Consider the following 238989-nt stretch of genomic DNA (forward strand, 5'->3'; position numbering starts at 1 on the left):
CTGCACACTGTCCGAAGAGAAGCATAAACACCAACCCAGCCACAAACTTTTCTCCGACTGACGATGGGTCCTGTCTGTAAGGTATGCCAGTACTACAAAGGGGGCACAAAGCTGTGGGAGTGACCATCCAGTGGCTGATCTGACCTAAGGCCTATTCCACAAGATGGAACCCATACCCGACCAAGGACCTGAGACCGGAGCCCAGGGACCTAGGGGAAAAACCAAATACTGCTGTTCTAAAAAAATAAAAAGGAGAAAGAATGAAATGATGACTCCTAATGACAGTCAGCTAGACTCATAGATCAGTGCCTTGTTCAGCCATCACCGGAGAAGCTTCCTCCTGTACCAGACGGGAACAGATGCAGAGATCCACAGCCAGACCTTATGCAGAGTGAGAGACCTTGGAACACTCAGCCCTAAAGGAGATGGCTCCATGAATCCTTCCTCTCAGGGCTCAGGGAACCTTGAAGAGGAGGCAGAAAGAATCTAAGAGCCAGAGGGGATGACAGACACTAAGAAAACAAGGCCCTCTGAATAACATGAGCAAAGCTCATACGAACTCACAAAGACTGAAGCAGCATGTGCAGGGTCTGCAGGAGTCCACCCCAGGTCCTCTGTGTATACATTACAGCTTCCTGTTTAGTGTTGTTATGGGATTCCTGAGTGTGTGAACGAGTGGGTCCACCCCAGGTCCTGTGTGTATACATTATGGCTTCCTGTTTAGTGTTTTTATGGGATTCCTGAGTGTATGAACGAGTGGGTCTACCCCAGGTCCTGTGTGTATACATTATGGCTTCCTGTGTAGTGTTGTTATGGGATTCTGAGTGTGTGAACGAGTGGGTCTGTTTCTTGTGCCTTCTCTTGGGCTCTTTTTTTTCCCCCCTGGGCAAAGTGGTTTTATTAGAGTGCCAGAATCACACAGGACTTAGAAATTAGGATTGGGGCCCAAAAATATGGAACGTTTCATGAATTCGCGTGTCATCCTTGAGCAGGGGCCATGCTAATCTTCTCTGTATCGTTCCAATTTTAGTATATTGCTGCCAAAACAATCACACTAGTTCTTATCTTTTATCATTTTATTTTATTTAAAAAATAAATTTTGTAGTCCAAAAATTAACTTTAAAAAGGCCTTCTCCAATTTTTAAAAATTATACTTTGTATTTATTTGGGGGGAGGCATGTGTGTTTTGAAGGTCAGAGGTCACCTTTCAGGAACCCATTCTCTTTCTTCCATGAAGGTCCTGGGGTTGGAACTCAGGTTGTCAGGCTTGGTGGTGACAGGTAAGATACCTGCTGAGCCTTCTAACCACCCCAACACACGGAATAATTTTTAATGATGAATTTTAAACTTTTGTTCTTCAAAAAACACCACTGGGAATATGAAAAAGCCAGGCATGGTGGGTGGCGCACGCCTTTAATCATAGCACTTGGGAGGCAGAAGCAGACAGATCTCTGTGAATTTGAAGGTAGTCTGGTCTACATCTTGAGTTCTAAGATAGCAAGGGCTACATAGTGAGACCCTGTCTTAAAAAAAAAAAAGGAGAACAAACCACAACCGGGAAGAAATACACTACAAATCAGAAATAAGACATCTTGATTTTTTTTTTTTTAATTAGGCCTAGGATGTAGTACAGTGGATGGAACACTTACCTAGCATGCTTCAGGCCTGAGTTTGATCTCTAGCACCCAAAATCGGAGGGATACCAAAAGGGGGAAAAAAAAAAGACTAACAATGAAGAATATAAATGGATTCTTTACAGAAAAAGATAAAGTGGTCAGTAGGGATACTGAGCAAGATGCTCGGTGTTACTTATGATAAAAGTTAACCACAGGAGCATCCCATGCAACTATTAGCAAATATGTACACACACACACACACACACACACACACACACACACACACACACACACTACTTTGGAAGCCAGATCATATTCTTTTTGTTGTTTTTCCTATTTTCTTATTTCTTAGAGAGGGAAAGAGAAAGAGAGAACATGAAGTTGGGTGGGGACGGAAGTGGGAAGGGTCTGGTAGGAGTCAGGGAAGGGAAAGTATGATCAAAATATGTGGTATGGAAACAATTTTTAAATAACAAAAATGAAACACAATGCTGTCATATGACTCAATCAACACAGGATGGTAAATGCTATTTTAGATATTTACCAAGTGAAATGAAAACACTTGTCTACACAAGGTTGACACATGAATCTCATACAACTTTACTGTAATTCCTCACATGAAAAATAACCCAACAACCCAAATTTCCATAAAGGTAGATGGCTACACAAATGGTGATGTACCTGTAATGGAATTCTACTTGGCAATGAATAACTATTTACACATCAAAATTATTGTTCTGTTAAGAAATAGCATTTTTCGCCGGGCGGTGGTGGTGCACGCCTTTAATTCCAGCACTCGGGAGGCAGAGCCAGGCGGATCTCTGTGAGTTCGGGGCCAGCCTGGGCTACCAAGTGAGTCCCAGGAAAGGCACAAAGCTACACAGAGAAACCCTGTCTCGAAAAACCAAAAAAAAAAAAAAAAGAACCGTAATATAAATATCTGATATGTAGGATAACTGATATGTGACCCCCAAAAGGGCCATAGCCTAGGGACAGGAGTGAAGAGAGGAAGAGACTGCAAAAGAACACAAGAAACTTTGGGGAGGGGCTGGAAAGATGGCTCAGCAGTTAATAGCATTTGTTGTTCTTCTAGAAGCCCCAAGTTCAGTTCCCAGCACACAAACTGGGAGGCTCACAACTGCCTGTAACTCCAGCTCCAGGAGATCCAACCCCTCTGGCCTCTGTGGACACAACACTCACATGCCTAACACTACACAGATACAAATGCATAAACATAATTTAAAATAATAAAAATAAATCTTAAAAGGGGGGGGCGGGAGGGGGGAGAACAAGGGAATCCTTGGCTGATATATAGAACTGAATTGTATTGTAAAAGAAAAAAAAAAAAAAAAAACCTGGGCAGTGGTGGCACACACCTTTAACACCAAGCGCTTGAGAGGCAGAGGCAGGTGGATCTCTGTGAGTTCGAGGCCAGCCTGGTTTACAGGGTGAGTTCCAGGACAACCAGGGCTACATAGAAAAAAAAAAAAAACCTGTCTCAAAAAAAAAAAAAAACAAAACAAAAAGGAAACAAAAAAACTTTGGAGGGACTGGGGAGGTGTCTTAGCAGTTAAGAGCAATGGCTGCTCTTGCAGAGGACCCAGGTTCAATTCCTGCACCCACATAGCAGCTCACAACCGTCTGTAACTCCAGTTCCAGGAATCTGATGCCCTCTTCTGGCCTTGGCAGGCACCAGGCACACACATAGTACAGACATATGAGCAAGCAAAACACACACATAAAATTAAACATAAACATAGAAAAACTGGGGGATAGACAGAAATGTCTGTCCTTGTGATTGCTGTTTTATAGATGTGTTCTTATCAATTCAATTCTTATCAAAATTGTTCATAGTATACACATGAAGCAAATGCATCTACTGTATGTCAATTATACCTTAATAATGGGAACTGACAGACCTCTAGGAGTGAAACTCAGCATTCCAAACAACAGGAGCAATCTCTATTCAATAAAGACTTCACATCACCAACAGACCATTAAGAGACAAATCCCATGTGATTCCTGTTAGAAAAATCTTGTGGAGAATTGTTTTACTATCAACAGAGGACCAGAAACCTCCAACTTCTATCTCATGAATAAGCATAAGCATGGAAAAATCAGTAGTTCACAGGATCAGTATGATTAATATATGGTGGATTAAGTCAAGATGGCAGAAACTCTCTTTCCTAGGTTACTTATTTTTAAAATACTCAGCAGAAACACGTCTAAAGTATTTTGTGCCGTCTACCAACCCAAGGCAGTTTTATTTATTAAAAACGATACTAATCTCAAACTTTCACAAATGACAACCCTAAACAAGAAAATGCTTTGTTATGATGCAACGCCTATCATGATTAGCAACTTTATAATTTATCACTGGTGTAACAAGTCTCAGCTCCTAATCACACAAATGATCAAGTTAGCCTATTTTCAACTCTTTTTAGAGTAAGCATTTTTAAGAGCCTCTAGCCTATTCTTTTAGGTGCAAATATTTAGCTTTCATTTTTTAAAAAAGCATTCTGGTTCACCTCAGCATCGTCTGCAATCCTTCCCTAGTCTATTTATCTTAAAGACTGGTATTCCCCATGCTTTCACCCTCTCTTCAGGTCTCACTGCAGACCGTCAGCTCTCAAACTCTGCAATCTCTAAGAAGATGATTAAGTCAGATTGAGTCTGGCCGGGCTGGAGACAGGACTCAGTGGTTAAGAGCATTTGTGGTGCAGAGGACCCAGATTTGATTCCCAGGACCTACATGGTGATCACAGTCATCCATGACTCCAGCTCCAGGAGATCCTATGACCTGACCTCCACAGACATCCATGTGAGCAAAACAATGAACACATCAAATAAATGAATAAATCGGAAAAGGTTTTTAAGTACTCCCGATGAGTCCAATCCCGGTTAAGAGATGAGCGGGCGGCCCATTTACCTTCATATTAGTTAACAAGTTTCTCCAGGCAAACCAGGGTACACACTAAGAAACACTGCTTTTACCATAATCCCTAGACGAGCTTATGAATACACTCATCTCGTGGAGGAAAATAACATGTTTCCAATTCCTTTTACAGAAGATAATTCTCAAGTCTGTACTTTAGATCAACTCTTCAAATGAAGTCCAAATCCATTCATTTTGCTAATGTTGCCTCTTGTTCAAAAATTGTCTGGTTTATGAATCCAAAGCCAACCGTCGCCAAAGACAGAGACCTGGAGACACCCTATGTCCCGCCCCCTTACCTCTCCCCTCCAATCATCATACATATCCCTAAAATGGTTACCATCATGCACCATGCTTTATTTTCTTTCTTAGGTTATTATAATTGTCTTGGTACCAGTCTCCACTCACCTTTCAATCCATCTCTTCAAAAGTGACCTTTCCCCTCAAGATAATTACAATTCTAACACCTTAGCATGCCATAATGCCCCATGACCTGGCTCCTGCTAACTTCTCTAAAGGATGTCCCTAAAATACCCTCCACCCCCTGCCATCCTCCACGCCAATGATACAGAACTAGTTAGTATCAACTTCTTTTACCTGTTCAAACGCTCTTCTCTTGGGACAGGAGGGTTGAGTCTCCTAGCTAGCTAATGACATTATTCTTTGAGTTTCAAACCTCAGTCTACCAGTGGCCTATTCTGGGCTACATAGTCAGTTCTAATCAGCATGAGCCACAGAGTGAAACCCTGTCTCAAACAAAAAACACGTGTGTTGTGGCACGGGCATGTACTCACTCAGGAGGCAGATGCAGGACTGTTGCAAGTTAGAGGCCAGCCTAGGCTTCACAGTGAGTTTCCAGATAGTGAGACCCAACCTCAGAACTGATTTTTTCCTATTACACTAGACTGTGTTGCCATGCTGACCTAGCTCGTTCCGTTTCCCATGCTTGTATGGCCAAACTACTACACAGCTGCCACAGAGCGGACATTTAAGAAATGTTATCTAAATGAAGGAATTCATCAGGGAGGTCCAAGGTGAACAGGGATCTTTTCTTTCGTATTAGCCATAGAAAACTTAGCACATTCACTACACAAAATAATTAATCAGTGCCACAATTAAATAGCTTGAAAATATAAAGGTTCCTTACAGCTGTTTTCATTTTCCCTCCCAAGTTCGTCAAATTAATTATGAGCACACATCTGATGTGGAGGAGGGGGTTGCAGGACTACCACTAACTGAATCACATATTCCACTTTTACTATAATGTGCATTTTTACTGCAGGCCACACTAGGTTTATACCTGCACTGTCCAATCCAGGAGCCACTAGCTACAGATGGCTACTGAAATTTAAGTCAATTAAATTTAAATAAAATTTATAATTCGGTTTTTCAGTTGCACTAGCCACATCTAAAGTGCCCCAAAACCATACCTGGCTGGTGGCTGTGATGCTCCAAAGTGCAGACACAAAACATCTTTCTCAGCACTGTCTACACAATTTCAAAAATGTCCCCAGAAAACCTCACTTACTTCTTAGCTCCCACGATCCTGGTGCTCCTCTGTGGCTTAAAGGCTGTGGGTCCCGGGGTCTAGCAAATCACAAGCACACGAGTGAGTGCCAGGGACCTCTGAACCTCATCCACAAAGAGATGACTCCCCCTTGTGCCTAGACGGGAAACTCTCACGGGCAACTCCTTCAAATGGAAGGAAGGTGGGTGACGCTTCCTAGGAAACGTGTGCCATGCTATATTTCCACAGTGTGAAGGCGGGCTGACAATACCGGGGCTTTCATTTTTGCCCATTCTCAAAGCCCTATCCTAGAGGAAGGATCGAAAACGGAGATGGGAAAAAAAAATAAGAAAAGGAAACGGGAGGCACTGGGGATGCTGGAGGAAGATAACTAATTACGATCTGGCGAGGAACTGAGTCCGAGGACACGGGGAACAGGCAGAACTAAAAATGGGGGAGAAACGGGGGGCAAGTGGCTCTGATATAAAAGGGTGGGGCCTACGATGGGCTCTGATAAAACCAACTCCGAGTTCGGGACAAAAGCAAGGGCCCTGGTGTTCGCGGCTCGACAGTTCTATCTCTAAAGTATAATGGTCACACCAAGAAACTCACGGCGGTGACTGCACCGAGTCTGGAAGACATCACTCCCCCTCCACGCCTAACAATTTCACCCAAGGGCTCCGGCCAGACCAACGCCACTTCCGCTCTCCTCGCCTCTCCCGGATGTGGTCTCGGCGGCGACTAGCCCTGTTCTGAACATCTACTTCCGCCTAGCAGATTCAGAGGGGGGCTGCAGCGGGGAAAGTCACGTGACGACGCCTCTTCTGATGCTTTTGAGACCCCGCCCCCATGGCGACAGGAGGTTTAGGGAGGCCATCGGGCCAGAGGGTTGGAGCAAGTGGGCGGAGTCTGAAGGTTTAAGTAAGGGGTCCTCCTGAACCCCAACCCTTGAGTTCCCGCAGTTTGCACACCTACTCCCACCCACCCCACAAGTGATCTTAGGGATGCAAAGAGTTCGATTATTGCCCCTTTATTGATCTTAAATTACAGACCCATTCTCAGTCCCCTCCAGAAAGCTCTTTGATTGCTGAGGGTGCAGGCAGTGGCTGAGCAGAAAGGGCGGCTAGGTGAAGATGTGCAGGCTGTAATTAACAGGGGCAGGTCTCTCCTTATCTACTAACTTCGTGTCTCCACACTTGTCCAGCTTCTGGATTATTTTTTGGTGTGGTCCCTAGGAGGCATAAGTCCCTAGGAGTTTATAAGTCTTGAAGTCTTTATAGACAGGCTATGTCTGGGCTTCTCCTTACCCCTGAGCCTCTCCTTGGTACTGTGATGGGGTCCCTCATTGTGACCTTGCCGGCTCCTCTCAGAATAACTGTGTCTGATCTCAAAGGGACTGTAGTGAGTTCTCTCAGGATGACTGCGGTGGAGTCTGGAAGAAGATCTGTATAGCCTGGACTCTGAGGGAAGGTGGTGGACTCTCCCAGAAGAATTATGCCTTTTCCTGCCAGAGGGACTGAAAGGGGTTCTCTCAGAGAGACTACCATGGCTCCTTTCTGAAGGACTGCACCGTGTCCTCTGGAGGGGACTGAGATGGCACCTTTTTGAGGGACTGTGTCCCCTTCTCTCTCGTCCTCTTCTCTCTCGAGGACTAAGAGACCTCCTAGAGGGACTCCGAGGGCGTCTCCCAGGATTGGGTCGGCTCCTCCCTGAGGGACTGCGACCTACCCCCTTAAAGAGACTGTAAAGGCTCCAGTCAGAGATACTTTGAAGGGTTCTCACAGAGGGACTACTATCCTGTCTCTGGGAGGGACTGCAATGTCTCCTCTCGGAGAGATGTCTAAGCATTCTGTCAGAGGGACTGCTGTGCCTTCTCTGAGAAGGACTGCGGTATCTCCTCTCAGAGAGACTTTCCTGAATTCTCTCCAAAAGGATGCGATTGGTCCTTTCAAAAGGCTTATTACAGAGGTCCCTCTCCCTGAAGAAGCCATGTTGTTCTTCCTTGGGTGTGTGTGTCTCTTTAAAGTGGCTCTGCAGGGATCTCTTCAAATGGGAGTCAGGTTCTATTCTCTCTTGGGCCTGACATTTGGCTCCTACTTGAGAACAGTTCTTAGACTCCAGACAGGAGATTTCATCGCCATAGTTGTTCTTTGCTCTGCCGTTGACATTTTGAACTATACTCAAAGGTTGGATGACTGAGGTAACTTGGAAAGTGGCATCTCTTTCAGAAGCCATGGTCTCCAATTGCAAAGGTCTGGGTTGGAGAGAGCTCACTTGTTTTGGCTGTTGAGTTTGTCTACATTGGTCACCTGTTCCCTGCAATCTGTCCTCTTGCTTAGGGTTCACACCTGCTGACTTTTGGTGGGCAACTGGTGTGCTGGCTCCTTTGCCATCCCCTGCTAAACAATACTTACTGGGTTTTTGTTTGGGGTGCAAGTATTGGGTTGACCACAAATTGTCTGGCCTTGTCCTGTCCGCAGGCTTCTGTCCAGTATAAGCCACAATTCTATGTGCTATTTGGAATGCCTGCCTTAGGCCCTGGAAAAGCAGATGGTAGAACTTGGGCTGAGAGGATTTCTTAGCTTGTGTCTTCGAAGAAGCAGTGCTTGTTTGAACGGTTTCAACACTCTTGCTTCTTGATGGACACATGATTCTAAAAGGACTCTCTTCTGGGGTTCCACTATTTTTGTTGAGCTTTGTTTTTTGTGTTTTACGTCCCTTGATGGTTTCCTTCATTGGATATTTTAAGCCAAAGGTCTTTTTGAGGCTTGATTTCGACCATTTTTCTTCCTGATTACTTTCAAAGCCACTCTCGGATACAGAGTGAACCTGACAGAACTCACGGTGCTCAAAGTCTTCGGTGTCTGTCTTGCCGACCACACCATGGCTTCCCCATTGCTTTTTTCTGATGAGCACTTGTACAGAAGCTGGAGCCTGGGGAGATCGGGCCTGGAAATGTCTTGGCGTGGTTGGACTCTTGGAAGCTGGAGGATAGATTTTAGCTTTCCTTCGTGATGGTGATGTAGTGCTCTTCCATGCATCTGCTCTTTTTCTTCCACGATGCTTTGAGACTTGAGGTCTTTTCCCAGTTCTCAGTCTAAAGCCAAGATGCAGGCGAATCTCACCATGGCCTTCAGGGGTGCTTAAGAGGTGGATCTGTGGGTAGATGAGAAGATATGGACCAAAAGCAGACTGTAACTTATGACAGCAATTAATTCCTGAACATCGGCCACACTGCAAGCAGATGGGATATTTCAGGACAAGACCTGATGAGAAAGGAGGAGGGACATTGTGGGGCACTTGACTCTCTAAGAGTTTTGCTGCTATTTTGAGCTGTAGATCTTTTAGCAGATGGAGCTGTTCTGAGATATCCCTCTTGGCCTGGGAAAGACAACTTGCTTTGAGGGAGTGGTGAGAGTCAGAAGGCCTTGTCTGTGATTCACTCTGTGAGTCTTTACTCTGATCACTGGAAACAGCGTCTTCCCTATTGTAAAGTATCTTGAGAGAAGACTCCGGCTTCATTAAGGCAGGAAACTGGGCCCTTGTACACGAGACAGACACGTTCTGAGTGACTTCCTGGAATATATCACTGAGTTTTGAGTTTGTTTTCTTTATTCCCAATCGAGTACCGGAGTATTGCTGTATTATGGAAGATGTGGATCCACGTGTCCACATCTTTAAGGGCATTCTTTTCTCATGACCATGGCATAAAATATGTCTCTGAATATAGTTTTTGACCACTGAAGTCTGTGAAATCGTCCTAAGACCCCTCTCTAGTGGGCTCTGGGAAAATGCCATCAGTTCAGCTGGAACCCCAAATAAATTCTCAATAAAATGACAGATATCCATCGTGGCTCCTTCTGTTAAAAACGGCTGAGAACAAAGTTTCCTTTCCATAGTGGTTCCCAGGACATTTCCCAACATCAGCATATTGGAGAGATACTTCCTAGGGAGTCGCTGCCTACAGACATGACTTTCCCAGACATTCTGTTGTCTACCCAGGAAAGAACAGATAGAATTTCTTCGAGCCCCTAATCCTGCCTGAAACTCCGAGGGTAGTAATCTCAGTGGATATGGAGAATAGCTCTGGAATGAATTCTCAAATTCTTCCATTTGCTTCTTTTCAGTTGCTTCCTTGGATAGGACATCCACTTCCCAGATGTCAGGATATAGGGATCCCACAGTGTTCCCAATATCAGAGGGAAGAACCAAGGGAAGGGCTGATGGACGGAACATAATAGTGTCTGTATAGGACTCTGGAGATGGCAAAATACTAACAGCCAAGTTCTTCATAGCCAAGGCTCTTGATACCTCCGGCATTCCAGAACCCTGAAGGGGTCCTAACTCAGTTGTTTTGACACAACTTGAAATAAGTGGGATTGAAGGGCTGGGTATGAAACTAGAGAAGTAATTCTGTGCTTGTAACTTTTCTGATGTTATCATTTCTGAGTCTCTATCCTCACACACCCGTCTTTGATTCAAATCTTCAATTTCCATTACTTTAGGAGATTCTGTTCTGATCCCTAGAGAATTTTCAGCCTGAAGCCTTTGCTCATGAGTTAATACTGGAGGTTCCTCAAGTGGAGATGTTTGCTGTAAGATTAATTCTGCAAAATTCTCTTGAATATTTGCCCTTGGAGTTTGTTCCGTAGGTTTTATCATGTCTTGAAGATGTGGTCTTGGGAGTAAATTTAAACCATCCATTACTTTAATGCTAGATTTTGTGGCAGCTCCTATTGGTTCCATAGCCTGAGGATTTGGTCCTGGAGCCAGCTCTTCAGATTTTACAATCAGAAGCAGTGGCTTGGGAACCAATATAGTCTTTATAACTTGAAAGCCTGACAACTGTATTGTTTCTAAAATTTGATGTGTTGGTGCTGAGACTAATTTCTTGGATTGAACATTTTGTAACCAAAGGCTTGAAGCAAATTCTGACATTATCACATCGTGCAGTTTGGGAGTCAAATCAGCATGTTTTGACCCTTGAGAGGCTGGCTCCGGTATCATCACAGACTCTATAACTTGAAATGGCGGTCCAGGGATAACTTCCACAGATTCAGAAACCTTGGGGAGAGCAGCTGACTGAGAAACATGATGCCGTGTCTTTGTGGATTCTGTCACTTGACCTAGCTGCTTTGGACTGATTGTTATAAAGTTTATCATTTGATCCAGTGATTCAATTGGAGTTATGTTTAAAGTTCCCATGCTTGCACCCTGGGCCTTTGTTAGCCTACTTGCTACCTCCCCTGGTTGCCATGACTCAAAAGTGAGCTCCTCACAGTCTGTATCTTCTACAACTTGACTGGTTTGCTGGGTTGACAACTCTAAGAATTCTTCTATTTGCAGCCATGGCTTAGAGGTTAAACTTACAGATTCAGGAATCTGAGGTCCATGCCCTGGTGTTATCCCTGAAACAGAATCTGGAACGTGATACGATGGCCTTGGTGGTGATGCTACAGATTGCTCCCTTTGGGCTCTTTTCCCAGAGCTTACCACCACAGGTCCTAAGTCTTGAGGACACGGCCTTGGAGATTTTTCTACATGTCCAGTCTCTCTATTTACTGGCTTTGAAGGCACACTAAGATATTCTTTCCATGGTCTTACCTCACAAGTTAGCATCCTTACTTCTGCAACATGATTCTTGAGGTCAAGGGTCATTCTATGAGATCCTGTGGCTTGTTCTGTTGGTAACTCCTTGTAATCTTTAAATTGGGGCCACAAACAAGGCAGCAACTGCAGAGTTTCTGGGCTCCAGTAGCCTTTCTGTGGGGTTAGTTCTGAGGACTTCCAATCTGGATCACTTAGTGTGGGAGTCAGATCAACAGATTCTGGTCCTTGAAGATCTAGCTGCTGAGGCATCCCTAATGATTCTATGTCTTGATCTGTTGGTTTGGGGGTCAACCTCATATTTTTCTCTGTTGTTTCTGGGCTTTTATGTCGCAACCCTTTTGTCATTTCTGAAGACCCTGCATCTTGAGAAACTGGTAGTGAAATAAAATCCACCAATTTAGAGACTTGGCGCCTCATCTTCTCAGCACAGTCCGCTATCTGGTGCTCTGGTCTATGTATCACTTGAGAGGATTCTATGATTTGATCACGTGTTTGGGAATTTTGGTTCCCAGGTGTCACATTTTGAAGGAACGGTCTTGGTGATAACCCCACAGAGGTGCCAGTTTGTGGCAGAGACACCGATGACAATTTCACATGGTCTACACTTTGCCACTTTGGCTCTGAAGCCAATTCCATTGATTTCATGCATTGTTGATGTGATTCCAGAATTAAATTTGAAAATTTGACACTAGACAGTGCTGGTCCGGCTAAGAAGTTCCCAGTGGACTCTGGTGTTGATATCACTGGTTTCTCATTTAAAGGAAACTGTTGGCAATCCATGCTTTGCTGTTGGGAGCCTAGTCTCAGCTGCATAGGCTTTCTTTCATGAACACATGGCTTCTGTGCAAAGGAAGTCTTAGTACGTTGAGAACAGTGGCATGGAGCGAACTCTAAAGGGTTTACACTTGGAGTCGGTGAGCCTGGCTTCAACTTCACAGATTTAACTTTTTGGAAACAAGGTTCTGGTGAAAATTCCTTACTTCTCAAGTCCTGCAGACTGCAGCCAGGTGTCACTTTTACAGAATTTGTCAAACAAAGCAAGGGCTGTTTGCTCATCTCTGGAGACATTCTATCTTCAGGCAGTGGGGTTGGTGAAACTCCCACAGATTTCACACCATTTGATGGAGGCCTCAAAGTGAACACAGGTTGTGCAGTGTCCTGCCACAACCCAAGTTGGTTCTTCAAAAATGGGATCTCTGGAAACTCTGCCCCTACCATTAAGTGAGATGACCCTGGAGTTGATTCAAGCTTCAAATCTTGTATGTGTCGTCCTTGGTTAACTATTATAGGCATCTCTCTTTGAATTCCTGTCCCTGAGTTCAACTCAGAAAAATTCATATCTTGAGGTTTCGGGGCTTGTAAATGTGGCCCAGGGTTGTATCCGGTGGAATTTACAGACTGTGACTCTTGTCTTCCAGTACAGGCAGAAGAATCCACATCTTGCAAATGTGTTTTGGTATTGCACCAAACAGGATTTACACACATAATTTGTGGTGCTGGAAATGTTCTACCATGATTCATACCAAGAAGAAGTGGCTCAAGACTACACCTATTGGAATGTTCACACTGAGGGTTTGGCCCTGGAGTGCGTGAGGAAGGATTCACACCTTGATAATGTGATTTAGGATTGCACCCAATAGAACCTACACACTGAATGTGTGGCCCTAGAATTGATGCCCATTGATTCACACCTTGCAAATGTGCTTCAGGATGGCACTCAGTGGAATTCACACAAGGAGGACTTGGCCCTGTGGTGCATGCAGAATTAACACACTGAGGACTTGGCCCTGGGGTGCATGCAGAATTAACACACCGAGGACTTGGCCCTGGGGAACATGGAGAAGAATTCACACACCGAGGCCTTGTCCCTGGGGTGCATACAGAAGAATTCACACACTGAGGACTTGGTCTTGGGGTGCATACAGAAGAACTCATACACTGAGGACTTGGCCCTGGGGTGCATATAGAAGAATTCACATCTTGCCAGTTTGGCTCATGGATGCATCCAGTAGTATCTACAAATTGCAATTTTGGTCCTAAAATGCATGCAGAAGAATTCGTTCCATGTAAATGTGGCCCAGGACTGCACACAGACTTTATACATTGAGGATCTGGCTCTGGAATGCATGCAGAGTTATTTATATCTTGTAAATATGGCTCACATTTACACCCACTGGAGTTTATATATTGAGAATTTGCATTAGGAGTGCATGCAGAATTCACATCTTCCAAGTGCTGCCCCAGGCAGAACACCTTAGATTTTATACCTTGAAAGTCTGGACCAGGGTGCAACTCAGACAATTCTACATTTTGTGTTCTGGTGTTGGATGCCATAACATTTTTACAGTGAATCTGTGGCCCTGTACTCGGGTCACAGGATGCCCTATCTTGCAATGTAGGCTTATGCTTGAATTCCGGAGACGGCTCATCTGGCAGCTTGGTTTCTGTACACACCTCAGAAGATTTTATATCTTGCAACTGTGGCCCAGGGTTGAACTCTAAACACTGAGGACTTGTTCCCATGCCCAATTCAGAGGACATCACATCTTGCAACTGTTGCTCTGAATTGAATTCCATAGATTTCAGGTCTTGAAGCTTTGTACATAATTCTGATGACTTGATATGTTGCAAATGTGGCTCATCCCTGAACGCTATTTGTTTTATTTTTTGAAGTTGATGCTTTTGACTTAATTTGTGAGACTTCCTATCTCGCTTCTGGTTCCTGGCATTGAATTCAGAAGGCACCACTGTATAAATCTTTGAGTCTGAGGCCTGCTTAGAGATTCCCACAAACTGTGATTCAGCACCAGGATTGATCCCTGTATCCTTTACTGTCTGGACATATGTGGGCTCAGACTTCACACCTTTCAACTTTGATCCACAGTTGACCAACTCAGGTTTCATACCTTGAAGATGTAATTCTGGTGTTAACATAGTTAATTTCCTGTCCTGTAAATGAGCGGTTTCCAACTGCAAAGGTTCCCTGTCAAGTGCCTTACCGAATGTCCATTTTAAAGATTTTACATCTTGCCACAGTGGCTGATACACAAAGCCTATGGGTTTCTCTTTTTGAAGTTTGTCCTCTGAAATCACTTTGGAAGACTTCATACCCTGTGAGCATAGGCCAGGACTGACCTCCATAGATCTTCCATATTGAAGCTTTGTCCCCAGAACTGACTGAGAATATTTCTCATCTTGTAACTGAGGGCCTGAGTTTAACTTCCCAGATTCCCCATTTGGGGGCTTGGACTCCACTGTCACACCTTGTAACTTTGGGCCATGACTAAACTCTACAGATTCCTTAGATAGGAGCCTTTGCCCTTGAGCCAACTCAGACGGCTTTTTATTTTGTGTCCTTGGTCCAGAATTGAGGTCCACCGCTGTCACTCCTTGGGGTTTTATCTGTGTTACCACCTCAGAAGATTTTATACTTGTAACATGTTGTCCCATAGAGTTCACACCTTGAAGTTTCATACCCATGATCAGCTCAGGATATTTCAAATCTTTCAGAGGGGGACCTGAGTCCAGCTCTACAGATTTTGTACCTAAGAACATCTTCCTCGGGGTGAAATCATGTTTCTTACCTTGTAACTTTGATCTTGGTTTGATTTCTACAGATTTCATACCATGAGCCCTCTTCCCTGTAATGACTTCAGATGTCATACCTTGTAAGTGTGGTCCAGGACCAAAGTCCACAGACATGACATCATGGACCTTTATACCCATGATTGTCCTTGAAGATTTCAGATCTTGTAACTGCGGGCCTGATTCCCAGTCTTCCATTTCCATTTCTTGAGGCTTTGTCCTCAGAAATGAGTTAGATTTTATACCTTGCCACTGTGGCCCAGGTTTACAGCCTAGTTTGACAGGTCGAGTTTTGGTACCCGTAGCTAACTCAATGCATGGTTTACCTTTCAGCTGTGAGCTGCGACTTGACTTAGTACATTTCATATCTGGGGACTCTCTTTCAGGAGTCAAGTCAGAACAGTTTGTATGTCGACACTGGGGCCCAGAGCTGTTCTCAGATTTCATACCTTGAGGCTTTGTCTGAAGTGCCAACTCAGAAGATTTTCCACATTTCAACTCTACATTGTTTTGTGATTGTGGCCTTTGGCTTATTGCTCCATATTTCACTTCTGAGGACTGTGACTCTTGTTTAAACACTGAAGGTGTCACAGTTTTAGGCTGTGTTCCTGGGGATGACCCTAAGGGATTCCCTTCTTGTGGCTGTATTCCAGGGTTTAATCCAGGAGAGCTCCTGTCTTCTAAGCAAAACCTGGGTTTGAATGTCAATTTTATATTATTGGTCTTTGATCTTAAGGTTGGGTTACATGCTTTCATAATTCTAAACTGTTGCTCAGATTTAAAATCAGTAGTTTTGGACCTCTGAGACTGATGTTCCTGGGTTGACCCTGAAGGTTGTTTACCTTGTGACTTCGGCCTCATAGTCAACTCATTGGATGTCTTCACATCTAGTTGTACTGAGGGTTTTAACTCTTTAGCTGTGACATCTTGAGGTGGTAACCTAAGATTCAGTGTAGATTTATTAACTTCACAGTCAGACAGTGGTATCCAAAGAACAGATTTTGTATTTTCAAGCAGTGGTCCCTGATGTAATGCCACACTTTTCCCACACTGAGACTGTAGCTCTGAGGTTGATGTGATGTTTTCCCCTTCTTGTAGCTCTGGTCCTGGGGACAACTCAGGGGTCTTCACACATTGTACTTGTTGCCCAAGGTTAAAATCCACGGATTTTTTTCCTAGAGGTTTTGGCCCTAGAGCCATCTCTGATGTCTTCCCACCTTCCAGTTGTATGGATGGTTTCTGTTCTGTAGATTTGACACCTGGAGATGGTGATCCACTATTTAATTGTAAAAATGTCACACCGTGGAATTCAGGTCCTGGTATCCACTGGATGGATCTTATACTTTCTACCTGTGTCTCTTTGTTTAGTTGATCAGTTTTGATCCCTTGAGGCCTAGGCTCGGAAGTTAAGTTAAAAGTTTTGGTTTTCTGCAGCCCTAGTGCTAATGGAGAGGCTTTTACTTGCTGTAACTGTGACTCAAGATGAGACTCTCTGGATTTTTCTCCTTGAATTATTGACCTGACAGTCAAATCAGATGACCTCACACCTCTCCTTTGTGTAGACGGCTTCAATTCTGTAGGGCTGGCACTTTGAGACTGTAACCTAAAGTTTGACCCTATACATTTCTCCCTTTGAAACTCAGATGCTGGTATCCACTGAACAGATTTTGTACTTGCACTTTGTGGTTCTGTATTTAGTGCCACAGTTCTCCCATCCTGAAGTGGTGGCTCTAACATTGGCTCCAAGGCTTTCACTTGGTACACCTCTGATTCTGGAGTCAATGGACAAGGTTTCATACTTAGTGCCTGTGGCCCATATTGGACCTCTTGAGCTTTTACATTATGAACAACTGGTTCAGGAGCCAGTTCATATGAGGGTGCATCTTTACATTGTAGTTTAGAGCTGAGCTCTATGGGTTTTCTACCTGCAGGTTTGGGTTCCTGATCTGACCCCAGAGACAATATATCTTCCGACTCCAACTGTTTGTTCAGCCGGTCGAACATCCCACCTTTCCACTCTGCTGAGCTTATGTGGTCATCTCGTCCGGGCTCAAGAGTTAAATCCATGGGTGCCCTCCCTTGATACTGTTGTGTGGAGACTAAATCCATGAATTTTACTCCTTGGATACCTTGTGTTTTGGCTTTCTTCACAGGTTTTAGACTTTGCTGCTTCAGACATGAGACAATCACACGTTTGCTATCTTGTGTTTGTGGCCGTGAAGTCAGTTCCATGGGTTTTACATTGTGTTGATGAGGCTCTTGCAATACCTCCATAGGCTTATCTTGAAACAGCATCCCTGGTGCAAAAGTCCCGGGACTCTCCCCTTGCTTCTTTGGTTCACGTTCTAAGCCCATGGCATTTATATCTTGCACACGTGCATCACGGGCCAACCCCACAGTTATCAAATCCTGAATTCTTGAACCTGGGATCAACTTCACAGATTTCATACCATCTGACTGGGAACTGCTTGGGGATATCACTGTAGATTTTATCCTCTCTAGACATTGTCCTAGAGTTAAAACTGCAGATTTCCTGTCTTCTAACTGTGGTCCTGAAGGTGGTAACTCGGATTTTAAACCTTTCAAGGTAGAGCACGGAGGCAGCTCCTCATGTTCCTTATCTCCTGCTTGTATCCCCGGGGTTGACAGCTTAGATATGATTTTCCCCAGCTCTGACTTTGACCTCAACTCCATAGATTTGATGTCTTCCAAATGTGGCCCTGGAGTTAACTCTTCTTGCTTTGAGGCTGTGATCTTCTCTACTGGTTTTATATGTCCCAAATGCTGTCTGTGGATCAATGTAGAAGATTCTACACCTTGTGCCTGTGCTCTTCTGATCAACCCAGAATGATCTGCACCTGCTAAGTGTTTCTCAGGAGTCAATTTCTTTGATTCTGCATTTGGTATCTGTGGTTCAGATGCTAGTTGATAAGACATTTTGCCTTCAAAGTTTGGTACTAGATTCCTTGTGACATATTTTATATCTTTAAAGGGTGGCTCTTGTACTATTAACTCTGGCTTCATCCCTTGCCTTTCTGGCTGTGGGGTCAACTCAAACATTTTTACACACTCTAATTGTGGCCCTGAGTTTAACTCGGAAGTCTTCACACCTTGAGGTTGAGTTCCTGGAATTGCATACAAAAATTGGACATCTTGCAGCCATGGCCCTGAGTTAAAACTCACCTGCCTTGTATCTTGTAGGCCTGGAGTCACCTTTGCTGATTTGGGATCATGTATCCCTAACTCTGGAGCCATAGGACTCATACCATGAGACAATGATCCTGGGGTTTGCTCCCCAAATTTGACTCTTTGATATTTCCTCCTAGAAGCCAACTCAGAAAATTTGGTATCTTGTTGCCACAGTCCTGGATTGACCGGCTTATCTATCACTCTTGGATGTTGCAGTTCAGAGGCTGGGATTGGGCGTTTCATGCTGCAAAACTCTGATAGTTCCTGAGGCAACACAAGCTTCTTATCTTCAACCTGTGTCTCTTGGCTTAATGGCAAAAATGATTCTGGCATCAATGTCTGAGGCTTCCTGTCTTGAAGCTGAACTCCTGGCATGAACTGTACACATTTGAAACCTTGGTGCTTGGCCTCTGGGATTGCATCAGAGAATCTCACATGATGCAAGCATGGTCTTATGTTTATGTCTACCGGCTTCCCAGGTTGTGTTTGTGGTTGTGGCTGTGGTTCTGGAAGCTTTGGCCCCAGGATAAAATCTGATGATCTGGTTTCTGGCCCCAGAGAACATGGTATTTCATCATCAGATTTCACACCATAATGTGGGGGGCCTGAGATGAAATTTACTGGGTTTTCCCCTTGAAGAAGTAGTCCTTGATATAACATTGGAAACTGGACACTTTGCAATTTGGGCCCTGGAATCAACTTCGATTTGACACTTAGCTGCTGTGGGCCTAGATTTAAATCCACAGATTTCACATTTGGGGACTGTGTCCCTTCAATCCGTTCCTTCAGTGATAAACTTTGTAGTCGTGGCTCTGGTTTTGTCTTTTCAGGATCTACCTCTCCTGCAGATGAAGGTTGTATTACATTTACAGAGTTCTCATTTTGCAACTGTGATTCTCTATCCATTTGCCTAGACTTTACTTCCTGGAGCTGTGGCCTTGGGATCACATCTTTAATATGTGGTTTGGGTTCTGTAGTTAGTACTGCAGGTTCTACAACTTGTACAGTTGGTTCGGTGATTACTTCTGCAGACTTCAAATTTTGGGCAAAAGATTCTGATTTCTCACCTTGCACTCCTGGTTCTACACTAAACTCCAGAGATCTCACTTCTGAATATAGGTCTATGATGGTTCCCTGGGTATCATCAGCTTTAGAGAATGTCAATCTGAAGGTCTCTGTGTCTTCATCTTCTGGTTTCAGAGTTCTTTCCGATGGGTTAGTAACTTCTGCACAGGGGTCTAGAGTCACCTGAACAAACTTCACATCTGGGGGCTGTGTCTCTGGGGCCATCACTCCTGAGGTCATAGTTTGCACTTCTGAATCTAGTAGAAAATCCAGAGTATCTTTAACTGCACTTCCTGTTTCTGAAGTCTCTTCCATCTCTTTTACAACTTGGGTCCCAGGTTCAAGAGTCTCTTGGAGTGGTGGTGAGCTCATCTCCACAGATTCTGAGGTCTGGCTCAATGGTGCTGGACTCATCCCTAATGATGATTGTGGCAACGGAGCAGATTCTTCCACCTGCCGGCAAGGGTCAGAGGTCACCCTTGCTTCTGAGGCTGGATGCTGTAGGGTCGGTCCTTCAGGTTCTAGGAAATGATAACTTGGTTTGGGGGTCTCTTCTAAAGATTTTGTTGCATAAAATTGTGTGCTTGGGATCAGTTCACCAACTTCCATACTCTCCACCTGTGCCTCAGGAAGTAGACTCCTACCTTCTACAAATGGAGTCTTTGTATCCTCAAGCAATGGTACAGGGGCTATCTTATCAGAGCCAGTGATTTGTGAACATGGTTCTGGGGCCAAGTTCACAGATTTTATATCTTCAAGTGATGGTCTTGGAGTCAACTCCACCATTTTTATATCTCCTTGTATCTCCTGTGATAGGGCTAAAAGAGCTTCTTCCATACCTTGAGACTGAGAATCGGAAATCAAATGCACTGATACATTACTGTGCAACTGTGGACATGGAGTCAGCTCAGCAGACTTTTTATTTTGGAGTTGTGGTTCAACTGTCAGCTGGCCAGATTTCACATCTTGAAACTGAGACTCAGGGGCCGATGGCACAGATGTCTCACTTTGCAGTTGTGGTATAGGGGTTAATTCCTCATATTGCATATTCTGCTGATGCAGTTCTTGGGCCAAATCTATACATACCACTGTTGAGGTTGGTGGTCCATATTTTTCCATTTCTGGGACTAATTCTGTGGTTATGTCCATAGATTTCATACTTTGCAATATTGGATCTGGGGTTAGGTGCTCAGATTTTACACTCTGTAGTTCTGGGGGTAAGTCCACTGAATCCCTAACCTTAGACTGTGGGATTGTGCTCCCCCCCAAATATTCCATTTCCTGAAGCAGTGGTATGACTGGCCCTACTTCAGCTTCTGGAACTTGATGCTTTTGGCCTCTTCCTATAGGTACTGCACTTTGATCTGGTGGTGCTGGGATTGTTCTCGTGGATTCCATTATTTGATGGTGTGACTGTGGTATCTCCATAGGATCCTTCACTTGTGGCCAGTTCAACCCCATAGTTTCTGTCATGTTGTGACTTTGCCTTGGGCTCACCTCTGAACAGCTTAAGTCTTGGTGCCATGGGGTGAACTCCGAAGGGTCTTTGACCTGATGAGACAGTCCTGGAGTCAGTGACACACACTCTGTGCCTCGAGATTGTGGCATAGTCCCCACGGAGTCTCGAACTTGACCCTGTAACCCAGAAGGCAATTCCAGAGCCTCTTCGATTTGAGGCTCTACAATTTGTAGTGGTGTGATCATTTCTGTGGGAGATGCCTGGACTAGTGGGGTCACCTTTAGAGCATGCAGGGACTGACCTGACGGTAGTAGGTCATCAGTCATTCCTGATGGTTCCAGGACTTTAGATGGTGGCTGTGGAGGTATGCTTCTAGATTCTACAGTTCCTACTGGGACAGTAGTAGTTGGAACATCTGGTTGAGCTGACACTGGGGTCAAATTTTCAGCTGGAGGCTGTGAGCCTTGGATCAAAGCCCTAGATTTAGTAATGTGTGGCTGTCCTAGTGGAATCATCTGCATGAAATCCATGGCTTGTTTTGCCACTGGAGATACTTTTGTATCTTCAGTGGCTTCAGGCAGTGCACTTGAGCTAATTTCCATTGCATTTTCATGTACTGGACTGGGAGTAATCCTGATGTGTTTTGTGGCTTGATTCTGTGACCCCAAGGTCATGGTCAGTGTTCCCATGTCTTTATGCTGAGGCTGTGGAATCATTTCCACAGCTTCCACAACCGTCTGCTGTGGCCCTCGACTCATACTTCCTGGTCTTTTGGCTTGATAGTTATGCAGTGTATCTGTCTTCACTGATTCCATGACTTGGTATTGTGGCTTTGGGGCTATTCCTAATGGTTCTATGCCATGTGGACTTAATTTGTCAATCATCCCCATGGAATCTGTGACGTGAAACAATGCCACAGGAGTTACCTTCATGTCATCTGTGACTTGACTCAGTCTTGAGGCCATGCTCTTTAATCCCGTGGTTTGATCCTGATGATGGGTTACTTCTATCGGTTCAATTACTTCATTCAATGGCTGAGGAGTTATACTCACTGTTTCTGCTTGATTTGGTGGCTGTGGGGAAAACCCCACAGAGTCTATCACCTCCGACTGTGGTTCTGGGTTTATTCCCATTAAGTCCATAACCTGAAGCAAGGCCAGTGGTGTGACCTTTATGACATCAGTGGCTGAAGGTGGTATCTTGGGTGTCAGCTCCACATTAGTTAGTTGTGCCTTTTGTGTCTGTACCCTTTTTTCTGGCAGACCTATCACCCTCTGCTCTATATTCAGCTCTAACACATGCTTTGAATCCTTTTTCACTAAAGCTTGTTCTTCCTGAATTATGTTAACCTCTAAATTTCTGGGAGATGGAGTGCCTGGTGATATAACTAAAGGATTATATCTAAGTTCTTGGCGGTCATCCTGGGGTTGTGACTGCCTGTTTGAGGGAAATGGCTGTGAAATGATTGCTTCCGTCCTATGGACTTCAGAATTCACCCCAATGTTCATGTGGAGATGAAATGATGGAGGATCTGGAGATGTGTTGGTATTTTGCTCAGCACTCTGAGGAATGAGTGTAGGTAACTGAGTTTCCGGGAGCTCTTCTTCAGGGACTCCTTGTACATCCATCAAATGATTGAGTATGTTCCAGGATTTCTTCACGGGCAGAGGCACCACTTCTTGCTGCAAAGTAGAACCCTTCTGAGACATATGTCCTTCCAGTTCTCCTCTGATCAAAGGAGAGAGCTGGAGTGGAGCCCATACCAGGGGTCCTGGACTCTCATCCAAATCAGAATCTGACCGATGATTTGATTGAAAATGAGTCTCTCCCTTATCTTTTGTTTTCTCTTGCTCACAAGGATCTAAGGATTCTAAAATAGAGCTAATGAAGGAATTTTGAGCTTGTAAGGGAGGAAGAAGTGTCAAATTCGGAGAAAGAGCTGATTTCTCAGGATCTGTCAGCCGAGAAGTAGGCAGGGCTGTGCCAGGGCTCCTGGGCATAGTTGGTTCCTTCTGGGAGGAAACAGGTCCACTATCGCTCTGCAATTGCCAAGCTGTTCCTTCATGAAACCTTGGAAGATAAGACAGGCTCGAGCTGTTGTTGGATGATGCAGAGGACATGCTGTAGTCAGTAGAAGGCTTTCCCTTTTTACAGTAACAGCTGGGTGGGACAGCCTCCTGAACCACAACATCAGAGACGGAGGAAGAAGTCACATCTCGGGATTCTGAAACATTCAGCTCCATAAGCGTTGATCTGAGAAACAAAGAGAAATGTTTTCATTTTCTTTGGAATCAGGAGGGAAATTAGAGAGAAGGAAGGGAGCGGCTATTTCAAATCCAAAATATTTCTGGTCTAAGGGAGAATGAGGGAAAAGAGGGGTTGCATTCACAAACGTCAATCATTTATGTAAAGAATTCCTCCACCAAGAGCAGAGGAGACGAGTCCGTCAGTAGCGTACATGCTATACCAATAGAGAAGCTGAGTTCCCTCCATAGAGCCCACAGGAAAAGAAAAGAACACAGTGCCCCAGTGCCGGGCAAGCAGAGACAAGTAGATGCCCTGGGCCTCACTGGACAGCCAAGAATAATCAGTGAGTCCCAGGGAGTGACTCTACCTCACAACACAAGGTGGATGGCTCCCGAGAAATGACACCCAAGTTTTACACAACACACACACACACACACACACACACACACACACACACACACACACATCTGTGCTTGGCTTGGCCTGAGTTTGAGCCCTAAGACTCACATGTTGGAAGGAGAGAACTGACTCCTGTGGCTTGTCCTCTGACTGCCACATACATGATGTGGCCCTCATGCACAAAAATACAACTGAATTTTTTATATATATACATATACATATACATATACATACATACATGTATATATATTTACACAGTGAGGCCTAGAGAAATAGCTCAGCAGTTAAGAGCAGTGACTGAGTGACTGCTCTTCCAGGGGACCCAAGTTTGAATCAAAACACCCACATGGTAGGCCACAAACATCTGTAACTCCAGTACTGGGGGATCTTATACCCTCTTCTGCTCTCTGTGGGCACCATGCATGCACGTGGTGCATATACTTACAGATAAAACATAAAATAAATAAAGCTCACAAAATAGTTCTCCACTGCTCCTCAAACTAACTTTTTCCTTTACCTCCTTCCTTTACTCTTTCTTCTCTCTCCCCCCCTCTCTGTGCCCTGCCTAGTAACTCTGTTTCCTGACCTTGCATTATCCAGATGTTGGAAGATCTGTCGCAGACTCCTGTCTATTGACCAGAATACATATTCCTGGGTCCAGTTGGTAGGAAGTCCTGAAATACTGGACACAGCAGAGGATGTCAGTGGGATTGAAGTGACATTACAGGAGGAATAGAAGGATAATTTAGGAGGGAGGCAGTTGGTCTCAGAGTAAATCAAGTCAGAGTGCCAGGTGTTTTACGTAGAGCATTCACAATGAAGATGGTGTCATGGGTAGGAATTTTATTCCTGTGGTGAGCCCCAATGAATATAATGTTTGGGGGACAGGGTTTGTTTCAGCTTACAACACCCAGGTCATTCTCCATTGCTGAGGGAAGTCAGGGTAGGAACTCAGGGCAAGATGGATTCAAGAGGCAGGAGCTGATGCAGAGGCCATGGAGCTGCTTACTGGCTTGCTTTCATGGTTTGTTCACCCTGCCTTCTTTTACCCCCTGAGACCACTAGCTCATGCGTGGTTACCCACAGTGAGCTGGACCTACCCACATCAATCATCAATTAAGAAAATCCAGCCGGGTATGGTGGCTCATGTCTTTAATCCCAGCACTCGGGAGGCAGAGACAGGTGGATCTCTGAGTTCAAGGCCAGCCTGGTCTACAGAGTGAGGTCCAGGACAGCCAGGGGAAAATGTACTTGCCCACAAGGCAATCTGGGGGGGGGGGGGGGCAATTAAGGTTCCCTCTTCCAAAATGATGGCAGCTTGTATCAAGTTGACAGGAAACTAGTCAGCACGGGTATCTGTCACAGGACAGTCTGTAGACAGGCTCTGCTTACCGTGTCAGATCAGCTGCACTGACGTTCATCTCTGTTTCTTCCAACTGTGAAACTGTAACAGGAGCAAAGAAACTGTTAGCATAGTGACTGCTGACATCATCTAACAGAACCCCCTTCATTTAACAATTAGGGGAGCAAAGATGAAGTCACATCCATCGTGAAGCTGAGGAGTGTACACAGCATACCTATCGAGGTTTGTTTTGCTTCTAAAGCATACTATCCTGTCTTCGCCATGTCCTAGAAGTGACCCATGAGAAGCCCGGAATGGGAACACAGCACTGGGGGACACAGAGATCCTGATACATCTTCCCCTTCAAAGATGGCCATCCCACATCCACATCCGTGGTAGAGGAGTAAAGGTAATGGACCTCCTGCACCAAACTCTGGTTCATCTTTGTCCATTCTCCTCTCCCATATTTTGGGCTCTACATGAAGATGTAGGGACAGAGAAGCCCGAGGAAAGGAAACAATGGAGGATGGAGCTGTTTGACTGACTTTGGAAGGAAAGATGTCAGAGAGATGGGCGTACTCTCCAGGCACACCCTCTTTTTCAACTTTCTTCCCCTTCAAGTGGAAAGAGTCCTAAAGCAGGTCCACAGTTGATCAGTCATCAGCCTTGAGCTGACCCATAAGGATAGAACCCTTCTGACCTGTGAGTTTCCGGATCTGTTTTAGAGATGTGTTTTGTTGCTTAGGAGCCTAGAGAAACACACAAAGAGAAACCCAGTCAGGTTTACGTTCTGGTTTGGGGATTTTATTGACAACACATCTAATCTTACATAGGGGATAGTGATATATTTTATCAGTTGTCATCTGCAACCATATCATTAGTTACCATCTCATTTATTTCTTTGTGAACAATGGATTAAATATCCTAAGGGACCAGCAAGATGGCTCTGTGGGCACAGGTGTTTGACACCAATTCTGATGACTTGAGTCCCATCTCTGGAGCCCTCATAGTAAAAGGAGAAAAGCATTTGCACAAGTTATGCTCACCTCCACGTGCATGCCATCTGTCCATGCATGCACCCACATGCAAATTAGTAAGTGTTTAAACAAACCTAAGTCCTAGATTATTGTGTGTAGACCTGAGACTCTAGAGGTAAATATGAGTCCTGTGCTCTAGAGACTTGCATTAGTAAGGAAAACAGCCAAGTAAACAGGTAGGATGCCATGTGGGAGCCAGCAAAATAGCTCAGTGGCTGAAGGCATCTGTTGCCAAGCGTTGGCAACCTATGTTCAATCCCTGTGGCCAGTATGGCAGATGAAAAGAACTGACTTGTTTAAAATAACCCTGGACTTGAATTATAACCTATTTTTATGCTCAAGTGTATTATTTCTCCTGCAGTTGTACATAAAATGGCTTTACATTAAAAAAAAGGGACAAATACTATAGAATTGTATTACATGAAATATATAGAATATACAAATTCATAGAAACAGAAAGATTAGACGATATCTCAAGATGGAGAAGAAAGGAATATAGAGCAATGATTTCCTAAGTACAGAACCTCTGTTTTGTGTGATGGAAAAGTCCCACAATGGACATTAGTATCAGGACATAATATCATGAATATAATAAATCAATACAATTAATATAATTAATGAATATCATAAATACAGTTATTGAATCAATACTGCGAATGTAATCAATGAATACCACAAATGTAATTAATATCGTGAGTGTAATTAATGAATACCATGAATATAGATAAATAAACAAATAAATAATAAGAAAGGTCTGCTAGTCACCAAAAGTAACCACAAAAAGAAGTGTAAGGGAGCAATTTACTGGACCAAAAATTAAGACATACCATAAAACAAGTTCATAAGAACAGGAGCAGGCAGGTGGGATTTAAAAACAAAAAAGTTCTGAAATAATCAGGAGTCAGAGGCAGAAGGATTTCTCTGTGTCAATAGTGAGTTCCAAGACAGCCAGGGCTATATAGAGAAACCTGTCTCAAAACAAACAAAAAACCCAAAGCCCAGCTCTGAAATAAATTCACTTACATATGTCAGCTTAATTGAAGAGAGCTCCACATAGTGACAAGAAATGATTCCATAGCTGTGATAAGTGATGTCAACTTGCCAAAATCTAGAATCTTGTGGACCTGTGCCTCCGAGCATGCCCATGGGGAACCGTCTTGATAACCATACCTGGGGCACCACTGTGGTGGCGCCATTCTCTTACTGGGATCCTAGACTGTGTCAGTGGGGAAAGAGAAGTGAGCTACAGTTTGGACTCATCACTCCTCTCTGCTTCTTTACTGCAGATGCAACGTTGACTCGCTAGCCTAAGCCCCTGCAGCTGTGACCTCCTCTACCACGATGGACCAATGGACCATAACCTTGGGTGATGGTGAGCTGAAGTGAGCCCCCCCCCCTTTAAGGCTCTTTTGTTAGGGCATTCTGTCACAGCGACAGAATAGAAACTAAGACAGTGGAAAACAGTGAGAAAAATAAAAGTGGATCATTTCTCAATACAGGATTCAGAGATGGGCTCTAAGTGGGTTGAGAATTCAAATGTTGAGGGGCTGGAGAGACGATTCAACCGCTAAGAGCACTGGCTACACTTACAGAGGACCCAGGTTCGGTTCCCAGCACCCGCATGGTGGCTTATAACTTTAACTCCAGTGTCAGAGGATCTGATCTCTTATGACCCCTGGAAGTACCAGGCAACATGTGGTGCGCATGTACACTTACTTGCAGGCAAAATCCTCATATACATAAAATACAAAAAATCTCTATTTTTATAAGAGAATTCAAGTGTGGAAAATAATGTGAGTTTTTGGTTTGTGCATGTACACGTAGGTACACAAGTGTGCAGAGGTGTGCCTGCTTATGTGGCATGTGCACGTGGAGGTCAGAGGTTAGCCTCAGGCATCATTCCTCAGGTGCCACCCACCTTGACTTTTGAGACACGGTCTCTCATTGGCCTGGAGCTTGTCAAGATCTGAACTATCTGGACAGGGATCCCCAAGAATACGCCTGTCTCTACCCCCACCCCAGTGCTGGTGTTACAAGTGTGTGCCACTGAGCACAGATCTCTTACACAATTCTAGGGATGGAAGTCAGGACCTCACGCTTGCAAAGCAAGTACTTTACTGACTGACGGATCTCCTCATCCCTAAAAACTGCTTCGAAGCAGTCTGTTCTTTGACTTAATAACTAGAAACTCGTGAAAACTGAGAAGCACTGATATGTAAGTTTTAGGACAGCAGAAGCCGAAGAACAGCTGAATTAAGTAGATTCAAAAATGCTGAAAACAAGCCGGGCGTTGGTGGCGCACGCCTTTAGTCCCAGCACTCGGGAGGCAGAGCCGGGCGGATCTCTGTGAGTTCGAGGCCAGCCTGGTCTCCAAAGCGAGTTCCAGGAACGGCACAAAACTGCACAGAGAAACCCTGTCTCGAAAATCCAAAAAAAAAAAAAAAAATGCTGAAAACAGAAGAGGAAGATTCTTGATACTTGGCCCCGAATAAAAGAGTTACCATATCTGCATGAGCAGTAGGGAAAGAGCTGCTGTGTTCTTAGAAATACAGGGCACGAGAAAACAACAGCATAAATTCTTGAATGTGCTATAAGAAAACAAATGCCTATCTAGACTTGTACTTAGTGGAACTACTCAAAAATGTAAGATAGAGTGGAAAAATTTGTCAATAAACATAAATGCAGTACACCTACTGGGCTGGCCTGAACTTACAGAATGATGATGAATCTGAGTGTTTGGAATTTATCCAAAGAATGTATAGAGGTTAATGTGACAGAGACACATGCCCATCAGCATTTCCTTCAGCACTATAAATAATAACTGAGTTATGGAACCAAGCTATGTGTCCAACAATGGAGGAGTGGATGTTAAATGTGTGTGTCTACACAATGGACTTTTTCTGTCACCAAGAACAAGGTTACATAGTTTTCTCAGGAAAAGGGATGCAACTGGAACTCCTATAAAGCAGCTAAGCCAGCCTCAGAAAGACCAACATCAAATGATTGTTCTCCTTTGTGGGTCCTAATTTCATAGAGTACATAACCTCACAGATGTAAACATGCCATGAAAATAGAAATGACTGGAAGAGTTAAGGACACTGTGGGGAGACAGTGAAGGAGAGTGGGGAGGGAGGGGACTGTGTGCAGTGTAACAGTACCAGATACAGTAGATACACACAGTGAAATGATGTTTAAATAATGCAGGACCGTTTCAACATAGCACAGTGGTCAACACACTATTCCGTACTAATAACACAAAGTGGGGGTTGCCATGGTCATAGAGGTGGTGCAGAAAAACCAAACATGTACTCATGTGGTTTGTTTGCTTTTTAAGACACTCAGTAAAGTAGAAATGCCTGGGAAATTCCCCGACATACATTGGGTCCAATGTTATCCCCCAACTTGATATGTTGAAATCCTAACCCCCAAGGTAATGTATTAGTAGATGGGGTGTTTGGGAGGTGGCTATGTCATGAGATGGAAAAACTACAAAACACTGTTGTAGAGAGTAAATAGTAAATAACACATCCTTTGTTCATGATCAGAAGGTTTGATGGTAAAATGGCATTACCAACACAATCTATAGATTCTTTGGAGATGCTGTGTTTGGGCTTGGGACAATGACATTAACTCTTACTCAAGTTTGTCTATGAATTTCAGAGGAGCTATGAGAGCCTATTTCTTAACCTTAGTATATCCTCCTTTGGAGAGTGTGTTTGTTTCTGTGTGTGTGTGTGTGTGTGTGTGTGTGTGTGTGTGTGTGTGTGTGTGTGTGTGAGATAAAGAACAATCTGGTCTTTGTTCCAGATTCTGGTACAGAACTCCAAAAACCCTTGCAATTCCATGAGTATTGAGGGCATCTCTTACATTAATGAGATGGATATTCAGATTTGCTTCTATTTTTCATTGAGGAAGATGGAACAATCACCATTCTAAAATCTAATTCAGACCTGACCAATCAATATATTTATGCATAGATGTATAAATCCCAAACAAAATATCAGCAAACTGAATCTAATGAATCTAATTAAAGTATTGGGACCAACATTACAAATGAGTTATACGTATCCTAGGAATTCACACCTGGTTTATTATCTTACATTCTCATGCAACTCAGTACATTGAATGAACAAGAAAAAATATATGACCATCTAAATAGAGGCAGGAAATATACTTAATATTTAGCACCCAGTATAAAGAGATTTAATTTAAAATTTTAGATTTTTTTAAATTAACACCAATCCTTGCTAAAACTTTTTTAACTTGGGAAAGAATATATGAAAAACCACAGAAAACATTATACATAACTGGTGAATTACTGAAAAATGTCCTTGACTTAATAAAGAGGCAGATGCCCACAACACATTGCTACTGAATATTGTACCTGAAGTCATAATCATAAATGAAGGCAAGGAGAACCAAGATATAAGGTTGGAAAAGAGGCAATAAAACTTGTTATTTACACATGGTATAATTTAGAGAATATTCCTACAGGAGAATAAAGTCAAAGTGATACACTTAGGGTTCTCTAAGCAGCTCAATATGGAAAGATCTGTTGTATTCTTGGGTTTCGGCATCATTTGTATAAAATGGTATTTACAAGGAGTGGTGGTAGTGCACATCTTTAATCCCAGCATTTGGGAGGCATAGGCAAGTGGTTCTCTGTGAGTTCAAGGCCAGCCTTGTCTGCAAAGTGAATTCCAGGGCAGCCAGGGCTACACAGGAAAACCCTATTTCGAAAAACAAAAACATAAAAAAGAAATTATAATATTATACCAGGTCTGTGGATGTAGTTCAGTGGTGGACTGCTTGCAGAGAGCACAAGACTCTGGATTTGATCCTTAGCAATAAAATAAATAGATAGATATAGATGATAGATAGATAGATAGATAGATAGATAGATAGATAGATAGATAGATAGATAGATAGATGATAGATAGAGATGATGATAATGATAGATAAAAGTAAAATGCCATGCCAAATCACACATTATGTGCCTCATGATGATTATCATTACCTATGAACTACGTCAACTCTTCCTACCAGAAAACAAATTCTGATAAATCTTAGAACCAACTTTCTCATGGTTCTAATTCATGTTGAGCTGCTGAAATAGAATACTTGTGATCAGCTCATTTATGAAGGAGAGAGGTTTAGTTGGCTTCATGGTTCTGGATGTCTAAGAGCCTAGTGCTAGCATGTCCTTCCCTTCACGTGAGGATGTCTAAGATCCTAGTGCTAACATGTCCTTAGCTTCACCTGAGGTCTTTGTGTAGCTTCAACTCACAGCAGACAGAGGCAGAGGAGCAAGTGGATGTGTGTGGAAGACAAAAGGGGTCCTGACTCCTGTGGCAGCGAACCCAGTCCTCAGAGAGTGAGGAGCCATGCCTGTGAGACCTTACTCAGTCTAGAAAGAATGGCATTAAACCCGCTTGAAGGTCGCACTTTCCAACCCTGCTCCCCTGGCAAATGCATTTCTACAGGAGTTCTGGATAAATCTCAACTCACTCACATGAAGTACCAGAGGCAGCAGTGTGTGAACTGACAACATGGAGGGGGCATTATAATTTTTCCTAATTTCAGAATATTTTAGACATGTGTACAATCAAATATAATCATACCCACCCCTCCCCACTCCAACTTCCCCCATACATACCCCACAACATATCCACCTCCCAACCTCATGCTTTTCTCTTTTATAACCCACTAAGTCCAATTACTGTTGCCTATATGTGTATGGCTGCACAGCATGGGTATTTGATCAACAAAATGTTGATTGTGAAATCTAGAGAAATGACCCTTTTATCCAATACATGGATGAAACTAATAAAAGAAAAGAGAGACTCTGTAGATTAGAATACAGAAACATATTGTTCAATCTCAACATTCAATATTGAGTTGGGCTAAATAATAATTTATGCCATTAAATAACTGCGTGACTATTGGAATTTAAATGCTGGTGGGTATGTGAGGTATTAAGGAATTATTCCAATTTTATTGTTACATTTTTAGGTGTAATAATGATACTGTGATTAACCTGTTTTTCTTTTCTTCTTTTTTTTCTTTGTTGAGAGGGGCATTAGCTCAAAATATACATACTAAAACATTTACCATGAAATTATTTCTGATTTGCTTCAAAATGATTGAGTGACTGGTCTATGAAGATTCATCAGACCACCTTTAATTTTTTCTCTTATACTAAGGATTGAATGTAGTGCCTTGTTCAGACTCGGCTCGTTTACCAATTCTTTGTGCCTTTGATTTGCCTGAAATTATCCTTAATAAAAATCAAGGAAAGTCGGGTCGTGGTGGCGCATGCCTTTAATCCCAGGACTTGGGAGACAGAGGCAGGTGGGTCTCTGTGAGTTCAAGGCCAGCCTGGGCTACAGAGTGAGTTCCAGGAAAAGCACAAAACTACACAGAGAAACCCCATCTCAAAAAACAAGAAACAAGGAAAAAAATGGACCCGAGATAAAGCTCAGTGGTAGAGTGCTTTGCCTAGCATGAGCAATGACCTGAATTTGATCCTTACATACACACACCTAACACACACACACACACACACACACACACACACACACACACACACACACACACTGCACAAATGACTTGAATAGGCAGTTTACAAGAGAGAATTTCCAAATGGCTAATAAACCTGAGACGTTGCTCAGAGTTTAGTTATGGGGGTTGCACACGAAATCACAATGCAATACCACACACTCACTGGAATCACTAAAATAAGAGGTGGATGTGCCAAGTCTGGGCAAGATGGCAGGATGTGGGGGAGCCAGTCACTCATGGTCTGCTCACATGATCGAAAACTCAGAAGAGGCATGACCTACTAACGTTAAACACGTGTACCATGAACTCAAACAATTCTCCTCCTCCTGGAAATAAAAATCCCACAGCAAAGTACCACTTGATTTTCTTTGTCTCGTCATATAATTATAAATCTTTCTTTATAAAACAAACTCACTCTCCTGTCTGCCTCCCATCCCGTGATGGACAATATCCACAGCACCCTTACCACATTCTTTTCCCCAAAGTTATGTCATCTGAATGTCTCACTTCAGCTCGAGCTCCTACACATCACTTTCTCAGTATCTAGTACCTTCTGCCTCAGTGTCTATTTGATAATAGATCCCAAAGCTACCGTTACTACTACGTCCTTCTTTTCTTCTTCTCCTCCTCCTCTTCCTTCTTCTCCTTCTCCTTCTCTTCCTCCTCCTCCTTCTTTCTTCTTTCTTCTTCCCTCTTCCTCCTCTTCTTGTTTTTTTTTTTGAGACAGACTCTCCCTGTGTACTCCTGGCTGTCCTGGAGCACACTGTGTAGACCAGGCTGACCTCGAACTCAGAGAAACTCCTGCAACATGCCCATCCTAAGGCTTCTTGAAATGAATTAAGAGAAAGGCAAGGTGGGCAGTGGTGGCTCATGCCCTCAATCCCAGCACTTGGGAGGCAGAGGCAGACAGATCTCTGTGAGTTCAAAGCCAGCTTAGTATACAGAGTGAGTCAGGAGAGCCAGGGATACACAGAGGAACCTTGTCTCAGAAAACCAAAACAAGGAAGGAAAAATAAAAGAGGAAGCCATCTATCAATGCTGTCTCAACCCCCCTCTCCCCCACATCCAGTTCTTCCTACGGCCCAGAGGATGGGCATTTAGACAAACCTATAGGGTTTCAGGATGGAGAGAGTGAGTATCCAGAGAGAGTGGCTATCACATACCTCTGTCTTGGCTGCCACCTTTGTCTGGCTCTGATACCTAGAAAACAACACCCATATTCCACAAACCAAGAAACCAAGTAGCATAAGGCTGAGATGTGTCGGCAGTGGGAAAACGAGCCCCCATATTAGAGACATTTCTCAAGCCTATGCCCCCTCCACTACAGAGTTTCTGTCTCTAGACTGAGATTTCATGACATCACAATAGGCAGTGCCAGGTAAAGCAGTGCACACTCAGGTCCCAGCTGATGCCCTTCCCTGTGGCTGACCTTGCTCTGAGCTCTAATAGCCAAAGCTCAGGGGAGAATCCATCTATGAATCTTCTAGGGTCCAGCTAGACAAACTCGTCACTAAGGAAGGAGTGGCGAGGTAAAGTTTCAAAGGTCTTCCAAAATGACTTGTTCTGACTCACATTTTCTTTGGAGCCGGTCACTGTCATAAATTGGGATTGGGTCTATGGCCATAAATTTCAATCTGTAGGTTAGAACACAGAGTCAAGTGGAATCTAAGAGAGTTGGGATAGTTGAAGTGGGAACTCTCAGGGACTTTGAGGCACCTGGTTTTCTAAGTTCACAGGTCTCCATATTTCCTAGTTGCTGTTGACCTGACACACATCACACTAAGCAGTGGCCTTAGAGGATCTACAATCTCACTGCCAAGTTTAGAGTAGTCGTGTATCACCACACCATCTTATCAAGTCAACACAGTGCAAACAATATTGATATGATCAATTCATGTGATCAAAATTATTCTTTTCATATAGGAACACTAAAGAACCACTGACTGGTAGGCACCATTTCAGAAGACCAAGTCTTTTCCCCCCACAGTATTTTCTGTCTATAGGGGCAGTACAATTAATATTCTTGGGAAGCCCACTAAAAAAGAAATAGTTAAATAAATACGGTGTGCGTGCTTCGTGAAGCACTATGCAATTTCTACAAGGGTTTTAATTATAAAGAGCTCTGGCTTGTACATTGAGCACATGCTATGTGGCAGGTGTTAGCTGTAGACCAGCCTGGAGTCCTGGTGAAGAATTAGGAACGAGATATCCCTTCGGTTTCCTAAAACATTTATGTGCACTTTAACACGAACCTTTCAAGATTTGTTTTTATTACTATTTTAAATGATGTGAATGTGTGTATGAGTGCAGTGCCACCGTGAGGGTGCTAGAGGTGATCTGCAGTTAACAGATGTTTGTGAACCACACAACATGGGTGCTGGGTACTGAACTCAGTACCTCACCAGTGTGCTGCCTCCAGCCCTCACAAGGACCTTTATAGGCCCTGTCATTTAAATATGATGTCAGTGTGTCCCTTAAGGGTTCGTGGGGTGAAATTTCATCCCATGGTGAACCATCAGGAGAATAGGAATTTAATTCAACTACAATGTTTATCATTTTATTTATTTCATATTTTCGAGGCAGGTCTCATGTAGCCCAGTCTGGCCTTAAATTTGCTAGGTAGCCAAAGCTGGTCTTGATCTTCTGAATCCTATTGCCTCCATCCATCAACCAAATGCTGGGAGAGCACGTGAGCACCACTAGCCCGACTTCAACTACTGTGTTTAAAAGTGGGGCCTTTCAGGGGGCATAGGCAGAAAATTATGCAAGTGGAGCCCCCATGGTTGAAGACTGGTAGCCTCAGAAGAAGAAGAGATAAAAATGAAAATCCATACACATAAACTCCCTGTCTCTTGCCATGTGACATCCTCCCTGTTCCACATCTGGACTCTACCAGCAAAAGGTCTGTCACCAGATGTGACCTGTCAACACTGCTTCAACTCAGAGCCAAAATAAAGTTCTTTTCTTGATCAAGTGGCCTAGTATGTCCAGAAAAGATATTCTTTGTGTCTTAAATATTTAACCACCATGCTAGGGATGCCTACAGCTCATTCATAGTGCAGGTCCCTAGCATGCATGCAGTTGAGTTTAATCCATAGCATTACATAGAAAAGTTACAATAGTTAAAACAGTCCGCATGTGCGCAAAAACAAGACATACTGTACAAGTGATATAAATACAGTCTCCGTGTCCATTCGGTCCACTTGCCTAGTGTCTATGGTTGCTTTCATGTCACTGTGTCACAATGAAGTGGCCATGCTGAAGGAATAGATGGCAGCATAGTAAACCATATATATGTCTTTATATCTTTTCCCCCAGTGCTGAGAGTGTCAAGCCCAGGGCCTCACACATGCTGGCCAAGCATCCTGCTATTAAGCTACACCTACTAAATGCCTTTCTACAAATTACATTTGTTTATTGTTTGTTATGTACAGTGTTCTGCCTGCGTGTATGCCTGCAGGCTAGAAGACTGCATCAGATCCCATTATAGATGGTTGTGATTCAATGTGGATTGAACTCAGGACCTCTGAGGAAGAACAGTCAGTGCTCTTAACCTATGAGCCATCTCTCTAGCCTTGTTTGTCTGTTTCTTGTATGTGTCTGTGTGATGTGATGTGATGTGTGTATTTGTGTGTGTGTGTGTGTGTGTGTGTGTGTGTGTGTGTGTGTGTGTACGTGTACTTGCACTGTGGCCTACATGGAAGTCAAGGGACAACTTGATAGTCAGCTCTCTTTTTTTAGTATTTTTTTTTTTAGATTTAGCTCTTTCTATGTGTACAAGTGTTTTGTCTGCCTGTATGTGTGTGTACCACACGCCTGCCTGGTGCCAAGGAGTCAGAACAGGGCATCGGATCCCTGGAACTGGAGTTAGAGATGGTGAGCTGCCGTGTGGGTGCTGGGAACTGAACCTGGGTCCTCTGCAAGAACAACAAGAGCTCTTGACCCCGGATCCAGTTCTTCATGCCTGTGCTCTCTCCTGGGATTCAAACTCAGGTCACTAGGCTTGGCAGCAAGTGCCTTTACCTGCTGAGCCATCTCACCAGCCCTGGGTGTCTTCTAGAATGCACTATACACACTGCTCAGAGTGTTAGGTCAATCGAACATTTATCCTCTTACGCATAATCCAGGGCCTTTAGAATATTTAAATTCATTTAGCCTTCCCACACATGACATGCTATTATAATCGGGAATTCTGTTTTTGTTTCGGTTTTTTCGAAACAAAGTTTCTCTGCATAGCCCTGGCCATCCTGGAACTCACTCTGTAGACCAAGCTGACTTTGAACTCACTGATCCACCTGCCTCTGCATCCCAAGTGCTGGGATTAAAAGCATGCACCACCACTGCCTGGCAGGAATTTTATTTTTTAATACACTTTTTATTTCATAGTGCTCACAAAAGCTGTAATAGTAGTAACTAAACCCCATTTACCCTTTCTCCTCTATCCTTAGCATCTTTTTTTAAAATTTATTTTATGTGTATAGATATTTTGTCTGCATGAATGTCTGTGTACCACATGTGTGCCCAAGAGAGTCAGAAGAGGGCATCAGATCCCCTGGAACTGGAGTTACAGGCAGTTGTGAGCCACCATGTGGGTGCTGGAACTCAGCCCAGGTCCTCTGCAAGAGCAGCCAGTGATCTTAACCACTGAGCCATCTCCCAAACCCTACTCTTTTGCTTTGATTGTTGTTGTTGTTGTTTGAGGCAGGGTTTCTCTGTGTAACAGCTCTGGCTGTTCTGTAACTCTCTCTATAGACCAGGCTGGCCTCAAACTCACTGAGATCTGCCTGACTCTGCCTCTCAAGTGCTGGGATTAAAGGCGTGGGCCACCGCTGCCCAGCTCTTACAGGCTCCGTGGTTCTTGCAGAGGACCCAGCTCTTTGACAGATTCAAGACCCATGCTAGCCTGTCTAAACCCAGTTCCACCTAAGTTGTGAAAATAACAACTAGCTGACCGGGAAGAATGGTCGTGAGTTCCATTTTCAATATATTAGACTTCCAGTGTGTTCAGTATCCAACTGTCGCCTACCCTAAATCCTCCTGGTTTTGATGCAGCAAATGGGTGCCCAAGAGATCACGTGCCTTTATCTTCTTCAACCCAATGGTCAGCCCCACCCACCCACCCATCCACCCCACCCACCCACCCATCCACCCCCTCACCCCCCCATCAACATTTCAGCATCATGGCTGCCTGTTCTAGTTGTTTTCATCTCCTCGGATGTCTGCTTTCTCCAGAGTGCTAGCAGTGTGGAGGCTGGTTGTAGACCATTTGTCTCAATAATTCTTTAGGAGAGATCGCTCTTGACATGTAGCCTCCGATTCACAATCTCCTACTGCATCCTCGAAAATGAGGGGATTAGAGTCACGTACCGCCGTGCCTTACCCAATTCTAACAAATTTCTGAACTATTTTAGCTCTGCCTAGAGCCCAGAATCCCCTAAAAGGACCTAACCCCCTGTTGTTCACTCCACAGAACCACTTAAGCCTTCAAAACAGTCTCAGGTTTTATTTGCCTCATTTTAACCTCATTTGTTCCAAAACTTTCCTTGATTCTTGACTTCCCCTCTAATATCCCAAAATAATTCTAGCAATGAACGTTCCTTAACTCTCTCTATAGGGGAGGTCCTGGGGTATCTCTTAATCGGCTATTTCTCTGCCACAAGGGGGAGCCAGATCTCTGCCGTAAGAGTCGTGGCTGCAGGTACTGAGACTGCACCTGGGATGAATCCAGGTGCCTTTATTTATCAAAACCCGTGGTAGCTGAAGTCTAAAGCTGTACAGACAAGTTTCTAGTGTTCTTTGGATCCCACCACCAAAGGGTCCCCAGCACATCCAGAGTTCCTTTGCTCTTTCTTCAAACACAGGGAGAGGATGCAGTCAAAGCCCTCTGCTCACTGGTCTCTTAAGTGGATGTGGCATTCATTCTAGTCAGAAGGATCTTGTCTCATTGGGATTGTCTTTCTTTAATGAATAGTACCTTCTCTCTTGCCCGAAATTACCTGGTGCCCCCATTTTCCTTGTTTGTGATAACTGACTTTTTGCAAGGTTAGGTTCCAAAGCAAGACATTTAGTTTTATTTCTGAGATCAGAAGATGCCAGTAAAAGTGGAAATGATCCGGCTGAGAGCGGGACTCTTCCCCGATCCTGGGTTGTTAGTGCTCCCCCCACCCCACTCCCCGAAACTGGATTTGTCCCACCACCACGTGTATTGTTGGCACAAGTCCTCGTGGGAGTGGACCACGGCTCTGCCCCTTCGAGGTCCCAGAATCGTCAATTCAGTGCACTCCAGGCTGTAGGGTCTCCAAGGGCTCGGGTGGTGCGTTTCTGACCCGGCCCAGAGAGGGCGCTCCTGACAGCCTCGCAGACGGAAGGAGCTGCAGCCAGGCGTGCCTTAGCCTCCGCGATGGAGCACCGGAGGAGCAGACTCAGCAAGGCTGTGGGGATCACCTGTGGGAAGGGGCAGGGCGAGCTGGAGAAAAGGTTATGTGAGAAAGACCCTGGGAGAGGCAGAGAATTGGGCACAGGAGGTAAGGTGGGTGCAGGAATAGGAAGCTGTTACCAAGACTAGAAAGAAGTCCTGTGCAAAAGCCTCTCAGTCCTTCTTGATGCCCCTCCAAGGCAGAACAGAAGCCCCTTTGTTGGTATCTTTTTTTGCCTCTGTAGTTTCTGTCACAGTCACGCCTCCCCACCCCACCCCTACCCCCGTCCACCTACCCCTCCAAATGGGAGCTCCATGTGGCACGGATCTCTGAGCTTTGTAAATCCAGTGTCACACCAAGTTCCATAGATGTTTAAGATCCTCAGAAAGTTTTGGTTGAATAGCCGGCAAGGGGGAAGGATACCTTTTCCTTCTCGTGGGCAACCTGGACATGGCCGGAGATGGGAGCAGCCCGGACATCATCTGACAGTGGTTGGGGAAAATGGATTGCTTGGAGGAGGCTCTCGATGCAGCAAGCCTTGGACTGTCCAGAGAACCGCTGTCGAAGTAGTAAGGTCCGTGTCCGGGCAGATGCCAAGGAGAACGGAGAACAGTGCCACAGGAGAAGGAAGGGATTTGAGGAGGTGGGCGGGGTGGGAGGGTGAGGGTCGGGGTGTTGGGCTCCTGAAGATTGGCAGAAGACACCGGAGAATTTGTCCCCTCCGACAATCCCATAACCACGAGGTATAACGAAAAACTGAGTTAAAGGAGTTGGTGGTGGACCACGGCTGGCCCATGAGAAGTGGGAAATTGGTGAGATTTACAGCTGCGATCCAACAACCCCATAGATCAATGCTCAATGGTAGCAACCTTCAAGGCCACCCATCTTTAAGGAGAAAATAAATAAGTTCACAAAAATTTCATAAACATATTAAACAGGATATCAAATTAAAATTTCTAGAAAATAGTGTCTGGGAATAGAGGCCAGTAAAGAGCACATGCCTAGCATGTATGAACTATCAATTCAATCCCCAGCACCATACACTCATTAAAAAAAAAAAAAAAAACTCAGAAAGCTAATACCATGTACCTAAAACAAGCAACAGAGACATAATGAATTAGTCTCAGTAAGTCACTGAGCAAATACAAACCACTGGAAGAGTGAAGCAGGCTGAGCAATGTGTCCAGTAAGTATCTGACAATGGTGCGTAACTGCTCTGTGGACGATGTCTGAATCAAGTCTTCTGGAACTGATGTTTCGCTCAGTGTCTTCCGACTTGCACCTATGGCTACTTTGAGCCTCTGCACTGCATTATGAGCCAGATTTAGTTGAAGCTGTAGCCGAATACAATCTTGATAAGCAGAAAAAACCCTACTGTCTTCCTCAACTGCTTTGTCTGGTTTTTCGCAAGAAGTACTGCGCATTGTTTGCACTGTTGAGAGGAGGAAGATCAATGCTCTGCAAAAGAGCTTCCAGACGATGACAGGCTAAGTTATATCTGTGAGTAAAAATAAATGAAGTCATTCCTTCAGTCTTCTTCTGGAGCTACACACTGAAAAGCACATCTCTTAAAATACATTAAAGTACAACTACTATGAAGAATTATTGTTGGGCCAGGTACTGTGGAGAACACCTTTAATCCCCCTACCCTAGAGGCAAAGGGGGGCAGCAATCTGTGGCTGGAGGACAGCCTGGTCCACACAGTCAATTCAAGGTCCCTCAGAGCTACAAATAAAGACCCTGTCTTAAAGAAAACAAAACACCAAAACTACTGTTGACAAATATTAATAAATGATACGAGTTAGCTAACAATACTCTCATGCTTTCAATCCTGCTGTAATGTACCTTTGCTCCTTTCCCTTTTTTTTTAAGGTTTTTTTTTTTTTTTTTTTTTTTTTGGTTTTTCGAGACAGGGTTTCTCTGTGTAGCTTTGCGCCTTTCCTGGAACTCACTTGGTAGCCCAGGCTGGCCTCGAACTCACAAAGATCCGCCTGCCTCTGCCTCCCGAGTGCTGGGATTAAAGGCGTGCGCCACCACCGCCCGGCTTTTTAAGGTTTTATAAAATCCTTATTGACAAATAATTCACAGAGTATACAATTTGCCTGTCTGCACAATTTGATAGACTTTAGTCCAGCATCCTCATAGGCCCATGACCCCATCACCACTTTCTATTTTACAACATCGCTGTCTTCAATTTCATACACACATATAATGTATGGTGATTACATTCCACCTTATTTTTTTTTAATGAACATAATATTTGCAACTGTAACCATTTTTAAGTTCACAATTCAGAGGCATGAATTACATTCAAGATATTAATTACACTCATGATATTCATTATTACACTCATATTAATTACATTTGTGATATTCATTGATTACATTCCCAGTATTCATTCAATAACTATATTTATGATATGATTTATTACATTCATATTATGTCCTGATACTACTGTCCATTTGTAGGGCTTTTCCATCACACAAAACAGAAACTCTGTACTTAAGAAATCACTGCTCTATATTCCTTTCTTCTCCATCTTGAGATAACGTCTTATCTTTCTGTCTCTATGAATTTGTATAGATCCATATCTGTCACCATGCACAAAACTCAAATCCAAGTGGATCAAAGACCTCAACATAAATCCAGTTACTTTGAACCTGACAGAAGAGAAAGTAGGAAGTACTCTTAAACACATTGGCACAGGAGATCACTTCCTAAATATAACACCAGTAGCACAGACACTGAGAATAACAATTAATAAATGGGACCTCTCGAAATTGAGAAGCTTTTGCAGGGCAAAAGACACAGTCAATAAGACAAAAAGACAGCCAACAGAATGTGAAAAGATCTTCACCAACCCCACATCTGACAGAGGATTGATCTCCAAAGTATATGAAGAACTCAAGAAACTAGACATCAAAATACTGAACAATCCAATTAAAAAATGGGCTATAGAGCTAAACAGAGAATTCTCAAAAGAAGAATCTCAAATGGCTGAAAGACATTTAAGGAAATGCTCAACACCCTTTGTCATCAGGGAAATGCAAATCAAAACGACTCTAAGATACCACCTTATACCTGTCAGAATGGCTATGATCAAAAACACTAATAACAATCTATGTTGGAGAGAATTCAGAACAAGGGGAACACTCCTTTTCTCCCTTCTAGGTAGATACAGAAATAATTTAATAATATATGAACAATTTTTTACTAACCTGCACTGTATATCTTCTTGTAAAGCAACCATCATTGCTAAATGCTGGTCAATTTCTGGCTGGTTGGCAGACTCGCCTTCACCTCTTAGAGAATCATGCATCAACTTCAGTTTACTTTCCCAAGGCAAGATATAGGTATGTCCATAGTAAAATCCTAATGACAGTTATCTGAAATGAAGAGTTAAAAATAAGCAAACACGTATGTGATACAATAAAAAAAATCTGAGCTATATATTTGGAAAAATACAGATTTACTTCTTCAACTATATGTCAATGTATTACTAAGAAACATGAAAAATATACACATTTACTTTCCTGAAGTTCTTTACCTTCATGAATCTGCACACAGGTGGTGGTATTAAGTCATGAAGACTTAAGTGAATGGGTGCTTATATCAGTTGCCACTACCAAACGCCTCCCATCCATTTCTTCTCCTAACGTCCATATGTCAATTGATAAGGAGGCCAAGTCTCCACAAGTGGGAATCAGTACATCCGTCAATAGTATAGGTCTTCCAGAATCCAAGGTCATAAATCTCCTGGCTTCTATGAAGGAAAAAGAAGTAAGTGACCCACCAAAATAGGGATCAAATAACCAAATTATATACTCAAAAACAGATTAAGCAATTCTTCATAAAAAAATTCAAGTTATTAAACTATAAATAAGTAGATAAGTAAAAATAGCTTTATCAATACTTATTCATAAAATCTCTTAGTTGCTTAGTATGTCAAGGCTCAAGATTTGACCTCTCAACAAAAATCTGCTAGTGATGATGGAACTATTAAGGCAACTCCATGTAGTTAAAAGGGAGGTTTATTTGGGGGTTTTATTTACAACAGGTAAAAGGATAGGTTGCAGGGTCCGGGAGAGGTGAAATGCAGCCCAGCGGTGTTCTCTGGAGAACTCTGTTTCATCTACCATCCAACAACCAGGATTACCAGGAACCAAGAGAGCCAGCATATCCCAGCTCGTAGGCATGACAGTTACCAGAAGCCTCAATGCAGGTAGTACTTCCGGGTCAAAGCTGGAACAACTACTCACTACATGCTAGAGTTTTGAAAGCCTGAGGTCAAAAATTTTAAGACAGTTAATTCGAAAGCACTCAGCTAGAGTAAATTCTCATATTTATTTCAAACATTATAGTTTAACAACTAAGTCAGCGAATACATTAAAAGGTATATCTAATAAAGTACCTGTCTTTTATTCAGACACAGAACATTTTCTGTCTTAGTTTCTCCACTAGATAGATTAGCTATACCAAGATGTAATTTCATTTGTAAGAGTCTTGTTAACTTCTGGGCCAAGAGTCTAATACACTGGGTTTAATATGTGGTAAAGCATGGTTGAAATTACACAGTAACAGTACCATCAAAAAATATAAATCATAGGCTGGGTGGTGGTGGCGCACACCTTTGATCCCAGCACTGGGGAGGCAGAGGCAGGTGATCTCTAAATCCGAGGTCAGCCTGGTCTACAAAATGAGTTTCAGGACAGCCAGGACTACTACACAGAGAAACCCTGTCTCAAAATAAAAAAAAAAGAGCACATACTGCTCTTTCAGGAGCCATATTTGATTCTCAGCACCCACATCAGGCTCCTTGCTCACAACCAACTCTAACTCTGGTTCCAGGGAAATCCAACTCCTCCACCCTCTGTGGGCACCTGAACTCATGTGCACAAAGCCAGATAAGACAGACACCATGCATGCAAACACACACACACACACACACACACACACACACACACACACACACATATCCATTCACAAACTCATGCAGACAGACGTGCACACTACACAAATTAAAAAGAAAGCTTTTTAAAAATGCCTCAAGGCCTCCAGAAGATACAGACAACTCAAGTGGCTGCCCCAGAATAAATAGAGCAAGCACTGTCTTTCTAGGTCAGCACCATATCAGAAAACTTGAGAACAGATTTCTATTTCTGGTCTTATACACAACAAAAGCAAATCCCTTTACTGAAGTGAAATGCAAATCATTAATAATACCATAATTCTTTTTCATTGAATTGGTATGAGGGGCAGTTTAGCAATCTTTACCATCTACACTCTGCAGAGAAAAAAAATGACTAAGATGTACAGGAATAGTGCTGATTTGACAGAACTATATTAAAAGAAAAGGCAATTTCCAAGAGTTTCCGAAACAATAAATAAAAGTCTAGTTCACTTCCTCACAGGCTCGTAGGATGCAGTTGTGTTCATGTACAGTATAAACAACTGTACCCATACAGAGCAACAATTTTCCCTCTATGTTATTAGCACCAAAGCTCCTACCAATTAATAATTAAATGTGCAGAAAATACCAAGAGAATGTTATAAGCTTTAAATTCCCTCTTCTAAAGCAAATAAGATTCAATTATTAATATAATGAAAAGCACAGATATAATATGTCCATTTTCCTCCTAAGGATATTAAAATTTTGCTGTTGCTTTAGTATAAAACTGAATAGAATTAGAAGGTAAAAGATAGCTAAGATTTATTTGTAAATATGCATACTCCCACACCAATTACAGATTTCTGAAATACTGCATGACAGAAATGTAGATATAATGCTAGCTTCAGGACACTACCTTACAGCCTTATTTCTGGCATAATGGTAACTGAGCAACTACTACAGTTCAAGCAGACTGTTTGTATCATTCATATTTCAATAGGCAAGATTTAGATAGAATAGTCTCACTTTTTCAATGTAATTAGCCAACCTATACAACTTGCACCTTCCATGGCTCTTATTCTTGGTAGCAAATGTAATTTGTTTGCAATAAGTCATAAAAGGGCCAACAGATTTAGGAAAGAAAAAAATAACTTGAAAAATGCAAAGATTACCTGAATGCATTTGCTCTATAATAATGGACTGGTGAGGTGGAGGCTGAAGAAAAATGTGAGGCATGAGAAATTGCAAGGGCTAGACCAGAACCAAGTGGATTCTACAAAAGAAAACAATGTAAATGTACTGATACTACTCTTGCTCTAAAAAACCATCTAACCATAGCATTAAACTAACTAGTCTCATTTCCTGATACACATTTTGAAATATGTTATAAAAGAAAAGTTATTATCTATTGAAAACACCATTTACCATTCTAGACTTGTTGGAATTTTTGTTATGTGCAGCAAGATTCACTGCTGGGGGATCAATGACTGAGCCTGGAAAAAGCTGTGCAAGCTCGGCATTAATCACAACAGAAACTGCTTCGTTGGGCGGAGTGAGTGGTGGAGTCATAAAAAGTGGTGTTGTTTTTGGAGTAGGTGGAATAACATCAAATGGATGGATGAAAAATCCAGGGGCAGCCACTGGGTTGGAAGGCACAGAGTTGTGAACAGGACCTGCTGCTGATGCTGATGCTGATGCTGCAGCTGCTGCAGCTGTTGTCTGGTGCAACTTGGCTTCCAGCTTTGCTTTCTGTAAAAGAAACAAAGGCAACACCTATAGAAGAATCCTGACTACCTACGTTGTGAGGAACACTCTATGATTCCATATAATGAAGTTAGACAGGATCAACTAGATCCTCGTTACATGAAGATGAAACTGGACTCAACAGCACAGGAAGCCCTGCCTCACGAGGACACGTCTTGAAATGCTGTCTACAAATTTCCTGTACGTTAGGGAACTAGAAATGGAGCAAAAGATGAAAAGTAAGCAGAACAATTAAATGTAAATAATAAAACCAAGTTCTGCTAAAAACAAAATGAACCAAAAATAAATCAATGCTGACTGACCTAAGTTCTCAAGAGCAATTTGCAAAGTTTGCATTTAGTCAGCAATTAAATCTATAAACCATATTATCATTATTGCTATACTTAGAATTGAATTAATATAATTGGTCTTTTTAATGTCCTATATTCTCTATTCCATGAAAATTGTAACTGGTAACTTTACAATGTTTCTCCAAGAGTTTTTAAACATAAAATAGAATTAACTTCAAGACTCAACAAAAAGTATCATTTTCTTTCAATCATGTATTAAAAATGCATTCATATAAGTTTAATACATTTAAACATATCACAAAGACTTTACCTCAATTTTCTGTTGCAAACGATTAGCTCAGATTGAACAACCTACTTCCTTTATGAAAATAATGGTCATTTTTACAGTACTTTTCAGCTTTTGAAGTTTAGAGACAGCATGAACAAAGAGCCAAATAGTCTCCAACCTGTTGCTGAAGCTTCAAAAGCTGCTGCTGTTTCTCTTGCAGCACCTGTAGCTGTTGCTCGGCTGAAGCTATTGCGTGAGAGAGAGACTGCAAAGCTACCTGGGCTGCTGAACTGAGGGCTGTCGAGGCTTCCCCAGCTGTCCCAGATGATAGTCCACCTACTGCAGGAGTAACCCCGAAGGAACTCACTGCCTAAAACAAGGAAAAAACAAACATAGACCCAGGATGAAGAAAAGGCTCACAGAGGTACATAGTCAAAGTACATAATTTGACATTAAAATTATATTCAGTATGTGACTTAAAAAAAAAAAGAGGCTGGGATTTCATTCAGTGTGGTGGTATTGTGTTCCCCGAAATATTGTGCACCCTACTAAACTTATCTGGGGTCAGAGACAGAACAGCCACAATATTAAACATAGAGGATAGGCAGTGGTAGCACACACCTTTAATCCAGAGGCAGAAATCCATCTGTTCAAGGGTACAGCCAAGCATGGTGACTCACGCCTTTTATCCCAGGGAATGATGGTAGAAAGTAGAAAGGTATATAAGGCGTGAGGACCAGAAACTAGAAGCATTTGGCTGGTTAAGCTTTCAGGCTTCTAGCAGCAGTTCAGCTGAGAGCCATTTGGATGTGAGGACACAGAGGCTTCCAGTCTGAGGAAACAAGACCAGCTGAGAAGTTGGCCAGGTGAGGTTAGCTGTGGCTTGTTCTGTCTCTCTGACCTTCCAGCATTCACCCCAATACTTGGCTCCAGGTTTGATTTTATTAATAAGAACTTTTAAGATTCATGCTACAATTCAGTGCTAGGGCATTTGCCTAAAAGGCTCAGAAACCCGAGTTCAATCACCAGTATCACCATATACATACGAACACTGCAATGTAGTGTTACCGATACTGATACTCAAGATCTAAGAGGGTCCTAGATCTCAAATCTCAAATCAAAAATTTGAGTCATAGCCGGGCGGTGGTGGCTCACGCCTTTAATCCCAGCACTGGGAGGCAGAGCCAGGTGGATCTCTGTTAGTTCGAGGCCAGCCTGGTCTCCAAAGCGAGTTCCAGCAAAGAGGCAAAGCTACAAGAGAAACCCTGTCTCGAAAAACCAAAAAAAGAAAACAAAGCAATCTTCACCTTACTAGAACCTCAATACATATATATGTACTTTAAATCTGAAGTGTCATCAACACACTTCATTAACTAAACTTAGTGGTTATTACCACAATGAAAAGATACAAAGAAAAATTTGAAGGACAACACACTAAAATTAACTGATAAATTCTTTTAAAACTCTATCCTTTCTATAACCAAAGCCCAGGGTTATAAGCTGTGACGTTTCCTGTTGTTGGTATTTTTAGATCTGCTTCTTTGACAGGACTAGGAACTTAATTCAGACTCTTGAGCACACTTGGTATCTACCACTGAGCGATACGAGGCCTGTTACATTATAATGAAGAGGTTGAAATGGCACTTGCTTAAATAAGGTATCCAGTAAATCAGTTAAAGGAACGATTCAAGTCCTTCTATGGAAGAAATACAGACTTAGGCCAAAATACATATATCCTTTTGTTGTTGTTTTGTTTTCATTTTTCTTTTTCTTTTTCTTTTTTTTTTTTTTTGGTTTTTCGAGACAGGGTTTCTCTGTGTAGCTTTGCGCCTTTCCTGGGACTCACTTGGTAGTCCAGGCTGGCCTCGAACTCACAGAGATCCGCCTGGCTCTGCCTCCTTGTTTTCATTTTTCAAGACAGGGTTTCTCTGTGTAGCCCTGGCTGTCCCAGAACTCACTCTGTAGAACATGCTGACCTCTAATTCACAAAGATCCTTCTGCCTTTGAGATTAAAGGCGTGTGCAACAGCCACCCAGTAAAAATACAAAAATTATTTATTATAAAATTTTTAATTTTTTACGCCAAAATATAATTATAAACATAAATATAAAGAATGAGGGCTGGAGAGATGGCTCAGTGGTTAAGAGCACTGGCTGCTCTTCCAGAGGACCCGGGTTCAATTCCCAGCACCCATATAGCAGCTCACAACTGTCTGTAACTCCAGTTCCAGGGGATCTGACAACTCCACACCAATGTACATAAAATAAATTTAAATAAGTTATTTTAAAAATGAGAAAAATATATACATACACTAGAAAAACCAGAGAAGAAAAATCAAAATATTTCTGAGCAAAAATACTAAACTATTACAATTCTTTATTTTTTTTAAAACCACAGCAAGTGTAGATTTACTAAGGAAAAGTGAGGAAAACTCTTTAAGGTGGGAAGGATCCAAGGGAGGCATACCATATTATATTCTTTTACACAAGCACAATGTAGACTAGCAGTTTTCCAAAACAGCTACCTTATTCTGACCACAGGAGGGCAGTGTGTCTCACAAAAAAAATCCTACTGGAACTGTTCAAACTACAAAACACAATTTAAACAAACTACTCTTATGACAATATGATTAAACATGAAAAAAAAATTAGAAATCAACAGTATAGGGCTGGAGAGATGGCTCAGTGGTTAAGGGCACTGTCTGCTCTTCCAGAGGTCCTGAGTTCAACTCCCAGCACCCACATGGTGGCTCTCAACCATCTGGATCCGGAGCCGATGCCCTCTTCTGTCTGATGCCCTCTCCATCATGCAAATGGAGCACTCATATACATAAGATACATAAATAAATAAATCTTTATTAAAAAAAAAAAAACAGTATAAAGAACTCAATGGCTCAGCTGTTAAAAGCACCGACTTACTGCTCTTCCAGAGGACTCGGGGTCAATTCCCAGACGCCACACAGCCACAAACAACTGTTTGTATTCTAGTTCCAGAGGACGCAACACCCTCACACAGACATACAAGCAGGCAAAACAACAATTTCAATTTCTCCTTAAAGTAACGTTTCTTCGTAAATACACGTTTTTAACTTTTTTTTTCAAAACAAGACCTCACTAACACTCATTCTGAAATGATTTCTAAATTCCGTATAACAAAAATGTGGGCGGGGGCGGGGTGTGTGTGCCCACTAAACACAATTTCGTCGGTCCACCTTCACTTTGGCTAAAGAAAAGTGGAGGCCCGGTAAACTACACGTCCCACCATGCATTGCTGCCTTATTCAGAGTAGGTCTCTACGGAAACAGAAAAAAAAAAAATTCTCCAAGTCCCACCTGTTACTTCGTTTCTAAACACCTCCTGCACTTTCAGCTCGGACGGCAAACACAAAAGCCTCGTGACCTGCCGTTGGCTCCCAGAGCCAGATAAGCGGGGGCCCCGGGGTCTGGTGGCACCAGCGTCTCGGCGGGGGGGAAACGCCACCGAGCTCCAGCGCTCCCCTCTCCTTCCCGGGGCTGGATGCACGCACAAGCCTCCTCCTGCCTGCATCCAATCGGGGCTCTCCAAGGCGACCCTAACCGCCGCCCTCTGCGCGTGCTTTCGAGGCCCTCAGCCCGGTCGCAGGGCCAAGTGACCTCCCTTCTCCGGAGACCGGTAGCCCGGCGAGAAAGCTGGCGATCAACTCAGGTTGGCCTCGAACTCACAGAGATCTGCCTGCCTCTGCCTCCCGAGTGCTGGGATTAAAGGTGCGCGCCACCACCGGCTGAAAGTATTTGTTGTTAATGATACAGAATGCATGTATAGGGGGCTAGGAATAAACCTCAGTGCAAACATTCCTGCCTCCCCTGGATACTGGGTTTTGAACCTGCAGCCTTGTGTTAGCCTTGTACCACTCAGCTATACTCCTGACCATTTTGTTGTTGTTTTTGAGACAGTCTCCCTGAATTATCCAGTTGTTCTTGAATTCTGTCTGTAGCTTGGGCAGCCTTTGAACTTGCCCTCCTCATTGCTCAGCCTTTCCAGTGCCTTCACCATGAAGGCACAACTCTAGAGACAACCTATTGTCTAGCACGCAAGAGATCACTAGATGGGTTCCAGCAGTTCATACAACCTCCTTTTATTGGCAATATTTCCTGTCTCAAAAGCGGTGTCCTGGCCCATCCTTGGCTTCCTAGCACTAAGGCAATTAGAAGCTTAAGGTTGCCCATGAGGTCTGCTGAGAAGCAAGTTTCAGGTCAGCCCTGGCTGTATGAGAGACCCTGTGTCAAAAAAGAACCAACAATAAAAAGTGTGTGTGTGTGTGTGTGTGTGTGTGTGTGTGTGTGTGTGTGTGTGTGTGTGAGAGAGAGAGAGAGATAAATGTGGGTTCCTTTGTGGCTTTTTGAAACAGGGTGTCTCTCTTTGTAGCCCTGACTGTCATGGAGACTAACACTGGCCTGGAACTCACAGAGATCACCTGCCTCTCTCTGCCTCCTGAGTGTTGGAATTAAAGGGGTGCATCATCACACTCAACCTACATGTGGATTTTTTGAGTAAAAGATTGATACCTTTCCTCAAATTTTAAATTTATCTTTACTTATTTATACTAGGGAACAAATCCAGGACTTCAACATGTAGGCAAGTGCTCACCCACTGAGTTTACATCCTTACCTCTCAGTTCAAAAGGGCTATATTAACTAGAAAGAAAATAAAAAGGATGAGAGACCATCAGCTACTGATCACAGGATTCTGGCAATTGATACGTATATATATTTTCACCAATCCCTTTAATAACTCACAACACTATACATAAGATTCATGGTACATGCCACCTCAGTTCAAAGCCTGTCTCTAGTCAACTCAAGAAGGCCCAACTCAAGCCAAACCAGGGAGACCTCTAAGAGCTTGAGACCCTAACCAGTCTTGACCAATTTGCCAACTCTAACATGCTTGCCTAAAGTCAGGTCATGACTGGGAACCGGCTCTACATTGATTCTGCTCAGAATCCATGCCTCTGACCCTACATGGAGCAATAGCAATGGTATTATGTGACAGACATTTCCTGGGAAAACACAGAGACACAACATGCTCATCTACTCACTTCAGTAAGAGAGCCCACAACAGACCAAAGTAAGAATTGCACCAATGTCCAATATGAGAACCAGTGAGTTTTGTATTGGGGTCACTAACAAGAGCATGGGTGAGTGGTGACTTAGAAGGAGCAGGAATGACGGACAAAAGCAGCTGCATCACCAGAGAGCCCATCATGAGTGCAAGCTCAGAAAACTCCAGCTTGGCCAAATTTCTCTCTTGTTAGGTGGTTTTCCTGATCAGAATCTTGTTTGTTTGTTTGTTTTTTGAGACAGGGTTTCTCTGTGTATCCCTGGCTGTCCTGGAACTCATTAAGTTATAAGAGCTAGTTGAGAAAAAGCTTAATCTAAGATCAAGCTTTCATAATAAGTCTCCATGTCCCAAAGAAAAGTCCAGTTACATTTGGCGTCCAACATGGGACATATAAATCCACATAGTGCCTGAGAAAGCTAATAAAAGTTCCAAACATGGAGATGGATGCGGCTTCCTGGTGAACCACAGTCTCTCAGGTACGCTTAGTGCTCTGGGCGTGCCTGTGGGACCCAAAGGGGGCAGAGCCAGCAGCCAGTGCAATGTGTTAATCGGAGCTGTGTGGCAGTCAGAAAACCGTGTGCAGGTGTGCACACACATACATACACATAGACAGACAGACAGACAGACAGACAGACAGATACACACAAAAGCCAGGTACAGCCCAGAAAAAAAAACCTCTGAACAGGTTACCGAGTGCTTAAAAATATGCTTAGGTGCTAAAGAAAGAAAAAATGAGTATAGACAATCATAAAATAAATAGTTTAAAAATAATAAAATAAAGTATTTTAAAAAGGAGTGAAGTAGGGGCTGGAGAGGTGGCTCAGAGGTTAAGAGCACTGCCTGTTCTTCCTGAGGTCCTGAGTTCAATTCCCAGCAACCACATGGTGGCTCACAACCATCTGTAATTTGATCTGGTGCCCTCTTCTGGTGCGTAAGCAGAATACTGTATACATAATAAATAAATAAATCTTTAAAAAAAAAAAAAAAAGGAGTGAAGTAATATAAAAAAAATAGCCATGTAAGGATGGGAAATACACAAGATGCTCTGATCCTGTATGTTGCTCTATTGACTTTAAATGTTTGAAATGCTGATGAGCAAAGGGCAAATATTGCTGAGAGATAATTAGATCATATATAAAAAAAATACTACTCAAAGCTACGCAGAGAAACCCTGTCTCGAAAAACCAAAAAAGAAAAAAAAAAAAATACTAAATTAAACCAGCATATAAATATTAAGGATGTCTTAACTTTAGAATGAAAGTCAAAAATTGTGTTGCATTGGAAGAGAGGTTATGCCTTTGTTTTCACATAAAACAAAAAGCTATGGATTTCTTCAAAATTAATAAAGATCATGTTTGATTGGGGAAGCCCTCCTAAAAAATCTTGGTTACAGACATAAAGGAAAAACATAAACAACAAAAATTAGCTACAAGACAGGTGACATATAAACTGATCCTTCTACATGGGAACAGCTCCGAGACTAAAGGAAATATGATAAATCTTGTTGGCTACAGAGTGCTAATGACAATTTGGTTATACAGTCCAAATGGATTTATAAAGTTGACAGATGCCTTTTACCTGCTCAAACATAAAAGAAAAAAAAATCATCTTTAGCTGACTTGTGCACACTGCACATTCCATACTTGTGTTGATGCTGATATATATGTTACCTTTAAAGTTTGCCGGGTGGTGATGGTGCATACCTTTAATCTCAGCACTTGGGAGCCAGAGGCAGAAGGATCTCAGTGAGTTTGAGGCCAGCCCGGTCTACAAAGCAAGTTCCAGGACAACTGGACTGTTATGCAAAGAAACCCTGTCTCAGAGAGAAAAAAATTACGTGTTTTCAGAAAAAAAAAAAAAGACCAGACACCAGTAAAAACAAGTAGCCCAAGTGATCCAGCCTCTTAGAATGCCTCTGTTACAGTTTCCTCAAAATTCTACATCCAGAACAACTTTAAAGCTGCTAGTTGAGATGGTCCTCACTCACAGACTACCCCACCCAGTACTTCACTTTCCCATCACACAGAGACTAAACAAAAAATAATACAGCTAGCTCTCCCAGGACTTGACCATTATCCCAGTTTTCTCAAGGTCCCATAAAAATGTCATCACCCCCAGACAACAAAAAGCAGCCTAAAATATACAACACCCACATTTCCAAGAGGTAGGGTGAGTAGTTTTTGGTCATTCAATGGGTTAAGAATGTTTGTCATCATTTGGGGGCTTGGTTGCACATTGCTTGCTCTGCACTTACTTCTTTCTTTCTTTCTTTTTTTAATTAATTTATTTATTATGTATATAGCATGTATGGCTACAGGCCAGAAGAGGGCACCAGATCCCATTACAGATGGTTGTGAGCCACCATGTGGTTGCTGGGAATTGAACTCAGGACCTCTGGAAGAGCAGTCAGTGCTCTTAACCTCTGAGCCATCTCTCCAGCCCTGCACTTCTTATTTACTCAGTTAATGTATGCGGTCTCTGATGAGGTTAAAAAACTAGATAAAGTTTTATAGTTTGCCTTATTACCAAATTTAAAAAAAAAAAAAACTAACAAAAGAGATGTAAAAGTTATGAGGTTGAGGGACATAAAAGCTTGTTTATCAAAGAAAGTATTTTAACATCAAAAAAATATTTTGAGATTGGTAATAGAAGTTATGATAGAAAATAATTTAGGTATGAAACTTTGAACTCGCCAAGATAGGATAGGTAATATAGAAGTTTCTTCAAATTTGCCAAATATAAATGGACTGCACATTGTAAATGCAATCCTTACTTGACAATTATTCTTTTTTTTAAATGTATTTTTATTTTATTTGCATTGGTGTTTTGCCTGCATGTTTGTGTGAGGGTGTCAGATCCCCTGGAAATGGAGTTACAGATAGTTATGAGCTGCCATGTGGGTGCTAGGAATTGAACCTGGGTCCTCTGGAAGAGCAGCCAGTGCTCTTAGCCACTGAACCATCTCTCCAGTCCCAGATAATTGCTCTAATTCTATACAGTTTTACTGTGTTAGAGTTAAAAACCTTTCCTTTTTATTTAGACAAAAAGGGGCAAAGGTTTCAGAATATTTGTTTACACTGTGTGAAGATGTGTCACTGTGCTTGATTTAATAAAGAGCTGAATGGTCAATAGCTAGGCAGGAGAGAATATGCGGGACTTCCGGGCAGGGGAAGGAACTCGGGATGAATCTAGGCCTATGAGAGATGCCAGCAAGGCACTGAAGAAGTCAGACATGTGGTACAGAGGAGACGTAACCGAGAAACTTGACAGAACCTAGATAATAAAAACAGATTAAGTTATAAGAGCTAGTTCAGAAAAGGCCTAAGCTAAGGCCAGGCTTTCATAGTTAATAATAAGTTTCCGTGTTGTTATTTGTGAGCTGGCGGCCCAAAGAACAGTCCGACTATACTCTGTAGTCCAGGCTGGCCTCACACTCACAGAGATCCGCCTGCCTCTGCCTCCTGAGTGGGGAATTAAAGGCGTGCGCCACCACCGCCCTCCCTGATCAGAATCTTAATCCCAGCAACTGTTGACCGCCATTTATACCATTGGTAGGCACCTTCAAAAATCAAGGTTTTTTTTTTTGTTCTCTGGGCATGTGACCTTCTGTTATCATCTGAGGCTCCTGAGGCTCCTTTACCTTCTTGGAGCAAATGTTTCAATTTGGAGGGAATATTGCAATTAGAAGGAATGTGACCTTCAGCAAGTAGCTATATAGGGCAAAACTTGATGGTCTGGGCCAGACTTCCCATCTAAGTTTATTACACATGTGGGAACTTGGACATACACATCAATGAATGTGAGCTTTCTATCCTAGTATACCTTGTCATCAAAGAGGGCGAATCCCCACTTCTTCCCCTTCTGTGGGATTTGGCACTTCACTAAGTACAAGACTTTGCTTCTGCAGGGCTACGGCCAGCAGGAGCATAGAGCAAAGGAGAAGGCAGATAATATGTTGAATTATAACCTTCACATAATCCAGAGCCAGACACAGTGGGAAGCTGAGGCAGGAGGATTATGAGTTCCAGACAGCCTGGGCTACATAACAAGTTCTAGAGTCGTTTTCAACTATGAGTTAAATACCAGAAACTGGAAGAGAACAAGGACATGTCTGCGTCTTCATTATTATATTTGCATTGTTTTTATTTATGTATTTTATTGTATTTTATTTGTTCTATATGTGTGTGGGTGCATGTATGCAATGGCAAACGTGTGGCAGGTCAGAGGACAGCTTTTAGGAGTTAATTCTCTCCTCTCATCTTGTGGGTCCCAGAGATCAAACTCAGGTTATCAGTCTTAGCAACAAGTACCTTCACTTGCTGAACCATTTCATTGGCCAATAGATGCATTTTTTGTTTGTTTTTGTGGTTGCTATTGTTTTTAGTTTTTGAGACATGGTCTCACTACCACAGATGCATTTTTTTTTTATTGACTGCTTATTTATAAGGAGGAACTAGACACAGGAGCACGAAGAGAAAACTAGAGCTGACTGGGCTGAGCTGGGCTGCAGGTGGCTAAATGCTGCGGGCCTGGAGGAAACAGGAAGGAAAGCAGAGGAACTGGAGGCCAGCCAGAAGTATCTGGGAACAGCCCAGCTGTGTGACTCTTTAGTTAGCACAGGCTTTGTCCAGCCAGATGTCCTCAGCATCTTGTTGGTCCCCCCCCCCGCACCCCCCCCCCAGGAATTTGACTATTCATTCTGAAGTTGTCTCAAATGTTCCTCATAATCACACGGACTCCTCAGAGGCCGAATACATTTTTCAAATTTGTTAATTTTTGTTGTACTGGGAATTGAATGGAGGGCCTTGCTCATACTAGATAAGTGCTCTAAACTGAACTATATCTCTACCCCTCGAATCATTCTTTTATTTTTTAATTAATTAATTAATTTATCTATCTATTTATTTATTTTTGGTTTCTCGAGACAGGGTTTCTCGTGTAGCCCTGGCTGTCCTGAATGAAAGTCACTCTATAGACCAGGCTGGCCTCGAACTCACAGAGATCCACCTGCCTCTGCATCTGAAGTGCTAGGGTTAAAGTTATGTGCCACCACCATCTGGTCCTCAAATCATCCTTACATGCTCATTATAACAAGAGATCTTTTTTTTTTTTTTTTCTAGTTTGACAAATCATTTTGAAATGTTTTTAAAATCTTATGCACGATTTTATATCTTGCTAACACAAATTTTTCCATTGTTTTCTTGAAGCAAGTTGGAGTTTATTAAGAAAATGTTTTTTTTTTTTTTGCATTTTTTTTTTTTTGTGATATATATTTTTTATTTTACAATACCATTCAGTTCTACATATCAGCCATGGGTTCCCCTATTCTCCCCCCTCCCACGCCCTCCCCTTACCCCCAGCCCACCCTCCATTCCCATCTCCTCCAGGACAAGTCCTCCCCCGAGGACTGTGATCGACTTGGTAGACTCAGTCCAGGGAGGTCCAGTCCCTTCCTCCCAGACTGAGCCAAGTGTCCCTGCATAAGTTCCTGGTTTCAAACAGCCAACTCATGGAATGAGCACAGGACTTGGCCCCACTGCCTAAATGCCTCCCAAACTGATCAAGCCAATCAACTGTCTCACCTATTCAGAGGGCCTGATCCAGCTGGGAGCCCCTCAGTCTTTGGTTCATAGTTCATGTGTTTCCATTCATTTGGCTATTTTTTTTTTCAATAATTGAGTAAAACTGAAATTTATTATATGCCACAGTCGTCCTACGGACCTCCATGCTATATATATATAGCCTCTATGGTTCTATGGGTTGTGGTCTGATTGTTCATTTTATATCTAGAATCCACCAATGAGTGAGTACATACCATAACTGTCTTTCTGGGTTTGGGTTACCTCACTCAGGATGATATTTTCTAGTTCCATCCATTTGCCTGCAAATTTCATGCTTTCATTGTTTTTCTCTGCTGAGTAGTACTCCATTGTGTATATGTACCACATTTTTTTCATCCATTCTTCCGTTGATGGGCATCTAGGTTGTTTCCAGGTTCTGGCTATTACAAATAGTGCTGCTATGAACATAGCTGAGCATGTATCTTTATGGTATGTATCAGCATTCTTTGGGTATATGCCCAAGAGTGGGATGGCTGGGTCTTGAGGTAGTTTGATTCCTAATTTTCTGAGAAACCGCCATACTGATTTCCATAGTGGTTGTACAAGTTTACATTCCCACCAACAGTGGAGGAGTGTTCCCTTTGCTCCACATCCTCTCCAACATTGGTTGTCATTGGTGTTTTTGATCTTAGCCATTCTAACAGGTATAAGGTGGTATCTCAGAGTCGTTTTGATTTGCATTTCTCTGATGATTAAGGATGTTGAGCATTTCTTTAAATGTCTTTCAGCCATTTGTAGTTCTTGTTTTGTGAATTCTCTGTTTAGCTCTTTAGCCCATTTTTTAATTGGACTGTTCAGTGCTTTGATGTCTAGTTTCTTGAGTTCTTTATATATTGTGGAGATCAATCCTCTGTCAGATGTGGGGTTGGTGAAGATCTTTTCCCAATCTGTTGGGTGTCTTTTTGTCTTATTGACTGTGTCTTTTGCCCTGCAAAAGCTTCTCAGTTTTGAGAGGTCCCATTTATTAATGGTTGTGCTCAGGGTCTGTGCTGTCGGTGTTTTATTTAGGAAATGGTCTCCAGTGCCAATGCGTTCAAGAGTGCTTCCTATCTTCTTTTCTATTAAGTTTAGTGTAACTGGATTTATGTTTAGGTCTTTGATCCACTTGGACTTGAGTTTTGTGCATGGTGACAGATATGGATCTATTTGTAATCTTTTACATATTGACATCCAGTTATGCCAGCACCATTTGTTGAAGATACTTTCTTTGTTCCATTGTATAGTTTTGGCTCCTTTGTCAAAAACCAGGTGTTCATATGTGCATGGATTAATGTCAGGGTCTTCAATTCGATTCCATTGGTCCGTATGTCGGTTTTTATACCAGTACCAGGATGTTTTTATTACTATAGCTCTATAGTAGAGTTTGAGGTCCGGGATGGTGATGCCTCCAAGGGTTGCTTTATCGTATAGGATTCTTTTAGCTATCCTGGGTCTTTTGTTTTTCCATATAAAGTTGAGTATTTTTCTTTCCAAGTCTGTGAAGAATTGTGTTGGGATTTTGATGGGGATTGCATTGAATCTGTAGATTGAACAAGAGATCTTTTACATAGAGGGGAGACGCAGCCAGGACCTAAATAGGTTTCGATTCCTCCTGACATTGTCATTTACTGATTGATAAGAAATTTTTTTAATTTTTTAAAATTCTTTGAGAATTTCATTTAGCATAAACATGTGCTGACCATATAATTCTGCCTGTGGGGCCATCCACTGGATTTGGGTGACTACAAGAAGCCATACCCTCACAGAAAACTGACACACACACACACACACACACACACACACACACACACACACACACCCCGCCCAGGCCATTGTTCCTCAGTAAGGGTCGGAGAGCAATTTATGTAGATTTTTCAGGCCCTCGGTGTTATCTCTTAAAAGATGCACTGAGGCTGGGTAGTAGTGGTGCACGCCTTTAATCCAAGCACTCTGGGGAGGCAGAGGCTGACAGATCCCTGTGAGTTTGAGGCCATCCTGGTTTACAGAATAAGTTCCAGGACAGGCTCCAAAGCTACACAGAGAAACCCTGTCTCAAAAAAAAAAAAAAAGAAAAGAAAAAGAAAAAGAAAAAAGAAAAGAAAAGAAAAAAAAAGATAGACTGACTTGCCCAATGAATACTCAATTTTATGTCATGCATGATGATTCATGCTTGCAATCCTAGTACTCAGGGAGGTGGAGGAGAAAGGATTCTTATGAGTTCCATGCCAGCCTGTCCTACACAGTAAGTTTCCGAACAGTGCGCACTATATAACTAGGTCTGTCTGCAAACAAATAAAACCACAAAGATGTATCTTTAGTAAGGCATGGTGATGCATGCCTCAAGTCCTAGTGACTCAGGAGGGTGGCTTGAGTCCAGGATTTTCAAGGCCCTGTCTCAGTAAATAAAACAAAACATGGTGGCACACAACTTGAATTTCAACACTAGGAAGGTTTCAGGAGAATTAAAAGTTCAAAAAACAGAAAGAAAGGGAGAGAGGAATGGGTTGGGGCCGTGGATAGAAGGAGGGAGGGAGGGATAGAGGGAGGGAGGGAGGGAGGGTACGAGGGAGGGAAGGAGGAAAGAAAGAAAGGAATGGACTCGAGAGATGGCTAGATGGTTAAGAGTACTTGCTGTTCTTCCAGAGGACCTGAGTTCAATTCCCAGTACCCAGATCATGTGGTTCACAAATACACAATTTTAACTCCAGCTCCAGGGGATATAATGCCCTCTTCTGGTCTTCAGGGACACCTGCATTTATGTGTGTATAACCACACAGAGACACATGATTTTATATATATATTTAGACAGGGTCTCGTCTATGTAGCACTGGCTGGCCTGGAACTTACTATGTAGACCAGGCTGGCCTCAAGCTCACAGAGACCTGCCTGCTGCTGCCTCGAGTATTGGGATTAGAGGTGTGCAACACCACACCAGGTTAAAATAATTTTAAAAAGAGAAAAAAGATGGTATGTAAAATGAAAAAAAAAAACTTTTTAAAATAAAATTAAAAAAAAAAAAGAAACCAGGTAGTGGTGGCCCATGCCTTTAATCCTAGCATTCTGGGGCCAAAGGCAGGCAGATTTCTGTGAGTTTAAGGACACACTGGTGTTGTGGGCTAATGCTCTCATACACTGCAAAGATTTGTCACTTAAATTGGTTTAATAAAATGCTGATTGGCCAGTAGCCAGGCAGGAAATATAGGTGGGGTGACCAGACTAGGAGAATTCTGGGAAGAGGAAAGGTGGAGTCAGGAGTCACCAGCCAGAGGCAGAGGAAGCAAGATGAGACTGTCACACTGAGAAAAGGTACCGAGCCACGTGGCTAAACATGGATAAGAATTATAGGTTAATTTAAGTGTAAGATCTAGTTAGTAATAAGCCTGAGCTACTGGTTGAGCATTTATAAGTAATATTAAGCCTCTGCGTCAATTATTTGGGAAGTGGCAGCTGGGTATTTGGGAACAGGTAGGTGGAGAGAAACTTTGCCTGCATCCTGGTGTACCAAGTGAGTTCCAGGACAGTCAAGGCTACACAGTGAAACCCTATCTTGAAAAACCAAAAAGAAGAGAAGAAGGAGAGGAGGAGGAGGAGAAGGGAGGGAGGGAGGGAGGGAGGGAGGGAGGGAAGAAGGGAGGGAGAGAGAGAGAGAGAGAGAGAGAGAGAGAGAGAGAGAGAGAGAGAAAGGAAGGAAGAAAGAAAAGAAAAAAAGGAAAGAAAAGAAAAAAGGGAGTGCTTACTGGTTATTTTGTGAAAGACTATGATTTAAATATTAAGAATTTAGAAATATGCCAGATGCACGAAGCCCTATAGTTATGAAACTTGATTCGAATGAACATTGGGGAGTGATTAATAGAAGAGGCAGTATGAGAACTGGTGTTGGAGAACCACATGTGTGGTGCCAGATGCAGTAGTGTTGGGAGGTGAAAGCCAGCCTCAGCCACATACACATGAGGCCAGCCTGGGCCACATGAGGCCATTCCTCAAAAAATGATTACAAGGGCTGGAGACATGGCTGGGCATGAAGAGCACTGGCTGCTCTTCCAGAGGACCCAGGTTCGCTTTCCAGCACCCACATGGCAACCAACAACTATCTACAGCTCCAGTTCCAGGGGTTCTGATGCCCTCTACAAGCTTCTCTGGTCATCCACATGCATTTGGAACATACACACACACACACACACACACACACACACACACACACACACACACACACACACACACACAGATTTTTAAAAATCATTCTCAAAACCCCGCTAGTTAGTATGCTCGATTGTGACTGGGTGTGAGCATGTATAAATCACAAAGAAAACCACTCAGAACTTGACATCGGGTTTAGGAGGAAGACAGAGAAGGCAAGGAACTAGAAGAAGAGCAAGGCATGGAACATCCCAGCTAGATTCTATCCATGAAGACATTTCAGCATCTCTCAGCCTGTGGGTAGAGATCCCTTTGACAAATCTCTATCTCCAGGAATATTTGCATTATGATTCACAACAGTAGCACAAATACGATTATGAAGTAGTAATGAAAACAGTTTTACAGTTGAGGGGGATCACCACAGCATGAGGAACTGTATTAAAGGGTCGCGGCATTAGGAAAATTGAGAACCACTTGCGTAGAGGGATGGGGACTTGCAAAGGTCTCACAGCAGAGCAGAGAGTCCCTATGTGCATGGAACAGAGAGAAGCTTTTAGAAAAAGAGTCAAGGGGGCAAAGGGAAGGGGGCATCTGGGAAGATCGGATAAAGAGGGGCGGGCCTGAGGAAGAGGAGGAGATGGGTTTTGGGGAGAACAGAGAACGTACGACACAGTTGTCTTAGAGACAGGAGAAAGCATACGGGGAGAGTGTATCAAGGTTGCTTAGCAGCATACAGAGCCACCTAAGCTGTGTAGTCATTAAACTACGGGCTGGCATGGTGGATGTCGTTCCAAGGGTAAATAAAATGAATGGAAGTTTCTGATGTGGATACTAAAAAATTAACTACCTATCATAACAGGCAGAATATATTGGAATAAAGAAAATTAAGCCAATTTGTTTACTTTTGCTACAGCTGGCAACCTAGAGGAGAGACCAAGAGTATACCATGTGGGGCTGGAGGGATGGACAGTAGGTACAGGTGCTTGCCACCAAGACTGTTGACCTGAGTTCGATCCCGGAATCCATGTGATGGGAGGAGAGGACTGATTCCTGCAAGTTGTCCTTTGATCATATGCATGCTGTGGCATGGGCACATGTATACACACACATACATACACACTGAAAAAAAGGGTTAAAAAATCATATACAAAAAATCCCTTAGCCATACACCGCGTCTTCTAATCTTTGATTTAAGATGAAAGGATTTTTGGTTTGGGTTTTTTTGTTGTTGTTGTCGTTGTTGTTTGCTTGATTTGGGGGGGGGGAGGGCTGGGGTGGTGGATAGGGTCTCACTATATAGCTCTAGCTGTCCTGGAACTCTCTATATAGACCAGTGAGTTCACTGGCTGGCCTTAAACTCACAGACTCACCTGCCTCTGCCTCCCAAGTGCTGGAACTAAAGGCGTGGGGCATTATCCCTGACTGAAAGGTCTTTCCTCCTTTCTTCTTTTTGTCTTTGTTTTGTTTTCATTGTTGCTGCCTGGTTTTTGTTTGTTGTTTTGTTTTAGATAGAGTCTCGGGACATCCTTGAACTCACTTTGTAGCAAAGAATGACCTTGAACTTCTTTCTGATGTCCATGCCTCCACCTCTTGTGGGAGCCCGTTCTCGGGTTCCTCGTGGCTTTACCCAGCAGGTCCGAATAGAGGATGATCAGGACCACGGGCCTGAGTGCAGGTGTCTGAGATGGTCTGCACTTGGCTGTGCTGGGGGAGGAGGTCTTTTGCTCCACCCCCTTGGCGTCTCTATAAAAACCCTGGGCCAGAGACAGTCGGGGCCCGTTGGAATAGGTTCCAGGCCCTCTCAAGGCTATCCTTTATTTTCTATCTGTTTATCTCTGCGAAATTCTCCGCAATAAATCCTTCTATCTAATATTTCCTGCTGATTGCACTCAAGAAAACTCTAGGGAACCGTGGGGGTGGTGGGTAAACGCCCCACAACCTCTTGAGCATTGGGGTTGCAAGTGTGTACCTCTATGCCCAGTATTATGTAGTGCTAGGATCAAACCTAGGCTTTATGATGCTAGGCAAGCATAGACTGTTTCCCTAAACAAGAGGGTTTTGTTTTTTTTTTCCCTTAAGATTTATTTATTTACTATGTATACAATGTTCTGTCTGCATGTATGCCTTCAGGCCAAAAGAGGGCACCAGATCTCATTATAGATGATTGTGAGCCACCACATGGTTGTTGGGAATTGAACTCAGGACCTCTGGAAGAGCAGCCAGTGCTTTTAACCTCTGAGCCATTTCTCCGGCCCGCTTAAGGCTTTCTTTGAAAGTGCATTTGTGCGTTTGGATATTTGTAACCTGAGTATCTTTGCACACCTGATACAAAATGTTCTAAGTTTTGCTCCTGTGGTCTAATAAACTGGAAGTAAATCTATTCAGTCTCTGGTAGACCCACTTCCTTGTATTTCAAATACAGGAACTTGGCTCATCTTCATGTGTCCACAAAATTTCCTTTTTTTTTTTTTTCCCCCTTTTGAGACAGTTTTGTCATGGAGGTCAGGGTGGCTTAGAATGGGCGATGTAGCCCAGGATTGCTTCTAATTCCTCACTTTCCTGCCTTCATCTCCTGAACGTTGGGACTACAGGAAATAGCCCTTCATTTTTTTGTGCATGCAGGTAGGTATATGTGCTTGTGTGTGTTCCTGTGTGTGCATGCAGGTAGGTATATGTGCTTGTGTGTGTTCCTGTGTGTGCATGCAGGTAGGTATATGTGCTTGTGTGTGTTCCTGTGTGTGCATGCAGGTAGGTATATGTGCTTGTGTGTGTTCCTGTGTGTGCATGCAGGTAGGTATATGTGCTTGTGTGTGTTCCTGTGTGTGCATGCAGGTAGGTATATGTGCTTGTGTGTGTTCCTGTGTGTGCATGCAGGTAGGTATATGTGCTTGTGTGTGTTCCTGTGTGTGCATGCAGGTAGGTATATGTGCTTGTGTGTGTTCCTGTGTGTGCATGCAGGTAGGTATATGTGCTTGTGTGTGTTCCTGTGTGTGCATGCAGGTAGGTATATGTGCTTGTGTGTGTTCCTGTGTGTGCATGCAGGTAGGTATATGTGCTTGTGTGTGTTCCTGTGTGTGCATGCAGGTAGGTATATGTGCTTGTGTGTGTTCCTGTGGAGATCAGAGGTCATTCCTCAAGTGCCATCCACCTTGTTTTTTAAACCGAGTCTCTCATTGCCCTGAAGCTTGCTGATTAGGCTAGGCTGGTTGGCCAGCGCCCCAAGGATACACTGTCTCAGCCGCCACAGTCACCTGGCCTGGTTTGTTTATGTGAGTGCTGAGAATTGAGCTCAAGTTTTTATGCTTGTGGCAAACCTTGAGCAACTATGCTATCTACCTAGTCCTCCACGCCGCTAATATTTTTATTAATTAATTATTAATTAATCATTTTTTGAGATAGGGTCTTACTATGTAGTCCTGACTCTGTCCTGGAACTCACTCTGTAGACCAGGCTAGACTCGAACTCACAGAGATCCACCAGCCTCTGCCTCTTGAGTGCTGGGATTAAAGGCGTGTGCTGCTGACAGGCCTGGCCTCTCTTTTTATCTTTTTTTGAGTGCTCAGAAAATGTATTCTGGTAACCTTCCAAGATACTCTGAAATGTCAGTTCACAACATTTGGTACCAGGGAACAAGTCTGGACCCTAGGACAGCACATCTATTGTACTCTCCCTTATAAAGTGGTAATGGAGGAATTCACCCCGAGAGGTCCTGACATTCCATCTCATTGAATGTCTTTAGAAAAATTCTTCTCAGATGGCTTAGAGGTTAAGAGCACTGACTGCTCTTCCAGAGGTCCTGAGTTCAATTCCCAGCAACAACATGGTGGCTCACAACCATCTGTAAAGAGATCTGGTGCCCTCTTCTGGCCTGCAGTCATACATGCAGGCAGAACACTGTATACATAATAAATAAATAAATCTTCTAAAAAGAAAAGAAAAGAAAAATCCTTCTCTAAGCTTTGGAAGTCCTGAGAACAGGAAAGCATTGATTTGGAGCAGAGCGAAGTCGGTGTGAGCAGAACAGGACGAACTTGAACATAAATCATGTCATCACCATCACGAGGTTCCCTCTCAGCTGCCTTCCGCATTTGGGTCTCTAGGCAGACCTGGTCCTGAAACTGTCTAAAACCTTCGGGCCAGCAGACTGTGATCAGTGGCATTGCTGACCCAATTTGTCTGCTTGGAGGTGGGGCCTGCCACTATTTGGTGTCCAGGTTTATACCAAACTCTTCCTCATACACTGTCCCTTTCACTCCCGACAAGAGCTCTCCATCAGGGCTGGAGAGATGGCTCACCGGTTAAGAGCCTTTGTCGTGCTTGAAGAGGCCTCAAATTCGGTTCCCAGCATACTGAGCAGCTCCTGCCTGCCCCTCCAGCTCCAGGGGATCCGACACCTCTGGCCTCCTTGGGCACCTGCACTCAGGTGCACATACCCATATATAATTAAAAATAATAAAATAAAAATCTGTATAAAGCCAGGTACTGTGGTGCTCACCTTTGACCCCAGCACTCAGAAGGCAGGAACAGGCAGATCTCTGAGTTCAAGGCCATCCTGATCCGCATAGCAAGACCCAGACCAGCCAGATAACTCAGAGGTTAAAGTGTGTGATGCTCTTGCAGAGGACCTGGGTTCGATGCCCAGCACCCACACCAGTTAACTCACAACTGTCTGTCCCTCCAGTTCCAGGGGATCCGACACCTCTGGCCTCCTGGGACACCTGCACATACATGAACACAGGCACACACACATACATACCCAGAATTAGAACTACAACAAATCCTCAGAGAGAGGGAGAGAGACTAGTGAGGAGTCTGGGAAGGGATGAGAGGGGCCACAGCAGCCAGGGAACAGAGAGCAACAACAAGCTCAAGCAATATGGGGAGATGGGGAGAGCTAGACTTGGATCTAACCACAGGCCATCAGCTGTGAGCACTTGCTCTCACACAGGTAGCGAGGTGGGAAAGAACAAGATCAGACCCAAAGTCAGAGGTTCTGATAGACCCACCCTGGCGCTCTACATTGTCGCGTCTGTCCTATCCCCTCTCCCCGCCCCCAGGGGTGGCATGGCTCCTGGAGCTATATCCGTCCAGAGTTCTTGGCTCCTCACAGGGGTCTCTTTCTCTCCAGTCTTCACTCCACACAGTGGTTTTTGGTTTTGTTTGTTTGTTTGTTTTGTTTCAAGACAAAGTCTTAGTAGGTAGTCCAGGTTCACCTCAAACTCACAGCAGTCCTCCTGTCTCAGACTTCTGAGTCCACATGTTTCTAAGCTGCAGAAAAAGAGGTTCTGAGGTTGTAGCAAATGTGTCAGGTCCCAGTCATATCTGCCCAGCACCCAAGTTCCTGTATTTGCTGACAACCCCTTCCCGAAAGCATGAATGCTCTGTCTGAAAGGGTTCCCTGTTGACCAGAGAATGTTGGACTCATTCACAGGGCAGACCAGAAGAGCCAAGGTGTTAATGTCCTCAACAGCAATCACCAAGCAATAAACAATGCCCAGAGCTTCTGTGGACATACATATTTCAGTTGCTTATCACTGGCAACAAACCTAACCCGAATCAAGTGTCTTTTGACAACCATTGTTGTTTCTTTGTTGGGCAAAGTATTGCTCACCTGTGACCCCGGCACAAAATCAAATACAGTGAGGTCTTGGGGAACGTTAAGCAAGGTAATCATAAGACCTTCTTTTACTCTCTTTCCCCCAGAGAAGATCAAGCTTGCTTCAAATGCACTGTGGAGACCAGGTTGGCATCCAACTTTTCCAATCCTTCTGCCTCTATCTCATGAATGCTGGGATTACAGGTATATACCATGATGCCCAGACTTTTTTTTTTCCCTCCCCCCTTCAGGATTTGATAGCCCAAGCTAAACTGAAATTCACTGTGTAGCCCAGGCTGGCCTCAAACTTACTGTGATCCTCTACCCTCAGCCTCCCATTTGTACCATCATTATAAATGGCTTGTGTTTCATTTTATTTATTTTATACAGGATCTCATGTAGCTCAAGCTAGCCCCAAACTTGATATGTTAGCCAAGCATGACCTTGGATTTCTGATCCTCCTGCCTCTGCTTCCTCAGTACTGGGGATGGAAACCAGGGCTTCATGCAAACTAGGCAAGTACTCTACCAATTGAACGACATTCTCAGCCCATAGTCCACAATTTAAATATATTTTGCTATAACATCTCCTTTTTTTTTTCCTTTTTGAAATTGGTTCTCAAAAGAAAAGAGGAAGAAGAAAAGAAGAAGAAGAAGAAGAAGAAGAAGAAGAAGAAGAAGAAGAAGAAGAAGAAGAAGAAGAAGAAGAAGAAGAAGGAAAACAGGATCTTACTATGTAGCTTTAGCTGGCCTGGAACTCATAGACCAGGCTAGCCTCAAACTCTTAGAGATCTACCTGCATCTGCCTCCCAAGTGCCTAGCTATAGTGTGTTATTCTATGGAGGACAGCATTGATGGGCTGAATGAGAGGGACAGACCAGGGAGTAAAAGCAACAGTAGACGCTAAGAGACCATTTAGGAGGTTCTTGCAGTATTCTGCTCAAGATTTAACGGGGAAGTCAACTGTATCGGTGCACACTAATCCCAGCACCTGGGAAGCAGAGGCAAGTGTATTATCACAAGTTCAAGGCCAGCCTGTCTACATAGGAAAAAATGCCATACCAACCAAGGCTGTAAATGGAGGACTCATTATTATTATTGTTGTTGTTGTTATTATTATTATTATTATTTTGGTTTTTTGAGATATTATTTTTTTTTAAAAAAAAAATACTATTTTGGGGGCACTGGGGAGATGGCTCAGCAGTTAAGACCTCTTGAAGAGGACTCAGGTTTGATTTCTAGCATCTACATGGTAGCTAACAGCTGTCCTTAATCCCAGTTTCAGAGGATTCAACAGGTTCATACACATACATGCATGCAGGCAAAACATTCATACACATAACGTAAAATAAATATATCTAAAAAGTTTTAAAGGAAAAGGGGCTAGAGAGATGGCTCAGTGGTTAAGAGCACTGACTGTTCTTCCAGAAGACCTGGGTTCAATTCCCAGCACCCACATGGCAGCTCACAACTATCTCTGACTCCAGTTTCAGGGGATCTGACACCTTCGTACCAACACACATAAAATAAAGTTAAATAAATTATTTTTTAAAAATTTTTTAAGAAAAAAGAAAAAAAAATTAATGGAAAAAAAGGTAGTTGGCTGTGAACCTGGTGAAAAATAGCCATGCTGAGTGAGTATAACTGAGACATGGAGACTATTTTTGCTAAAAGCAGGCTGCTCATTGGGCCCTGTAAATATCTGAGTAGCTAAAAAAAAAAAAAAAAAAAAAAAAAAGATTAAAAACATGAGTACATATACCTTTATTTTGTATGTCTCCCTTGCTCTGAGTCATTCACTCACTCCAGCAATCACCTTGGATCCCAGGAACAGGTCTGATGGCCAAGTGTCTTGTGACAAGACAAATCTATTCCCCACACAGTGATGTCTCCTCTCTCTTCGTTTATTGTCAAGCCAGGATCTCAGGTATCCCAAGCTGGCCTTGAGTTCACTATGTAGCCAAGGATGGTCTTGAACTCCTGATCCTCTGCCTGTGTTGTCTAAGTGTTCCATCCCTCCCAGTTTTATGTGCCGCTGAAGATCAAACCCAGGGCCTTGCGAATGCCAGGCAACTCAACATACTAAGTTACCTCTCAGCTTTTTCCCCCCTAATTTTCACCATTATTCTTTTTGTTTTGTTTTGGGTCTGGACCCGATTTGTTGGGACCCCCAGAGTGGAATCTGCCTTAGGACTCGAGTTACTCCAGGACTTGCTGCCTAAAGCATTGTTAACAAATACAAGGCCTTTCACATTGTGGTCATTTAATAATCAGTGAATGAATGCTGCTCCCTTCCTTGCTGAAATGCCATGATCATATCTTTCACTCTACTGATGAAATGAGGAATATTGTAAATCATTCTCTGCAACTGGATTCCATTTTCTAGTTGATAACAAGTCTTTTGTATAGGTGCTTCTGGGTGTGGGTGGATATGTTCATTGGGGGTTTTTGCTTGTGTGTGTGTGTGTGTGTGTGTGTGCGTGTGCGTGTGCGTGTGCGTGTGCGCGTGCGCGTGCGTGTACGCATGTGTGTTTAATATTATATCCCACCCTTATTCTCTAGTTCACTTTTTAAACATCTTACTCCCTCTCCCTCTTCACCCTCTTTCATCCCCACCCAGAGTAATGGAAGAGTTTTCCAGAAGCTCCTCTGAATAATTTTCCTTTGTAAAGCAAATTGAGTGGTGGTGGACTCAAGCTCCTCGCTCTGGAGACTGGAGGTGTAGGGTTGGTTGATATCCAGGGCCTCCAGTTGGTGGGAGAGGTGAACCGTGCGTGCTTTGAGTGATGAGGGCACCAGACACGGAGAGCCATAATCACTTTATCCCATCCAGGCTCTGCCCCGACTCCTTTTTCATTTTTTTTTTTTTTTCAGCCCTAACTGGAACAAAACGCAATCAACATATGTACTTAATTTGACAAGGAGAAAGGGCCACGAACAACTGTAAATTGTCACAACAGCGGCAGCTAGCAGCCTTGATGTCTGCGGTAACAAAGAAGAGAGAGCAGTCTGCTTTGCACATCAAAGGGGACCGTCACATCCCTCAACTGAGGATGCGCATGAGGTGTGGAAGAGGGTATCTGAAGCAGGAATCATTGCTTCCAGGGTGAGCAAAACATCCAGAATCCCCGTGGAGAGAGGGAGTTTGCCACTGAGTAGCAAGATAAATAATAAGAGCAGATCACGTTTTTTCTTTCTTTCTAGAGATGACATTCATGAAATTCCTGCATCAGCCAAGAGAGTTTGGAGGTCAGTTTTAACTAGCTTTGCTGCCAGGTCTTGGAGGCCTGGAGTGGGGGCCCCTGAACCCTGACTTCCTCCTGCTGAGCGTTTTCTCAATCCAAGGCCACTCCACTTTCCTCTGTGCAACGTCCTTTCTCGGAGATGCAGTTTGTGTGTGACTCTCTAGATAGCCTTCGTGTGCGTGTGCATGTGCGTGTGTCTCCTTTGTGTGTATGCAGGAGGCATGGGTGTGCACCCATGGAGGCTAGAGGTCATTGGAGGGTACCTCCTTCTTTGACTCGCCACCCTTAGTGGTTGAGATGCGATCTCGCTGAACCTGGAGCTGACTGATGGGCTGGCCTGGCTGGCCAGGAAGTCCCCTGGGATCCTCCTTTCTCCAATCCCAACTCTAGGATTACAGGTACATGTAGCCATGCCTGCTTTTTTTATGCGGGCACTGAGACTCAAACTCAGGTCCTCATGCTTGCCCGAGCAGTTTACCTACTGAACCACCTCCCAGCCCTAGATAGCTTTCTGACATCTTTCTTTCTTTCCTTGGGGGATGTTCTGTAAGGCAAATGTGTTAATAAATAAAACACTGATTGGCCAGTAGCCAGACAGGAAGTATAGGCGGGACTAACAGAGAAGAGAATTGAGGGTACAGGAAGGGAAGAGACTGTCTGGAGCCGCCACCAGGACAAGGAAGATGTAAGGTACCAGTAAGCCACGAGCCTCGTGGCAAAGTATAGATTAATAGAAATGGGCTAAATATGAGTAAGAGCTAGACAATGATAGGCCTGAGCTAATGGCCAAGCAGTTTAAATAATATAAGCGTCTGTATGTTTATTTTATAAGTGGGTTAAGGGACTGCCGGGGCTTGGCGGGACCCGGAGAGAAAACTCCAGCTACACGTGTTTATGGGTGTGTATCTCTCTGTGTGTAGGTGAATGCAAGTGCCCTGGGAAGAAAATATCAAAATCCCTGGAGCTGGAATCGTAAGTTGTAAGTTGTAAGTTGTAAGGCACTTGATGTGGGTGCTGGGAACCAAACTTGGCTCCTCCACAAAAACAGTCTCTCCAGCCCCACACTGATTGGTTTTCTTGAAACAGGGTCTCACTGTATAGCTCCAGTTCACCTGCAACTCGCTATGTAGATCAGTTTTACCCTCAACTGGCAATGATCCTGCTTCTGCCTTCCTAATGCTGGGATTCCAGGTGTGGGCCACTGTGCCCTACTGAAGTTAATCATTTCACTGCAGGTAGCCCTTGAACCACACTGTAAGAAAAACAGCCATGGGACTAAAATAAGCACACATTAGACTTTTCTTAAGCTAGACTGCATCGTGGACTCAGTGGTCAAGAGCACCAGCTGTGGGGCAAGAGCGATGTCTCAGTGGATAAAAACACTTGTTCTTGCAGAGGTCCAGGAGGCAAGTACCCCCATTAGATAGCTCACAATCTCCCGTCACTCCAGTGCTGGGAAATCTGATGCCCTCTGGCCTCCTGGGTATCTGCATGGACATGGTACATATAGATGTGTGCCAACACACATATACATGGATAAAAATAACAACTCTTTAAAATATAATAATGATAATGATAATAATAATAATAATAATAATAATAATAAACATCAGTTGTAGACTAGTATGATGGCTCAGCAGGTAAAGGTGCTTTGCTGCCCAACCTGCTGTCCTGGGTTCCATCCCCAGGACCCACATGTTGGGAGAGAAACAATTTCCTCATATTGTCTTCTGAACTCCATGCGCGCATGCGCGCACGCGCGCGCATACACACACACACACACACACACACACACACACACACACACACACACACACACACACACAAACACACACACCAAACTGGCTGTCCAGAGCCTTATTCACCCCCTCCACTACATCCATCATCTTCTTCACTTGTTTATGTGTTTGTTTCCAAAGCTGAGCATCAAACCTCAGCTAAGCGCCCGCCAGCACGGAGCCCCACTCAGGGGCAGCTAGCCTCAGCCACCATGTACTTCTGAGGATGCCTTGATCCCTCCTACTTCACAACCACCCGTTCACACGGAGGCAGCGCTGTGACTCTTGGGGGTAGGTCTTGTCCACACATCGTCGCGTCCCCCACCTCTGACCCAAACCTCTCAGCTAGTCCTATTCCCGCCAAGACCGAGATTCTGTCTCTCTGGCACCCGTGGCAGGACCACACCAGACGGAAGCTACCGGCGGATTCATTTTCTCCTATACTCATGTAGGGAGCCATCGTGGTCCTCGGTACCCGTGGGCTGGAGAGGCGGCATGCCAAGGAGGAAAAATGCGGGTTTGAGGTGAGGAAGATGAGCTCCATCACTAGGTGGACAGGTACCCATTTCCCCAACTTGCTTCGGAAGGAAGGAGTACTCAGACTTTTGTGTGTTAAGTGGTATGGTCTCAAACCCAGGACAAATGGTTGAGGTGCCCATTAACATATCAAAGTGGACTCTGGATGCCAAGTTCTCCCAGCATCCCTCAGTCTTTACCCATTACAGGGCCCTCCTGACTGGCATGCCCCCGCCCCCCAACTCTCCAGTTACCTCCCCACACTCCTCTGGCTCCTATATAACTCAGCCAATTCCGCTATCCCACTATCCCTGCCAGCCTCCTGGCCCAGGCGGCTCCTCTCCCCTCCCCTCTCCTCCCATGTCCTGGCTCAGGCTTGTGTTTACTCTGGATTCTCCCAGATGTCTCCATAACTGCCTATGTTTTCCCTCATATCTAGAATAAACCCCCTCCACTGGACCTAGGAGCAATCATGTCCTTCCTTTTTCATTTCTTTTTCTTTTTCTTTTGGTTTTTCAAGACAGGGTTTCTCTGTGTAGCTTTGGAGCCTGTCCTGGAACTCGCTCTGTAGCCCAGCCTGGCCTCGAACGCACAGAGATCCGCCTGCCTCTGCCTCCCGAGTGCTGGGATTAAAGGCGTGCGCCACCACCGCCCGGCCTTGGACCTTATTTTAGAGTGCGCATGTGTGGATTCCTTGCCATCGACGTGGAGGTCAGAGGGTAGCTTGCAGGCATCGATTCTCTCTCCACACTACGTGTGGATCCCTGGGGATACAATCAGGCTGTCAGCTCTGGCAGCAGGCACTTTTACTCACTGAGCAATCCTACCAGCCCTGGCCTAGTAATTATCTTTTTCTTTCCTTCCATGCCAGGGATGGAACTGAGTGTGGTGATTGATATGTTGTGGACCCTAATAAACTTGCCCGAGGATCAGAGGACAGAGCCAGCCCCTAGATTAGACACAGAGGTCAGACACTGGTGGCACACACCTTTTTTTTGTTTTGTTTTGTTTTCCAAGACAGGGTTTCTCTGTGTAGCTTTGCGCCTTTCCTGGAACTCGCTTTGTAGACCAGGCTGGCCTCGAACTCACAGAGATCCACCTGGCTCTGCCTCCCGAGTGCTGGGATTAAAGGCGTGGGCCACCACCACCGCCCGACGGTGGCACACACCTTTAATCCCAGTACTGGGAAGCACACACGCCTTTAATCCCAAGAAGTGACGGCAGGGCAGAGGAAGGTGTATAAGGCGTGAGGAAACAGGAACTAAAGTAGTTCAGCTGAGACCCCTTCCGGTGAAGACTCAGAGGATTTCAGTCAGAGGATGCGTGGAGTTGGTGAGGTAACAGGGGGTGGCTGTGGCTGGCTGGCTCTGTTTCTCTGCTCCTCAAGGCAAGCTTTATTAGGGTGCACAGTGTATCACCACAACCGAAAGCCTTGAACACGCTACACAAGCACCCTGTACAGCCAACCTCATCCCCCAGCTGCAACAGGTAACTTTTCATCGAGCAATCGTTTCTTCTCCAGTGGGCCGATCGATGCACGGGATCTCCAAATACTTTTAAGCCCTTGCTGAAGAAGCGAGAGAGAAAGGCAAAAATGAAAAGCGAACACGAGACAGAGAGGCCAAAGGAAGAGAAGCAGGCAGTCGACGACTCCGCAGTGACACTCATTCCTTTATTGTCAACTGTGTTCATCTCGACAGGGCTGAGGCCTGCAGGCTGCCGGCAGCACCTCGCCGGGGTGCATTTCAACTGAACAGAAAGGCTCCGTCCTAATCCAAGGGGACAGAGGCTCGGGTTTTATATATATATTTGTATTTATATATTTATATAGTACATATGTCCCAGACAGTCGTATGTATAGAGTGACAAGAACGGGCCACTTTGTACCTTTAAAGACCATAGCAACAGACATGGAAATTTGGTCCTTATTAAGGCCCTTACTTTATCAATCAAATGTCTGATACATTAAAAAAAAGTGGGGGGGACAGACTGAGACCCAGGACCTCTGGTGGCTCTGTCCCTAGGGTATCTTACATTGCATGTAGCGCCCCCTGCACAGGTAAACACGCACAAACACACACGCACACAAACACACATATACAATACCACAGGCGGGGGCTCCTCCTCTGACCACACCTTGGGCCTAGCCCTCAGGCTGGGGTGCTGAAGTGGGGTCTATTGTGCTATAAGACTGTGAGGGACAAGGGACTCAGACAATGTGGAGTCAGTGTGTCCAGGTGATGAGTGGGGTGGTACATGCAGCTTCATCTACAAATGGCAACGCGGTTAGGGGGAGGTCCCGCGCTGCCCAGGTCACATGGGGAGATTCCTACACACAACTCCTGCCCCAGATACAGCTAAGCCTCTGATCCGAATCCTGAGTGTCAAATAATCACAGGGCTCTGCTGGAAAGCTAAGATTGCCTTGAAGGTCAGACAGCCAAGAGGCCCAAGGGTCTAGTCCAGCAGAACAATAGAAAAAACACAACAGTGGAATTAAAGCAAGTGATCCTCAGCCGGGCGGTGGTGACTCTCGCCTTTAATCCCAGCACCCGGGAGACAGAGCCAGGCGGATCTCTGTGAGTTCGAGGCCAGCCTGGTCTACAGAATGAGAACCAGGACAGGCACCAAAAAACTACACGGAGAAACCCTGTCTCAAAAAAACAAAAAACAAAAAAAAAAAAAAAAATGCAAGTGATCCTCGGAGGAGAACGTGATCGGTGTCAGAAGAGCTTAATTCCCAGAGAAGAGAATGGTCCACTGCCCTTTGCCACACACAAAACTTGCAGCAGATCTATCAGCTTCATGCATTACATAAATCACAGACCCGCGCATAAGCCAGGGAAAGGGACTCCCAACATTAGGGCACCTGAAATCCTAACTTCCTGTTCGCTCGCACCACTGAAATGACCCCTTACCACCCACCAAAATATACATCTTGAAAATAAATCAACATATTTGGCAGTATGATCCTTACTAGTAAGAGAATTTAGTTAATTTTTCAACCAATAGATAATAAAGTAGTAAACTGTTCAATGCTGACGGCAGAAATGACAATTCCTAATCCAAGAAATGGTGTGCTCATCAACATCTTTTGAGTAGCTCCAAGGCTTGAAAAAGATTAGATATAGGGCTAGGCATAGTGGTACACGCCTGTAATCCCAGCACTCTGGAGGCACAGGCAGGAAAATGGCTGCAAGTTTCAGACCAGCCTGGTCTACACAGTGAGTTCCAAGCCAGCCAGGGCTACACAGGGAGACCCTGTCTCAACATGAAACAAAGCAAACCAAAACAACAGAAACAGAGGATCATGGACGTTCCCTAGAGACACATCCAAGAAAGCAATTAGGGAAGGAATGTAAGTTTGTTGTAGGATAAATAGAACTGGATAAATTTAACTTAAATTTAAATATTTAAATTATTATTTATTTTCTCTCTCTCTCTCTCTCTCTCTCTCTTTTTTTTTTTTTTTTTTTTTTTTTTTTTTTTTTTTTTTTTTGCTATGGCGCCAAGGAAGATCTTAAACTTCTGATCTGCCTACCTCCATCTCCCAGGTGCTGGGATTAAAGGTATGCATGCACCACCATACTCAGTTTAAACCTGAATGTAAGAAATGTATTTAATCTTTAGTTATTTGTAGGTCTGTGTCTGTAGGTGGGTATGTGCATGTGTGTGCAGGTCACTGCAGAGGCCAGAAGAGGGCGCCAGATCCCCTGGAGCTGCCTAATGCAGATGTTGGGAACTCAACTTGGGTCCCTCTGGAAGAGCAGCAAGTGCTGTCAATCATGGAACCATCTCTCCAGCTTTGATTTATTTATTTATTTTTTGAAATAAAGTTTCCTTATATAGAATGGGCTATCCTCATTGGCAATTTTCCTGCCTCAACCTGAGTGACTATAAGCAACTTTGTGGGACTGCATATATATAAAAGCATTTTAAAAATAAAAACTTGGTATCACAGCTCACATCTATAATCCCAGCACCTGGGAAGCCATAGCAGGAGTGCCTGAAATTTGAGGCAAGGGCGGGCCACATAGCAAGCGGATACTAGTAGCAGGCGAGGGCTACACAGAAAGGCCCTACCGAGAGAGAGAGAGAGAGAGAGAGAGAGAGAGAGAGAGAGAGAGACAGAGACAGAGACAGAGACAGACAGAGAGAGACAGAGAGAGAGAAAGAGAGAGAAAGAGGAGAGTTAGAGATAGCTCAGCAATTAAGAGCACATATTGCTCTTCCTGAAGACCTGAGTTCAATTCCCAGCACTCACAACCACCTGTAACTCCAGCTCCAAGGGGGTCCATGCCTCTGGCCTCTGCATCCATGTATACAGACACACATCATTTCAAAATAATAAAAATCAATCTTAAAAAAATACGTTTTATCTTGCATGTAAAAAATAAAGGTCAATGAAAATTAACTTTTTAAAATAGAAATTTACTTATCACTTGCAATACCTGGAGACATTTTGGGCTGTCACAGAGGAAGGTGAGGAAGAGCCGGTCCACACAAGTAGTCAAGAATGGATCAAGTTTCAACAAAACAGTGTCCCTCCCCAAGATGTGACTAAGAAATAGGGGTAATAGGTAAATCTGGCAAAGATTGTGCCTGGGTGTGTTTCTTGTACTAGCCGGAGGGAAAAGCGAAGGATTTTGCTATCTGTATTTAGTAAGGGACAGAATGACACTGATTCTTTCCACTGTGGACTGAGATCGGACAGCTTCAGGGAACAGTGACCAAGGCCACTGTGAGGAAGCCACACCTCCCATGAGGACAGGCAGTTTGTTCACCAAAGGAACTTCTTGGAGGAGACGGAAACAAAGGGACCCGAGGGGGACTTCCCTTGTTGACAGTCCACGCTGTTCCACACCGCTCTGTTTCCTGCAGGTCTCATGGTGGCCACAACTGTTTGGTTCACAATTCCCAGTACAAGGGTGGAGAGGGCTGGTAATGAAGTGGAGTTGGGGAAGCCATGAGTTCTTGCCAAGGCTGGAGAGCCCGGGGATGAGTCTCGGTGAGGCTACTGAAAGTCCTTGGGGAAGAACCCTGGAGGCTGGAAGAGTCTGGGACCCAGAAAGAGGCGAGCGAGGCTCAGTCCACCAGGAGTGCCGGCCCAATGCCATTAGGCTATCGCTTGCCCTCCACGGACACCAGCAGTTTCCCAGCCCCAGAAAGTGGTGTCACGGGCTGCTCACCGTCAGACCAGAAGATGGAGACTATGGAATGGACGGGTAAAGGAAGTACTGTCTTCTCAGGCACTAGGCATCTTCCCTTCTGGAGGCAGCTGACATGAGGAGGAGCTTTGGGGCCTGACTGAGGTGTCTACCCAGTCAGAAGAAGGAGGCAGGCCCAGGCAGCTCAGGCGAGGGGATCTCTCCTCACTAACCAAGCTCCATGAATAAATAACATGAATTAAATAAAGGAGACACGGAAAACCAGCAGAGGCACCATCTGCCAGTTTCTCACCCCTTCACACACACTGGTATACACACATACACACACGCGCGCGCACACACACACACACACACATGCATACATACCACGCACACGCACCAAGCATCAGATGCGATGAGTCAGGGTTGGCGGCCCTGTCCTAGGAGTCTGTATGATGGGCAGCCTGACTGAAGGCTGTCAGTCATGGTCTACCACTGCTGCGGGGTGCAGAGGAGCGGAGGCCGTGGAGGCATGAGCGGTGGCAGGTGGGGTCCGCTGAGGACTCTGGCACCTGGAGACAAATCAAAGGAGAGATCAGAAAACAGAGGACAGAAATTCAAGGTTTTTCCTCTCTCTCTCCCTCCCTCCCCCTCTTCCTCTCTTTCTTTTGGTTTTTTGAGACAGGGTTAGCTTTGCACCTTTCCTGGAACTCACTCTATAGCCCAGGCTGGCCTCGAACTCACAGAGATCCGCCTGCCTCTGCCTCCCGAGTGCTGGGATTAAAGGCGTGCGCCACCACCGCCCCAGCCCCACGCCCTCTTTTAGTTGCCACTCAAACCCTCTCCAGCCTTGACCAACCCAGGCACTCCCCCTGCATCCTAAAGTCCAGGGCTCACTTTCACCACGGTGGCACTAACCAAGATCTTGACTTTCGCACTTTCGACGTGGAAGGTCTTTCCAGAAAGCTGTCCAACCTCATGAGCCTCTCCATGTGTAGAACCCGTGGATCTTGTTCTTGGTCGTGAGAAAATTCCATCTCAAAGATAGCCGGTGGAGAAACATCCAACTCCAAAAACATTATATTTTCAGCCTGCGGTAAAATGATCAACAGACGTCAGCAGTAGCCTGTCTTCCGGGCACACTGGATCTTGGGTATCACGAGGATGATGGGATACTTAGAGGAAGCACCTGCTGTAAGCATCCCTTCCCCTTGGGTTTCTCTCCCTTCCCTGGCGTCTTACCCTGTATCTGGGATGGGACCCCATTGCCATGGCAACCCGAGCATACTGGCTGATAGGTCTCTTGTAGCCCACGGCCGAAGTTGGCCGCTTCTTCATTTGACTGTTATTCCTAGAGGGAAAAATGGAATACTAGAATGTATTTACTGTTGGTTTTAGTGGGCTTTCAGATCTTCCCGGACAGGGTCTCATGCAACCCAGGGTGGCCTTGAACTCGTAGCTGAGGGTGACCTTGAGCTACTGATCCTCCTGCCTCAACTACCAAGTGCTAGGATTATAGTCATGCACCACCATGCTGGATTAGAAGTGATTTCTTCAAACACAAAGAGCAAATGGCATCGTGAGGAATGCTAACCAGGTAGCTGGGGGGGCTCTGTGGACTTCGGGCGCTAAAATTTCCTTGTTCCAGTACAACCTGACAGCTTAAAGTGGAGAAAACACACACCTTATCTGTCTTACGCCTCTCATTTTTTTTTCTCTCACAGTAAAAAGGGGCTGATCACGTGCTAGAATGAGGATCCAAGTTCAACCCCCAGAGCCTATATGCAGTGGATTGCATGAGAACAGTTCATGGAGTTGAACACCAGGGAGTGGCACTATTTGAAAAGACTCGGAGGTGTGGCCTTGGAGGAAGTGCGTCACTAGGGCCGGGCTTTGAGGTTCACAAAAGCCCAAGCCAGGCCCAATGGCGCTCTCTTCCTGCTGCATGCAAATCCAGATGTAGACCTCTCAGCTACTTCTCCACACCATGGCTGTCTGCAAGCCGCCATGCTTCCTGCCATGATGATAATGGACTAAACCTCTGAACTGTAAGCCAGTCCAATTAAGTGCTTTCTTCTACAAGAGTCGCCATGGTCCTGGTGTCTCTTCACAGCAACAGGACACTAAGTGTTGTGTGATATTTTGATGGCATTCTGATCCTCCCGAGACTGTCAATAAAGTTTGTTTTGAATCAGAGGGTGGAGCTAGCTACCAGCTGACCAACATTAACCAAAGAGGTTTTGGAAGAGTAAGGACAGAGAGTCATAGGAAGTAGTCTGGTGGGGGGGCTTAGAGAGGGTCTGGGCCTTTTTGGACCGAGGAACCAGAGAGAGACAGAGACAGAGACAGAGACACAGAGAGAAGGGGGTCACTGGTCACTTCTCCACTAGTTCTTTGATCATTCAGGTTCTTACCCCAATATCTGACTCCTGAGTTTTTATTGATAAAGAATAATTAGGTAAACACTTCAACTAAGACACCATGTAAAAACAAAAATGCTAAGCATGGTCACATACATTTATAATCTCAGTTCTAGGGACTCAGAAACCGGAAGAGCCTGTCCAGTTAGTCCAGCCTAATCGGTGAGCTCTAGGCCAGTGAGGGACTCTGTCTCAAGCAAAAGGCGGATGGTGCTTAATAATGACACCTGAGGTTGTCCTCTTATCTTCGAAGGCGTGTGCACACATGTGCGGTGTTCCTCGGCACACGAAACACATCCATAAAACGGTTAAACTAGGCCAGATGTGGTGGTGCATGCTTGTGGTCCCAGCAGGGAAATCAAGAGTTCAAGATCAGCCTGGGCTACATGAGATCTTGTCTAAAACAACCAAAAAGAAAGTGAGACCAGAGCTGTGGAAGTAGCCCAGTGGGAGAATACTTGCCTGCCACTTTCAAGGCCTTAGGTTCAATACCTAGTACAGCAAACGCACAGAAATGGAGGAATGGAGACCGGCAGCATTTGTCCTTTGCTTTGAGACAGTACCTGCGTCAAAAGCTGCACGGGGTGATAAAAGCCCGTGGTTCCAGATTTGGAGTGGCCGAGATGGAAAGATCTCTGCAGACTGCTCACCAGTCAGTCTGGTTTAATTGGTGAACTCCAGGTTTGGAAATAGACCCTGTCTCAAAAAATAAGGTAAGAGCTGGCTCGGGTTAAGAACGCTGGCTGCTCTATCAGAGGTCTCCAGTTCGGTTCCCAGCACCTACATGGTGGCTCACAGCCATCTGTAACTCCTGTTCCAGGGGACCGGATATTCTCTTCTGGCCATTGCACACATCCGGTACACAGGCGTACATGTAGGCAAAACACGAATATACACATAAAGTAATAGAGATTGAAAAATAAGGTAGCTGGGTGTGATGGTGCACGCTTTTAATCCCGGCACTGGAAGAGGCAGAAGCAGGCAGAGCTCTGTGAGTTCGAAGCCAGCCTGGTCTACATTTCCCAGGCTAGCCAGGGCTACACAGTAAGACTGTTTCAGGAAAAAATAAAACAACAACAATAACAAAAAAGGTAGGGCTAGTGAGATGGCCCCACTGTTCGGGGCACTTACACTCTTCCAGGGGACCCAGATTTGGTTCTTAGCACACCCACATGGCAATTCATAGCTGTCTAATTCCAGTTCCAGAGGATCAGAATACCCTCTTCTGGCCTCTGAGGACACCAAGTATGAACACAGTACACATATATACATGGAAGAAAAACATTCATACATGTTAAACAAACAAACAAATAAATAAATAAACAAACAAACAAATAAATAAACAAACTCAGGCTGGGTGGTGGTGGTGCATGCCTGTAATCCCAGGGCTTCATTCATGATAGGCAGTAGTCTACCTACTGAGCTATATCCTTACCTCCCCCGCTCGGAAACAGTCCTGTGTCACCATGGCTGGCCTTCACAGTTCTTCATCTTCCTGCCTCTACCTCCCAAGTTCTAGGATTACAGGCACGGGCCACCACACTCAGCCTCTTTTGTGTCTGTGATACAGGGTCTTGTTATGTAGCATTCCCTGGTCAGGGGTGGTACTTGGGAGGCAGAAGGATCAAGAATGACCTTGAACTACATGCTGTATTCAGGGCCAGCCAGGGCTATAGAGTGCGAGGCTAACTTAGAAATAAATGAATAAATAAATACACAAATAAATTAAATGACAAAAATGTCTCAAAGTTGAACATGGTAGCATGTGCCTGAAGTACTAGCCACTTGAGGAGCTAAGGGAGGAGAATTCTTTGACAACAGGAGTTTGGGGCCAGCCTGAGAAATACAGAAAGACTGGTCTTTAAAACCAAATCAGGGGCTGGAGAGGTGGCTCAGAGGTTAAGAGCACTGACTGCTCTTCCAGAGGTCCTGAGTTCAATTCCCAGCAACCACATGGTGGCTCACAACCATCTATAATGAGGTCTGGTGCCCTCTTCTGGCCTGCAGGTGTACATGCAGACAGAGCACTGTATGCATAATAAATAAGTAAATCATAAAAAAATATAAACAAGCCGGGTGGTGGTGGCACACGCCTTTAATCCCAGCACTCGAGAGGCAGAGGCAGGCGGATCTCTGTGAGTTTGAGGCTAGCCTGGTCTATAGAGTGAGTTCCAGGACAGGCTCCAAAGCTACACAGAGAAACCCTGTCTCGAAAAACCAATATATATCAAACCAATCTCTCTCTCTCTCTCTCTCTCTCTATATATATATATATATATATATATATTAGATAGATATAGATATAGATATAGATATAGATATAGATATAGATATAGATATAGATATAGATATAGATATATCAAACCAAACCACTTTCTCCTGTGGCAAGGTAGGGACCAAAATTCAGAATTAATTTTTTCGTTTTATTGATGTGAGTGTGCGAGCGTGTGTGTGCACACACAGTGCCCATGAGCCATGGCATTCATGCTGAGGTCAGAGGACAACTTGTGGGAGCTGCTTTGCTTTCTACCGTGTGGGCTCCAGGGACTGAACTCACGTCCGAGGACTTAGCAGCAAGTACCTTCGCCTGCTGAGCCACCTCACCAGACCCCAAATTCAGGATGTTTTCAATCCAAGTCCAGTGTCCTTCAGCCGTATTGTCATGATTTTGCAAAAAAAATCTATCATGCCTGGGATTGCAGAGGCCAAGTCCTTAGGTCACAATATAACTTCGGACAATAAGCTAGGAGCTGTGGGCCATTGCCAAACATATAACCCTTTATAAGTTATATAAACCCTTAATAAATTATATATACTCTGTAAGTATAACGAAAGCTTATGGTTTTTTATTTTTGTAGTAGAATTGAACCCAGGCCCCCAGACATGCTAGGTAAATGCTCTACTGAGTTATACCTCCAGCCCTAAAAAGAAAGCTTATGAGAACTTAAAAATGTGTGCTGATAAGCTGCCATAATATGCAAAATTTTGCTTTCAAGGCAAATTTAACCAAAACTACGGCAGTGAAGGAGACAGAAAAGAGAAAAGGGAGAAGAGGACAGACTTCCCAAATAAGCTGACATGTCTAAATATTGTCCCAAGGTAGCAAAGATTCCTTGCTTTGGAGGGGCTTGGGTGGGGGGTGACTCTCCAGGCCAGCGCCGTCGAAGGAGGGGGGCTGCTTCTAACAAAAGCATCCCGAAGGGACAGCACGACCTTAGGTAATTCCTTTCAAACAATGTCTTTCCACTCCGGGTAGTCATCAGTGTTCTCATCCCAGACACCACAGGCCCCAGCACAGCAAAGCAGTAGAACAATGAATGCCCTGATGTTTTGCATGCACTCCCGGAGAGACGAGGCTTTTGTGTTCTCAGCCCAGCTTGAGTCACGTGTTGTGAGTTTCGGGAGCTGACTGGGAAGGAAAGGGGGGGGGGGGTCCTTCCACAGCCAAGATTCCAGAGCATCCCCGTGTGAGGAACACCTCGTTCAAGGCCTTCCCTGCCCCCAGCCCCACCCCACCCCCATGTGAAAGCAGGGCTCATGGAGCAGATCATAGTCTGGCACATGGGAGGTAGCTCCCCCCCTCACCCTCCAACCCCCCATCCCCCGCCATCAGCCCATCCCTTTGGGGTTCTCTGTGGACTCACAATCACAACTGGGACTTTGATGATGATTTTTTTTTTCTCTATTCTAACCACCAACTGCTTTCAAAATTAAAAAGAAAAAAAAAAGAGAGAGAGAGAACAAGGAAAGGGGTCTGTAAAGACAGCTCAGTGGTTAAGAACCCTGGCTGTGGTTCTCCAGAGGACCCGGCTTTGAGTCCCAGCACCACGGACAGTGGCTCACAGGAGCTCATCTATGCTCTTCTGGCCTTTGTGGGCACCAAGAAAGTACACGACGCACAGACACATACAGGCAGGCGAGACACTCATAAAATACAAAATAAAATAAGGGGAAGAAAGAAAATAAGTTTTAAAAGTTATCTCAATTGGATGTGGTTGCACAAGCCTGCAACCTCAGCACTGGGAAGGCTGAGACAGGAGGATGAAGGCTAGCCTGGGCTACACAGTGAGACCCTGTCTCAAAAACAAAATCATCTGAGTATGGTGGCCCCACGCCTATAATCCCAGAGTTGGGAGATGGATGCAGGACGATCAGGAGTTCAAGGTCAGCCTAAACTACAGAAAAAGGAAAAAGGGGGGGGGGGCTGGAAGTATTGCTTAGGGAGGTACAGCCTGGCTACATAAAATCCAATCTCAAAAAAAGAAAAGAAAAAACAGCCACAAGAAAGAACAGTACATAAAGGCAAACCAAAGAGCCAGGAGTTTTGGAGGAATGATCAGCATTCAGGCTGTCCAATACCAAAGAGAACTCTGTCCTTCTGGGACTTTGCTTAAGAAGGGTAATGGATGTTGGGGATCTCTCCAAACCCCATCCCTGAGAAAGCCCACCACACAGCAGCTCCACCCCCAGAGGGTATTTAAAGTGCCAAGACTTCCCCTCATGGTTCCCCTTCATGGCTTCTCCTCTTCCTCTGGGGCCACCCAGGAATGTTCTGCTCAGATTAAATCTGGATTTACCAATTCGGCCTGATCTGACTTATCACCTCGGTGGCGGTGTTACTACCGGGGGATTTAAACTTTTCAATGGAGTTCTAGGGAAACAGCTCAGTTTCTAAAGAGCTTGCCCAGTAGACAGGACGGCAACTTGTGGGAGTCTGTTCTCACCCACCCTCCACCATCTGGTCCTGGGGATTGAACTCAGGTTGTCAGGCTTAGCTGCAGGTACCCTTATGCCCTGAGCTGTTTTGCTACCCCCTAAATATTATTTAAAGTAGCTTTTCTGGGGCCAATGAGATGGCTCTGTAGCGGTAAAGGCACTTGCCATGAAAGCCTTGTTGTGACTAAGTTAGATCTCTAGAGCCCATGTAAAAAACCAACTCCACAGCCAGGCAGTGGTGGTGCATGCCTGAGACAGGGTTCCTCTGTGTAACAGCCCAGGCTGTCCTGGAACTTGCTTTGTAGACCAGGCTGGCCTTGAACTTGGGAGACAAGAGGCAGGTGGATCTGAGTTCGAGGCCAGCCTGATCTACACTTTGAGTTCCAGGACAGTCAGGGCTACACAGAGAAACCCTGTCTCAAAAAACAAAATGAAACAAAACAAAGCAAAAAAAAAGAACCAACCCCACAAAATTACCCTCTCACTCCCAGATGTATGCTAGGAGACATGTGTGGCCACACACAAATCATGCACACACTCACCCAGACACAATAGTAATACATTAAAAAAAAAAAAAAAAAAAAAAAAGAAAGAAAGAAAAGAAACAGTTGGGACTGGTGAACTGGCTCAGCAGGTGGAGGCACCTGTGCCTTGGCCTGGCAACCTGAGTTCAGACCCTGGGACCCACACGGTAGAAAGAACCAACTTCTGTCATCCTCCGACATCCAAAGGACTGCTGTGGCATGTGCACCTACCCACCCACCCCCAACACACAATTCAATGTAATAAAAAAAAAGTTAATAAAAATTTAAAAAGAAGCAAAGTGACTAGCTGGGATTGAAAAAGATAAAAAAGTATGTTTTTAAATAAAATTAAGTCAAAATACAAAGGAACGGGTGTCATCAGGGCGTTGTCATACGTATGTGTCATATGCTGTTCTCATTTGTTCCCTCCCTCAAAACAGGGCACGGTGTCACCCATACAAGGAACCCCAGCACTCATGAGGCAGGAGGATTGAACTCAGGAGTTCAGAGCCATCCTGAGCTACACAGTGAGTTCCAGGTCAGCCTTGGCTATATTGCAGGACTCAAAAAAACACGAAACAGAATGAGTATCCTTTCTGTCTCAGTTCCAGAAGAACACTAAACAGGCAATTAAATCTGATCTCAGGGAGGGAGGGAGGAAACATCCATGAATTATATAATTAGGGCACTGGAAAAAAAATATATACCTATAATAGAATCCTCTCAGTATGAAACTTCCTAAACGCGATCATTGTACTGTGGTTGCTGGAAGACAATGTTTTGTTTTGGTTTTTCCGTTTTGAGATAGGCTCTCTCTGTATAGCCCTGGGCTGGCCTGGAACTTGCTAGGTAGACCAGGCTGGACTCAAACTCACAATGTCACAGAGATCCTGCCTCTGCTTCCCCAGTGCTGGGATTAAAGGTGTGCACTACCACACCTGGTCCAAAAGGTGGTTTAAGAGTGCAGAACGCAGCCGGGCGGTGGTGGCGCACGCCTTTAATCCCAGCACTCGGGAGGCAGAGCCAGGTGGATCGCTGTGAGTTCGAGGCCAGCCTGGGCTACCAAATGAGCTCCAGGAAAGGCGCAAGGCTAAAAAAAAAAAAGAAAAAAAAAAAAAGAAAAAATGCAGAATGCCACCACTGAAAAGCCTTTCATTTTCAACTGGTATCACATCTGGGCGCGTGGGGTCACACTTTCAGAAAGCAGACAGATTAAACAGGCTTGTAATGCACTGAGGCGCTACGGACCTCGTACTGGCTTCCACCCCGGCCTCGGGAAGGCTCCTGCCCTGCATGGTCGTAGCATCTCTAGAATACAGAGAGTAAAGAATCCGGAGAAGTACTGTCCCTCCAGCGCTCTGTACAGGTTGGTCCCGCTGGGTGAGGCGCTCGGTTGGGTTTGAATAGTCAACCTCGTTCTACGCGGCTCCCAGCAGAGGGCGCTGCACACCTAGCTATCTGACGCAGCTGCACCCAAGGGCTCAGCTTCCCGGTAGAAACAGGTGGAAGTGCTGAATCACCCAACTGAGAAGCTGGAAAGACTGGATCAGGCCTCTTAGGTGCCCGGATCTGGTACGTCTCAGTCTTCCCCTCCCGACCATAAACTTAGACTATGTCTGACTTACCTTCTGCCTGCATCTTACACAGACCAGACACATAGCAGCGGTGGGCAAACGTTAACAATTGTTGCTATTTCTGGCAATCAACAAAAGCACAGATGTGTATCCACCAGAAATAGCCAACTATATTTTTTTGTGTTTTTTTTGTTTGTTTGTTTTTGTTTTTGTTTTTTTCCGAGACAGGGTTTCTCTGTGTAGTTTTGGTGACTGTCCTGGATCTCGCTCTGGCCTCGAACTCGCAGAGACCCACACCTGCCTCCCGAGTGCTGGGATTACAGGCCTGAGCCACCACTGCCAGCGAAGTAGCCAACTATCACACTGGAAACAAGAGGTGCTTCCCCCCACACGCCCCTCCTCTTACAGGCTCCCTTGGCATCCCAGACCAGGGGAACGCTTCCTTCATGGAGACCCCAAACAGGGTTGGATCCCGGGAAATCCATCCTCCAGGTACAACTCCTTTATCCACTCTCCAAGGCCCAAACATCTGTTTTTCTGCAGACAGGGCCTCAAGAGCCTTGCCACCCACAACCCCAGGAGAGGCACGCAAGTCCCTAGGTCCAGACAAACGGCCGGAGGGACTCACACTCCAGCTGGCACCAGTGGCTGGAACTTCCACTGTTCCTCCTCACAGTCCAGAAAAAGGCGGTTCATGATCTTGTTCTTCTCCTCAGGGGGGATGAAGTTCTCAATGATGAGGTACCTGGGAGCCGGAGAGATAGAAACGGGAAGTGGGGGAGGGGTTACAAAGGCAATGGGGGGGGGGGATGCCAGGCTACAGAAATAATGGAACTGTTTCTGTCTAATGCAAAGGTTGTGGGCTGGGAGCCCTTAGGGTTATTTTCGACCAGCGCTCAGGCTGCACTTTGGCGGAGGGAGGTGGAGCCATCAAAGTAGGCTAAGGAAGGGAGACAAACTTAAGAGCTGGCCTATCTCCTGAGCCCAAGGTTCAGTGAGAGACCCAGTCTCAAAAAAATAAGGGGAAGGGAGATAGAGAAAAATTCCCCCAATGTCATCCCCTGGCCACCACATGCTAATCATAGGTGTACACACATACACACACACACACACACACACACACACACACACACACACAAAGACATACAAGCGGGGCAGGGTGGCCCTACCCCTGGTAACCCAGCAACTGGGAGGCTGAGGCAGGAGGATAGCTGAAAGTTCCAGGACAGCTTGAGCTACAGAGTAGGACCCTGTCTTATAAAACAACAATGCCGGGCAGTGGTGGCGCACGCCTTTAATTCCAGCACTCAGGAGGCAGAGGCAGGCGGGTCTCTGTGAGTTCGAGGCCAGCCTGGGCTACCAAGTGAGCTCCAGGAAAGGCACCAAAACTACACAGAGAAATCCTATCTCAAAAAACCAAAACAACAACAACAACAACAACAAAAGCAAACAGAAACTCAAACAAAGGGGGAAAAAAGGACACTCAAGTGAGTAGATAGTCGAGATATGGCTTTCAGAAGAATCTCTCAGAGAGGCCCTGAGGAATTTGGGGAGGCACGGTGACCCAGAACCAGAAGAGGAGGTGGCCTACTTGAGCTTGAGTTCCCGGGTCTGCTCGTTCTGCGCCTCCTCCAAGTCCTGACGCACGCGGATGTATTCCTCATGTTGGTCCTGGATCTCAGCCTTCACCGCCTGTAGCTTGGCATAGAGCTGGACATGCACAGCTGTGGCTCAGAAGCTGCTCCATCAATCAGGCCCCAGTCACCCAGCCTGGCCTTCGCGGGCTGCAGGCTCAGCCCAGAAGGAGGCTGGGGATCCTGGTCTGAACTCAGAATGGCTGCCCATCCATCCCTATGAACCCGGATGGGCTATTTCAAGGGCTGCCTAGGTCCTCACTGTGGTTTGGTCCCTCCCACCCACAGAAACCGTAGGCTGTTATCTGCGCTCCCCATTTCTCCCCCCGCCCCAATATTGGTATCACAGGGTATTCAAAAACAGAAGAGTGGAGATGAGCCAGGCAGTGTTGGCACACATCTTTAATCCCAGCACTCGGGAGGCAGAGGAAGGCGGATCTCCGAATCTTCTAGGCCAGTCTGGTTTACAGAGCGAGTTCCAGGACAGGCAGGGCTACAGAGAAACCCTGTCTGGGGGTGGGGTGGGGGGAGTGGAGCCAGGACCCACGTCTCATTCTGGAGATCAGGGTTGGAACTGGAGGCTGAGCGGGTCCGGAAGGTGGCTCACCTATTTGGGAGTTCCCAAAAGTGAGGGAATGGGAGCCAGCAATGGCTTTCCTATTTCCCTCCTAACCCACTGAGTGATGTCCTTGTAACTGCTAGAGTGACTGGACCCGGCCTGGCCAGCTCCAAGGTGGTCACAACAATAATCCCGGGTGCTCTCCTGCCTCTTCCCTGACTCCACACTGGAATTTCCTACCCTAGACCCCCATCTCAGGTCGCCTCTTTCTATGAATTTTGCAGGATCCTGGTGTCCAGGTCCTTGTCCCTTGGCACGGTGGGGAGAATTTTGTTTTCCTCTCTGGGCATGAGTCAGCATAGCCTTATCACATTTCATAACCCAGCTACCAAAGCTATGATTCACTGGTGACATCCGAAGTAGAAAAGTCAACCCTGCCCATGAGGATGACCACCCTGTGGACTGGAAGTGACACCTTGACACCAGACTCCTGCCTTCTGACTGTCTCCCACCCCATCAGCCCAGGGAGTATAGCGCAGGGGTTGGGCAGTGGGGAGGAGCCCTTGAGGCACCTTCTCTGGGCTGGTGACTCTTACGCAGCCTGGTTTACCCTGACGCTCGCTCGTCTTACCTTCTTGAGCTTCTTGGTTTTGACCTCCACCTCCTGCTGCAGGGATGAGTAGGTACCACGCAGCTCCATGGTCTCCTCATCTCGGAGCAGCATCTCCTGCTGCATCTCCCGTTCACGGCGTTTCTAGGGCAACGCACGGCAAGGGGGTCACCACGGAAAAGCAAGGCACACTGGAGGGCCGGCAGCTAAAGAGCATAGGGATTGCCGGGCGGTGGTGGCGCACGCCTTTAATCCCAGCACTCGGGAGGCAGAGCCAGGTGGATCTCTGTGAGTTCGAGGCCAGCCTGGGCTACCAAGTGAGTCCCAGGAAAGGCGCAAAGCTACACAGAGAAACCCTGTCTCGAAAAAAAAAACCAAAAAAAAAAAAAAAAAAAAAAAAAAGAGCATAGGGATTGGCTGGCTTTGCCTGTCATAGGGCCTGGCTTTACTGTGGTCCTGGATATCAGGGGTACCCCATGGCTCGTGTTCACTGTTCCTCACAATTCTAAGTGGAACATGGGGCCCTCTTCTCAGCTCCTGTGAACAGAGCTATGTCCGGTGTGACCCTGTGTGCATGGAGACCCCAACCCTAAGAGCTGGCATTTTCTGGGGACATTCCCTGTAGTGTCACGGCTGACTGGTAACTAACTTGATGACTTAGGAAATAGCCATACAGTTGGCAATGCAAGGCTCAGGAGTTAATGCCAGAGGTCTTGCGGAGGCTAGCTGCATGGATAGCCACCCCTTTCTCTCACCCAGAGAGAAGACCCTGAGCTGGTAGATCCATGGAATCCAAGTGACTCAGCCTGGGTTCTCGGCATTATAATTCCAGGGTTCGAAGTCCAGTCTACCCACGCGTGACCTCACAGCCCCATGCCTCAGGTTTTAGGGAACCTGAGACCTAGCTGCCTCACCTGCTCGGCAATCTCCTGCCGCTTCAGTTCCAGCATCTTCTGTTGCTCGTTGGTGTGATCCATGATGTTCCTCCCCCCAATGAGCAGCTTGCTTTCCATGGCCTGAGGACACAGTAGGGTTCAGAGATGGGATGGGCGAAGGTCCACAGCATCCCAGTTGGGTAACACGTGGTTCAGACTAACCTCAAACCTTCTGTGCAGTCCAGGACGACCAGTGTTGGGGTTATAAGTGTGGACTACCACACACAGCTTTATTGGTCTGGTTGGGGTTTTTTTTTGTTTGTTTGTTTTTTGAGAAAGGATTTCACTATGTAGTGTTGGCTAGCTGGAACTTATTCTGTAGATCAGGCTAGCCTGGAACTTGTGGCAATCCTCCTGTTTCTGCCACCTGAGTGCTGGGATTGCAGGTATGTGCCACCATGCCTGTTGACAACTTAAGAGATCTCCTCTGTCTCTGACTCTCTCCCCCTCCTTCCTCCTTCCCCCTCTTCCCTGCGATCCTTCTAGAAGTGGACGTAAGGCCTGTCCGGATGGAGCCTTGTCGCTGCCAGTGGGAACTGAGATTCCCCCTCCAGGCTCTAGGGCGGTAGCACAAAGCTTCTATTGTGGACAGGATCCTTAAGGAGGAAAAAGAAGGAACCCCTTTGGGAATATAAGGCACCTGATCTCTTTGCTATGGATACGAAGGAACGGCTGGGTCACCATGCCTGTGAGGAGGGTGGGTGGCAATCTATTCCTGGCAACCAAGCCCCAGATGGCATGCAGCAGGAGAAGAAAAGGCAGTCACTGGGCAGCCCAGCCCTTGCCCCGTGTGGTTCCTGACTCAGGAAGACAGCTCATCACTTGGGCAGCAGGAAACCTCGGTCTAATCTTGGGCTGCCGAGGGAATTGGAACAACCCAAGGAAGAGGTTCCCCAGCAACAAGGGACAAAATGAGGCTCCAGAGGCTTTAGACACAACCTAAAAGACTCCTGCTCTGCCCGCTAAGCCAAAGGGGCCCACCAGCCACTCCCCTCCCTCCTCACATCTGCCGTCTTAGACCATCACTTCATTTCCCGACAGCTCACAAACCCAGGCAGCACGATGTCAGAGGCTGCAGAGAACCCTCAACAGACGGGAGCATCTTCCTCCCTGAAGACAGCCCAGTCTCCCCATGTAACAAAATGAAAAGACAAGAATAACTAGTCTTGACCCCCCAGTTAGAAAATAACAGAGGAGAGATCCACATAGCACGTCCACAGCCTCTCTGAGCGCTCCAGGCTGTGTGAAAACCCCCGCCCCATCAATGCCTCCAGCAGGTGCTTCTGGAACCAGATGCTGACGCTATAACGGATCTGTACAAATGCGTGACTCCATAAAATGCATTGTCATTGTTGCCCGTAAGAGGGCACTTTCCCCAGGCCGGACAACTGTCCTCTGATCTCATCGCCGGCCTCCTGGCAGGCTGACATCACCTTGAGCCGCTGGAAAAGACTGGCTGTCTCCCCACTGGAATTTTTCCCCGTGGAACCACCTGACATGTCTGAGGACTCTCAGAGCTGGGGTGGGGGGGTGCTGCCAGGCCGGGGGAGTGGGCGGCTGCCTGTGAGCGTCACATCATTGGGAACAGCAGGACAGGGGTTAAAGGACGCTGCGGGGAGGTCAGAGGGTGACTTGTGCAATATGGCGGTGGACACAGAGCAAAGCCAGGCCAGTCGGAGAGGCAGGAACCTCACATAAGCCCCATGCACCCACAAAGAAAGGAGAGAGAGCAAGAGGTTAGGGAGGGGCTGGCTATCCTGATGCCACACCATAGCCCTCTGCACCCCTGGATAACTGTCTTGCCATCTAACCCGTCACACTGTGTCACAGACTTAACTCATCCTGACTCCTCTCAGCTCAAGGTTATAACTAGGATAAGCCTGAAATTTGGTGCCCTTGGCAGCTTGCTTCAGCGCGCCTGGCACCTCACCCCTATAAATGGCCAGTCGTTAAATGTTGCTTATCACAATTTGCATCACCGTCTCCTTTTTGTCCTTACTGATACTGATTGACCCCACTGAAATCTTTCAGACTTGCCTGCACCACCCATAGGCTCCTACAGCCTCGGTTTCCTCTTCCATCCATCCTCAGAATCCGCAAGTCTAAACAACTTCTCCTCTGCTCAGATTATCCAGTGGGCCTCTACTTCCCACAGGAGGAAGTCTAATGTTCTCTTCTCTCCTCTCCACAGCTACCCAGGAAACCGCTACTTACTTTGCAAGACCCAGCAGGAACAGCTTAGGAAAGTTTCACTGAAGCTGCCTGTTCAGACCTCCGCCATAACCAGGGCACATTCCTGTAGTTCCCCCATAGCAGAAACATTCCATCTTATCCCATTAGCTCCATCATGGCGGGACTAATGCTTCCTTCGTATGTCAGGGTCCCCGGGGTTCAGCACAGTATTCGACATAAAGCATTCCCCTTGAAGTGTTTGAGGATTGGAACAGAATCCTTGGGCTCATCCCAAGGGGGAGGGTCCCCAGCCTTTTTTTTGGGGGGGGGGCAGAGCTCTATCTAAACCTCTTCTTCCATCCATCAACTCGTGTTCCTTGTCATGGGGTCACAGCATCTGGGGAACCCAGCAAAGTGGTGATGGGACAGGTATGACATAAAGCCCCCTACTGCTGACGATCACAGGTATCTGCGCACTCTCAACACCTGGGCCTGGCATTTGGTCCAGTCTCCATACCTGGCACATTGCCCGTTCCAGCCCCGCGTCTTTCGATGTCCCTCAGCATTTTACGTAATTCTAGCATCCTTTACTCTTTGCCACTCAACAAAAAGACAATACTTCTCGAATTTTGCTGCCTACTGGAATCACCTGGGCAACTAACAAGCCACCCAGACTCCGTGAAATCAGAGTCTGCCTTTTCGGGGCCCGGGGGTGTGGCATGCTGTGTAAGCACAAGTAACCCGAGTATAGATGAGTATAGATCGACAGAGATGAGAGGGGTGAGGGAGACAGGAAGGTCCCTGGGACTTGCGGCCCAGCCAATCTAGGTTCACTGAGCTCCAGGCTCACTAAGAGACCTTGTCTGGGAAGCGATAGAGGAAGACGCCTGTGTCAATGTCTGGCTTCCACAGGCTCACACAAGCTTGCGCATCTTGTGTCAGCATGCGCGTGCATGAGCAGGGACACACACACACACACACACACACACACACACGAATCTGCATTTTCCTAGGTCCCCCCCAGTGACTTATGTGTCCCCGTGTTGAGGACTTTAGGAAACAGGACCAGCTATGAGAAGAGCAACATGGCCAGACGGTGGTGGCACACGCCTTTAATCCCAGCACTCGGGAGGCAGAGGCAGGCGGATCTCTGTGAGTTCGAGGCCAGCCTGGTCTCCAAAGTGAGTTCCAGGAAAGGCGCAAAGCCACACAGAGAAACCCTGTCTCGAAAAACCAAAAATAAATAAATTAAAAAAAAAAAAAAAGAGCAACATGTTTTCAGCAACAGAAGATCGTGCCTGCCTGACTAGCCTCTCAGAGTTCTTCCAAACTGGGACACAATTACTGCAGCATGAGGGAAGCCAGTGGCCAGGACCTGAGATGTTAAAATGCCGCTCCCCCCCAAGGTTGTACATCCGAGGTTATTCTGCATTGTATGGAGTGTGGGCATGGGGAAAGGGCAGGAGCGTACTCACAGAGAGGGAAGTGCGTCAGGGTAAGAAAACACAGGCATTTCTCTGAGTGGAAAAACGCCTAAGTGTGGGATGGCAGGACTGAGCTCTGCTAGAAATTGTACAAGGAAGCCGGGCGGTGGTGGCGCACACCTTTAATCCCAGCACTCGGGAGTCAGAGGCAGGCGGATCTCTGAGTTCGAGGCCAGCCTGGTCTACAGAGTGAGTTCCAGGACAGTCAGGGCTGCACAGAGAAACCCTGTCTCGAAAAACAGAAAAGAAAGAAACAACAACAAAAATTGTATGAGGAAGCATGTACCTATCAAATGTTCAGTTTCACAGTTACCCCCAAATCATTCTAGGTCATAAGGAACAATGTGAGCTGACTGAAAAAAAAATAAACAAGCAAAAGGCAGATAGGTGAGCTTCTATTACAGCTTTCCATTTGAGGGGAAAGTGACCCTAACACTGCTCATTAAATGATAGCTGTGGACAAGGTGTTATGAGCCAGAATAAGACAGGACAGCGAAGGGAGAAATTCTCTTCTGCTCCCAGAAGACATCGGCTTAATATGCTGCTACAGCTAAAAAATCCAATAGCAGTGGGCCGAGGACCTTTGTGAAGGCTTTTTGGAAACAAAACAAAACGAATTATCCCCTTGCAGAGAACCACGAGGCAGCCGAATCTGGAGTACTGTGTACAGTTCCATTCTGAATCTCCAGAGACTCAAAGGAGACAGGACACCAGAGAACGGCAGAAAAGGCCTTCTCAGGGCTACTGTAAGAGATGGAAAAATAGGATTCTTCAGGCTGCGAAGACAAAGAAAGATCAAGAGGATAGGCCCGGACATGATATAATCAAAAACAGCTGTGAGAAGCAGCGCCCCGACTTTCCCGTTCAATCCTAGTTCATACATGGGACATCAAAGCAGCTTTTAGGATACCTGAGGGGAAGACTGCCTGGTAATGCTGCATGCCTATCAACCCCAGCACTGTGGAGGTGGGAGAAGGAAGATGAGGAGTTCAAGGCCAGCTTTGGCTACATGAGACCCAGCCTCAAAAAAACAAACTAATGAGGGATGGAGAGATGGCTCAGTGATTAAGAGCACTTGCTGCTCTCATAGAGGACTCCAGCCTGGTTCCCAGCACCCACATCAGGTGGTTCACAAAGGCCTGCAACTTCAGCTCTGGGGGATCTGATGCCCTCTTCTGGCTTTCAGAGGCATTTGCACTCATGTGGCATATCCACATCCACATCCATCCATATCCACATCCATCCACATCCACCCACATCCACATCAACATCCACAACATCCACATCCACAACATCCACATCCATCCACATCCACATCCACCCACATCACATTCACATCTATCCACATCCACAGACTTTTTTCTTTTATTTTATTTTTCTTTCTTTCTTTCTTTCTTTTTTTTTTTTTTTTTTTTTGGTTTTTCAAGACAGGGTTTCTCTGTGCAGTTTTGGTGCCTGTCCTGGATCTCGCTCTGGAGAGAGCTGGCCTCGAACTCATAGAGATCCACTTGTCTCTGCCTCCCGAGTGCTGGGATTAAAGGTGTGCGCCACCACAGCCTGGCTAGACATTTAATAAAAATAAGTAATAAATTAAAAATAAAATGACTTTGGGGGAAAAAAACATAAATGTCACAAATTTCCTAGCATAGCTAATTTCTTTCATCTTTCTTCACTGCCCACTGGGCTAAGCCACATGTACACACACTTTTCTTCACTTCTACAAACACACTTAAAAAGACGAGCTGAGTCACTCAGTGAATAAAGGTGCTTCCTGTGAAAGTCCAGAGACCTGAGTTCAGCCCCCTAGAACCCACACAAAAGTCAGTGGAGAGAACCAACTCCACAAGGCTGTCCTCTGTTCTCCACAGGTGAACTGTGATAAAAATGCATGGACATACAAACTGATAATAAATTAATTTCTAAAAATTACAAGCCATGTCCTGCTGTTTCCACTCATGTTTCATTTGTTACTTATAGAATATTCCCAATTATAATTTTTTTTTTTTGAGCCAGGGTTTCTCTATGTAATAGTCCTGCCTATCCTGGAACTTGCTTTGTAGACCAGGCTGGCCTCAAACTCACTGAAATCCGCCTGCCTCTGCCTCCCAAGTGCTAGGATTAAAAGAATGCATCACCACACCCAGCTGAGGCTCTCCTTTATATCTATTATTGTAAAAATTAGCTGGGCGGTGGTGGCACATGCCTTTAATCCCAGCACTCGGGAGGCAGAGGCAGGCGGATCTTTGTGAGTTCAAGGCCAGCCTGGGCTACCAAGTGAGTTCCAGGAAAGGCGCAAAGCTACACAGAGAAACCCTGTCTCGAAAAACCAAAAAGAATAAAATAAGATAAAATAAAATAAAATAAAAAATTAAATGATAATATTTCATGCTAATTGTTACTGTAATAAAATTGTTTTCAGCCAGCCTACAAAGCCAATTCCAGCTGTTATACAGATAAACCCTGTCTCAAAAAAACAAAAAAAGAAAGTGAGCCTCCTCCTTCCTCATTTAATTAATTTAATCATCAGGTTTTTTTTTTTTGTTTTTTTTTTTTTCCCTCAAGACAGGCTTAGGAGTGAATGCAGCCCAGGCTGGCCTCCAACTTGATATATAGCTGAGGATGGTCTAAATGCCTGCTTTTTCTGCCTATCCTCCAAGTGCTAGCATTACAGGGATGTACCAGCATACTTTTATGTGCTCCATGCCTTCTTGGTGGTCTCATCACGGCCTGACCTCTCCTTTCCCAACCACTCTTTTGTGCTGCTTGGGGGTGCTTTGTTGTTGTTGTTGTTGTTATGTTTGTTTTATTTTTATTCTGAGGCAAGATCTTGCCAAACAGCCTAGGTTGAGCTGGAACTTACTATATGGACTAGGCTGTCCTTGAACTCATGATCCTTCCGCCATTCAGGCATGTTCTACGATGCCCGGCTGGGGGTGACTGTTAGGTGAACATAAACTTTTGATTCATAACAGGACCGTTTATTCAGGCTCCATCCTCAACGACCTATACCTAGGCCCATATTCTCCTTATCCAAAGGCTACGCATTACAGAGGTCTTTATCCCATCTGGACACTGTCAAACAGAATTTGGGCTAGCAATCAGGCCTGACATCTAAAGCATCACCCAAGACTTTGAGTCCCCCAAGTCCCAGCCATCCCCCCACAATCACCAGGGCAGGAGTCTCAGCCTGTATCCTCTTAGGGGCCCTTCTTGGACCTAGAATTGCTTCAAGACCCCTCCTGCTGGCTGGACCTCCACGAAAAGATACCCCGGATGGCGACTAAGTGCTCATTTCCACCCCATTCCATCTATTCAGTGCCCCTCTCCTCCGCTGCTCCGGCCCAGGCCGAGTGACAATTAAATCTGCATTAGCACTTCCCCGAGAAGGAAGTCTTGCACACTCACCCAAACCCTCCGTGTCTGCCAAGGCTGGCAGACAAGACCAGCCTTGTGCTAGGGAGGGGGCTGCTTCTGGTATGAACTCAAGATGGAGTCCAGGTGCAGGGTCCTCAGCCCTCCTCCTCCTCCTCAGTCTTAGCCCCGTGACATTTTACTCCCACACTCTGAAATACGTCACACACCAGCTTCTTCATTCTTTTCTTTTTTTCTTTTTCTGTTCCTTCCGAGGACAGCGGACTCATGTCTTCCTCTGCCTTAGAAATCTCTGCCCTTAGCCATTGCCTGTGGAAATCGGAGGGACAAGGAGGCCTCCAACCCTTGGCCAGTTCAAGCTGGGTGTGCAGGGCAGAGGGCCTGCCATACTGGGTTCTGGGCCCAAGGGAAAGTTCCCTGGAGATCTCAGTTGCTCTGGTCAATGCTCCCTTTGTAATCTTTCAGAGCAAGAATATAGGTGGGCGGGGCCTGAGGACGGGACTGTTTGCTTCTGTACTGTCTGTTAAATATGGCCAATGTGAGTAAAAGGTCAACAAAGGCTGTGGGAGAAGAGCAGATCTGCTTGGGAGCTCCAGCGTGCCATGGTCTGATTCTTGAGAGAGGGGAATTGATCACCTGTGACCAAGTAGACCTTGGGAGTCATTGCCACAGACCTCCACGCTTTAGAGATGGGACGTAGAGGCCCATCCATGCTTGGTGTCTCCTGAGGAATCTATGGGCATAACTCCTATTATATTAATTCTGGACTTTTCAAGGAATTTCCCCATTTGATTAGGGCTCCAGCTTGGGGTGTGAGAGGCAGGCCAGCAGCTGTACAAGTAATGACATTCAGGATCACCACAGGGAATGTGTCAGCTTGGAGACACAGGAATCTGTAGAGGTCACTTCTCCCAGGTCCAGGAACAACCAGAGTACAAAACCAGAGGTTGAACTGGACCCGGAGGCACACACCTGTGATTCTAGTATTTGGGAGGCTCAGGCAGGAAGAGCTTAAGTTCAAGGCCAGCCTGTGCTACACAGTGAGATTTCACTGGAAGGAAGGGGGAGAGGCTGGATGATTTCAGTTGGTAGAGTGCTTGCCTAGCATGCAAGAGGCCTTGAGTTGGATCCCCAGCATCATAAAAACCAGGCATGGTGGCTACAGACATTCTGAGAGAGAGAGAGAGAGAGAGAGAGAGAGAGAGAGAGAGAGAGAGATCAACTGACCAGAGGACATAGGAGACCCCAGTGCTGCTCCTTAAGCGCTGGTCAGGACAGCCAGAAGGCGACTCTCAGCTCTGACCAACTGCTCTTTGGGGAAGATTACCATCAAGTGTCCGTCTCCAAGAACAGAAAAGGCAAACCAGCTTTGGCCTGCTACTCCCAGCTACTCTAGGGCAGTCTGCAGAAGACTAGCTTCTCAGCTGCATCTTGCCCTATGTCTGTGGCTAGACTGGGTTTCTTATAAAAAAAAAAAAATTACATGTATTTATTAATGGGCAGGGAGCAAGGACTCACAGGTAAGAAGAAGATAACTTTGTAGGAGTCAATTTTCTTCTTGAAAATCCCACCAAGAGGGCCCTGGGGGATCAGGATTGACATTTCACTCACCAATCCATCTTACCATCCCCCCATCAGGTCTTTTTCACCTTAATCATCCTATACAATCATCACAAGAACCTTATGACATGATATCACGCTTGTGGTCTCCACTTGACACGTAAGAATTCAAGGCTCAGGCTCACCCGAGATTACAGAGCCAGCCAGCAGCAGCCAGACTGTATCTGGACACTAACCTGACCGACCCAAGTGCAGTGCGCTTATCTCTGTTCCTTGGCTATCCACTGGCTTCAGGTCAGCAGGATGTCGAAAGAAGCTGCATTTGATATTTGCATCTTTGCTGACTCAGGAGCCATGAGGAAGGCTCGGAGCACCACCTCGTTATCTCCCAGCTGAAACAGCTTTTGTCTATGTGGGGCTCTTATGGGGCCTCTGGAATGGAGGGAAGGTTGGAGAGCTCTTACCCACATGCTGGGGGAGGGTCTATCAACCCCCCTAATGCGCGGCCCTTTAATACAGGTTCTCATTGTGGGGACCTGCAACTATAAAATTACGGTCGCTGCTACTCTGTAACTGTAATTTTGCTACTGTGGCGAATTGTAATGTAAAGACCTTGTGTCTTGTGCACAATGAAATGTTATGGTAATTCACTGATTGGCTGCGACATTGGGATTTGATCACCACTCACTACAAAGGACCAAATTAAAAAAAAAAAAACAAGCCGGGCAGTGGTGGCGCACACCTTTAATCCCAGTACTCAGGAGGCAGAGGCAGGCGGATCTCTGTGAGTTCGAGGCCAGCCTGGTCTCCAAAGCAAGTTCCAGGAAAGGCACAAAGCTACACAGAGAAATCCTGTCTCGAAAAACCAAAAAAACAAAACAAAACCCCAAGCTCAACAGCCCCTGCTTCCGTCTCTTAAAAGAGACAGTCATTCCTACCGTCGCAGACCTATTTCTTCTTTTCAGGCTCCCTGACTGTAGGTCTTGAGGAGTCAGCAATAAGGGAAGAAGAAAGGGGAGATGAAGGGGAGCGAATGAATAGGTCTATTTTCAGACAAACAGTGCTATTTTCAGTGGTTTTCTGCCCTGGGGACATAAACCAGGACATTACATCTGAGTCTCCTCCTCGGATGGCACAAAATGCAATGTAAATGACTGATGTTTCAAGTTCCAGGAATACTCTCATTAGCAAAAAGAAAAATCAGAGATTGGCCAGGGAGTGAAGTGAGGGCTGGCTCTGGGCCCAGGGCTGGGCAAGGTGGGGGTACCCAGGAGCGCTCCTTCCACACCAGAGAAGAGCACTAAGAAAAGGGTGGGTCTGTTTCCTTCAGTGGGCAGAGCAGGGCACCCAGGCTGACCTGTGTCTCATCTTTCTCCACCATTTCCCTCTCAAAAAAAAGTTATTCGGGGGCATGGCCATGTACGCCTTTAATCTCAGCACTCAGGAGACAGAGGCAGATGATGTCTTTGAGGTCAAGGCCAGCCTGATCTACAAGAGAGTTCCAAGGCAGCCAGGGATAACAGAAAGACCCTGTCTCAAAAAAAAATTATTATATGTATGTATTGTAGGTGTACATGTGTGCGCTTGTGCCATGGTGGGCACATGGAACTCAGAGACAGCGTGTGGGAGTTGGTTCTCTCCTACCCCACGGGACCTGGAGATAGAACTCAGGTCACAGACTTGGCAGCAAGTGTCTTTACCCATTAAGGCATCTCACTGGCCCTACTATTTCCCTCTCGTGTTTTTAACTTTCTAGAAGGTTCTCTCCAACATCTGGGATGCAAATCCAGGCGACAGAATGCCAGCTCGCCAGAACTGACAGAATCTAAGGATGTACATTGGCCAACTAGCCTGTCCTTGCCAGAGGAAGGACAGGGCCCAGAGGGGTGGGCCATTCTAGGTGACAGAGACTCCAGGCTCCCAGCCCAGGCTCAGTCATATGCCTCTATCACTCTTCTCACCAGGCTGTCTGACCCTCTGTTGCCAAGACTCATCAGCAAGATACACTGAACACCTGTTGATGGGATTGATTCTTACATTCTTTGGGAGACCAAAAGATATGTACAAGTCACAGGATTATCAGTAACTAAATCATTGAATATTATTACAAACCCTAATTTCTCTAAATTATTTACTACTTTTTAAGTGAATCATCCCACCAGGACACAAGCATAGACACAGACAGACAGACAACACACACACACACATTTTTTTGTTTGGGGGGGGGGTACTGGGTTTGAACCTAGGGCTTCCTTCTTCCTAAGCAATCACTTTATTGTAACTCAATTATAACCCTAGACATTCTCACTTTTTATTTTGAGACTGGTTCACAAGTTGTTCAGGTTAGCCTTGAACTCACCCTTGTACCCTGGCCAGCTTTGAATTTCTAGTTCTTGTTTCAGTGTTTGGGTTTTTAGTTATTTATGAGTACGTGTGTAAGCCTGTGAGAGTCCATGTGCACCACATACATGCCAGGGCCTGAAGAGGCCAGAAGAGGACACTGGATCCCCGAGAACTGGAGTTTCAGATGGTTGTAAGCCAACATATGGGTGCTGGGCATTGAACAAAAGCAGAATGCACTCTTAATCTTGAGTAGCTGGGATTACAGGTCTTTGATATCAGGATGGGTTAACACTTTTTTTTTAAAACGTAGGGTCTTGTGTAGCCCAGGCTGGCCTTAAACTCCCCATGTAGCCAAGGCTGTCCTTGAACTCCTGATCCTCCCACATTTACATTTCAAATACTGGTCTTACAGGTATGAGCCACCATACCTGGCTCCCTTTCTTTCTAAGTGGAGTCTAAACATTCCCTTTAAAAAAAAAAAAAAAAATACAGAACCCTGACAACAGTTTCTTTTCTTCATTTAAAAGTTTAGATTTGTTTTTGTTGAATTAAAAAAAAAGGGGGGGGGGCAAAAACAAGCTGGGGCTGGCAAGATGGCTCAGCAGCCGGTCGAGGCACAGAGGCACACGCCGCCAGTCCCCACAATCTCCAGTCCAGTCCCAGAGAAGCGAAGAACCAGCTCCCGAAAGTTCTCCTCTGACTTCCATGACTGCTGTGTCGTTAACGCCCCTCTCCCATATAAACAAATAAATGTATAAAGTTTTTAATTGGAAAATTAAAAAGAGCCAGTCATGTGCCAGAAGTCCTAGCAACTAGAGAGGCTGGGACAGGAGAGTCATGAGTTCAAAGGTAGCCTGGACTACACAGTAAGACTCTATCTCATAAAAATAAAAGGCAGCAGTCCTGAAGGTAGGAATTATCTGCAGAGCAGTGTGGTGTACATGGTCCTGCACTCAATGCCCAGCACCGGAAAACAAAACAAACAAAAGCTTGTAAAAGTAAATAAATCAGTGGAGTGTGGTGGTGCACACCTGTAGTCTCATTGGGGAGGACCAAGGCAGGAGGATCACAAGGTCCAGCCTGGGCTATGTAGTGAGTTGTAGGCCAACCTAGATTATAATATTAAGAGCCTGTTTCGAACAAAATGTAGTTGTAGCTGAGTGGTACAATACTTGCCCCATGTGGATGAGACCTGAGGTTCAATCCCCACTATTGCCCAAGAAGAGAAAAACTAAATAACTTACTAAACAAAAGATTGTTGTTGCTGTTTTTTTTTTTTTAAAGGTAAAAAGAAGCAAGGCACTGGAGGTTGAGGTTGGAGGATCTCAAGTTCAAGGCCAGCTGGGCAAGTTTTAGGACAGTTTGAGCAATGAGGTTGGCTAGAAAACATTTTTTTTTTTTAAGATCTGACTTGATTCTCCGCCTTGGTGGTGACGGGTTAATGCACAGGCTTGCATCATATGGAAGGACCAAGATGATTACTTAAACATCCCAGGAGACGGGAGCTCCCCCCGGGACCTGTTAGTGAGGGATCTGGCATAAATGTGATCAGGTGTGTTGCAGTGTGGAGGGGAAGGTCATGGACTGTGGTGCCAGTTAGTCACCGGCCGCATAATTCTGGAACTACCACATCCAAGGCATGGGACACTGCTCAGTCTCCTTACTGGTCGGTCACCTGGAACAGCACTGCTTCATGGTGCTGTTGTGAGACTGAACCGAATCAATGCCCAGAAGGAACAGATCAGAGTGTTTGCATTAAGCATCAAGGAAGAAAGGGAGCTGCGTTATTACTGCTATTGCCATCGGCATCCTCAGATAAAGAAAGGAAAAAGCAAGAGCCGGGAAAAAGCAAGAGCCGGGCGGTGGTGGTGCGTCTTTAATCCCAGCACTTGGGAGACAAAGGCAGAGACTCTGTGAGTTCAAGGCCAGCCTGGTCTACAAAGCAAGTTCCAGGACAGCCAGGGCTACACAGAGAAAACCTGTCTCACAAAGAACCAAAATAATAATAATAATAATAATAATAATAACAATAACTAACAATAATAGTACATAAATAAATAAAGTAAAAAGAGGGTTAGAGAGATGGTTCAGCCGTAATTCCCAGCACTCAATATGGCAGCTCATAACTCTCGGTAACTCCAGTTCAAGGGAATCTCTTACAATACATGCCGGCAAAACACCAATGCACATAAAATTTAAAAAGTATTAAAAGTAAAGAATAAAAACTCTTTTAAAATTCCAGGAGCTTAGAGATAGGGCACAGCTTAGCATGCATGAGGACTTGGCTTCATTTTCCAGCATCATAACAGTGGGATGTGGTGGTGGTGCACACCTTTAATCCCAGCATTCAGAAGGGGGCAGACAGAACTCTGAGTTCGAGACCAGCCTGGTCTACAGAGTGAGTTCCAACACAGCCAGGGCTACACAGAGAAACCCTGTCTCAAAAACAAACAAACAAACAAAGACAAGAGATGAAGAAATAAGCATAACCTCTAGATCCAAACCCTAAGTGCAGGTGGTGTGCATCTCTGAGCATGGAGGTTGGTCTTTTACACCCACACAGCAGTACTAAGGAGAGACAGGCCATTCTCCTAGCCACTCTGAAGTGCACCGGATTCTGCAGCTACAAAAGAAGTGCCCCTTGCCAGGCCCGAAGGCTGGCAGGACAGGGTCAAGAGCAAAGTGCTCTTCTTGATCTGAATCCCAGGCCTTTGTTCTGGGCCCTCAGCACACAATGAGAACATTATCACAGCCACTTCATCTAATTGCATGTTTCTGGGGGCTGGAAGGACGGAGGGCAGGGATGCTAACACACTCCTCCTGCCAGCACAGAGCCCAGAAACCTGAACTAACCAAAGGGCCCCCTGAGCTTCGTCAGAGCCGGAAACCCAAATCGCAGATGGAAATGAGTTAGTCTTATATTGAGTTCCCACTGGTCAAATCAGTTCTAAAATGGATTGTCAGCCAGGGTGGAACACACCTATAAATCCACCACTGGGATGTGAAGGGCAGGAAATCAGGTATACATGGTCAGTCTAGGCTACAGGAGATCCTGTCTTAAAAAAAAAACAAATAAACAAACCAAACAGGGACTATGGATGTGGTTGAATTTGTAGAGTGCTTATACAGCTTGCACAAAGCCCTGGGTTCGATCCCCAGCACCAGATAAATTGGGTACACAGGGCAAGCCTGAGGGCCCAGTGCTGAGGAAGGAAAAGCTGGAGGATTAGAAATTCAAGGTCGTCTTTGGCTACATAGCAAGCTCATTGAGAGTCTGGGCTACATATGACCCTGTCTCAAAAAACGTATTCTCTTTTTCAGATCTTTATTTAGATCAGGGCCTTGGACTAGCGAGGCAAAGCTCTCCACTGAACCTCAAGTCCTCAGATTCTGAGGAAGGCCATGGTCATGGTCATGGTGGTGCCACCACACCTTCTCACTGGCTTCCCGCTAGGCAGACTTTTCTGTTACAAATGCTCTGGACAAGCCGGACAGTGGTGGTGCACACTTTGAGCCCCAGCACTCGGGAGGCAGAGGCAGGAGGGTCTCCGAGTTCGAGGCGAGCCTGGGCTACAGAGTGAGTTCCAGGACAGCCTGTCTCAAACAAAAACAAGAATGCTCTGGGCACAGAACACTTCTGTGAACTGACCACACTCACCAGCGATTAGAAGGAACACAGGAATACTGGTACAGTCCCACCAACAGGGAGAGGCCGGAGACATTGGCCTACATGTTAGCCCCAGTCTGGAAAATGGGCCATGTGTTAGCACCAAGCTTTTCTCAAGGGTCTGACAGTGGAAGACTCAACTGGGATGGGGTCGGGGTGCACACAGAGCTCTGATAACTAAGCCTGTACATTCCCCAGTGTCTGCACGGGGTCGATGTCCTTGAGAACATGTGTTTGAAACCAGATCAGCTTTGGGAAAGAAGACACTCTGCAGGATAATAGGGGTGGTGTCCAGCCCTATTTGGATGGTGACAAATTCAGCAACTATTCTACCATTGAGTTCCATTTCCACAGAGAGCCTATTACTGTATCAAGGAGAGATTAACACATAATAATGCTGCACATGTTTAACATTCAAATCAATGAGTTTGGGGATAAGTACTCACGCATAAAACCATCACCACGAAGGCCACCCAATAAGTTGTTTGTTTTATAAGGGGGGAGCTCACACTTATTATTTTGTTTTGAGACAGAGTTTCTCTGTGTATCCCTGGCTGTCCCAGAACTCACTCTGTAGACCAGGCTGGCCTTGAACTCACCGGTATCTGTGGTGATAATCTAATTGTACTGAATTATTATTTTGATTGTATGTTAATAAATAAAGTTGTCTGGGAGTCAGAGCTATTAGAGCCATAGCAAGAGCCGGGCGGTGGTGGCACACGCCTTTAATCCCATAAGATCTCTGTGTGTTCAGGGATATAGTCAGCATTGGAGACATATGCCTTTAAGACCTAGGGGGCTGTACATTCAGACAGTGACGAGGCAGTCATGTGTTTGGGTTTACAACCAATGAGAAGGCAGAACAACATACTTTAAAAAAACGAACCGACAGGAGGTAGGTCTCTTTTCGCGAAGCTGGGACAGCAGGAGGAAGGGTGAGATTTTAGCTCTGAGCTCTGACTTCTCGGCTTTCTCTTTTACATTGTTTCTGTCTTTCTTATTTAATAAGACGGTTGGTTACATCTACATCTGGCGCCCAACGTGACAAGAATCCATTAAAAACTGCTTGGCTTGGCGGCAGGTCCGCTTTCCCGCAAGGGCGGCAGGCGGCCCGCGGCGGCGGCGGCGGCGGCAGCGGCGGCACACGGCGGCCGGCGGCGATCGGCTTCTTAGTCTGAGCTGCTGGCGTCCTAGTCCGGGTAGCAACTTCTAGCCCGGGCCTAGGTCTGTGAGCAGCTTGCCTAAAGCCGGTGCTACAAACAACTCAGACCTGCCCTGCCGAACAGGGCCCTGCCTGTAAAGCCAACGCACGTGGTCGGAGCTTAAGGAAGCCAGACCCAAGCCTTGACTCGGCACAAGAGGGAACACGTGGCTGCATTTAAGCTTTAGCCGGCTACGCTTTCTTGTGCGTTCTCTCTTTCCTCTCTCTCTCTCTCTCTCTCTCTCTCTCTCTCTCTCTCTCTCTGGATTTACACCTGGGACACTAGGTGGCTGCTTTGAAAATCCCCTCGGATTTCTACTGTTCTACGCAGATTTGGTAAGTCATAATATATCAGATATTTTAAAGGAAACTATCTAAAAGAGAATTTTTTTCCACATTAAAAAACAAATGGGTTTTATGTGTACATTGGAAGAAAATTGGTTTTTGTTCGAAATTTTAGGCAGTCTGGCAATGGAACAACTATATAATATTAGTATTGGTGGAATTATGCACCTCATCACTATAATAATCCACATTTTAATATTTAAAAAGATAGTCAATTTAAGTGCCAGGATAACAGCGTTAGAAGAACTTGTTAAACCTGTAAAAATTCAGACAGAAGAAATTAACAGTGAAGTTGTTTCAAGTCGGGATCATAAGGTTGCAGAAAGAAAGCCTGTTTTCACACAGTCACCCTTAATTTATCCTGTAACAGTACAGCAGATGCCTGATCAAATGGCTACACAAAATACTTGGGCTCCAATTGAAATGTTGGATTTAAAAAGGTTTAAGGAGGCAATAGTATCTTATGGCATGCATTCCCCATATGTAAAGCAAATGTTAAACACTTGGTCAACATATAATAGGATAGTACCACAGGACTGGCGGGACCTCGCACAAGGTGTTCTGGAACCCAGCCAGAGACTTCAATTTCTGACTTGGTTTAAGGAGGAGGCTAAAAACATAGAAAAACAATGGAGGGATAAAGGAGTACAAGTTTGCCAGGATCAGCTTATGGGCGAAGGCCAATATGCTTCAGCACAAGCACAATGTTTATATGATGTCCAAACCCTAATTTTATGTCGAACGGCAGCCTTGAATGCATGGGACAAAGTTGAGGAACCAGGAAAAAAATCTGAGTCATTTACAAAGGTGAAGCAAGGCCCAAAAGAGTCTTTTACAGATTTTTTACAAAGACTGGCTTCAGCAGTAAAGAGAACGGTCTCGGATTCAGAAGCTGGTAAGGCAATAATTGAATCTTTGGCCTTTGAGAATGCGAATGCAGCATGCAAAAGAATAATCAGGCCATTAAGGGCAAGATCTGCACCTATGGAAGATTGGATTAGAGAAACAATTAATGTTGAAGCTGATGAGCATGATGATACATGGGTAGGAGAAGTAATTTCAAAAGGTTTGAGGAGTGTTAGATGTTTTGGATGTGGAAAGCAAGGACATTTGAAAAGGGACTGTAGACAGATCATTTCCAGAAACAATGTTTCTTCAAGGAACAATGGCAACAGAATGCCCCTTCCTTCTGGAGTATGCAGAAGGTGTGGTAAGGGAAAACACTGGACCAACGAATGTAGATCAACAAAGGACAGACAGGGTAATCCTTTGCCTCAGTCTTCGGGAAACTCCCAGAGGGGCCTCAGGCAGGCCCCCAGTGCAAATCCAGTTCAAACCTTTCCGGCAGCCATAGAGGAAATGCCTGCTCTGGAGAGCGATTAAATAACCAAATGCCTATTGGAATAAATCATGCTGGTCAGAATGATGAAACAGAGAGAATAGAAAATTCAGGAGAAAACATAAAGAAAATTTTTTGGCAAACTTCTATTAATGAACAAAGACCAAAATTAACGATAAAAATAAATGGTGTTTTGTTGTCTGGTCTGGTAGACACAGGTGCGGACGTTACCATAATTGCACCAGAATTTTGGCATCCAACTTGGCCTCTTCAGGAGGTAAACGTTCAACTGTTAGGAATTGGGACATTATCTCAGGTGAAACAGAGTGCAAGATGGCTCGAATGTATAGGTCCAGAAGGACAGAGAGGAAAATTAAAACCATATGTGGCTAACATAACTATGAACCTGTGGGGTCGAGACTTGTTGCAACAATGGAATACTCAGATTAACATCCCTCCAATCTCAGAAACAAATCATAAACTAGCACATGTTACTGAGAGAAATATTAGAAGATATTGTTCTAATGAGTGGTCACCAGCCATCCATATTATACAAGAACAGGGCACAATAACTGATGATCTTCCAAAGACACCAACAGCTCTACCTTTAAAATGGTTAACAGACAAGCCTGTATGGGTCCAGCAATGGCCTTTAACAACAGAGAAACTCCAGGCTTTAGAAGAGCTGGTAGAAGAACAGTTAAATGCTCAGCATATTGAAGAATCAACCAGCCCTTGGAATTCTCCTGTATTTGTTATTAAAAAGAAATCTGGTAAATGGAGAATGGTAACAGACCTTAGGGCAATTAACAAAGTAATTCAGCCAATGGGTTCTCTACAATCTGGGATGCCTTTGCCTACTCTGTTACCAAAAGGATGGCCTCTCATAGTTATTGATTTAAAAGACTGTTTCTTTTCAATACCCTTACAAGAAAAAGACAGAGAAAGATTTGCTTTTACAGTGCCTACTTATAATAATTCTCAACCGGTTAAAAGATTTCAATGGAGGGTCCTCCCACAGGGAATGTTGAATAGCCCAACTCTGTGCCAATATTTTGTACAACAGCCATTGGAAGTGATACGTAAAAAATTTCCTAAATCTATAATTTATCATTATATGGACGATATTTTACTAGCTGACTCAAATGCAGATACTTTAGAAATAATGTTTGAAGAAGTAAAGAAAATTTTGCCTCGCTGGGGATTACAAATTGCTCCTGAAAAGATACAAAGAGGAGATTCTATTAATTATTTAGGATACAAAATAGAGCTACAAAAAATTAGACCCCAAAAGGTGCAAATTCGGAGAGATAGACTACAGACTCTTAATGACTTTCAAAGATTATTTGGAGATATTTCTCATCTACGAACTATTGTTGGGGTAAAAAATGATGAACTGACTAATTTGTTCAAAACCTTAGAAGGTGACAAGGACTTAAATAGTCCAAGAGAATTATCACCTGAAGCTGAGAAAGAATTAGCCTTGGTAGAAAAGAAAGTGCATGAAGGACACGTGAATCGTATTGATCCAAAGCTGGATTGCATTTTGGTTATCTTACCTTCTAGGCGTTCTCCTACTGGAATATTAATGCAGAGGGAAGATATTATATTGGAATGGATATTTTTACCAAATAAACCAAATAAAAAATTAAAAACTTATGTGGAAAAAATCTCTGACTTGATTTACAAAGGAAAATTGAGACTTCGTCAATTAGCAGGCATAGACCCAGCAGAAATTGTCGTACCATTAACTAAGGAGGACATTGAAAAATTATGGACAGAAAGTGAATCTTGGCAAAGAGCTTGCAGTAATTTTTTGGGAGAAATTAACAGCAAATATCCCAAAAGCAATAGAATTGATCTTATAAAGAGAGCTGAATGGATCTTGCCTCGAATTGTACGGCAAAAACCCATATCTGGAGTTCGTACATTTTATACAGATGCCAACAAAGAAGGAAAGGCAGGTTACAAATCAGAAAATTTAAGTAAAGTGGTTCAAAGTCCGTATAATTCAGTGCAAAAATCAGAATTGTATGCTATTCTGTTGGTATTAATGGATTTTTCAGAACCTCTCAACATAGTAACTGACTCTCAGTATGCTGAAAGAGTGGTGTTACATATTGAGACTGCAGAATTTATCCCTGATGCTTCAGAATTAACTTCACTATTTATTCAATTACAAGATACAATCAGGAAAAGGAATCATCCTTTATATATAACTCACATTCGATCCCATACTGGTCTGCCAGGCCCTCTAGCACAAGGCAATGAAGAGATTGATAAATTATTGATAGGAAATGTGCTGGAGGCCTCAGAATTTCATAAAAAACATCACGTTAATAGTAAAGGTTTAAAAAAGGATTTTTCCATAACCTGGCAACAAGCCAAAGAAATAGTAAAGAAATGTCCTACTTGTTCCTTCTACAATCAGACGCCATTACCAGCAGGATGTAACCCAAAGGGTACTCAGAGAAATGAAATCTGGCAGATGGACGTGTTTCACTTTGCAGAATTTGGAAAATTGAAATATGTACACCACACTATCGATACTTATTCAGGATTTCAATGGGCAACTGCTTTGAGTTCTGAAAAAGCTGATTCTGTAATCACTCATTTGCTAGAAGTTATGGCCATCATGGGTATACCTGCACAAATCAAAACTGACAATGCTCCATCATATGTCTCTGTTAAAATGAAACAGTTTTTTGCTTATTACAATATAAAGCATATTACAGGCATACCACATAATCCTACAGGTCAAGCAGTTATAGAAAGATCAAACAGAACTCTAAAGGATATGCTAAATAAACAGAAATGGGTAACAAAAACCCCCAGAAATAGACTGCATAATGCTCTTCTAACTTTGAATTTTCTGAATGCCAATGAGAAAGGAACAACAGCTGCAGAGAGACATTGGATAATAGAAAAAACTACAGAATTAAATCAGCCTATATACTTTAAGGATGTGCTGACCTCAGAATGGAAACCAGGGTATGTATTACATTGGGGACGTGGTTTTGCTTTTGTTTCTACAGGAGAAGATAAGCTGTGGGTACCATCAAAATTGATAAAGGTTCGATTTGAACAAGAGATACCTCTTAATTAGAGGAGGTGATAGTTCATCAACCAGCATGAACATCCAATTTAAACTAACTTGTATCAATAACACATGCCTTTTCATTTAATCAGATAATAACTTGTCAAAAGGAAACATCCCCAAAATTAGTCTTGGGGAAAGGTTTTTGTTTTTGTCTTTTAGGAGAATGAAGGTTAAGGAATCTGAAGAACACTGGACAAATGAGACAACTGAAGAAAAGGGACAAATCATCTATCCCAAGAAACAGAGTGAAACGGTGTATGGGTATATATTATCTAAAAAAATTTTATGTCTTCCTAAATGTTTGTTTCTGCTTTTCTCTAAAGATTTAACACTATTCGTCTTCTAACAGTCCCAGTTCAATTAAAATTTAAAGCTGACTTTGGAGTTGGAGAATGGTTCTCTCCTTCTTTAAAATCAAGCATGTTGTTAAAAGGAAAATGCAAACTCCCTGTATCATGCCAGAATAAGAGCCATCTTCTGCTATGGTACAGGACAAAAGTAAAATTAATTAAGGGACTATTCTATTACTAATCTCAACTCTTTGATTCTATTCTGATTCTTTAAACTTTTCTCAAAGTATAAATTTTATATCAAAATTTACAAGATTAATATATATATATACATTTTAAACTTTATTAAGATATGAATGGTCACATAGAGTACTAACTAATTCTAGAAAAAAGGCTAGCTGCATATATATGTTTTTGTGTTCGAGTCTCTTATCAGTTTTCTGCAGGAAATCACGGCCAGGCCTAACATCAACTGAAGTCTCCAGAAAGAAGATGGGGCCCCACAACAACAACAATTCCACGTGGACAATAATAATATCATTAAGCTGACAAACATCATCCACAGATCAGCTTTGAACTACAAGGTGCTCAGAGCAAATTTGAGATGACTAGCTGAGATGATCCAGTCTCAAAGACTACTTGAATAAGGACTTGAGATAAACCCTCAACTTTGGCATTATACACAGACTGGATAATGAAGGATATAGTTACCTCTCCTAGAATTTGACAATTAACCTAAAATTTTTCTTTCAGGATAAAGAAAACTTCGCCCATACCCAGCAGGAAGCAATTTTAAGAATACGACGCCCACATTCCCAAAGAGGTGGTGTGGGGCGGGTGGTTTTTTGGTCTTTTTAATGGGTTTTGGGTCTGGGATAATTTTCAGTGTTTAGGGGGGTTGGTTACAAGTTATTGTCAAGGGTTAGGAAAAAGGCTAAGCAAAGGAGATTAGATTTAAAGTTCTTGTTTAAAAAAAAAAAAAGAGAAAGAAAGAAAAGAAAAAGACAATTACTAGTTTTAAATACTTTACATTGGATTGAATTGTTTTATATTGTACACAAATTTGAAACTGATATTGTTAGAAAATGCTATATGTATATTTCTAATTGTATTTATTCCATCCATTTAACAATGTAATGCAAATTTCTGATCCTTGAATGTTATTATTATCAACTATTAGGATATAAAGAAATGAAAGCTAGTAGTTAGACATTATCATAGAACTTGTAGTCATATTAGATATGTTTTAAAAATTGAGCAGAGATGTTTTAGACAGGTCATCTTCAAACCCTTCAGAGATCTACAGAATATGGCATTTAAAATGTTTTAATAACTTAGAAAATTTTTCTTTTTTGAGACATGTCGGCTCCTGGCAGTACCAATCTACTTTAGAGAAAATATGGGCATTGAAGAAACTGCATATGGAGTCAACTTTCATTCTGGCAAAAGTTAGCCACTGGACAACAAAGTATCCTCGAATCAACAGGACAAAATGGACAGACAGATCACGAAACAAGGGACTACTGATTCTTGCCAAAACAAGTGTGGTTATGGCTTTATCAAAAGGCATCTTCTGAGGCCAGGACAATATGGCCCCATCCCTGAAGTGGCCTTCGCATCCGGAAAAGGTACGGTGCCCTTTTCTTCGAAGGCAGCTTAACAGGCAGAGGGCCGATGGATTCTGTTGTACAATGGAACAGCAGCTGAAAGTTCATGCCTCTCAAAAGTAGACTGGCATTTAATAGAGGGATGTGGAGAAGAAGGGGATGCTGAGATGAAGCCATATATACACAGCCAAGAAGAATGGACAGCTGAATTAAAAAACTGTCAACAATTTCCAGAATTTAAAATCCTGAATCATGACAGGACACTAGTGGAATTCAGGTGTTTCTGGTACGTGGACTGCTCTCACCCAATGTGAGGTTGAACTGTTGACCTTGTGTACATCCTACTTCACAAATGAGTCTGTCAGATACACTAAGCCTATAGGCTGAAGATGATGCCCCAACACTGCGGAGAAACCTCAGGTGACTGCCCAGGCAGCTGGCTGTTTCTGTCAACTCACAAAATTTTTTGGAAGTTGCTTGCATGCACTTCCTGTTTTTATTTTTGTTAGCTAATATTATTCCCTTCTTGGGTCTCTGAGGGAGTTGAAGATTAGTTAGTTATGGTTGAAGATTAGTTAGTTATAGTTGAACATTAATTAGGATAGAAAGTACATTAGATACATCTTGGAATTACCAAAATAGGATAGATAATGGAATTATTTTCTCTGATTTGTCAAATACCTGTTTAGGTATTTATTACTTATATATATGGTATATAGTTATTGTACTTTTGTATATAGTTTTTCTTTTGTTAGTTATAACCTTTTGCTTTCTTTTTCTTTTTATTAAAATAGAAAAGGGGAAATGTGGTGATAATCTAATTGTACTGAATTATTATTTTGATTGTATGTTAATAAATAAAGTTGTCTGGGAGTCAGAGCTATTAGAGCCATAGCAAGAGCCGGGCGGTGGTGGCACACGCCTTTAATCCCATAAGATCTCTGTGTGTTCAGGGATATAGTCAGCATTGGAGACATATGCCTTTAAGACCTAGGGGGCTGTACATTCAGACAGTGACGAGGCAGTCATGTGTTTGGGTTTACAACCAATGAGAAGGCAGAACAACATACTTTAAAAAAACGAACCGACAGGAGGTAGGTCTCTTTTCGCGAAGCTGGGACAGCAGGAGGAAGGGTGAGATTTTAGCTCTGAGCTCTGACTTCTCGGCTTTCTCTTTTACATTGTTTCTGTCTTTCTTATTTAATAAGACGGTTGGTTACATCTACAGGTATCTGCCTCCTGAGTGCTAGGACTAAAGGTGTGTACCCCCACTGCCTGGCCCCCACACTCATTCTTAAAGCAAGTGTATTCTGTCAAGTAGTTCTCAAAACCAGGCATAGTGATTCATGCTTACAGTCCCAGAAATCAGGACACTGAAACAAGACATTTAGGAGTTGGAGGCTACCCTGAGCGATATAGCCAGACCTTGTATTAATAATAATAGTTTTGGGGGCTGGAGAGATGGTGTAGCAGTTAAAAGACTTGTTCTTGCATAGGACCCAGATTTGCGCTCCAGCACCCATAAGATGGCTCACAACTATCTCTACCTCCAGTTCCAGAGGATTCAACACCTTGTTCAGTATCCAGGGCACCAAATGCATGTGGTGCATAGCCATAAACACACAAAATAATAAAATAAAATTTAAAAAAAAAAAAACAATAATAGTTTTGCTGGGAATGGTAGTAATTATTTCCAGCACTTGAGAGGCAGAGGCAGGCTGTGATCTCTTTGAGCTCAAGGCCAGCCTGGTCTACTTATCAAGTTCCAGATCAGTCATCACCACAAAGCAAAACCTCTCAAAAACCAAACAAGATAATAATAATAATAATTTTAAAAGGTTATGTGTATTGTGTAGGAGATACTGCTCAGTGGCAGACTGCTTGCCTTGCATCAACTGGGAAGGTGCTGGTATCAATTTACAGCACAGGAAAAAAAATCCAACTAAAAATAAAATAGGGTTAGAATGTAGCTCAGCATTTCAATGCTTACCTAGGATGCCCAAAGCCCCGGACTCAATTAATAAACAAATAAAACAGGCGCAGTGACAAGACATTTCCTGGAAGGTGGTTGGGTAGAACAAACAGCCTGATTTGCATATTTGCATATAGTTAGCATAAAGCAGATCTCAATAAACCTCATTATTATTGCTGAGATTGTTAATGCTTGGGTTGAAACTTCCTGTCTGCTAACCCGATATGCGGATAACATGCTCATTCTCCAGCATAGGAGGAAGACGAGGAACCCACAGAGGGGACAATGAATATTCAGTTAGATTGGCCCTCCCTGCAGTGACCTCATCCCTCTGGCTCTGGTGGCTGTTTCTGAGGGTTTCTTTTCTAAACCCACCAGAGAGAGAGTTGGGCTCCAGCCAGAGTCGGGCTCCAGCTCCTCCCTCTGAAGACCCGCTTCCTGCAGAATCACCCCAATGTTGCATATGCACGCCCCTCTTCCATTTCAGCCTGGGTTTTGTGGCCTGCCTACCTCAAACAGCTTCCTTTCAAAGTTTGTGAAATCCGTATCAACCTCTCAAAAAAAAAAAAAAAAAAGTGAGCTTCAAAATAAAACAATCACTTCCCAATTTCCTTGCATAGTTAAATTTGCCTAGAGAGGGCCTCCTTTATATGCATTCACCAGTGTGTGTGCAGTTCCAGAGAGCTGAGTCTTGACTGTGCACTGTGAGTCTGTAATGTTCCCTTATTCCTCCTCCTTCATAGGATGAGATGGCTATCAAGTCCCTCAGCCCCCTGGAGAGATGACCTAAGTATGTGGCTTGCTAAGGATTAATGGTACACAGGGCACCGGTCACAGTCACAAACTCACACATCTGTCTGTACACTTAACGTCGTGAGGCCCAAAGTAACTACGCTAAAAGAGAGAGAGAGAGAGAGAGAGAGAGAGAGAGAGAGAGAGAGAGAGAGAGAGAGAGAGAGAGAGATTTAGAGGAGACAGGCACGGTATTTGTGCCCATTCAGAGAACAAAGGGAATGGGGAGCCTTGAGGGTGGCAGGCAGGGAAAGCAGGCAAGACAGACTGGAAGATGAGTCAGACACTGAATGGGGGCACTGGGTCGGCTCAGCTACTCTTAGCTGGCCTAGGGTGGGGGTGGAAGGAACTGGAGGAAATGGCAGGGGGCAGAGAGTGAGAAGTGATGGCTAGCTCAGAGAGAGAGGAAGAGTTCATTGCAGATGGAGAAAGGACCGATCCCAGGCTCCTGAGGTCTCGAGACCTTGCCTGCCTGGCTCCGCACAGTTGTGATAATGCACTTAGAAAATCAGGGTAACAAAGATGTCAGTCTTGGACCCCTGCTTGGCAGACAGACGGCACCCTGTGGCCACTAATGCCCGCTATTCATTTCAATGTTTTCAACCTATTTCAAATGTCCCCATGCTAATGATCTCATTTCATCTTCAGAGCAACCCTGGGAAAGAGGTGGAACTGGAACGTTACAGCTTCCCTGTGGCTGTCAAAATGTTTCAGCCATCGCAGAACCGGGGCATTGCTGAACCCGGCTATACCCTAGGGGCAGCACAGGAAGATCGGGTCCTCTCCCTGGGTTCCATTCTAGTCTTGATCCCTGCTGATTATCCTGGGCTGGGAGTTTCAGAAATCACAGGATACGGATTCATTCCTCTCCTGGAATTTCCCAGGCTGCTCAGTTTATATCTATCTGATAACCAGTACCTAACGGCCAATTCACCCACTCCCCCCGGGGATCCATGTCACACTTCTGTTTTTCATTAGCTGACAGGGACCCAAGGTTCTGAGAGGCAAAAGCCTTTGCCCTGAATCCCATAGGAAGCAAGCATGGAGAAATCTTGGGTGACAGGAAAAGAACACAGGGCTGGGGACATCAGAAGACCTGAGTTCCGATGTTGGCTTTGACACTTACCCAGATTCATAGACAAGCCAACATCTCCCCAGCCTTGGCTTTCACAGCTGCCAAATGGAAACAGTGTCCATGACCAGGGATTGTTGAAGGAGTAAGATTAAGATGTTATAGTGTTACATAAAAACAAATTGCTGGAGCCGGGATGATGGTTTAGTGGTTAAGAATGCTAACTGCTCATCCAGAGTACTCAGGTCCGGTTCTCAGTACCCCCATGATGCCTCACAACTTCCTGCAACTCAAGTTTGAGGGGATCCAATGCCCTCTTTTGACTGATCTCTGCAGGCTCCTGCACACACATGTCGCACATCACTCAGGCTCACACGTACAGGTAAAATAAATAAACCTTGAAAAAAATTACTTTCGCTGGGTGGTGGTGACACACGCCTTTCATCCCAGCACTTGGGAGGCGGATCTCTGTGAGTTCGAGGCCAGCCTGGTCTACAGAGTGAGTTCCAGGAAAGGTGCAGAGCTACCCAGAGAAACCCTGTCTTGAAAAAAAAAATTACTTTCATGTAGTTAATGGTTGCTGAAGGAGGAAGACATCCCCCCTCCTCCACAGTGGTCTAGATACCAGTAAGGGGTCTATGCTCTTGAAAGCAACCTTATGAAACTCATTGGGACATACACACACACACACCACAAACACACACACAGGAAAAGCAGAAGAGGTGTTGGTTGGAAAGCGTAAGGGGATCAGTGGAAATAGGAGGGGGAGAAGAGAAGGTATAAGGGGTAAATATAATCAAGATACATTATATACATGTATTAAAGTAGCATAATGAAAAATTCAATATAATTACCATATACTAATTAGAGAAGAAAAAACCCACCAAATTACTTTGCCAGGAGTGTAGACAACAATGGAAAGAAGCTAGATTGCTTATAAACAGGCTGTGTGACCCTGAGCCAACCCTACACTGGTACTCCAAGGCCCCTGCCAACAATAAAATTATAATGTTGCATGGATGGGCTATACAACTAGTGTAGGAATTCCAGTTCTGGCCACCCCAGTCTTTGTATTGACCCATCGGTCGACTGATCTGCTTGTGTGTTTATTTCTTTTGAAACGGGGTCTCATCACGTTGCCCAGGTTGGCCTCAACTCTGGGCTTGAACTATTTCTCTGCCTCAGTCTTCCAAAGAACTGGGACTCCAGATGCACACCACTGTGCACATCTGCACCCTGATTAAGTCAAGAGACTTATCCCATTACCTATGTTCTTACATTGTCTTCGATGGAAAAAAATCTTATGGAAAGATACCAGTCAGTTCCCAAGAAGAACACCTGAAATACCCATCAGCACTTTCTTCCTTTATTAGCCTCTGTGGCCCCCACTGCCTCCCAGCTTAACAGGGTAAGGGATATCTTGGAAGAGAAATCAATGACTGATGGACCAGCTAGGATTTTCCAGTCAATAACACCACCCTGCACGTTAGATGCTCTCCTTGCTAGGCAGGCCTGGACTAGCAGCCTTGCCTTTAACATCCTGCGTCTCCCAGGTACCAGACCCTGATCCTTCCCCTTGAGGAAGCAGCTCAGAATAAGCCTGGTTGAGCTTCTCCATGAGTGAATTAAATATTAAACATGCCAGGCTGTCGCTCCTGATGCAGCAGCACATCCCGGCACACAGACAATGCACACAGCTCGGCTCTCGCTCTTCCACCGGCTGTGGGCTGGGCCTCCCCATTCCTAGCCCACACTCCCAAGAAGAAATAAGACATGGCAGTGTTTGATCTTCCAAGCAAGCTCATGGTTCTCCATATTTTTCCTCCAACCCCAGTGTTGAAGGCTCCAGGGATCCGGAAATGCCTGGAACACTGGGTTGTGACATTTGCAGCCCTGGAATTTAGCAGGCAGCTGGGGATGCAGGTCAGTTGGTAGTTTATCTAGCATGCACAAAACTCTGGGGTTGATCTCCAGCTGTGCATAAAACCAGGCATGGTGACGGTACTTGCTTGTAATTCTAGCAATCAGAAGATGGAGGCAGGAAGATAATTAGTTCAAGGTCATCCTTAGCTACATCGAGTTCTAGGCCAACCTAGACTACATGAGATTCTATTTACAAAGAAGTGGGGGGGGGGGAGTAGGAAGAAATTTAACAGGTCTATGATTGGCTCAGTAACTTAGCTCCATGTAGAGCCAGGGGTTCTCTGGGAAGGGGACAGCTCAGGAAGGATGCTGAAGTCCCCACATCTCTCAGGACAATGGGGAACTGGACATAATTGATACAAGGCTTCATTGTGTAGTCCTATTGTTTTGTTCTTTTTTCTCAGATTAATACGGGTCATAGAATTATCAGGCTGGAAGAACCGCAGTGATCCCCCAGGCTAATATCCTACTTTATAGAAAGGGAAATGGACGTAAGAGGAAAAGGGAAAAACACAGCCCGTCACTCAATGAGCTGTTGCCTAAGAGGCCTAGACTCTTAGGTCTCTGGGATGGAGTCCGGTTCTCTCTCCATCCTACGACATTCTCAGTCCCCTTCCTCATGATACCAAGGAGTAGGTCTGGCACTGTGTCCTCCTGTGGGTCATTTCCACGGGAAGCAGAGTTCCCTCGCTCTCACGGTCTGGCCTTGCTACTGAAGACTAAAAGCATGAAGCCTGCAGGTACCAGCTCAGCTCTGCAGCTCTGAAGAATGGAACCTTGGTCCTGTCACTTGCTGAGCCTTAATTCCTCATCCACAGGATGAGGATTTAAAAGCCACCATGTGAAAGGCTCCTGTGAAGACGAGGCAAGATGAAAGTGTGGTATTTTGTAAACTGTGAAGTGCTATCCAAGCGTCAGATACTATTAATACGACATGAGGTCTGAAGATACCTCAGAGGGGGTTTAAAAAAAAAAAAGTATCAGGGGAGGAGGCCATTGCTGGAATGAGAAGTCACACTCACCGGAGGAGAGATCTGCATGGGCCTCTCATAGATCTGACCAGTTCTGGGGCCATTTGCAGAGATGGACAGCAGCAGGTCAGACCATCTCAAGTCCACTGGTTGAAGAACCTGCCCAGTTTGCTTGGTGTGCGTGCATGCATGTAAGTGTACCTGGCTACCTAGTACCACAGGACTTTGTTTAGCTGCTCTGGGACAGTTATCAGTCTGTCCCATTAAGACTGCATACCCCACTTCAGGCCACCTCACAGGCCCTCAAAGGAAAATCCACCCATCAAAATCCTTGTAGGGACCTCTCTCATCCTCTGGGGATCCTTACCTTATACTTGGCTGCGAGCAGCTCTGTGGCCTGCTGCTCCCTCCGAAGATCCTCTAGCATCTTCTCCTTCTCTTCCAGAAGCTTCTGTTTCTCCTCACTCACTAGGCTGCGGTCATCCTGGATGGCGGCCTTCTCCTCCTCCAGCCGCTCCTTCTGTTCCTGCAGGTAATTCTCCATGTTCTTCTCCAAAGCTGACTCCAGAACGGGCTGGGGTGGGCGGTGATTGTTATTGTTATCATCTTCTTCTTCGGCCACCCAGGCCTCAATCACTGGCCCCTCTGGGTAACCGGCTGGGGCTGACACAGCCTTCTTTCTGCGGCTGCTCTTTCTGCGAGGTCGCTTGCCCAGCATCCCCCTCTTCTCCAGCTGGGCCTTCAAGCGGGCGATCTCTTCCTGGAATTCCCTCAGCAGCGTGTCCTTGGGGTCCTCATTCACCCGGGGTTTGTTCTTGATGTTCTTGGCCCGGTTTGCAAAGCGGAGGGTGGAGAGGCTCTCATCGTAGCTGTGAGAAGCTGGACCCAGTGTGGCCACCATGATGGTCTTGGCATTGCCCCCCAGTGAGTCCTGGAGCAGCCGGGTCAGTTTGGAGTCCCGGTAGGGGATGTGGGTGCTCCTGTTGCCCGCCAGAGCAGCGATCACATTGCCCAGGGCAGACAGTGAGAGATTGATTTTAGAGGCTTCCTTAGGCCTCTCTCCGCTGCCACCGCCACCACCGCCACCGCCGCCACCACCGCCACCGCCGCCACCAGCCGTGGGCTGTGTGGCCGGCCCTCCAGGGGTGTTGGGACCTGCCTTGTTCTGCCTCTCACTGCCAGCCAGGTCTACCAGGTTGAGCTTGCCTACTCGGATGTGGTCCTGGCCGTCTGAGCCCCGCTCACTGCACTCTACCGTAATGACAAAGATGGCGTGGGAGCGGGAGCTGACCTCGTTCATGTGGGTGCTGCCCACTGCCCGGGTCTGGTTCCCCAGGTTCATCACGTGCTCAATCTCCTTGACGTTCTTGGTGACGAACGAGGAGAGGTCCTTGATATAGACCCCCGTTTCAGGATTCTCCTTCAACTCCAGCCTCTTGCCCGGCTCCTTGGATAGCAGGTCTCGAATCTCCTCCTGGTAGATCTCCAAGTAGGAGGCGCGAACCAGGTACTGCTGGTTCTGGGAGCGGGAGATGTGGGTGAAGATGTGCTCAAAGGCGTTGGGGATAACCCCGCGGAGCTCTGGCTCCACCCAGGTCCCCTGCATGGTGTAGGTCTTGCCGGTGCCGGTCTGGCCATAGGCAAACACGGTGCCGTTGAAACCCTGAAGCACCGAGTCTATCAGGGGCCTCACCGTTTCGTCATACAGGTCGGCCTGCTTCGAGCTAGCATCATACACAGCATCAAAAGTGAAGGTCTTGGGCAGTTCCCCGGGCGCCGCGCGGGGGTTTCGCAGAGTCACCTGGCCCAATTTCACGTCCATGGTCAGAATCTGCTCATGACCAGCAGCCTCCTCCTTCCTACTGAGGGGGCGGCACCGGGCCACCACCTTTAGGGCCTCACTGGCCTTGGTCTTACTGGCCATCTTGCGGCTCTGTCCTTCCAGATGGGCCGCTCTGCAGCCTGGGCGGTCCTCCTGTCCTACTCCTAGGTCGGGATCAGCCGGGCTGGCCCAGCCCCCAGACACCGCTCTTCAATCCGCATGCAGCCTCCCAGCGTGGGGATGCAGGGAGTTGGCCCCGAGGCTGCTGCAGTCCAGGCCTCCACTGCTCTCCACGGCTTTCGGTGCACAGACTGGAGAGGTAAAATTAGGCAGAATCCCCAGGCAACCGCGCAAGCAGCTCCTGCCCAAGGGCAGCGCCTGGAACCCGCCCCATGCTGGGGCAAGAGAGAGCGCTACGGTAAACAGCTTCGGCAACAATGAGATAAAGGAAGAGGAAAATGAGATGGGGGTGGGCGGCAGAACTGTCTTTTCCTCCTCCTTTTTCCCCTTCCCCTAGGGATCCATGGCGGGGGATGCGGGACCTGGGCGGCCGGGGAATCCCGGTCCTCCCGAGGGCAGAGGCTCACCTGGAGTCCTCCCCTCCGGCTGGGGGATCATTCATTGCAGACACAGCTGGCTGCTGCCGCCTCTCCTCCGCCTTCCCCGCCGCCGCCACCGGAGAATGAGAGAAAAACAGAAGGGGATGGGGCGGAGCAGCGGCGGCGAGAGTGATGTTGCTGCGGCCGCTGCGCTGCGGCCCGGGCTAGGTCTCCCGGCTGGGGTGGGGCAAGGGGCGGGGCCGCGGGGCGGGGAACAAGAGCCCGGCGCGGCCCTGGTGCCAGGGACAGCGGTGCATCGCCGCCCGCACCCCGCCGACCCCTCAGGGATGACAGGCTCGGGTGCCCACCCTGGTCCCGCGCCCACCAGTCGGATGCGGCGCAGCCACCGCCCGCCGTCACCCCACCGAACCCGAGCATGCTGGGAGATGTAGTCCTTCCTTTGTTAACAGGGTTCTGTCAGGTTGCTAACGCTTTCTCCAGTCCTCAAGTCTGGGAGCCCCTCCTCCCACATGCAACCCACCCCCACCCCTCCCTCCCCGAGTGTGTCTGCTGAGGCTGCACCACCCACGCGTGTTCTCTCTGCAACCCGCCATTCTCGGTTTCTCATTGCTCCTGCCATCTTGCTTGCAGATGGGGACATGTCACCATTCCCCCCATGTCCCCCACTCCTCGGGGTGTCACCAGGCCCCCTGGAGCTGAACTCCGAAACAGGGTTGACTCCCTATCCTGGTTTGCTCCCGCCTGGCCTTCCTTTTAACACTCTGCTGGAAGCACGGCCAACTGATTCTGCCCCTCGCGCCTGCTCTGGGCTCTGACTCCATCCACTTCTCCGTGACCTTCCCTATCCCACCAAGGCCTGTCCATCTTCTGACCTCCCGGCCTTACCTCCACGACTCTGACCCAGTCTAGACTCCTGATAACAGTGCCACCACACGTTTCTAGCTCCTGCTGAGCCCCAGCCCGATTCTAGCAGCTGGATCCCTCTCCTAAAGGGGGCCATATCCTGTAATAGAACTGACTCCGCCATGTTGTGTGCTGGTTAATTTTTATCAACCCAAACTAGAGACCCCTGGAAAGAGGGGGAAGCTCACCCGAGGAATCGCCTCCATCGGGTTGGTCTGCGGGGCAGATTCTTAATTGCTAATTGATGGAGGAGAGCCCCGCCCACTGTGGAAGGTGTCACTCCGGGGCAGGTGGTCCTGGGGTGTATGAGAAAGATAGCCGAATGTGAGCTGGAAGCCAGCCAGTCAATAGTGTTCCTCCATGGTTATTATTACTTCAAGCTCCTGCCTTGAGGCCCTACCTTGGTTCCCTTGATGATGGCCTGGAACCTGTAAGCCAAATAAACCCTTTCCTCTCCAAGTTGCTCTTGGCAGTGTTTTATCACAGCAACAGAGAAGCAAATTAAATCAGAAGCCTTCTTTAACTGGTGTGTTTCCATAGCAAAAAGAAAGATCAAATTTACATAAATAGAAAAGCTTGGGACTAGCATTCTAGTTCCTGCATGGGGAATTTGTGTGTGTGTGTGTGTGTGTGTGTGTGTGTGTGTGTGTGTGTGTATACATGTGCATATGGATGCATGCCCATGTGGGCGCCTCTCCAGGCCAGAGATTAACCTCATAAAAAATTAGCCAGTTGTGGTGATGTATGCCTTTAATCTCAGCATTCAGGAAGCAGAAACAGGTAGATGTCTGAATTTAAAGCCAGCCTGGTCCATAAAGCAAGTTCCAGAGAAACCCTGTCTGTTTTTTGTTTTTGTTTTTTAATTTTTATTCTATGTGTTTTGCCTGTATATATGTATGTTTGTATCTCCTGTGTGTTCCTGGTGCCCTCAAAAGTCAGAAGTGGGTATTGGATCTGTTGTAGGCGGCCTTAGTGGGTTGGGCCAAGGAGCAGGGACAAAAGTCACTCACTTCATTTCATAGCGCTCACGTGAAAAGTTTTATTATTAAAGGGAGAAGGGAGAAAGGAAGAGAGGGAAAGAGAGAGGGAGAAAGGAAGAGAGAGACAGAGACAGATAGAGACAGAGAGCAGGAGGTGCGTGCCCTGTTGGCAAGAGAGAGGAAGAGAAAGAGAAGGGGAGGGGTTTTCTCTTAAAGAGGACTTTACGTCAGATGACGTCATGGTCAGGACGCTGGGCAGGACCCTAAGGGGCAGGTCTGAATGCTAACAGGACCCCTGGAACTAGAGGTGTAGGTGGTTGTGAGCGCCCATGTGGGTGCTGGTAACCGAACCAGTGCCCTCTGTAAAAGCAACAAATGTTCTCGGCCACTGAACCAATTCTTCAGAAGCCCCTGGACGTCACGTTTTGGGGGGTGGGAGGAGCAATGTTTCTCCACTCACGTGGAATACACGGACTGGGTAGTCTGGCTGGTGAGTGAGCTCTAAGATCAGCCTGTCTTTTCCTCCTCAGTGCAGGGATCGTTAGAAATCACAGTTCAGTTCCTTGTGCCTGTGCAACACACACTAGTAGTTGAGTTATCTTCCCCTCCACATCGTTCCGGTTCTGATCGCCACCCAAATCTACTCCTGCTTCAGCCTTCACTTAAAAATGGATCCAGGGGCCTGCCAGTGGTGGTGCACGCCTTTAATCCCAGCACTCGGGAGGCAGAGCCAGGAGGATCTCTGAGTTTGAGGCCAGCCTGGTCTACAGAGCGAGATCCAGGACAGGCACCAAAGCTACACGGAGAAACCCTGTCTCGAAAAACAAACAAAACAAACAAAAAACAAAACAAAACAAAAAACCAAAAAATGGATCCAGGCAGGGCCTAGAGAGATGGCTTGGCAGTTAAGAGTACCTGCTGTTCTTGCAGAGGACCCGGGTTTGGTTCCCAGGTGACTCACAGCCATCTGTAACTCCAGTGTTCTCACTCCCGCCAGTATCAAGAACCCATGTGGTACATACGTCTGTGCAGGCTAACATCCACACACGGAAAACAGTGCAGGCAAACGCTCAAACACATAAAATAATAATAAATAATTATTTTAAAAAATGGATTTGGTACTTGTCTATTTTATTCCCAGGCTTTTAAAATCAAGTTTATAAAAATGAAAAGAAAATGGAGATAAAAGCTAGGCATGGTGTCGTCCACACCCAGAAGATGGAAGCAGGAAGACCAAGAGTTTAAAATCATCTTCGGCTACAGAGCAAGTTCAAGGTCAACCTGAGCAGCCAAACAAACAACAATTCATGGCTCCTGTGTCAGTCACTGCTATCCCCAAATTCCTAGAATCTGAGTGTCAGCCAGGCCAGCAGCTTGAGGTGGAGCTGGTAGCTTGCCCGCTTCTGAAGTTCCCTGGCCTTCTTTCCCACTCCGCTGGTCCAGCTCCACCGATGAACTTGGCCCTTGGGCCAATTACTGGTGACGTTTTTGGCTGTGTAAACTTTACCTTCCTTGGCGTTGACAACCTGACTTCTGGATACTGTTTGATTCTTGAACTGTTTCCTTGTGCTTGGCTTGGCTTTGGCACATCCGCCTCTGTTTTGGCTAACTACAGCGCTGGATAAAAATGTGAGATGGTCTGTATATCAAATTGCTCTGATTGGTCAATAAATAAAACACTGATTGGCCAGTGGCTAGGCAGGAAGTATAGGCGGGACTAACAGAGAGGAGAAAAAGAACAGGAAGGTGGAAGGGATCACTGCCAGCCACCTCCATGACAAGCAGCATGTGAAGATGCCGGTAAGCCACGAGCCATGTGGCAAGGTATAGATTTATGGAAATGGATTAATTTAAGATATAAGAACAGTTAACAAGAAGCCTGGCATGGCCATACAGTTTGTAAGCAATATAAGTCTCTGTGTTTACTTGGTTGGGTCTGAGCGGCTGTGGGACTGGCGGGTGACAGAGATTTGTCCCGACTGTGGGCAAGGGAGGACAACTCTAGCTACACAAGTGCTCTCTCCATGTCACCACCACTGGCCCAGGTCCTTCTGTATGGGAGCCGAGGGTGACAAAAAAAAAAAAAAAAAACAAAAAAAACATTGCTTCCGAGATTTGAGTCCCTCTGAATTACTTAACTTCTATGAATAGCTATCTTCACAGTAGGATAGGAGTGTTTACCTTCCCTCACAGGATTTACACAAAGATTAAGTCAAATGATATATGCATGCACTCTGAGGCCATAAAAGGCACTCTAGAAAGAGGGATCCAGGCCTGGGGAGCGGGCTAAGTCAGTAGACCATTTCCCTAGCAGACATGAAAACCTGGATTTGATTCTCAGCCTCTGACAGTCTGGGCACAGTGGCACATGCCTATAACCCCAATACTGGGGAAGTTGAGGCAGGAGGCTTGGAAGCTCAAGGTCAAAGCTCAAGGTGATCTTGGTTATATAGTAGTTTGAGGTCAGCCTGGGCTATAAGAGACCCTGTCTCTAAATAAATAAGTTTTATTTATTTAAGCAGTTTGTGTTTTGTGTCTCCCTTACAGCATTGTCTCCACGATTCTCCCCTGCTTGGTACACCAGCTATTCTTATTGCTTGGTACCCCTTATTGCTTAAGGTCCCTCAGGACACCCCACAGTTTCCGTGTGTGTCCCGATGCTCCATGCTCAAGATGTTTTCCTTCCTTTATGCCTGTCTACACAGCCTTGTTTTCCACAATTCAACCTCATACGGCTCCTGCTCACACTAGTCAGAGAAGGTTTTCTAATTGATGCAATGTTCTCCATCCATAAGCCGCTCCAAAACACCTTGGAAAACACACCCAGAGCCAGGCGGTGGTGGTGGTGGTGGTGGCGGCGGCGGCGGCGGCGGCGGCGGCGGCGGCGGCGGCGGCACACACCTTTAATACCGGCACTCAGGAGACAGAGGCAGGCAGATCTCTGGAAGTTCCGGACCAGCCTCGTCTACAGAGTGAGTTCCAGGACACCAGGGCTACACAGTTAAAATCCTGTCTCGAAGCCGGGCGGTGGTGGCGCACGCCTTTAATCCCAGCACTCGGGAGGCAGAGCCAGGCGGATCTCTGTGAGTTCGAGGCCAGCCTGGGCTACCAAGTGAGTCCCAGGAAAGGCGCAAAGCTACACAGAGAAACCCTGTCTCGAAAAACCAAGAAAAAAAAAAAAAAAATCCTGTCTCGAAAACAGGAAACAAAAACCACACCGAGAACGTAGAACTTTATTTACTGTTAGAGAGACAGAGACAGAGACAGAGACAGAGCACAGGTAACTCAGGTCATGGCATTCGTGTGGCAAGCACTCTTACCCACTGGCTTCCCATCTAGCCAATACCCTTATTCTGTTTTGAGACACCATCTTTCTAAGTTGCCCAAGCAGGCCTTGAATTTGCAATCCTTTTGCCTTGGCCCCTTGAAGAGCTGCGATTAGCCACACGTGCCACCACGCTTGATCTGAAACTCACTTCCCCACCCAGGAACTGGAATGCTAGGCCCATGCTCTTTTTTAGGCAACTTTCATCCTGTCTGCTACGGAAACAAACCAGCCAGAGAAAGCTTCTGATTTGTTTGTTGGTTCGTTTGTTTGTTTTTTAATTTTTTAATTTTGAGACAGGGACTCTCTATGTAGCCCTGACTGTCCTGGAACTTTCTAGGTAGACCAGGCTGGCCTGGAAGTTACAGAGATGCCTCTGCCTCCTGAGGGCTGGGATTAAAGGCGTGTGCCACTATGCCCAGCAATATCCTTGTTTTGTAAAGAGGGCCCAGCCTAGAAGCTTCAGACTGATGAGGTGTCTAGGGAGAAGAAACCAAAATAATAGAGAATAAATTAAAATAATCAAATCAAATAAGAAACAGAGTCACCGAGACCCCAGCCTTGCAGCCCTGTGATCTTCCCCCCATGCGGTGGGTCGAGTTGCCATAAAGGTAAGTGGTAGGTCAGCTGCTCACGGAGCCACCCTTGGTAATGAAAGTGCTTGCTCATTATGTAGCCCAAGCTAGCCTCAAATTCCCCATCTTCCTGTTTTAGCCTCACAAGTGCTGAGGTGACCAGTGTGAACCACCAGACTCAGCTCAATACAGAAAGTTCTTTTTTCCCAGGGGATTCCCACCCCAGCTGCTTCTTCCAGTAAAGACCCAGCGACAGTCAGGTTACAGCTAAAAAACTACACCAAGAAGACAGAAATCACTCATCAGTCAGCAGGGGCCTTACAAACATTCAAAATGACTGACTAACTTGGATTTACTGTGCAAAATGAGGTTTGGCCAGCAGAGGGAGACAAGGCTATGTGACAGAATTACTTCATAGGAGAGTCTTGGCTGTCAATCACTCCAAGGTTATCTAATTTCAGTCCTTTAATGTAATGGAGCTTAGGTTTAAAATTTTTTTAATTTTATTTTTTCAGGTTCTTTAGATCAATCCCACAAACATAATAGGCAAATGTTCCACCATCGAGCTAAATCCTCAACCCTTAAGCCTAGATTTCTTTTTTTTTTTTTAAAAAAAAAAAAAGATTTATTTATATATTATGTACACTGAAGAGGGCGCCAGATCTCATTACAGATGGTTGTGAGCCACCATGTGGTTGCTGGGAATTGAATTCAGAACCTCTGGAAGAGCAGTTAGTGCTCTTAACCTCTGAGCCATCTCTTCAGCCCAAGATTTATTTATTTATTTATTTATTTATTTATTTTGGTTAAGAGAAGCCTTTATTACCTTTTCTTCCCTTTCCAAACTTTTTTTTTCTTTTTTATTTTTTAATATATATATATATTTTATTTTACAATACCATTCAGTTCTACATATCAGCCACGGGTTCCCCTATTCTCCCCCCCTCCCACCCTTCCCCTTACCCCCATTCCCACCTCCTCCAGGACAAGTCCTCCCCCGAGGACTGTGATCAACCTGGTAGACTCAGTCCAGGCAGGTCCAGTCCCTTCCTCCCAGACTGAGCCAAGTGTCCCTGCATAAGCTCCAGGTTTCAAACAGCCAACTCATGCAATGAGCACAGGACTTGGTCCCACTGCCTAGTTGCCTCCCAAACTGATCAAGCCAATCAACTGTCTCACCTATTCAGAGGGCCTGATCCAGCTGGGGGCCCCTCAGCCTTTGGTTTATAGTTCATGTGTTTCCATTCATTTGGCTATTTTTTTTTTAATAATTGAGTAAAACTGAAATTTATTATATGCCACAGTCATCCTAGGGACCTCCATGCTAAATATATATAGCCTCTATGGTTCTATGGGTTGTGGTCTGATTGTTCTTTATTTTATATCTAGAATCCACCAATGAGTGAGTACATACCATAACTGTCTTTCTGGGTTTGGGTTACCTCACTCAGGATGATTTTTTCTAGTTCCATCCATTTGCCTGCAAATTTCATGCTTTCATTGTTTTTCTCTGCTGAGTAGTACTCCATTGTGTATATGTACCACATTTTTTTTCATCCATTCTTCCGTTGATGGGCATCTAAGTTGTTTCCAGGTTCTGGCTATTACAAATAGTGCGATTTATTTTTTTTAAGCTTGATTATGCTTATGATTATTTTATGTGTGTGGGTTTTTTGTCTGTGCACCACATATGTGCAGTGCCCACAGACACCAGAAGAGAGCGTCAGATACTCTGGAACTGGAGTTGTGGACGGTAATGAGCTGCCATATGAGTGCTGAACCTAGGTCCTCTGGAAGAGCAGCCAGTGCTCTTAACTGCTGAGGGAGACATCTCTCCAGTCCCAATTCCTTGTTCTTGGTTCATTGTTTTTGTTTGTTTGTTGTGTGAGACAGGATCTCTTCATTGTAGTCCAGAATGTCCTGGAACTCACTGTGTAACACAGGTTCATATCAAACATGCCATCCTCTTGCCTCAGCGTCTTGAGTTCTGGGATTACAAGGGTGTATTACCGTGCTTGGCTTTAAGCCTACACTAACGATTTCGATCTTTTTCGTTGCTGTTGGTTTGTTTTTCAGACAGAATATTAGTAGCCCAGGCTGGCCTTCAACTTATATTGCTGAAGATAGCCTTGAACTCCCGAATCTCGAGGAGGTCCAGTGTTACAGGCATTTTCCACCAAGCCTCGCTGCTCAAGCCGAGGTTTCTAAGTGCTTCTCCTTCCTCTGCTGCTGTTTCTCTACAGTCTCTTTGTAATTGTGGGAGCCTGGGATTTGTCAATCAAAAATTTTATTTTTATTATCTATTTTCGGTTGTTTTGTTTTTCTAATTAATTAATTTATTTATTTGACATCCCAACCACAGTTTACCTTTGCTTCTTCCCTCCCGTTCCCTCCCCCCACCTCCCCTCTGCTTCCCCCCCCCCCCCATTTTCAGGTGTTTTGTTTTTTTTTTATTTATTTTTGGTTTTTGGTTTTTTGAGACAGGGTTTCTCTGTGTAGCTTTTCGACTTTCCTGGAACTCACTCTGTAGCCCAGGATGACCTCGAACTCACAGAGATCCCCCTGTTTCTGCCTCCCGAGTGCTGGGATTAAAGGCATGCGCCACCACTGCCCGGCTTCAGGTGTTTTTAAGGTATGGTTTCATGTATCTCAGGCTGGCCTCCAATTTACAGTGTAGCCAAGGATAATCCTTCTGGTTCCACTTCTCTGAGTACTAGAATCACAGGTGTGCACCACCAGTCAGCACATATATAAAATATATATTTTATGCTATATATAATAAAGATGTGCACCACCACAGTCAGCATATATACATGTATTATATATATATATATTAAAGGTGTGCACCACCATACTCAGCGATTTATATATAAATATATACCATATATAAATAAAGACATGCACCACTACTCCCAGCTTGCTTATTTTTTATAAATTCTCATTGGTTTGTTGACTTTTGCAGTGCTGGAGAAGAAATCCTGGGCCTTGTGCATCCTAGATACAGATTTAATCACTGGGACACACCCTCTGCTTCCTCAAATTTGAAAAAATAGAAACATCTGGGGAAAAAAAATGGGGCTGGGAATGTAGTTCAGTTGGTAGAATGCTTGACTATCGTATATGAAGCCCCAAGTTCCATTCCCAGCACTGGAAACACACACATACACACACACACACACACACACACACAAAACAAACAAACAAAGGCCAGGCACTATAGCACAACCCCAGCACTCAGGGGATAGAGGTAGGGGAATCAGAGGTTCTGATATTTGATTCTCAAATATGTAGAGCGTTTGAGGCCAGCCTGGACTACATGAGGTCTTCATCCTCAAATATATAGAGCATCTGAGGCCAGCCTGGACTACATGAGGTCTTCATCCTCAAATATGTAGAGCATTAGAGGCCAGCCTGGACTATATGAGGTCTTGTCTAAAACGAAATGAGGAGCTGGGCAGATGATACAGTGGTTAAACCCCTTGCTGTGAAGATCTGAATTAGGACCTTAAAGACTCATGCAAAGCCTGGCGGGGAGCGCAGGCCTGTAATCAAAACAGTCAGATAATGATAATAGAGAACTTGTCTCAAATGAACACACACACACACACACACACACACACACACACACACACACACACACACACGCTAAACATGGATAATGAAAAGCAGCGGTTCATAGTAGCTGCGCTGGACATCTGTAGAGGAGTCATGGACGCCTTAACCGATCTTCACTTCACTTTTGCCTAATTCCCCCCCCCCCCCCCCCCCCCCCCCCCCCCCCGCCAAAGCCAGAGTTTCTCCGCTCCCCCACCCCCCACCCCCACCCCCACACGCTAAACATGGATAATGAAAAGCAGCGGTTCATAGTAGCTGCGCTGGACATCTGTAGAGGAGTCATGGACGCCTTAACCGATCTTCACTTCACTTTTGCCTAATTCCCCCCACCCCCCACCCCTACCCCCGGCCTGGCACTGTTCGTGGCTCAGATCTCAGTCACAGGCTGTCTGAACTAACTCTATTGTGTCCCCTTCAATACCCATTCCAGTTCCAGAGACTTGCCTGCCAGTCTCCTCCCGGCCTCCGGGCCCCTTGTTTTCCTTATCTTCCTCCCAGGCCACTTGGGCTGTGTGTAATTACCATGCGATTTTTGAAAAGATGTATTTTGTCTTTAATTATGTGTGTGAATGTGTGTCTGCAGGGTGGGTATGTGCACGTGAGTGCCGGTGCCTGAGGCCAGAAGAAGGTGTTGGATCTCCTGAAGCTGGAGCTATAGGCAGCTGTGAGCCACCCAGTGTGGGGGCTGGAAATCAAACTAGGCCCTGGGGGAGAGCACACTTGCAGGTCGGGTGGTGGTGGTGGTGGTTGTGGTGGCGGTGGTGGCGCACACCTTTAATCCCAGCACTCGGGAGGCAGAGGCAGGCAGATCTCTGTGAGTTCAAGGCCAACCTGGTCTACAGAGCGAGTTCCAGGAAAGGCGCAAAGCTACACAGAGAAACCCTGTCTCGAAAAACCAAAAAACAAACAACAACAAAAAAACAAAAAAAAAAAAAAAAAGCACACTTGCACACTCCTAACCACTGAACCATGGCTGAGCCTTCTCTCCAACTCCTTTTTTTTTTTAAATTTAAATATTGCTAAATAAACATCTATCTGTAAATATGCTCTGTCCTAAACAATTCTTTTTTTTTCCTGCTTTGCCACAATAAACTTCCTTGTTAGTAAAACAATTTAAGAACAATTTCTTTTGGGGGGGGGGCACTGGTGGTGAATGTCCTTAATCCCAGCACTCAGGAGGCAGAGGTAGGTGAATCTCTGAGTTCGAGGCCAGCCTGGTCTACAGAGTGAGTTCCAGGACAGCCAGGGATACACAGAAAAATGACAACAAGAAAATAACATTTTTTTTTTTTAAAAAAGAGAGATAGTTTTGGGTTGTTTTGTTTGTTTGTTTGTTTGTTTTTGAGACAGGGTCTTTCTCCACAGCCATGGCTCTTCTGGAACAGCTTAAATACAGAACAAGACATTTGAAAAATAGACTATCTAAGCAGGCTGGCCTCGAACTCAGAGATCCACCTGCCCTCTGGCAGAGTGCTGGTGAGAAGGGCAGTTTTCTGAAAGTGTCCCGTGAAGCCCAGCCTGGTCTCAAACATGGGGTATAGTCAAGGATGACCTTGAACTCCTGACTCTGATCCCCCAAGCACTAGTGTGTGTGTGTGTGTGTGTGTGTGTGTGTGTGCGTGCGTGCGTGCGTGTGTGTGTGTGTGTGTGTGTGTGTGTGTGTGTACACACATGTGGCGGGCAGACAACTTTCAGGGGCCAATTCTCTCCTTCCATTGTGGGTACCAAGGATCCAACCCAGGTCATCCTGCTTGCGCAGTATTTAAAATCGTTTTGGCCACACTGCATACAGAACCGCTTCTTTCTTGTTGTTTTTGTTTACATTAGAAACATACCGACTCTTCTCATAGCCCGTCTGCCATCCATCAACAAATCCTATGTGAGTTCTGCCTACAAAATCTATTACTCTTTCTTTCTTTCTTTCTTTCTTTCTTTCTTTCTTTCTTTCTTTCTTTCTTTCTTTCTTTCTTTCTTTCTTTCTTTCTTTCTTTCTTCCTTTCTTCCTTCCTTCCTTCCTTCCTTCCTTCCTTCCTTCCTTCCTTCCTTCCTTCCTTCCTTCCTTCCTTTCTTTCTCTCTTTAGTTTTCTGAAACAATTTCTCTGTGTAGCCCTGGCTGTCCTGGAACTTACCCTGCAGACCAGGCTGGCCTCGAACTCACAGAGATCCGCCTGCCTCTGCCTCCTGAGTGCTGGGATTAAAGGCATGTGCTACCACTGCAGCCGCCGCTGCTGCCCAGCTGGCTATTGTTCTTGATCTCACACTCTGGGCCACCTCTAGTGCCCCACACTGGGTCCACCCCATCTTCATCATCACTTGAGCCCTGCAGAAGGGGTCTCAGGCGTCTCTGTGTTTGCCTTTCCTCCCTCCCCTTAGACTGGCCTCAGACCGGGTCCAGCCTCTCTTGGAAACCGTAAATCAGATTGTTTCACTGCCTGCTCTCATTCCTCCAGGGGGAAGCTCTGTAGCAGGCTTTCTTTTGGGCCACTAACCTGCTCCCAAATCATGACAAGGAGACTTTTATTAATTATGAATGCTCGACTTTATCTTATGCTTGTCCCACTAGCTCTTACAACTTATTTTAACCTGTTTCTCTTCATCTACATTTTGCCTCAGGGCTTTTTAACCTTTCTTTCCTCCTGTATGTCCTATTCCACATCTGTCTGTCTGTCTGGCGGTTGCCCGGCTGGTTCCAAGCATTTCCCTCTCTTTCTCCCCTGTTGGCTTGTTCTCTGGAACCTAGATTCCTCCTCCTACTTATTCTCTCTCCCCGCCAGCCCTGCTTACCCCTCTACTGCCTAGCTATTGGCTGTTCAGCTTTTTATTAGGCCAATCAGGTGCCTTACGCAAGCAAAGCAACACATCTTTACACCATTAAACAAATGCAGCATAAACAAATGTAACACATCTTTACATCATTGAAGTAATAGTCCCCAAACAAACAAAGCTCATCACTTGTAGAAAGTCCAAGGTCCTCGATAGAACCCACAGGCTACACGTGATCAAGTCCCTCTGGTCTTCAGGCTCTCTGTTTTCCTCTCTGTGGTCCAAAAACACAGGCCTCCCTGTTCTCAGTCCTAGCCAGTCTATTCCTGTCGTGGGGTCTATGAACTTGCTCTTTCTCTGCCTGTGAGCTTTTCCTCCCTCCACACAGGCTCTGTGACAGTGTCTTTCAAATGTCATCTCCACGAACAGCAACAAAATGGAATGTCAGCTTCATAACGAAGCTTTTTTGGGATGATGTTTCCTAAAATAGCCCTCCCCTTACTCAGTATCCATACTCAGCTTTTTCCCTTCACAGAGCTTACAGGGATGCAATATGTCACAGCTCCTCCTCCTCCTCCCCCTCCCCCCCCATTTCTCCTCTTTCTCCATCTTTCTTTTGAACAGGGTCTCATGTAGCTCAGGTTGGCCTCAGACTCACTACATACCTAAGCATGACCTTGAACTCCTGATCCTCCTGCCTCTAAACTCCAGTGCTAAGACTACACACACGGACCCTGGCTGTCTCCACGTCTGTGGATTATCTTCCCACTAGTCTGCAAACAACACAAGACAGTTTCATTCTGTATCCCGGGCATAGAGATAGGTCTGGTTCATAATGAGCTCCCACGAATGAATGGTGAATGGACAGTGAGTAAATGGAGAAAACAACTATTAATAGCCTTCATAAGCAACATTTCGCATGGCTGTTCAACAATGCGAATTATATTACGTTTGTTACGAAACAATATCAGGTTTAAATTATGATTGTGACTTGATTGAATATTGGCAATCTCCAGTAGTTGACTTGAATGAAATATACATTCAGAAAGGTACATGATGTATATGTGTAGCCCACATGGAACGCATTAATGTTTTTCAGTCCATTCAGGCTATTAAACAAAAATCCCAAAGCCTCAGTGGCTCCTAACCAGCAAACATCTATTGCTTACAGCTCTAGAGTCTAAGACGCCCAAGGTCAAAGTGCCATAGATTCTGGGTCTGGTGAGAACCTCCTTTCTTCACAGGCCATACCTTCTCCTTATGTTCTTACACGACAGAAAGAACAGACAAGAGCCTTTGGCCTGTTCTTAGGGCTGGGAAGAGAGCTCCGCTGTTGGTAAAGTGCTTGCTCGCAAGCTCAAGGACCCAAGTTCAAGCCCCAGAACCCATGTCAAAAAGCCAGGTATGGTGATGGGCATTTGTGATCCCAGTGCTGGGGAGGGCAGAGACAGGTGGATCCCTGGGGCTGATGGGGAGCCCATCTAGTCGGCTTGGTGAGTTCTAAGCCAATGAGAGAGAGAACTAATCTCAAAATAAATAAATAAATAAATAAATAAATAAATAAATAAATAAATAAATAAATAAATAAATAAATGTCGATAGTACTTGAGGAAAGATGCCTGAGGCTGTTCTCTGGCCTCTGCTTGTGTGCACACAGTACACATACTAAAATAAAATTAAAACAAAAAGATACTAACCTTCTAAGCCTGCTGTAGTGCATGCCCATAATCCTAGAATTTAAGGGGCACAGACAGGAGATTTCTGTGAGTTCAAGACTAGTCTGGTCAACACAGTGAGTTCCAGGCTAGCCAGATATTTATAGTGAGATCCTGTCTCAAAACAAAAGCAAAACAAAAAAGTAAAAAGAAAAAGCAAACAAACAAAACCTAATTTTATTAATGAATGCAGCAGTTAACTTTATGCCCTATCACCTCCTAAAGCCTGATCCATCCCCCCACCCCCCCAGCCCCCAGTGTGTGTGTGTGTGTGTGTGTGTGTGTGTGTGTGTGTGTGTGTGAGCTTTTTTGAGACAGGGTTTTTGAGGCCTGCAGCCTCAAACTTGCCAAAAGGCAATGCTTCTGCCTCAGTTTCCTGAGGGCTGGGCTTATAGGCATGCCCTTCCATGTCTGACCATTTCCCAAGCTGCCTTTTCACTCAGAGGCCCAAGCAACCTTTCTACCTCAGCTTTCAGAGGAGCGAGGACCACAGGTGTGCACCGTAGTGCCCAGCTTGACCTGTGACCCCAGGGCTGTAACCTTGGGAGCTAAGATTTCAACATATGAGTTATGGAGAAGTGTACACACATCAGGCAGTCGTGTACATACATACATACATACATACATACATGTCAGCCATCATGTCTAACCTGAGAGGAGGCAGCTATGGTAGAAACTCCGGAGGCCAGCTTTGCCACCAAACTCTGGTCTCCCAGACACTTGTACCAGACAGGGAAAGTCCCCAGATCTCCCCGCTTCATTAGGTTCCTGTGTAAAACAGGGGCTGCCTCTCCAGACTGCCCGTGCAGTGCCCTTTTCCCTGACTCACTCTCAATCAGCCATCAGAACCAAGGGCCTGTCTCTCTCGTCCTGGAATGTGGCTGGGGCGGTTTCCAGGTGTGATTCATAAACTGCAGTAGTCTGACACCGAGAAACTGAGAAGCGTTTTAAGAAGCTGAGGGTGCCCACAGTTAGCAAGCTTCCGCTGAGGTCCAGAGAGCTCATGGCGGGCGGGTCTCATAGCTAGGACATTCACATTACCATCTTTGCTATTATTTTCATGAAAGATGCAGCTTGCTGTTTCTCTCTCTCTCTCTCTCTCTCTCTCTCTCTCTCTCTCTCTCTCTCTCTCTCTCTCTCTCTCTCTCTCTCTCTCTCTCACAGGGTCCATGTATCCCAGGCTGGCCGGAAGACGATCTTGAAGTTCTGACCTTCCCGCCTCCACCTCCCTAAGTGTTAGTGTTATAGGTGTGCGACACCAGTTGTGTTCATTTAGTGTTAGAAACGGAACCCAGGGCTTCGTGCACACCAGGCCGGCACCCCAGCTAGTATCTCCAGTTCTGCAAATGCCGTCTCTCCAAATGTGGGCAAGAGTGACTGTCTTGGTTACGTTTTTTAGGTTTCTATTGCTGTGAAGAAACACCATGACCATAAGCAACTTGGGGAAGACAGGGACCTTGTACTTCTCCATCACGGTTCATCATCTAAGGAAGTCAGAGCAGGATCTCCAGCAAGGCAGGAGCCGGATGGCAGGAACTGATCAGAAGCCATGGAGGAGTGCTGCTTACTGGCTTTCTCCCATAGCTTGCTCAGCCTGCTTCTTAAAGGACCTATAATCCCAGCCCTTGGGAGATGGAGGTTATGAGGGTCAGGAGTTCAAGGCAATCTTCAGCTACATCTTAGACTCTGTGTGTGAAATCCTTTCTCAAAAAAACCCTAACTGATGGATTGACTAAATGAATTAATTAAAAAGAATCATACCTGGAGTCAGGCATGGTAGCCCACATCTATAATCTCAGAAATTTGGATATAGGAGCTAGAAGATCAGGGATTCAAGGTCATCCTCAGCTAAATACAGAGTTCAAGACCAGTTTGGGCTCCAGATGACCCTGTCTGAAAAACAGAAACCCACAACAACAACAACAACAAAATAACAGGAAAGAATTTAAACTTTTCTTTTTTTTATTTTTCTTTTTTCTTTCTTTTTTCGTTTTTTGTTTTTTGAGACAGGGTTTCTCTGTGTAGTTTTGGTGCCTGTCCTGGAACTCGCTCTGTAGACCAGGCTGGCCTCAAACTCACAGAGATTCGCCTGGCTCTTCCTCCCAAGTGCTGGGATGAAAGGCGTGCGCCACCACTGCCCAGCTAGAACTTTAAACTTTTAAAAAAGGAAAGCATCAAAACTGCTCCAAAATGCACATCCAAGGCCAACTGTTGACTGGCTCTTGTGATAAGGAGTCACAGAAAAGTCTGGCTGGGCAAACTCCCATGAGTCAACTTTTAAAATCCAAGCCTGCCTTACTGGCAAAGGCCCAGGTGTCTTCTGTGAGCTTTACCAACCCAAAGGCCACGCTGACAGCCATGGGAAGTTAATCCCCTCAGGAGATCCTGTCTTACCTCAGAAGGTTTTGAATCTCCAGAGGACAGCTGGTGAGTATAGGGAGGGAGTATTGAGGGAGCTGGCCGTCGGCCCCAGGCTTCAGTCAGGAAACCTGAGCTCCAGCCTGGCTGGAGACCACAATGTGCCCATGACCCTGGGCCTCATGGTGACTTCATCCCCTGAGCCTGTGCCCTTATATGCCCAGCAAGGGGCAGGCCTGCTCATCTACCCACTCAGAGACGGTGTCAGGAGCAAATATACAATATATATATATATATATATATATATATATATATATATATATATATATATATATATTTTTTTTTTTTTTTTCTATAAAAATACTTTGAAAAGTTTAAAGTGCTATAAAGGTATGACTGGTTATTTAGGAAAAAAGGGAGAGCCAAGCGTGGTGGCGCACACCTTTAATCCCAGCACTCGGGAAGCAGAGCCAGGCGGATCTCTGTGAGTTCGAGGCCAGCCTGGGCTACAGAGCGAGTGCCAGGACAGCCAGAGCTATGTAGAGAGACTCTGTCTCAAACAAAGAAACAAATGAACAAATAAGTGAGAGAGAGAGAGAGAGAGAGAGAGAGAGAGAGAGAGAGAGAGAGAGAGAGAGAGAGAAGGGGCAGACTTCAAGCTCTGTCGAAGAGGTTATTCATCGGGGTACTTAAACAGTTGTAACAAGGGGTCTTAGAGAAGGGACTTGAGCCTCTCCTGGTGGTCCTGTGGGCACTGGGCTGGGACTAGCCCGGGTTCCTTCTGTGACTTTCTGTGATCCTTAGGAGGGACTCTCTGAGGTGCTGCCTTGTTCCCGTCGCGTAACCCGTGAGGCAATTTCCCAGAAGACCTGTGGAAATACCTCAGCCGGCCACACACCTCCATCTGACTGGAAGGCGGGAGAGGAGGAGATGAGTAAGGAGGAAGTGTGACTGCGGGATAAGCCAGAGATGTTGTCAGGGGTTTCCAGCAGAGACACAGTGTGATTAGGGCTGCATGCTTTTCTTCTTAAATTTAAAAATAAATAAAAACTTTTTTTTTTTTTTTTTTTTTTTTTTTTTTTTTTTTTTTTTTTTTTTTTGAGACAGGTTCTCCACAGCCCAGGCTGCCCTAGAACTTATTAGGTAGTCTGGGCTGGTCTCAAACTGCCAAGGCCACCATACCCACCTTGTATATACATACGTATGTATGTATGTATGTATGTGCTGGAGGTTGAACCTGAAACTTTACTCGGATGAGGCAAGTGCTCTGTATCTCTATTTTTTACAGATGGTTGTGAGCCACCATGTGGTTGCTGGGAATTGAACTCAGGACCTCTGGAAGAACAAGCAGTGCTCTTAACCTCTGAGCCATCTCTCCAGCCCCTGTATCTCCATTTTTTAAACAAATTATTACTATTACATTTGTTTGTTTACTTATTTATGTGTGTACACCGCAGCACACCTGTGGAAGTCAGATATCTTGTGGAAATTAGTGTGAGAGACATCCACGCTGTGGGTCTCAGGACTACACTGGGTGGTCAGGCTCCGTGACGGGCAGTTTGTCGTTCCAGCTTTCTCTATTTCCTATTTTGTTGCAGGATGTCACTAATTTGCCTAGGTTGACCTTAAATTCACTCTGTAGCCCCGCTGGCCTCAGACTCAGAGAGATCCGCCTGTATCTCTGTCTCCAGAGCGCTGGGATTAAAGGCTTGCGCTACCACCGCCCCACTAACTTTTTAAAAAAAATGTGTTTATTTTTACTTTATGTGCATTGGTGTTTTGCCTGCATGTATATCTGTGTAAGGGTGTCAGATCCCCTGGAACTGGAGTTACAGACAGTTGTGAGCTGCCATGTGGGTGCTGGGAATTGAACCCAGGTCCTCTGGAAGAGCAGCCAGTGCTCTTAATCGCTGAGCCGTCTCTCCAGCCCAACTTTTTGTCATTTAGAGGCCGATTTTGTGATGTAGCCCAGGCTGACCTGAACCCAAGGCCATCCTGCTCTGCCTCTCACGTACTAATATTACAGACATATCCCACTGCTGTTCTTTTTAAAACTAAAGGTCCGCTTCACCTACCCCTTTCTTTCCCACTCTCTCTCCTAGCCCCTCCATTATTTTTTCTCTCTCCCTTAGTTTTATTCTATGTTGTTTAATTCCCCAGGAAAGAGAAAGAAAGGGAAATTCTGGCCTTTCTTTCACCAGAACACTTGGACATTGAGCCAACAGAGCCCCGATTGTCTGGCTGCCCACATTGTAGGAAGCCAACACTCTGGCCAGGACCTATGGTCCTGCCTGGAGAGTCCCTCAGCTGTGGGAGCCGTACTCTCCAGGAGGAGGCCAGGGCTCAGTCAAGGGGTACCAGGGGGCAGGCATGTGCCCAGGATTGCCTGGCCCCAGAAAGGCTGGAGCCAACCCTTCGGCCCTCCCTCGCCCTTCCAGGAGGGCCGGGTCACAAGCACTTCCCAGGTGGCCCAGAGCCTGAGATCCTGGCTGTGTGCCCTCCTTTTGGGGTCTTGCAATTCAGAGATTCAGGCTTCTGCACTCCTAAGCTCATGAGCAGAGGGTGAGGCAGCTGAAGAGTACAACCTGGAGTGACCCCTTCGGGCTGCCTCTCCCCCTTCCTCCCAGCTTCCTTCAGTGGCCAGGCCAACTTCCTTTCCACTTGTCTGCGTTCCCCCTAGACGCAGGCCTGACCAAGGGGTCCTCACTCAAGGCTTTGGGGAAGACAGAAAATGAGGGCTTGTGTTGGTTGTGCGTGCTTGTGCATGTGTATGAGTGTGCACAAATGAGTGTGCAGGGGAAGAACGGATTCTCTCTCTCTCTCTTGTTTTCTTTAGAAAGGGTCTCATGTAGCTCGGGCTGGTCTCGAACTCACCAAGTAGATGAGGATGACCTTAAACTCCTGGCCCCACAGCCTCCATCCTCCATGTGTTGGGATAGCAGTTATGCACCATCACGTGTGATTTATGGAGCGCTGGGGATCAGACCCCAGCCTCTGGGCCTGCTAGACAAGCACTCTGCCAACGGAGCTGTATCGTTGGCCTCAGAACACTGTCTGTAGAGGGAACCTCTCTCTGCACAGTGGCCTTGCTCAACACTGTATCCCCAGCTCTGGCTGTGTGATTGGCCTCTAACAAATACATCTCCGCATAAATGAGTGGATGAACAGAAAACGAATGAAAGTTCTTGGAGAACTTTCTAGACTTTGTTTAATAATTTTTTTAAATTTAAAGTGTTTCCATACAATATATTTTGATCATATTCCTTCCCTTCCCCCAACTTCTTCCAGATCTTCTCCACCTCCCTGCCCACATAACTTCATGCTCTTTCTCTCAACAAGAAACAACAAGAACAATGGAAATCAAAGCAAGCGAACAAAAAACCCCAATGAGACAGAAATACCAAAACCAAAACAACAACAACAACAAACCACACACACACATAATGGAGTTGATTTTGTCTTGGCCAACTACTCCTGGGCATGCCTCTTGCCCTGGCGTGTGGTTGCTCTATACAGTTTCATTCCACCGGAGAAACTGATTCAGCCTTTCCCAGCGGGTATCAATTGCAAATGACTTCTTCACGGAGGGTGTCCACTTCCCCTTCTCAGGGCTGGGATTTTGTCTGGCTTGAACCTGTGTGGTTTTGTGTGTGCTGTCACAGCCTCGGTGAGTTGGGATGTGCATCAGCCCTGTTGGGAAAGGAAGATGCTGTCTCCTCGGAGTCAGTCACCACCTCTGGCTCTTGCAATCTCTTTATCTCCTCTTCCACGTGGATCCTTGAGCCTTGAGGGGATGATCTGATGAAGATGTCCTATTTAGGGCAGAGGGCTCCGAAGCCTCCCACTCTCTGTACATTGTCCAGCTGTGGGTCTCTGGGTTAATTCCCATCGACTGCCAAAAGGAGCTTCTCTGAGGAGGGCTGGGTGATGCGCCGACCTATGGGTCTGACAACATGCCATTAGGAGGCATTTGATTGCTGTATCCCTTTAGCGGAACAGTAGTAGTGGGTTTTCCCTAGGGCCCATGACCTATTAATCTCATGCTAAAGTTCTTGGCCACTTTAGCAATGGCAGGACTATACATTTTTTTTTTTTTTTAAAGATTTTTGAATGTCAGGGCTGGAGAGAAGGCTCAATGGGTAAGAGCATTGTCTGTTCTTCCAGCAGCTCACAACTGTCTCTAACTCCAAGATCTGACACCCTCATGCAGAACCACGTGCAGGTAAAATACCAATGCAAATCAAAAAAATATAAAAAAATTAAATGTCACTGGGCAGTGGTGGCACATGACTTTAATCCCAGCACTTGGGAGGTAGAGACAGGTGAATTTCTGTGAGTTTGAGGCCAGCCTGGTCTATAGGGTGAGTTCTGGAACAGCCAGGGCTACACAGAGAGACCCTGTCTCAAAAAATCCAAAAAGAAAAAACAAACAAACAAACAAAAGATCTTTAAATGTCATCTTATGTGTGGGAGTGATTTGGTCACACATATGTCTGTGCACTGTGTGTGTGTGTGTGTGTGTGTGTGTGTGTGTGTGTGTGTGTGTGTATGGTGCTGATGGGACTCAGAAGAGTGTGTCTGATCCCCTGGAACTGGAGTTCCAGACAGTTCCGAGCACAATGTGAGTGCTGGGATTAGAACTTGGATCCTCTGCAAGAACCAGTGCTCTAACCTGCTGAGTCATCTCTCTCCAGCCCCCAAGAGTGTTTCAGAGGCAAACAGGCAGGCTGTCCCAGGGCTGTGTGCAGGAGGTCAGCCAGAGCAGGGGCAGCCATCACGAGATTAGGAGGAAAGAAAGGGGGCAATGGTGGAGGAGAGAAAGAGAGAAGGGAATGGAGGGGTCCAGGATAGCCCGTGTGAGCCGGAAAGGAGGAATGTCCTCACTGCCAGCAAGCCTGTCTCCCGTCCTCGTCCTCACCAGCGTTCTGTCTCCGATCTTGACCCTACTGCCTCCTCTTCCCAAACTAAAATTAATCTCTTGGGTTTTTTGCTTCCCTTGGCCACAGAGACAATGGCTTGTCCATGTTGTGACCTGTAGTGACCCAGGTCCTATGCACCCAGCTCATCACTTCTGGACATGTGTGACATCCTGTCCGGGTGGGACATCCAGCTCAGCCGCTTCAGGAGTGGCTCCCTCCCCTAGGGGAGAATTTAGAATGAAGAGCTGGGCCTGGTCCAGTATGCCTAGATCCCAGCATTTGGAGGTAAAGATGGGTGACTGGGAGTTGCTTTGTTTTCTTGTTTTTGCTTTTCCGTTGTTCAGAGAATACTATGTTGATTTCTGTAATCAAAGCTACGTGGATAAGACCTTATGTCTTTAGTACAGTGTCGTATCACTTACAAACGGGAAGAATTAAGTTCAATGCTTCTAGAACAATATAGCTGAGCTGGGGAGATGACTTAGTAGTTAAGAGCATTTGATGCTCTTGCAGAGGACTCAGGTTCAGTTCCCAGCACCCACACAGTGGCTCACAACCATCTGTAACTCCAGTTCCAGGGAATCTGATGCTCTCTTGTGGTCTCCAAAGGCATCAGGCATGCACATAGTACACCTACATATATGCAGGCAAAACACTCATAGGCATAAAATAAGACTAAAAAATATTTTTAATGCTGGGCAATAGTGGCGAACACCTTTAATCCCAGCACTCAAGAGGTAGAGACAGGTGGATCTCTGTGAGTTTGAAGCCAGCCTGGTCTACAGAGTGAGTTCCAGAATAGCCAGACCCACACAGAGAATCCCTGACTCTAAATAATAATAATAATAATAATAATAATAATAATAATAATTTTTAAAGTAACAATATGGCTGTTAACTTCTGTACAATGCCAACTGGACATGGTAACTGCAATACTTTTTACCCAATGTTGACAGCGCAGCTAAATTACCCAAACATTCAAATTATGTGTGGTGTGTGTGTGCATGTGTGACAAAGACAGCCGAAGAGTATTTTATGAATCAGTGGCACCCTTAGCTGTTCCAGGCTCTCCAATCATCTGAACAAGCTTTTAGACACGCCCAGCATATTTCTTTCATTATTATTATTTTTTTAAAGCAAAGCACAGAATCTCGGAAAACAGCAAAGTTCTGTTTGTTTTTTGAGACAGGGTCTCTGGTAGCCCAGGCAGGCCTTGAACTCTCTACGTGGCTGAGGAGGAGGTCAAACTTCTGATCTTCCTCACCTCCATTTCTGAGGTGCTAGAATTAGAGGACTGTGTGCCCTGGCTCAGGTTAGCTGGGGGTGGGACCCAGAGTTTCATGCAAGCACTCTCCCAACTGAGCCACATCCCCAGCTCCTACTGGGTGTTCTTCTTTGTTTTTGAGACAGGCTCTCCTGTATCTCCCATTTGCTCTGGAGCTGAAGATGACCTTGAACTTCTGATCCTAACTGCTCCACTTCCTTGGTGCAGGAATTGCAAGCTGTCATGCCTGTGTAAGGCATACAGAGGGTGAAACCCAGGGCTTCATGTATGCTAGGCAAGCAAGCTCCCAACTGAGCTATAGCCCTACCTTCAGCTCCCTTTTGAAAAAGATTCATTGTGTGTGTGTGTGTGTGTGTGTGTGTGTGTGTGTGTGTGTGTGTGTGTGTGTGTCTGGACGTTTGCTTGCATGTGTATATGTGCACCACACGTGTTCCTGGTGCCCAAGTAGCGAGAAGAGGACACCAGGTCCCCTGGGACTGGAGCTAAACCTTGTGGATGCTGGGAACCAAACTAAGATGGTCTTTATGAACGGCAAATGCTTTTAACTACTGAGCCATCTCTCTACCCTGCCCTTCTGAGAAAGAGCCAAGGTTGCCCTGATACTGGTTTTTGTTTGCTTGCTTGCTTGCTTGTTTTTTCTTTTTAGGGTTTTTTCTCTTTCTTCCTTTCTTTCCTCCTTCCTTCCTTCCTTTCTTTCTTTCTTTCTTTCTTTCTTTCTTTCTTCCTTCCTTCCTTCCTTCCTTCCTTCCTTTCTTTCTTTCTTTTTTTTTTTTTTTTTTTTTTTTTTTCTAGACAGGGTTTTTCTGTGTAGCCTTGGCTATTCTGGAACTCACTCTGTAGACCAGGCTGGACTCGAACTCAGAGGCTGCTTCTGCCTCCTGAGTGCTGGGACTAAAGGTGTACATCACCACCAGGCTTTGCCCTGACACTATTAATTGAGCAAAGCTGGCCTTGAAATCTTGATCCCCCGCCACCCCCTTTATCTCACAAATGCTGGGATTGATTATAGACTTGGGGGATCAAGAAATTTTGAGCTCAAATATTATAAATTGAGGGAATCTGTATTGGCACATTCATTATCCTTTTTGGTCTTTTTATAATTTTTCTTTTACTTTTTTGTTTTTTGCCGTGTGTTCATGTGCCTGCGTGCATACATGCGTGTGTGTGTGTGCATGCATGAGTGTGGTGTGTCTGTGTGTGTGTGGTGTGTTTGTGTGTGTGTGTGTGTGTGTACATACACAAGTATGGTACTTGTGTAGAGGTCAGAAAATGACTTACAGCATTTAGTTCTCTCCTACTGTGTCGGAGAGTACAATCAGGTGGTGGGCTGACTGGTTCTGTGTGTCAACTTGACACAAGCTAGAGTCATCAGAAGAAGGAGCCTCAGCTGCGGAAATGCCTTCTTGAGATCCAGCTGTAAGGCATTTTCTCATTTAGTGATCATTGAGGGAGGGCCCAGCCCATGGTCGGGGTGCCATTCCTGGGCTGCTTGCTGGTCCTGGGTTCTATAAGAAGGCGGGCTGAACAAGCCAGGGGAAGCAAGCCAGTGATCAGCACCCCTCCATGGCCTCTGCCTCAGCTCCTGGACCCTGCCCTGTGTGAGTTTCTGTCCTGACTTCCTTCAGTCATAAACAGCATGGTGGTGGAAAATTCAAGGCAACGGGAGCCTGAAGCAGCTGGTCATTTCACTTCCGGGATCTGAAAGCAGAGGATGATGAATACCTGCTGTTGCTAACAACTCCACTTCTCCCCTTACACAGCCCAGGATCCCAGCAGGGAATGGTACCACGCACAGTGGGGGAGCTTTTCTCACCTCAGTGAACACAATCAAGATAACCCCCCACAGGCATACCTAGAGGTCCTTCCCCTGACTCTAGAGTCTGTCAGATGACGATTACTACAGCATCACACTGGGCAGTTTGCTGATGCACAACATCCCCAGCCTGCCCCACCTTATCTTTTAAAACACTTCTTTTCAATTGCACAAGAAATCGCTGACACTCCCTAGTCCACACTCTTCTTCCCGGCACTGTCTTCCAGGCCGCCTCTCTCACACCACCTCCTTTCTGTCATTCTATCCTTGCACAAGAAGAGGAACAGGAAGCCCGATCTCCAGTCCTGTATCTGCCATTTAAAAAGACTAAACCTAGGGCCTCAGACATGCCAGGCAAGAGCTTCCCTGCCCAACCTCAAGATTCAGCTTCTTGAATTTGTCGGGCTCTTCTGGTGGCAAGCAGCAGAAACCATAAATAAATAAATGTATTGGCTCACTTGTGAAAACCCCTTGGGGGCGAGTCCAGCTTCAGGTACAGCTAGATCCAGGACCCAAAGGGTGCCACCAGGAAACGGTCTCTGGTTTCCGCTTTCCTCTGTGTCATCTTCACGCTTGTTCCCCCCCCCCATTGTTTGTGACAATGGGCCTGCACACTCGAGTCTCACTGGCCCACGTGGATCACACCCGTCCCTAGACCTTGCTAGCCAGTGGTGGGTCCACTCCGGCGTCAGCGTAGTGCCAGACTCCCCCATGTTGTGAGAGGGGAGACAGAGTTTGGAAAACCAGGATTCCGTTTGCAGAAGAGGGAGAACAGATGTGAAGGAAACAAAATCAGCTGACACCCTCGACTCTCCCTTTTCTCCGAGTGTCAATCTGGTGCCCAACGCTGAAGACCTCTAGGAAGAGCAAGATGGGTCAGGGCAGGGGTGGGTGGGGGTGGGCACGTTTAAAGTGCAGAGACATGGAAGTGATCTTGGAGATGACTCATTTGCCCTCCCTGTTTGCTCTTCCAAAGCCCCCCACAGTACCCTATCCACTAGGAACAGGACTTTTTCCAGCACCCGGGGGCCCCGTCGGCACCTGGGAACCCCTCTGCCAATGCCGTGCCCTCTCCTCCCGGGGTGTTCAACAGATTCCCTTTGGCCTGGCTGGCGTGTGCTCAGGCAGTTCATGTTCATTTTCTGTTGAGGGATATCTGTACACTGTGTGAAGGTGTGTTGCTGTGATTGGTGTAATAAAAAGCTGAAGGGTCAATAGCTAGGCAGGAGGTATAGGTGGGACTTCCGGGCAGAGAAAGGAAGGAGGAGGAGATAGTTGAGGGCCAGGGGAGATGCCAATGAGTCACGGAAGGAGACATATAGGAACGTATCAAGCTACATGGTCAAAGGTAGATTAATAAAAGCAGGCTAATTTAAGTTGTAAGAGCTAGTGGGACAAGCTCAAACTATAGGCGGAGCTTTCATAATTCATACGAAGTCTCTGTGTCGTTATTTGGGAGCTGGCTGGTGGGACAGGAAAAGATTCCTTACAATTTTCATTTTGACTCGAAACAAAACCAATGGCCAGGTCACTGGGCCCACTGCTTAGGAGCTTTAGGTGGACTGACTCTCTTTAGTTAGTTAGTAGCCTCCCTTTTTGTTTGTTTGTTTTTGTCAAGACAGGTTTATCTCTGTGCAGCCCTGGCTGTCCTGGAACTTGCTTTGTAGCCGAGGCTGGCCTCGAACTCGGAGATCCGCCTGCCTCTGCCTCCCGAGTGCTGAGATTAAAGGCGTGCGCCACCACACCCGGTGCTAGTTAGGAACCTCTCAAAGAGAACTTGTGCCTGCTTTCCTGTCTCCTTATAGAGCAGCAATCACCTGGATCGTGTGTAAAGGAGACACCGTATCCGAACTGGTTGATTTTATTTATTTGATTTTTTTTTTAAAGTTTTGCAATGTATTTAGTCAGTTAGTTGCATATGTGCCTCTCTCTCTCTCTCTCTCTCTCACTCACACAGAGAGAGAAGGGGGAGAGAGAGAGAGAAAGGGGGGGGGGAGAGAGAGAGAGGGAGAGAATGAGAAAATATGCACCTGTGTACACAGGTGCTCACAGAGCTCAGAATCAGAATAGGACACTCGATGTCCTTCTTTATCATCCTGCCTATTCCTTTGAGTCTCTCCCAGAACCCAGAGTTGGCATTTTTTTTTTTTTCTTAGCTAGGCTAGAAGCCAGAAAACCCCACTGATCCTTCTGTCCCCCTTCAGAACTGGGGTGACGGGTCTGTAACACTGGCTTGTTACAGGTATGCTGGGATCCGGGCTCTGGTCCTCATGATTGAGCAACAAGTGCCCTTAGCTCTGAATCATCTCTCCTGATGATTAATTCATAATTTTATTTATTGACCTGACGGGGTCTTGTTTTGTAGGCCCGGCTGGTCTGGTGTTGGCTGTGCAGTCTTCAGACTCACGGCGGTCCTCCCAAGTCAGCCTCCTGAGTGCTGAGATTAGTATTGGGGAGCACCACATCTGCCTTTTGTCACTGCTTTAAAGTGATCTGCCTCATCAGGCCAAAGACAAGGGTACCCAAGTTTCCACACCCAGCGTGACTGACAGTCCCACGGGTCACAAGTCTTGTGCTGACGTCTGGTCTCCCCGGTGTGTGGATAGTCTAGTCCCGGAATCCTGAGTATCTTTCCCATTCCTGCCCTGGCTTTTGTCATCTTAGGGAGGTGCCACCCATTTCTTCAGAACTAATCCCTTGGTAGCCAGAGCCAAGAGAGAGTCTTGCCAATGCCACACTCGGCAGCTCTTTACCCTTTCTGTCGGCCTGGCTTCTCCTTTAAGGAACGTAACTTTTATTCTCCATTCCCTCTTGTTTCCTTTTCTGCCCCCCAACAACTGCCACCCCACCCCGCCACTGCCCCCCCACCCCACCCCACCCCACCCCACCCCACCCCACCCTATCTTCCCTTTCTTTCTTTCTCTCTCTCTCTCTCTCTCTCTCTCTCTCTCTCTCTCTCTCTCTTTCTTTCTTTCTTTCTTTCTTTTTTGTTTTTCGAGACAGGGTTTCTCTGTGTAGTTTTGGAGCCTGTCCTGGAACTCACTCTGTAGCCCAGGCTGGCCTCTAACTCACAGAGATCCACCTGCCTCTGCCTCCCCAGCACTGTGCCACTGATGCCTGACCTTCCTTTTCTTTTTGAGAGAGGCTTGCACTCTGTAGCCTAGGCTAGCCTCCAGCTCCCGATCCTCTTTCCTCAGCCTCCCGAGGGCAGGGATCTCAGGCATGGGCCCCCGTGGGCAGCTGGAAATGCAGAGTTCGAAGGTGATCCTCAGCTTCTACAAGAGTCTATGCTTTCTCGGACGTTCCATGGATGGATGGTTTATCCTAGCCTGACAGGAAGGCCTTACTTCAACCATTGGTCACTTTCTTTTTTTTTCTTTTCGCAGCTGAGGACCAAACCCCCAGGGCCTTGCACTTGCTAGGCAAGTGCTCTATCATTGAGCTAAATCCCCAACCCCTCACCTTCTTATTTGTTATTATTAATAATAATAATTTATTTATTTTTATTTTATGTGCACTGGTGTTTTGCTTGCATGTATGTCTATATGAGAGTGTCAGATCTTGGAGTTGCAGAGAGTTGCCAGCTACCATGAGAGGGTTGGGAATTGAACCCGGGTCCTCTGGAAAGTAGCTGGTGCTCACTGCTGAGCCATCTCTCCAGCCCCATTGTTATTATTTTTTTAAAGATAGAGTTTCATAGCCTGGCAGTGGTGTCACATGCTTTTAATCCCAGCCCTCAGGAGGCAGAGGCAGGCGGATCTCTGTGAGTTCAAGGCCAGCCTGGTCTACAGAGAGAGTTCCAGGACAGCCAGGGCCACACAGAGAAATTGTGTCTCAAAAAAAAAAAAAAAAAAAGAAGAAGAAAAGAAAAAGACAGTGTTTCATGTATCTCAGACACACCTGAAAAGTACCATGTAGCCCAATCTGCTCCTCCTACCTCCACCTCCCAGGTTCTGAGGTTACAGAGATGTGCCACCATACCTAGTTCATTGGATGTCTTCCACAGAAGTACAAGACACAGATCTCTACAAACTCCTGAAGACTGGGAGACCGACGGTGCCCCCTCACAGGACTTTCCCACGGGGACACCGTCATGCCTGTGGGCTCTGGGGAAGACACCTATGAGCGCTGGGATTTTCCTTTCATTTTCTTGTGCCCTCAGAAGCCTCGATGACGAGCCCAAGGATTAATTACATGGGTGCAGCTTCCCATCCCAGTTTACCCAGTTTTCCCAGCTGGTGTGTGTGTGTGTGGGGGGGGGGTCAGGGCTGCAGGCAAGAGAGCCAGAGAGAAGGGCAGGGTGTGGGCTCCTTCACTTGTCGAGACCAGAGCTGTGGAGCCCGACAAGTTGGAGCGTGCTTAGCATCCCTCCTTCCTGGCTTGGCTTTCCCTTTGGCCCCAGTTCCATGGGGCCCTGTGGGCTGAGAAGGCCAAGGGATCTAGGGGGAGGACACATCCGTACTCCCTCATGTGGTAAGCGAGGCTCAGGAGTGGGCTGAAGTTCCACAGTCCTTGACAAAGGCTGAAGCCATCTACTGGATGTGGCTATTCTCGCTCCTTACCCTACTGACCCTGACTTCCCGTCACATCAGAGTTCTTAGCCTCCTTGACCATGACATACCCACTGTGTATAGCTTCAGAGGCTGTGCACGGCACGGTTCTCTGAGATGCCTTCCAATAGACAAAGGCGTGACCAGCAAGCCTAAGATCGTGCTCCGTTGTACCCGGAGCCCTTTTGTGGCTTCCTCTCCATTTACTGCTTCCTGGGCCTTCCTCCCCGATACCTCTTTACCTGCCTCACTGTTGAACACTCGGCTTTGAAATACTGCTCAAGCAGGATGTTGGCTAGTTTTGCAGGCTGGCTGTGCCCTGTCCTTTGAGGTCCATGGACTGAACACTTGGGAATAGGATCTCTTCATGTCTCTCTATCTTCTAGCCACCATGAGGTCTCCAGGTCTCTGGTGCCACAAGCTCCTGCCTCCATGTACGTACTGTGCCATGGACTGAAACCCCTGAAACGGTGAGGTAAAACTCTTCCTCTTTATAAGTTCATTATCTCGGGCTGTTTTGTCATAGTAACAGAAAGCTGACTAACGGTGAACACAAACATGGCAACTGGGTGTGTTTGGAAATGTGCCCATGGCCATGTTGTTAACCTAGAAATTTGATTATGGCTTGTGGGGGAGGTTTTTAAAAAGGCAGCATAAGTGCACTCCCCTGGGATGGACAGAGTGACGCATGACAGAGAAAGGCAATGAGAAAGACAGAAATGTGGGGGAAGTGCATCATTCACGGCTGGTGGGAATGTAAGTGTGTGCAATGGCTTTGGGCCACACACAGACACCTCACACACATGTACATACCTCACTCACATATACATACACACCACACACATATACAATACATACACACAGATACCTCACACACATATACACATGCACACACACCACACATAACACCTCATACACACATACATACACACCACACACAGATACCTCACATACATGTACACATACACACCACACACATATATAATACATACACACAGACACCTCACACACATATACACAGATACCTCACACACATATACACATACACACACCACACATAACACCTCATACACACATGCACACCACACACATATACACACACAGATACCTCACACATGCATATACACATGCATACCACATATAGACACCTTACACACACAAACACATATATACCACACACACCACACATATATACACAACACACACCAGACACCCTAAACACATGTATACACACCACACATGTACACATACCACACACATACATGTATACCACACACATACACACACACCATACATACATATACCAAGCACACACACACACACACACACACACACACACCAAACACACATAGATACCCCACAGATGCACACACACCTCTCTCTCTCCCATTGTATTGGTTACTTTTCTTGTCACAGGACAAGGACATTTAAGGAAGGAAGGCTCCATTTTGGTTCTTGGTGGCAGCGGCTGGCTCTGGGGCAGGAGCGTGGCAGCAGTCACACTGGCAATTGGGAAGCCGAGAAACATTTTTCTTCTAATACAAGCGTCAGGTTGACTTCACCTGTCACTGTTAAATCGAGCTTGAATGCTGCATGTCTAAGAATGGAAGGGGAAGCTGGGGAGACGGCTCAGTGGGTAAGAGCGCTTGCTGCTCTTCCAGAGGACCCGGGTTCAGCTTTCACCAACATGGCAGCTCACAGCTGTCTGTAACCACAGTTCCAAGGGATCTTCTGGCCTCTGAGGGAACTGGACACGCACATGATGTACATACAGGCATGCAGGCAAAGCACTCGTACACACAAAATAAAAACAAATCAATCCTTTTATTATATTTTTTATTATTAAAAAGTAAATCTTAGCTGGGTGGCGGTGGCGGCGCAAGCCTTTCATCCCAGCACTCAGGATACAGAGCCAGGCGGATCTCTGTGAATTTGAGGCCAGCCTGGTCTACAGAGTGAGTTCCAGGACAGGCACCAAAGCTACACAGAGAAACCCTGTCTCAAAAAAATCTAAATAAATAAATAAACCTTGCCAGGCAGTAGTGGTGCACACTTTTTTTTTTTTTTTTTCCCGAGACAGAGTTTCTCTGTGTAGCTTTGTGCCTTATCCTGGGTCTCGCTCTGTAGACCAGGCTGGTCTCGAACTCACAAAGATCCACCTAGCTCTGTATCCCGGGTGCTGGGATTAAAGGTGTGCGCCACCACTGCCGCCCGGCTATTGGTGCACACTTTTAATCCCAGCACACGGAGACAGAGGCAGGTGGATCTCTGTGAGTCTGAGCCTGCTTGATCTACAGAGCGAGATCCAGGACAGCCAGGGCTACACAGAGAAAACCTGTCCTGAAAAAACCCAAACCAAAACAGATAAATAAATCTAAGTTGCCTCCTCCCTCATGATTCACTGTGTCCCCTAAACTGTAAGCCAAAATAAACCCTCCCACCCTTAAGTTGCTTCTCGGCAGTTCTGTTGTCACGGCAAAGATGAAAAGTAACTGACGTCACTTCCAAGAACACAAATTCTAAAATGCAAATTTTCCTGATCCCTGCCTCAGGTGGTGTGGTGCATTAGACGCCTTGGACAGCAGCCAACACTAGGAAGGGCTTGCAAACGTACCCTCTCTGCAGACAGGGAGGGGCTTGTAAAGGTACCCAATCTGCAGACAGGGAGGGGCTTGTAAAGGTACCCAATCTGCAGACAGGGAAGGGCTAAGTGCCATCAAACCTATGCTGTAGAGGGAAGGCCCAGCTCCAGGGGTGGGGGCGATGCTTAGTGTTAGAGTACTCAGTTATAGTCCCGGTAAAAAGAAAGGAAGAAAAAACAGACCGGGAGAAGGAAAGATGGAGGAGAGAAGGAAGGAAGGAAGGAAGGAAGGAAGGAAGGAAGGAAGGAAGGAAGGAAGGAAGGAAGGAAGGAAGGAAGGAAAAACTGTCTCGTTAGGTTTGTTGTTGTTTGGTTTTTTGAGACAGGGTTTCTCTGAGTAGTTTTGGATCTTGCTCTGTAGCCCAGGCTGGCCTCGAACTCACAGAGATCTGCCTGCCTCTGCCTCCCGAGTGCTGGGATTAAAGGCATGCGCCACCACTGCCCATTGTTTATTTGGTTTTTAAAAAATTTCTTTTACATTTTTTTTTCAAGTTAGGGGTGTGTGTGTGTGTGTGTGTGTGTGTGTGTGTGTGTGTGTGTGTAAGTCAGAGGACAACTTTCTAGAGCTTATTCTTTTCCTTCTACCATGTAAATCCTGGGGATGGTACTCAGTCAGGCTTGGTTGCAAGCTCCGTTTCTCACTGAATCTCCTCACTGGCTCTGTTTTGTTTTGGTTTTGAAGACAAGCTTTCCTATAGCCGAGGCTGGCCTTCAACTCACTGAGTGGTTGAGGAAAGCCTTAAACTTCTGACCTTCTGCCTCCACCTCCCAAGTGCAGGGATTCCAGGTGAGTGCCACCATTCTTGGTTTATGTATTGCTAGGGTTCAAACCCAGGGGCTTCCTTGCGTGCTAGGCAAGCACTCAATCAACTGAGTTATATTTCCAATCTTTGTTCATTTATTATTTACTTATTGTTTCTTTGTTTATTTCTAAGACACAGTAGCCAGGGTAGAATGGAACTCACTCTGTAGCCCAGGCTGGCCTCCAACTTGCTGTATAGCCCAGGAGGACTTGGAATTTTAAATTCTCTTGCATTCACCTCCCAAATACTGAGGTCATAAGTACAGGTCACCACACCTGGCTCCATTTCATCTTGATCTTTTTTTTTTTTTTTCCTAATGAACAAATACGTGTTGGGCAATTACTATATGCATGTACGGGCTCGTATCAGTGACATTGTAGCAGGCAAAACAAATGCAACTTTCTGCCTTCATCTGTTACGTGCAGTTTCTAAAGACAGCCTTAGATCAATAGCCATGTCCCCCATCTTCACTGCCCAGCTTTTGTTCTCCCACATCTCCGGCAGCAAGGAGGCTGGCGTGTGCCACACCCCTAAGTTGTTGTCAGCTTTGGATTTAGGAGTGACTCTAAACAGTTTTTGTTTTCTGTAGCTTCCAAAGTTTCAAATTCGTTATCTCTGTAAGGAGAAGAACAATACAAATGATATAGTCTCACATAGCCCAGGCTAGTCTCAAACTCCCTATGTACCTGAGGATGACCTTTGACTCTTATAGTCCTCCTGCTTCTGTCTCTCAATTGTGGGGATACACGCATGCTCGGCTATGAGCAGTTTATGTGATTCTGGGGATAGGAATCAGGGCCTGTACTGATAGGAAAACCCTCTACCAACTGAGCTACATCCCTAGGCCCTATTTTTTTTTTTCCTGGGGTGGAGTCAGAGTCTTTTTTTTTGTTGTTTTGTTTTGTTTTTGTTTTTTTTTTTTTTGAGACAGGATTTCTCTGTGTAGCTTTGCACCTTTCCTGGATCTTGCTCTGTAGACCAGGCTGGCCCCGAACTCACAAAGATCCACCTGCCTCTGCCTCCCGAGTGCTGGGATTAAACACATGCGCCACCACCGCCCAGCCTGGAATCAGAGTCTTGTAACCAGCCAGTCCTTGAACTCGTATTCATCCAGCCACAGCTTCCCAAGTAATAAGACTGTAGGTGGGTGCCACCATCCCCTGTTTTGACATTACAAAACAAAAAGACAAAAACAAAAACCTAAAACCAAACAACTCGGTTATCAGGGCCTAGGATTACAGGGTTTGGTGGGTGGTAAAATACTCGCCCTGCAAGCATGAAGACTGAGTTTGGATCGCCAGCACCCATGTAAAAAGACAGGCATGGTGGCATATACATGGAACCCCAGAGCCAGGGAGAGAGACAGGCAGAGACAAAAGGATTCCAGGGGCTTGACCACTAGCTAGTCTAGCTGAAACGGCCAGGTCCAGTGAGAAACCCTGTTTTAAAAACTTAAGATGGAGCCGGGCAGTGGTGGCGCACACCTTTAATCCCAGCACTCAGGAGGCAGAGGCAGGTAGAGCTCTTGAATTCAAGGCCAGCCTGGTCTACAGAGTGAATCCCAGGATGGCCAAGGCTGTTACACAGAGAAATCCCGTTTCGAAAAACAAAAACTAAGATGGCGAGAGAGGAAGAGGAAGACCTGAATTCAACCTCTGTCCTCCACACAGGTCTGTGCAGGCAAATGAAGCCACACTAACAAACCTCGGTCTGCCAGGGGTGGTAGCTCGTGCCTGTAATCCCAGCACTCAGTAGCCGGAGGCAGTAGGGTTACTGTAAAATTGAGGACAGCCTGGGCCACATAGTAAGTTCCAACCTAGTCTTGGCTATAGAATGAGACCTTGGTAATTTTTGTTTGCTTTTTGTTTTTGTTTTTATTTTGTTGTTGTTGTTATTCTCAATTTAAACATCCTCTTCTATGATGTGGGTTCTGGGGACAGAACTTTACTCATTAGACTTGGTGGCAAATGCCCCGACCTGCTGAGCCAGCTTGACAGCCCTGGGGAGGGAATTTTGAGACAGAATCTTGCTTTGTAGGCCCGGCTAGCCTCAAATTATCAATGTCCCTGCTTCAGGCATCACAATGGCAGTCACATAACAACATATTTTTGTTTTGTTTTGTTTTTTTCCTGAGACAAGGTTTCTCTGTATAGTCCTAGCCTAGAACTCACTCTGTAGACCAGGCTGGCCTTGAACTCCCAGAGATCTGCCTGCCTCTGCTTTTAGAGCACTGGAATTAAAGTCCTGTACCATGACCCAGCAACAAAATATTTTTTTTAATGTGTGTGAGAGTATGTGCACATGTATGCATAGTCATGAGCAAATACAGACGCCAGAGGAGGACATGGGCTATCCTTCTGCATCCCTCTCCACCTTACTCCTATGAGAAAGGGTCTCTCACTGAATCTAGAGCTAGCCTGAGGGCCAACAAGCTCATAGATCCTCCTTCCTCTGTCCCCTACAACTCTGGGTCACAGTCTCAAAGAGCCATACCTGGATTTTTTTTAATAGGTGCTGGGTGGGCATTTTAATTTGGATCCTTATGCTTGTAGAGCCCTAGGCTACAGCTTCTTCATTCTTCCTGGTGAGGTGGACATGGGAGGATCTCTCAACAAGCCATACAGTCAACCATGTGTTCAGGAACTCAGCAACCGTAGGCAGAGACCATTACAGTTTGAAGTGAGCTATTGCTTTTCCTTTCATTTTGTTGTTATGTGACACACACACACACACACACACACACACACACACACACACACACACACACCGGACACTATGCACACCCAGTGAGGATGGGGATCCTATCTGACTGTGTTAAAAGGGCTCCGACCAATGCCTGTCATGTAGCTAGCACTCAATAACTATTTGTTTTCAGAGAGAGCAGACACAGCATTATTCATTCATCCTGGAAACTGTAATTGACAATAGGCCCAGAGAAACGCTGGGCCTCACATTCTTTGCCCTGGGAAGTTGTACCCAATGTGGATCCAAGAGTCCCTTGGTAAATATAGCGTTGGGCTAAATATCTTCAAAGATTGTGGTGCAACGCTGTAGTGCTCGGATGAGTCACCCATGAGGACAGATGTCCCTTGCCAAACAGGATTCTGCCTTGCCCAGTGCTGGCGTCTCTTCCCTGTCTCTGTGGGAGAAACACTAACAATTTGTCTTCTACGTTCTAGTGGTCCTTATCGCTAACAGAGCTGCAGCCCTTTTGGCCTCAGTGACAATGCCCAAGATCACACAGTGTCCCCTCCCGGTCACAGTTTCCCAAGGGAACTTCTCAATGGGCCTGCTGTCGTTCACATGTTCCGAAGATAAACCGTCCTAGATGGCTGATGAAGACCTCCCACTATCTGAGATGAAAAGTCTCTCTGTCACTGTACCTCAGCTTTGCTTGCCTTAGAAACTTAAAAGGAGAGAGAGAGAGAGAGAGAGAGAGAGAGAGAGAGAGAGAGAGAGAGAGAGAGAGAGAGAGAGAGGAGCTGGGGAGCTGGCTCAGTGGTTAGGAGCACTTGTTGCTCTTGCAGAGGACCTGGGTTCAGTGTCTAACACCCACATGGTGGTCAATAACCTGTTCCCCGGTTCCAGGGAATCTGGTGCCCTCTGCTAATCTCCACGGGCACCAGACATGGAAGTGGTACATATACATACATGCTGGCAAAACACTCATACACATAAAATAAATGAATCTAAAAAAAAGGAAAAGGAAAAACAAGAAAGACCCTTTGCTTGTATCCCAGTAGGTTAAGGAAAACAACAAAACCTGAAGAAAAGGAATAAATATGAGTGGCTCAGAGCAGAAGGTGTGGCAGTGTGCTGGGAGGCAGAGGCAGGAGGATCACAGCAAGTTCCGGGCCAGCTTGATCTACATAGTAAGTTCCAAGTCAGCCAGGGTGACTTGTATAGCTACTATATAGTGAGTCGTGTGTCGCCCGGCCCCCCTCTCCTGTCTCAAATACACAAACAAACAAAACCACTGCAGGAGTGACTTGGAGGTTGTGACTTAGCGCTGGGGGTGTGGCTCCCACTCTTAGTACGTTAAAGGTTCCACCGCCAGCATCAGAACCAAAAGCTGAAGAGATGGCTCAGCAGTCAACATCACTTGATGCTCTTGTGGAGGACCCAGGTTTGGCTTCTAATACCTACCTGGTGGTTCACAACCATCCATAACTCCAGTTCCAGGATCTCAACAGGCACCAGGTGTACATATGGTGCACAAACATACATGTAGGCAAAACATTCATACACATAAAATACAACTTAAAAATTTACCGGGCAGTGGTGGCACACGCCTTTAATCCCAGCACTTGAGAGGCAGAGGCAGGTGGATCTCTGTGAGTTCGAGGCCAGCCTGGTCTACAAAGCGAGTTTCAGGAGAGGCGCAAGGCTACACAGAGAAACCCTGTCTCAAAAAACCAAAAATAAATAATAAATAAAAAATAAATTAAAAAATTTACAAACTATTTAAACCAAAAAATTCCCCTCAAAAAATGAAAAGGTGTGACTTAACTAATAATTAAAGTTACATAACAGCTTTATCAATGAGCTATATTATATTAACTATTTTGTCATTGATATAGACAAAAATACTTTGTTCTTTAAATTTTTTATGTGTATGGGTGTATTCCTTGCACATAAGTTTGTGTACTACAAGCATGCCTGGCACCCTCAGAGGCCAGAAGAAAGCATTGGATCCCCTGGAACTGGAGTTACAGAAGGTTGTGAGCCAATAAACGGATACTGGGAATTGAACCCAGGACCTCTGGAAGAGCAGCCAGTTCTCTTAACCACTGAGCCATCTCTCCAACCCTAGTACTTTGTTCTAAATAAGCATTCAGTATTCATCCATTATTTTTGCAGTATGGGAGACTGAACCCAGGGCCTTTTGAATGCTAAGCAAGTACTGATGTATATCTCCAGCACTCATTTTTTTTTCTTTTGAAACTTTTTTTTAAAATTTGATACAAGATTAGGTAGATGTGACTGTACTTGTCTGTAATTTGTTTTTATTTTATTTTATTTTATGTGCATTGGTGTTTTGTCTGCATGTATGTCTGTGTGAGGGTGTCAGATCTTGGAGTTACAGACAGTTGTGAGCTGTCATGTGGATGCTGGGAATTGAACTCGTGTCCTCTGGAAGAACAGTTAGTGCTCTTAACTGCTGAGCCATTTCTCCAGCCCCCAGTAATTTGTAATTTGTAATCCCAGTATGTGGGATGTGGAAGCAGAAGGATTAAAAGTCCAAGGCTAGCCTTGGCTACATAGCAAACTTTGAGGGTAGCCTGGGCTACACGGAGACTGTCCAAAGCGGGGTGGGGGAAGAAAGGATAAATGGAGTCTAGGCTAGTTTTGAACTCATTGTGTAGCTCAGGCTGGGCTTGAATTTACAATCCTCCTGCCTTTGCCTCCAGAGTGCTGGGATTATACAAATGTGCCACCATGCCTAGTGTATGCAGGGCTGAGGACCAACCAAGGCTTCGAGTGAGCTAGAAAAGCACGGCACCAGCTGAGCTTTAGTCAGCACGAGAAATATTTACTATGGATAGAGCCCTGTCACTATGGGGTGAGTAGAGGTATCCCCCTCTTTCCCAAGTAACATTTGAAGAAAAACAGACGGTTGTGTTTTAGGTAAGCTCTGGGCTTTCGTTTGGTGAATGTCATATATAATTTGAGACCACAACCGAATGGTTTGACATAAACATGCGTTTCAGAAATTGGAATGGTCCAGCTCCGTTCCGTTTGTGTGTGGATATCCGGCTGCACAATTTGTTGAGAACACGTCTTCCCATTGATCAGTAACGGCCATTTGTCTGTGTGCTTTTCCACCCGAGAAGGGGAAGAGGTAAGGAGAGAAGACCTTAGGAAGGAGAACAGGTCTGGCTGGTCAAATGGAGGGATCTAATTAAGTGTTGCTCTGTGGTGGATGATGTAATCCTCCTCCTTTCCATTTTCCCATGAAGCTTTCAGTAAACTTCTTCAGTCACAGACACTTTTGGATTGGAATGTATGGGGTGGGGGTGGAAGCGGAGTGCTCAGTCTGTCCCCGAGGTGTGTGTATGAGGGGGGTGGTGTGTGAGAGCAAAGGCCAATCGCCTTCTGCTAGAAACCAAGAGAGATCAATGAGGGACTGTGAGAGGCTTTGAAGACGCAAGAGTTTGGTGCTGGGGCTGGAGGGGTGGCCCAGCGAGTGAAAAACGCTTGCTGCCAATCCCGAGGACATGAGTGGGGTCCCCACACTCAAGGTGGAACGAGAGAACTGACTCCTGAAAATTACACCTCACTTCTACACGCACACTGTGGCTGATGGAAGTAAGCGTGCGTGAACACACACTTTCGGGGGTGCACAAACACAGTAAATGCAATTTCTTTTAAGTTTTTTGTTCTTGTTTTTTTTTTTTTTTTGGTTTGTTTATCGAGACTGCATTTCTCTGTGTAAATGTAATCTTTTAAAGATTATATTGAAAACAAATAATAATACTTTGGTTCCCATATTGCCCCAATCTTGGTCTCCTTTAAGACCGAACCTAGAGGTGGACCGAACCTTTCATTGTTAAAGAAGATTACTCTCGATCTCCTTTTTCAATTTATCTGTTTATTTACTGTGTGTATGCGTCAGAGTGTGCGTAGATGCACATGTGTGAACATGGGTGTGGAAACCAGCGGTCAACCTAGGATGTCACTCCTCAGGTACCACCTCCTTTGTTTCTTGAGGTGGGGTCTCTCACTGGCCTGGCACTTGCTGACCATACTGGGCTAACTCTCCAGCAAACCCCACGGGTCACCTAGCTGGGCTTTCCCAGTGGTGGAATTACGAGTGTGCAGGCCACCGCACGAGGCTTTAAAATGTGTGTTCTGGGGATCCAGTTCAGTCCTCCCATTTGCCTCGTACAACTGACCCATCTCCCCACCTGAAGGGTGTTTTTACATTTACTTCTATTTTTCTCCTAAAGCCAATTCCAGAGACAACCCGGAGAAGGGAAGACTGGGCGGACAGCAGGAGATGCTGAGTTCTGATTATTCTTCCCATCCAGGAGCTGTTTGCAGAGGCCTGTGTCTCCGAGGACTCGGATGGTCATCTTCTCTCTCTCTCTTTCCTTCTCTCTCTCTCTTTCTCTTCCTTCCTCCCTCCCTCCCTTCCCTCTTCCCCCTCCTCTCCCTCCTCCTCCTTCTGCTTTTTTTTCTGAGACAGGGCTTCTCCATGTAGCCACATAGACTAGGTTGGCCTCAAACCCAGATATCCACCTGTCTCTGCCTCCTGAGTGCGGGGATTAAAGCCTGGTCATCCTTTAGGCCAGTGATTCCCAACCTTCCTAATGCTGCGACTCTTTAATACCCTTTCTCATGCTGTGCTAACCTCCAACCGTAAGATCATGTCATTGCTAGTTCATAACTGTAATTTTGCTACTGTTATGAATCATAATATAAATATCTGATACCCAGGATATCTGATCTGTGACCCCTGTTGGGTCACAAGGCCCACAGACTGAGAACCATCGTTTAGGCCCTCTTCAGAGCTGAACCCTGAGGCTGAACCTTGTCACAGCTCTGGATGACAAGAAGACCAGGGTGGGGACTCCAGGTCAGACTCACGTAGCAGGTTCTGTCCACTGAGGAGGATGCTGGGGCAGGGCAGAGCCAGGCTGGCCCGACTTGTTCAACCCAGCCAGGAAAGGGCAAGTCAGCTCTGGCTCTCAAGGGAGGCTGGGAAGGGGTGTGGTGCTGACTCAGGCATCAGCAGGTCTGGTGACCATGCAAGGACAGCTGTTGCCTGGGTGTTTTTAGAAAACTTTGCCTGCCAAGTTCTCGGTTGGGCTGTGCAGGCACCTCCTCCAAGGCAAGCAGAAAAATCGAAAGTGTGTCCTTTATCACTGTTCTGGCCAGGGGTATTACTACCTGTATCTTTTGTGTGTGTGTGTGTGTGGTGTGTGTGGAGGCGGCAGCGGCGGGCCCGGGGGGGGGGGGGGATCATTTATTTATTTATAGTCAGGGTTTCACTATGAAGCCCTGACTGATTGGCCTGAAACTCACTGTGTCGACCAGACTAGCTTCAGACTCATAGAGATCTACCTGCCTTTGCCTTCTGAGTGCTGGGCTTAAAGAGTGCACCACCTACCTGGCTACTTTTTGTTTGCTTTTTTTTCAAGACAGGGTTTCTCTGTGTAGCCCTGGCTGTCCTGGAATCCACTCTGTAGACCAGAACTGTCCTAGAACTCACTCTGTAGACCAGGCTGGCCTTGAACTCACAGAGATCTGCCTGCCTCTGCCTCCCAAGTGCTGGGATTGAAAATGTGCATCACCGTCACCGGACTTTTTGTCTGTTTGTTTGTGTTTGTGAGTCTGTATGTGGGTATGTGCACATGTGAGTGCAAGTGCCTGGGAGATCAGAAGACATGTCAGAGTTGGAGTTACAGGCGGTTGTGAGTCATGGGATGTGGGTGGTGGGGACAGAGCTGAGGTCCTCTGCGGGAGCAGTTAGGACTCTTACCTGCCCAGCCATCATCTCCCCAGCCCCAGCTGTGGGTACTTCCTGTGCTGAATGTGGACAAGAGGGGCAGAAGTTAGGTAACAGGTTCCAGAGCTCCTTTACCTTCTCTGAATATCACTTTCCGGTTCTATTTGGTTGGGTCTTTTTAGGGACCTTGCCAGAAACCCCATGTAGAAGTTGGGAGAGCAGGCCCTGAAGCTGGGAGCCTGAGACAGAGACCTCATATGACTTACTATTCATTTGGCTTTATAAAGTTTAGTTTTGTTAATTAATTGAATTTGTTTTCCTGGCCCTTGGAATTTAACCCATGATCTCAGGCTTACCAGGCAAGCATTCTACCACTGAGCTATACCCCCAGCCCTAAAAATATTTTTAATAATTGAAAGGTTGAAATATAGACAAAAAATTTCATGTAGCATAATTACCTTCCATATGCTCATTATGTGCCTGGAAAGTTTATCAGCCCATGGCTAATCCTGCTTCATCTCTACTCTGCTTTCCTTCCTTCTACCCATGTATTATTTTAAAATAGTTTAAATTATTATTGTGTGTATAGTATATATAATATTATATATAATATGTACATATACGTTCATCCATCCATAGTGTGTGTGTGTGTGTGTGTGTGTGTGTGTGTGTGTGTGTGTGTGCAGGTACACATGTGATACATCAGGAGTGTAGAAAACAGAAGGCAACTTTGGGGTATTGGTCCTCTCTTTCTACCTTGAGTTCTGGGGACTGAACTCAGGTCATCAATCTTGTGATACTCTGTGACCTGCTGAGGCATTTGTTGCCCCAGCCAATTTCCTTTCAAGGGGATTCCAGACATAATTCATTTTGTCCTTCCTAACTTCTTTAAACCCTTGTTTCCTCATTTAAAAATGGAGGAATTATCTCCATCTTAAAGTATTTAAAAAAATTTCACTCAGACTTCCTGTGTGAGTGGGTGCCTCAGGAGGCCAGAAGAGGGTGATGGATTCCCTGTCACTGGGGTCACAGATGTTGTGAGCCGACTGACGTGGTGCTGGAAACTGAACCCAGGTCCTCTGGAAGAGCAGCTGGTACTTTTAACCCATGAGCCATCTCTCCAGTCCCCCCACAAAGCATTACTGTGAGTCATGCCTCCACAAAGCCGGCACAATTCGGAAACTGAGTAAATAAACTTGCAAAAAAATGTAAAAATAAGAAGTTTCTACTTCCTTCCTGCCTCTCTGTGCCCCTTGCCGCTTAGTGACCGGGAGAGAATGTCTCTCCTGCCCGCACTATGCTGAGATGTCAGGATGGGCTGAGGGCGCAAGTGTCCGAGCCCAGATTGGGGTCCGAGGAAGGCAGAGAGCTGCAGGGAGGAGGGTGGAGGCTACATTGGCCCTGGGGAAGAGTCTGGGAGATCGGAGCCAAGCTCGAGTGGAGGTGTAGCAGATTCACGTGGCAAGGCCAGCAAATAATGGGAAGGAGAGTGTGAGCGTAATGCAAACGCCACCGAACGCTCTATCAGAAACAAGCAAGCCAGTCAGGGGTGTTCACCGTAACACAAAAGCACTTCGGCATTTAGAAGCAATCCACACATCGATTGCAAGGCTACTGGGAAAGCCTGAGATTTATTGAAAAGCCAGAGAACTTGACTCAGGAATTGGGGGTGGGGCAGAAACAGGCCAGGAGAGCCAGCGTGGTGGCTCAGTCGACTAATCACTGTGCAAGCCTGATGACCTGGGTTCAAGTCCCAGAACCCACATAAAACTGAGAGGAGATAGCTGACTTTACACAGTTTTCATATGATCTCTGCACGTCCCCTGTGGCACGGCTCCTCCCATCACACACACACACACACACACACACACACACACACACACACACACACACAGTGGGAATGTGAACGTGGGAAATGGCATTGGAGGCAAAGAAATATTATCCCCATTTGGCTGGTAAGAGCACTGGGCAAATCTTCCTTGTGGATAGCAGCACCCAGAGACTGGCAGAAGGCACTAGAACCCAGAGTGCACAAACATGATCAAGAACTAGTCTTGGGGGCCTGGAGAGATGGCTCAGCAGTTAAGAACACTGGCCGCTCTTCCAGAGGACCTGGGTTCAATTCCCAGCACCTACATGACAGCTCACAACTGTCTGCAACTCCAGTTCCAAGAGATCTGATACCCTCCCACAGACATACATGCAGGCAAAACACCAGTGCACATAGAATAAAAATATATCAAGGGGGGGGGGGAGAACCAGCCTGGGCTCTTTTGGGATATTTAGGACAATAGGGGCAACTGCTCTCAGACACTGTTTGGCAGCGCCAGACTCTATTGGCATGTAACACGAGGACTTTTGCTATTCTGTACTTCTTTCTCTTCTGTCCCTGGCTCCAGGAAAGGGGTGGGGCAGCTGCAAATAACCCACTGCTTCTTCCAAAGAGCTGGGAGCAGACAGGGCAGGACAAGAGCTGACAGCTGTCTCCAGAACACTGAGCACCATACTTCAGGAACATACAGGCCCATGCAGTGTGGTGTGGGCTCTCATGAGCAAAGAAATCTGTCCTGTTTTAAGTTTGCATAACTTTTCTTTTTTTTTTTTTAATAATTTTTATTTATATACATTAGTGCTTTGCCTGCAAGTATGTTTATATGCAGGAACCAGAGCTCCTGGGACTGGAGTTACAGACATCTGTGAGCTGCCATTGCTGGGAGTTGAACCCAGGTCCTCTGGAAGAGCAGCCAGTGCTCTTAACCTCGGAGCTATCTCTCCAGCCCATTGCATAACTTTTCTTAAGTTATGTAGTCATTAGGCATAAAAGAAATTTATGTCACCATAAACACGCCAGGTTCTCCGGAACCAAGGAGGGTAAGCCTTATAGCTCTGTGGCATTGACCTATCCAGACATTGACCATGCACAGCTTCTGGTTGTAGACCATGTTTGAAGTATCTTGGTGCTTTGCCTCGTCTCAGTGACAGAGATAGAGCAGTGACTACTTAGTAAAAAAATCTTTTGAATTCTATTTATTCATGTGTATGGTCAAAGAGGACAACTTTCGGGGGATCGAACTTAGGTCATCAGACGCGGTGGCAAGTGCCTGATGTGCCATCTCGCCAGCTCAATAATTATTTTAATAACTAGCTGGCTAGGCATGATGGGGTAGGCTTGTCATCTCTGTACTCAGGAGGTGAGGGTAGGAGGGTTGGAAGGCCTAGGCTAGCCTCAGCTACATAATGAGTTGAGGTCACTCTTAGATGCATGAATGAGATTGTGTCTCAAAAACAGTGATGATGATGACCACAGCAACAAACCCCCAAATAGCGGTGCCCTTCTAGATTACATTTTTCTAAATCAACAATGCTAAAATAGAACTTTTTTTTTTTTTTTTTTTTGAGGGCTGGGATGTAGCTCAGTGGTAGACCTCTTGCCTAATGTTATTGTGGCCTGGAGTTTAATCCTCCGCATGAAACAAAGAAAACAAACCCCAAACAAGAACAGTAACAACATAAAAACATTTCTGAGCGAAACACTGCCTCTCATTTAATCCTCACACAATCCTGCAATTGTTTCACTCACAGATGGAGAAAAAGGATTAGAGGCTGGGAACTTACTCAAGGTCTCCTTTCAACAGAATAATCTAAAAATAGAACCCTAGGTCTAGAAAACCCAGGGTCATGGTGTGTGTGTGTGTGTGTGTGTGTGTGTGTGTGTGTGTGTGTGTGTGTGTGTGTGTGTGTGCTAGAGCCTGCCGGTGTCTATGTGTGATCATGACACACGTGGAAGTCTGAGGACAACTTTGTGGACTCAGTTTACTCGGGTTCTGAGGACTCAGGTCATCAGGTTTGAGTAGCAAGCTCAGTTACCCACTGAGCCACCCGGCTGGCCCAAGGCCCTGACAGAAGCACAGAGAACTGCTGAGGTCTGTAGTGTAGGCACTTCTCCTGGGGGTTGGGAGGTTGCTGCCCTCAGACCCTGACTTTCTTTCCTCTGGTCTCATCGATACTCTTACTATTAGGAAATCTTTGCAAATCAAGTCAGTTAAGTTTCTCTCCTCTCCCTCTCCTCCTAACCTTTCATTTCTTCCTCTTCTGACCATTTCAAAACCCTGTCTCAGAAAACCAAAACCAAACAAAGAAAACCAAAACAAAACCAATTTTTTTTTTATTTATATGTATGTGTGTATGCCTGGATGAGTTATGTCCACCATGGGCACGCAGGGGCCCGTAGAAGTCAGGGAGCATCAGCTCGTCCGGAACTGGAGTTACAGGCAGTTGTGAACTACCAGATAGAGGCACTAAGAACCAAACCTTGGTCTTCTGAAGAGCAGGAGGCACTCTTAACTGCTGAGCCGGCTCTCCGATCCCCTCCCCCAGCCCACATTTCTATTTTTAGTTCAAGTTCCTGTGACTATTTTTCCTCCTAGATGGCTTGTTGCTCTGATAATTTTTTCTTCTTTTTTTCCTTTCCTTTCCTTTCCTCCTTCCTTCCCTCCCTCCCTCCCTTTCTTTTTTCTTTTTTCTTTTTTTTTTCTTTTTTCCAAGACAGAGTTTCTCTGTGTAATCTTGACTGTTCTGGAACTCACTCTGTAGACCAGGCTGTCCTCTAACTCACAGAAATATGACTGCCTCTGCCTCTGGAGTGCTGGGTTTAAAAGCATGAGCCAACTCTGCCAGCACCATTGGGCAATAATTCATGTTTTCTAACAATGTAATGTTTTTGCTCCTTTTTATAACTCATTGCTTCTTAATATGACAGAAAGAACTTACCTTTGTGTGCTCTTCTGCCCATACTAAGCATATTAGCAGGCATCATCTTATTTAATTTTGAAACAATCTTGTGAGTAAAATGCCCTTTGGTACATGAGTGGAATAGGCTGAATGAGGTTAAATGAGTCGTCCCTTATTACAGAGTCAGTCGCTGCAAGCTAGTTCTGGAAGATATATTGTCTGGCTGCAAGTTAGTGCATTCTGCCGAATCACAGTTGCCTAATGAGCCTTAACACTGATTTTTTTTTTTTTTTTGGTTTTTCGAGACAGGGTTTCTCTGTGTAGCTTTGTGCCTTTCCTGGAACTCACTCTGTAGACCAGGCTGGCCTCGAACTCACAGAGATCCGCCTGCCTCTGCCTCCCGAGTGCTGGGATTAAAGGCCTTCGTCACCACCGCCTGGCTAACATTGATCTTGTTAACAAGATAAATAAACCTTTCAGTGGAGTTGAGTTCTTCATGTAGGTCCTAAAATTAATATTTTAAGGGATGAAAAAAAATTATTCAAAATGTGTTATTTTTTCCACTTGCTCTTTAAGTCCTTTTTTTTTTTTTTTAAACAAGCTTTATTATAAAAAAAAATCTGAAAATAATCTGGGCTGTGATGGTGCATGTCTTTTAATCCTAGCATTCAGGAGGTAGAGATAGGCAGATCTCTGTGAGTTTAAGGCCAGCCTGGTCTACAAATCCAGTTCCAGGACAGTCAGGGCTGTTACACAGAGAAACTCTGTCTTGAAAAACCAAAAAACTTTTTGTGACTTTTTTTTGGTGGGGGTACAGGGTCTCACTATGTAGCCCCGGCTGACCTAGAACTGGCAGAGATCAGCCATCTTTAGCCTCTTGAGTGAGCATTGCAGGCATGAGCCACCATGGCATTTCTAAAATAAATATTTATGAATTGTGAAGTTAATAAATTAAAAATGTAATCTATTTCTTGTTCTTTGAAATAGAGTGTCACTATGCAGCCCTGGCTGGTCTCCATCTTGAACTTGAACTTACCCTGACCTTCCTGCCTGTGCCTCCGAAGCACTGGTATTAGATAGGCTATACCACCACACCCCACAATACAACTGATTTTGAGAAATACTAAAGGAGTTCAGAGGGTCCACAAACTACTTAACAGCAGGAGTTGCTATGGTGAGAACAGTTAAGCTCAAGGCTGAAGGGCTAGCAAGTGATTTGAGGTACCTTTTACAAGGAGAAAACTACATCACACTAACCTTGAAATCCGGAAGATAAAATAATAACTGGGGAAAGAGAACTCTTCCTGCTTTCTAGAGAGATGGAGGGGCTAGGGTAGTTAGTTCACTGGACCCGCAGTCTCTTCAACGCCAGCTGCCATCGGGTAGGCAGGCAATGACAACAGTGGTGACCTCCTGGCAATCAGGTCAGTCTAATGGAAACCTTCCCCAGGGAAGTCCCTGCAGAAGATTGTGGGTGTGAGCACAGGAAATGGACAGTAGTAAATAGGCAAAGTCCTAGAGACCGGAAGAAGCAGGTTTTACAGTCAGGTGATAACGCAGCAAGGCTGACCCACCTTTCAAGCAAAAATGCCATTCTTATGAAGAACAAAGTGACCAAGGAGTAGAGATCACACACACACACACACACATACACACACACACACACACAGAGCAAGAGAAAGAGGTTGGGGAATCTCCTGCCTACCATGGAGAGAAGGGTTCAATTCCCACCAGGTAAAGAGTCAATTCCTTTTTTAGTTTTGTGAGGCTGGGGTGGGATAGGGTGAGTGAGACAGACAGGGTCTACAGCTCAATAACTGCCAGAATTTGGCTTGGATCAGCTGACCCCTGTGCCTCCGCCTCCTACACGTTAGGATTACAGACATGTGTACCACATCCAAACAAAACTATGATCTCTAAGATGGGACAGTTCTAATAGTCCATGATCTTGATTTAAGAATAAAAACAGCTGGGGGTGGGGGGTGGGTGGCGGCGGTGGCGGTGGCGCACGCCTTTAATCCCAGCGCTTGGGAGGCAGAGGCAGGTGGATCTTTGTGAGTTTGAGGCCAGCCTGGTCTACAGAGCGAGATCCAGGAAAGGCACAAAGCTACGCAGAGAAACCCTGTCTCGAAAAAACCAAAAATAAATAAATAAATTAATTAATTAAAAAATAAAATAAAATAAAAACAGAGCCGGGTGGTGGTGGCATATGCCTTTAATCCCAGCACTTGGGAGGCATAGGTAAGTGGATCTCTGTGAGTTTGAGGCCAGTCTGGCCTACAGAGTGAGTTCCAGGAAATGCACCAAAGCTACACAGAGAAGCCGTCTTGAAAAACCAAACCAAACAAACAAACAAAGAATAAAAACAACTGTTAATAATTATTAATATTAATAAACCAAATAATCTGGAAAATTTCAGACTATGGATTTTGAAAACAACTGGGATATAGAATGAAACCTTTTTAAAAAATAATTATTTTTAGCCGTGCATTACTTCCCAAACTTATGTGATGGCATTGCTTTCTAAATTCAGCTACCATAAAAACAAAGCCAGTAACATTCAAGCGGGTGTGGCAGCATACACGAGCAAACTCAGGATCTGGGAGGGGGAAAACAGGAGATTGTTGAACCCGGAGAGCTTCATTTATACTAAGCAGTCTCTCTACACAGTGAGCTATATCCCCAGCTCCTTGAGGGTTTTTCTGGGGTGCTCAGAATTATGACTGAATGACAAATCCCCAAGGCCAGCGCTTACCTGCCATTTACATAGAATTGTTGACCTAAGCTATCGTAAGACATTCCCAACTGGAGGAAGAATGATTCACAGGATATAGTTTAATGATAAAACTAAGACCAATCAGTGAATCAACTGGAGGGAGATGGTTTAGAGAACGCAAACATGTCCAAAGCTTTAGGGGTATTTAGAAGGAAGACAGATCTTTTTCTTTGGTTTTTCGAGACAGGGTTTCTCTGTATAGTTTTAGTGCCTGTCATGGATCTCACTCTGTAGACCAGGCTGGCCTCAAACTCAAGAGATCCACCTGGCTCTGTTCCCGGAGTGCTGGAATTTAAAGGCATGCGCCGCCGCTGTCCAGCGAAAAATCTTTTTAAGAACATGACCACCACTGAGATGAGATGGTCACAAAAGAACATGATCAAAGGCTTATTTAGGTTACACATGAAATGCACATTTTGGTGATGGTTGAGATGTGCGTTAACGTGTAGCTTTTACTTCTCTTTAAGAAAATCTCTTGGGGCTGGAGAGATGGCTCAGAGGTTAAGAGCACTGACTGCTCTTCCAGAGGTCCTGAGTTCAATTCCCAGTACCCACATGGTGGCTCACAACCATCTGTAATGAGATCTGGCACCCTCTCCTGTCTACATAATAAATAAATAAATCTTTAAAAAAAAAAAAAAAGAAAATCTCTTTATTGGTTTGTAGATGTCCCAGGTTGAACCAGCTCACCAGGTTTGACCATTCTACCATCACATCCTGCATGTGCCGGAGTGATGGAACATACTGAGAAAGGTAGGTTAGAGACGTGGCTATTTCGACTACAGAAAAGGAAGACTAGAAAAGGGAAGTGTAAATAAGACAGACAGGGAGAGAGGGAAGAAGGGAGTAAGGCAGATGAAAAAACACGGCACGGGTTTGGTGGTGCAAGCCCACCAGAGAAGCACTCGGGAAGCTGAGACTGGAGAATCATGAACTGGAGGTCAGCATGGGGTTCATAGCCAGACTTTGCAACAAAATAACCAACCCCACAAACAAGTGAACAGTAAGAAAGCCACCGGTTGGGATGGGGCAGGCTTTTGGATTTTCGACTTAGTGCTACAACTTTGGCAACCGCGACCCGGGCCCCACCGCCTTCTCTTGTCTAGAGCGCTCCGGTTCCCGGGGATTCCAAGGGCTGTTTAGGCCTGGAGCAGCGAGGCTTCCATTCGCAGGGAGGTTCTCCCCGCACCCGGGGTTCCTCAGGCCGATGACATCATTCCGATCCCAGGGGCGCTGCGATTTTTCAGTTTGGAATTCCGGCTCCTCTCGAACTCTAGCTCCTTAAGGAGGCCGCGATGTCACCACGGGTTTTAGTAAGGAGGTTCTTGAATGGCCCAGGACACTCCTTTCTCTCATCTGCGATCTACACACACACACACAGGGACGCGTGGCCACCCACGCCCGTCGCTGAGCCAACATCCTTAGCTCCACAACAGGAGAGACCGAAGGGGAGCAGAGGATCCCAGCAATCAGCAGGGCGCCCCGGAAAAGGCAAGGTGTGTGTGCGTCGGGGGCGGGGGGAACGGCCAGGGGCTACAGGGCCGTAGTGCGCCTGCGCCGTTCCCAGGCCGCGCCCCCACCCGCCGCGGGGCGTGTCCGTCAGCGGCAGACCCAATCAGAAGGCCGCAGGGAGCGCGCCCGCGGCCTCGCCCTCTCTGGCCCCACCTCCGCGTGCCCTGCATGCCCTCGCGCGCGCGTGCGCGGAAGCGGGCCGCAGGGGCGAGGGCGCGAGAGAAGGGCGGGTTGTACGTCCTTGCGTGCGTCTCAGGCAGCGCGCACGCCGGCGTGAGAGGGCACGGGAGAAAAAGGTGGCTCTGGCCGGGGCGGCTCGGCTTCCTGGGGTTATGTAGCAGGGGCTCGCCGGCTCGCGAGACCTCCTTGGCCGCCCTCGCCCGGGTCCGAAGCGCGGGGTCGGTGCTCCGGGCGGAGGCCGTGTCCCAGCCCGCCGCGCTCCCTCGACGTCGAGCTCGCTCGCCCGCCCGTGGGAGCGTCCCGGCCGAGCCGCGCTGAGGGGGGGAGGGGAGGCCATTTTGTCCCGACCGACTCCCCGGAACCGGGCGGAGCGGCTGGGAGAGGCTGCGGAGCCGCGGGCGCCGCCCCTCGGAGGCACGGGCGCCGCCACCGTCGGGGCTTCCTCGACGAGGCCGTTCGGAAGGTCTCCCGCTCCGCCTCGAGAGCAGCTTCCTCCCTGGCATCCGCTTCCCCGCTGCTGCGGCCCCAGGACGCCCGGGCGAGGAGTTTGGCGGTGGTGAGCAGCACCGATCCCTTGGGGCTACTACCGGCGGCGGCGGCGGCGAGCGCCCGAGCCGCTCCTCCCAATGGCGAAGAAGACGTACGACCTGCTTTTCAAGCTGCTCCTGATCGGGGACTCGGGAGTGGGCAAGACCTGCGTCCTTTTTCGTTTTTCGGATGATGCCTTCAATACCACCTTTATTTCCACCATAGGTAAGACCCGTGGGAGGATGGTGTCGGGGGGCTCTGCCGCCGCGAGCCTTTCCCTTTTACCCGAGACATCTTGCTTCCCGGAATTTACGCCTTTGTTCCAGTGATTCCGATTCCAGACGACAGACCCAAGTTACTGTTGGAATCGGAATAGCGCTTAGCTGGGGCGGGGTCTTCCCATGCCTTCCATCCGGTCTTTGCTTTTCAAGTCTCCTTCTCCGTTCGCTGCCTGCTGGCACAAAATAGGCAGCATTTAGCAGCGTTCCAGAATCCTGTTTCTTGAAGTAACTTGACTGGCCTTTCCATAGCCGGGTGAAGTTACTGGATGCGATGTTTGTAATAGGCCTATTTTAGTGGTTGGGACCGAAGCATTAACTGGCTGGTGTGGTCAAGGCCTGAATTTATATGCGGGGCCGTAGAGAATATTCCATCTGGCTGTAACTTGGAGTAAACTTGAGAGTTGCAGAATCATTAAGGAAAATGAGGGTGGGGGGAGTGAGTTGGCTCTCTTGACTAAACCATTGATGTGTCGAACAATTGGAGGCTCTTCGTGCTTGGGGTGGGAATCTGGCGTGATTGGCTCACAGTGCTTTTTCAGGGCCTCAACAGAAGCAGGAGTCCGAGGGAGGTGGTCGGTTTCTGTCTTCCCATCCGATGGAATCAAGTCGAGTTCTCGTGTTTGGGAAATGTTTCGCCGGTCATGGCCCTAAGGACTCCTGATGTACTTCTACCACATATTTAGGAATTACTTGGTGTGAAGTAAAAGCTGAGAGGGGGAGGTTGACCTTTTAAATGGGTTTCCTGTTTCGGAAATGAAAAGGGAAGGTTCCAAGAAAGTCGTCTTGACTCCGGCACCAGTATTAATTTTCTCAAAATAACTGTACACGAAACATCCCCTCCCCACTGCCGCCCCCAGTTTTTTTAAAGTATCCTGTGTCTGTTATCATGTTTGGAGGACCTCAGCTTCAGTATTAGGGCAGTGCAGGAAAACTTGTGGTCAATGTAACTCATTTCATGATGAGATTACTTAGAGAAGCAGCTGTAGTGGTTTTTCAGCTCTTAAGAATTGTGAAAATCAAACTGGTTTTAACCAATTTGTACTATTACTGAAATCGACTTGGATTTCCTCGTGACAGGTGTTTATCAGTAACTTAAACTTCTTCGTATAAAACCAGTTATACTGACACGAAAGTGAACACGTTTTTATTTAAAATAGGTTGCTTTGCCTTACTGGTGGGAGGGACTGTCAAAATGTCAGGAAGCTTAAACTCGCCCTCTGCTTTGTGGGTTAGCGCTTAGGGCCCCGGGTTTGCCTTGAGGTGTACCTGGGTGAGTCAGGTGGTTCGATCAGCAAATATTTATTGAGCACCCAACGCTAGGCACTGTTACAGGTATTGGGAATAAGTGGTGGATACAATAGACCCCTTGACTGTTGTGATGAAGACCGTCACAGTAGTGTGCAAAGCTCTCCAGTGAGGAGAGGAAGGAATTATGGGGAATCTGAGTAGCTTTGCGTGGACAGTTTAAAACGAAGCCTGAAAGACAAGTATGAATTGGGTCAGAGTGGGGGTCAGCCTTTCTGAGAGAGAATTTAATGTGTGGTCAGGTTTTGAAACCCTGCCATTGGGAAGGGTGAGGTGGAAAGTAGGAAGCCAAGTTTTTAGGTGAAAGGTGATCCTCAGCTCTCCAGCTCTCTGCCTCCAGGTACTGGAGATTGAAGAAGCCCCATGCTTGGCAAGCTGCTAAGCTACATCTCCAGTCCTGATCCATCCATCTTTGTTGTTTCAAATGTAACCTGTTGTGTCGGAATCCTGGCTCCACAGGTTACTAACTGCAACTTCGGCTACAATGTCTTAAAATAGTATTAAACTGTGTCAAAGTATCTACCATGTATGATGCGAGGATTTTATAGGTCGTGGAGAGCAAAGCACTTAGCAACAGGGCCAGGTATTTTGTAGGAGCACAGTACAGATTTGTGCAGAATTTATGGCCTTTGGGCTACTGGTGTGTGGCAGAATGTGTTGCTTTATGGATTGAATGTGTCCTGTACATAATGGCCACTTAAATATTTGTTGATGCTTTGCTAAATAATTTTACTGTAACCTCTGACTTTTACACATCTTGATATAAAAACATCTGATGTTTTGATATGAGATGTTGAATAAAGTAGCCTGAGAAAATGAACACAATTCTGACAATTCAAGAGTCCAGCTCAAACACATTCATGTGTGCAGAGATTTCTAATTCTTCTACTGTCTTAAAAGAGTGCTGTCTGAAAGAAATGTGAGCTACCCATGTAATTAAGCTTTGGTAGTCACAAAGGAAAAATTTAATAATGTGCTTTAACTCATCAAAGATGTACTTTTATGCAGCCTGTTTTAAACAGAGATATTTTACATTGTTTTCCTCTAGTGTGGGAGCTGTATGGGCCACTCATCTCAATTTATATTAGCATATTTCAGTTGTTTGGTTGCTAGATGTGACTACTGGCCACTATAGTGATAGTGTATGTCTAAACAACAGAAAAGTAGCCAATTGATATACAGATAGCTAGAGATACTTTGAATGTTTATCACTTTTAGGACAGTTAAACTATTAGGTATTATTAGTGGGCCAGAGTCCTGTCTCCTCCTCTGGGTGGGCATTCACCACTGTGATACAAGGTGAGCCTCCACACCTGCAACTGTGAAGTAGTCACCTTTCAAGCCTACTGAAGGACCAGGCCACAAGTAAGGCAGCCCTCATGTTCCAAGCATGGTCATTAGCTCTTTGTTTGTTTGTTTGTTTTTCTTTTCTTCGTGACAGGGTTTTCCTGTGTAGCTTTGGAGCCTTTCCTGGATCTCACTCTGTAGCCCAGGTTGGCCTCGAACTCACAGAGATCCGCCTGCCTCTGTCTCCTGAGTGCTGGGATTAAAGGCGTGTGCCACCGCCGCCCGGCTGGTCGTTACTGGCTGACTCTGAAGAAGCATTTTATAGGTTAATGGTTGTGAGAGTGCTCACCAGGACCATTGTTCGTGCTGTTCTGTATACTTTCAGTTCTTACATGTTCATATTAGAGAGTATGTATGTTTTTATGATTGGATTTATTGAAACTGTTGCAAAAACATTACTAGTATGTTTCACATTTAGCCAACTGCAAAGTGAATCTCAAGTCACAGTTGAGTGTGATGTGGTGGCTCATGCCTCTAATTCCAAAACTGAGAGGCTGAGGCAGGAGGACCACAGGTTCAAATAGCAAGACCATTCACAAACAACAGCAAAAAAGTGGATCTAAGATCATTTAAATAATAAGTTACATGGGGCAGGGGTCTATGCTTTTTTGCCAGTAAGTGCTAAGCACCTAAAGGAGGTAGGGGATGCATAATGAAGACAGGTAGTACAATGAGCTCTCTTTATATAGAACACACTTCTCATTTGCTTTCTGAGTATTACAAAGTAAATTGGGATCAGATTTTACTTAATAATAAATATTAGCTGTTTGGATAATTGAGTAGTGTGTGTGTGTGTGTGTGTGTGTGTGTGTGTGTGTGTGTGTGTGTGTGTGTGTGTAGTGAAGGTGGAGGCCAGAGGATGAGGTCAGGTGTGACTCTGTTGCGCTTGCTTCACCTTTTCACTTTTTGAAATGGGTTCTCTGATTGAACCCTGAGCTCGCCGATTGGTCAGAATGACTGGCCAGCAAGCCCTAAGATCCTCCTGTCAGTTTCCCCGCTGCTGGGCTTCCCCTGTGCCAGGCTGGCTTTGTACTGGATGCTGGGAATCTGCACAAAGGTCCTTCTGCTTGTGCATCAAGCACTTTAGGCCAAAACTGGTCTTAGAAATTCAATGATTGTTTGGAAAGTAATTAAGGAAGTTACTGGTTCTGGAAGTGCAAATTTCAGAAGCTGATTTGACCATAATTTCTTGGCGGTATGAGCTCTGGAAAGTATTACTCTATGATAGTATAGTAGCATGAACTTGTTTTGCTTTTCAACATAGGGTCTCTCTGTAGACAGGGTCTCTATGTAGCCCTGGCTGTCCTGGAACTCGCTCTGTAGACCAGGATGACTTTGAACTCAGAGATTTGCCTCTCTTTGCCTCCCAGTACTGGGATTAAAGGTGTGTGCCACCTTTGCCTGGCAAAGCACACATTCTTAATGTGCGTTTCCACTGCTTGTGCTATCACTTGGTCCTTAATCCTCCCTCCATCTCCCCCCCCCCCCCCCCCCCCCCCCCCCCGACAGTATCTTCACTGAATAATGTAGTCCCTGGCCCCCATGTAAGAATTTAAATTGATACGCCTTGCCTCTGAGAGAGGTGTAGTTTCTTTATTATCTGAGTGCATTAGCTAAGCTTTGGAAGAGTAAATTGATTCCACTAACCTGATTAAAGACTTGTTGATTGGGCCAGCAAGAGGGCTCAGCAGGTAGGGTACTTGAACCAAGCCTGGTGACCTGAGTTTGATCCCTGTGACCCACTTGGTAGAAGGAGAGTTCAGATCTCTAAGTCTTCCTCTGACCTCTGCATGTGTGCTTTGACACTTGAGTGTGTGCCTGAACACACACAGACACACAGAGTCAGGTCAATAAATATACATTATTAACCCCTAAGAATCAGTTGATTTAACTGGATGTGGTGGCATATGCCTGTAACCCCAGTACATCCTCAGAAGGCAGAGGATGTAAGTAAGTTTGAGGCCATCCTGATCTACATGAATGATTCCAGGCTGTCCAGAGATAAATTGGACATGTTGGCACAATCCTGTATTGCTCAGGACAGAGGCAAGAGAATTACTGCAAATTAAAACCAGCTTGGTTTATGTAGCATGTTCCAGGCTAGCCCGTACTACAAAATAAGACACCGCCTTCCCAAACAAACGGCAAACAACAAAAGAGTTAGTGAAATTCAGCTGACCCCATTTTATATAGTGTCTGCTTTTTAGAGAAATGAGCCAAATCTTTGTCATAAAAAACATGTAAGAGCTGTGCAGCGATGATACTCAGACGCATGCTGCAGGAATGCCAGAATGCCTAAGGAATTTTTCTCATTGAAGCATGTGCTTTTAGGATGGATTAAAACTATGTAAAAAATGCACAACTGGCTTATGAAACTGGCACGTGAAAAGATGTTCAGCGTCATTCATAATTAAAGAGACACAAGTCAAAGCAACAGTGAGATGTTGTTCTACAGTCATTGGATGGCTATTCTCTATTAGACCATGGTGGCACAGGCCTGTAATCCCAGCTACATGGGAGGCCGAGGCAGGAGGATTTCAGGTTCAAGGCCTGTCTAGTCTACAGAGCAAGACCATCCTGAGCAAGTTAGTGAGAACTTGTTCAAAATTTTAAAAAGGAGGGCCGGGAATGTAGGGTGCTTAGCATGTGTGAGGCTCAGGAATGTAGTACACACGTGGGGATATATGAGAGAATAAATGACCATTCTTACAGTACCCCACAGAAACAAAAGCAAGTATTGAAGATGTGAAGCATTTGGAACTCGGGCATGTTGCTGGGACTTCAAATAGTATGGCCACTGTCGGAAATAGCATAGGAGTTTTTCCAAAATTGAATAAGTGAGCCTGGTGTTATGGCTCATGACTGTAACCCCAGACTCATGAGGCTGCAGCAGGAGGATTGCTGTGTTCAAGGTCAGCCTGGGCTACATAGTGAGTTCTGTGCTAACCTAGGCTACAGCGATACTCTGAAGAAAAGACAGCAGAAAAGGGACTTGCAAACCTGGCTCAGTTGGTAGAATGCTCCCCTAGCTCATAGGCCCTTGGTTTAACCCTCAGCACCTCATAAACTGAGGGTGGTGAGGCACACCTCTAGACCCAGTGCTCAAAAGAAGGAAGAGGCAAAGGGATCAGAAGTTCAAGGTCATCCTTGGCTATATAGGGAGTTTGAAACTAGCCTAGACTATAGAACCTGTTTTTATTTTTTACTTTTGTTTTTAAAATTTATTTATTTTTATTTTATGTGAATTGGTGTTTTGTCTACATGTATGCTTGTGTGAGGGTGCCGGATCCCCTAGAACTGGAGCTACAGACAGTTGTTCGCTGCCTTGTGGGTGCTGGGAATTGAACCTGGGGCCTTTGGAAGAGCAGCCAGTGCTCTTAATCTCTGAGCCATCTCTCCAACCCCCTATTTTTATTTTTTAAAGGACAACAAGAAGAAGATGATCTAGTAAATCTGCTTCTAAGTTATACCCAATACAGTTCAAAGCAATTTTTAAAAATTGTGCTGGAACTCTGACCCCTCAGGGCCTTGTGCATGCTAAGCGGGTCCTATTCAGAGTTTAAAGTAGGGACTCACAGATGGTTGTTTGACAGTGTTTGTAGGGGCATTATCGACAGTAGCCAAAAAGCATTCATAACTCAAAGCCCATTGATGGATGGATGATTAATAAATAAAATGTTGATGCATGCCATGGATTAATAATCATCCTTAAAAAATAATGAAATTCTGCTAAGTACTATACCATAGATAGGCCTCAAAAACATAAAAATAGCCAGCGTGGTGGTTCACACCTTTACTCCCAGCACTCCAGATGCAGAGGCAGGTAGAACTCCGTGAGTGTATGGCCAGCCTGGCCTACATAGAGAGTTCCAGGACAGCCAGGGCCATGGAAGAGAGACCCTGCCTCAATAAAACAAAACAACATAAAATAAGTCAGCTGTAAGAGGACATCAGGTCCTTAGAGCAGACAGACATACAGAGAAAATGGAATGGGGATTCCCAGGATGGCAGTGGCAGACGTATGTAGAGTTAATGGTTAATGGCCATAGACTTTTTCCTTTGAAATGTTGAGTATGTGTTGGAGGTGAAAGGGCCCTGCGATCCTCCAGTCTCTGCCTCCCTTTGGGCTCAGACTGCAGGATTTCGACACCAAACCCAGCCTACGTTCAGTTTTTAAAAGTGACGAAAATGGTAAATTTTGTGACATGTGACACTCACTCCCAAACAACCTACAAGACTGTTGAGACATTTGACCGTGTGCTCTAAAAGAGCATTTGGTCATAGAAAGCCCCTTCTGTTCCAGATGACAGCTAATGCTAGCAGTGGCTGGTGAGAAAAGAGGAACCTTCAGTAATGTCAGGGCTCTGTTCATGGCTGTGCTGCTCATTCTGAGAATTTCATTGTTACATTGTACCCACCCCCAACTATTGGTGGGGTAGGGTACTTCCACTCAGTAGTTTCAATTTAAAGAGTGAGGTTACTTAGGAGGGGCAATGTTTCCACTTGGATTATTTGTCCTTTGTGTGATAGAGTAGTCCAGAGCTTGATAGAGGTGATAACGTCAAAGAGTTGTTCTCTTCAAGGATTATGGGATAGAATGCTGTGTCAAGTATTTGAATGAAACTACTGATACTTTCATGTGACTTGGAGGCGGGGAAGAAACGGGAGAAATATTGGTGATCTGTGTCAACTTGAAACAGTACAAGGCTGCCCAGACAGTGCTGTGTAGAGCTGCTGAGTCTTGATTTCCAAAGGAGACTGTTTATTGAGCACAGAATACAAATTGTGGTCTTAGCCATAGATGTACATGAGGGAACTACTCAGCAAGATGGTTAAGTCGTGAAGGAGGAGTTTGAGAGAGTGAGAAGGGACACTGAGGTTGGGGCGGTATGTTTGAACCTGTCCAACTGGTAAGAGCAAGTCTTGTAAATGTGGAGGAGGCTGTGCCTGTCTGTACGCCTGTAACCCCGGTACCAGGGAGGCAGAGGTAGGAGAAATGCTGGAGTTGGCGGTCAGCTTGCTCTATGTAATTCATAGGTTTGAGGCCAACCAGGACTACAGGACAAGACCTTGTTTCAAAAACCAAAGTAAGTTCAACAAAATTTCTCAAGTTGAATTGGTGAGGAAAGGAATTTGAAAGGAGAATAAAGGTAGAGGAGAAAAAAATGAAGTGGAGCTGGTAATGGCTGTGTTCCTTTGGCAGATAGCATACTGGTCTACTGTGCAGGGAACTCATAAGGGCATGGCGGTGCGTGTGTGTTCCAACACTTGGGAAGTGAAAGCAGGAGAGTCCACATGAGACCTGTTGAAAATGAAAATAAAACCTAAAGGGAAATTAAGAATGAGAAAAAAAGTTTTATTTGACGACATTGTCATATATTTTGGGTTGCGAGCATGAATAACTGGTATTTATCCTTTGCAGTGATGAAAAATTATGTTTTTAATGAAAAGAGCTATTGGCGATGGAGTGCTGTGTTTCCAGTATGATGCAGAACAGAGCACCCAAGGTTACAAAACATTAGAAGATTAGAAGAGGTACAGTGTATCAGACTTGGAACAGAAGATACTGTTGATTTGTTTCTTTCATATCAGTAGCAATGCTTACCCACGGTTTTCATTGAAAATTTTATTAAGATACTGTGGCTTCACATGTAGTCTTTTTTTTTTCCCCTCTGGAGACAGGGTTTCTCTGTGTAACTTTGGAGCCTATCCTGGAACTCACTCTGTAGACCAGGCTGGTCTCTAACTCCCAGAGATCCACCTGCCTCTGCCTCCCAAGTGCTGGGATTAAAGGCGTGAGCCACTACACCGGCTTAATTTTAATAAAAAAAAAAAAAAAGATTTATTTATTTCAAGTGTATGTGTGAGTGCCTGCATGTGTGGGTACCACATGTGTGCCTGGTGTCTACATAAACCTGAAGAGGGTGTCAGATCCCGAGAACTGGAGATATAGGTGGTTTGTGATCTACCGTGTAGGTACTGGGAACTGAACCTGGGTCCTCTTCAAGGTGACAAGTACTTTTAACTGCTGAGTTAGCAATGTTTCCAGCTCCTTTGATTGTTTACACTGTTTATTATTCATATATGCATATGTGTTTGAATCACATCCATCCTCCATATTCCTCCCTTCAGTTCCTTCCCAGCCCTCTTCCAACTTTCCCCTCTCAACTTCATGTGTTACCTCCTTTTTAATTCTCCTGAGTTCATTAAGTGTTATCTGTACGTGCTGGGTGTAGGACCACTGGACCATCCATCCCTAAAGAAAACCGAGTTTCCTTCCCCCAGCGGCCATGACCTGCTTCTGAGTGCCCACCTCCTCCCACTCCCCTCCATGCTTGGGTTTCTGTCTTGCCTGGAATTGGAGCAAGGTTTGGTTTTGGACATGTAGTCCAGCATGTGTGCAGCTGTGCTGTCCTGTCCATCGTGTCCGGCAGATGTTCTTCTCGACAGAAATGGACTCCCTCGGCTTCCTACAGTCTTCACACCCTTCTTTGTCTTTCATTGTAATCTTTTTTAAAATTTATTATATGGACACACACAGTTTCTCTTTCTCTGTCTGTGTGTATGTGTGTTGTGTGTGTGATGGCATGCATATGGAGGCCAGAGGACAGCTTTGTGGAGCCAGTTTTTTCCTCCGACTTTCAGGTGGGTTCCAGGGATTGAATTTAGCTTGTCAGGCTTGCTTAGCAAGCATGTTCATCCACTGAGCTATCTTGTGCCTCCCCCCCCCCCCTTTCTTCCTAGTTAAAAATTCTCATGCCGGGCGGTGGTGGCGCACGCCTTTAATCCCAGCACTTGGGAGGCAGAGCCAGGTGGATCTCTGTGAGTTCAAGGCCAGCCTGGGCTACCAAGTGGGCTCCAGGAAAGGCACAAAGCTACACAGAGAAACCCTGTCTCGAAAAACCAAAAAAAAAAAAAAAAAATTCTCTTTATTGGACTAATTACTTTTTATCTGTTTCTAGGCTTCCTATATCTTCAGTAACCTCTGGGTTTCCTCACAGTCAAGCCAGCAGAGAGATAATCTTTTGATTTCTGGCTATCCCCAGCCTAGACCTTTTCTCGTCACAGGCTGGTTATCAATTAGGCTGGCACCTAGGCCTTCTCCTGTGTGTCAGGCAGTCTTGTTTTTGCTGAATGTTCCACCGTGAAGCCTGTCGTCCTCAAGCAGCTTCTTGCAGAAAGGCTGCATCTAAAGGGAAGTTCGTGAGACAGCTCCTGGTAGACCGGGTTTTTAAGTGCTGCTGGCCTTTATAATGCGCTGCCCAGGTTTCTACCATGGAGACGCCTCTAGTTCCATGGCAGTGTTTTCATTCTCCCCTTTGGTTCACCTGAGTGTTTGGGGGAGGGGCGGGGGGTCTAGGTTGAGACGTGTCTTTTCTAGCTTTGGATGGTGCTATAGTTTCAGCACCTTTCTGAGTCCTTCGTTGTTAGTGGTAGAGCTTGTTTCTCAGAGTCTTGGGATTTATGAGTCCTTCAAGTTCCTAGTTAGAAGCTTCAGTTCTAGCTTGGTAGACACTGTTTCTTTTTAAAATCTGTTGTTCTAGGTACATGGGTGTCTTTTTGGGTTCTCACTGGATATCTTGTTGCAATTTTTCTTCTCTTTATTTTCTGTTGTCTTTTTAACTGGACATTGACTCCATGGATTGTCTTAGTTTTTATTTTCCAATATTGTTGATTTGTTCTACTGCCTGGGAAATTTCCTCAACCTTATTTTTTTTCTCTCTCTCTCTCTTTCCTCTTTGCTTAAACCTCAGCCTCCAGATTACAGACTTGTGCTATTATACTTGGCTGTCTTTAAACTTTTTTCTATTGAATAGATCTGGGTCTGGGTCTGTCATGTTGTCTCTTGCTCACTTGATTTCTCTCTTTTTCTCTCTGTAGCCCAGACTGGTCTTGAACTGTCTATGAAGCCCGAGGATGGCTTTGAACTCCCACGTGCTAGTAGCATTACAGTCACGCCCCGTTATGTCCAGCTTCTGTTTTCAGCTTCAATAACTCCTAGCCTGACTTTTCCTTTTTGTTTCTTTCCTTCTCTCTCTCCGTTCTTCCTTCCCTTCTTTCCTTATCAGGGTCTTAGGAAGGCTAGAATGGCCTTGAACTTGCTTGGAAGCTGGCCTTGCACTGACTGTCCTGCCTCTGCCTCCCAGCGATGGGGTCACAAGTCAGTAGATACTTGCTGCCAAGCCTGATTCCCAAGTTCATCTCTGGGACCCACATTGTGGAAGGAGAGACGTGATTCCCACAGGTGTGTGTGCATATGCACATACTAAAGGTTCAAGCATTTAAAAAGAATGTATTGTTTAAAAGATAATTTGCAGCTGGTGGTGCAGGTCTGTAATGTAATCTCAGCTATTCAGGAAGTTTAAGGCCAACTCAGACAGCTTAGTGGGACTCTGCCTCAAGATAAAAAGTAATGTCTTTGGATGATAGGAGAACTTGCTTAGCATGTTCGGCACCAGGTTCAATTCCCAGTTAACTTCCTCCCTTCACCCCCAGCAAAAGTTTTTGCTGACGGGACATGGTATTGAACACCTTTGATTTCAGCACTCAGGAGGCAGGTGAATTCAAGGCCAGCCAAGGATATATAGTGAGAGGGTGTTCAAAAAAAAAAAAAAAAAGGTGGGGCGGGGAGATACTTGCAGTCCCTTTAATCTTTAGTCTTTAATCATGGATGCTGAGACGTTCACAGGATGAACAGTGAATATATTCCAAAGTCTGGGAGTGCATCTAGGACTTAAATCTATAGGGCTTTCCTTTTTTTTTTTTTTTTTGGTTTTTTCGAGACAGGGTTTCTCTGTCTAGCTTTGCGCCTTTCCTGGAGCTCACTTGGTAGCCCAGGCTGGCCTCGAACTCACAGAGATCCGCCTGGCTCTGCCTCCCGAGTGCTGGGATTAAAGGCGTGAGCCACCACGCCCGGCTTGGGCTTTCCTTTTTTTGCTTGCTTGTTTTTTGAGACAGTCTCACTATGCAGTGCCTGTTTGTCTTGAATTGGTGTTGATCCTCCTGCCTCTTACTCCTAAGTGCTAGGATTACAGGCATGTACCTGCCACCATGCTCCAGCTTTGTGGGCCTGGTTGATGGAGCAATTGCATTTTTCCCGAGAATGACCCTCAAATCACCTGTCTGTGCATGGAGAGGAAGGTCTAAATTGATGGAGCATTTAAAGACAGTTGGGAAATGGGTGTAAGGTTAGCTTAAATTTCAGGATATTTAGTCTTTTTTTAAGTCAGCTGGAGAGATGGTTCAGTGGGTAAGCATGCTTATCCCACTTTTAGAGAACCCATGCTTGGTTCCCAGCACCCATGCAGGGCAGCTCACAGTCTCCTGTAACTCCTGCTCAGAAGGGATCTGAAACCTCCCACTTTCTTGAACACTCACACTCATGTGCACAGACCTCTCCTCCCACACACACATTATTAAAAACAAGTAAATTTAAAGCAGAAAGAAAACTTCCCTGTTTTAGTCTTATCTCCACATTGCACTGCACCTGTTGTCCTAATTGATGGTGTGTGTGTGTTTGCTGTCCTAGTGAACAGTCACCGAGATTCCCGCTGAATCTTGAGCACTGATGGCATCTGGCTATGAGAGCGGAGGCTGCTACGATGTCTTTGTATAGACCTTTAATCAAGCCCCACTGTGCATCCGAGACCTGTTCTCCTGGTGTTAAACCTTTCTAGGGTTCTAAGACATGAATTGGTATGTTCCTACCTGCTATCTTCAGTTGGCCCTGATCCTTTAGTATCTAGTTATTGAAATGAAGATGGAATTTATAATTCTTATTTTGTTTTAGTGTTTGGAGAGAAGGGAGTATGAAATCAGCTTTTCTGTCAGTTGGAATTTGAGATAATTTTAAATTAAATGATTCCTTTAATTTTTTTGAAGCAGAGTGTGTGTGTCTGTGTGTGTGTGTGTGTGTGTGTGTGTGTGTGTGTGTGTGTGTGTGTGTACCAGACGGCAGTGTGGTGACATCCTCAGAAACACCATCTATCTCCTTTTAGACAAGAGTCCCTCATTGGCCTGGAGCTCACTGATTTGGCTAAATGGGTGGGCCCACAAGTTCCAGGAATCTTGTTTCTGCACCCCAGTGCTGGGATTACAGTGCCACCATGCCTGGTAGTCTTCAGTGGTTCTGGGGACTAAACTCAGGTCCTCAAGATTTTGAGGTAAATCCTTTCCAGACAGAGCCATTTCCTTAGCCCATGACTCTACTTTTGGACTTAGAGCATCTATTGTGTTAGATTTTATGTTATTTTTTTGAGACAGGTTTTGTCGCATGTCAGCCTTTTATTGATATCAACGAATTCCTCATATTCCTGCTTCCACCTCACATACACCACAATGCTCAGTTTGTGCGTCATTGGGGGTTGAACCCAGGCATTCCTACTTGTTAGGCAAGAAGTGCTCTGCCTGGCCTGGAGAGATGGTGGTTGAGAGCACTGGCTGCTCTTCCAGAGGACCCGAGTTCAGTTCCCAGAGATCTGATACCCTCACCCAGACATATATATAGTCAAAACACCAATGCACATAAGATAAAAATAAATAAATGATTTAAAAAAAGAAAGAAAGAGGAAATCTGCCACCTGAACTACATTCCCAGCCAGGGATAGTATTTCACTATTGGTTTTGTTAACACCCAGTTTACTCTCAAGATAATAATAATAATGTTATTTAGGATAATCAGATGAATGTCGTAGGGAATCAGAAGTTTCCACTGCTGTCTATAACTGTGACATTTAAGGAAACATTCATTTAAATGCCTAGTTTTTTTACCTAGTTACTTGGTACTTGTAGGATATTTTTGCTTTTTGAACAGAGTGTGACTATAGTCTTAAATTTCAGTCTTAAGCTCTTGATACATTTTTAAAAATTTATTTTATTTTGCTGGGCGGTGGTGGCACATACCTTTAATCCCAGCACTCGGGAGGCAGAGCCAGGTGGATCTCTGTGAGTTCCAGGCCAGCCTGGTCTACCAAGTGAGTTCCAGGAAAGGCACAAAACTACACAGAGAAACTCTGTCTCAAAAAACCAAAAAAAAAAAAAAAAAATTATTTTATGTGCATTGGTGTGAAGGTGTCAGATCCCTGGGGACTGGAGTTACAGACAGCTGTGAACTGTCATTGAGTGCTGGGAATTGAACCCGGGTCCTCTGGAAGGGCAGCCAGTGCTCTTAACCACTGAGCAATCTCTCCAGCCCCTTTGATACATTATTTTTATAAGATACCCAACAACAAATGGCTCAGTAACGTCATAATCTACCAGGATTACAGTAGAACCTCTATATCATAGCATTTGGCTTTAAATGGTAAGACAACTAATTCTTGATTTTGGCTGATTCAAAACCTAGTAAATATTTGCTTATAAAAGGCAAGTGTTAGCCGGGCGGTGGTGGCGCACGCCTTTAATCCCAGCACTCGGGAGGCAGAGCCAGGCGGATCGCTGTGAGTTCGAGGCCAGCCTGGGCTACCAAGTGAGCTCCAGGAAAGGCGCAAAACTACACAGAGAAACCCTGTCTCGAAAAAACCAAAAAAAAAAAAAAAAAAAACCAAAAAAAAAAAAAAGGCAAGTGTTAAGTTAATTTACCTTTATGCAATCATAATAGTAACAATTTTACCTCTCTTAAGTGAGGCACTAGGTGTAGTGTTGTTGTTTTTTGCTCTTTTGGGGGGCCTGCCACCCAGCTTCCAAGTAAATCACACATGGAGCCTTATTTACTTAATTATTTTTTTGATTTTCCGAGACAGGGTTTCTCTCTAGTTTTGGTGCCTGCCCTGGATCTCGCTCTGTAGGCCAGGCTGGCCTTGAACTCACAGAGATCTGCCTGGTTCTTCCTCCAGAGTGCTGGGATTAAAGGCACGAGCCACTGCTGCCTGGCATAGAGTCTTATTCATAATTGTGAATGCCTGTCCTTAGCTTGGCTTGTTTCTAGTCAGCTTTCCTTAACTTATCCCATCTACCTTTTGGGCTTTTCCTGTTCTCTTACTTCTGTAAATCTTACTCTTACTCCGTGGCTTGCTGTGTAACTAACTGAGTGGCTGGCCCCTGGAATCCTCCCAGATTTCTTCTATTTGTTATCTCTGCCTGCCAGCCCCACCTATCCTTTCTCCTGCCTTGCTATTGGCCATTCAGTTCTTTATTAGACCATCAGGTGTGTTAAGCACAGTAACACAGCTTCACCGAGTTAAACAAATGCAACATGAACAAAAGTAACACACCTTAAAATAATATTCTATAATAGTGTAGATTTTTGAAAATCCTGTATCATCTTCCCATTTTTTCCCTCCCTCCGTCCCTCCTTTCCCTCCCTTCTTTCTTCCTTCGCTCCCTCTCTTCCTCCATTCCCGAGTGTTGTATTTTGTTTTGAACAAAATACATGTCTGGGCTGGCCAGAATTTACTGCGTAGGTGAGTAGTTGAGGATGACCTTGAACTCCTGATCTTTCACCACTTACCAAAGTGTTAGAATTACAGACACAGACCGCTCTGCTTGATTCAGTCTCACTCTATAGCCCAAGTAGATTTGGAGCTCACATTGTGGTCCTTGAATTCATGTCTTAGTCTTCACAGCCCTGGGATCACAGGTTTGAGCTGTCATAGCTGGCCTTGCTTTTTGACTTAAATATTTATTTATTTAGGCATCTTTTTGTTTGTTTGTGTATGGGCATGTATGTTACAGTGTGTGTGTTGGAGGACAAACTTCCCGAGTGTGTTCTTTCTACCGTGTGGGTTTTAGAGATCCCACTCGGGTGGTTGGGCTTGATGGCAGGTACTCTTAGCCTGTTGAGTCATCTCATTGGCTCCAAAAGTTTCTTTTCAAGCACAGTGGCATTTCTGAATGTTTTGATAGAGGTTTGATGCCACAGTGTGAGAGTGTGAAGGTCAGAGGACAATTTGGCGAGTTGGTTTTCTCCTTCCGTCAAGTAGGTTCTGGCTATTGAATCCAGGTCATCAGTTTGGTGGTCAAGTACCTTTACCTGCTGAGCCATCTTGCTAGCCCTAGAACTTTTTCCTTCCCTCCTCCCTTTTCCTTTCTCACAAGCCCAAGCAGGTTTTGAACTCCTGGTTTCCTTGTGTCTGCCTGAGTGCTGGCATTCTTTTGCTATCATCCATTCATCCGTCCGTCCGTCCATCCATCCATCCATCCATCCATCCATCCATCCATCCGTCACCGGATTTTTGAGACAGTTTCTCTGTAAAACAGCTCTGGCTGTTATGAAACTCATGTTGTAGACCAGACTCGCCTCAAACTCACAGAGATACACCTGCCTCTGCCTCCAGAATGCTGTGATTAAAGGCTATTTCTTAGTTTTGAGCAGAAAATTTAAAATTTGTCCTTGTGGGCTTTGTTGTACTGGCTTTGGATTTTTCCTAGGCTGTTTTTTTTTTATTCTATTTTATTTTTTTGAGTTAGGCTCTTTTAGCAGATACTGCTGTAGGTCATTGATGATGAAGAAATGCATGCAAATATATGAATGCCCTTACCTTTTGCCCTCCATTGCAATCATTTAATTACTATTTACAATTCCATTTGTGATTTATTTAAACATAGGTTGCCCTTTTAACACTTAATTTGGTTCTAGGTATCACATCCACTCTCAGGTTAGTTTATATTTTCCTATGAAAAGTTTCCTGTTTAGTGGGCTATTCCGATAAAGGTTTTTGTCCTTACCTTCTGTTGAATGTTAATCAGTTTACAGTTGTAAAGTCGGGGCTTGAGTGGTTAGGAGCCCTTGCTGCTCTTGCAGACAATAGAAGGTAAGTTCCCAGCACCCACTCGGTGGCTCACAGACACCTGTTAACTCTAGTTCCAGGGGATCCGACACTCGGACCTTTCAGCACACATGTGGTTCACATATATACATGCAGGCAGAATATTCATGCACATAAAATAAAGTTAAAACTTAAATGTTTTTAAATTGCTAAGTCGAACCCTGTCGTGTTTTGGCACACAACTGGATGGAATCCTAGCATTCCAGAGGTTGAAACAGGAAGATTGCTGTGAGCTCTAGGCCAGCCTGGGCTATAGGGTGAAAAATCTGTCTCAAGAAAAGGGAAAAATAAATTGCTGAGTTGAGCAAGAATATTTAAGGGAACTATAATCTAAGTGCAGCTTGCTTTATCATTTGCTGTTAGGTGAATTTATTTGTAGATTGCTGAGAATCAGTGAGCAGAAAAGAATAATTGGTAAAAAATTACTGGTTTAGGGAGTCTTAAACATTAAAATTCTATTCCTTTTAAAAAAAGATATAAGGATTTATTGTGATATTTTTATTTATGGACACTTTGTTAAGTGGTTGAATAGTGTGTGCTGGCAGCTGTGTGTAGAACATATACAAGATTTGCAGCAATTCTGCTATACATAATAGAGTATTTCTGCTGCCACCATGCAGATTACTAAATTTTATTACATCCAGGCTATACAAAACTTAATGTTCTTTCAACAATATCTTTTTTTAAATCCATTTCTCCCACTCATTAATACTAACCACTTTTCTGCTCTTGAAATTCTGTGAGATTGACCTTTAAAATTATTCTTTTCAAGATATGGTTTCTCTGTATATCCCTGGCCCTCCTGGAACTTGCTCTGTACACTAGACTGCCTCGAACTCACAGAGATCCTCCTGCCTCTGCCTCCTAGTGCTGAGATTAGAGGTGTGTGCCCCCACTGCCGGGCTCATAGTATTCCTTTTACTGTGCCTGGCTTCGTGGAGTCTGATGTCTTCTCTCCCAGTTCTGTCCACATTGCCACACGTGACAGAATATATATATATATATATATATATATATATATATATATATATATATATTTAAATGGTGTATGGCAGTGGTTCTAAACCTTCCCAAACACTGAAACTCTTTAATATCCTTTATGTTATGGTGACCCCAACCATAAAATTATTCTCATTAGTACTTCATTACTGTAATTTTGCTACTGTTATGAATTGTAATGTAAATATCTCTGTTTTCTAATGGTCTTAGACCCTGTGAAAGGGTCGTTTGACCCCCAGCGGTCATGACCCATAGATGGAGAACCACTGATGTATGTTCTGTTGTGAATACATCACATTTTCTCTTATTTGTCTATCGGCGGATACTTAGGTTGCTTACATATCTTGACTATTACCAGTAATGCTGCAGGGGACTTGGGGAGGCCGAGCCATCCTTAGCGAATGGGCCAGTTCTTTGGATATACGTGAAGTGGAATTGTTGGAACTTAAACATTAATTATTTTTCTTTTAATGGTGCATACAGTTGGAGTTTATTAAGAAAATGTACTTTTCCCCAACACGTGGGAGCCAGTGGCAGGCAGATCTGTGTGAGTTCAAGACCAGGGTGGTCTACATGGCAACTTCCAGGACAGACAGGGCTACATAGAGAACCCTGTCTCAAACAACAAAAGAGGTATTGCATCTTTTTGTTGTTTTTGAGAATTTCATATGGTCCAGCTAGTCTTGAACTGGATTTATAACCTAGGATGACCTTGAACTCCAGATCCACTTGCCTTCATCTGGCCACCAAGCTGAGTTTAGTTTTGTTTATTAAGACAGTGCCTTGCTGTATAGCCCAGGTTGGCCATGAACTCAGTCTAACTCTTTTTTTTTTTTTTTTTTTAAGATTTATTTATTTATTATGTATAGTGTTCTGCCTGCATGTATGTCTGCAGGTCAGAAGAGGGAGCCATATCTCCTTACAGATGGTTGTGAGCCACCATGTGGTTGCTGGGAATTGAACTCAGGACTTCTAGAAGAGCAGCCAGTGCTCCTAACCTGAGCCATCCCTCCAACCCCAGTCTAACTCTTGACAGCCTTTGAACTCATAGTGATCCTCTGTTTCAGCCTTTTTGGTGCTGGGATTACAAGTTTACAGGAGCCACACACTCAATATGAGAAGGTTTTATCATTGATGTAAACATAGGCATTGTGGGAGAGGGACAGTAGAAAATCTAAATTGTTAAGCTTTGAGAGACTGACCTTCAACACTGGCTTTGATTAAAGCTAACTATAGGAGTGAACAATTAAAACAATGTTAATGTGTTCTAATTTTTTTGTGAGAAGGCATGGATGCTGGAGCCTTGACTCTTTAGAAAACGTTTTCCTGAAAGCAGTGGTGTGGTGTGCCTGATTGGTGGTGTTTGTAGAATTTAAAATCCTCCCAGAAATAGTATTATAGGTTGGCGCATATCCTTGAATTTTGTCAGCTAATTTTTATTGCACAGCTTGCTGTAATCTGGGTTAGTTGATGATTTGCTTTTAGGCAACATTTGTCCTTCCCAACCCATTGAGTCTTGATTGGTTGATTTCATTCATTCATTCAATTTTTTTTTTTCCTTAAAGCAATCTCCTGTAGCTTGGTTGGCCTGGAATTCTTGATAGTCCTGCCTCCTTTTCCCCAGACCTGGGATTATAGCATGCAACACCACCTATTTTTACAACCCTTCTTTCCATGTTCCTCTGCCATCAAACCCAGGACCACCCTGTACATGAGAGACAAGCACTCTTCATTGAGCTAAATCTCTAGTCCCAATCTTGTTTATTAAGTGTGAAAAAGAATACATTTTTTAAAAATTCGGAGTCAATTGGTGTAATGGATCTTAAAAGCAAAAACAAAACAAGATGGTGCCTTTACCAACACAGCAGCATTTTGTAGATGTGTGGGAAATGCAAATTATCCTCAGACCCTCTTGAGCCATCTAGCCCAGCTAATTTTAAACAGCCCCTCTCTTCTCTGTCCCTCTTCCTCTTTTCCAGACAGGGTCTCACTCAGTAGCTCCAGCTGTCCTCAAAGCCATGAGGATGTGCCTGCCCGAGCATTTCCAGTGCTGGGTGAGCCAGCATGCCTCACTATCTGTTAGACACGGTCTCTCTGTTCAACCCAGGTTGGCCTGAAAATCTTCTTTTTGTGGTACTCAGCCTACTGAGTGTTGGAATTACAAGCATGAGCTACCATTCTTGGCCTTTTTCTTTCTCTCTCTCTCTCTCTCTCTCTCTCTCTCTCTCTCTCTCTCTCTTTTTTTTTTTTTTTTTAATAGACAGAGGAAAAACTTTAGATCCTGGAAACTTGTTATATGTTACTGACATACAGGTTAATAACATCTTGCCTGCTGGACACATGACTAGATACTAGCATAGAACCTGTCCTAGCATGCAGAGAGGTCTACAAGCTCCTGTTGTATTTCTTACACTGGAACTTTTCCTGACCACCTGTGATACTAATATATTCTAATGATCTAACATGAATGTCCTGTAAGTCCCTCCTTTTGGCATCTTAAAAGTCCTTGACATGTTGATAGAATTTGGACCTTCAATACAACCAATCACCACAGGGGTGTTCAGGAATACTCTCCTGTGGGCCCCATTCTTCATCTGTAAAAGGGGAGACCAGCACCTATCCCAGCAACACAGTGAGTGACAGCGAATCTGCCACACTTGGGTGACAAGCACCTTTACCCTCAGTCATCTTCCTGGCCTAGTTAACCTTTTTAGTTACTTACTCTGTGTGTGTGTGTGTGTGTGTGTGTGTGTGTGTGTGTATGTGTATGTATGTGGTGGTCAGAGGACACCTCTCTGGAGTTAGTTCTCTTCACTCAGTTGTCAGCCTTGTTGACAGGTGTCTGCCTGCTGAGTCATCTTGATTTTCCTCATTTCCTCATAAGTTTGTTTTGTTTTTATAACTTACTCTAAAAAATCTTTTTGTTTGTTTTTGTTTTTTCCGAGACAGGGTTTCCCTGTTGTAGCTTTGGAGCCTGTTCTGGAACTCGCTCTATAGACCAGGCTGGCCTTGAACTTTTGTCTTCCAAGTGCTGGGATTAAAGGTGTGACCACCACTGCCCGGCTAACAAATGATATCTTCAGTCTTTCTTTTTTAAGCAATTAAGAGAAAACAGAGAGGAGAGGGGACATTCTAGACAGAGGCAATAGTGACATAATTATGTGAGGTCTGAGTGAAGACCCTTCCTTGTCTGCCGCAGGCCTGACTGGGCTGGAGTAATGGGAGTCAGGAGATGTTGAGGAAGCTGGTGTGGGCTAGCTCTTGGAGAGCCTGCTAATTCTGTTAAGGATTTGAACAGGGATGTGAAATGGTTAGGTTCAGTTTACAGAAGAAATGACTGTGAGTTCAGGTGCAGAATAGGTTAGCATTGGAATTTCCTGGTTAGACTTAGCCAAAGATGTCTTTAAACTTCTAGAGATACACTGAATAGCTTAACCTTTAAGGTACACAGATTGCTATGTATGTGAAAATGACTATCAGTAATATCAGTGACTGTGGCAATTGTGGTTGTTTTTTTTTAATGACCTTTAAGTGCTAAATACATTTAGCAAAATATTGAACCTGAGGTCAGATTCTGTTTATAGTTAATTTGCTCTTAAACTTGATCAAGTCTTTTAAGTTCTGAGCTTCCTTATCTGTAAATTTAAGAAACATGTGTTTAACTTAATTGTGTTAATCGCTTAACTCTAGTTCCCATATGGGCTGAGTCTTGCTGAGTCATTTTCTTAGACTGTGTGGGCGAGGCTTAATTAAAACCAACTAAGAAAACTTAATGATACCCCATACCTCTTCTGTACAAGTGTTATTTCATGTATGTTTCAGTTATTGTATCTCTGCCCCCACCTCCAGTTTTTTAAGAAGCAATCTCAATATATAGTCCCCTGGCCTGGAACATGAGATATCTGTGCCTCAGCCTGCAGGGTGCTAGGATTACAAATGTTACAATTTCTGCAGTTGAACCATCTGAGGTAGTGGTCTCTTCGACAGTAGCAGGCCCTAGCTAGTCGTATCTATAAAATTGCATCTTTGACTTTGTAGTTATTTGTTTTCAAATCTTTCTTTTCCACTATTTTTTAATTACTATTTTGTGTATGAATTTTTTTTGCCTGCATGTGTGTTTGTGTCCCACATGTATGCCTGATACTCACAGAGGCCGGAAGAGGGTCTTGGAATCTCTGGAACTAGAGTTGCAGATGGTTGGGAGCTGCATATATAGATCTGGATATATATATATAGCCCTGGATGACCTGGAACTCCCTATAGTAGACCATATTGGCCTCAAACGCAGAGAAATCCACCTGCCTCTGCCTTCCAAGTGCTGGAATCAAAGGCATGTACCACCATGCCAGGCTGATTTTTTTTTGTTTAATTCAAGCTTTTTAAAAAATAGACAAGATATATTAGTTTTAATTATGTGTATGGGGGGGGGGAGGTGTAGCCGAGAGCCCCTGGAGCTGGATTTACAAGCAGTTCTGAGCCACCTGACCTGATGACCTGAGTCCAGGGAACTGAACTGAACAGTTAGTTCTCTGCAGTACACATAGGCTGGGTGGTAGTGACACATGCCTTTAATCCCAGCACTTGGGAGGCAGAGCCAGGTGGATTTCTGTGAGTTCGAGGTCAGCTTGGGCTACAGAGTGAGATCCAGGACAGGCTCCAAAGCTACATAGAGAAACCCTGTCTCAAAAAACCAAACAACAACAAAAAGTACAGTACATGTGCCAAATGGTTGAGCCATGTCTCTAGTCCTAATTGTATTTTTAATTGTATGTGTGTGCCAGGGGTGCATGTGTGCCCGGGTATGAATATGTGGAGGCCAGAGGCATTGGATCCTTTGGGGCTAGAATTGGAGGAGAAGGTTGTGAACTGCCCAGTGTAACTGCCTGGTGTGGGTGCTGGGAACTGAACTCAGGTTCACTTGACTGTAAGAACAGTATGCATGGAGTTTAACCTCTGAGCCATCTCCCCAGCCCTACAGAATTAAAAAGTAAAAATTCAGACTTCTGAGTAGGGCTAGAGACTAATAGCGAGGCATTCAAAAAATCTTAACTCTCCAGTCATGGTTATAGATACCTTTAATCCCAGCTACTTGGAGAGTTGAGACTGGATGGTTCCAGGTCCAAGTTCTGTCTGGGCTATTATCAGTTCAATGCCTGTCTGAGCAACTCGGGGAGATCTGTCTCAAAAGGAAAGTAATAAAACAGGCTGGAGATAGGGCTGATAGAGCACCAGTCTAGCATGTGTACAGCTCTAGGGCCACTTTCCAGTCTGCCAGCAACAGTCATTTCTGTTTTTCAGTTTTTGAGACGGTTTCATATAGCCCAGGCTGGCCTCAAATAAAGCTGTGTAGCTAGCTCATCCTTCTACTTCCGTCTCTCAAGTGCTGGGCTCACAGGCTTGTACCACTGTGCCTGACTTTATTTTGGGGTTTCGAGACAAGATCTCTTTAGCCTGGAACTCCTATGTGGCTTAGGTCTTGGCTTCCTGAATGAGTGCTGGGATTACAAATTACAGGCATGAACCACAGCACTTAGCATGGTCAGATATTTTTGATAATAGTCTTGGTTTGGGAAAGCTGTATGTCAGTCTTAGATTTATCTTTTCATTGTCTGTTACATTGAGCTATACTGGACAGCTATATATTTTTATTTTGGAACTCTTTGGACTTGAAATGATGCATCCTTGGCTTTATCATAGGATCCAGCCGTCATGGTCTCCTAGTTTTGTTACAGTGCATGGAAGATGCACCTTTGCTTTCCTGCAATGAGAGCTTGCTGCAGGATGCTAGGTTTTCCCATGCAGTAGAGAACGGTGGGGCAAGAGAAATTTCGTTTCATTTAGCCTCTTCTTAAACAGGCATGTAAACTTTTATAATCATGTAATAAAGTCTGTATTATGTTGAGCCTCAAGGATTATTTCTTCTTGAATTTGTTTTTTTTTTTTGTTTGTTTGTTTAGGAATACTTAGAACTTTCTGGATTGCTTTTTCTTCCCTTCTTGTGGTCCTTTCGAATAGCAGTGAAGAGAGCATTGCCATTGTACAGGTGTAGGAGGCAGCTTGGTGACAGGCACTGATAATGTGACAGGTGTATCATGGCCAGGCCTTGAATGTGGGACTAGAAACTTACAGGTTTAGTTTGGCTCCACCTAAATTTCATTATCTGTACTGCTCTGCACCCCAAATAATGTCCATATGATAGACTTGGTGCACATGCCTGTAATTCCGGCACTTGGGCGTATGAGGCAGGGAGACCACTGGGAGTTCAAGGCCAACCACCAACCGACCTGTCTTACATAGCAAGTACCAGGTCAGCCATTGCTAAGAAGCAAAACGTGCTGTCCCTCAAAACAAACCCCAGAAACAGTGAGTTTGTGGTAAGCCCTGACCTTTGTGTGAATACATGGGGAGTCACTCTGAAACAGCTGCCTCATTGTGAGACTTCTTCCAAGGAAAAGCACCTTTGAGGTAGTTGGAATTAATCTTTTTTTTTTTTTTTTTTTTTTTTTTTTTTGTAATAACAATGGTTGTTCAGACTTGAGGACTTGGCTAATACTTTGTCAAATGAACCAAGTGACAGTATTTGCTGCTGCTGATAAAATGCATGCTTTACAGTTCTGGAAACGTTGTGTGATCCTCTGTGGCCTGTTTTCCCGATAATTGAATTTTCTCCTTCCATGCATGGTGGCTCATGCCTGTAATCTAGCACTTGGTGAAGTGGGAGCAGGAGGAACTCTGTAAGTTAAAGGCCAGCTTAGACTACAGAGTGAGACACTTTCTAACACAAAACAAAACAATTAAAAATCTGGTAAGTTCCACAGTGATAATAAACATGGCCTTTTCTCCCTATACTGTAATGAAATGTGTCAGCATTTTATTAAGGAACTTGTAAGTCAATAAACTTGAAATTCCGAATGGCCAAAACATGACGTTAAAAATCATCCATGGCTCCAGGTGTTGGTGGCGCACACCTTTAATCCCAGCACCTGGGAGGCAGAACCAGGAGGATCTCTGTGAGTTCGAGGCCAGCCTGGTCTACAGAGTGAGTTCCAGGACAGCCAGGACTGTTTGACAGAGAAACCCTGTCTCGAAAAACCAAAAAAAAAAAAAAAAAAAAAAAAAAAAAAAAAAAAAAAAAAAAAAAAAAAAAGAAATCGTACATGAGGAAGATCCATTGAAAGTATGAAGTGACTAATGGGTTTTAGTGTAGTAATATATGAAAACTTCAGCAATAGGGCTTCAGATTCCAGATTGCAGCTATCTTTAAGAAATGACTGCTGAGCCAGGTAGTGGTGGCACACACCTTTGATCCCAGCACTTTGGAGGCAGAGGCAGGTGGATCTCTGTGAGTTCTAAGCCAGGTCTACAGAGCAAGTTCCTGGACAGCCAGGGTTGTTATACAGAGAAACCCTGTTTTTAAAAATGAACAAACAGAAATGTAAAGAAAAGAAAGAAATGACCACTGGGCTTGGTGGTGCAGTGTTCAGAAGAATTAGAAGCCTGGAAGCCAAACTGATCTGTTTTGTAGTGCTAAGAAAATCTAAATGCAGAGCTCCCCCTTTTCCAGATACATATCTGTATGCAACTCGATTTTTCTCTATGACTTTATATTCTTTACCTGTGTCAGCCAAGTATACTGTAGCAAACTGAATGCGGAAGCACCTAAAACTTACTGCTGTCTGTCAGGGTAAACACCAGTTACAAAACCTTAACATCATGCCATTTTTCTCACTAGGCTTATTTTATTTCGGATAATGTTATTTTTTAATGAAAATGTTATTTATGTTAACACGCAGTATGTTTATTATTTTCAAACATGCTAGTCATCTGCTTAAATTTTTCTTAGTTTTAGTTTCTAGTATGATAAATACAAATTGGCATAAACCATATGGCAAAAGCTTAATTGGGTCCTCAGTAATTTGGGGACGTAAAGGACAGAAGAAAAATTATGAGGAACCGTTGACATGCCTCTTTTCTTCTGTGTACATGTTGAGGTCATGAAATGTGCCTGAGAGACAGGTTTGTGCTGTGTGTGTCCCATCAGAAAACAGATACCACTCTAGGTTTAATTTAGAGTATTGCTGTTTGTTTTAAAGAGAAAGAGAAGGTTGGGCGTGGCAGCACAGGTCTGCTATCCCAGAACTCTGGGGGTAGAAGTAGGATGACGCTTGCAAGTCTGCTCTACAGCAGGTTCCAGACTAGCCAGACTGCAGAAAAGGAAAAGGAAAAGAGGGATTAACAGTGGAGTTGTTTCAAAAGTGGTGGAAGGCCCGGTTTGGAAGAACAGACGGGAGAAGGGGTTATTATACAAAGAAGGAGCCGCCGCCTTCTGTGGGCTGCAGTTCTTAAGTATGTACTTAACTTCTTGTTGAATATTGGAGGTAGTCTTTCTGCTCAGCGAGGCGTGGAGGTCCATACCTGTAGACTGAAGTGGGAGGATCACTTGAGCTTGTGAGTTCAAGACCAACCTGGACAAGACTCATCTTAAAACATGGTTTTCGTTTTCATTGCTGTGACTGATGTGCTGTTGAACTAATGCCCTGTGCTGGACTGCCCACTACTGTTGCCTGTGAGTAGAGGCAGAGCCGCTGGGTCTGTTGGAGCTGCTACCAGAATCAGATGGCTTGCTGTTTCCTCTTCCATTTCATTTCCTGCTAGGATGTTTAATTAGCAGATTCTGTCCAGAGCCAGGCTTTCAGAGCTTTACTATAGATGAGAATCAGAATAGGAGACTAAAAGCTTCACGTAGTTAACAGGTAAAGTTGGTTTTCACGTTGTTTTTTTTTTTTTTTAAATTTGTTTGTGTGTGCATGCACATGTACATGTGTGTGTGCATGCAGGCACATGTGTATTCAGGCACACATGCCCATGTGCATATACATGGAGGCCTGAGGAAGAGGTCAGATCTCTCTCTCTCTCTCTCTCCTTTATTCCCTTGAGTCAGAGTCTCTCACTGCACCTGGAGCTTACCATTTTTCAACTAAACAGGCTGTCCAGTAAGTTCTGGGGCTTCCCCTGTCCCTCCCCGCTCAGTGAGGCGTTTACAGGTACATGCAGCTACAACCGGCTTCTATGTGGATGTTAGGAATCCAGACTCAGGTCCCCATGCTTGTACAGCAAGTGCTCTTATCCATTTTCCCATCTCCCCAGCTCTACAGTTTTTTAAGCAGTTGATGAAGGCTGAAGTAATGCGTTAGTGGTTAAGAGCACTTGTTGCCCTTCCAGAGGACCTGACTGAGTTCTGTTCCCAGAACCCATGTGGGACAGTTCACAACTATCTGTAACTCTAACTCCAGGGGATCTGATGCCTCCAGTTTCCTCCTGCGCCTCTACCCACACATGCACATATCCACATGTAGATATACATACCTATATCTAATTAAAAAAAAAACACAAAGATGTTTTTTACAAGAACCAGCTAATGTAATCAGTTTAGTATAATAGCTGTCTAGGCTTCTTCAGTGGTGGCTTCAAGCTCTTCTCCTGACTCAGTACAGATGGAAATTATCTTAACAGTCTTAGGACTGTTGAAGTCAACCAGTCACTTGAGGATGCTCATCTCATCCATGTCTAGAACCTTCACCACAGGGTGTTTTTGCTGTAGTGATTCTCAAAGGGTATGGGAACTGGTCCTTTGACTTTCTTTTTTTTTTTTTTTTTTTTTGGGGGGGGGGTGTTTTCGAGACAGGGTTTCTCTGTGTAGCTTTGCGCCTTTCATGGGACTCACTTGGTAGCCCAGGCTGGCCTCAAACTCACAGAGATCCGCCTGGCTCTGCCTCCCGAGTGCTGGGATTAAAGGCGTGCGCCACCACCGCCCGGCCGGTCCTTTGACTTTCTAATCTTTCCCTTCACCCCTCTGACCAAGTCAGCACACACCACCAGAAACTTCCTGTTGCGAGTAGACAGTGGTGAGTGAGGAGCTGGAGCCAGTGAAGCACAGCTCCATTACAGCCTGGCTGCTGTCTTTCACTGAGGCAAAGGGCAGAAGGAACAGACTAGAGCTCTAGAGTCCTATGAAGGAAGCTAAAATGGTAGTAGATTATGGTCAGAACCCCAAGGTTTGATTTAATAGAAAGAGTTGGAGAGAGCTTTTCAAGCGGTGGGTCAATATGAATGAAATGAGATTAGAGTAGAGGAAATTATTATAAGAGAAGGTAATATTGCACTTTAAAAATTCAGTTTATTATTATTTATGTGCGGGTGGTATGTGGGGGCACTTGTATGACAGTGTGCATATGTAAGGCAGAGGACAGTTGTTGCCTGGGTTCAAGGGATCATGAAACCCAGGCTTCCAGGCCTGAGTGTCAAGCACTAGTTTCTGTGAGCCATCTCACCGGCATCGTTATACTGAATTTTAAGAGAAAGCTATAAACAGTGGCAGCGGAATTTGAACTTTACCTGGTAGAAGTTTTTTTTTTTTAATTTTATTTATTTATTTTGTATACAGCATGTATGACTACAGGTCAGAAGAGGACACCAGATCTCATTGCAGATGGTTGTGAGCCACCATGTGGTTGCTGGGAATTGAACTCAGGACCTCTGGAAGAGCAGTCGGTGCTCTTAACCGCTGAGCCATCTCTGCAGTCCCCCCTGGTAGAAGTTTAAGAGCAAGAATGACATAATGAAAGAAAGGAACAGTATACAGCGTTGGAAGACAGAATGGTGGGGGCATGAAACAGAAGAGGCTATCGGGACTGCTTTGGAGGCTGGTGGTCTGAGCATGGGATGATGGGAAGGCAGGAAAGAATCTCCTGGGACTGGAGTTATAGATAGTTATGAGCTGCCAGGTGGGTGCAGGGAGTCGAACCCAGGTCAACCTTAATCACTGAGCCGTCTCACCCCCCACCCCCCAACTACTTAACTTTTAAAAGCAAAAAGGTTTGAGCACTTCCAGATCTGATCACTACAAAGTAACTGGTACACAACCAGTGTTCTAGCCTAAGTAGCTAGGAAACAGGACAAAGCATATGAAACAACTGCTCCCTGTGAAAAGGAAAAAAAATAGAGCCCTGTAATCTGCTCAGGTTTCTGTCTGAAACTGGATTCCAGTGCACAGTTCAAGCAGAGAAAGGCAGTCTTCTCAGGCCAAAGGGAATAAAAAGTACAGGCTGGATGGAAGGCAGGAATTTGTAGATTAAAGAGTGAGATACAGAAATCTTCAGAAGAGCCCCTTTTTGTCTTTGGCTGACTTTGGGTGAGGCTCACAGGCTGGGCAGGTAGCAACTATGAAGAACTTGGTAGATGTTATTGGCACTCACAGGTTGGGAGACAGTCTAGTTTGTAATGTGTGGAGCAGATCCTTATCATTAAGGATAAAGTAACCCGAGAAAGACCGTTTTAGCCCCTCCCTAAAGGGGAAGTGGGAAGGATAGAGAAAAGAAAAAGAGGTTGATAAGCCTTCAACCAATTAAGCCAGGGTTGAGGTGTAGTTTAGTGGTAAAGAGCTTGCAGACCATGCAGGAGGCACTGGCTTCTATTGCCAGTGTCACAAAGTAAGCCAAAGCGATTAAGCCAGTTCTCAATTATCTGCCACAAGGGCAAAAACCCAACATTGAAAATAGTCCTTATACCATTATAACCAAGTGTGGTGATTCGCACTTGTAACTCCAGTATTTGGGAGGGGCAGAAAGATCAAGAATTCAAAGCCAGCCGTGGCTTTGTTAGAGAGTTCAAGGTCAGCTTTGGCTGCATGAGAAACTGAGACAGAAGAATCTTGCGGGTTAAAACTAACCTGGACTTCTCTACATAGTAAGTTCAAGGCCAGCCTGCACTGTGAGGTCCTTTCTAAAATTAAAGGACTACATATTCATCAACAAGTATATAAAATAAGTTTCCAATCCATATTAATAGGTAAATAAATGGGAAAATATAACCTTTACCTAGAGAAGAGTGAGTTTGTTTGTAGGTCCAGAAATGGAAAGATGGCAGGTTTAGAAGACAGTTGCCATGAAACACTTAAAGGAAAACATGATCAGGACATCATGACAGGGTAAGAACAAAAGACCCAGTGAAGCTTCTAGAACTGAAGGATTCAGGATCTGAAATGAAAAGTTCAGTCAGGGATCTCTACAAGTTACACACTCTAGAAGAAAGGGAAAGAAAAGTTAATAGAAACTATTTACACTGAAGCACAGGCCAGCAAACAGACACCATGGCAGTGATGTCTGGGACAGTATCACCTGGTCTAACACACACGTGTCATTGGAGTCTGGGAAAAGGTGGTTTGCAGGAAAAGTATTTGATAACTAATGGCTGAAGAATTTTCAAATACAGTAAAAGCTGTGAGCCTCTAGGCTAATGAACCTTGGTAGGATGACTACAAAGAAAAGAGCACCAAGACCCATCCTACTCAAGTTACTGAAACCGGAGTTAAAAAGGAGCGAGCGGTATGGAGCTGGAGAGGCTGATTTGTGTTTTGGACCACTTGTACTTGCAGAGGACCCTGCTTCTATATCTAGCATCCACATGGGTGCTTACAGCCATCTTAATCCCAATTCCAGGGGATCCGTTACTCTCTTCTAACCTTGATGGGTATCAGGCATGAACATGGTGTTCATACCTACATGCAGGCAAAACACTGATACATTTAAGAATAAATAGGCATAATATAAGCCACATGTGATGGTAGATACCTATAGTCCCAGCACTTAGGATGCTGAGGTAGAGGGTTTCAAGTTCAAGACCAGACTGGGCTAGGTAACAAGACGCAGCCTCAAAAACAAAACTTATTAAAGTGGGGTGGGATGGAGTGGGGTGAGGTAGGGTGGGATCAGAATGATGTGTTGAGGGATTAAGATAGGAACATCTATTGATTTCTTTTAATCAAAAATAACATAAACTCAGGAAATCCTAAATTGTAGTACAAATGAATAACAAAACAGTTGTAGGATTTAGAACAGCACCAATAGAATGTGTATAAAATGGGTTATTGGATTAGTTTATATTAGAGGCTGCATAATATCACAGTTGCTGTCTGGAGATCTTGGGAAGCCAATAGCTACTTGGTTCAGAAAGCTGAGCATGTCAAAGCCAAAAGGATCAATGATGCCATCCTAGTTTGAGACTTGAAGCCTTAGAAGTTCCAAGTCACTGGTGTGATCTACCCATAAAGATAGAAGAAGCTGGGAGTCTGGGCAAGGATAGCAGTAAGAAGAGTCAAGCTTGAGCAGCGTGCATAAGCGTCCCTTCCACTCTTTGTTTGTTTGTAGACAGGGCTTTGTGTAGCCTTGGCTGTCCTAAAACTAGCTCTGTAGACCAGGCTGGCCTTGAACTCACAGAGCTCCACCTGCCTCTGCCTCCCGAGTGCTGGATTAAAGGCGTGTGCCTCTGCTCCCTGACATCCCCCCCCTTTAATTGAAACAAGGGTTGTACATTGCACATGTACTCTACAACTGAATTATGCCCCCCAACTCTGACCTCATTTATTGTGTGGGAATAATAATGTGGAGTAGGGTTGTTGAAAGCATTTAGTGGTTATCCAGGCAAAGAGCATCTTGGAGCAATGCTAAGCATACTGTGCAATGTTGATTAAGCTATTATTACTGTATGAAAAGACCCTTATCCTTTGATATACTCTCAAGACACTCGTTTGCATGCACATACAGGGTAAAAAAAAAAGAATGTCCATATTAGAAAGTGGCTGTTTTGAAATACTGTTAGTGTGCTGTTTGTGAAAGAACTGAGGTTGGAACCTGGTTTCTTAAATCCTAGACCAGAAGACATTCAAAGGTGACTGTATTTGATTTTTTTTTTTTTTTTCCTGTTTTCGAGACAGGGTTTCTCTGTGTAGCTTTGCGCCTTTCCTGGAACTCACTTGGTAGCCCAGGCTGGCCTCGAACTCACAGAGATCCGAACTCACAGAGATCCGCCTGGCTCTGCCTCTCCAGTGCTGGGATTAAAGGCGTGCGCCACCACCGCCCGGCTTGTATTTGATTTTTAATCCCTCTCGGAGACACTTGATTTTACTTGATAAAAACTGTAAGTGTTGACAGTTTGTAAACTGGTGAACTTCAGCTCTCTGGAGCTCAGTGCATGGCTGCCTACGCTGATCATTGACAGCGCAGTGGCTGGAGGGTGCGCTTCGTCTTCTTGCCACTGGATGGTGCTTGTGTAACACTGAAGTTGGATAGGTTGGCTGGCCTTGAATGTGCCCTGCTCCTCATGCCTCTGACTCCCCAGCAATGCTCTCATAGGCATGTGCCACCATATGGCCCGGTGTGTTTTCTGATGTGGTTTCTCTCTTGAGCAGCTGAATATTGACACACATGTGTACTGTAGTAAATGAAGTACTCTTTTAAGCTGAATCTCAGGAATCAATAGAAAGTAAAAATTCTGTGAGTGTGTTCTACATAAGCATAACCTGTTTGGGGGACATTGCTCATCGGATCAAATCCTGTATTTGTCTGTTTCAGCAGATGACAGGATTGCAGCAGAATCTGATTATTCCCCTTGGCACATCTTAGAGGGTTATTGTTATGCTCTCCTGTCTTCTCAGGCAGCTGAGCTAGTTAGTTATTTTTGCTCTGGTCCCTAAATTTTAAAAAGATGATTTATTATTTTATATGCATGGGTGTTCTCCTGCATGCTTGTATGTCATCACATGTGTGCCTAGTGTCCACAGAGGTCAGAAGAGGGCATTGGGCCCTCTGGAACTGGAGTTACAGACTGTCATGAGCTGCCATGTGAGTTGCTAGGAATTAAACCCCTGTCTTCTAAAAGAGCAAGTGCTCTTAACTGCTGAGCCAATTCTGTAGTCTTGATCCCTAACTTTTATCCTAAGCCTTTCTGGTTAATTTTCCACATTTAGCTATATACTGGGTATATATGGGAGTATAAAAACTACATGCTGGTATAGCAAAAGTATTTACTTAGGAAAAAGTTAAGAGCTGTAAAGTTGTCTTTGTAAGCTGTGCGTGGTGGTACATGCCCATAATCCTAGCCACTTGCAAGAGGATAGAGAGCTTGAGACCATTGTGAGCTTTACATAGCCAGACCCTATCTCAAAACAAATAGATTGGGACTGCAGGAGGAAAACTGGAGTGGCCATGCTAAGAAACATGAGTATCTTTGTTTTACACAGTGATGATCCAGTCAACATTTTCCGTGTGGTAGAGAGGGTGTACTTGCAAATATGGCTCCTTGGTTGACCTAATGTTGATTTCTGTTGATATAGTAGGTACAACAAATCCTTACCCTGAAATCCTTACCCTGTGCCCACCTTTCTCAGACAGTTTTGGCTCTTTCTGTTAGTAGGCTGTATTTCTGTAACCAAACCAAACCAAACAAAACAAAACAAAAAAAAAAAAAAACAAAAAACAAAACCCAAAAAGCAAAAGTTTTTAGGTTCCCATTCTTACTGTTGTGGAACATAGGAATTCAGTACCACAGGACGTTCCTGGTACCCCATTGTCCTCTTCTCAAATAATAACAGACATTTGGTCACTGCTTAACCAAGCAGTACACTGTAGTTACGTTTGCCTTCTTTTTCTTCTTTAGTTTATAGTCCCTTCCTTTCACAGCCACCCAGATTTTCAGGTACTCTCCTTCAACTCAGACAGAATCAGTAGACCTTGTTTTTTGTAGATTGTATTGCTATTTCTTCTTCCATAATCTACCCCTGGGCCCAGTAGACACCCCTCCTCTTCTTTTTCCTCCTCCTCCTCCTCCTCCTCCTCCTCCTCCTCTCTCTCTCTTAAAAAGACCAGGTCTCATGTAGCTCAGACTGACCTTGAACTTGCTATGTAGCCGAGGCTCAACTGCCTCCTGAGTGCAGGGTTGATAGTGTGAAGCGCCCCTCTGGAAAATAATTTACTTCTGTTGCTCTCCAGGCCAGTTTGACCTTTTTCATCACTGATAGCGAATTCTATGTCCTTCTCTCGGTTTGGTAAAACTATCTCCTTGTGGCTGTCTACAGGATGTGTGTGTAGAGAAATTCACATTGTGCCTCAGAATGCTTTCACTTGGTAGAAGGAAACCCAAAGAGAACTAGGAGAAAGGGTGTAAAGATTGATGTGCACATGTATGCCAGAGCCACATAGAAGCATGAAATTCAAAGAAGAGTCAGATGGTGGAAGCTTAACTGTCCTTTTGAGAAAGAGAGTGTGCTCACGGCTTGCTGTGCTTCTCTCCCTTCCTGCCGTGGTGACAGATAGCTGCCGGCCAACAGAGAAAGAAAGGCTTCCTGTAGCCACAGTTCTGGGCTAAGTCACCAGGAGAGCAGTCCCAGTGGTAGGAGCTTAAAGCAGCTGTCACATCACATCACATCCCAAGCAGAGAGACAAGGATGGACACACGCCACTTGCTCGCCTGTGCTCAGCTCCACTTCTCCAGTTTGACACGGTCCAGAATCCTCTGCCTAGAGAATGGTGCTTCCCACAGGGGTGGTCTGCCCATGTCAATAAACTTAATGACATGCTAACAGCAGTCCAATGTGGACAGTCCCTCATTAAAACTCTCTTCCCAGTTGATTCTAGGTTGTGTCAAGTTGACAATTAAAGCTAACCATCACATTTGTGCAAGCATGAGCTCCTGAGTTCAGATTCCAGGACTCAAAAAGCCCTTGTAAGCTTTCCCCCGGTGTTTTCTGGGACGTGTCTTGGTGTAAGTCATCCTTTATTCATGCAGTACTTGATGAGTCTTTCAGTTCAAAAGTAGATCTTTTTGGTTTTAAGTTTTAGAGAGCGAGTGGTGAACGTTGACTGAATGTGGTCCTGAAAGAAATTCAAGGCGTTTAGGATGATGTTTCTTTTTAATTTTTCTAAAATTTATTTTTACTTTGTGTGTATGATTTTTTTTTTTGCCTACCCTTTGTACCCCCCACCACCCACACCATATCTGTGCAATACCTGAGGAGGCCAGAAGAGGGCACCAGATCCCCTGTGACTGGAGTTAGAGGCCTTTGTGAGCCACCATATGGGTGCTCGGAATTGAACTGAGTCATCTGAAGTGACAGCCATATTCTTAACTGCCGTGCCTTCTCTTCAGTCCCTAGGGTGATGTTTTTATCTTGACCAATTTGACTCATGAATTTCTGAATGTTTTATAAATTTCCCAGATGCCTTTTTGTTAGTGATTTCCAGTTTAATTTTTGGGATCAGAATGCATACATTGTATGATTTCAATACATGTAAACATATTTTATGTGATAGATGTTCATTGTGTGCTGTAAGTAAGAGTGTGGAATCCCAGCACTTGGAAGGCAAAGGCAGACAGAGCTCTATGAGTTGGAGGTTAGCCTGGTCTATATAGTGAGTTCCAGGCCAGTGAGGGCTACATAGTCAGACTCTGTCTCAAAAAAAAAAAAAAAAAGTGCATGGGGGTGTCGGTGAGTAGGAGTTTTTCTGTCTATATATTAAAAATAATTTTTAAGTAAATAGGCATTAAATTTTCCAACTAAAATATTAAGTATTTAAATTTTTTCTATTTCCTCACTTGCAGAAGCTCTTTCTATATAGTTGTTGTTCCTATCAAGCTTGGTCTTGTCATACTCAATTCAGGTTGTGGACACGTATATTCATGTGTGGCATTTCTGTTAGTGTATATGTATAAGCAAGCAGGTTTCAATGGTATAAGCATTTGACTTCAGAAAATGTTATTATTGCCAAGAATAAAGCAACAATTGTAATTTACCTTCTCTGTGTTACAGGAATAGACTTTAAGATCAAAACAGTTGAACTACAAGGAAAGAAGATCAAGCTACAGATATGGTAAGTGACAGGTTTACTCACTTCACGTGTTGGTGCCCGCTGCTTAGGGTTTATGGTGAGATTCCCCTTTGCCATTTGTCTAGCGTCTTCTAGACTGCGCTCCTGAAGCAAGCAACAGCGGCTTCCAGGAAGGAAAGCACTGCCGTTGACTTGAGAGCCCATGCACTGTCTGTGCCTGGACTGTGTGACTCCACAGTGTCTGTGCCTGGACTGTGTGACTCCATGGTGTCTGTGCCTGGACTGTGTGACTCCACAGTGTCAGTGCCTGGACTGTGTGACTCCACAGTGTCTGTACCTGGACTGTGTGACTCCACAGTGTCTGTGCCTGGACTGTGTGACTCCACGGTGTCTGTGCCTGGACTGTGTGACTCCACAGTGTCTGTGCCTGGACTGTGTGACTCCACAGTGTCTGTGCCTGGACTGTGTGACTCCACAGTGTCTGTGCCTGGACTGTGTGACTCCACAGTGTCTGTGCCTGGACTGTGTGATTCCACAGTGTCTGTGCCTGGACTGTGTGACTCCACAGTGTCTGTGCCTGGACTGTGTGACTCCACAGTGTCTGTGCCTGGACTGTGTGACTCCACAGTGTCTGTGCCTGGACTGTGTGACTCCACAGTGTCTGTGCCTGGACTGTGTGACTCCACAGTGTCTGTGCCTGGACTGTATGACTGCACAGTGCCCTGAGCACACAGCTCCGCCAGCCCCGCGTGAGGGGCCGAGAGGGAAGAAGCTGTCTTGTAGCACTCCTTTTACAGCATGTCACTGGGAGTAATAGTGTTTACAACATTCTCTCCACTGTGCATCTTTTATTTTATGTGGGAAAGTTCTGCTACTGGCTCATAATTTTAGAAACCCGACCACACTATGCTAACTAGACTGGTAAAGACGACAGTTCAGATATTTAACCTCAGTTTGCTTACTGGGTTTCAGTGTGTTGGGTGAGCCGTGGTTCTGCTGGCAGCCGCCACTCTGTCACAGAGGGTCTTTGGGAAGTGCTGTCTTACAGCATTGCAGGAGCAAAGATATGCTTATTATTCTAGAGCACTGCATTAGACTTGGACTGTGTGAGACGTTCTACAAATAACTTCACCAGCAAATAGGCAGCTCTAGCCCTGAGCAAAGGGGTTGTTAGTTGCCAGTTAGTCCAGAGGTAGTGAGGCAAGAACAAGAAGCCTTTTCTCTTGGTTTGAAGTGAGTTGTTTGAGAGATGGCTCAGTGGTTAAAACATGAATTTCTGCAGAAGACCCAAGTTCAATTCCCAGCACCTACATCAGGCTGCTCACAAACTACCTATAACTCCAGCTCTGGGGAATTTTGATACCTTTGGCCTCTGCAGGTACGTGTGTGCGTGTGTACACACACACACAAATGAAGATAAAATAAAATAAAAATATACCGCTCATTGCTAGTCTGCAGAGGCTGGGCATTGTAATGAGAATCCATGTGTGAAACTCAGGAAAGGATAGGTGGAGAAAACCAGATTGAGCCCAGCATAGTGTCTGTAATCCCAGTTTGGGAGAAGTGGAGACAGGAGGATCAGAAACTCAAGGCTACATACTAGGTTCCAGGATAGCCCTGGCTACATGCTACCATATTTAAAAAACAAACAAGGTCATTTGGTTAAGGTACAGTCATTGAAAAGTGTAAATGTATAAAGTATGCAAATTAATGGGACACAGAAAACTTTAAAAGATTAATAACTTGGGTTATTCTAACAGAAATAGGAGGTAATAATTAAGTGTTGTGTTTCTGAAAAATGAAGACAACTTTTTAAAAACAGGCACAGTGGGGGCTGGAGAGATGGCTCAGTGGTTAAGAGCATTGACTACCCTTCCAAAGGACCCAGGTTCAATTCCCAGCACCCATATGACAGCTCACAGCTGTCTGTAACTGGAGTTCCAGAGGACCCGACACCCTCACCCAGATATACATGCAGATGAAACACCAATGTACATAAAATAAAAATAAAATAAATTTAAAGAAACAAACAAGGCTCAGTGAGATGGCTCAGTAGGGAAAGGTGGCACCTCCAAACTTAAAACCCGCATTTGACCCTCAGAACCCGCACGGTGGAAGGCAATACCTGCCCCCCCCCCACCCAAAGTTGTCCTCTCATCTCCACATGTATGTCTTGGCATAGATTTGCCTCTCCTCAAAAAATAGGAAAAGAAATGTTTTAAATAAATCAGCCAGGCATGGTGGCATATGCCCTTAATCCCAGCACTCGCTTGGGAGGCAGAAGCAGGCAAATTTCTGTAAATTCGAGGCCACTCTGGTCTACAGATCAAGCTCCAGGACAGCCAGGGCTGCACAGAGGAACTCTGTCTCAAACAAATAAACAAACAAACAAACAAACAAACAAAGACAGACAGACAGACAGACAACTGTTAGCCACAGAGTCATTTTCCTGGCCAACAACTCTATCATCCTGAGGATCCTAAAGTCTTCTGTGTACTCTGTACTGGTGACTTTACCCAGAGACAGTGAGTGGCCTCATTTCAGCACTGCTTCCTTTCCCTACTGTGTTAGTTAGGCGTGATTAGAAGGACTTTATAACTAATTACAGGAAATTAACAGGCTGAGATGAGCAGAGTTGCAGTGACCAAATACCTTGCAAAGGACTCTAGAGTCCTCAGGATGATGGAAATGTTGATCAGGACAATGTTTGTGTGGCTGACAGTGGCTGATGGAGCATTCAACACCCTGAACAACATCATTGTTGCAGCCCTCGTGGAAAAAAAAGCCTTGAACCTGGTCTGCTTGCCATCACGAGTCTGTTCCTGCACTGACAAACCTAGGCGCCGAGGAGCTGGCTCAATGGTTAAGATTTTACTGTACAGATAGGAGGACCAGAGTTCAGATCCCAGAACCCACTTACCTACTGAGTAGGTGGCAGCACTGGCCTGCCATTCCAGTCTGGAAAGGTAGAGAAGAGGTCTTCAGCAAGCAGGCTCTGGAGACTGGCCATATTGGCAAGCTCTGGGGTTGCTTGAGTGACCCTGTCTTGATGAATCATATGGAATAACAATCAAGACTGATACCTGATATCAACCCTGGGCCTCCACACACAGACATGCACACCATAGACACACGGAAATGGGAAAAGAAAAAAAAAACAAAAAACAAAAAACAAGAACCCCTCACTCTTGAAGACATCCCATCCCCTCAGGAAGAACTGAAGGAGCTTCTTGGGGGATTAGGAGAAGGGATCCATCTCCTCCAGGACCTTGATAGCCTTGGTCTTGGTCTTATCTCTGTAAGTTCTGTAGCCAGTCACTGCTGCTGACTCCTCCCTTGGGAGAGCCCCAGTCTCCCTGGCCCTTCATTTTTTTTTTTTCCCAGTCATTCTCGAGCATGCCTTGTGGTTTACATTTTAAATTAGGTGTAAGTATGTCTGTGTGTGGGTGTGTGCTGCGCTGGCAGAGGTAAAAGGCATCAGTCCCTGGACCTGGTTTCGAGCCATACAACAGGAACTGACCTTAGCTTTGTGACTGTGTGCGCGCATGCTCTTAACGCTGAGCCGTTTCTCTATCTCCCACAGTGCCCTGTTTTAAAGGTTTTCAATATCCGTTTTTTAAACCTGCACTTTTGATTTGTTTCGTAGTAGGTTTATTAAGACATGATTCACATGCTACTTTACCAGTTAAAGTGCCCAATTCAGTGGTTTTTAGTTTAGTCACAAGATTGTATAGTCGTCATTACAAATTTAGAATACTTAACTCTCAAAAGAAACTCTGCACTTCCACACCCTGTTCTCCCAAACCTTAGTAGTTTGCAGTCTGTCTCTTAGCTCTTCCTGATAGTTTGACTAGCTGCTGTTTCTCTTAGCACGTTAATCAAGATTCATCTGGTTTATACATGTGTACAGGCACCACTGCCTTTCCATGTCTGCACTAGTATAAAGTGTGTGAGGGTATGTGTGTGTGTGTCTATCAGTCTGTGTGTGTCTGTTGCCCAAGGAGGGAGAAGAAGGCATCAGATCCTCTGGAGGTAGAGTTATAGACCACCACTTGTGAGTCACCTGATGTAGGTTCTGGGAACTGAACTTGAGTCCTTTGAAAGGGCAGCACAAACTCTTAACTGCTGAAGCAGTTCTCCAGTCCCATGTTTAATGTTTGGAGCAAAGGCCAGGCTTAGCTAAAATATCTGAATAATTCTATGTTGCTACCAGTAACAGGTGAGGGTTCCAATTTCTGTAGGTCCTTGCCAACATGCCTTTTTTGTTATAATCACCCTAGAGAAGTTGAAGTGGTATCATTGTGGTTTTGGTTTACTTTTCATTTCTGCTTGATGATGATGTTGGACCTCTTAAATATTTATTGACCATGTAAGCATATATTTGTGTAAAAATGCATTTATATATTTTGCTTATTTTTAAATTTATTTGTGTATTTTATGTATATGGTGCTTTGTCTGCATGCATGTCACACCAGCAAACATACCCTGCCCCCTCCCATGAATTAACTGACAAAGGTATATGGAAGAGCACAGCAACTACAGATAGTCTCTAGAGATGTTGGCTGAGGAGAGGAGTGGGTGGATGTGTCTCAATGGTGGATCTCTTGTTAGACATACCTAAGCCATGATGAGTTCAGTTTTTAACACTAAAAAAAGTTTGCCAGGAGGTTTTGTTTTGTTTTAAACATAGACAAGCATCTTCTAGAATTACATAGACTAGTATAGCTAAACAGTTTTAACAAAGTGCACTAAGAAGAATCAGTCATATGATTTTTAAAGGTGTTCCCCCCCCCCCCCCCCCCCCCCCCCCCCCCCCGCCGCCACACACACACACACACACACACACACACACACACACACACACACACACACACACAGGGGTTCTCTGTGTAGCAGCTCTGGCTGTCCTGGAACTCACTCTGTAGACCAGGCTAGCCTGCCCCTGCCTCCTGAATGCTAGGATTAAAAGCATGGGCCACCACACCTGGCTTGCCCAATGATTTTTAAAGCATTTTATTTAGCAGCAGTAGAGCAAGACAGTATGGTAAAGAGGGAAGACATAGACATATAGACTATTAAAACAGAATAAAGGGAGCCAGGAAGCTGGTTCAGTGAATAAAGGTACTTGCCATCAATTACAACTGAGTTTGATCCCATGACCCACAAGGTGGAAAAAGAGTATCCTGCCCTGAAAGTTGTCCTGTGACCTCCACACATATACCATGGTGTACACATGCCCTTTTACGCGCGTGCGCACACGCGCACACACACACACACACACACACACACACACACACACACACACATATATCCAATAAGTAAATATAATTTAATTTTTTTGTCTTCATGTATATATGTATACCATGTGCATGCCTGGTGCCTGTAGAAGAAGGTGTCAGATCTCCTAGAACTGGAGTTACAATGGTTGTGAGCCGTCTGATGTGGGCTGGGAACAGAACCTGTGTCCTCTGCAAGAGGAACAAGTCCTCTTAACTGCTGACCCATATCACCAGCCCCGACATGTAGTTAGTGTGCAGAGAAGTATTTATACATATACAAGTAAGTGAAAGGCAAGAATGAAATCTGAATTCTGTCTTAGATAATACTAATGTCAAGTTATAGTTTTGCTACTACACTACAGATACCTTTGGGTTACTTTATGGGCAAGGCATGGTGGTGCACACCTTTAATCCCAGTAATTGGAAGGCAGAGGCAGGAGAATCTCTTGAGTTTGAGGCCAACCTAGTCTATGTAGCAAGATCGAGGCCAGCCAGGGCTGAGTAGTGAAGCCTTGTTTTAGAGAGGGATGAGGTAAGAGCAGGCACACAGCTCTGCTGTTTAAGAGCACTGGCTGCTCTTCCAGAGGACGACCCAGGTTCAGTTCTTAGCACCCACATAGCTTACAGCTGTCCTCAATTCCAGTTCCAGGGGATCTGGTTCCCTCTTCTGGCTTCTACAGGTGCCAGGCATGCACAGGTTGCATATACATACAGGCCAACAAAACATTCAAACGCATAAGATAAAAATAATTTTTAAAATTACTTTTACAAAAAAACTTGCTGGGCGGTGGTGGCGGCTGTGCACACCTTTAATCCCAGCACTCCGGAGGCAGAGGCAGGAGGATCTCTGTGAGTTCAAGGCCAGCCTGGTCTACAGAGTGAGTTCCAGGACAAGTGCAAAACTACACAGAGAAACCCTGTCTTGAAAAACAAACATAAAACAAAAAACCCAAAAACAAAGGTAGTCTTTGGATCTGATGCCCTCTTCTGGTTTCTGAAAGGCACCAGGCAAGCATGTAATGCGTATGCACTCATGCAAGCAAAACCCTTACACATTTACATAAGATAAATTAAGATGCACAGTTAAAGAGAGGGGGCTGGAGAGATGGCTCAGTGATGGAGAACACTGGCTGCTCTTTGGAGGACCCAGGTTCAAGTCCCAGCATCCTTATGGCAGCTCACAACTAACTGTAACTCTAGGCCAAGGAGATCTGATGCCCTCTTCTGGCTTCCATGGGCACAAGGCACATATGTGGTACACAGACATACATGCAGGCAGAACACTCACACACAGAGAAATAGAAATACTTTTTAAAAATTCATACAATGAGGTGGAAAACGTGGAGGTGGGGATATAGTACAGTGGTGGATTACTAGCGTGTGCAAGACCCTGGCCAGGCTGCAGTGAGTGAGTGAGTAAACTAACAAACAGTGGTCTTTAATGATCTAAGAATTCCACATGCTTCCGTGTTTATTATGGGAGTAAGATACTGAGAAAAATGGATCCAGGAGTTTTTATATGGCTGGTGGGTATTTAAAGAATTTCAAAACAGTTTTTGTCACTTGCTACTGTTTTCTTCCTTTCAGCTCAGCATGAGTAGGTCATTAATTACTGTAGCACGAATCTCAAAAATCCTTATTAATAAAATCAAACCTGAGGCCAGGTATTGGGGTGAATGCTGGAAGATCAGAGAAGCAGAACAAGCCACAGCTTCCTCAGCTGATCCTGTTTCCTCAGACTGGATGTCTCTCAGCTGAACTGTGCTGCTCCAAAGCCAAATGCTTAACCAGCCAAATGCTTCTAGTTTCTGGTCTTCACACCTTATATATCTTTCTGCTTTCTGCCACCACTCCCTGGGATTAAAGGCTCACTTTCTGGGATTAAAGGTGTGAGTCACCATGCTTGGCTGTATCCTTGAACACACAGAGATACAGGTAGATCTCTGTCTCTTGGAATGCTAGGATTAAAGGCGTGTGCTACCACTGCCTATCCTCTATGTTTAATATTGTGGCTGCTCTGTTCTCTGACCCCAGATAAGTTTATTAGCGTGCACAATATTTTGGGGAACACAATACCACCACAGATTACCTCCAACTATGAAGTGTGGAGCTGGCCATTCCCAGGCTGCCAGCACTTTGGAGGCTGAGGCCGGTCTGTCTCAAAGAGTTCAATGAGTGCTTGTTCTGTTTCCCTTTGTGGTCAATGGTGAATTTCAATCTGTACTTTTGCTACTATTCAGGTTTGTCCTTTATTTGAAGAGGAGTGATATTAAGATGCTTCAATCAATTCTTGACTGTTTGTTTCAGGGACACAGCAGGCCAAGAGCGATTTCACACCATCACAACCTCCTACTACAGAGGAGCAATGGGCATCATGCTAGTGTATGACATCACCAATGGCAAAAGTTTTGAGAACATCAGCAAGTGGCTTAGAAACATAGATGAGGTAAGACCTCGGAAGTGCTCAACCCTCCCTCCTTCGCCAGCTGAGTAGTTGATCTTCAGACTTTCGTTCAGAAGTTCTGTAGATAATAAGAACTACCGGTGGTAATTGTTTTTCACTGAATTGAATTGAATGATTTAAAATTTTTGAGTTATGGAAACGTTATATTGGTTCTTGACATTTTGACATGTTTACATATAAAGACAGTAAATCTAACCAAAAGGAAATAGTACTAAATGCATGTGAAGTTAACAGTTTTTTGTAAGCTGAACTTACATATCAAAGCTCATCTATTTCATTGCTACAGCTTTGAGACTTCCTGTTGGAATTGTTATTCATGCCATATTGCTGTCCTCTAACATTTACATTTTACTAGGACTTTGGAGGGATACATGAAACAGAGTAACTACTTGGCTATAGAAATACTCAGGGAGGGGCGCTTTAGACCCAAGATGTTAGTTACCCTTAGCCCAGTTCTTGGAGGCTTGATCTCATGTTACTTCTAAAACACGGAGATATTTGTGTGAGGTGTGTAGATGTATGTTTGGTATAGACCGGGTTACGCTTGTCAGGGCACACAGGTAGGGTCAGAAGACAACCTTCTTCACCTTTACACGGCTCTCAGGGACCCGGTTCATGGTAACAGGCTGACACAGCAAGCTCTGCTTCGCTTCTTTTGTCCTGTTTGTTTTTTTTTTTTTTTTTTTTTTTTTTTTTTTTTTTTTTTTTTTTTTTAGTTTTTCGAGACTGGCTTTCTCTGTGTAACCTTGGCTGTCCTGGAACTCAAAGATCCACCTGCCTCTACTTCCCAAGTACTGGGATTAAAGGCGTGCGCCACCACTGTCCAGCTCACAGCAAGCATCTTGATCCACTGAATCATCTCATTGGCTTGAAGCTCTGTGTGTGATTTACGAGTATTGTCTGTTTTGTGGATGGTCTTGCCAGTGTCTTTTGACTCATCTCAGACTGGTCTCGAACTTTTAATCCTCCTGCCTCTTGCAGCTTCCTGTGTAGCAGGCAAGCAGTCTACCAACTGAGCTACCCAGTCCTTTTCACTCTTCTGCATCCTTGTAAGGCAGGAAAGAAAAGTGAGGTCGCCTAATGGGACATGGGTTGAGAAAGCTGCCCCATATCCCAGTCTGGTTGAAGTTCTGCCAAGTGACTGCCAACATAGTTTACTGTGTGGGTTCCCTACAGAGAGAGACTCTTCTGTATAAAGACATTCCAATAAGGGTTTTAAAATGGTAGTGACCTGTGCTTAAAGTCTTGGCATATGTGAGATGTCAAGTATGGCCTTCCTCCTTTCCTAGATATTAGCTTGTCATTTTCTAAAAATTTTATGACTTAAACTTCCCTTACAGTGAAAATGTATCTTAGCTCCCTGTTAGTGCTTGTGGTTTTACCTTACCAGTCTGTAATCCTCCTATCCAGTGTGTCTCAGAAATCACCCTGTGATGCCATTTACAGAAAAAGGGAGTGGAAACAGGTGGCAGGTCCCTTAGAACAAAGTAATTTAAAAACCATCAAAAAACCCCAGGCATGGTGTTGCATGCCTTTAATCCCAGCACTTGGGAAGCAGAAGTAGGCAGATCTGTGAGTTTGAGGCTCCCAAAGCTACACAGTGAGACTTTGTTTTTTTTTAAGCCACAAATCAAATGTCTAATGGTTGTTAGATGTGACTCTTGAAATCATGTCCACAGTTAGCTATGCACAGTTCCTTCCCCAAGTGCCTCATTTTCTACTAACTTCTGTGCCTCAGTGTATGTTCACGATCTCTTAGTAACTTCAGCTGTTTCACACTGACTTGTCCTGGGATTCTCTCTTTTTAAACAATGACTTTTACTTATAGGAATGCACCTGTATGAGTAAATACCATGTGTGGGTACCCACTGACTCCAGAAGAGATTATCAGATACCCTGAAGCTAGAGTTACAAGTGGTTGTTGTGATTGACCTGGTGTGGGTGCTGGGAACTGAACTTGTGTTCTCAGGAAGAACATCGAGTGCTCTTAGCTGCTGAACCACCTCTCCAGCCCAAAGATGAGAGAAGCTGTTTTGCCAGGTTATGCTGAAATTCTTTACTGCAGTGAAATTAATGCTGCCACTTGGTTGCACGAAAGTTTTGGTTTAGGTTTTTGTTTGGTTTTGGTTTTGGTTTTTAAGTCAGGGTCTCACATAGCCTAGGCTAGCCTCAACTCTGTGACCTTAAATCCTTGATTCTTTCATCTCTGCCTTTTTTAGACTTAGGTGTATGAATGTTTTGCCTACACATTTGTATGTGTGCCGATTGCGTGCCTGGTGCCGTGGAAGTCAACAGAGGCCCTCAGGTATCCTGGCCCTAGAGTTACAGGTGTGTGTGTATGTGTGTGAGCCACCATGTGAATGCTGGGAATCAACCTGGCTCCTCCGCAAGAGCAACAGTGCTCTTGACTGCTGAGCCAGCTCTCCTACCCTGGCTTAGATTTAATTTAATGAGTGAAGAATTTTTAAAAATTTATTAAGTATGCAGTATCCTGCCTGCATGCCAGAAGAGGGCACCAGATCTCATTATAGGTGGTTGTGAGCCACCTTGTGGTTGCTGGGAGTTGAACTCAGGACCTCTGGAAGAGCAGTCAGTGCTCTTAACCTCTGAGCCAACTCTCCAGCCTGAATGAAGAATTTTTTATACCATTTGATTTGTAAAAATGGGCGGGGGGGGGGTATTGCTGAGAAGTGAGTGTCAGCAATTTTTTAGGAACTTTTCTTCTTAGCTTTGCTATAGATAATTCTTCTTCTAAGAGGGATGGTAGTTAGGAAGGAAGGAAGGAGGCCTGAGCCGAGGTCATAACTGCAAAGGTTTCCCATACCGATAGGAATATGTTTATAACTAAGCAGTGTGTCCCTGCTGGGTGTTGCCACTGTTGTTCATTTCTGTAGCACGTCAAAGCATACACGTGCACAGCAGGCACAGGCTCGCTCTTTCCCATGCATGGATCTGTGTCCCTGCACTTACATGCATGCCACACGCACAGACACGTGGAAAAGGACATGAGTTTAGGAAACATACAGTCATGTTCAGAGAATAGTAAGTCATAATTCATGTCACAATTTTATCCCGTTTCAGCATGCCAACGAAGATGTGGAGAGAATGTTACTAGGAAACAAGTGTGACATGGACGATAAGAGAGTTGTACCTAAAGGCAAAGGAGAGCAGGTAAGCGTGAACTGTGGAAGGGATGGAACTCCACTGCTGTGGCTGTGGTGCTGCCGTGCACTGGGTGGCTCCCCCGGGTCTTCCAGAAAGGGCTCTTTGGAAGCAGCGGTCACTTACCCCGTGAGCATCCTTTCCACTGCACGGGTAACATGGGGCCAGAGCCCCATCCGTGCCCCCTGTGTGTCAGCTCCGAGAGCTGTCCGGAAGAGCGCGTCAGTGACTGGTTTGTTGTTTGCATCTGAGAACTTAAGGAAACGTGTCAGTTATTAAGATTCTGAGTTTGATAACTAAAAGACCATGGCAGGCGGAAATTGGGTATATCACACCGAGCTCTTAATGTAAGGACACCGTACCTGATTCAGAATATCTGAAATGAACTCTTGCGGTGGAGAGAGTTGTTTCATTATCTACCTCTCTTGTTAAGGTCTTGACCCGTTAAAATGATCTGGGTTGTGTGTTCTAGTTGACACCACTACCTTCAAAGGAAATGATTATTCCCTCTGACATGTTAGTGCCACCAGTTGGCAGCCCATGTTTGGCAGTTGCATAACGTTATTTTGCTTCTATTTTAGATCGCAAGGGAGCATGGTATTAGGTTTTTTGAGACTAGTGCAAAAGCAAATATAAACATCGAGAAGGCGTTCCTCACATTAGCTGAAGACATCCTCCGAAAGGTAAGTTCCTTTATGCAGTGACACTTTTGAATTATTTTGTCTTGGTGGTGGTGGTAGGAGTCGTTTTTGTTTTTGTTTGTGCCAGGGTCCTGCGGCTCTTGTTTCTCCTGTCTTAGCCTTCTGGATGCTGGGGTCACCCCACAACCTCCTGTTCTTTGTCTCCTACATACTGTGTTCACATAGAAGGTGTGGGTTTGGGTGCTATAATTCCTAAAAGATCACCCATTATCAATATCATCCTCCAGAATGAAGGGACTTGGAGCTAGATGTCTAGAAAACCCGTGGAACCTGAAGTCAGTGGTAGCTGTTGGTGTCCACTGTCTGCTCCCTAGTTCACACTGCTCCCCTGCAACTCCCTGTGCCTGGTGTGTGATGTTGGTGATGAACCCTGCAAAAAGAAGGGGAATTGGGGCTGAGGGTGTAGATCAGTGGTTCTCAACCTGTGGGTCATGACCCCTTTGGGAACCCTCTGTCCAAAAATATTTACAATTCATAATAGTAGCAAAACTGCAGTTGTGAAGTAGCAATGAAAAGAATTTTGCCTGAGCAGGTGTCTCCATGACGGGTAAGGCGACCTGCTGACGTCCCACACAACCTAAGTCAGAAGCTCATTTTTTAGTAAAAGGGGGACCTGTAGGGCCCTGGCCCCCATTTTGGGTAACTGTTGCCTTGCTTGCTGACCTTGACATCCTCCCTATGCTAATTCCCTGCCAGTTCCACCCTCCTGAATGCTTAAGGGAAGTTCCTTGTCTGTGTATCCTGCATAATGGGCGTTAACAGCTTAGATGCAAGATTGTAAAACATCAGTAGCGAACTTCTGTCCTCTGGGGTTCTCCCATTGTGCTGTAAGCCTGTATTTAAGACCTCTTCCCTCCTTCAATAAATAGCATTCGGCAATAAATAAATAAATGAATGAATGAATAAATAAATAATTAAATAAGAAAAAAAGAATTTTATGGTTGGGGTCACCACAGCATGAGGAACTGTTTTAAAGGGTCGCAGCGTTAGGAAGATTGAGAAGCATGAGTGTAGATCATTTGTAGAATGATTGATTGCCTAGTATGTGGGAGGCCCTAAGTTCAATCTCTGGTATTCAGAGAGTGAGAGAAGTTGAGTGTAGGTAAGTGTATGAAGGCTATTCATAGTGTATTGAGTGGTGGCAAGCAGGTTAGAGCCAAGTGCAATGGCAGGTTGATCACATGTTGAGGCCAGCCTGGGCTATAAAGACAGATCCTGTCTCAAATTTTTAAAAAAAGATCAAATGAAAGATAATGGTTTCATTTTAAAAGATTATATGATACACTACTTCTGCTAGGAGAATATGCAGTATATTATATTCTATGCAGCATGTTGTGTAATGCTTGATAAAAATGAGATGAGGCTAAAAAAAAGATTATATGATACCAAACAGCTAGATGTATTTCATATAGCAAAGGTTACATATATCAAACGAAAATCTGGAAAGGTAGGTTTTTAAGAAAATCCTTTTTTTTTAAAAAAAAAAAAAAAAAAAGATTTATTTATTTTGTATATAGCATGTATGACCAGAAGAGGGTGCCAGATCTCATTATGATGGTTGTGAGCCATGTGGTTGCTGGGAATTGAACTCAGGACCTCTGGAAGAGCAGTCAGTGTTCTTAACCTCTGAGCCATCTCTCCAGCCCCAAGAAAATTCTTTAAATTACACAAACGTTTTAAAGTGCTGCTTTTGTTTTGTTTCTTTTTTTTTTTTTTTTTTTTTGGTTTTTCGAGACAGGGTTTCTCTGTGTAGCTTTGCGCCTTTCCTGGAGCTCACTTGGTAGCCCAGGCTGGCCTCGAACTCACAGCGATCCGCCTGGCTCTGCCTCCCGAGTGCTGGGATTAAAGGCGTGCGCCACCACCGCCCGGCTTGTTTTGTTTCTTAAGCATTGATTGTTTGGCCTGGAAAACAGCTCAGTGTCAGAGCACATCTTTGGCATGCTCGAGGCTCAGGGTCCTGTGCTGTCTAAGTTTGCATAGTCCAGGCCAGCCAGAGATAGGCAGTAAGATACCCTATCTCATAAGAGAAAGAAAATTACAGCTCTTTCATACATGGAAATGCCATGGAAACCGACTTTGTAAGCTAATCTGTTTAAAAGATGAAAGAGAATGTCTGAAAGCCAAGTGCATTTGGGTAACTGAGGCAGAATTTCATAGTGAGTTCAAGGCTAGCCTGTATATCACAGTGAGATCCTTTCCTAAAAACAAAAATAAAAAAACTGCTGAGCATAGTGGCGCACGCTTTTAATCCCAGCACTTGGGAGGCAGAGGCAGGTGGGTCTGTGAAAGGCTAACCTGGTCTACAGAGCAAGTTCCAGGGCAAGCCAGGGCTACACACATAGTGAGACCCTGTCTCAAAATCATCATCATAATCTCCCCACATTTAAAGAATCCCTTGTTAACTCTTCTCTTGGTTAGTGCCAGATTAAAGTCTGCTTCATAAACTGAATTCATATTGTGACTCTCCAGCGTTTTACCAAGAGATGTTCCTTTGTCGAAATCTACACAGATCTCATTAAGTTAGAGAAAGCCTGACTGAGCTGTAGTGAGTAAACCTCAGTCCCACTTACCCCGGGGAGCCACAAGTCCCCAGAGAAAGGGAGGGACTCCTACACAATTGTGTTTCCTTTCCTAAAAACCAAAGGGCCTGTCTGAGCCGCCTCTTTACTTTCTGTGTATCTCCCTTTGAAGTTGTTCCATGGAGCTGAGTTCTCAGGCACACCTTAGCTTTTAAAGTTCTGTTGTGATGCTCTAAGAAACATGTGCAGGATGTTGGAGAAATGCAGAATAATAGAAAGGAGAAAGCCACCCCTAAGAGTTAGACCGTTAACATTTTGGTGTGTCCTTGGAGCTTCTTCTAAGTCTTGCCCACCCAAACTCTGTAACTGCATTTCGCCCCCTCCCTTCCACTTACCCATGATTGAGATCGCCTTTTGTTTGGCTGCTTTTTGAGACAGCTTCCTCTGTGTAGCCCTGGCTGTCCTGGAACTCGCTCTGTAGACCAGGCTGGCCTTGAACTCACAGAGATCCACCTGCCTCTGCCTCCTGAGTGCTGGGATTAAAGGCATGTGTACCACCACCGGCCCACAAAGGTTACCTCTTTTAAAGCACCAGTTAATGCAGACCTGTCTGAAAAGGCAAATAACTGAACAGATAAAGGCTCTTGGTGTCTCTAATGTTAGACATGACCTAACATTGCTTTTTGTGAGTTGTGAATATTTTTTATATGGAGGGGACAGGATTTGCATGAGATCTACAGCGCATTGTGGAGCTCAGAGACAACATGTAGGAGTCAGTTCTATCCTATTGTATGGTCCCAAAGAGTGAACTCAGTCATCAGGCTTAGAAACACCTGCCTTCCAAGACAAAACAAAACACAGGCCGGGCGGTAGTGGCGCACGCCTTTAATCCCAGCACTCGGGAGGCTGAGCCAGGTGGATCTCTGTGAGTTCGAGGCCAGCCTGGTCTACAGAGTGAGATCCAGGACAGCTACACAGAGAAACCCTGTCTCAGAAAACAACAACAACAACAAAAACACAAGTCTTGTATAGTCCAGGCTGACCTAGAATTCTTCATTTTCTGTCTTCTGGGATTACCAGCATGTGCTACCATGCCTGGCTTAATGATGCCAAGTACTAAGTATTCCCGTGACAAACCCGCTCAGAAGAGTTAGGCAGGGATGGTTTGAGACGCTTTAGTAAGTGTTGCCAGGAGATGTGTGTCACAGGCCACCTAAAGGACAACAGAAGCAGTTTCCAAGTGGAGACTCTGGGTGGGTGGGGAGGGCGGCGAGCTCCTCCTGTGACCGTGACTGCCTTTTGTTGTATAGCTGATACTGATGACTCTCCCGTGGAGTCTGTCGTCCGTGCAGTGTTCCTCACGGTTGCCTCCTTGTGTTGTTGCAGACCCCTGTAAAAGAACCCAACAGTGAAAACGTAGACATCAGCAGTGGAGGAGGCGTGACGGGCTGGAAGAGCAAATGCTGCTGAGCTCTCTCCTGTCCATCTGTCGCCATCCACCATCCGTTTCTCCTCTTGCTGCAAAATAAAACACTCTGTCCATTTTTAACTCTAAACAGATCTTTTTGTTCCTCATCTTAACTATTCAGTCCACCTATTTTATTTGTTCTTTCATCTGTGACTGCTTGCGGACTATTATAATTTTCTTCAAACAAAAAAAATGTATAGAAAATCATGTCTGTGACTTCCTTTTCAGATGTATTGCTCAGCTCACCACTGCACTTCGGTTGTATTATAGTCCAGTTCTTATCAACATTCAACTAGAGCAATCATTTCAACTCTATTCTGCAAAATTGTATAAGAATAAAAGTTAGAATTAACAATTTTATTTTGTACAACAGTGGGATTTTCTGTCATGAATAATGTGCTTGAGTCCCTATAATCTATAGATGTGATAGCAAAGAAACAAAAGCCAGGAAGCACTCATTTTCGCCTTGAATCTGTCCGTGGGGTTAATTTTGTCCTGTGCCTTATGTGGAAAGGAACTTCTTCGGTTCTTCTTTTTTTGTTTGGAAGCATGTGCAGGAGACATTTCACCCAACATGAGCCCGTTCAGATGCTCGCGGTTTGCTCGGCTGTAACTTTCACAGTAGTTAACTGAGGACAAAGGGTGAGGCACAAGTGATACTTGATTTGCAGTCTCGTTTCCAGTGGCCTTGACATTGAAACCGATTCCTGCCACCAGGTCCCTCGGCCACTCTGTCCCTGCGTCTCATCTTTCTGCATGCCGCTTTGTTTGCCCACTGCTCCTGGTCTGAGTTATTTAAAGATGAAAGGTTTGTCGAGTTGAACATACAGCACTGATTTACCTTGCTAAGTAAACGGAAAGATAAATTCTAACTGCCTACTATCAGATGTCAGTTAATCGGTGTCGGCCCTCGTTGACTCTCCTGAAACTGTCCCGCTGTCTGCCTTCTGTTCCTCCCCTCCCCCTTGCCCTCCCTGTCTGTCCATTGAGTTTATGAAATGGAAGAGTTAATTGCATGCACTAGTGTTTGGAGGGTGTTGTGGTTTGTCTTTCTAATTAGGTATATATCCTATTCACTTTCCTAGAATAAACTTCTTAACCTGAATTTGAGTAGTCTCCACTCTGGCAACTCCTCTGGCAGGCAGTTCGGTAGCCCAGGAAAGACTGGTTCTGAAATAAAGAACACGAAGGAGGAGTGGATCTTAGTGACCTTTGCCAAATGTATTGAGATTTGGCCTCTGAAGAACACTTCAGCGTTAAGTTGTCTTTACTGTAAGATTTAGAAATACATTATAATATTATTAATGTCCCATCTTTACATCCTCTTGGAAAACTTGTATTACCTTGGATTTTTAAAGAACACAAAGGACAGCGAAAGGCTTCTCCTGTAAAGCTGAGATCTCTGGCGTTCTGACCCTCGCCCCTCTTCCTCTTTCTAGTCCCGCTTCATTGCTTCTCATTAGGACAGGGTAGGCTAAGTAAGTCCCCTATGCTGCTGGCATCCTAAGATGATACCTTTGTGGAAATAATTGTGAATAGCATGATTCATTTCGAGCAGAGGCTGAGTTTAGGACAGCAGCTTCCATTGAAAAGATTTCTGTGACACGCATTTTAATGACCTCTTGGCTCACACAAACAATATAGGGACATATCTGCTAAGAGAACCCATGCATTTTTCAGATAGTGCCCTAAAGACAGTTTTATATGCCTCACTGGTGGCTCTTAGTTTTCTTCCTCCCTCACTTGACTTTATCATTGTTTACTAGTAAAAAGCAACATTGCCAAATAATCCCGGATTTTCCACTCTGAAGAATGCAATGTCGACGCTTTTGAAGTTGTAGGTTAAACCTGCTGTCTTGGGTCCTCGCTGTTTGTGTTCTTCCCTCTCTGGAATGTGGCAGTTGCCGCTCACTTTAAACCTCTTTAATTCTTGATTCAGTGACTTAAGGTTTGGAGCTACACACTGGGATTTTGGCTAACAGACTGACAGTTTCGTTGTTTGCATAATTATAATCGGCATTGTACAGAGAAAAGATATGGCTACCTTTTGTTAAATCTGCACTTTCTGAATATCAAAAAAAAAAAGGGAAATGGAGTATAAATCAACTTTTGTATAATCTGTTTGAAACCTGAGTTTTCTTTGCTTACTCTTAGGGCTTTGTCCCCTTTCTGTAAGTCTCTTGGGATCTTGTGTAGAAGCTGTTCTCATCAAACACCAACAGTTCAGTCCATTCTCTGGTACTAGCTACAAATTCGGTTTCATACTTTACTTAACAATTTAAATAAACTGAAATATTTCTAGATGGTCTACTTCTGTTCATATAAAAACAAAACTTGATTTCCAACTGTGTGGTTTGGTTTTCATTTCTTTTTGGATTGGAGGGTTGCTTCTGAAAACAATACACGAGGGCATCCTGTTAAGCGTGGTAAAGATAGAAGGGAAGTCATTTTGTCAGAGTACAGAATATAGAAGGCGCTTGGGAGAACTGTGTAGCAAACTGTATTTTAAACCCGCAAGGAGCTCTGGGACATGAATCAGGGTCATCCTGATGACAGGATGACTGCCCTGGTCCTCTCCAGCTCACGCTCTTCACTGTGCCAAGGGCCAAGTGAACCGAGGATGACCGAGGGCACCCAGGTAGGCTCTCAGTCCTGAAGGACGGTGCAGTCGTGTTTAGACGGTGACTGTCCTCTTTCTTGAAAACTTTTTCCAGCCCCATGAACCAGGGCTTGGGGCCTGGCCTTGTGTATGGGCAAAAGCGGTGTTCAACCCCATGTTAAGGCCTGGTCAGTCAAGGAGTGTGGCTGCTCGTCTCTGCTGAAGAATCACGCAGAGCTGTTTCATGTGTAGTTTCCAAGAGTCATCTGAGTGTTTTCAATGCTGCCCTCTTCCTGACCCCAGCATACTCCTGTTGATGTTGAGGGTGAAGCCTGTGGTTGTCCCTTTGAAATTGGTGTGGGGAAAAAGAATATGGTTTCTGTCCATAAACTCACTGTCTCAGAAAGCAGAAGTAATCTGATAGCTGCCACCTCTAAGGTGCAGGCAAAAGGATCACGAGTTCAAGGCTAGCCTCATTTTTATAGCAAGTTTAGGGCAGCCTGGGCTATACAAGACTCAGTGTCAAAAAGTAATTGTTGCTGGGTGGTGGTGGTGCACGCCTTTGGTGCCAGTGCTTGGGAAGCAGAGGCAGGCAGATCTCTTGAGTTTGGGGCCAGCCTGGTCTACAAAAGTGAGTGCCAGGACTCTTTCTCAGAGAAGCCCTGTCTTGGGGGCGGAGAAACGACCTCTCCACCCCACTCCCAAAAGACCCGCACAAGAACAAACCTATCCATGAGCTTTGTTTGGATAAGGAAAATGGATTGTTGCAGGTCATAGAAAGTTGGATGGAACCTGCCTGGAATGGTAGCAGAGGACGCTGGGTTAGTGAAGAGGGTCTTGTGAACCTACTTGGGTGTAGGATCCTCCACTGCCTGTCACCCTGTTTTATTGGGGTCTGTTGTTTTGTCTAAGTCATTTTGTGACAGAAAGGAAAGCTGTGGTTTTTCAAGAGTCTTTTTCGAGAAAGGGTTTTCCTGTAAAGTTCTGGCTGTCCTGGATCTCACTCTGTAGTCCAGGCTGGCCTTGAACACAGAGATCCACCTGCCTCTGCCTCCTGAGTGCTGGAATTAAAGACGTGTGCCACCATGCCTGGCCTTCAAGAGTCTTAATGGGTTTCTGAAGCCACCAACAGAAAGTTGGTAGTGGCCAGGACACTAGTACTAATAAAAAAGGGCCCCAAAAGGTAAAGGGATGTGGTTCATGCCAGCTGCTTAGGTGGACTAGGGCATTTGTAACTGACTAGTAGTCCAGTGTGACTTGTAGGGGAGTAAGAGATGCGTGCAAGAGTGCTTTGCTGGGGTAAGGGGCGGGGTTTCTAGCCAACGTCCAAAGGAGGCCATGTCCGCCTGTTGCAGTTATTTTAAATCGGTGCAGTTAGCTAAGGAAGGGAAGTAGTGCGAGACTGAGGAACTCACCATAGAGCAGCTGCCGTGTGGCAGTGCCCCCAGTCACAGTCCCATTGTTTGCCTGTCACTCACTGGATACCAGTGAGACGGGTGACTAAAGCAGCCAGTGACATTTCTACAAGACCCCGAAATGGTGACGTTTATGATTTGACTTGCCATAGATAGAATTTTGACTTCATGGGGGAACTGGTATTCTCATTAGATCCGAAAAGTCCAGTGGGGTTTTTACATAGGCTGCTACGGTCTTGAACTCACTAGGCGGCCATGGATGACGGTGATTTCTTCTGCCTCCTAAGTACAGCGATTACAGGCGGGCAACGCTGTTCCTCCAGTGGTGGAGATAACACCCAGGGTGTTGCCATTTATGCGTGCATGCAAGCTGAGCTGCACCCCAGCCCCCTAGTGACTCTTGGAGGGCCGGGGTGTGGTGGTAAATGAAGCCAGGTTCCCACAAGGTCCCAAACAGAAGCAGAGCCAAGTTGCCAGCTGAGGAGTTGCATGCGTGCAGGAGGAAGCAAAAGGAAGCAGCCTCCCCTGGCCCGCTGCTGTAGGAGCTCCACAGCTGCCTGAGGGCCGGCCTGCAGGCTCCCGCGCCGAGTGGAGGGCAGAGGCCTGAGCGCAGGGCATGGCGCAGTGTAATGAAACCTACCAAATGAAGGGAGCGGCGACCATCTCCTACCGCCAGTTGGATTCTTGGCTGCCCTTCCTCCAAGAACGGATTGGTTGGGAAACCAAGGTAAGCTGGAAGAGCTCAGCAGCAAGAGGGTGCCCCTTGAGAGAGGTTTCAGCTCTAAGTCCCCAGGAGGCTTTGGGGTGCCCAACTGAGGAGTTGCCGGTGCCACAGCCCTCTCTGCTCTTGCACTTCTGGGTGCCAGTCAAGAGGTTGGTTACAGCGCAGAGGCTCTCAGCGGGTTGCCGGGGAGCCAGCTGAGAGAGGCCCCCGCAGAGGGAGGCTGTGGGTCTTGAGGCCTGGAGTCTCGGGTCTCTCATAGCTTAGGCAGGAATGGGTCCTTCTGCCTGCAGCTACTAGTTCCGGTTGTGGAGGCGGATGGAGGCAGCTTCCTGTCGGCACAAAGCCTCAAGCAGAGGGAGCCCGTATCTGTCTCCCAAGAACTCCCTGCCGTAACCTGGGGCTTCTCACTGCATTTTGCTGGCAGACCCTGGAGAGGGTCTCATTTATTGAGACCAGCTGGCTTCTGATTGGATGAACGTGGGCACGCAGATAAGTTGAGCCTTAGTGGGGGCCAGGGAAAAGACTGTCAAACCAGACTTCCCGCTGGCTGTCAGAAGTTGGGGGTGCTACCGAAGAAGTTGGGGGTGGGGGCCAGGGTGGGAGGGCTGCTAGTTCCTTTGCTGCTGCATCGACAGCTGTCAGAGAACCCCACACGGGCAGGAAACAACTGCCTCAGACATCCCCTCTTATGCCTACCCTGAGATGATCCACAAAAGCCACAACACCTGTTTCTTGTTTTCATTTTATTTTGTTAATCTGTGTGGGTCTGTGTGCGCACATGCATGCGGGTGCCTGAGGAAGCCACAAGAGAACGTCACATCTGGAGCAGCAGTTACAGGAGGCTGTGAGCCGTCAGGTGTGTGCTGGGAACTGAACTAGGGTCCTCTGCAGGAGCAGCAAGAGTCCTTAACTCCCAGGCCGTCTCTCCAGGCCCCTTCTTGTTTGTTTGTGTAATGCAGTACTGGGACCAAGCCCATTTCATGCAAGATAGACAAGCACTTTACCAACTGAACTATATCCCCAGTCCCTACAATAATTAATTCTTTCGTATATTACATCTTGACCTCAGTTTCCCCTCCTTCCTCTCCTCCCAGTCCTTCCCCTCGCCTCCCTTCTCCCCCAGATCCAATCCTTCCCTTCTGAAAGGGCAGGCTTTCCAGAGATACCAACCAAACATATCAAGTTAAAGTAAGTCTAGGCACCTCCCCTTATATTAAGGCTGCTCAAGGCAGTCCAGTAGGAGGAAAAGGGTCCCAAAAGCCGGCAAAAGAGAAGCGGCCCCCACCCCCACTGTTAGGAGTCCCACAAGAAGACAGCATAGCACATATGCAGAGGACTAGGTCAGACCCATACAGGTTCGTGATTGTTGCTTCAGTCTGGGGGCCCCGGCTCGTTGATTCTGTAGGTTTTCTTGCCATGTCCTTTACCCCCTGGCTCCTACAAACCTTCCTCCTCTCCTTGGGCAGCACAATAAATACTTCTTTTTAAAAAATGTCATTGCACTTATTTGTGTGTGTACATGCCAATAAATACTCCTTAAAAAATTATTACATTTGTGTGTGTGTGTGTGTGTGCGCGCGTGCACACGCGCGCGCTCATTCCAGTGCCACAGAATGATGTGGAGGTCAGAGGACAACTTTGAAACGTCAGTTCTCTCCTTGTGGGTCCTGGGATCACACTCAGGTCATCGGGCCGAGTGGAAAAAGCTCCTGTACCCACTGAGCCACCTCACTGGCCCAATAGATGCTTCTTACGAGGCCAAGCCGGGAAGATCAAATGTGTAGTCTGGTTCCAAATGCCACATTGCAGGAAATACGCGGACAGAGGAACAGATTAAACCACATCAATCCAAAGCCAGGTTGGCAAGAGTTCACAGGACTTTTGACCCAGCCTCCCCAACGATTGCATTGCAGTGAGGAGAGAAGGTAAGCAAGTGAGATAGAAATGTGCTTAGAAAACTGGTGTTTATGTTCAGCAAACAGTTACCCCAAAGGTGAGGGTGGGGCTGTTAGCAGGGAGGGGGAGGTAGGGCTGGCAGGTGGGTGTGTGTCCCCCAGGACATTCTGTCTTCTGGTGTAGACATTGCTCCCGGGGTGTTGGCCTCGTAAGTTTATTGTCTTAATTTTTTTGGAGACAGATATGTATCCCAGGCTAATTCAGCCTCTCAAGTGTTGGGGTTAGACATGTGCTACCCCATCTAGTTTACACAGTTGTTTTTTGTGAGTTATAAATGTAATCCTGGCTAGCAATGGTGTTCCATGAGTCAGGAGGATGGGCACAGGTTGGAGTTCCTGTTGAGCCAGGGCAACGAGACTCCGTTTCAAACAAAACAAAAATGCCCAAAGTAATCCTAAGGGGCTCTATGTATATGTGTATGCTTACACTGAGACACTCCATCTCTAGGAACACAGAAATTGGTCTGCTCTGGGCCATAGTCACTGTTGATGGCCTCAGATACCAAGTCTCAAGGAAGGTTACTGCCCCTCTGAGAGCTATGTGGCTGCCACCAGAGCCTGAGCCCTCTGGGGATGGGGACTGTGTGGCCTACATTGCTTTCTTACCATGGGTTCTGGTTCAGAATCCCGTGGTTATATTGGTTGAGACCCAAATTATGAGCCAGGGTGCCAGGAAAGTAGGAAAGGGTGTGTGTCTTAACTTCCCAGTAATGGAGCATGTCAACAGGACAATGTCTTTAAAATCCACCCCTGGGGGACAGTGAGATGGTTCACCTGGTTGCACAAGCCTGGTGACTTTTGTATGGTCCTTTGACGCCATGGTGGAGGAGAGCTGACTCCTGAAAACTGTCCTCTGACCTCCACACACACACTGGCAGGAACGTGTTTCATTCCGGTGGTGGTTTTGGTAAGAATTTATTCAAGCTGGGCGGTGGTGGCGCACGCCTTTAATCCCAGCACTCGGGAGGCAGAGGCAGGTAGATCTCTGTGAGTTCGAGGCCAGCCTGGGCTACCAAGTGAGTTCCAGGAAAGGCGCAAAGTGACACAAGAGAAACCCTGTCTCGAAAAACCAAAAAAAAAAAAAAAAAAAAAAAAAGAATTTATTCAAATTCGTAGGTTTGCATAGCTGAATGTCTGGTCCCCAGTTGGTAGAACTTCGGGGGAAGGACTTGGAGTTGTGGCCTTAGAGAAGGGGGTGTGTTATTGGGGTGTCCCCTGAGATTTCAAAAACTCACACCATTCCCAGTTAGCTCTCTACCTCATGCTTGTGGATCAAACATGGGAACTCAGCTACTGCTCCAGGGCCAGGCCTGCCTGCCTGCTGCCATGCTCCCCGCCACGATGGTCATGGGCTCTAACCCTCTGAACATGTAAGTCCCAGATGAGACACTTTCTTTTCTAAGTTGCCTTGGTCATGGTGTTTTAGTACAGCAATAGAAAAGTAACTGAGACACTCCCTAGTAAATTAAATTAAAACCAATTAATTTAATGCCTATCCCAGACTGGTGATGCAGCTAGGTAGAGTGCTTGCCTTCCTTGTTCAAGATCATCCTTGGCTACAGAGCCAACTCAAGGACAGCCTGGGCTACGTGAGACACTGTCTCAAAACCAGCCAAACAACAAAACACAGACAGACAGACACCACGGTTGTACCCAGCCCATCTGAAGCAGAATGCCGGGTTGAGACTCAGGTGCCAGTAGTTGGGGAGTTTTGTTCTTTGTTTTAACTTCCTTAGTGATCCCCTTAGGCAGCCAAGTTCATGAGCTGGCGGCTACACCCTTCACATCACCTGCCTTGGGACCTCCTGGGAGCTTGTTAGAGATGTACCCTTGCTTTTGAGTCTCTGCCCTGTGCCAGCTCTCTAGAGCCCACTCCCATTCTGGAGAATACAGTTTCTTCTTCAATAAACCGTACTTCTCCATCATAAAAGCAAAGAAGGAAGAGGGGGAAGAAAAACGTAATCATAGGGCTAGGGATACAGTGCAGTGGTGATGCATGAAGGTCCCAGGCTTGACCTTAGCATCTCCCCCCACTCCCACCCCCCCAAAAAAAGGGTGATGGTGGTGAAACACAAAATCTCGGCACAACTAGAACCCACATTTAAACAACAGACAAGTGAACGTGACCCGTATTACAGTTTGGGAAGGACTGGCCTGCGCTGTTTCTCCATGGCAGCCCACACCCCACCATCAGGGAACAGGGCGTCTGGCCCTCCCTTCTACCTCTCACTGAGCAAAGCATGTTTGGCCTATGTGTCATCTGGCAGGTCCTGCATACTTTCTTGGTTTTGAGTTAATTGTCCTTTGAAAGATTTGTGTCCTTACAATTCCTGATTGCTTACAAGTCCCGATTGCAGTCCATCACTGACGGGAAGTCGGGGCAGAAACGCCAGCAGCTAGTCATGTGTCCACAGTCCAGGGCAATGAGTATATCCATGTTGCCCACTGGCTACTTTTTTATTCTCAGCTAGCTTCTGTTTTATGTGGTTCAGGATCCCCTGCCTAGGGAATGGTGTCACCCACAATGGACTTTGTCCACCTACATTCATCAATAATTAAGACAACTCCCACAAACATTCCCCTAGACGCACCTAACATTAAGATGTCCCTTCTAGGTGACTCTAGGTTGTGTCAAATTGACAATAAAAACCAGCACAGCTTATATGTTTTTTTTTCCTTTGAGATACTGTCAAATGTAGTCAAAAATGACCTTGAATTCCTGATCCTCCCTCCTCCAACTCAGATGTGGTGAGATTACAGGTGTGCACCTCCTTGCCTGGCTTTATTTTTAATTTTTTACTTTGAGATGAACCTTGCTGTGCTGCCCAGGTCAGCCTTGGACTCTTTTTTTTTTTCTTTCCGGAGCTGAGGATCGAACCCAGGGTCTTGTGCTTGCTAGGCAAGCGCTCTACCACTGAGTTAAATCCCCAACCCCAGCCTTGGACTCTTAAACTCAAAAAATCCTCTCACCTCAGCCTCCCAAACAGCTGAGACTGTAAGCCCGAGTCACTGCGCCCAGCTTGTATTTCTTTTTAATGGCAGTTTCGATTATAACTCTAGAAGAACTTTCAAATCCAAGCCACAGTCTGGTCAGACTTAACTACTGCCGGGGCAGTAGTTAGTGGACAAGTTAGTGGACTCCTCTAGAGCATCAATTCCTTATCTCTAAAGGGGCCAGGAGATCGCTCAGCGGGTCGGGACACTTGCTGCCGAGCCTTATGACCCTACGTTGATCCCTGGGACTCAAACGTTGGAGGGAAAAAAACTGACTCCTGAAGTTTGTCCTCTGAATTAGGCATTTGCATGCATGCGCATATGCACCCAAGAAAAATGTAGAATAAAGGGTGGGCTAGAAAGTCCCCCCAGATTCTAACTCTTCAGTTCTGAGGGTTCCTTGCTTGACAAACGCGACTCATAACGCTCCAACTTTCCTGAATTCGCAGGGGCTTGTCACTTGTGTAGGATGTGGAGGGGTGGAGACTATAAAATTAACAATAGAGTCACTATGCCACCTGGTGATCATTTTGGGAACTGAACTCCCCAACGTCCAATTCCCAGGGAAACACTCTCCTTAAACCCGTGGTTCTCAGCATTCCTAATGTTATGACCCTTTGATACAGTTCTCCATGTTGTGGTGACCCCCAACCATAAAATTATTTTCATTGCTACTTCATAACTGTAATTATGCTACTGTTATGAATCGTAATGTAGATACTTGTGTTTTCTGATGGCCTTAGGCCACCTCTGTGAAAAGGTCACTTGACCCCGCCCCCCAAGTTGAGAACTGCTACCTTAAACACATTGAAGAAGGGGCTAGAGAGAGGTGGGGGCTGGAGAGATGGCTCAGTGGTTAAGAGCACTGGCTGCTCTTCCAGAGGACCCAGGTTCAATTACCAGCACCCACATGGCACTCACTACTTACTGTCTGAAACTCCAGTTCCAGGGGATCCGACACCTCCACACCAATGCACGTAAAATCAAGTTAAATAAATTATATTTTAGAAACCACATTGAGGATTTAGGGTATGTGTATCACGCTGGCCGGGCACTCTGCCAACTGAGCCACACCTGCTTCCACCTCCCAAATGCTGGGATTACAGGAATGCACCACTACCCCATCCTACTCAGTTCTTCATGCTAGTGCAAAAGAGGAAGAAAAACCAACAGGAAGGACACAAGGACATGGAGAGCACAGAAAACCAAAGAAAAGCGGATGAGGTGCTACACAGGTAAAGACGTCTGCACCAGGCCTGACAGCCTGAATTTGATCCCTGGCGGAAGAAGAGATCCTTCCCATGAGAGCCATGGCATGTGTACTTTGCAAAAGGCAAAGATCAATTCGAAGAGTAAAATTTGAGTAACTAGGGCCAGGCATGGTGGCACACACCTTTAATCCAAGCACAGGGGAGGCAGAGGCAGGTGGATCTCTGAATTTGGGCCAGCCTGGTCTACAAAGCGAGTTCCAGGATAGCCAGGGCTGCACAGAGAGACCCTGTCTCAGAACACAGACACATGAGTAGCTGGAAATAGGGAGGAAAGCCGACGGTGTGCTATGGCCTGAGGTTAAGAGGCCTGCCCTTTAGGAGAGGGTATTAGGCTGTGGGAGCAGGCCCTCCGAGGTGGATTAGGGACCTTACAAGAGGGAACGAGGTTGGGGAGAACTTCCTCTTGCCCTTCTGCTTGCTTCCACTTACAGACACAGCTGGACAGCTACAACTTGAACTTGAGTTCCCAGCCTCCAGAAGTGAGAGTACATTTCTGTTCTAGGTAAATGACCCAGTCTGTGGTATTCCATGACAGCGAAGTAAGACAGAAAGAGTTGAGGGACATTAGTCTCAAGATTAGAAAGAGATGGCACACCCACATGTGTACACACACACACACACACACACACACACCTAGAAGATTGCCTACGCCAAGAACTATCTTTATGGCATTTCAGAACTGCGAGAAGAAGAGTTATGCTATTGTTTTGTTGGAATGTTTCTGCATTTTATTTAGTCTGTACCCATTTCCCTGTGGATACGAGTGAAAGTTGGAGGACAACTTGTGGGGATCGGGTCTCTCCTTGCACCGCGTGATTCCAGCGATTGAACTTGGTCAGGCTCTGCGGCAAGTCCCCTGCCTGCGGAGCCCTCTCACTGGCCCGTTGTCTTCCATATCTACAGTCTGGGGCTGCAGCTATCCATGCTGGAACCCATGCTTCACAAACTCAACCTCCAGCACTGTGAGCATGTGCCAGCCAAGGGGTACATCCAAGCTGCGTACAAGAAGGAGAATTTGAATGATTGTGTTTCCCCCGAGGTCATTGCTCATTCAAGTGACCGTGTCGGAGGTGGGGGGGAAAAGACATATGGAGAGAGGGACATTTTTATTCTCCCCTGTACTCCTTCTCAGGAATCTAGTCCAGCAGAGTGAAATCCTGGACCAAGAAAAAGGAAACCTTAAGATTTGGAAAACAGGGAGGAGCTGCAGCTGGCTCCCCTCAGGAGTGACCTATCAGAGTGGGCAGGAGGACATGGTATCCAGGAAGAAGAGAGAGGAAGTGGGAACATGACTTAGTCAAGTGCTCGCTATTCAAGCATAATGGCCTGAGTTCAGTCTCGAACACACCTATAAGTCATGCGCAGTGGTCAGGTTCAATGAAAGGCCCTGTCAAAAACTAAGGTGGGACTTAGCCGAGGTTATGGCTCAGTGGTAGGGTATTTGTCTGGCATGCATGTGGCTCTATAATCAACCCCCAGTCTTGAAAAAAAATTTTAATTAACGAATTAACTAAAATAAAAATTTAAAATCAAGGCCTCCGGAGAGCAATCAAAGAAGACACAGCCTTGACCTCTGCCTTCCAGAGGTGAGTGTGCTGTGCACGTACACACATTCTACACACAAACCACTGAAGGAAGAAAGGTGTACTGGGTAGTTTTGTCAACTCGACACAAACTAGTGTCAGCTGGAACAATGGAACGGTTCCCCTGGCATCATAACCTCCCCAGCCATGGCCCTGGGCTTTTGACCAGATTGTTTGAAACAAGGTCTCCATGTAGCCCGGACTAACCTTGAGCTCCTGATTGTCCCGCCTCTACCTCCGCTGGCATTACACGATGACATGTGTATAGCACCATGCCCCGCGTAAACAGAGAGAGGAAGACAGACACAAAGACATCCTGGGGTTAAAGGCGTGCACCGCCACCGCTTGGCTTACAAGGATGTTCTTAGGTCAGGCAATGGCGTGTGATTTCACAGCGTTTCCGAGCTGTGTTCCAGTGTGCCTGGGAGGCTAGGGCTGTGATGTAAAAGGCTAGGCCAATGTACCAAGGAGGCGTCCCTACAGCTGTTCAGTCACTCTGGCTCTGGAACCTTCTAGACTAGAGCAGGACAGTCAGGGTTGGTAGCTGCTGGCCTCTGCCCCGGCTGCCAGGGTCCCCTGCTTGGTGGCGGCAGGCCCGTGACAAATGTACACCAGGCAGAACGGACGACTGCTTTTGTCTGATGGTAACTGTCTGTGTTGTGGGGTTTTTGGTTGGTTTGCTTTGGGGTGAGAACAATTCCATTTCCCCCCTTTCTACTTCCTCTCCTGATTTAAGTGACTCACCAAGATGTCAGCACCTGGAGTTTGTTGGTCTGTGCTGTGTCAAGTCAGGAATGTGACCTGCCACGTGGGCGCTGGGAACCAAACCAGAGTCCTCGGAAAGAGCAGCCAGTGCTCCTAACCACTGAGCCATTTCTCCCGTCCCTATAGATGGATAGTTTTCAAGCGAATCCTTGCCAGGTGGTGGCGGCGGCGGCGGCGGCGGCGGCGGCGGCGGCGGCGGCGGCGGCGGCGGCGGCGGCGCACGCCCTTAATCCCAGTGCTCGGGAGGCAGAGGCAGGTGGATCTCTGAGTTTGAGACCAGCTTGGTCTGCAGAGTGAGTTCCAGGACAGCCAGGGCTACACAGAGAAACCCTGTCTTGAAAAAACAAAAATAAAACAAACAAACAAACAAAAATACAACTCTGCAATTTAAATATATGAAAATATATTTAAATACCCACATATATATGTATATGGGAATTTTGCCTGCATATATCTATGCACCACATCTGTGCCCGGTGCCGCCAAGGCAGAAGGGGGCATTGGGTTCCCTGGGGCCAGATTTACAGAAAATTGTGAGCTGCCATGTGGGTGCTGGGAATAGAACCCAGGTCCTCTGGGAAAACAGTCAATGCTCTTAACCATGGAGGCAACGCTCTAGCCCCTAACTCCACAATTTTTTCTTTTCTGAACTAAGCCTTTGGCATGACGTTGTCTTAAGGAGTCATCACCCAGCACAAAGCCGTTTAGATCCTCATTCATGTTTTCTTCTACTTGTTTCATGGTTTCACATTTTACATTGTGGTGTGTGGTCCATTTTGAATTGACTTCCGGGGCCTGAGTTCTGCATCCAGGTCTGTTTTTTTTTTATTTTGTTTTGTTTCGTTTTTTGAGACAGGGTTTCTCTATGTAAATCCTGGCTGTTCTGGAACTGGATCTGTTGACCAGGCTGACCTCAAACCCATAGAGATCCACCTGCCTCTGCCTCCCAAGTACGGGGATCGAAGTTGTGTGCCGCCACCGCCCGGCATTTGGGTTTTATATACACACTTCCAGAGGTGCTGTAGAGTAGCCTGTCCCCCCCCCCCCCCCCGAGTTTCCTCTGCTCCTTTGTCAAAGACTGGTTACCTTAGTACAACCACCAGGCCTCTGTCTACGTCAGCAAAGGCAATCTGTTGGTTCCTTCACCAGTTCATCGGCTTGGTTCATGTCAGATAGCCAAGAATCGCGGTGTTTCTGCCTCATCCTTTGCGGTCACAGAGGCCCAAATGACTCCAAGTCACCTGAGCATCTATCCCGGCAAGTGTCCTTCTGAGACACTCTGGGACACCACTGGCAAGAAGCACTTCATTGGGAAATAATTTGAGAAACATTTTAAGATCATGAAACTTTTGAAAAGAGCCACTCAGTTTAAAAGCAAGCCATGAGAAGATAACGAAGTCTCGGTGTACAGGTGTCCTAGGAGACCGGGAGGTGGCTCCACATGTGACCACGGTGACACATAAGCCTGACGGCATGGCTTCCGTCTGGTACGCTGTCCCGAGATGGAGTCACCTAAGACTCTGAGATGAACAACCGGTGGGGGACCCTGCTCTTTCAGGGGACGAGAAGCCGAATGTTCGGTACTTCTCAGGAATCTGCTGACCCCTCATTTCAGCAGAACGGCTTGAACACAGCCTCCTGCTATCCCAAGGGCCAGAGTCCCCTCCCCACTGCGACGTTTGTCTCCTGCAGTTCCTGTGGCCTGTGTCAGTTCCTTCTTCTTGAATGCCATCCTGCCACTCTCCTGCCCAACTAAAATCACCCTAGAAGACCCCAATTCCCCCCTTTGGCTCTGCTGCTCTCTTGCAGCCAGGCAGTTCCTGCTTTAAATAAAAGCTTTATCTTTCGGCCTCAGCGTGGCTCTAGCGGTCTCATTCTCTTGCAAAAAGCCTCAAGCCAACCCTGAAACCAACGGGAAGGAGAGAACCAACCCCCTAAAAGTTGTCCTCTGACCTCCAATGCCCCCTGCCTTGAAGCACCAGGCACAGATGTGGTGCATACATATATGCAGGCAAAACTCCCATATACATTGTGTGTGTGTGTGTGTGTGTGTGTGTGTGTGTGTGTGTATTTAAATTGCAGAGTTGTATTTTTTTGTTTTATTTTATTTTTGTTTGTTTGGGACAGAGTTTCTCTGTGTAGCCCTGGCTGTCCTGGAACTTACTCTATAGACTAGGCTGGTCTCAAACTCAGAGATCCGCCTGCCTCTGCCTCCTGAGTGCTGGGATTGAAGGTGTGTGCCACCACCACCACCAAGCATAACCACTGTCTTTAATCCCCACACTTAAAGTGCTTAAGAAGTGGGATCTGGAAGGTCTGGAGTTTAAGGTTATCCTCAGCTACACAGTGAGTTTGAGGCTAGCCTGGGCTATAAAGTCCCTATCTTGAAGAAGAAGGAGGGGGAGGAGGAGGAGAAGGAGAATAGGAGGAGGAGAAAAAGAAAGAAGTTA

At 45.4% G+C, this 238989-nt stretch overlaps 5 protein-coding genes and 1 non-coding gene across 30 annotated transcripts; 2 read left to right on the top strand and 4 right to left on the bottom strand.

Moving 5' to 3' along the window:
* Positions 1 to 947: 947 nt before the first annotated feature.
* Positions 948 to 1051, bottom strand: LOC121825223 (U6 spliceosomal RNA). Its single transcript, XR_006067352.2, has one exon. It is a non-coding gene; the product is annotated as a U6 spliceosomal RNA (small nuclear RNA).
* A 6021-nt stretch (positions 1052 to 7072) lies between these two features.
* On the bottom strand, positions 7073 to 33900 carry LOC143270076 (uncharacterized). Its single transcript, XM_076558752.1, has 5 exons — positions 33716 to 33900; positions 25655 to 25703; positions 25005 to 25056; positions 24199 to 24294; positions 7073 to 23219 (listed from the first exon to the last, which is right to left on the bottom strand). The coding sequence occupies exons 1-5, from the start codon at positions 33848 to 33850 to the stop codon at positions 7307 to 7309; spliced, it is 16245 nt and encodes a 5414-aa protein (XP_076414867.1). The 5' UTR covers positions 33851 to 33900; the 3' UTR covers positions 7073 to 7306.
* A 4700-nt stretch (positions 33901 to 38600) lies between these two features.
* LOC143270079 (uncharacterized) lies at positions 38601 to 49723 on the bottom strand. 22 transcript variants are annotated; one of them, XR_013046984.1, is made up of 9 exons: positions 49510 to 49723; positions 46456 to 46548; positions 45530 to 45605; positions 45029 to 45129; positions 42516 to 42731; positions 42187 to 42354; positions 40119 to 40466; positions 39392 to 39526; positions 38601 to 38996 (listed from the first exon to the last, which is right to left on the bottom strand). XR_013046984.1 is itself a non-coding variant. In XM_076558762.1 (4 exons), exons 1-4 carry the CDS (start codon positions 49721 to 49723, stop codon positions 45108 to 45110), a joined length of 504 nt encoding a protein of 167 aa, XP_076414877.1. In that variant the 3' UTR covers positions 44995 to 45107. The 22 variants fall into 22 exon arrangements, 1 of the variants encoding a protein (XP_076414877.1); XR_013046994.1 differs by having other exon boundaries at positions 45282 to 45605; positions 49510 to 49646; XR_013046989.1 differs by having other exon boundaries at positions 45282 to 45605; positions 46357 to 46548; positions 49510 to 49646.
* LOC143270080 (uncharacterized) lies at positions 46462 to 75998 on the top strand. 3 transcript variants are annotated; one of them, XR_013047001.1, is made up of 8 exons: positions 60561 to 63636; positions 69484 to 69715; positions 69814 to 69858; positions 70775 to 70833; positions 71774 to 71923; positions 72031 to 72156; positions 73671 to 75505; positions 75661 to 75998. XR_013047001.1 is itself a non-coding variant. In XM_076558773.1 (7 exons), exons 4-6 carry the CDS (start codon positions 70779 to 70781, stop codon positions 73899 to 73901), a joined length of 351 nt encoding a protein of 116 aa, XP_076414888.1. In that variant the 5' UTR covers positions 46462 to 46602; positions 69484 to 69715; positions 69814 to 69858; positions 70775 to 70778; the 3' UTR covers positions 73902 to 75505; positions 75661 to 75998. The 3 variants fall into 3 exon arrangements, 1 of the variants encoding a protein (XP_076414888.1); XM_076558773.1 differs by lacking the exons at positions 60561 to 63636; positions 71774 to 71923 and adding an exon at positions 46462 to 46602 and having other exon boundaries at positions 70775 to 70826; positions 72085 to 72156; XR_013047000.1 differs by having other exon boundaries at positions 60557 to 63636; positions 70775 to 75505.
* Positions 75999 to 76557: 559 nt separating this feature from the next.
* On the bottom strand, positions 76558 to 122271 carry Kif3c (kinesin family member 3C). Of its 2 annotated transcripts, XR_013046977.1 has the most exons (9): positions 119844 to 122186; positions 90246 to 90347; positions 89353 to 89475; positions 88120 to 88238; positions 87157 to 87273; positions 78537 to 78645; positions 78213 to 78385; positions 77337 to 77866; positions 76558 to 77204 (listed from the first exon to the last, which is right to left on the bottom strand). XR_013046977.1 is itself a non-coding variant. In XM_076558755.1 (8 exons), the coding sequence occupies exons 1-8, from the start codon at positions 121398 to 121400 to the stop codon at positions 77773 to 77775; spliced, it is 2394 nt and encodes a 797-aa protein (XP_076414870.1). In that variant the 5' UTR covers positions 121401 to 122271; the 3' UTR covers positions 76558 to 77772. The 2 variants fall into 2 exon arrangements, 1 of the variants encoding a protein (XP_076414870.1); XM_076558755.1 differs by having other exon boundaries at positions 76558 to 77866; positions 119844 to 122271.
* A 50101-nt stretch (positions 122272 to 172372) lies between these two features.
* On the top strand, positions 172373 to 225578 carry Rab10 (RAB10, member RAS oncogene family). Its single transcript, XM_006994284.4, has 6 exons — positions 172373 to 172507; positions 207622 to 207682; positions 215227 to 215365; positions 218465 to 218554; positions 219127 to 219228; positions 223152 to 225578. Exons 1-6 carry the CDS (start codon positions 172381 to 172383, stop codon positions 223233 to 223235), a joined length of 603 nt encoding a protein of 200 aa, XP_006994346.1. The 5' UTR covers positions 172373 to 172380; the 3' UTR covers positions 223236 to 225578.
* The last annotated feature ends 13411 nt before the right edge of the window (positions 225579 to 238989 follow it).

This window comes from Peromyscus maniculatus, chromosome 22 (genome assembly GCF_049852395.1).
Source record: "Peromyscus maniculatus bairdii isolate BWxNUB_F1_BW_parent chromosome 22, HU_Pman_BW_mat_3.1, whole genome shotgun sequence".
NCBI classification, from domain to species: domain Eukaryota; kingdom Metazoa; phylum Chordata; class Mammalia; order Rodentia; family Cricetidae; genus Peromyscus; species Peromyscus maniculatus.

Excerpts from the sequence above, each read along its gene's own strand:
- LOC143270076 (XM_076558752.1), bottom strand. The coding sequence starts at position 33,850 with ATGTCTCTAATATGGGGGCTCGTTTTCCCACTGCCGACACATCTCAGC. Across the intron at positions 25,057-25,654 it reads ACAGATCCGGAAACTCACAG|TTTCACAGTTGGAAGAAACA; the intron begins GTCAGAAGGGTT and ends CTCCTGTTACAG. Across the intron at positions 23,220-24,198 it reads CAACATCTGGATAATGCAAG|ATCAACGCTTATGGAGCTGA; the intron begins GTCAGGAAACAG and ends TTTGTTTCTCAG.
- LOC143270079 (XM_076558762.1), bottom strand. The coding sequence starts at position 49,723 with ATGCAGGCAGGAGGAGGCTTGTGCGTGCATCCAGCCCCGGGAAGGAGA. Across the intron at positions 46,549-49,509 it reads GTTTAGAAACGAAGTAACAG|GCAGTGAGTTCCTTCGGGGT; the intron begins GTGGGACTTGGA and ends TCCTTGTTTTAG. Across the intron at positions 45,130-45,529 it reads AGCATCAGCATCAGCAGCAG|AATCCACTTGGTTCTGGTCT; the intron begins GTCCTGTTCACA and ends TTTCTTTTGTAG.
- LOC143270080 (XM_076558773.1), top strand. The coding sequence starts at position 70,779 with ATGCAAGTGCCCTGGGAAGAAAATATCAAAATCCCTGGAGCTGGAATC. Across the intron at positions 70,827-72,084 it reads AAATCCCTGGAGCTGGAATC|GGAGCCATCGTGGTCCTCGG; the intron begins GTAAGTTGTAAG and ends ATACTCATGTAG. Across the intron at positions 72,157-73,670 it reads AGGAAAAATGCGGGTTTGAG|TGGGCCGATCGATGCACGGG; the intron begins GTGAGGAAGATG and ends TTTCTTCTCCAG.
- Kif3c (XM_076558755.1), bottom strand. The coding sequence starts at position 121,400 with ATGGCCAGTAAGACCAAGGCCAGTGAGGCCCTAAAGGTGGTGGCCCGG. Across the intron at positions 89,476-90,245 it reads GGCAGGAGATTGCCGAGCAG|AAACGCCGTGAACGGGAGAT; the intron begins GTGAGGCAGCTA and ends GCGTTGCCCTAG. Across the intron at positions 77,867-78,212 it reads GTGCGAAAGTCAAGATCTTG|GTGCCAGAGTCCTCAGCGGA; the intron begins GTTAGTGCCACC and ends ATTTGTCTCCAG.
- Rab10 (XM_006994284.4), top strand. The coding sequence starts at position 172,381 with ATGGCGAAGAAGACGTACGACCTGCTTTTCAAGCTGCTCCTGATCGGG. Across the intron at positions 172,508-207,621 it reads CACCTTTATTTCCACCATAG|GAATAGACTTTAAGATCAAA; the intron begins GTAAGACCCGTG and ends TCTGTGTTACAG. Across the intron at positions 218,555-219,126 it reads CTAAAGGCAAAGGAGAGCAG|ATCGCAAGGGAGCATGGTAT; the intron begins GTAAGCGTGAAC and ends CTTCTATTTTAG.